General features: G+C 36.4%; 2 protein-coding genes across 6 annotated transcripts; both read left to right on the top strand.

The window, feature by feature from the left end:
• The first annotated feature begins 16,947 nt into the window (after positions 1–16,947).
• RpL8 (ribosomal protein L8) lies at positions 16,948–68,730 on the top strand. Of its 3 annotated transcripts, none has more exons than XM_081769363.1 (6): positions 16,948–17,082; positions 33,812–33,955; positions 39,749–39,890; positions 47,390–47,608; positions 54,154–54,356; positions 68,607–68,730. In XM_081769363.1, the coding sequence occupies exons 2-6, from the start codon at positions 33,818–33,820 to the stop codon at positions 68,679–68,681; spliced, it is 777 nt and encodes a 258-aa protein (XP_081625489.1). In that variant the 5' UTR covers positions 16,948–17,082; positions 33,812–33,817; the 3' UTR covers positions 68,682–68,730. The 3 variants fall into 3 exon arrangements, with proteins under 3 accessions (XP_081625489.1, XP_081625491.1, XP_081625490.1); XM_081769365.1 differs by having other exon boundaries at positions 17,055–17,088; XM_081769364.1 differs by lacking the exon at positions 16,948–17,082 and adding an exon at positions 17,224–17,368.
• A 75,164-nt stretch (positions 68,731–143,894) lies between these two features.
• On the top strand, positions 143,895–280,546 carry bel (ATP-dependent RNA helicase bel). 3 transcript variants are annotated; one of them, XM_081769361.1, is made up of 15 exons: positions 143,895–144,053; positions 163,744–163,828; positions 180,687–180,966; positions 182,976–183,324; positions 190,457–190,534; positions 205,355–205,504; positions 208,646–208,770; positions 214,204–214,329; positions 219,410–219,554; positions 227,055–227,214; positions 230,901–231,082; positions 234,189–234,306; positions 239,856–240,015; positions 246,285–246,388; positions 275,491–280,546. In XM_081769361.1, the coding sequence occupies exons 1-15, from the start codon at positions 144,009–144,011 to the stop codon at positions 275,580–275,582; spliced, it is 2,199 nt and encodes a 732-aa protein (XP_081625487.1). In that variant the 5' UTR covers positions 143,895–144,008; the 3' UTR covers positions 275,583–280,546. The 3 variants fall into 3 exon arrangements, with proteins under 3 accessions (XP_081625487.1, XP_081625485.1, XP_081625488.1); XM_081769359.1 differs by having other exon boundaries at positions 275,443–280,546; XM_081769362.1 differs by lacking the exon at positions 275,491–280,546 and adding an exon at positions 262,296–262,614.
• The last annotated feature ends 7,812 nt before the right edge of the window (positions 280,547–288,358 follow it).

Genomic DNA, 288,358 nt, shown 5'->3' with positions numbered 1-288,358 from the left:
ACTCACCTTTCAATTACACTGCCTGTCTACTGTGCATGCGCCAGTGAATTTCCATGGAAGACCATGAATAATTCTGATAATTTATATAATATTTACGGACGAATACGTAAGAGAACCTATATGAATAACATATATCATTCCTCAAAGTAACGAATACGGTAAACATTATTACAGCAGGATGAAATAGGTGTAAATTTCAGATACTACAAAATGCATTTCACTAGCTTTCCCCGCTGGTCTAGTGGCTAGCACGTGTGCTTTAGGTGTATGGGGTCCCGGGTTCGATTCCCGGTGGGGGAGTTTGGAATTTTAATTCTCTTAGATGTTTTTGTATTCGTGTTCCTGTCGTTCAAGATTATCAGAAATGATTATAAAACGTATATATCCGACCAGAAAATCGAGACAAGTTACTCAGATACATTCGGTGAATCAGTTAACTTAAAGAAAAGAAACAAAGTGATGAAGGCTTTTGTCTGTAAATTGAAAGGAACTCTTAAAGGTTAGTTCCAGTCCCACCAAGGTAACATTTTTCTTTTATCTGTTCTCGAAGTTTCTCTCTGTATTTCTAGCGGTTTCGATTAAATAGAACTTCGAATAGAGACCACGTTGAATTCATTTATTGACTAAGCCTGAAATTCTGATAAAGGCATGGTTATGATTTTACTATTATTATTATTATTATTATTATTATTATTATTATTATTATTATTATTATTATTATTATTATTATTATTATTATTATTATTATTATTATTTAAAATACGAAGTTGCAAATGAGGCGATGAAGTATTTACGTAAACAAAATGATAATTTATTTGATAATATTCACTAGTCCACTATACATTTGCGAGGTTTTGCTTTGGGAAATGTAGTGTATACAACATTGAATAGTAAAAGTATTACAATAAAAATACATTATTAAAAATATTGATTAAGTAATTGGAGTTAAACATACTTTCCAGTAAGAATTATATAGAGAGAGGATTTACTTTAAAGTGCGATGCAAACGAATATTCGAGTTTTAATCTGATTAGAAATCGATAACTTACACAAGAATATTTACTTCATTAGTTCTATAAATCTTTATGTTTATCGTATTATAATTCACTTTAAAATTATGATTTTTCCATTTCAAAACGTAGAACGAGAAATAAATGTAATATTCTACTTGTTAAGGAAACCTTTCAAACAGTGATGATTTCAGGGCATGACCTGTGGGAGAATTTGAGACTCTGTCGACATAAATTTCCCCCTTCGTGGCCATAAGTTATCTTCGTTCATGCTCAAAGTGGACTTATAATGTTTTATCAGTTTTCTCTCATTCATATATTGACCATTACCGGGGGAGAATCTTCTGAAATCGTCAATGCTTATAGTTAGTTTTTCATTACAAATCAAAGGATAATAATGAAATATTGAACATAATATTTTGTTCTCAGCTGTGGATTTGAGATTTGCAATTCATATAATGTTCCCTTCTAATGGAATTTGAGAGAAAAGTAGTTGCCAAAGATTTATTTAAAGAAATGTTCTCAGTTCTCTCATGAAAATAGGAACACACTTTAAAAAAAAGAAAAAAAAACGAATACACACTTCACGGTTTGAACACATAAACTTGTAATTGAAAGAAGAATGACCCAAACCGCTCGACCCGCTCCTACGTCTTCAGTGCGTTTCTTTTGACTTTTGGGTAAAGTAGTTTCCTGCTTCACACTTCTTTTTGTTCATGTCGATACGACTATAAGTTTGTGGTGAATATTTGGCAGTTACAGGTCTTGCAATGCATGAAAGTCTTTTTCGTATAAATTATGTTCAATTTTACGTCCTAATAACTTATATACAACAGGTTGAATCTGTGAAATGATTGGGGTTAGAGTGATCGTAAATGTTTTCATAGTTAGGAGCCTGGATATGCAAACCCGCTTAACGTGGGGATTTAATTTTGAGAAATTTGGTACTCAAAAGCTATGGATTTAACATTAATATAGTTCATTTTCGATTATTTTTACATGTTCCTGTGTCTCCCATAATAGAATTAGAGGTGATACGGGTTTCGATTCTCGTCAGGAGTCGTTTGGTTCGGGTTTCACGTTAAGTCGTAGATGCACGTCTTGTATAGAGTAGTAGCTGAAAGACACGCTGAACTCTATATCACCTCACCTGGTGAGATATTCTACGTTTGCATAATTTCTAAACCACTTTTCTTTCTTTGAATCTCCTCCTTCCTCTTAGGACACGCATAGGTTCAAACCGAAACATTCTTTACGGTTTGAGGACTCAAGGCTACGGTACCATGCGCGTACAACCCTTATGGGACTACGGTAGTGAGTTGCGCAGTTTGAGTAGCATGCACGAATAAACCACGCTTACATTGATTATATATAATTAATAAAATCTCATATTAGGACTTACTCTGCACGTCAAACTTTTAACATATGCGACTTTTTAAATTCTGTTCTTCTGCTTTATATTATTATTATTATTATTATTATTATTATTATTATTATTATTATTATTATTATTATTATTATTATTATTATTATTATTATTATTATTATTATTATTGCAATAGCTATGTGAAGCAATTATCTCGGCCAACTTGGTTAATACATACCATTCAGCAACCGGTAGTTGTAGAAATCAGGCTTTTTCTGCAGAAGTTGTTAGCTCAATCGGTATAGCGCTGAGCTATGGATTCAAGGGTTGCGAGTTCGAAACTAGTCTAAGTCAAAAGATTTTTTTTTTCCTGATATAATTCTTGAAATGGAAATGTTTCTCTCCTCACCTTTATCTCGTAATTCTGAATAGAGATGTTTGGATGTGAAAGAAAAAGTATACTAGAAAAGAAAGGTAAATTACATGATACCTTTCGCAATTTTTAACTATATTTTCACCTATCTAGGACGTTTTTAAAAAGTTCAGACTTCTAGACCTGCTTTTCGCTCTCTTATATGTCCTTTAACTAATTTCTACAGTTACTTAGTGAATCACATATACATATATTACAGATGTCGTATCTCTTTCTCTTCTCTCTACATCATGTCTGGAGATGAATGTTTTGACAATAGGTTACAAACACGATTTTAAAAATAATACGATCTGCGATATCAGTGATACATATTGTGGTGTTTAACTTAACATATAAAACAATAAATAGAAAAACTGAGAATACGAATCTTTTCGTGCACTGATGCCTCAATAACAGTGCACTGATGCTTCAAATCTGTGTCTTTTCTCCCTTCACCTATGTTAATTCCCTAGTCAAAATAAAAACTCTTCAAAATTAATCACAATTTCTTATGCAACCATCCCTTCCTTGCAGTACTGCGCGATCACATACCCGTCACAGCGATGTAAAGGCACTTCTGGCGACGAGGATACAAATGCCGTATGCATTGCTTTTCTCGGGGCTTTCCTGTTAGAAATTCCTGTTTCTCTCTGGCCGATTCACATCTTTCTTCATTCACGTCTGATTTTTATTATCCTCCAATCAGTCACGTCAGTGACGTATGGCGGTCTCAGCGGTTCAAGCATTTCACTTCATTGGGGAACTTGCATTAAGCAGGATAAAGTGTAATAGATTTTCCTTTTTATTTTCATAATTCGTTTAAATATTGCATACTCATACGAGTGTTAATATTATGTTTTCTTAAATATGTAACATACGAAATATTACATATTTTTATATAATATTACATATTTCTTACATTTTAAGCGATTTTTGTTACATATTTATGTACATATTTAGGGGGTTGATATTAAATAAAAATCCGGACTCTATTTATGAGTGATTTCATTAACGCTTTTCCAGATTTATCGTTTCTATTTAATCCCCAAAGTTTAGCATTAGCGTTGTAATCCCCTATAATATAATATAAATTGTGATTAGAATTTAGTAATAAATTCCAAAAGTATAAGTCTGGTTGAATTTTTGAAGGGATGTATATATTTAGCATCTTAGTATTGTGTATTTTGATTCCTATTGTTTTGATACGAGGATGAATGAATCTGAAATCCAAAGAGAATATTTTATATATAATATTTCTTTTAATACATACTGCTATTCCACCACAGGAATCAAATCTGAGTTGATTAATACAATTGCATCTTTTAAGATTTAAAGGTAATTTAGGATTACACCAGGTTTCCTGAAGAAAAATACATCTGGCGAGAAAATATTTATGAGTAATTGGAGGTAGTATCCCTTTCCGTATACACTTTGTACATTCCATTGAAGTATTGTGAATCGTTTATATCCTTTCCTATCCATATTTGCTATTGGGTTGTTTTCTTTAAGCTAAACAGGATTGTATGTTGGTGAGGATTGAAGTATTGTGAATCGTTTATATCCTTTCCTATCCATATTTGATATTGGGTTGTTTTCTTTAAGCTAAACAGGATTGTATGTTGGTGAGGATTGAAGTATTGTGAATCGTTTATATCCTTTCCTATCCATATTTGATATTGGGTTTTTTTTTTTTAAATTTAAACAGAATTATATGTTGGTGAGGATAGTTTCCAGTTGTGAATTATTTCTATTTTCCAGGTTGGAGTCGAAAAAGAGTGAAAGACATTTTTAATACCTTCCATTACTTTTTGTTTATGTAATCTGAGTCTATCACATGATCTTAGATCATACTCATTGTTTAGTGATGTCATAGCGCTATCATATTGATTCTAACGTAATTAAAGGATTGTTGTCTTTTCCTTTGAGTCAAACGTTGTGAATTCCTTTGTTACTGGTTTTTGTTTTTCTGTATTTTGATTTACTAGAAGTTTTCTATTTTAATGACAGTCTTCTTTTATTGGGTGAAAATATTGGCGAGTCCCTTCTGTTTTTTTTGTTTTTTTTTTGTGTGTGTGTGTGTGAGAGAGAGAGATTGGTTTTTTTTTTTTTTTTTTTGAAAAAATTGCAGTGGATGGGTTTGATCGTGGTGAAATTTTCCTAATTGAAGATTCTGAGGAATTGTTGATTGAATACGTATCTATGATTGGTTTTGTTATTTTGAAATCAGTTTGGTTTCGTCTTTTTTTTCAGGAGAAATATAAAAATTCTCTTGTTGTGGTATTACTAGCGGTGGCATATCTTCAAAAGATACCACTGACGAATATAATTTGTTAGGTGAAGTGAAGTTAAAGTAAGTTTGAAAAGGGGGTGGGCGAGGTGAACTCCTGGTAGAGGTTGTGTAGTGTTTGTTACTTGTTGATTTTTCTTTCCAAATATGTTATTCGCTTCATTGAAAGAAAGTTTTTCCTTCGCAATTACTTCCATGATTTTCTTCTGGCGAATTATCTCTGGACAGTAAGGGAAATTCGCTTCATGTTCGTTTCCACAATTTACACAGTATAAGGGATTGGTACACGTCTCCTGAGTGTGGTTTCCTCCACATTTTATACAAAGAGGCTTTTTAAGGCTACAGCTTCCCCTCCTATGCCCAAATTTGTTGCAACCATCTACGCATTGACGTATTGTAAAGATATATGTGTATACAGTTCGTTTCATGTAATAAAGTTTTACATCTGTCAGGAGTGATTGTGAATCGAAGGTTAAAATTACTGTTGATGTGAGTTGTAACTCAGATTTGTCGGTATTCCTGTAAATTCTTCGTGCTGACGTTGCAGTTACATCACATTTAATGTCATTTAATTGATCACTAATTTCTACTTCTGGATCTATGCCTTTCATGACACCAGTTTAATATATCACGTGATATGGATGAATGCCACCCAATTTGGTTGATTTAAAATATTATGATCTAGAAAATTATTTGCTTCTTCCCCTGAGCGAAATTGAATTTTTAACAAATTTCTGCCTATACTGTCTATTTTTTTCTATTCCTGGAATTTCTGCAAAGAATAATTTCCTACTTATACTTATTATGTGTTCTCGACCAATGTCTTCTTTTTTTGATTTTAAAAATACATAATATGGTGCAAGATTATGAGTCTTGTATTTCACTTTTTGCATCTGGTTCATATTATTATTTATATAATAAGTACCCTTGTTATTACATTTTTGAGTATGAAGGTCTACATTTGTATTTTAAGAGGATTCTCCTACCTTAATGATACCTTGATTTTGTTCCGAATCTGGAACCCTATTATCAGTATCCATAGTTTCTATACTTTGATTTTCAGCCATTTTTGTTAATAACTGATCTTTCATATTTTTCAATACCAGGTGAAATTCATGTGAAATTCTTAGCATGCATCTTCTATTTACGAAAAACGATATTTAAAATGAACACTTTACTAATCACTACACAATTATAATGTAAATGAACACTATTATTAAATAAGAAATAATATAAGAACGCTTTCACAATTTCGATGGAAAGTTCCAAAACTGACAGGGTATGTACTTAAATTATGATAAAAGTTTATACTATCTAATAGTATAACTTGATGTAATTTAACACACAAGTCAGTAACAGTTTTAATTTATGTTTGTACTGCACTTTCGTTGACACTGCGCACTGTGTAGCAATACGTAGCATAATCTTCACACATGTATTAAACACTATCCTTCCGATATTCGCCGTTTTCCCAAAATTCTTTGGTAGCTTTATGCATTGCACCGTCAAATGGAAGGTTGCGGTATCCCACAGGTATGGTTCGTGTAGGGGACCCCTACGCGGTCAACTATGCATATGGCCAATACTTACCGACAGGTTAGAGGCTTATAACTTCATGGGGGACTGGCTCCGGCAGGTGCCAAAAGGAATGTTCGAAAACGGCAAAAATGACGATTCTTCTGTGAACTTTCTTATCGGAGGGAGAATGGGTCCGGTTTCTGCGATATGTAGTCATAGGCATTTCAAGATGGCGGCAAAACTGAAATTTTGGTCAAAGAAAGGCGCGCTAAAAAATAGAACGGCGGTCTCAAGTCCCGATTTCTAATCGTTACATATTACTGCAGTACGTGACCATAGGCATTTAAAAATGGCAGCAGAGAAGAAAATAGAGGGCAATAAGATGGTGGTAAAAAAAAAAAAAACGAATACTGACGGAGGGTGGATCTAGCTTGTTTTTCATTCACATACGGCAAGTATTTGATGGAAATATCTTTAGTAATGTAATGAAATTTAGTTTTCTATTACCACTGCAGTATTCCACTTTTTAAATTGTAGTTAAAATTTAATTGGGTTGTATAACTTTAAACTATTCTAAAACATATCAATAATTTGGTGTAAAATCTACCTACTTCACATAACCTAGATAATACCATGAGTCTACTATGAAGAAAGAGATAAGACTGAAATATACTACTGAAACGTATTAAACGTCAGATTCAAAAATGACAGTAAAAGATTATTGTGGTAATCAGGATGCGAAATCCCGGGGGGACGGGAGGGATTTCCCCCCACCAAAAATGTTACACTTGCTTTTCCCCCTCACCAAAATCTGTAAGGGGGGACACCTTAATAGGAAAATATAAGTAGGTCTATAAAGAAAATTTTCAGACAAACAATAATTTTAAATGCATGCTGTTTTGAAAAACGTAGTTTATTTGTAAAAGGATCAGGTGTTTAACTTTTTCGGTTGTTCGGTTGTTGACGAGATGAAGACCTTTATTCTCTAGCGTACCAGTTGCATGCAAAATTGATAACATTTCTCAAGCAAACAGTTTGTTTTTCAATTTCAGTGGACGAATCTAGAAACACCTGCGGATAAGCACTTGCTGTTATATGAACATATGTGGACGAAGAAAATAAACCTTGTTGTCGTTTTTATAAATTAGTGCCTGTAGAAAATGTCGATGCAAAATCCCTTAAAGAGAAAATTATTCAAGGATTTTCCGAAGATGGCATAGATATTTTTAATCTTAAAGAAAAACTGGTTGGATTTAGTAAGGATGGGGATGCAGTGTTTACTGGGAGAAACGAAGATGTTGCTGCTCAAATTAGAAGAAATGTCAATCTGTGCCTAATTAGCGTACACTGCATGGCACATCGAATTGATCTTGTTTCTGAAAGTGTTTTTGGTGTTGTGAATGCTGTTCATAACTTTGCATGTTTGTTAGGCGAACTTTACCAGGTGTTCAGTAAGTCATCTACAGCTGCAACACTTAAAAGTATCGCGACAGTCACAGATGCCGCAGGACAAAAATTTGAACGATTACAGTGGTTCGGATTTCATCTTAAACTGTAAGTCCACATTTCATAGCCTCGCTGCTGAAAAGGATCATTAAACTTAAATCAGCAAATCAATCGTATTATAGTGTTTGTGCTTTTATTTTCTAATGTTTAACGTCCTATGAATATTCACCACGGCTAAGGAAGACGGTCATGATGAGATGAATTATAATGGTTGATTAGGATAGTGGAAGGAAGCGAGAGGACCCCGAGAAAACCCCCACACAATTGTTTGTATACCACAAGCAGAATTTGGCGCGAGCTAGGATCCAGCCGATGATTCCACGCACCTGAGGTGAGCGCTCTACCACTGAGGCAACACGGCTTTTTGTTGTCTATCAAGTATTTGTATTGAAATCATTATTTATAATAATATATTCTTGCTAATAATACAATATAGATACCGGTACATAGTATTATTTAGACTTACAAAGGTGACCGTATATCTGAACGGCCAAACTGAAACACTACGTACGTAGCGAAGAAACGAGAATTTCATAAATACTGTAATAATAAAAACTATACTCTGACTCTACAGCTCATGAGGATCTATGGCTTGCCAGGTGGAGCGCTTCAAGTTAGTAGTTCTAATGCTTGGTTAGGACATCGGTTCTCAGGGACTATTATTTCTGATTTATAGATCCCTACCGCTATTTTCGTAAATGCAATCTTCAATATAATGGTAAACACAAGGGTACTGTGCTCCCACTAGAGTCTAACCCTGGACCATACGCAACGAAGTGTATATTAAATGCAGTAGATAAGTTACCAATTTTGGTTAAATGAATAAATAACATTAAAGTATTCTATTCTATTCATCTCCCTCGCGGGAGATTTTATAATTAAAAAGTCACAGCACTAAGGCCAAGTTGACTGCTTCACTAGAATTGTTTTAAATCTTTTTGTTGTTATTATAATTGTAGAAGATGGCCCGTTCCAAAATGGACGAGTTGGCCTGTTTCAAATAGTTCTGTTTCCACACTAGTTTGTGAATTAAAGAGGAAGGCAGAAGCGTAGAACATACAAAAAATTATGTAAAACACTATCAAAATTGTAATACACTAAATTATGTCCAAAATTGAAATTGTTGTTAAAAATGAAATTGAAATAATTGAAGAGCATGACGCTCCATTGTGTAGAACATTCTACGCCATCTTGCCAACCCATTAAAGTATTTTAAATAACAATTACGATTAGTTTGAACATTTCTTCTTCTTCTTCTTCTTCTTCTTCTTCTTATTATTATTATTATTATTATTATTATTATTATTATTATTATTATTATTAATAATAATAATAATAATAATAATAATAATAATAATAATAATAATAATAATAATAATAATAATAATAATAATAATCCATTAATATTTCAATTTTTTGGAGGCTCTACGAAGCATTAGTGTGGATCGCTGAACTTCTTCCCCCCCACCATTTTCAAATGATTTCGCACCCTGGTGGTAATAGTAATTCAAGTAGCAGTAATGTAAATATTGAGAAAACCGTAATACTAATAATATTCATAACTTCACGAATACGCTAAAAGTAAGAACAAATACTCGAATTTAAGGGAGTTCTCCGTGTAGTAAGGCAACCAAAAACAACAGGTGTATGATGAAAGCAAAGAGGAACATTTTAATATAAGTTCCATCAAAATCGTACAATCTGTTCGAAAGTTATCGTTGGACAAAACATACAAATAGACAGCACGATTTATAGGGAGCTTCGCACCCAAAATTCCCAACGTTTGTTTCAATGATATTCGAAGTTCAGATATTAAGCGAAATTTATACAATATCAAATACTCGAAGGGTTTCAAGTGTCGGGTAATAAATTCTCAAACCCGAAGTTCGATAACTCTTCAGCCTTATCGAACTTCCTTACCTCTATCTATATCAAAGCTCTCTCCATCCAAAACTTTAATCAAATCGTCGAAACCAGATACAAAATTTTCCTTTTTCTGCCTACCCTGTTGTTGACGCAATCGGTAAAGTGCTAGGTTGTGGACTAATGGGGCCTCTTGCAGAGTCGTTTCGACGTATGATTAGCATCAATACTAAATAATTTCTACTGCAGGAAACATATGTTAGTCGAACTCTTTAGTATGACACTAATCACGGGTCAGAACGACTCTGCATAAAGCTGCATGACTTGGATTTCAATCCTGATCGGGTGATGCATGTTTTATCTTCCTTGCTCTGTCTCTCTCTCTCTCTCTCTCTGACAGACTACTTTATCCTTGTACATACATAAACATTGCTTAAAGACATGTGGGTAGAAACTCTTCTTTCACTTCATTTTAAGGGAGACAACTTTTAAAATGAACACCCTGTGTATATGTAGTGCATATGTAGGCCTACACCTATGATAACATCGATTGCATTATTTCTTCCAGATCTTTCAGTATTTGCTGCTTTCAAACAATCTGAGTCTCTCAAACTCATCTAATGTTTCTAACATTTCGAGTGTCTCAAACACCTCGAGTGTCTCAACGTTTCGAGACTCTCAAACAAATTGAGAGTCTCAAACATTTCGAGTGTCTCAAATGTTTCGAGAATCTCAAAACACTTCGAGAGTCTCAAAAGCTTCGAGAGTCTCAAACAATTCGAGAATCTCGAGAGTTCGATAATTCGATAAAATTAAAATTCTTTATCTACGAAACGGTTTTGAAATTTTATCGAATTGTTATCGATTACTCTATTATCGGAACAGCCCTAAGCGGTTCATCATCCAGGAAATGAGTCTGTGATGAATAAAGAATGAAACATTGAAGAATTCGAAGGAAGCTAACTCATGGCATTTTGCAAGACATTTTTAAAAAGAAGGACATTCCTCGATTTTCTAGACCTCTTCGCAACACGCAGGACAGCTCTTTGAAAAACAGTACTGTACTATGAACGCGTTCACCTTCGGTGCTTGGGGTCCCTGGTTCGATCCCAGCTCGCGCCGTGTGGACTTTGTGGTGGACAAACATTGTGCTCGTGGGTTTTTTCGGGGTTCTCCCGTTTCCTTCCACTTTCTTCATTCTACCATTTCACTCATCTCTCGTCATCGCCGTCTCCTTTAGCCTAACCGGCATATCCGTGGGACGTAAAACTTAAAAAAGATTTTAAAAAGATTTTGTACTGTGAACATCAGTACGTCTGGTCAGGGCCGTGAAGTGGAAAATCAGCGCCCGGGGCGAGAGTATACGACGGCGCCCCCATACATATATTCGAAGCATTTTTTTCTATCTTTTTTCCTTTTTTCTCCCGAATTTTTCGCCCCCACCCTCCTACACGGGGGGCGGCTCTGCGTCTGGTCACCCTACTCTTAGGCCGCACCTCCATTGCTTCCGAATGCGATTGCGAATGCGAATGCGAATTTCCCAGCACGTGTAAATAAATAGGAGTGCCTCGACTAGTTCCGACCTGCGAGTTGCGAAAACCGACGAAAAGATGCGAATGCGAACGATCCCAACATGCTGGGATTGTTCGTCCGAACTCGTGCGAACAGAGGGTCGTCTGGAGGGAAATTGAGCGTTACGTGAGAAAAGAAAGTTTGTTTTGCGTGAAAGCAGACGACGTTGCGAGGTGCGGAGCTAAAAATAAAAATAAAAATGGAAATAGATATTGATGCTTTAATAAATTGTGTATTTGATAAAGTTCCATTGTGAACCAAGCTCATCCAGATTACCACAAACGACAAATCGTGAACAAATTATGGACAGATGTAAGTAAAGAACTTGGTTTGGAAGGTATATGTATATATGATTTTCCTTGTTTTCTCTTTAAAATATGAAGATTTAATTAATACACGAACCGCAACTTTTTATTCAATTTATATTTCCTCTTCGTTCCTCAAATAATGATTTTACGAATATATGTAATTATTCACTAATATGTGTGAAACAGCAAAAATGGGTTTTTTACTCGTGGAGAAAATTTTCTTACAAAGTTTGTTGATTTTGCAATCTCAAATTTTATTTAATTAATTTATTTTAACAAATAAAACACAGTTCTGACCAGAGCAGAATGAAATATATTAAAAACTGTACTTACAATGTGTTACAGTTTCAAGGACCTAACGTCCTCTTCATCAGACACCAACACTAATTTATTTTAAAGTGAAAATAGCGGTTACCACAGGAGCATAATAATAACAGGAGCGACATTCACTCTATTTTGCACACAAAGGAAATTTATATTATTATTATTATTATTATTATTATTATTATTATTATTATTATTATTATTATTATTATTATTATTATTATTATTATTATTATTATTATTATTGCTCTGAAAACTTTAAGATATGAATTTTAAAGTAAAAATATATCACATTGAAGCTTTGAAAGAAACATTACAACTTGATTCGCATTCACAAAACTTCTGATGTAGTAGAGACACATGAATTCGCAGTTCGCATTCGCATTCGCGTTCGCAGTCGCATTCGGATGCAATGGAGGCGCGGCCTAAGATCCTCACAATTTTGTAATCAATAATTAAGGCCTTTTTCCGTAACGATTTGCGTCAACGCAAATCAATTTTGCGTTTCAGTTTTTCTTGTCTTGTCTTCTTCACCATTTAAAGATGTTTCATTCCTTTTGCACCCTCCTATTGTTGTGCAACAAATGTTGATAATAGAAGATTTTTTTTTAATATTTCATTATTGATGTTTAATTTTTACTTGGAAGTAATATATTAGACTTATTTTCCTTGTGCCTTCTGTTGGTTATTACGAGTTCACTGTTAGGTTGTTGTTGATTTTTTCTTTTTTTTTCTTCTTCAAGGTTTGCATATTACTTCCTTGTATTTGTTAGTTTGAAATGAAAATATAATAAAAGGAAGGTAGAAAGATTTTTTTAAATATCAAGTCCTGACTTCACTATATATTGTATAATTGCTTTTATTCCTTTCTAGTAATTGGATGCCAAAAACAATTTTTATGAGAAGGGTCCATGTCCCAGAGTATAGTTCAGTTGTTGAAGTAGACTAGTTCGGTGTGATTTAAATAGTTCGCATTCAAATAATAAGTGATTCAGGGTGCCGATACCTTTATCGCACCAACAATGATAAGTATCCTTTCTTTTTATTTGAAATAACTTAGACGGAGTTAATGCGGTGTTAAATAACATGTGATAATATATTATCACTTCTCGTCTAGTCCAGGAAGATAGATTTTTGGAGAAGATTGCAGAATTATTTCCATGAATTTACCAATAAAGTTTTCCAGGTAGTGAAGAATTATTTGATCTCCATTGCTTAATTTCTGATTTTTCATACTCTGATATTATATATTTGAAATTTTGTGGTGCTAGTTTAATATTTATATTTTGGCCTTCTCGACATGCACTTTTTGCGGCTAGGTCAATAATAGTTGAATTTGGATCCAAGTTAACATGTGCTTTGCTGAACACAAATAATATTTGATATTTATTTTTTAACACATTTGCGTATAGATATTTGATATTTAATATGATCCAGGTGGACTTTTTGTTCCTACTGTGTGTTGAGTTGAGAGACATTAGTACACTTAAAGAGTCGGAACATATTACTGTCTTTAGTATTTTATTTCTTTTTATGTACAGTAGAGCCTGGCGTATCGCGAAAGCTTCTCCTTCAAATACAATTTCAGTTTCTGATAATTTACATAACAGTTATAATTCATTTTTGCATTTTGCGTTTCGTTACACTCCGCAATTTTTTCGAATATTATTACGGAACAGGGCTCTATTTCTTTAGCCTAGTTGTGTTAGGTTTGGTTTGGGTAGAGTCGCGTTCTTCACAGCATATTTCATAATGTGCCTGGTACTACTTGCAATTGCATGCGTGTAAGAAGTAGAGATGGGAAGTTTGATTCCTTTTATAGAATCGACTCCTTTGATTCCGTTCACTAGAAGAACTCATAAAAAGGAACGAATCCATGGAACGAGTCGTTCCTTTCTAACATGAATACTTTGATTCCATCGGAGATGCAAGCAACACATGTTCGTTCATTTCTTCCGTTGTATATCGTGAAAACTCGGAAAACTTGTGTTGTGGTGGAACCAATACACTTGAAGCTAGCAGGAAGATGTGTAAAAAAAAAAAAAAAAAAAAAAAAAAACTATTGCCATCTCATTTGTTTCTGCTGGTCTGACTGTAGGGGGCGGGGAGTTCTGGTTTGGAACAAAGCTCTTGTTCTCTGGGAAAGGGAGGTATGTTGCTTGGGTTGTCATATGTTTGTCCTCATTCAGGAAACAAAAGAGGCAAACCTATGCGTCTAGGTCAAGAGTAAAAACTTCAATCCATATTGGTATTGTTTGAAGAAATATAAAATTTCCGTCTATCTACCCGGTACCCATCTTCGCTTCCTCTGTCTCTCTTGGCGGGAACGGACCCAAATAAAGAAAACAACAACAAAATGAACATTGGAAACAAGGAACGAGTACAATAAAGTTCTTCAAGATGAATGAAGATGGGTTGTCATTCTTTTTTCTCTTACTTATAATACCAAGGAAACACTGGCAGAACTTCAGAATCAGCCCCCACGCAAAAATTCTTCTCGGTCCCACGCGTGAAAATTCATCTCACCCTACTCTCTCGCAAAATTCTTGTCAGAGCAATTCAATCTTTTCATCTATTTTCCCAACACAGATATTCGAAATGAGGCAATGATTGTACTATGTAACACAAGTATCTAATTATCAGAAAACTATTTTTGCATGAGAACTGTTACGTTGTTTAAAACTGTATTTACTACATGTGAATGGACTGTTTATGATTATTGGGGGCGCAGTGGCTCAGTGGTAGAGCACTTACCTCTGGTGTGAAGGGTCGCGGGTTCGATCCCCGCCCAAGTAAGTTCGTGGTGGACGATATCGTTGCTCGTGGGTTTTCTCGGGTTCTCCTGTTTCCTCCCACTTTCTCATTCCACCATTTCTTTCATCATCATTCACTTGCAATTTCATCCGTCTCCTTTAGCACTCCGTTTTCATAATCGTGGGACGTTAAACTAAAGCTTTCCTTTCTTTTGTTTATGATTATTACACTGTTGTGCTGCAACGAACATATGTGTATTTATATACGACTGATTCAGTGTTGAATTCAGATTTTTGTACAAGGAGGGGCAATAGATATTCTAGATATACACTATATTCTAGATATGCACTATATATAGATATTCAAGGGGGGCTGAGCCCCCTTGAACATGTCTGAATTCAACACTGGACTGATTCACAGTGAGAGTTCAGAGCAGGGGCGGATCCAGGGGGGGGCGATCGGGGCCATCGCCCCCCAGAAGAGAAACTTTCTTATTTTATATATATAAATAAAACCCATCCCAAAGTTTGGAGCCCTTAAAAGTAGCAGTATGACAACTCACCGCCCCCCCCCCAGAAGTCGGTCCTGGATCCGCCCCTGGTTCAGAGGAAGAAAAGTTTTATTTACTTTCCCAGTGACCTTTCGATTACATCATTAAAAGTTACATCATAACGCATGAAAACTAATTGTATTCAAATAAATTTTGTAATATATTAAATTTGTCATTGTCTCAATTCCTTTGTTTCTTTCGCGGAGCTCAGCTCGCATTATACGACACTCATGTTTGTTTAAATATTTCTTTTCAATGGTCTTTTCTTTGTGTCCAGCTGGAGACGGGAGTGGAGGGGAACTTCGTGGTAAATTGGAAGTATATATTCGCCACTCAAAAACAAGGCCAATATGATTCCCTTTCGTGAGTTCTTTCGTTCACTACCAGTTTTGACTGCATTTTTTGATTCCTTCGTTCCACATCCACTTCTGACTCTATTTGTGAAGCCCCTCGTTCCTCGTTTTCTGTAGTAGTTTGTACGACAATGTTGAGAAAATGAAGGAAAGTTTGATTCCATGATTCCTTCGTTCACGCCACTCTTTGTTTTGTTTAGGAGTTGGCGGGGCGAGAGGAAGGAATGGTCGTGGGAACTTCGTTAATTTCGCAGCAAAACGGAAGTGTTCAACCGAAGATGTTCAGCCAGTGTCTCTTCCATTTGCCAAAGGCGATACACATGCTGCTTTGCAGTGCATACTCGTTCCTTTCAAGTTTGATTCCTTTCAAGGATTCGTTCCATTCGTTCTCAGAAAGGATTCGTTCCAAAGGAACGACTCGTTCGCGAACGACACATCTCTAGTAAGAAGAAAAGGAAGCAGTGTTGCCAATTTAGCGACTTTGTCGCTAGAACTAACGACTTTTGGAAGTGTCTAACGACAAAAATTTTTATTTAGCGCCTAGCGACAAATCTAGCGACATTTAGGAATTCAAATATTTTGTTCTATATTTATATTAAAGTTTTCAAAATTTTGCAGTTTCTGATACTAATAATTACTTTTACACACTCGGTTACACTACTGCTATGAGCGACTTACCTCGTTGGATTCATCGCTGCTATAAGGATTATGCCCTTCTTCACTGCGGTTCGGAAATCCGGGAATTTCCCGTATCTAACTAGTTGCGTAATAGCTGGTAACCTCTTCCATTGCACAGTGCGTACAGTGACAGTGACGTTGGAGAACGTTGTGCTTTTCTGGTTCAGTGTAGTGCGTGTGATTTATATATTAATTTAACTGCGGTTGTTCTTAATATAAATTATACAGAAATTTCGTGAGGTGAGTTCGGTGAATTGTTCCAATACGAAAGCAAAATGAATTTCCCAACCCCTCCAAAAAATATAATCTTACTCTATAAGAAGAAATGGAAAAAAGTGATCCAAAATTTCAAGTTCTGTATTTGCAAACTTTTAATGCTATAGACTTCCATTGTACATGAAAAATATTTAAATTATTTTAATTCCTTTGTAAAATTATATAGCGACTTTTTTAGTGACTTGGCAGGAGGCGTTTAGCGACTTCTAGCGACTTTAGAGTACTAAACTAGCGACATTTCACACTGGCGAGTTGGCAACAGTGAAAGGAAGATCTTCTTGACGTGAAAGGATTTAGTGAAACAGGTAAAGGTATTTGAGTAAATTTGAATATCGTTGTTCATCGCTTGATTTATTTGAATGAAACTTATTTTTAGGCTCTCCAAAATCAAATTTGTGACAGTAAAAAGTATGTATTAGAAAAAAAGTCAGATTTGTGAGCTCTATTACGTAGAAAATGTGCTAAGTACAGCGGCGTGGTAAAGTGTACAAATATTCAGTCGAGACGGTAATTTAAGAAATAACTTGTTCCTACGATTAAATAATATGGTCTTAGGTATCAAACAGTGACAGATTAAGTGAGCTACCGTAGGTACGTATGTATAAACATGAAAAGTAACGGGGGAAGAGTATTAGAATAATGTAAATTCGTACCCTTATTTTGCGTTTAAGTGTGGGAATGCTCTGCAGAACTACACGGAGCGTTACATTATATTTGTATTTTGGCATGTGAAGGTTCGCTTTCGTATGAGGATAATATGCTTTTAACGTTAGTGGTGAAATATTTTTAAATCCAGTGGGCCGAAATTGTATTTTGTAGTGAAGACGTTCAGAGCATTAGTCACGGCGAAACTTTCTCTGTGATATGAACCCTCTTTGGAATATTTACTCAGGCCTAACCAGCTTTTCAACGTGATAATGATGCCTTAGTTTAGATTTCGTTCAGTTAGTACATAAACCTGGCGTGGCGGTTTTTTTTTTTTTTTTTTTTTACTGAATTTATGGTATTCTGAACATTATGAGGGGGCCGCGGTGGCTCAGTGGTAGAGCGTTCACCTCTGGTGCTAGGGGTCTCGGGTTCAAACCCTGCTCCCGCCAAGTGAACTTTGTGGTGGACGAACACCGTGTGCGTGGGTTTTCTCGGGGTTCTCCCGTTTCCTCCCACTTTCTTCATTCCACCATTTCATTCATTACTCATTATCACCGTCTCCTTTAGCCTAACCGGCATAACCGTGGGACGTAAAACTCAAAATTTCATTTCATTTTTTTTCTGAACATTATGAGGGGCGAGAAAGTTGACTGTGTGGTAGTTTTTCACGATCGGATTCAGTGTAAAACCTATACTGGTAACGTTGATGGTTGTGTTTTGAACCCCTTGCTCATATTAGAAAAACTGCGGTGAGCCGTCGTGGTTATATGGTTAGCATACTGACCTCTTGGTGCGGGAGAGCCAGGCTCGATTCTTGCGTGTGTTCTGGATCTGCATATGGGTCTTGTTACCTTTCTCCTAATACGGACGCTGAACTCGAACCAGCGAGAGAAGCGTGATGCTTATTAATGAGCTGTCTAGTGAAATTTGGTTACTTTACTCTTCAAGTGACAGGGAATAACCCTTTGCAGCAACAGACTGCACGTTACAGGTTTACTTTGTGCTGCTCACCGGTCTCCAAGTGTTCGTGCAGATTTCCTATACGGGTCCATACACAAATGCATGATAGACGTCTTTCTTTCTCTGCATTTTCTTCAGGGATCACTTTTGAAGTGTGCTGTTTTGTGGTAGCAATCAGTGTTGGACGTAAAACTACAAGCTACTTTAATATAATGTTAGTTGTAATTTATCATACGGTATATATTTCAAAATTACACATTTATTTGGGGTTAAGTTCCAAAGTTGGGCGTCCGTTTCCATGAAAATTTTTAAAATTTACAGGAAAGATATGGATAATTTAATTGTTTGTGTGCTTGATAATATATAAGGGTCTTGAGAAAAATCTGTTTGTGTTATATATAAGCGGTTATAAACATGGGACTATACGGCGAGCGGAGGGAACTACTTGGCGCAAGGTAACCGAACAGTTGCATTGTGGGAAAGTAACGAGCATTTATGTTATCAACATGGCGGATGTACAAGGGCAATGAAGTAACAGTTTTAACATTTGTGAAGCAATACGTTGATAACGAGCAAAATCTTTTAAAAGGTTGTGAAGAGTACGGATTAATGAACCTAATAACAAATCGCAGAAAATGTGGAAAGGAGATAACAGCGAAAAAACGTGGCGCAAACGGACGCCCAACTTCGGAATAAATGCCTTTATTTGTAATTGCCTTATGTGAGAATAGATGATATCGCCTTCGACTTTAATTTCTGTTTCCATTATTAACACACTATTATATTAAAACATTAAAAATTTTGGGTAAACTTTACGAGAGACACTCCAGTGTCGTCCTCCGCATCAATAAGTAGTTCTTGTTTCACTTTTGGTTATAGTGTTAGCTATTAACAGATGGCGTTATTAGTTTAGCTGCAGCTGGCTAGGTATCGTCTGAGTTTGTCATTACGTAGAGCGCAAGCACATGTTCTGGTGTGTTATGTATAGTAGAGCGCGGTTGTTCATTTTGTTTTCTATTGGTGCTATGTTACGGAAAGTCGCCAAAGTAATTGAACATGATTTTGACCTTACATATTTTTTTTTTCTTGCTTGAATTTTTATGTATGATGCGGATTTTTCGATTGCCGATTTCATTCTTCATTTTAATATTGTGGTAAGTAGTCTTGTTTACGGTACTTTTGTGTATTACAATTTTGGGTTGAATGGGAGTATATTACGTGAATGTGATTAGTTTTCTCTTAAATTATGTGGGAAGTTGGGTGGCTTGTTCCCCCCCCCCCATTTGTTAATTGGGATACAGCTGAGCGTGCTTTGTAAACTTTAGCCCCGGGGATAAACTTTATAATACGCGCTCCATTGGAAAGGATGTTATGTAGAACATTGAGTTAGAGCTGGAGCGGGTTTGGTAAACTTAAACCCCGGGGGATAAACTTTATAATACACGCTCCAGTTTCTCTGTAGGTATCAGAAAGCATGTGTAGTTTACATTTTTTTGGGTTAACTTTACAACGTCCGCTCCAGCAGGTATACTCACTCAGAAACTAGAAATTACACACTAATAATTTTATGAAAATGAATCAAAACTTACTTAACCGTAAGGTAACCCATTCCTAACCCCTACCCTACTCTACTCTACTATACTTTTTAATAGGGCCCTAGTTATCGATGCGCGGCTGGAGTGTGTCTTGTGAAGTTTACCTTTTTTATGTCTTGGTGAGCATGTTTTTGTTTTATATATGGCGGTGTGTGTCTTCGATCAAAAATAGTCCCAATGCGCGAGGGTACTATTTACGCCATTGTGTTATAACTGGAGCGGGCTTTGTATAGTTCATCCAAAATTTCATCTGTAAATTTTACAAATCTATGGATCCGTATAGTAAATCTGCACCTCCACTCTAAAAACACAGCGTTATAGAGTGTGAGCAGTTTAAATTTATTAAATCATTCAAGTGTGTGTACATTGTGACGAAAGGAAACAAGTGGTTTTCTGCCTGGCGTGCATGGTTTTAAATTCTTGAATAAATAGAAAAATGTTATCAAATCTGTAGTCATGTGGTATGGGCAATCGCTCCTAAATTGTTGTAAACACTAAGCAAAATAAGGTGCAGTTTAGTATTCGGAGGAGCCCTTGTTAATCTATTGCCCTTCAAAGCACTACGTCATAACTGCCCTCGTTAGGGGTTTACTTTTATTGAATGAGAAAGGTACCCTTCAGTTACATATCTATCTTACGTACCCTAGGAGATTGCATTGTGTATTAACGTGTCGGGAACTTTTAGAAACTTTTCTGCATTAGTCAGGGCATTTTCATTCGAAAGTAACCAAATAGGATGTTTAGTTACTGATTAAGTAACTCATAATAATGTATAAGCGTACTATTTTAACTGCGTCTAATTCACTATTAACTGTGCTGTTTCGGTGTTCCCTGTCACGTTCTTCAGTAATCACCTCACTTCTTAGGATCCCCTCTTGTAGAACTTGCATTAGGGTGGAGGCACTGGTTATGGGCACTTTTAGGACTTTTCTTTTTCATTATTTTTCTTTTGTAAAGGATATTGCCACTGAACTCTTGTGAATGCGTTTTTCATGTTAAATCGTTATCTACGAGGTGCATTTAAGTTACGTCATCTCCAGTTTTTTCTCAGGTGTGGTAACATAGAAACTTGCAGTTTATTTAAAATACGCAAGCTCTCGTTGTCAGTGCGTGATAGGGGGGCAACACCGTACAGCGCACGAAGCTCTAGCAGCAGCAATGAGTGTAAGGACTGTTTACGATACTTACAGTGCTCGTGAAATGGCATTTTCATTACAAGAACAGCGTATAATCATTTGTTTTCTTCATTTGCGTGGTGTATTGGGTAAGGATTGCTCCGAAAACATATGCAGCATCATTTTTCCTGCACTGCTGCTTTTCTTTTCTTTTTTTTTTTTTTTTTTCTTTCTTTCTTTGAATTTGTGCTTCCATTAAGTAGACCGGCGCTTCGATTCACGACTGGAAAAACTGCATCCATTGTCACAATCAACAAAACAGTCCCTCTCATTCATGCTGTCAACATACCACGCGTGCAACCTTGTGGTTGCCCGTCGGCATTCCTAGCATCCACCTGGAGGACACTTTTCGCATTTTCAGGTCTTTATGCAGGATTGTGTGCACACATCCCACGGAGAGGACAACTTTGGAGGCGATATGTCCCACACACATTCGGCAATCGAATGATTACACACTGTTCTTGTACTGCAAACGTCTCCGGTTTGCGAGTATCGTATCAGAAGGTGGAAAAGTGAAAAGATACATCATCCTGTTGCCCGAAGGGGAAGTTGAATTTCACCAGCAGAAGTTGTCCAGCCAAACTCTGTAAAAGGAATTACTTGCAGGAACTTCGAAGGGCAAGGAACGTAAAATTTAATTTGTCTGACCAAGATCTCGGGAACAGTGCGAGAATATTCAGATTCACAACGTACTGTTATGCGCAATAAAAATTGCACGTATACTTTAACTCACGAATTTTCGCATTTATCCCATTGTCCATACGTTTATGTGTAAAATCCAGTTATCAGTAAGTGGGGATAATAGAAAGCAATCCACCTAAGGAGGTATTTCCAAAAAGTATAATAAAAAAAATATATGCATAAAACGAAATTATGCTCGGTTTTGTGTATACTGGCAATCATGCTTTCGAGGGATTTTTTGCAGTAGCAGAGTACGATTGCGGAGGGAATTCAGTAGGGGTGTCGGGGAGTTGGATCAAGGAACTGGATAGTGGAGTAAATTGATGTAAACCTAGTGTGTAGATTGTCTGCCAAATATAAATTAGCTTCTGTAACCAAGATGTCGTACGGAAATATATAAACAAACAGGAAATCTCTTGCCTTGAGGCTGGAAGTGGAATGCGCTATGGATATCAGCATTTATTTGTTAAGAAAATGAGAACAAGCGAAAAGTAGTTTCCGTGGTTAGGTGGGTAGCGTGGTGGATTAGTACTTCTTACTTTTTTGACACTAGATCGAATTTGTGTGTGTGTGTGTACAAAACATTATAATTTTCATTTTAATAAGAACCAGGGTGTAAAAAATTTTTTGGCGATTTATATATATATAGGGTGAGCACAGAAACAGTCCCAGGTTTCAAATTAATGTAAATTTAATATGCGAAGGAATATTTTGCTGAAATTTTGAACAGTGATACATAAACTCAAAAAGTTTTTGTAGCAATAATTGAATTCACAAACACTCGATATGCGCGCCACCTGTAACGCAGGAAATATCGGGGCGGTAATCTAGCTCCAACTACACGTTGGGAAGCATATCCGGTGTGATGGAGTTGACAGCATCGCTGATGCGGTCTTGGAGATCGTTCAGAGTTGCGGGTAGTAGAGGTGCATACACTGTGTCCTTCAGAAATCCCCACAAAACGACGTCCCAAACAGTGAGGTCAGGTGACCTTGAAGGCCACTTGCAAAGAACTTGATCATTGACTTCAGAGCGCCCTATCCATCGGTTTGGGAGGTTCTCGTTTGGAAACCTGTGTACATCACGATGCCAGTGTGGCGGCGCTGAAGTCGTCTATCTCTGCATTACTAAGTGGCGGAATCAACCAGTTACGTAGCAATCCTAAGTAACTTTCACCTGTAATTGTTTGTTCCTGAAAGAAGAACGGACCGTGCACCCGACGCTCTCCTACTGCACAAAAACCATTGATTTTCGGCGAGTCACGTTCCACATTTACAGTTGCATGAGGATTCTGGGTTCCCCATATCCTTACATTGTGTCTATTCACCTTTCCACTTAAGTGAAATGTCGCCTCATCGCTGAAAATGGTCTTCTTCGTTCTCCATGAAATTTTGCAGTCTCACAGAAGTCATGGCGCTTTAATTTGTCTTGTGGGTGTAACTTCTGAACCAACTCCAGTCGGTACGGGTAACACCGCAAACGCTTGCGTAAGATCTTGCTTACTGTTGTTTGTGACATCTGCAACTCTCTGCTAGCTTTACGTGGAGACTTATGTGGGCTGTGTACGAAGGCTGCTCTTACGCGCTCCACAGTTTCCTCAGAGACTGGACGTCGCCCTGAATATCCTTTTCTTTGATCACAAATGCACCCCGTCTCAATGAACGTTCTATGCCACTTCACAATGGATTTGTGTGTGGGTGGATCAGCATTAAATTGTCGTTTGAAATCACGCTGCACTCTCACAAAACTGCTTGTTTTTGCAAATTGTAAAACGCACCAGCTTCGTTGCTGTGGGGTGAACGCCGTTTTCGATGTTACTGCCCTCTAGCTGCCCTGGTCAGAACTATGATTCTGAAAAGATGGATTGGAAAATACTTTGAGTTTACTGAGCTCTGTACAAAATTTCATGTAAATATTCAATTAAATTTTAATTATATGGCACTTTAAAACCAGGTACTGTTTCTGTGCTCACGCTGTACATATATATATAAGGGTGGTCCTTATTTATATGGGCAAAAATAAATTTAGGAATTTCCTTGGACTCACCCCCTAAAATGGTTCCATATGGGACAAAATTAAGCCAGGAGAAAAATTAGATCCATGGAATAATTTTAAATGGTGCCCCAAACGACCTAAAATTTTGAATGCGTTTACAATACATAGTATATGGGGGAAAGCTGGAATAAACTCTTGTAATTTACAAACGGCTTAAGGGAATGGAAAGATATCTTGGATAATGGAACTAGAGAAAATGACCAACCTAATTTTGTATAGCATTATTATGGCGGCCATCTTGAATTCAGGTCAAAATTTTCAAATAGGAAGAGGGTCATGTTACATATTTTGAGGTGGCGTTTTTCCAGAAGCACAAACCTCGTATTATTTTCAAGCTACCAGTAATCTTGTAAGAGTTATTACGTGTGAAAAACGAAATGCTTCGATGTAATGTTATTTTATTGTAGTTATGGACCACAGATTTGTAAGAATTTTGGAAGTATTTTACACAAACTGCTAGAGAAAGTTAAATCTTTGTTTCCCCATGAACTACCAATAAGTTTTTCCATCAAGATGATTCATAGACCATTATGAGGAAAAAGAAAAAAAAACATGGAAGAAATTGAAATATCGCTTATTTATGTAGTACTGTAGCTTTAGGGTAAGTTTTCAATCTTATATACTACACAGTTCACTTTTGTCACATCTAGGAAAAAATTATCTGAGAATTCACTATATGCAAAATAAATTTTTCTGATACTCATTTTTCGTAAAAACGATGTTGTAATCTTCTGTTAGTTTCACTCCCCTTTCTGCTGCATCGTTTATTACGGAGATGAATTTAACTATTGTCTTTCCTTGAAGATAGTCATTGTTATCTGACCATGAAATCGGATCACACTCAAGAAACCCTTTGGGTATTTTAAATCTCACGAGAAAAAATTGTTTGTATCAGAATCACTTATTTCTCTTTTCGCAAGGATTTTTATGTTATCCTTGCGTCAAGCCTCTTTGCTGCTTCACGGTCTCTCCTTACAGTTTTAATTCTTTCAACCAATTTTTGTTTTTCCACTATGTTAACTTTATCATCAAAAAACTCCAATGCTACGTATTTCTCCTTCAAGTACCAGAGATGCTGAGAAAATTTAGAAAGAGCCATTTCAGATAATTCATTATCTATTTGCCTATAACTGTACAAAGCTCTCAAAAATTGCAGGTCTTGTAATGGTGAATGGGATACTTGATCACATTTAAATCAAGCTTGGACATATAGTCGTATCAGAAAAATTCATGCATTCCGAAGACCCGTTTCTATTTGCTTCGTTAAACGAAAATGTTGGCGAAAGAGAAATATTTTTAAACAGTATATTGCTTTTCCCATCTACCTTGCATGGTGAATTGCTCCAGGCAAACGAAAGAAAACTTCGAGGAGGTAGGCCATCCAAGAATGTCAGTTCTAAAAGTTTACTGTAATCTTCTCTGCGGTGTCCTGCTTCTACAAGTTTGATAGCAAAATTCAATACTTCATTTCTTACATCTGAAATGTTGTTCCTTACGTCATTATCATCATCAATTCTGGAATAAAGTTAGTACAATCTATTTTAGACCAATCGTTCTGAAAATGCTTAAATAGGGGAACGTCCGGTCCAGATGCAAACGAAACACAACACTTTTCAAATACACATTTTAAAACCAATTCATAAATGTAGTGTCTACAAGGAAGGTATAAAAGATCATTTTGGAGCATTTGCTCTAGCAGAATGAAAGTACCGTTCACATGACACATATTGCAGGGAATAGTGTGACAACAAACTGCCTGCACGAACTTAACCAAGTTCCATTCTTCAAGCTAATGAACTGTAGTAGAAATATGTTCGTTCTCCTCTTCATAATGATAAACTGAGAACACCAATTAGCCTCTCATGAGCATCTCCTGTAATAAATTTTGATAATCCGTCGATAGTCTCTCTACCAGTCAAATCCGGCAATAGTTTTCCGTCTCATTGCACAACTAACGCACTTGATGCACTCCGAAATGGTCTTTGTGGTCTTATGCAACTTCGCTACGGATTTTCTCTCAGCATAGATGCATATTTATTACTAGTTCCTTTACATTATGGCCTAATGTTTCTGCCGTCGCTGTCAGAATATGTATTCTTGTTCTATCAGTGGACTTGTATCGATCAAGAGCAGCAACCTGTCTTGGAGTTTTAAAATTAGTTATTTCCCTTTTACATCTCTTGCAGGGGCCGGGCGCACACAGGCACATATTTACATTTTATCTTACATACTCAACTGGGTTTTCCTCTTCGTTTCTTGAAATGCTTACCTCCGTGTATTTTGGTGTAAAATTCATACAAACCATTTTCAGAAGTGCATTTTTCTTTTGCTTTCCTCTTTCTAATGAAGCCGCGCATATCCGTCTTGTTCTTTTCGAGCCAAACTCATGTCTTTACATTTAGTTGTGTAAGAATTATTATTTGAGAAAAATATAAATATTTTCACAGGTAATAATTCTTAAACGACTAAAGCTATCTTTAAAATAGTGCCAGATTTGTGTTTCGAAACGCCACCTCAAAACGATATATCACATGACCCTCTTCCTATTTGAAAATTTTGATCTGAATCAAAAATGCGGATTTCAAGATGGCCGCTGTGACAATACAGGGTTTTCATAAAGTATGGACGGATTTAATTCGCTTATAATTTACATAAAAATGCTCATATTGAAATCAAATAAAGTGCAAACGGTAGCGGAAGGATTAAATTTTTACCTGTAATATGCACCAGCTCAGTTCATTCACCGCCACACCTCCAACTGGGTGCCATTTACGTCCACACATTCGCGTAGGCGGCGCTGGAATCCACTCACAGCGTTCCGCCGTGTTTGATCCGAAATGCCAGCCACAGACGCCCTGATTTTGTCCTTTAAGTTCTCCAATCCACTTGGCTTCTTTGCATAAACTTCTGTTTTCACATGACCCCAAAGCCAGAAGTCGCAGGGGGTAAGGTCGGGTGATCTTGGCGGCCAAGCGGTCGGGCCACTGCGGCCAATCCATCGGTTAGGGAATTTCTCGTCAAGGAACTGTCTCACCTTGATTGCATAGTGAGGGGGTGCCCCGTCCTGTTGGAACACGATGTCGTTCTGGATTCCACGTGCCTCCAGTTCCGGAATGAGGTATTTCTGCAACATATCCAGGTACGAATCTCCATTCACGGTCTCCTCTTCAAAAATGAACGGTCCAATCAGATGATCATAGGACACAGCGCACCAAACGTTCACTTTAGGGCTATCTCTTATGTGTCTCAAATTCCTTTGGGTTTTCCGTGCCCCAAACGCGACAGTTGTGTCGGTTAACCTTTCCAGAGACATGGAAGGTTGCCTCATCTGAGAGCATGATGGCTGAAAGGAGAACGTCGCCATGTTCCAACTGCTTGAGCATTGCGTCAGAGAAGTTGAATCGGATGTCCAAATCTTCATCATGCAGATCCTGGACTATCTTGATTTTGTAACCTTTGGCCTTGATCGTCTTCTTGGCTATCTTAAACACGGTTGTCTGTGGAATTCCGAGTTCCATGGACCGTCTAGGAATCGACTTCTGTGGGCTGTTGATGATGCTTTCCCTTACCCTGCTCACTGTTGCAGGCGATGTTGGCGGCCTCCCACTTCGAGGACGCTTCCTGTCTCCAAGAACTTAGCATGCCACTTTCGGATTGCACTCTCAGTCGGTGCCGGCTTTTTGAACCCTTTGGTGAACTTTCGACACACCAGAATTGGTGATTTTAGTTCTGCGTACCACAGAACACATTGCGCTTTCTCTTTCACCGACGCCATCTTTGATACGGTAAAAAAAAAAATAGTCTTCTCGGAGGAGTTTTTCATTTATTTATTTATTTAAAAGACACACACACCAATACAGCTTACAACTTACTTTTAACAGTCAACATTGAAACAACAATGGATGGAATTTGGTAAGAAACTGACCCTTGCCCTCCCTCTCTCAACGTGTTCAGAGTTGCCGCTTATCTAACAGTGTTGCCAACTAAAAATTTAATCCTTCCGCTACCGTTTGCACTTTATTTGATTTCATTATGAGCATTTTTGTGAAAATTATAAGCAAATTAAATCCGTCCAGACTTTATGAAAACCCTGTACTATACAACATTAGGTGTGTTTCTTCCTCTAGTTCCATTATCCAGGGTATTTTTGCGTTCCCTTAAGCCGTTTCTAAATTACAAGATTTTATTCCAGATTTTTCCCATATATTATGTACTGTAATCGGATTCAAAATTTTAGGTCGCTTGGGGCACCATTTAATATTATTCAATGAAGTTAATTTTTCTCCTTCCTTAATTTAGTCCCATATGGAACCATTTTAGGGGGTGAGTCCAAAGAAATTAGGAAATCGCAAATTAAGGACCACCCAAATATATATATATATATATTCAAATCTTTCTTCTCGTATAATACAAGTCGCGAACTGAAGAAAAAGCATTAGGAATTAGTATTAAATGCTAATTATGCCATTTATTTGAAAGTATTGGAGTTGAATTATCCCCAATCGTTAACCTATATTGATCCCAAACAATGTTTCTTAACCCTTTCAAATTATGTATCTTTTTAAAGATAAATTATAGACTTTGTCAAGCAGCTACAGCATCATCCCTATTTATCCTAAGATCATGATACATACATCACTCTTTTTAGAATAGAACAGCTTTTGAAACTGTAACATTCACATTTCCCTATCATGTCCCTGAAGCTGGAAATTTTGAGAGTAATCTGCATTTTTTTCAACTTATATAATTTTGATCCTCTCTGGATTCCCGTGTGAACGCACAGATCTCAAAATAAACTTGGAAATAGTAAGGGATGTACTAAATTTCAAGCTTCTACCTTGAGTAGTAAGGGTGAGGAAACTATTTAACAATGACCTAAGAACATTCTCAAAAATATATTTTTTTAATTTTTACCTCTGTGGACACCTCCCCGTTTTAAGGCAGAGATCTGAAAAATACTGAGGGATGCACTGAGTAAATGTGCAAAATTTCAATCTTGTAGGTGCAAAAGTGAGCCCACGAAAAATATTCCCCAAATACCCCAGATTCCCGTATAAAACAGGATCTCAGGTAACTTGCCTGAGACATCCCTATTTATCCTACGAGCATAGTGCGTACATCATTTTCTTAAGAATAGAAAAACAGCCTTTCAAACGGTACCATTCATATGTCTCCATCTGAGGCGGGACAATCACGAAAAAAGTTATTTTTGTTAAAAATATCCTTTTTTTTTTAAATATATATATATATTTGCCCCTCTGGATCCCGCGATTTCCACGCAGAGATCTGAAAACATCTGAAAATTATTAAGGGGTGCACTGAATGTGTGTGCAAAATTTCAGTCTTCTGAATGCAAAATGTAACCCTCCAAAAAATAATAATGATACCCATAACAAAAAGTCTCTCTAAATTTATGACGTCATCACACACTATGCCTCAACGCAGAAAGGCGTGAAAGCATATGTAACGTGTTCTAAAATGCCTCCAGTCTTGAAGAAAACTAAGTAAATAGCCTTATTGGTACTTTTTAATCGAATAATGAAGATTCTACCCTATCTCCTAAAAATAGGTGATATAATTTAAAATGTTACGCATTAAGGAAAAAATACAGCAACGTTTATCAAAACGACACTTTTTTGGAGAAAAAAAAAAGTTACTGGTATTCGGCAGGAGCCTATTTTTAAAAACTCAGAACTAGCTTGCGGCATGAAATTCATAAATTTCGCCTCAAGTTATACAATTAACATTTTTGGGGGGAGGGGAGAAAGGATAGGACCCCTCTAAATACGCCCTATTATCTGGGAACAGACACGCACAAAAAAGTTTCCGTATTAAATCTCGATGGTGATTTCCCCGTTGGAATAATTAACGATTTTAAAACCCAAACCCAATGTTACGAAAAGAAGAAAGCAGGATTGCTCCGTTACCTATTTCAAACGGGATTTTCCCTCATCCTCTGCATGACACTTGTTTTCATACTGAGTCACTTCCATAATCGAAATAACAGAACAGAAACAGACATCTTAGTACCAAACGTGATTTATCGTGATGAAATGGACTAGTTTGCCATTATTTAAAAAAAAAAAAAAAAAAAAAAAAAAAAAGCAAATTATTGAAGTTGGTTTCTCTTTAGGTTTTAGCTAAAAAAATTTTTTTTTTTTCTTTCTTTATAAGGCAAGGTGTGTGATCATACCCACAAATTTAGCTAGGGAGTGAAAGATAATTGTTTATACAAACATTTTACAATTTTAGGTGCGTGAAACCAATACACCATGGTCTCGCTTATCCCATCTTCCTTTGTTCCACATACCGCGATATCCGACATATCATTGCAGATAACATCAATCGGCAAGAGGAACTGCAAGTTGTAGTCTTAATCTATTTTTCATGCTCTGGAGTCTATCGCCTAGTGCGCCCGTCTACACCAAGACTCGTATGTCTATCATTCAGTGCAGACACGTATCCAGGTTTTCTATTCGGAGTGAGGCCAACACTAATCCTCGTAAGCACGTAATTCTAATGTTTTAAAAATATCAATACTACTACTAGTAATAATAATATAACAGTTCTGTATTTCTCTTAAACTTTTTCCTACTTTTCATTTATAAACCCGTTTACTTTGAACAAACTGTATTATAGCACAAACAAAATCAAACCTATTTTCGAGAGAAATGTAACTAAGGAAAACTGTCTGCTACGTCGGGAAAAAGTTCACTCTAAGAGTAAACCACCCCTTCAGAATGTTCACATGACGAACGAGTTATGTCATATTGTTAGATTATTAATGATTCGTTTATTTATGAAAAATTGTTCAAACAACGCATCATACAGTAAATTACACCTTATGTATTTTTTTCAGAGGAATGATTCATACTACGGTGGAGGGTTGTTAATAAAAATATATTTATAAAAACTAAACAAAATCCTTACAGCTGTTTTTGAGAAAATTTAATTACTTGTATTTTAAATTTTCATCCTTCAGTAAAGTACCTTTATTTTTAGGTGTCGGAGGATATAGAATTCGAAACGATAAAATGTTACAAAAACCTCATGTCTAGAATTCGGTCCAGATACGTTGAACAGTATGGCCTCTATTTGAGTGCATGTAAAAGCGTGACGAACTGACAGATGGACAGACATCGAAAGAATTTTTTTTCCAATGTGTAGGGCAATTAAACTTGTATTCATCGAAATCACCAATTTATCACCACAATTTCTTCTTTAGTCGCTCGAATGTGAAAACGAATAGGTCTACACCGGCACGTAGAGTGATAATTTGTAATCCCAAAAAGTTAGAGTTACGTTTAATGTGTTGTCAAGCTAGAAAAAAAAAAAAAATATGCCTGCTTTTTGTATCATTTTAATATCAGTCTTTCACGTTGTTGTGTAATTTAGAAGAATTCGTTATGGATTATCGTTCATATCCATGCTGTTTTGAAAGCGTTCGTGTTCCGCACAAATAGATCTGTATAATTTAGTTTTGTTCAAAAACAGCATTCTTTGTTCTTTACACACACTTATGATTGCATTTCTTGCGCTTGTGGATATATAAAGAAAAGAAATCAATACTCTAAAATGAAAACACACACACAGGAGAACGATAATTTGACATCAGTAATTTTCTTCCTTTTTTCATCACAGCAAGCTGTTCTACTTCATTCACTGTAACTTTGGAAAGACGGAAGGTCGCGTTATGTTCTTTTTCCTGTGAAGTGAGTTGACATTAGTCAGCTGTGCAAAAACTGACAGGGGAGAAGCATAAAAGACCATAAACTGAAAACAATTGCTGTTATATACCAATAGTATTCTAATCCTGAATTAATACATCGATTGTTATATTATTAACATGACAATTATACACTTCTTATCTTTTGTAATAAATAGACAGCAGGTGATGGGATTCGATCTATCAAAACAGTATAAGAACTACTAGTCCGCCACTCCAACCACAGAGACTACGTTTGGACTGCTTTCTTTCTTAAATAAATGCTCATAGCCATGATGCGAGTCATTTCAAACCTTAAGACAAAAGTTTACTGATTGTTTCTATATTTTCGTACATCTTGGTTACAGAAGCTAATTTATATTTGGCAGACAATCTACACACTGGGTTAAACCAATAAATGCAATATTTTACTCCACTTTTCAGTTCCTTGATCCAACTGGAAGTTGTGAAAATCCCACTGCAATTGTGCTATGCTACTGCAAAAATCCCTAGAAAGCATGATTGCTAGTATACACTTAACCTAGCATAATTTTGTTTTTTGCTTATATTTTTATTTTATTATATTTTTTGGAAATATCTCCTTAGATTGATTGCTTTCTATTATTTCCACTTACTGATAACTGAATTTTACCCATAAACGTAAGGAAAATAGAATAAATGCGAAAATTCGTGAGTTACAGTATACGCGCATGTGGGTACAAAGTGTTTTTTTGTGGTCTGTGTATGACGATGAATGGTGGCTTGCAGAGGTTAGACAGTTGCGAGATAAATGAAATCGTCATAAACTTTGTGCTAGTAAATGGGCTGCTTAAGGACATAGATTTCCACTTGCGAGGTAGCAATACTACCACGAGTGCTTGCTTCCAATACCACGGCAATATATTTTGGTCATGTTTTACATTGATATCTTGTACACCTGACGCACCAATTATTTTTCTAAATGTTCCCCGTGGCCTTGATGCAGGCCCGAATTCTGTCCAGCCATTGGTCAATGGCATTACGCACCACGTCCATCGGAAAATTGTTCCCTGCTCGTGGCAAGGATTGTTTCAGACTATCGACAGATGGATGCCGTTTATGGTACACCTTGCCTGAAGGACTGCCTAAAGTTTGTAGTCCAACGGGTTATGGTCCGGACTGCTAGAAGGCCAATCAGCGGTAGAAATGAAGTCGGGGAGTCCGTGTCAGCCACTCCTGGGTTGTTTTCGCTTTGTGGCCTGGAGCAGTCTTGCTGGAAGGTCTACCTTTCTCCAGGGAACATGGTAGCAGACATGGTTTCACTATAGGTGTTAGCACTGTGTCCTGGTACACCTGGCAGATGTTTTAACACCTTTTTCGCAAAAATGCAGTTGGGTTGTGCCTGAGTAGCTCACTTCCCTCCAAACCATCGCTGAGGCAGGATGATGTGCCGTCTGAACCCTTGGAGCTGCCTCAGCAGCTGCAGTAGATGACGTGACATATACACGGCCATTTTGAGCGTTGTAGGCCTGCTCAATTGAGAACACCTTTTCGTCAGTGAACAGAATCTTTCTGTGCTGGTTGTTGGCGTAACGCCGCAAGTCTCTTTGATTTATGAACGCTTTGTGACATTGTTTGGGTCAGAAAGTGGCCGGTCCGTCTCTTATACGCCCGTAGATGCGGGTCACTCCTGAGCACACGAGACATGGAATTTCTGCTGATGTTCATCTCAGCAGCCATCACACTTTGTGTTCGAACAGGAATTCTTCAAATTCTTGCTGCGACTGCTTTCTGGACTTGCGGTGTTCGTACCGTTCGTGGTGTGCCACTCCTTGCGCAGTCAGCTTCCGTTCCAGTCTCGGTGTATCGCTATATGGCGTGATACACAAATCTCTTGCTGATTTGTAGGGTTTTCAGGAGGTTGAAAATCTAATCTTTTGTCTTCCCGACCTTGTGTAGTGCAATTACTGCTACAAGATTTTCGTAGTCTCCCCACTGAATCAGAGCTCAGTACAATATCAACGTATGTCATGAACAGTCACACACTACATGCATCTTCTGCTTTATACACTGATGGCAACACTGTGCCACTCCGGATGCCTACAGTGCCACTCCAAACTTTGACAGTATTTATGATATAACTAGGTATATATATGTATTTCAAAAAAGGACTGTATTAACTGTGTCGTTTGAGTTCAGTCAATTTTAAACATTTTGTAATTTTATGTATTTTTAGGTTAAAATGGGACGAGTAATTCGTGCCCAGAGAAAGGGCGCAGGAAGTGTCTTCCGTTCCCATACGAAACACCGAAAGGGAGCCCCAAGACTGCGAGCACTTGATTTTGCTGAGAGGCATGGTTACATGAAAGGTGTAGTAAAGGTAAGTGAATGTGGGATGAAAGTTTTGAATCATAACAAGAAAGAATATGGTAAAACGTATTCTAATGGATGAAATATTTCTGCACGTAGTACCTAAAATTTAATCGAAAAGAAGTTTACATCCGATTGTAATATTAAATCTACTTATTACAGCAAAGTGTAAACTGAATATTTTCTAATTAGTTCATAAAGAGCAATGATGTCTTGCAGACATTTGAACAGATCTTCTAGATATGAAGAAAATATACTTAACTGAGCTCTTGAGAGAACAGTAAAATAATATAATAAAAGGACTGCTTACATGGTAACTTTTATTTTAGAGTACTTGAAACAAGCAGTACTTTGAAAGGAATGCTTGAAACAAGTGTAACAGGTTTGACTAATGAAATCGATTAAATTTTTTTTGCACTTGATAAATTGATACACACACACCGTTCCTTGTTCAGTTCTTTGTTTTTGTTGAAGACTTTTAAAGGGTCCACATCCTTCATTATTTTTTTCTTAGTATCCAGAAAGATTACGATGGATTTCGAGGTGATGGCACTGCACGCCCTTCTTGCATCTTTTGAGGCATGAACAAGGAAGGTGACCCCCATAGCAGAACATGCCGCGATCTGCGATGTGATCGCAGAAAATTTGCCGAAATTTGCTTGTGCAGAAAGGTTGCCAAAGGGATAGAAAATTATAGCCAACAGAAAAGTGTAAAAACATGCCTGTTATGTGTAGATATCTTAAATGCACGGACGACTCGCATATAGTTTGAACTGTTTTTTTACGTCGCGTAAAGCGTATTTTTAACAATCACAAGTGTTTCTTCTGCAGAAAAGTTGAAAAGTTCCTGCAGAAAATTTTTGACTTACAAAAGCTCGTCGCAGAAAGACAACGAAAGTTCTGCCATCGGGAGGGTGACATGTTACCTGTTGTTGCTATAGTTAAATGGACGTCATTGAAAGGTCGAACACGTGACCTCCAGACAGCATTATATTTGCCATGTGGATTGTTTAAACTGGGCACAAACACTGCTAAGCGGGACGAAAAATAATCCAGGTATTCAGTAGGGATATAATAAATGAGCAGGCAGTACAACGATGCCTTAAACACTTAACGAAGGCGAAGAATCCGTCTGAAGTCGAATCACGTTTTGGACGTCCACAAACTATAGACAGTGGCTACTTAAGGCGGCTGTTGAGATCCATAATGGAAAAATCTTAGATATTGGAAGAATTACTAAATTGCAAGTCAGAAACTGTAATTGCGTCAATTAGTTCGAGGAACAGTATGAAGTAGACGGTGGGTCCTTGACTGTGGCTCACGAAACATTAGTAAATGCCTGATCTTCTCTACCTTGAGGGAAAGGATTCGTTTCTGGACAGTTCGTATGTGCAGTGAGAAGTAGGTTCTACACAAATTCCACGGCACCATAGTTCACCTCTGGTGCATGGAGTCCCGGGTTCAAACCCTGCTCCCGCCAAGTGAACTTTGTGGTGGACAAACACCGTGTGCGTGGGTTTCCTCCCACTTTCTTCATTCCACCATTTCATTCATTTCTCATAATCACAGTCTCCTTTAGCCTAGCCGGCATAATCGTGGGACGTAAAACTCAAAATTTCATTTTTTCATTTCATTCCACGGCACCACATGAACTCACTTTTAAGCAACCAATGCATTAACAGAAGGTTATTTCTAATGCTGTTTGGTGGCCTACTGTGCATCGTGTGCTCATAATAAATGGACCGTGTGCATGAAATGTTGAAAACCCTGGCGCCAATATTTATGAATCTCAAATGCGAATACCAATATTTCTTCTGTTTCAAGGCAACGTGAAGTCACATGTGGCTAATGTCACCATTGCCCAACTTAGTTGGGAAACTAATAAATCCTCTTACCATCGGATTCTATTTGTTCCATTTGTTAGACAATCATCTCTGGAAGCGATTGTCCCGAAAACTCGATAGTGATCTACTCACTGAATGACTTTATTTCGCTGCTGGTGATGGGAACTATTTCTGATTTTTTCAGGTAGGTTTTGCTTCATGATTTCGCTTTTCTCTTTGGGCCAAAATCTTATAGAACGATTTTTTTAACACACTAATAGTTGTGCATTTGAATGAACCTCGCATTTTCGATATTTATTCAAAGCTGAGGTGTGTCCTACTCAGGCACGTATTTAAGTAAGTGCTATTCCGTGTTCGAGCACAGGACGGCAAAATTTTAGATTTTTTTTTAAAAGATTCACAATAAAGTAATATTTTAAACTAGCAACCGGCAGAGTCCCGCAGAAGCGCGAGAAAATATATTAATGTATGATGTATAATAAACCTGAATAAATTACATGCCAGTATTGAGAGAATGTCCTCCCAAAAGGTGAGTGGTTAAGCTCGTTGCTTTGTAATCAAGGGGTCCCGTGTTCAATTCCCGGTGGAGAGACAAGTAGTTCGGATCCCAAGTTAAGTTGTGTTCCTGTTCTTAGTACATCATCATCATCCCAATGCAAAGGCAAACTGCATTCATCTTGCCCAGGGACCGTCGGGTCAAACACTTACCTTCGGGCAGAATACCACATCAGAATCATCATTGAGAGAATTAGGCCATTTAAAATTACATTGTAACTTTTGTAACTTGTAATACCTAAATTGCTACTCAACAAGAGCTGATATGTTTGCAAAATTACAACTTGTTTCCTTGTTTGAGACATCAGTTTGTCGGGGGGGGGGGGGGGTCACAGTTAATGCGCATATATTATATTAAGAAATTAACATTATACCGAGTATCCAAAAAACTTCATGTCGCTGTTTCGAAAAGTGAAGTTCAAATTGCAGTCAGTGCAAAATTGAGGTGTATCGGTCGTGTCGAACCTGAAGTGAACTTGTCAGTGTCAAAAAATGTTTTACTGTTGTGTTTACTGAGTTCAAGTCTGGTAGTAATGCTGCAGAAACTTCTCGAAAACCATTCTCCGTTTTGGGGAGGTATCAGTGAGTGTGCGCACAGTGCGAAATTGGTTTAGTCTGTATCGGGAGATGAGAGCCTCCATGACAAGCCCCAAGTTGGATGTCCATCCAGTATCGACAAAGCCCTGTTGAAGAACAACATTGAGCGTGATCCACATCAAACATGCAAGGAACTTGCACAAGGGTTGGAGTGTCGGAGGAAACCATTCGATTGCATCTGCATAACTGGGAAAAATTGGAAGCTCACCAAGTGGGTTCCTCACGCTTTTGGTCACCTCCATCGGCTCACCATTCGCTCTTCATTGCTGTCACACCACAAGAAACCCCCATTCTTAGACCGGATATTAACGTGACAAGAAATCGGCGTTATTCAGTAATGAAGGGGGTCTGTGGTATTTGCCCCCAAAGTAAGCATTCATCGTCAGAAGGTGCTGCTCTGTGTTTGATGGACCACCGCTAGTATTGTGCACTTTAAATTGCTAGGAAATAGCGGAGCCATCATACTCGAGACGTACTCGTCCCAGTTGTAAAGGGTTGCAGCTGAACTGCGTAAGAAAAGCAAACACTAGTCAACGGGAAAGGAATGATCCGTCTTCAAAACATCATCAGGCCTCGTACGGCGAAAGCGACCAAGGTGGTGATCAACACACTTGGCTGGAAAGTTTTTACCTCATCCTCCTTACTCCCGGACATCACCAATTAGTTTCGAAGTCGAGATAATGAGACAGGCTTTTATTATTATTATTATTATTATTTTTAGCATCAAGAACTTCTACAGATGCGGAATTTATAAACTTGTATCTCGTTGGGAACATGTAATTGAAGCTGAAAATTATTTTCCTGAAGAAAAAAGAAAGAAAAAAAAAGCATTTGCACGAAATTACCGGGTCACTGTTTCTCACTGCACGGACTTGACTTTTTGGGTTATACCGTTGCCGGCGAACGATTTCTGACAGCTCAGCTCGCGAAGACGACTGAGGTGTGCGGTGTTGCCATGTGCTTCTCGCGCAAGGGAAGAATTTTCTGATTTTTCGTTGAGGGCGACGGGATTTTTAACATTCGTACTAATTGTTAATGAAACCACTAATGAAGAACACAATATATTGTATAATAATTGTCTTCGTCGCCCATATACGATAACAGCAATACGATAGTGAAATCTACAGTGTATGTAAGGAAGGAAACATCAACAAATTTTAGTGAGAAATTCTACAGCGAACATTAAATATAATACACACCAATGTAGCATTTTTTGTTATATACATAATGAAAAACTATTCCTACGTACCTTTTACTATCACTGCTGCTCTAGAGGGAAAACACCATAATCTGCGAATAATGCATTCTCGCCTGTGGTTTTCTCTTCAGATGTGTCAGCCTCAGAATCACTATCGCTGGCACTATCTCCAACATTTATTAAAAGTCTACCTACTCTTTCTTGCAAAAATACCTTCCGATTCCCACGCTATTTTTATATCACCCAATGTATGGTCAATTACTTTTCGCCACTGTTCGGGTGAAACTTTAGATGTTAACGTGAACAACTTGTTGTTTCTGCTTCAATCTTTCACTTGGTTCCAAATCATTTCAATAGCATTAAAATGACAATAATACGGAGGAATCCTAATTACTTTGCGCCCATTATCCTTAGCTATTTTGTCTATTGTGTATTGTACATATGTGTTTATGAAGCTTTACTATTTGAATAAGTTCGATTTTTGTCATTGATGTGTTGAAACCTGGAATATTATTCTTCTGTAACCAATCTAAAATTTCTGCTTTGTTGTTGCTGAATGCAGGGACTTAGCATAGTTGTACTGAATGATAGGACTCGTTGTCCGTCAAAATGACGGAGTGAATTGGCAAAACAATCATAAAAATTCCCCCCCACCCCCAATCTCCTCTTCATGATAGTCATTAGTTTTTAGTGAAACAGCAATAAGGCATTCGGTATTGAAACCCATATAAACCTGCATGTTAACAAAATAAGACGGCTGCCCTTTCCAAGAGGTGTTTTTGTTGTGCCTGCAATGGTATCATCCGTCCACCCCTGAGACAGTATGATTTGCATTAACCCATGTGTCATCTATTGCATTTGTTAACTTCTGCAATTAAATAATTAACAATGCATCTTCCAACATTGCATTTGTTAATTTTGATGTCAGCTTTTGAGGTGGATTTGGACTGTATTGCATGCAAATTCCGTTAAATATATACCGAACAGAAGATTGGCTCTTCTTTCCCGAATAAATTGGATTTAGAGCTCATCAGATCTGAGTAATACAAGTTAACGCAAACCCCCCTACAATTGCAAGAATTAGCACGTATTGTCAAACAAAAATGGGTGCCATCGGAGTTCGGTAGACGATAAAAACATTTATTTTTGAACTCTGTAATTGTGTACGAATCTCTAAACAATATCATTTGACTATAAAATGGTCAAGTAACTAATTATTTTCTTTCTTCTTGCACTTGACATGCGCGAACCCATTAGGATAAAGACTAGCCCCGTAATGTACTTAGGAGTAAAAGTAACGGTCGAAAGCTATTATATCCAACCAATTCGTAAGCTATATTAAAAAAAGATGCATACTTACTACTAATACTATTAAAAACTAGGGGACATAGTTCAAGTGGTTTCGAGGAACTACACAAGTTCCATCTATATGGCCAGGTTTGTAAGCAGTACCGTTAGTAGTTCATACATAAGCCGTTTCTTCCGAGTCGTTGATGCAGTCTTAATAGTCAATAAATAACTGTTTCGTTCTACTTGTAATAAAGTTCTCTGTTATGTTTTAATAGTAGTTTGTTTATTTTCTCTGAACCTTTTTCTTTCATTACTGTAGGAAATTATTCACGATCCAGGACGTGGAGCTCCACTCGCCATTGTTCATTTTAGAGATCCATATAGGTTTAAGACTAGAAAGGAACTATTCATTGCTCCAGAAGGAATGTACACAGGGCAGTTCTTGTACTGTGGTAAGAAAGGTAAGTAATGCAACATTCATTCATGCAAGAAAATTTATTAGCATGAAAATAGTGATACTATTTACAATCTTCTGTACAGTATTTATTATACGTTTAAGCCTTGATACGCTTGCTAAAGCTTGATAGAACGAATCAAAGTATTGTGACAGATGGTTCGTTCAGAGTGAAAGTACTGAAATCAGCAAAAATAGTGTTTTTGATCACTTACATATCAATGTGCTATAGCTTTTAACCCTTTTAAATTTTATGGGAACTATAGTTTTCATGGAGCAGCGTCTTCTTTTTGAGTTTAAAATGAACCAATTTTTACCTCGGGTTTTCTGTTTTTTCTCAAGCATAGAAGCATTGTAGACCATTCGTGGGGGGGGGGGTTGCATCTCGGGGTCATGACGTCATAAGGGGAAAAATATATTTTTGTTACACCTAAGCAGGGTTGGCTGGTTTAAACCAGCTTTTAAAAAAAATGGTTTAAACCAGAAAACGAAAAACGTTCGTAAAAGTGTAAGTGTTCGTAAAATTTTGATGAACACTCATTTGTGGATTATCACGTTTCACTCCCGTAAATTATTCGTATTATATCGTACCTAAATACCCCATTCATTACTCAGAGATTATACTACAAAGAACTTTTTTTATATAAGTTTATGAATGTTTCTTTTGTTATGTTTTTTTATAGTTTATTATTGTTATGCAATTGCAATCAAAAATTCTAAATATTGTTTCATTTTAATATTTACTATTGATAAAATCGAAATGCCATACTTTTTTGAAAGGGGGGAGTCACAAACTCCACGAGAGGCATATACTGAAATCACAAGCATCTTTGATACCTATTTATGTATAAATGGGTCAGAGCCAAAGTGGACTCAATTCGTATCTTTAGTCACTTTTCTTACTGATATGCAAATTAAGTCCTTGCATTTCTTTAACTTGGACTAATAAAAGTCGTAGTGAATTAACTAGGACTAAATTAGTTCTTCTGTACTGTGCAGTATTTTGAAATTATCCATATGTAATTCTGTATAATGATTTCACTTGTGCAGCTGTTTATCTTTTGTCCTTCTGAAATGACTCTTGACGATTATATTAACAAGTATGAAAAGATCAGTAGGCGTACAACGTATTTTTTATCAGAAGTCCTTCGTGAGTCTGCAGACGTATCGCATTTGTGGCCAGTTAGTCCCTGTTTCGAGTTCATGTGGAGCACAATTTCTTTCGGATGTAAGCCGAGAAGCGGTTTGGGTTCCGCTTGAAGCTTATGTGACCCCTTCAAGCAAAACCCTTGTTATTGCATAACAGCAAGGCGAAACAAACTTATTTATGTTCATATGTGATATAAATACATAGAGCAAATTATTTAAACCAAAAAAAAAAAAACTGGTTTAAACAAAAACTTTTTTTTTTTTCAATAAAATTCGTGGTTTTTGCCAACCCTGCACCTAAGTTCATTATTTTTTGACGGGCTTACTTTTGTAGCTAGAAGATTGAAATTTTGTACAAACATTCATTGTACACCTTAGTATTTAATGTATTTTTTTCAGCTCTTTACCTTAACATGGGCGAAGTCCAGAGGGACGACAAAGGGGGAATGTGATCTTTTCAGGGAAATTTCCCTCTTCCCTCAAATTCCCGCCCCTGGTACATGGAGAAATTTAAAAAATACTATGTGAAAATGTGTTACATTCTGAAGACAAGCTATGAACCATGGTCCTAGGTTAATTAGGGACGTCTCAGGAAATTACCTGAGACCCTGTATAAGCAGATATGTGCAATATGCGTAGGACATCGGTAAATATTTTTTTCGTCCTTTTTTTCTCAAGATAGGAGCCTGGAATTTTGTACAGTCAGCATACCAGTTGCTATTTCCTGAATTTTTCTGCTCTCTGCGTTAACACAGGGGCGGCTCCAGAGGGAGAACACGGGTGAGAGGGATTTTTCTTCTAAAAATTCCCTTTCCGATTTACTCGCTTGATGTACGCGGTGAAGAGATGCAAGTGGTACCGTCTGAAAGGTTGTTCTATTGTGAAAAGAACGAGCTATGAACCATGATCCTAGGTTAATTAGGGACATCTCAAAAAAAATTATATTTCATCCGGGTCATTTAAGGTAAAATGGTCCATTGTGAGGACATTTTTTAAAATTTTTCCCTCCCTTACTTTTCAAGGTAGGAGCCTGGAATTTTGTATACGCAGTGAGCTTGCCCGTTGCTATTTCCTGATTCTTTTCTGATGTCTGCGTTAACACATGGGCGGCTCCAGAGGGTCCCAAAATTTATAAAGAGGGATTTCTTAAAGAAAAACTGAGTGGTTTCTGCAATTTGTTCCCTTGGGTGCATTATAGGGACATTTGAATAGTACTTTTGAAAATGCAGTTCTGTTCTGAAGAGAGAGCTATAAACCATGATCCTAGGGTAAATAGGAACGTGTCAAGAAATTTTAAAGTTAAATTTTGTGTTTTTATGCCTATTTTGGGTGCACTTTTAATGCTTTCCCACAGAGGTTTTAAAAAAAAAAAAACTTAATATTTAACCTATGAGAACAAATTGTGGTACAGTTGTTCAGTACACTATGTAGTAATATTTTTCAAAAAAATTTGAGTCTTGTGCGTAGACCAGTGTAGGGGCCCAAAGATCCTTTTAAATCCCAATTTTCCCTCAAATATTTCCCCTTCAGTACATCATAGGGACATCTAAGTGGTACTGTTTGAAAGGCTGGTTCCATTCTGAAAAAGAAAGAAAGAAAAAAAAAAAAGCTGTGAACCATGATCGTAGGGTAAATAGGGATGATACTGTCGCTGCTTATCTGAGACTCAAGAAAAATGCCAAAAAAGGCCAGAATTTAAAAGGGTTAATGGCATCTCCACGAAAGAAAATAACGAATGTACACTTCTCCAAAATATGACTGTGCGTACTCGAAGGGGAAAGACTCGGAGTAGTGAAGCATTCTCAACATACCTTGATATTTGATGTGTGCAATATACAAGTCTTGTTTTACTATTAAATTCAGTGTTATTTTCAGATGAAAATAGTACCTTAGTAAGCACAGAAAACTTCGTTGCGGTTAAAGAAAATCCCACACACTTTCCGACGAAAAGCAAAAATATAGTAAGAGGAACAAGGAAGGTTCTTAAGGAGTTTTTAGCTCTCAGTACAAGTAAATGGTAATTCTACGTTTGTTTTGATAACCGTGCGTGCTAATTCCTTAGTGTTTCGATTCAGTTTCTGAAGCTCGTTTGAATTCCACGGGCGCTTTTATTCTGTTTTTAAAACTTTTCTCCTGCTCTTGGTTTATACAGCTCATTATTTTATGGATCATTTCCTTCTTTAGAAGTCAGTTTATAAAGTCGCTAACAATTTACCTGTTGTTAAAAACAGAGAACAATTTTTACTTTGTAGACAAAAGTACTACAATTAGGAACAAGGAAATTGGTTTAGAAAATTCTTTTATATATTTCCCATGTGTGTATGTGTGGGTGTTAGTCATTTCCCCCACGAGACGAAGAAATCTCAAGGATTACTTGATGGATAACTATTATTATACCACATTGACTTGATCCCTAGTCTTCCGTTGCAAGCGCTGCTATCATCTGAAGGAATTGCACTCACTTTATCTCGCTTAACAACAGCTGAACCCTTATTGGCTAAACGCGAGGGTGTGAGCTTTAGTTCGCATTTTTGCCACGGCTCGACATTTTGGCAGCACAATACCAAATTTGGTCACGGTGCAGAGATTCGAAAGTTATGAATCGAATTCGCTTACGGAGGCAATATTCAAACGGAAGATAATAGAAATAAAAATTACCAGCTTTTACGTTGAGCACTATATAGCGAAAACTTTAATAGACATCTAGAAGTGGTTTTCTGTAATCCAGGACTCTCACCGACCTGGAAAGCCCAAAAAAGTTGGGGGATTCAACTTACTCGTAGGAAGTCGTGGAAAACTCGGGAAATTCGACGAAAAGCTGGGGGGGGGGGGGACGCAAAAATCAGGGAATTTTAAGTACAGATAGGTTCTCAAAACCCATGTCTTACCGGGCTATTTAGTAGGGGATATTTATAAAATAGTTTGTTTTGCATAATCTCTACCTACACATATACTGTGTTCATATACGTGCATAGTATGTAAGAAATTCCCTGGGCGGGAAAAATAGTTGCTTTTCCACATTATATGTAAATCTAGAAATTAGTACATCGTGACCTGGAAGCATCAGGGAATTCGTACTCGCCCATATCTTACAGCGTTTGCACACGTCCCCGGCAATGCCGGAACCGGAACTGCTTTTGCACACACATCCCGGTAATGCCGGTGTCGAGTAGTAGTTTGAGTTTGAACGTGAAGGAGAGAACAGAGTCCAGCAATAAACAAACGATATCTCCTTGCATTGCTGTACTTACGTACAACAGAAAGAGGAAACAGAGCAGCACTAGAAAGATTTGGATCATCCATTGTTAACAGTGCGTCATGTGGAAGGTTCGATTTATACATTGTATGAAAAGCTGCGGAAATATGATTCGAATTTTTTTTTAATTACTTACTGCTATACAGGATACTCTTATGCTTTCCTTTCCCTCTTTCAATAAACACACCCCCTTCCAAATTACGTACTATGATCTTGCAAGAGCCAAGAAAGACAATCCACACAAAAGGAAAATGCTTAGGAGAAACCTGATCGCTATCAATGATTGATAGAAACAGTCTTGCAAACTATCACTTTTCTGTTTTCCCCTCGGGAGAGGCTAAGCAGAAGAGCGAAAAAAACAAGATTTTTGCTCTTTGTATGTGAGATTGTGCGCGAACGAGGTATATGGCCTTTTTTTTCTTTTTCTTTTTTTTTTTTTTTCACTTGTCATAATTTTAACATCTCTTTAAATTTTTCAAAATTGAAACAAGCTGGGATCACGACATTTAAAATAATAGGTTCTGAAAGGGCAGCATTGCGGTTGCCTATTCACTCAGTCCACAATCGTTCTATGGAACAAATGCCAGACTAGACACAGAGTACAGGAATACTTTTCTTATGATCTATAGGGTAAAGCAGCATGCAACCACAAGACTGGAAATTTTCTTGTTCTGTTTGTGCTTTTTCATTTCTTTCTGTAGTTGTTTTAGTTTTTATTTAATTTACAACCTTTATTATGGTTGGGAATGCCTACTTCTTCGATTATGATGGAGATTTAAACCCTTGTTTTCTTATTATGAAGGTTATTCATACCCTACATACTGGCTTGCATAATTAACAGGATAAACACTGGGCAACTATCCTAGAATCATAATTTCTTCATATATCCATTTTGTTCATTTCCGCCATGTTGATTTTTTTAATTATGTCTTCATATCGTTGCATGAGAACCAGAGGAACGTAACTCCAAAAGTACGGTTTTCGTTTTCTTCACATTTGAACATAATTTTGAAAGCCCCACTTAGTGTAAATGGAACGTAATGACATCTGTTCTCCTTGTCCATAATTTGTTGTAATGTAGCTCAATTACCATCTTATTAAAAACACATTTTTCTAAGAAAATAATATTTTTTCCTCTTGCCTGTAAACCTACGAAAATGGAGTTACGTTCCTCTGGTTCTCATGCAACGATATATGGTAAGACATATTTTCTATCAAAACGAATCCAACGACCCCTTTGCTTAAATCGTTTAAGTAAGTTTCAGCTGTAGAAGATAAATTAATATACATACATACATACATCTGTGCAACTCACTTTCCGCGTTGCCGTAGTTGGATAATTCAAACAAGATCCGAATTTCCCTTGCTGAGAATTTATGTAAATGGCAAGCCGCTATATTTGTGGTATCTCAGCCATTCTGATTATTTCATTCTTCATTATATATTGAAGTGATGTTAAAAAAAAAAGAAACAAGAATACATAACGCCTTGCCACTCACTCACTGTAGCTAGATTGAAGAAACCTATCAGCAAGCCGGCTGCGTCTGCAGAGGGAGTTTGGAGGTAAATGTTTTAGATTACCGCAATGTCCTGTATTGTCTGCAAAATTATAAGTCATATGCAAGAAACTATTTCTTAAACTGTAAGAATACAACTATATTTGAATAAATTTTTAAATACTTTCACCACATAATATCTATTGCGTAGTGATGGAAATCAGTTTTCGTTTTACACGGAAACAGTATACACATAAATCTATCTATTTTCTGTCGCAGTCTCTTTCAAATTGAACACTCAATGAGAAACACACTTCTTACAAAACACTTACTTCCTGATTTTATCGACACAGTTCTTACTATCTTGCACACATCTGTAATTTTATTGCCATTACACAGCAGAATTTGGTATTGTTTTCTTATCTTGCACTGTGGTTGATCTTCATCATCGGAGAAACTATTACTCTTGTCCTGTATGCTCAGCTTTAGTTGAACATTCTGCGAGCTGTCTCGGGAATTGTCTTCTTATATATCTTTCCGTTACTTCCTTATAAACATTCCAGGAATTGAGACATGCTATATCCATCACATTATAAACACATGAACCGGCTACCTCCTACTAAGTGATTTTACAGAGCATTTCCGAAGCATTTTGTCAACTACATCGACACGAAATTTTTTGTTGTAATAAAGTACATTCTCAGATTTCTTATCTTGTGACACACAAACTGCCTTATGAGTAGAAATGAAAATAGCTACACTCTTGTTCCTCTTGCATTTATATACCGTCAGTATATTATTTCTACTGTCTTTGTAAATGTCAGTGGTATATAATTCCTTATATTTAGTATGGATAACATGTCAGAAATGTTAGTAACAGGTGTATGTAGTGATCAACTTTTCATTGTCTGGAAACTTAGATCGTAGTAACTACAAAGTGTATATATATATATATATATATATATATATATATATATATATATATATATATATATATATATAATATTTGTGGGTGGGTGTACGCCCGCGCGCGCGCAGAAATCTTATTCCAGTAACAATGACTTCACTACTCCACCATCGCAACGGAATTACGGACCATTAATTGCAAATAAAATAGGTTTTCAGTGTCAGTATATGCAAGCGGTCAAAATGACCGCTTCGTCCTTCTGGGGGTATTGCGAAATAGCCCCCCCCCCCCCCTAATGACATGAGTCTCCAAAACTTTTACATATAGTCTACTCTATAAATGATAAAAAGTCAGGGACTTTCAGATTTCTAAGTACAATGGTTAGAGAAGAGCAATAGGAAAAAAAAACTGTCAAATTGACCGCCCTGTCCTAGTGTTAAAGAGCTGGTACTAGATATTGCATTAGTTGCATCTATAGATGTTTTATAGGTCCTGATATTTGAATGGGTAATTTTATATGCAAGAATGTTTGAGAGAAGAAAATAGACTTTGCTTTTCAAAACTCTTCTTAGTCTTCAATCCCAGAATTTTCCTGTAATTTGCTGGTCTGTTAATATAGAAGCGTTTCAAAATTTCAGAAGTTGTTACTGTGTATTTTGTTTCATTATGACGATCTTAATAATTTATTTATTTTGCAGCTAATTTGCAAATTGGTAATGTAATGCCAGTAGGAACTATGCCTGAAGGTACGATAGTATGTAATCTAGAAGAAAAAACCGGAGATAGAGGTAGACTGGCAAGAGCTTCTGGAAACTATGCGACAGTGATTGCACATAATCCAGATGCAAAGAAGACCCGTGTAAAGCTTCCATCTGGAGCAAAGAAAGTTATTCCCTCTGCTAATAGAGCGATGGTTGGTAAGTATAATTTTGTTACATGAAAATAAATATGTATATATATATATAATGCGTGTGTGTACGCACAACACGGATTGTTTCAGAATTTTCCAAATAGACACTCCATACAAAACCCTGTTCATCGTTCTGCAAAATAGATAACGTTCTTTATTCATGTAAGGATATGAATGATACTGTTGAGACATATTTATAAAGGAAAATGCTTTGCAATAAACATATAACTAATGAAAAGACAACTAACGCCACGCTTTGTCTGATGCATCGTTTCAACTACATCTGGTGGTGGTTGTACAACCCTTATCAGTAGTTGTGTATTCATCATCACGAACAGTATGTGCTATTCAGTTATGTCGTATGTGGGTAAAATTGGATGTGAACCTGTGACATGCGATCGTGCTGTTCTCATTTGCGTGAACCAGTTCAGTAGTGTGAAGAACGTGCAAGTGTTTTAAAATATGGAACAAAAACTGAACTAAGTGTCAAAGACGTGCTTAAATGGGTATTTTGAAAATTAAAAAAGAAAAAAAAAAGAGGGGAAAATGGCTCAGTTAAAGATATCGGTCGCAGCACTGCGTCGGACTTTCGACAGTTAAAACTGGTGTAAATATTACACTGAAAACTGATTGGCCAGAAGCAATAACTCCTCGCAAGTTCATTAGGACTACAAATAAACTGAATAGGCGTTTAACCGCTCCGAAAGTGAGACTAGAACTACGGAAGTACAGTTTCCAATCGGTGTCTGATAGAACGGTGACCTGGCGCCTACAAATCTATGGCCTTGATTGCAGTTTAAAAAAAAACTAACAGGAAAAACATTGCAAAAAGGATGTTTGCAAATCACAAATCATGAGGATTGAAACTAGAATAATGGAAGAAGGTATTCTGAACCGACGAATCAAAATTTCAGATTTCCGGTTTCAGCGCCAGGTGTTTTTGCGTTTCCTCCTGAAGTGTACCTTCATCTCGACTGTGTAATGCATATAGTAAAGCACAGAGTAGACAGTATTACTGTATGGGGATGTTTCAGTCAATCGAAGTTGGTGATTTAGTTCAAATCAACGGAAAAAAGACTTGTACCATAACATTTAAGTGACATTACATCAGGGTGGTTTGATTTAAATCACGATTTTAATCAAGATTTAAATCATTTGATTTTTTAAATAAAAATCGTTGATTTAAATCAAATTCCGAAATGAATTAATTTAAAGTGAAAGTAAGTAAAGTCCCGTTTTCTTCTGTTATTTCGATTATGGAAAATAATAATCATAATACAATGAGACTGAAATGTATGTAAGCACAGTATGAAAACTAGTATCATGTAGGCAACGATAAGGGAAAATCCCGTTTGAACGGGTTCGGGTTACGGGTGAACCCTGCTTTCTTCTCTTTGTAACACAGGGTTTTAAAATTTATATTCCAACGGGGAAATCACCATGGACATTTAAGATGAAAACTCTTTTGTGTCCACGTCTATTTGTTTGTTTCCAGATAATAGGGGCGTATTTAGAGGGGTCCGATCCCCTCTCAAACAAAAAAATTAGATTTTAAAATTTTGGGTGAAATTTATGTACTAAATACAAAGAAGTTTCTCGGGATCGTAATACGACAAATTTTGGATGCGTTAAAATATAGAATAATACTTTTGATAAAGTGGATACTTGACTCCATTGCAGAACATGCCACGATCTGCGATGTGATCGCAGAAAATTTGCCGCGCCTGTGCAGGAAAAATTGTCAGAGGAAATAAAATATGAAACAGGAAAGTATAAAAACGTGCCTGCTATGTATAGATGTCTTAAATGCACGGACAACTCGCATTTGAACTGTTTTTCACGTCACATAAAGCATGTTTTTAACAATCATTAGTGTTTCTTCTTCTGGAACTGATAATCTTGATTTTTTTTATTTTGGAATTCCTACAGGGAATTCGTGGTATTATTCAGTTCAAAATCTCTTATCGTCGCGAATTGTGTCGAGGAATTTGAAGCTTTAAAATATATAAAACGATAATTATGCCTGTTGTGCTGTATGGTTGTGAAACATGGTCGCTTACGCTGAGGGAAGAACACAGACTGAAAGTAATTGAGAATAAAATCCTGAAACGAATATTCGGAACCAAAAGGAACGGAAATGAGGAATGGCGAAAACTTCATGATGAGGAACTGCATAATTTATACCATTCGCCAAACATTAAGGTCATCAAATCTTGGGAGTCTCAGGTGGGCAGGACATGTAGCGAGAATGGAAGAAAGTAGGAACACTTTCAAAGTTTTAACTGGAAGTCCAATCCGAAAACGACCATTAGGAAGGCCTAGGCGCAGATGTGAGGACAATATTAAGTTGCATCTCGCAGAAATAAGAATACAAAATAAAAACTGGATCCAGTTGACTAAGGATAGAAGTTAATGGAGAGCTTTTGTGAACATGGCATTGAACCTCCGTGTTCCATAGGTCATAGAGTGAGTTAGTTAATTTTAGGCGAAATTTATGTATTGTGAACAGGTCTTCTCGGGCTAGCAGCCAGGTAAATACTGTTATATCTTGCGACGTTTTGAGGGCTGACATCGTCCTCATCTTCAGGCGAATATGATGGTGCAATGGAGTGTATGGAATATATATACTCATGTATATATGATTGGACTCTTCTGATTGGTGATTGAAATGGCGGCTTCTGATTGGTGCTTGAAATGGCGGGATATGATTGATGTCTGTTCTACTCAGTTGGAATCCTGTGTCTGTTAAGGTTCGTATTTTCTTGTGTGATTGCAACGGCTTCTTTTATCCTCCTGTCCCAAACTCTTGAGCATTTTGCTATTTCGGCATTATGAACAAAATCTTACGTTGTTGTTCGATGCTATGTTTAGCCAGTCCGGATTTTTCTGGTTGGTTTAGTCTAATGTAACTGTTGTGTTCTTTGCATCTGGCTTCAATGGTTCGTCCTGTTTGTCCAATATATGATTTACCACATTCACATGGAATGCGGTAAACTCCAGGATGCAAAATGCTCAAGAGTTTGGGACAGGAGGATAAAAGTAGCCGTTGCAATCACACAAGAAAAAACGAACCTTAACAGAGACACAGGATTCCAACTGAGTAAAACATGGACACCAATCATATCCCGCCGTTTCAAGCACCAATCAGAAGCCGCCATTTCAGCCACCAATCAGAAGAGTCCAATCATACATACATGAGTATATATATTCCATACACTCCATTGCACCATCATATTCGCCTGAAGATGAGGATGTCAGCCCTCGAAACGTCGCAAGATATAACAGTATTTACCTGGCTGCTAGCCCGAGAAGACCTGTTCACAATACGTCGCCAGGAGAGCTTCAATAGATACTTTTGAAATTTATGTACTTTATATGTATTTCGTGCCGCTAGCTAGTTCCAATTGTTTAAAAATGTGCCCCTACCAAATATCAATAACTTTCGTGAAAAGAAAAGTGTCATGTTGATATACATTGCTGTACTTTTTCCTTAATGCTTAAGAAACATTGTTTGGGATTGAAATAGGTTAACGATTGGGAATTAATCCAAAATTAAAACTCAATACTTTCACGTAAATGACATAATTAACATTTAATGCTAATTCGTAATGTTTTTTCTTCAGTTCGCGACTTGTATTATACGAAGAAAAAGATTTGATTTGAAAAAATCAGGATTTTTTTTCCACCCTGCATTATATCATGATCATGGATTTTGGGTCTTAAATTTGTACTGTAACAGAATACTGATAGCAGACATTCTTCCAAGTTAGGCAGTAATTATCCGTAAACCAAAGAATAGGCTCACATCATCATAAAAATGGAATAGCCACCAGTGTGCAGATATCTGGCCTGTCGAGCTATTGTGGGATGAGCTTCACAGGATAGTCCGTAAACCGATGCTAGCGAACACTGAAGATCGTTGCTGAAACGGTCTTCAAAACTAGCATAGCTAGCGAAGCTAGAATCGCATAGCCTCGCAAAAGGTGCATAAGTTGATAAAACAAATTTCTGTAATTCGTAAAGCTCTTATCAAGGATAAACATATACGCAATAAACGCAAACTTCCTCAATAAATTTCTCTCAATGGAAACAATACTATTTTAGTTTCCTCGTGTGAAGAATGTTTAATTTGCAAAACAAGTCCAACAACAGGGGTTTGTATAGATACAGTGTCTTTTATTTGAAAAAAAAAATCTAAAAATGAAAGTGTGCTCAATTTTATGATTAGATACATATTCCAAAATATTGACTAAATTTGATTTTTGCAAGAAGTGTTGATTGTATGATAGTTGGTACTGAATAAAAAGAATGTGCACTTTTTTACGTGGTGTCAAAAAATACTGAACCTTACTTTTTCTTGTGTAAACAAATGAACAGATGCCATCCGTCAGTGATGTGTAAGGAACATTCATGTGCGTGTATTTTTGCTCGCTCGCAGAAAGCACCAGTCATGAGCAGTCAGCCTTTGAGTAGAGCAGTACTACAGATTCATAGATGGCCGTACATCAGTAAACAATGACCCACTTTCAGGTAGGCCCTCAACAAGCCAAAATGAGACTGTTAGAGAAAATAAATGGCCCGTCTATAACAGTCTGAAAATTCAGGTTTAAAGAATGTCCGCGAAATTCGACCCAAAGCTGCTAATAACGGAGCAGAAGCAACTCCGATGGAAAATTGCACAGAACAGGCTGTTCATTTCAGTGACCTTAACCACCTTAATGCCGTGATCATTGATCAGACGTGAGTTTATGAAACTCTCGCAGTCCTCATAAAAGCCCCATCCTCCTAGGTCAAAAGAATCACAGTAGATTTGCAGCAATGTGAAAGTGCTGCTGACAGTTTTCTTCGACTCCCGTGGGGTGGTGTATCACAAGGTACACCCATTACCAGAGAGTACTAGTATGAGTTTTTTTTTTTTTTTTTTTTTTGCCATACCTGCGGGCTGCGTAAGCTTGCTTGGTCCATCACAATAATACTCCACCTCATGCTTCTCATCTGATTCAAACTACCTTAGCCAAATACAGCATTCCTGTGGTTCGTTGTGCCTCCTACTTCCACGACATATGTGACCTGGCTCTCCCTAAAATTGGCAATGTCGCTGAAGGGGGCGATAAGATAATGATAATGTGAACACGATTATCATTATCCAGATAAGATAAGATTCCAGATAAGATAATGTGAACACGACGGCCCAGCTCAACACCATTTTAAAGTATGGGTTGCAGGACCGCTGCGATGTATATGTGCATTCCCCAAGCGAACTTTGAAGTAGATTAGTCATTGTTATCTGAATAAATGTATTTTTGACGAACAAATGTTTGATACTTTTTTGAACATACTTTGCACCTTGCGTTGTCAAGTACAGTTTATAAAAGGTGAAAGCAGTTTTGTCAGGATGATTAATAGTAGTTTTCCAAAGACTTTATCTCTAATATCTCCTTTAGGAAAAATGAGACAATATTTCCCATGTGTTTTTAGAAGTATTGGTATATGTTAGTATTTGAATGAGAAAGGTCTATAAAATTGATTTACCCTAGTAAAGTACTTAGCTAATATCGCACCTGCGTTTGACGCAGAGAGAGAAGCAAACAAACTGGAATATTGAAAGAGTTAAACAACGAAATTTCTGATTGTTACAGGAATGTTGAAGTAGAAAGTGTCAAAGTAGGACACGCAATACGCATGGATGTGTATCGTCCTAGTCGGAAACCCTAAAACACTAAACGTGATAACAGTTTGAGATTTAACTAATTCATTTATTTAATATTCCACTTCTAAACACATTTAAATTAGATTAATAATTTAGATATTATACTTGTTTTTACGTAACATTCAATTTCAGCAATTAAACTCTATACAGAATATATTTTTTCATCTTCTAATTACATAAATTACCTGGCACTACTTATCGTTATAAATCTACTATTCGGTATAGTAGTCGTGGTTCAATGATTGGTTCGTATGTGTAGTCGAGACCGTCGTACACAAATCTCACAACATAGTATTTTGCATATTACAGTGCGAGGAAAAAAAAAAAAAAAAAAACTTTTGGAATCCCACAGACCTGTGCACATGTAGTTTGAAGTCAATGAAAAAATTGTATGGAGAACTTAGTGCTTGGAAGCAGCTTAACTGGAGCAGTAGGCAGCAGTTAAGTTCGCATGATGATAAATGTCTTCACTACGCCATTTAATCTTTGATGTCGGAGAAGGACATAATGAATATGACGACTTCATGAACCTTCCATGTATTTAAATTGATTTTTACAATATGGTCCCATTGATCAGGGTGTATATTCAATGTAAGATTACAATGATAAATAGTATTAATGGTAATAATGAGGAATACAATTTACTGATGCGTTCTTTGCAATGGTGAAATTACCTTGTTACTGTAACACAATGATGAGTTCGTATTCGACTTCCTGAAGTTAATATGAAGCACAACATAGAGGCTCTTACTGAGTGATACAAGTTTTAAGCTGTAATGTATAATGTATACTGTTAAGCTATATATATATATATTTCATAATGTAATACATTCTTTTGATAGGAATCGTTGCTGGAGGTGGTAGAATTGATAAGCCTGTTTTGAAAGCAGGCAGAGCATACTTCAAATACAAAGCAAAACGTAATTGCTGGCCCAAAGTTCGTGGTGTTGCTATGAATCCAGTAGAACATCCACACGGTGGTGGTAACCACCAACACATTGGAAAGGCTTCTACTGTGAAACGTGGTACCAGTGCAGGCAGAAAGGTAACTTGTTTCTTCAATTCTAGAATTCTTAATTTTGCATGTACAAGGTCTGTCCTGAAAATAAGGTGACAAGTCAAAGCGTTGTTCGCACGTACAGTTTATCGGGAAACCGGCGGTTGGAGGAAAGGGGAGCGAACTTTCAGCTTCACTGCGCGACTGAGCTCAGTTGGCTTCGTAGTAGATATAGTGATTGAGTGGGGCACGCAATGCTCATGCGATCCTTATGGTACTAGTCGGAAATCCTGGAGACCCGACTTGAGTCTGTACCAAACTCGGAATATGATGTGGAACCCGACAAGGCACTGTCCGCGATAGTTTCCAGTGGTTCCCTTTTGACTCTAGTGCTGAACATTCCATTAGTCGTCGTTTGCGCGCCAGGACACACTTTCTTTGGAACTCCACAAACTGACCTTTACAAATGAACTTTACACAAATGAACATTAGTGAACACAAATGAACTTTAGTGTTTATTCATTGTTTACACGTGAACCCTTACATCTATCTAACCCTGTAGTCAGCATAGTACCCGTGTTCCGTCGCTACGTTACAGTAACATTAGAGTAGCGTTACGCGGGGAGTTTTGCGTTAAACTCAGGAAGTCTACTACCGAGACGTTCGACATGAGCGTACGATAATGATGAATTGTGCAGATCGCGAATGTTTACATGACACAAAACCTTTGCTGATGGCCGAGAAGACGTTCACGACGAGGAATGGTTTGGGCACACGTTGATGACGATTATTACGGATGAGTCAGTCCATTCTAAGTGATCAACCATGTGCCGCTCGACCATCTCCAAAAAATATAATTTTTCATGAATGTTTATCCTATATAAGAGTACTTCAAACCGCAGTTAATTATTTTGTGTAACATCGAATGGCGACGCAGCGGCTGCCGCCATTTTGCGATTTCTTGATTTTAAGCGTTTACGTCGTTTTGAATATCTCAGCATGTGTTTGTCCTACCAAATTTAAAATTGCTGGACGTCTCCAACTTGTGCAGAGCTAAAACTTTCTCTTTAACATTTTTGCCTAAAAACCACTTGAAAGGGGTGTATTCAGGGTCTACAGTAGCAACATTTTTGGACATTGAAGACGTTTGGGAAGAGGAAGCAACTGACGTAGAGGTCTGAATTTGTGTGTGTATATAGTCCGGGGTAGTATACTCAAAAATTTGCAGACGTGTAGCTGCTCCCAAAGGCCTGAGAAAAAAATCGTAGAGTTGGGGAATTATACCGATTTGGCATATTTCACTGTACAATATCTCCGATGAGCTTGGATAGAAAAATCTGAAATTTTGGGAATAGTTACTTCTTTAATATACCATAACACACAACAAAGCCCGTTTTGTGTTTTTGATCAGAAGGAGATCAAAGTATTAAGGAATGATGTCATGCTCTAGATGTTTTGTACACAAATTCAACTGGAAATTCGTTGTTGTGACCTAAAATAAAGTAGGATGAATGGTTAGTCCCGTCAAGGTTCTCAAGCTCGTTTCTTTCCTGTAGTTGTGACTCACTGTCGTACCACACCCACAGCAACACTAGTGAAGAATGCCATTATCAGCAGAAGGCGAGAAAAGTCAAAATTCACATTTGACAAAGTCCGTAAGCAGCAAGAGCAATGAGTAACTTTTCCCCTTTAGATTCTTGACATCAAATCCATTACGAACTACACCTCATACTAAATAGAGTACCTAAATGGGCTTTCGAGTTGCAAGAAACATCTTCTCTTTTCTCTCTCTCTCTCTCTCTCTCTCTCTCTTTCTCTCTCCGCTCATTTTTCGGTAACTAGACCATTAGGAAAAAGCACACTTTTTTCCAACTGTCTGTCTTTCCATAGTTGTTGCAAATTCTGTTTAGATCATAAATACACATGTAATAGTTTCAGTAGTTTCATAGCATTGGAGCAGAAACATTTTTTTGCAGCTCCCTCATGTTTCTCATTCAACTGCCGAAAGAAAAGTAGTATTCGATGTTGAACGTAAAGTACAAAAATAACTGAATCTGAGTGGCATTTGATTACAATATGAGTTAGGTAGTATATATACAATATTGGCCAGCATGGATGCTCACCACATGTCATGCTTCTGAATACACAATACTTTCATTTAAATACGGATGTGCATTGATGGGTGATTCTGAAATTAAGGGGAATTTTGGCATTGGAAAAATCTTAAAATTAAAAATCGGAGAAATAATGTATAATTTATTTTTTACACACCTAAGGGCTAAACACATACAATCATTACAGTGGATGAGGTCAAGAAAATATATTTTTTTTAAAAAATGGTAATTTATTATTTTGACAAACATGGTGGTTACATTAATATCCACGGAGGTTACAAAACATACTCAGTGACGATATATTTAAGTTTTATTCACTTGTAAGACAATGTAAAATGTAAGACAATGTAATATTTTGAATTGAATGCTTAATATAGATTTGTGCACACAGCTAAAATTACAGTAAACGTAAACCGGAATGTTCTGTTTTCCAAGAAAAGCTGTTCCAATCCCACAACAATGTCTTTAGTATCCACAGTGGCTCTATTTGCTTTTGAGGGAAACACAATTATGAGTTCTGCCTCTATTCTGTATTTAAAAAAAAAAAAAAAAAAAAAAAAAAAAAACACTTTATTCGGAGATGTTAGTAGACATTTTAAGGCCACGTAATGTCTGATGGAGTTTCTGGAGTGCATAATTTCAACATAACAAAAGAGTTTGCTGTGTAAATTCTGTCAATATCCCAAAAAAAATTTGGCATAGTTTTCGTTGTCACTGGCGGATTATACATCTTGATAACACAAGTTTGTTGAGATTTATTTGGTAATGGGTGCAGTAGTTAAGTAAAATACGGAACTTTTAGCACGTAACTATAATGAAACTTCTGAACATTGTTAGGTTAGAGTAAGAGTACGAAGATCTAAAAACAAGTTGTAGCAGTTCGTAAATGCTGCTACATAAAAGAATACACTTTATGGTTGAAACACTGAGAAAAAAATTGTAGGTGGCGTCCTTAAAAAGATTACATGCGTAATTCCTGTAGTTTTTGGACTTAACGTACAGCAGACGTATAACTGAAAACGCATGTTTTATAATACTTTTGTATAAGTGTTCCATCTATACGTACTTTATCGTATGAAACAATGTAGGCGGTCAGGATCTCACATACAAATGGACGTATATAACATATAGCTGACGAAGGTAACATACTTATATGTATATAAGGAAGACAGATGTCAGACATCCTGCAACGGCATGATGTAACATCTAAGGGCAGTGCCTATGTAGCTTGCGGATAACGTATGCTCCGTACTGATTTCTATAGTAAGCAAGCGGATACTGTATATTTGTTACCGCTGTCCGGAGAACGGATTTTTCTCTGTGCAGCAGGCACAGAGTTGTATTGTCCCTCATGAAAATGACTGCATTTAGTGTCAGGATTACATTGAAAGCAGCTTAGTCTGCGCATATTTAATACCAATGTGTTTCTTCCCCATGTCACTTGACGGCACTTCCATCCCCTTTGGTAGCTATAACCAAAGGAGATTGCCCCATCATTCCAGTTATAATTCGCACACTGTCAACAGATGTAAACACGAAGCGTGAAGGACATTTTTTACACAATGACTGCGGCAACCATAATATAACTCTTGATACCAATATATTTACGGAATAGATTACATTTTGTTGATAGTTAACATGGAACATTGAAGAATTTTACAACTGATTTCAACATATCTATTGTTTTATTCATTATAAACATAATGGAGAATTAATAGTTTACTTGTAGCTACAAATGGCTACTTTATTGGTTGAAGCAAAAAAAAAAAAAAAAAAAGTAAAGTTGACTCGGGCAGAAACCGAACCCGGCACCCTTTGCACGTGAGTCGTAGATATTCCTCAATCTGACACGCCGTCACTTGATACCTTCATCGTCGTACGATATATGCGGCCAGTCGGAAACTTCAAGACGCTTTTTCTCCTTTATTTTTGGCTGTTGCGCTCTCCCAGTGTGTAATATTAACACTTTAAATATGCACTAGCACTTCGCGAAAACTGACCCCGAAGCTCATTTACCAAAGTCTGCTTTCTCCTTGTTAGTTTTATTCCGTTTTGCAATTTTCTTACCACTTTTCTTTCGGCTGGTTTCTACCCGTTCAAAATTAGGCCCAACAATATCATTCCTTACGACATTTCGATTGTTACCACCATTATCACTGTCAGGAGGAGTTGCCTCTTCCAGCATTTTATTTACTGATTCCTTTTCTTCGTTTCTTCTTTTCTTTATGCCTTCTAACTTTTTCACGTATTTTTTTCTCTGGGCTCTTTTCTCTCGTTTACTCGTGTCTGCTATTTTTTTTAAATCATTCTGCTTGTAGTTTTGGCTTTGTATCTATCTCTCTTTTATTTTGAATTCTTCGTATAATACAGGATCTGTTTTTTTTCTTTCTCTTCTTCGTCTTTCTGATTCTCTTTTCATTTTTCTATTTCTGATACCTTACTTGGCTTTTTCTCTCCACAATTAACGCTTTTATTTGATTCCATTGTTACCTTTTCACTACCATTCCTTTTTACTTGGTGCCATTCTCTCTATAAAATAAAAAGTAAATCAATAATTTTAATAATCCAGGTTTAATCAGCAACAAACCTGTTTTTATTAGCTTGGACTCAACAAAGTGCACATCCTAACACCTAACTTCAAACATTTAGTGCTTTTGTTCAAAGAGATAAGCAACAACAAATGGTACAGATGTTCTATTTCGAAATTTTACTCATGTATAACATTTAATTAAATTTTAATTCAATATTCATCAACCATATGTTATTGAAAACAACATGTGATTTATATTATAGTAGCATGTTTAGCAAACATATGATGGAATTTCTGGATTTTTTCCTCCAGGTAGCTCTAATAGGTAGCATTTCAATAAGAAGCTCATAGTAACTCAAATATATAACTATTTTTTTATAATAATATCATGAAATGCTCATTATGGTAACCTCCATGGATCATGTGTAACCTCCATGCTAGATAGAAGCCATGGAGGTTACAAAAGTGCACTTCAGACAGCCTGATACTCAAAGCTAGAAGACTATATATGCAATGACTTCATTTTTAGTAGAAAAACTGCTATTTTAACAATAATCAATTGAAAAAAACATTTTCAACATTTTTAATAATAAAACTAATAAATACATGGAGGTTACAAGATCAAAGAGTACGCACCTATTTTCCGCAAGATGTGAAGATTTTTCACGAACACAATACTGCACACACACACACTTATCAACATATCACTCACAAAATGGCTGCTCTGAGCTTCACTTTCAGATCTAGAGACTGGACAGTGTTGCTTCCTAGTAGAGTTTCTGGTAATTTTAAAAGTACTCCATGGAGGTTACCTCACAACCCAGGGACAATATTTTCGCATTAAATAGGCCATGAAAATGACCTTAAAATTTAATTTCTTGCTAAGTAGCTTCATTATTTATGTCTTACAGTAGTACCTTATGCGGATTTTTCACGAATTTTCTAGTGAAAACATATTTTTCTCTTCTGTTAATGTTGAAAAATGCTGGTGGAGACACTCCACGGAGGTTACATTTCAGATATTTTTCGCTTTTTTAAAAGCAGAAAAATAAAATAAATGTTAAAATAAAATCTGGGAACATAAAGTACTAATTTTTTTTATTTAATAATAACTTTGTGACTAACATTGCATATCTAGAGGCTGAAAAATCAGAGGGACTGAAAATTCCCCTTAATTTCAGAATCACCCTGATATAAATGATACATTTCAGTTTTAAAACTTCAGTGATGGAAACAGTGAAGTATACTTGCTTGTGAGCGAGTTCAATATTTGATGTGCAAACTTTTTTTTTTTTTTTTTTTTTTTTTTTTTTTTTTTTTTAAAGAACAGCTTGAATACGAGAAGACATGGACAGACACAAGTTTTCACAATATTCTGGTGTAATTTCTGTAACCCAGACGTGTTTCATAACTTCTCATAATTGAGAAACTGAACTGGAGTTACGTCCAGCCACTTTTCGCTTTAAAATTACCCAACAGTTCTCGATGGGATTCAGGTCAGGAGACTTTCCGGGTTCAAGAATTTGAAACTCGCTGGTTTTGAAGCCATTTCTGAATAGCTTTTGTCTGGTGGCATGAGCTCCACTATGTCGGAAGTGGGTGCACTGGTTGATCTCCATAAACACTCATAACTTCACTTTAAGCTCATCGAGATATAGTTCTATTCATTGATGTCCCTCAGACATAAACCACAATCCACATCTTCCTTTAGCAGGAATGGAGATGATTTTGACCATGAGTTTTGCAGCATTCTTTACAGTGGAAATGATGTAACATCGGGAGGCCGTAGTATGTCTACAAATGCATAAAATTGCAATACTTAGGTCTCGTCCGTAAACATAACTCTTTTCCTGACTTCAGCAGTCCATTCCAGATCTTTTTACAAAATGTCAATCGGTTGGCAATTCTTGGTCGACAATTTCTGCTTTTTGGCAGGCTTATGGGATTTGAAATTGGCACATAACCTCCAGTGGATTGTGCTTTAGCTAGGTAGATTCCAGTCTTTTCGTAAACCAGCCTGGATTGCTTTCGCTACTTTTCTGGGTGACTTCTTTTGTTGCTAAAATATGGCGTCATCCATACGCTTAGTAGTGTACTTTTGATGTTCTTTTAGCGTTCTATAGCCATAATTTCCAGTGGTTTTGAAGTTATTTATTGATCTGGCAACTGTTATTTGTACCAGTCGCAATTTGGCAAGTACTGGAACCTTCTTCACTCAGAATCTTTGTGCGTTCCTTTCCAGTGAAATTCTTTTCCTAAGCATAATAACTATTATTACCCTTCAACGAGAGTAGAAATAGAACTAGCACGCGTTCGGTACGAACAATACAACCTCTATATACGTACTAGTAACTCAATATGAACTCTGGTGCATGGGGTTCTTGGTTCGATCCCTGCACGGGCTGAGTGAGCTTTGTGGTGCGCAAACCGTGTGCGTGAGTTTTCTCTGGGTTCTCCCGTTTCGTCCAACTATCTTCATTTCTCATCACTGTCTTCTTCAGCCTAGCTAGCATAATCGTGGGACGTAAAACTTATTTCATTTCATTTTCCTCACTATGAATAATTAGCACAGGATACTATCACGTGCGAAGAAAATGCCCACTGCGTGATGGAAAAACGGGGTGAGTCAACCATTCTGACCAATACTGTATTTTTTTTTTATTATTCGTAAAAATGAATCACTTCGTGGACTAATTCCAATACCCACTTCTAGACGCATTTTATCTTATGACAGTCTGTAGAGCGACGAGAAGTTTATAGTCTTTTTCTTTTAATTTTTTTTTTCTCTACTTGACTTTTCATTGTCATATTTGTTTGTGATGTACAAAACTTATTTTATTTCGTGCCCAGAAAAGTACCCATAGTGAAAGTACATATAGTGGTTTTCAAAGCTAAACCAAGTTTTCTTATCAGCAGTAAAACTGTCATATGGTTGTTAGTGGCCACGTGCCAGGGTTTGCCCAAGTGGGCCCAGCCCGAAAAAACCCGGTGGGTTTTTTCGGGTTGGACCCACCTGAAAAAAAACCACTTTAAAACCCACCTGGGTTTTTGACCTATTTCTTAGTATATTATTGGTACAACTAAGGTGATAACATTGTAAGTGATTTTTATCAGATTTTAGACTTTCCTTGGGCGAATTAGAGGCTTTCACGTTAAGGTATACTACAACATTCAACATAAGACCTTTATAAAGTTCTGAATGCACTAAATGAATTAAAAAAAAAATTACCTTAGCTTGAGATAGTTATAGAACAAATTAATGTATGGATTATGCTTATAGCCTGTTTGAAGTAAAATAAGCAATTTTGTACTTTAGAAAATATTTTCCGTAAATACTATGCTCGTCGACTTGGCGACACCGAGGGACATTATCACTCATACGTTTGACGGGTTTAAGGTCATAGGTGCCGGTACTAATAGTACATATGTAAATACATTAGTAAAACTATTAGTATTATTTCTTACCGTTGATGTAAAACAGAAGTTTCTTCAACTAAAATTTGGTTTTCCAACAATAACAGTTTAGTTCAGTCATTTGTTGCTACTCTTCAAATAAGCATTCTGTAGAAGCAACACCAGCAATAGCGTAAAAATTCTTGTCAAATTTAAGAAGCTTAATTGCTCGGGGTTCCCAAGACTATGTAACGCTTACTATTTCAGAGTTCAAATTTCCGTACTGGTGGAAGTTTTGATGTACACGCCATTAAAGAAGTGCTTGGGAAATTCCCGAATTAAACGCAGAAGAATCGGAAATGAATACTTCAACAATAAAACTATTTATTTTACGCTTAAGCCTGCCATACGTCCCGTAAAAAAACGAGACAGTCCCGTTTTGGAGCCCGAGTGTCCCGCATCCCCGTAAATTTAGTCGGGACAGGGAAATGTCCCGTATTTTAACTCCGTTCCATTTCTGCTATCAATATCACCTTATTCGAAAAGTGAAACAAAAAATTCTGACATTGGCTGGGAATCATGTAACTAGTGAATGAACAGTACGCTGTTGCATGTAACAGTTTCGAGGAAGTTACTACACCACCCTGTTCGACTTGATAGCAAGCGAAATTTGCAATGCTACTTTTTCCATTGCACTTGAAATTCGGATACTCTCCGGAACATTAAAAAAGCTTTGAGTGTTTCTACATTTACACACACAGTGAAGATGACTGACCTTTTCTCCAGCAACACATTAGATAAGTTAACAAGGATTATAATCTTTTTCAGAGGCTAGGGGCACAGAATTGTGCTTTGGTCAAGGTCTTAGAAAAATGTAAATCTGGTCCTGACAATTACACACGACACAAGGAGAAAAATCAGCTTTTCATCAGATTAAACTGACGAACGTAATTTTGGCAAATACAGTCATGTAAATAAATATTGCTAAACGCGCGAAAAACATTGAAGGTAGATTGTACTACTGATTTAAATAATTTGCATATTGTTTTCCTGTAAAGCATTTTTATAGCACATCTTAAGTTTTTAAGCATCTTCAGTCTGTACAATTAATTGCAGGGTGCGAACAGAGAAAAGCAGCAGCTGCTTAGTGAACTTTCGCCTATTATATTCTTGAAAAAAAAATTAACTATAATGAAATCTTTTAGTTTTAGTCTCACGGTTATGCCTGCTATGCTCAAGGTGACAGTGATGATGAGAAATGAATGAAATGACGGAATGAAGAAAGTGGGAGGAAACGTGAGAATCCCGAGAAAACCCACGCACAAGGTGTTTGTCCACCACAAAGCTCACTTGGCGCGAGCTGGGATCGAACTAAGAACCCCATGCACTAGAGGTGAACGCTCTATCACTGAGCCACCGCGGCCTATTATACTTTTGTTCATAATCAGACTACAGTCCATTGTATTGTGTTGGAAAGTTGAGGGGGGGGGATCTGAGGTGTCCTGTATTCTCATGGAGAAAATATGGCAGGTTTATTTACGCTGGAAGATCTTAATTTCGTATAAGACATTTTAAAACATTTATTTATTTCATACAACATGAATTGTATCCTTTGTTTTAAATTAATAGACCCCTTTTGGTATTCATATTTGGCGATCGTCAGTCAGGTTTCTGGATGGCTTGATCTACATTTGTTCGTTTGTCTGCCGAGCTTCTTCATGGCTATGCGGTTAGTGTACGCGTCTTCGGCGTGAGACCCGGGTTTGCTTCCCGGAGGGAGCTCATGTGGTTCGGATTCCACGTTAATCAGTAGGTCCCGTCTCATATAGCCTCGCTGCTAAAAGGGACGTTAAACACAAAATCAACTCAACTCGTCTGTGTGCCTCTACCCACACACTACAGGGTACAACTTTCTGCCTTTTAAGTTAAAATTTTCAGAGCACATGCATGAGACACTGTAAATTTCTTGTATATATTTTGGCGGCATACCAACGTAAAATATCAAAATGGCGGCCAGTTTTTCAAACCAGCGAATATCCACGCTGCGAAGCGCAATTTTCAGTCTTTTAAGTTGAAATTTTGACGGTGGAAGCACGAAATATGCTAAATTTGCTGTATAGATTTTCTCAGCTATCGAATGTAAAATTTCAACATGGTGGCCAATTTTTTCAAAACAGCAGTGAGTAGAAAATTGTTGCAAGTTGTAACAATGACAATCTTGAAATATAAATCACATTTTAACACTTTTACCCCAAAGACATTGAAATATTTCGAAAAAACCCGATTAAACCCGAAAAAAAACAATTAAACCCGAAAAACCCATATGGGCCCAGGTGGGTTGGGCTTTTTCAAAAAAGCCCGGGTTTTTTCAAACCCTGCCACGTGCGGTTTGTCAACCAGTTGGATGTTACCGGTATTACAAAAGCTTAGCCGCTCTCCCTGTCGCCAGGGTAAACAACTATTCTTTCTGAGTGTTGCAAACCAATAAACAGATACATAAAACCAGAATAACCATTTAAAATAGGGATAAAATACGTACACACCATTCAACAAGTAATTTTTTCTCCTATTAATATAATAATAATAATAATGATAGATTTTACGTCCGAGCCGTTTTGGGCTACTGTGCATTTTCGGTAATGCTTGGAAAATAGAATAGATCGTGAACCGCACGTTGGACCGATATTGTATTTTTACCCGTATGGATCGGGTTTGCCCGATTGAACCGTATGAATAGGGATGATCTGATAATCCCGTGTGTCATTATTGTAAATGATGTGTTGTTTAACTTTATCATAACACAAATTGTTCTAATTATCATGTACGAACTCATAACGAGTCTATCGGGTCAAACGGTCCAAACAGGTCAAACACGGGTCAAACGAGTTTATCAGGTCTAAGGATCGAGTAAACCAAACTCAATGGGTATCGGGCGGGTACAGTTTATCCGAAAAGTTCAAGCACTAATTATAGGTTAAAGTCAATACTTAAGAGCTCTAATTATTTGCATTCACTTTTTTTTTTTTTTTTTTTTTTTTAAGTTAGCCGACCAACGAACTTGCGGATACATAAATATAAATGCTCAAATCTAAATTATTGCATTATATTATTGCAATGAGCATCAACGTGATTTACTATTAGGAGTTAGCGTGATGCACTAATGTTAGTCTTTTATAAATATTATTATTATTTGTTTATGCCCTTCATGCAACTTAGAATCAATCTCACATAAAGCACTACATCAGGCCTGATTGAACATTATTTTGAAAATTCTCACATAAATAGATAAAATAAACAATTGGAACTTAACACTTCAAGAGTTTAAAATATGTCTTCGTTTTCGTTTTCCTCAGTTTCTGAGGACGATTGATCTATCTCGATGACATGATCTTTGTCTCCATCAAAAATATTTTGCAAGACACGATAACTTTGTTCAATGTCCTGGGAAAACATTTATTATTATTATTATTATTATTATTATTATTATTATTATTATTATTATTATTAGACAGGCCATTTGTCTATAATGAGAATTTAAAACTTTTTTTTCCTTAAAAAAAGAAATGATTAAAAAGCATTCTATTAAGTACCTGAATCCTCATATGTATTAATGTATGCAGGTTAATATCTGAGTAATAAAGCTATCATTGTTAATTTCCTGTGTATAGTATCCTAATTTATAGTTTGTCCAGTTTTTATACACGTGAAGAATCACATTAGAAAGAAACTGATCAATTATACATTGACTTGTATAACTATATCTTAAAGTTAGACATAATATACTTACAAGCAGAGCAGATAAACACAGAATCTTTATTAAGCCTATTACTAATATTACATATTATTAGCAATAATAATAACAACTAAATTCCTGGCGCAACAGCCTTTAGAAGGCCTGGACTTATGGCACTCATTTCTGTGGGGTAATGTGTTTAGAGGCCTGTACGGACTCGGGCTACTATGATAACCGTAATGGGGTTAGCCATACTGAGAGCTTTATACAGTTCTACCTGAGTTGGTGCGGCAACGCCGAAATCTAGTTAAAATGAAGGATTTATGGTAGGGACAAGTAAACCCTTAGATCTTGACCTTCGAGGAAAAAATTGGTTATGTTTTGTCGCGATGTATACATACTAATATCCATACTATGTACACATAGGTTGGACCATTTACTTTGATACACTTCTGTAACTTTAATGGACGAAACGCTCTGAAATTTTGTATACGCGGAAAATAGTTTTCTTGAGTTGACAAATTTTCTTTTGCCAATAGCTCGGGAATAAATGAATTAATTTGGATATTTTTATTATCCTTAGTTACAATTTAATGACTTGCCAAAATCGATACTCTAATTATTTTATTGTTGAGTTATCGGGGAAAGAAATTTTGTCAACTCAAGAATTTCTTTCGCGGCTGTACTATGCAAATATCGACATGGGACATTGCTTAGCATACTCCGCAATACCGCAAATATAGCAGTGTTGCCAACCAACATAGTTATATACTTTTAAATGGCTCTATGTCGGATTATTATAACTTCAGATCTACATGTGTAAAGAAAACATATCACTCTTGTTATGCAAGGCTACAAACAAAGGACGCTACAATATCAAAACATTGAAAAACCAAATTTTGGAGGATGCTACAACAGTAATAACGCAAGTCAAACGGGGTAGTGCACATCCAAAGTATTTGAATGTCGAATACTACGGTCATTATATGGCATATTTCGAGCAAGTAGAAACAGTCACAAGGGATTGAAAATTTGATTTTTTTAAAAAAGGGACTTTATGACATTACAGCAGTAATTTGTGGTAGGTGTAATTACATTAAATTCTTGAAATTGTATAATTTTAGGCAGCGTTGCAAACTTTCACACCATATCTCCAGAATGGTTGGAAATATCAGACTGCTGTAAACGACATTGTGAGCACATCTATTAAAAATCATCTGTGCAATTGAATGAGATACTTATCTAAGAATTTCTTAATAATGGCTTTTGAAAAAAAAAAAATCACTCGTAATTTTGTTGTATTCATTCGAAATTGATCATATTATTTACTTAAGTTGTGCGTTGCTCTCTCATTTGTGTTGTTACTACTGTAGAGGATACCAAACTTTGGATGTTTGTTGTATTGTAGCTACCTTAGTTTGCAGCACTGAATATTAAATGTAACATTTCGTTGAACATGTAGACTTGAAATATGTAATAACCTGACGTAGAGGTTTTTTGCAAAAATAAAACTTCGGTTGACAACACTGTTAACCTTGTAGTATCACAGAGTATGACAAATGTTTCTCTGCCGATATTTGCATGGTAGAAACTTTCAACGTTTTTATCCATTAATTTATATAATTTACTAAGGCGTATCAAGATGAATGTTCTACCCTGTATATACCGGGTGTACGAATAGTCCGGGGCGATACTCTGTTATGAATAGATACAACAACAAAAATTGGTTAGAAATAAGTGGTTTTCGATTTGAAATGGATTTTTTTTAAATTTTATTTTATTTTATTTTATTTTTTCTCAATCGCACTGACTGTTCGGGCTTCACACCGGTAAGGCGTCCTATCTTAGTTTAGTTGAATAAAACATGGTTCCCTAAGCGATTTAATGAGGCAAAGATGTGTAAGTTTTGATAGACAGTTGTAAGTAAAAAGATATTCTGAAGGTAATAACTACGAAAAATTGGAGATAAATTTAGGTAAGTCAGGTTTGTGTTTGTGGTGAAAAGCTACCCGTAAACGATATCACATGGCTCTTTCCTATTAAAAAGTTTGGACCTGAATCCAAAAAGGACTCACTTCAAGATCGCCGGCAAGTACTAGACAGTAAGATGCGATTCTATCTCCATTACTCCTATGCAAGATACGGTGAAACTCATTCGAGCCGTTCCAATCTTAAACTATCTTTGCCTCATACTGTATATTGCAAATGTGTTCAAGCTTGGGTCATCCATTTAACAGAGTTCAGTTGAGCAAAATTTTCTCATTGGGTTTGGTCTAATATAAGAAGGGTTAAACAGAAGGAAAAAAACTCGAAAGTCGAAAAATAAGGATTACTCTAATGAATATGTAGTCAGTAATAAAAACTAGTATATCAAATTTAGTTGAACCTTGTTTGACGTAGAGGAATTCATTTGCACACTACCGAAAATGGTATTTCAGTTAGTTGGTGATTACCGGGAAATAAAGTATATTTTATAAATAGAAAATGTAAGAACAAGCAATTAATACAATGCTTTCTTTGTATTACAGGTTGGTCTCATTGCTGCAAGAAGAACTGGTAGGATACGTGGTGGAAAGACAGAACAAAAGAAGGGAGATGATTAAACTAAACGTTATGTATGATACGTGTTAATAAAGATTTGGTTGAAATCCACCGAAGAAGTTGTGATTAGAATTTTTCATGAAACCGACACATAAATATCAAATATTTTTAACACTTCCGAAAAATGTAGTGTTTCACAAAATTCTCTGAACACTTCATTTTGAAAATGCATGCGACTCTTGTCGTGGGCATACTTGCAGATAAGACTTTCAATAGATATGGAATGAATTCAGATTTCCTTTAAAAACAACTTAATTGACGGTTAGCATGAACCAATAAGTGAGCTTTTGACAAAACTTGGGCGAGAAGGTCGCCTTTTTTAGCAGGCAAATGTTGCTCGTTAACAAGATATTTATCCACTAACAATGTAAAGTATAACACCACCTTCATGACACGAGAGCCTTTCTATTGTAAGTATGCCCTCGGAAAAATGTGAAACATACACCCACCCTCACCGCCCTCTTACAGAGGGAAAGAAATAAATGATCTCGACTGTGTTGCCTATTTGTCGTTTAGTCGTTTGATCTTGGTGATTGAAGATCGTAGGCTACTTAGAATGGCTAACAAAGTGTAGCCCGTGAAATAATTCAATGTGGCAATCCTCTCCACATCCAACTATTGAAGGATCTCTGTCACAACAACTTGTCCCTCCTCTTTCGAGGGAGGTAGAGGAAAACCTCGACAGCACACTTGAAATAGAAAGGCTCTGCTAACATAATCACAGTATGTGTTACAAGTAGTGCAATTGGCTTATGAATATGGTATGAACACATTCATTTCATTCAGATATTCACATGAGAAAGTACGTGAGGAAGGAGTGACAAGTCTACAGTTGATAGACTGTATTAAACCAGAAAAATCTTACGTAAAGGCGAACAGGTTAGCTGAAACGAGTGATGCTTGTTAATTTCTAGTTTGCGGAAATAAACCTGTCAATTGTAACACAATTATGATAAGATAAACCTAGAAAAATCTAGACCAATTTTTGAGAGTGAGTGAAATGCTGATTTCCATTTTCCTTGTTTTGTCGTCAATAGGAGAAATGAATTCTAATAATAGGAAACAAATGAATTCGATATTTCAACGTATAAATAAGCTTCACGATCCTTACAACCCAAAAGGTACACGGACCACCATACTAAATTTTCTCGTTCCCATTTCTTAAGTTGAATCATGTCATGAAGCACTTACTAGGAAATATTTATTTACGAAATGTGAACAAATAATAAGAATTTTCGGAAAACTTTGAAGAAAACTTACAATCAAGAACACTTTCTTGATTTTTTTGATTGGAAGTTGTTTGTACTATATTGTAGGGTTGTGTTGGGATTTATTTTTATGTAGAGATGAAATGAAGAAAGAAAAAAAAAAAAACGAGAATTTTGGAAATTTTGCCTTTTTCCATGATTTTTCTATATAAATAGCTTTCTTATAGTATGTTCTGTAGTTAGATAAGAATTCCATGACCTAAATGCCATATTTCGCTCTGAAATTCAACAAGAAAGAAAGAAAAAAAAAAGAACTGGAGCACATGGTTTACGAATTAACCGGTTAACTTACCAATTATTTCCAAAGGAGCGTTTCAATTTTTACTATTTTTTTATTGCTAAATTCTAACATCTAACATTCTCTAACATTTTAGGAACAAAACGAATGGCAACAGTATGATTATTTTTACTGAAGGCAACAATGATTTACGTAAGCCTAAAGTGTGCTTTCAATAAAATCTCGAATATACTCGAGCTTGTAAACTTTGTACCGTTCAACAGTGATCAATTGTAATAATGCCGTATGATGCCCGAATATACTCGAGGTTTTAAATTATTTGTAAAATTAAAATCTCGAATATACTCGAGCTTTTCAGTTAACCGGTTAAAGCTAAGATGAATAATGTAGTATTTGAGGACAATTTTAAAGGCTATTTAACTTTTGAGTTATCGAAATTTTTTTCTTCTCTAGATCGTTTGTTTGTCATCCGTGTTTCATTTCTAAGAGCTTAATATTCTAGCTTCTAACGCAAAAGTTAAACTTATGTTTTTCTATATATTCGTCAAAGCGTACGTTTTTCAATATATCCGTCAAACCGTACTTCCACATTTCTGTTATACTGTAGCTGTGCAATGATTTAGCAATAATTTTCCGGATACAATCTTTTGAATACCATAGCGGATTTAGAAAAGTACTTTGAGAGGCGTTTCTCTGATTGTTTCGTTTTCTAAAATGTCCTAATTTTATTTGGGAGGTGCTTGAAGTTTGAGTACAGGCATAACTAATATTTCGTTTCGTTTATATGTTTAGCAATAATCTTCCAGATACAACCTTGAAGATCATTTTATACTGAGAATCAGTGGCGGATTTAGAAAAATATTTTGGAAGGGGAGTTTTCTTACTAATGTTTAGTTTTTCTAAACATTCGTAATTTTTATTTGACTGGAGCTTAAAGTTTGAGTAAAGGCATAACTAATAGATATTTCGTTTGTTTTAGACATTCAGTAACTTTGGGAAACAGGCTTCTGTCCGAAAGATCAACCCCCCTAACCTTAAAACCGTCACTGCTGGTAATTAGTAATAATAACGATTTAAAAACAATAAGAAAGGAAATCGGCCAACTCACAGTACACGCACTATTTCTACATTTACAGATGGAGTGAAGAAAAGCTTTGTCAGAATGGTCGAATGCTGGGTTGAATCCCGGACTTCCCGATAGAAGCACAAAAGCTAACCACTCAGTCATGTTTGTTGTGCAGTTGTATTTAGCTTAACTCAAATATATTCCGTAGTCCTTTTTTGGAGGGGGGGGGGGATTCCGTAATATGTTGAATCCCTCTTGTTAAAAATTCAGAAAACTTGAGGATTGGGTAAACCGTGATGGTGGTAATATAAAACTTAACTGTAGAATTTCCAGAATATACAGAACCAAAAGCTCTAGATGTGCAGCCTTTAAGTGTAACATATAAATCTAAGTATTTCTCTTATGTTTTATTTTAATTTTATTTTGTTTCAAAAAGAGGGCATGGAATATTTTGAAGTAAAAATACTGCATACAATTTTGTTTATTTGTGTATTTTTTTAGAAGAAGTGTTTACTTTTAGGGTTGGCGTAAACCAAGTAGCGGTTCGGATGTCACTGGGTCTCACTACAGCAAAATTAAACTACCGCTAATTTTAGAGTTTTTCTGTAATATCTTCAAAACAAATAAAAATATTCAAAAAGCAAAAATGTAGTGAAATAGACAATACGATTTTGCACGTGATATCTTTACCACAATTCACCTATCTGCTTTTGGTATGCCGCTATGTACAGAACCAGCAAAAAATGCTAAATCTATCTAGTTGCAAATCGAAAGCAGATAGATAAGTTGTTATAACGGTATCACATACAAAATCGTTATGTTTAGTTCACTACGTTTCTGCTTTTCAAATATTTTTATTTGTTTTGAAGATATTACAGAACAACTCTAAAATTAGCGGTAGTTTAATTTCGCTGTAGTGAAGACTTAAGCGAAAGTCTTCTTCTTGATAACCTCGGTATTACGTAAGGATGTTAAGCCTAAACATACGAAACTAAATCAAATTGTATATTTTGCATGCCTGAATGCCTGTTTTATAAAGAAGCCAACATTGCTTAAATATATTGATAGCAATTGGCAAAATTTATCGGCTGCCTACGTAGCTTCCAGCCTTAGATTGGATTGGACTTTCAATGATATCTACATATTAAATTTGTAATTTAATACCTCAGTTTGAGCATACTGATTATGATATGTTGACCTTTAAATTTTACATGCAAAGCAATAACAGGATTTTCCCGTTATTGTTTTACGTTTAAAGTAATGACGGGATTCTCCCGATGGCTAGGGCGAGAGTTTCTAAATTTAAGAAATTTACTGACCAGACTTAAGCTTATGGGACCTCTTCCAACATAACCCCGTTTTTGCATAATAACACCAAGGCGAAACAAACTTATTTCTGTGAATATGTAATATAAATACATAAAGCAAAATATCTAAATATAAACAAACTGATTTAAACCAAAAAAACCAAATATCATTTCGAAATTCATGGTTTTTTTCGAGGTTTTATATTATCAGCATCAATCACTAATTAAATGACTTTGTGTTATAGAGAAGCGAAACAAAGTCTGCGTTATCAATTTAAAGCAGAAAAGCCCAAAATTTCCCAAGCAAAAAAGCGAAGCAGAATTATTTTTTTTTCTTTCTTTCTTTCAAAAAGCCGGTTTTTTTCCCAGCCCTTGCATCTCTTATGATGTGAGCGAAATGTTATTAGCATTCAAATATACCTAAGTCTACCAGAAGATGTAGATAACACTTTCTCTTCACTATCAACCTTTATTTGCTTATACAACTACAACCACACACACTTGGTTTTACCATCACTTGCTACTCTTCACTCATCTATCTAAGTATTTATATCTTCAGCCACTTATGGCTCATATTCCACATACAAATAACTTAAGCCACTTATGGTTTCATTCCTACAACTCAATTACACATAAACAGTCGCATAGTTACCCTCTTCATTTTCTAAACCATAGTTTTAAACTTAATTACATTCTTTTGTTTACACAATCTATATGCTAACTTTTAACACTTCACTCCCAACAGATTGTTAGATACTACTTTTATTATCATTTATGAAATATGAATGAGAAGAACCACTTTTGAGAAAACTGCCCGGAAATAATATTCGGAGAGTATATTGCTCCTTAGTATTTCTTTTTAATGAACTTTCTTGAATATTATTTCTGAAACCACACTGTAAGGAAGTAAACAGCATTTAAACATACTTGCAACAGATTTTGAGAAGAAAATAAATCACAAAGTGTGTAAAATAATTGAGTTCCCACAGACCTAGAAAGTCAGGGAATTTGATTTTAGGGAAATTATTGAAAAGTTCTTCAGTGTCAGGGAAATGCTTGAAAAACTCTTTAATGTCAGAAAAACCATTTAGTTGAATTTGAATATGAAGGCAACTTTGAAGTAATAAGATTATTTGGGATTTGAAAATTATGCAATACAACAATACAAATGAATTAAGATATCGTGTGTTGTGCAATGATTTGAGTATAGGTTCTTAATTCTGAAATCAGTTGAGCTAGCATCTTGAATCCCTTAATGTAGACAGTGTGTAACGTCTGTGACCTGAACAGACTTCGAAAAAAAGGATGAGGATCTCAATTTAACCCGTTTATACATGTGTTGTGCGTATGTTCAAGCATAAATCTTCGACAAGGTGCACAGATTTTATTTTTTATTTTCAAGTATTCCTTTTCAGTTTTCCCCAGAAATTCCATGAGGATCTAATTATAGTCTTCGGAGCTAGACCATGAAACTTCTCAGTGGCTGACAGTATTCATACCATAATTGTCTGTATGATCACGCATAATTTCGACATGAGTGCACCAATTTTGTTGATTTACTTTTTGTTTGAAAAAGTATGTTCTCGCTTTGGATTCATATAAATTTCATTAAGATTTGATAATAATCATCGGAGCTAGACCATGAAACTCCTCAGCGGTTGATAGTGTTAATATCATAATAAACAGACTTCATTATGTGCATGTTCACGCATAACTTCACTGGTATAATGATTTTGATTATCATTTTTTACTTTCAAAGTATACTTTCTCACAGTCTTTATAAATTTTATCAGGATCTAATGATAGTGGAGTTGGACCGTGAGAAACCTGAACAGCTGATACTCTTAATACCGTGTGTATGTTAACGTATAATTCCCTATCGCGTAGATCGATTATATATATATATATATATATATATATATATAGGCACGGATGTTTTCTAGACTGATCCATTTAATAGAAAGTCAGTGCCCTACTTCTAGTTTATGTATTTAAGTAAACGAATGAGGTTTCGAAAAAGTGAGAAAATTAAACTTTTTCCACTTCACAGAACATGTTAGTTTACATGAATCTGTGGAACCAGGATTCTCGAACCAATATTCCAGTAATTGTTATAACATTTACTCGTGTCAAACACCTTAAAAAGTTATTTTTTGCAAAAATTCTGAGAAAGCTGGTAAACACACTATGGTAACTACATTTTGATCTCTAGCTGTATAACGATATGATCATTAGACTTCGGATTTTTGCATATTTGCATGTTTATTTCCTGATGAGATATTGATATACTCTTTAAACAGAAATCCGTCTCAGTTGTTTTGGGGTAAAATAGTAGAGTTTTATAGTGCATATATTTGCATATTTCGGAGGTTAGTGCATGTTTATGTCGTTATTGCATATAAATGCATATTTAAAGAAATGACCATATTGATCATTTTTAATGTGCAATAACTTTCCCCATAAATGAAATTCCAAGTTTCTAATATAAATAGACTGAAGATCTTTAAATAGTTCATTGTTGTTGGCTTAGAATATCTACCAAGGTCATGTGAAGGGAGAATAAGAAAGGAATGAGTGATTCATCCTCCAGGCAATGATGCATGATTGTCACTTTTTTTAAAAAATAGAAGATATAAATAACGGTGTTAAATCAACTAGAACAAAATTTCCACGTTAAAGTTGCTACTGTTGTGTGTGTGTGTGTGTGTGTGTGGTCCTGTAGCAGTATAAAAATACCGAAAAAAAAAAATCTTCTAGAAGTGATCTGAAACAGGGCCCATTTAGTTGTAGTGCGACATCCTTAAATTGAATTTTAATTAGCTCAAAAATTGTTCAATTTTTGTCAACTTAGAACAAATTTTGTACCATTCAAATTAACAAAGAGGGAACATTTCAAAATTTGGGCACTTGGATCACCTTTGATCACTTTGATCTTCAAATCTGAAATTTTACTACCTCAGAATTTTATCCACTCAAGATTTTTTTTGTAAAATTCAAGTAAATGAGGGAGGGTAATTTAAAAATTTGTCCACTTTGATGACCTGTAGTGCGAGATCTTCAAATTCGAAATTTAACTACCTCATAATTTTGTTCATTTTTGTCCACCCAAGAAAAAAATTGAAAATTTAAATAAACGAGGGAGGACCGTTTTAAAATTTGGCCACGTTGATGACCTGTAGTGCGACATCTTCAAATTTGAAATTTAACTACCTCAGAATGTTGTCCAATTTTTCACCATTTTTGTGCACCCAAGACAAAATTTTGTAAAATTCAAGTAAAAGAGGGAGGGCCATTTCAAAATTTGGATACTTGGATCACCTGTAGTGAGAGATCTTCCAATTCGAAATTTAACTAGCTTATAATTTTGTCCAATTTTCGTCCATTTTTGTTCGCCCAAGAAAAAATTTGGTAGCATTCAAATAAATGAGAGAGGATCACTTTAGGATTTGACCACTTCAATCATCTGAAGTGCAACATGTTCAAAATCTGAATTTTAAATATCTCATAATTTTGTTCGATCTTTGTACGTTTTGTGCTAAGAAAAATTATGTACCATTGAAATAAACGAGGGAGGGCCATTGAAATTTTGGCCACATCGATCGGTGTGACATGCTCAAATTCGCATTTTAACAAGGTTAGAATTTTGTCCAATCTTTGTATCACAAATAAAACATTATCTGCTATCCAAATAAACGAGGAAGGTCATTTCAAAATTTGGCTACTTCGATCACCTGTAGTGTGACATTTTCAAATTCGAACTTTAATTAGCTCAGGATTTTGTCAATTTTTGTACATTTTTGTAGCACCAAGAAAAAAATAAACGCTCAAATTAACAAAGGAGGCTCATTTCAAAATTGTGGCCACTTCGTTCAACAGTAGTGTAACATCTTTAAATTTGAATTCTAACTAGCTTAGAATTTTTAATGTTTTTTGTAAAGTTTTGTACCACCAAGCTACTTAAAATTCAAATTTGAAATGTCTCACTACAAGTGAACGAAGCGGCCACATTTTTAAATGTCCATCCCTGGTTTATTTGAATGGTACGAATTTTTTTCCTGGTGGTAAAAAATGTACAAATATTCAACAATTCTGAGCTAATTAAAATTCCAGTTTGAAGATGTCTCACTACAAGTGATCGAAGTGGCCAAATTTTAAAATGAATCTCCCTCGTTCATTTGGATGGTATATATCTTTCTGTTGGTGGTTCAAGAATGTAAAAAATTGGACGAAATTCTAAGCTTGTTAAAATTCGAATTTGAAGATGTCGCACTACAGGTGATCGATGTGGCCAAAATTCAAATGGCCCTCTCTCGTTTATTTCAATTGTATTTTTTTCTTCGTGGTTCACCAATATACAAAAACCGGACAAAATTATGAGGTAATGAAAATTCGAATTTGAAGATGTCGCACTAAAGGTGATCGAAATGGCCAAAATTTTGAAACGGACCTCCTTTGTTAATTTGAATGGTACAATTTTTTTCTTGGATTGAAAAAAAAGGACAATAATTGGACTAAATTCTGTGCTAATTAAAATTCGAATTTGGAGATGTCTCACGACAGGTGATCGAAGTGGCCCAAATTTTGAAATGGCCTTCCGTCGTTTATTTAAATTGTACAAAATTTTTCTTGGGTGGACAAAAATGGACAACATTCTGAGCTAGTTAAAATTGAAATTTGAAGGTGTAGCACTACAATTAATGGACCCTCTGGAACAATGGTTTGAAGTTGAGAGACCTTAACAATTCAAGGAGAAAGTATATTTTGCAAAGTGTATGCTAAACAAGTAATACTTTCAAAGTAAGTATGCTTGTTTTCAGAAGAGGACATTTCCATTTTGTTCGACAGCAAAAGCTGAAACTTCATCAGCGCCCTATTTTTTGGCCGCCTTATATAGCAGTTTGAAGTCCGGTAAGGAGTTCTATAAGTATGAAACAACCCAGTGCGGCTTTTTTTTAATACTCGACAGAGATCATCCTAAGGAAACCCTTTAAAAAGTATTTCGGGAAGAAATGAACAACCCTTTTGAAAATAAGCTCTACAATTAATTAAAATACAGTGAAACCTCTCTAAAGCGGACAGCCGTGGGGAATCAAAAATTGTCCGCTATAGAGAGGTGTCCGCCTTAGAGAGGTTTCAATATTTTCTTACGTAAATTAATAAACAAGGTAATATGCAATTAGAAAAAAATATTTTTGCATGAATCATGTATTTATGAATATTACCAAAATGTTAGTATACCTGCATTATTTTGCTCCATGCAATTCGAGGCACAACATGGGAATAAGATGTTATAGTTCTCTGCACTTTACACTTATCGCTACTTACTACGTTTTCGGTATGTTGCTTTAATTTCTAAATTAATTGTAGTCCATGAATGACTTTTTTAAAAGACAATATGCGCACCCGTGGTCAAAAATACCAAACTTGTCTTCTGTTTGGTTAGAGATTCCAGCGGGACAGTAGAATGATGTGTCATTCCAAAGAGTGGGCAACTGTCAATCACTTTTGTTTCTGAAGCAGGTTGGGTGGCAGTGGAATGCAAGCAAAGGATATAAGGGTGTTCTGAAACAGAGACCCTTCTTCTGGGTTGCTGAATAGACAGTTGAGGAGGCAAAATGTTGTCACACCCACATGTTCTTCCTTGGTGACATAGTATGAATTACTAAAGGTGTATTTTTACTGCACTTTCCAACTTGTTTCTAGAGAAAGTGTCCGTAATACGGAGGTAAATAATACCTATAAAAGACAAGAAAGACTGTCCGTGTCCGTACTAGAGAGTGTCCGCTTTAGAGAGGTTTGCCAATATGTTTTTTCCTATTATAGTGTTTGGGGATTACAAAATATGTCCGTTATGGGAGGTGTCCGTTAGTAGAGGTTTCACTGTATTTGGTTTACAAAATCTAAAACTTGCCACAGCAGTTACTTTCTGAGATAATAAGTTTTCCTTTAAGGAGTTTATGATATGATTTAAATATAAGCTTGTGTTGCTTTGATATGCCACTAACTCTCTGGAAACGTAACTTTCCTACTAAGTCTTCTGTTATGTTTTCGATAACTTTATCTTCTTCCCATTCATGCCCCATGTCTCGCTCAAATCACTTTATTCCATTTAAAGTATCAATATTATATATTGTAAATTATTGCTGTTTGAAAAGAACAATGTTACGCTAGAAGAAAATATTCTAGAATTAACACATAATTGAATACAAAAAGTAATTTCAAGAGGATTTATTTTCTTTTAAACAAGAACATAAGGTTTTGAATATAGGCTTAATACAGTAAAAATTGCCTTAAACAGGCCCCTTATTAAACGGAAATATTTCACGGTCCCATGAATTTAACAGTAAAAAAAGGTGTTAAATTCTCTTGATTAGTCGGAACCTGTGTTGCGAACACCGCCTCCTCGATTCACTTACCTGCCTGTTCATTCTTTTCGAAAACCATTGCCTTCCGCGTGAACGCTTGTTTTCTAATTTCGACGTTAGAGTGCAGCACGTACTGCCCATTTTTTGCGAGTAAATCTTTATGGTTTGCATAGGAATGACCACGCTTTTCCAATAGTTTAGAAAAGAAAATGGTCTTATATTGTTGGGTATCATTCTGCAAAGCAAGAAAAGGCAAGTTGGAATACAATGGAGTGTTATTTCATGAAATACCATCCGATAATGAACTACGTAAGAACATTAATAGGGGTATACATGAGAGATACTAGATTTTCCGTTTTTTCCTAAAGCCTTTGGCAGTTCCATATACGAAACTCTCTAAGTCAATAAACTACCTGTATACTCCACATTTGATGAGTTGAACAATGACGTATATTGACGAGGAGTTATAAAATGAAAAAGATCTCCAGTATTAGACTTCCAAACTATACTATGTATAAGTGTTGGCAGTCTTATAGAACGGCTATGTCCTTCGGTTGACAGGTATCGGAACAAAAACGGCAAGAGCTATCGACATGCAGTTTTCGGGAATCGATTCAGTGTCCCTGGAATATTTTCCATCTCTTTTGGACTACCTTCTACGTAAGCCGGAAGTGGTTGAAATCGACCACTTCCGGTTTCAACAGTAAAGCTTATAACTCAAAACGATGATATATAACCACAAACTGTTTTCGGAAATTGATTCATGGTCTCAGGGAAATAGCCTCTGCACCCCTATATTTTAGTAAAACTGGAAGTTGAAGAAATTCAGTACTACGTCAAGTTTCAATGTTGATTTTCATATAGCAAAAATGATAAGAGATTTTGCGAAACGTTTCTCAGTAATCGATTCAGTCCCAAGACCATGTCTTCAATATAGTATTCAATTTGCATAGCTTGGAAGTCTACTGTAGTTTCACAGTCAGAAACGATAAGGACTTGTATATATTGGATATTGTTGCTCTCGAGACAAGATTTAAGCTACTTCATCTCAAGAAGCTGTTGCTATATTGTGAGACAGCTTTGTCATCTCGTTTCTCATAGTTGCTGTTTCGTATCGTGGACAACACTAATTTTAATATTAAAACAATGTACAATTTGGCTTAGAGTAAAAACAATCTATATAACATGTTGTGGTGTGGTTTGCGATAGCCCAAAGTTTATTAGAAAAGGTACAATTCTTTGTGTTTCACATTTGTATTAGTAATGACTAGTGTTGGGGTTTAAACTTCCTTATGATATATATATATATATATATATATATATATATATATATATATATATATATATATATATATATATATATATATAGAGAGAGAGAGAGAGAGAGAGAGAGAAAGAAAGAAAGAAAGAGAGAGGGTGGCTCAAAAGTAGGTATACAGTAACTTACTGATCAACCCATTGCTTTTTATATCATTTCTTATTGCTATCCATAAGGTAGACTTAGTTTCTTTATTATTTATTCTTAATGTCTTTGTACTTATATCTTAAGCTCGGAACAGCCGAAACAAATGAACCTATAAGCTAGAATGTTAGAGGGTATACCTGATCAATGCAGGGGTGTAGGCGTATACCTATTTTTGAACCACCCTGTATAATTTCTCTTATAGTTAATGGCACAGATTTCTCAGTAAATTTGGGAGGGGGCATTCAGATGCAGAAGACATATATGAGGATTTTAAGACAAATTGCATTCAAATTATACCGAATATCGCATATTCACAAGTACAATGCGGGGAGCCGAGGCCCCCGCCCCCCAGGATCGGCACTCTTGCTTATAGCATCAGAGTTCCTTCACACGAAAGCATAAAATTATATATATTCTATTTAGGCCAATATATGATTGAGCGTATTTTCATTTTTGTGCCTCAGCCGTAACATTAACAAATGTGTTTCTATTTGAACAAATATTTTTTTTCTACTTCTTCAATGACTATCGCATATTATATCTTTTACGCAAACCATTTAGATTTCTTTACATTCTTTCTATTAGCATGTATTGTGTACGTACAGATGTCAAACTGCAACGCAACAGGATTGACTGTCAAACGGTAGGATGCCATGGTAGGACCTGCCACCTAGTGGCGAATTCGTGATGAAAGGTACACGCATTTTTTGGCTGATTGAGCAGGCAGCTTAGAGGGAGCGGACGGATGTAGAAGGCAGTGGTTGCGAACAACGGATGTTAAAATATACTTTTTAACGGAAATTTTCAAGTTACGGAATGCATCGTTTACAAAAATTTTAGACATTCTGTGAGAGGTTAGGTATATGAACTACGTTGTCTGTAAAGGTCTTTGTTTACTTTTTACCTTACACATTTAACCTTTAGTTCACCGCCATATAAGGTCCTAGATACACTGCAACTTTTTGAACAAAGTGCAATTTACATAGTAATTTCCAAATACTAATAACTCGTTCTTTAGCTGGTCTAGACATACACAATAGATCAAAGAGAGCCAAAAGTAGAGGAAGGAGCGCTGAAAAATTGTAGCATAATTTGTATTAATTTGTAGCATAAATAAATATTGCAATTTAATAGGTATGTATAACATTTTATTTTATCCTTATTATGTCCATTATTTATTTTTTGCATAGATCTATCTCCGTTAACTTTAAAACCTTTAAGGGGAATATCTACGAGTCTTGTTCAATTTTGCAAGTCAGGTTTTACTATATGCTTATGCCAGAAATGTTTATTTCCTTCTCTGAGTACATTTATTCTGTATTCACAGATACTTGGCGCATTCTAATGTTTTTTATTTGTATATATATATATATATATATATATATATATATATATATATATATATGGGGGCAGATGTATTTTAATTTACATACTGAACTGTTTGAACCCGAAGAAACCAAACGTATTCAAGAAGCCGTGGATACTTACGGAGCTGAAAACATTAAAAGCGAACTTGCGTTTATCAATACTCATTTCAGTTCAATTTCAGAGATCATAACGAGATTAGAAGAGCGATGATTAGGACCTTGTAGTGCATTTGAGCTGTTTCACTCAATAACAAAAGAGGCTCCGCCGAGACCAATCGCATAATTTTGGTTTTCGAAAAACACAGTCAATAGACGCAAAAAATCCTGGTATAAAATTCTTGTGTAGTGCGAATATAGTGTTCCTGGGAAATGACGCAAGAATTACAGATTTATCGGCAAGTAGCATTGCTTCTTTGAAATACTGAAACATTTTCGATGTACAGTAATGTTTTGACTGATAAATTCAGGTTTTTGTCAGAAAATACCGAAAACTACATATTTGTCTATTGTAGCATGAATGCATCATAGTTGTACAGCAAGTATATGTAGTTCAAGTAATACAACTTTTTTCTCGAAAGATAAAAAAAGTTTCTCATTTAACTTTAGCTTTTGATTGGTGCTTATTTATCCTTTTTAGTGCATATTTCCATATTTTCAGTGCATATTTTCGTGATTTTTAGCGCATATTTGCATGCATATTTTGTGTCGTTTTTTAGTGCATATCGATCCGAAGTCTAATGATCATATATGATGAGTTTGCAGATGGTAATATACTGATGCAAAAACGTCCAAACTCTCAACAAGGCTCAGGGGCTCATCCGTTCTGGAGCTCAATTGTATGTGAATGTCAGTGCTATAATTCGATAGTGAGTCAAGGAAGTCCGAGGAAACGTTAGCCCCAAGAAGAATGTGACCGAGCGAATACTTTCCCCGTTGATAGCGAGCCTGAGCTCTTCGCTAACACGAGTCCTGTGAGGTAAATGGGTGCTATATCTAGCTATCGTGAGCATTATTAAAAGACAGTGAATATGAGCTAGCTTGAGCCTCATCAAGACTAGTGAGCACGAAGCCATAAGGATAGTGAGTCTGAGCTCATGCTCAAGGTTATTCAAGAGTAGGGTTGCCATTCGTCCCGGAAAATCCGGGTCAGTCACGGAATCGAGATCTGCGTTCTGGCGTCTCGAAAGTTTCTCGGGACGCTTAAATGTCCCGGATTTCAACGAAGAAAGGAAGAGAATATTATAGTTTGCTTTTATTTTTCACAGGATTAGGTATATAATTATTCTCTTCAACTTAGTAATGATAATTCAAAAGTTTTTTTTTTTTTAACATACGACATTTAATTAAGTTCACGATTTAACTGTTCACGAAAGGAAACATCAGAGCTTGAATGAGCTAAAACAGTCTCTGAAAGCAACGAAACAACAGATTCTGAGAAATAAAAAAAAAATTAAAAAGTTTACCAAGGGGGAAGGGTTAAATCATCTGCTTACGTTTGCTTAACTAGGGAGAAGGTCTACTAAAATGACTAAAAATGTGATTACGTAATACTTGAAAAACTCTTATCTAATGGAAGAAAGTAAATTAGTATATAACACTTCTTTCCATTGTAAGCATTTCAGAGATTCTCGTAATTTAGTAGTATCGCGGATTTTCATTTTTGGCAACCCTACCCAAGAGACGAGATGAGACAGCACTTCCAAAAGAAACATGCAATTTCCAAGACAAAAAATAAATCACGTTCATCACATTTTTTTCGAGAAGGCATAGCCACAATTCGTGTCCCGTAAGTGTCAAGGTAGTAAAATACCCTGTCAAAATGTTTTCATAATTGCGCGATTCACTTCTTAGAGACTTTTCTGTTTGTGTGTTGCTTTAAAAGAACCAGTTCTGCATGAAGATTTGGAGCAAAGAGGGTCGTGTAGTAAGAATATTATTATATATATAGTTAGTTAGTTTAACGTGGCTAATGGGAACTTGAGATGATATGGGTAATAATGATGGAATAACGAAAGTAGAAGGAAACAACTCCGAGAAAACCCATGCACATGGTGATTGTCCTCCACAAAGCTCACTTCGCGGCAGCTGGGGTCAAACCTGGGACCACGCACCAGAAGTGAGCACCCTACAGTTGAAACCCCCATAATAACTGTAGGTTTTGTTACACAAGTTAATATGTTGTTGAATTCTTTTAAACTTTGATTAGAGTTGAGTAAGATAAATTACAGCAAGATTGAGCTCTGGCCAGTTCTTTCATCATTTGCTTAATTCGTAACATAATATTTTAATTAATTGCACCCAGTAAAACAACGGTTGGTGCAGTTCAAATGTAAATTCGCGCTTCCACATCGTCAGAAGATGGCTTTGCTCTTTTCACTAGCACATCTTGATATTGGTAAAGTACAGGCTCTAGTACCTCCAATGTTTCCAACAAATGTGCATATCAGTGGTCTTGTCCTAAAGTAGAAAAGAACCATTTTTTTGTCTGTGATATTACCAAAAGCATATGAACATTTAAACCATTTGTGTACAGTAGATATGTCCTATAAGAAATCGAACGTGTATAGTTGATGCTTGCAGATTTTCCCGATTACAAATAAAATTGCAGAAAGCTTCCATCTCCACAATATTAAACAAAAAAAAAGCACAGTTAGTGTTAACACTAAGCAAGCAAGAGGCATATTGCAATTGGAGAACTTACTTGGAGCATGCATTCCGGAACCAAAATTTTTGAGGCTCGTAACAGAGCGGCCCGAAGACGCATACTATGTGCAGAAAAGCTACATTTTTCCTGGAAGTGGATATCACCTTTGTGGTAGAGAAGAAAGCTCATTTTTTAAGTGTCGCTTCTAAGACTAGTACCGAATGAGGCGAAAAACCAATAGGGGTAAATGTCACAATCACAGAAACCAATTTTATTCCCTCTACTTCATCACAATCTACTTGCAATAGTTGCAAACTGTCACTACCCAGTTGAACGTGTAAGAGATGTAGAAAAGTTTATTCCCAAAGTGTACCGGGGGCCGCGGTGGCTCAGTGGTAGAGCGTTCACCTCTGGTGCTTGGGGTCCCGGGTTCGATCCCAGCCCCCGCCAAGTGAACTTTGTGGTGGACAAACACCGTGTACGTGGGTTTTCTCGGGGTTCTCCCGTTTCCTCCCAGTTTCTTCATTCCACCATTTCATTCATTACTCATTATCACCGTCTCCTTTAGCCTAACCGTCATAACCGTGGGACGTAAAACTTAAAGATTTCATTTCATTTTTTCCCAAAGTGTACCTGGAGAGTGTGTATGTTTCAGTTGTTCGGCAGAAAACAACTGCATTTTGCTTAAGCTTGTAACATCAACCACAGTAATAAGAGCATCAAATTTCTAGAAGTAACGGAGTTCAACCCGATATGGAAGATGCAAATGGAATTCAAGAAATCCAGAAGTTTAACGTAAAAGACTGGTTGTCATTTTAAGTTGATATCTGTATAGGGAAAAGGGAAACTTTTTTTTTCAATAGGCATTTATGGCATTTTTGCCTATATCCGTGTCAAGGTCGGGGGATGAAGTGCCCCAACGCACGCCTCCGAGCAAAGCGATTGAGAAGGGAGCACTCAGAGCCTTATTCAAGGTACCATCCCAGCATTCGTCTGGTGTGACTGAGGGAAACTTTGGAACACCTCAGTCAGAATGACCAGCGACAGGGTTTGAACCCACTCGCCTCCCCAATTGCTTGCTCCGAGAACAGACTTAGACGCTAGGTGAACGCCGAAAAGTTGCACCTCCACCGGAAATCGGAAGCAGCTACTACACGAAACCATGGTTCTATAGTTTTTCTTTCTTTTGTTATTTTTTTAAAATGCAGTAGGAATATCCTCACGGCATTGTATTGGTTCTATGGTCTATCTTTTGTTTTATGATTCAGTTTCTAACTTTCGGAAACAACACACACACACACATACTACCGCCAAGCTACTCAGAAAATCCCGCGAGAGAACGTGTTGATGATAACCTGCGAAAGAGACCGGCCTCAGCGCTTATCGACTCGTTTCTACATAAAACGTTTCTCTGGAAACCTTCGATTTCGATTCGGTATATCAAACAAATAAAGAGCAAGAGAACGTGGGCTCCATTCCGTTCCAACTTTGCTTAATTTTGCAGACTCTAACGCTACGCAAACGCTGGAACAAGTATTTGTTACGCTTATTGTCACAAACTAATGCCCCTTTATTCCGTTACGTTGGCACAAACATGTACGAAATCAGACTCGTTGAGTTCATTAGAAAGGTTTATATATATATATATATATATATATATATATATATATATATATATATATATATATATATATATATATATATATATATATATATATATATATATAGATATATAGATATATAGATATAGATATAGATATATAGATAGATAGATAGATAGATAGATATTGTGAGTGACATTTTTTTCTTACATTTGCAAAAGAGAATGAGAGAAAATGTCAGTAAGTGGAAAATATGAACATAATATAATTCCTATTAAGGAATTCTCTATGTCGGTGGTCTTTTGAAAATTAAGGATGTGTTATTAAGGAACGAAGACCAACCAACGCCTGTGTTGGAAATAGAACAAGTAGCGGACAAGAGAGTTCTGCACAGAGAAAAATCCGTTCTCCGGACAGCGGTATATTGTACAAATATACGGTATCCTCTTGCTTACTATAGAAATCAGTACTGAGCATGTTATCCGTATGCTACATAGGTACTGCCCTTAGATGTTACATCATGCCGCTGCAGGATGCTTGACATCTAACAGTTTCCCGTATATCACATGCATATACTTATGTTACCTTCGTCAGCTATATGTTATATACGTCCATTTGTATGTGAGATCCTGACCGCCTACATTGTTTCAAACGGAAATTACGTATTGATGGAACATTTATACAGAAAGTATTATAAAACATGCGTTTGCAGTTATACGTCTGCTGTACGTTATCCAAAAACTACAGGAATTACGCATGTAACCTATCTTTTTAAGTACGCCACCTACAATTTTTTTCTCAGTGTGCATGCATTGGTACAAAAAAATATTTGGAGTTGTTGACATATAAAGAACACTATATGAAAAAAAATATTTGTCTCATTCTGTTTTTAAGGGGGAATCAAGTGCATACGAAATGAGTTGATTGAATGCTTGTCATGTGTTTTGAACAATATAATTAAAGACGAAATTTTACAGAGTTTGTTTCAGCACAAGTAGACTAAACAACATGGGCCTTATGCAGAATCGTTCTGACGCGTGATTAGTGCCATACTAAAGAGATCGACTAACATGTTTCCTAGAGTAGGCAGGCCGCTACTCCATACGACGCTAATCGTATGTTAAAACGACTCTGCATAAGGCGGCATATGTTTCTTGTAAAGCGCAGATAATGTGATAATAAATCTTACCCGATCACGCCCAATTAAAACAATTAAACTGCATTACGGCGAATTAAGATCAGCTATGAGTCACATACATGAATTTCATTATGAAAATTGAGATCCGGATCAAATAATTGCTGTCGATGGACTACAATTACGTTAAATTTATGTGAATTTGTCTTCTTGTGTTTCTGTAGTAAAATATTTATGTCAAATCTTTGACATTTTATTATTATTATTATTAGTAGTAGTAGTAGTAATACTAGTAGTAGAACATTGGGGCTACCCTCTTGAAACAATCATCTTTCGCCACTGTATATATATAAAACTTTATTGTAATCAAAGTCGGGTCTAGTGGCGGGGAAGGGGCCCTCAAAGGCGCCGATTTCTCTGTAACTTTGAGGGGGGCCCATTCATTTAAAAAATACATATAACAAGCAAAAATACATATTCATAAAAATACAGGGGGCCCACGTGAGCTTTGCCCCCCCCCTTTCCCAGGATCGGCGCCCTTGTTCGCCCTGCCCAGCAGAACTCTTCCTAGTATTTGTATACACGTATTCGGGTAGGGAACGGCAAAGAGAATCCTCCTTATCAAGCAACCTTCATCAAGGCCCTTAAGCATCATTCTCCGGCTGGGCCCTTGTACTCCCAGTCTGCCTCTGGTGTGCAGTACCTATAATTTGGCGATACTCCGTAACTCTTGCTACTACAATTTTCTCCGTGACTAATACCAGGTAGCGACCTGTTCAGGTATTCAAACTTCCCACAAGATCCAAATGGTATACTTAATAACTGTAAGGTCATGGTGGAAAGACTACAAGCTGGTTGCATGCGCACGTGGCCTTGAGTGCTGTCGTGGCTATGACATCACCTTGGTTGCAAGCGAGGCTTTCGAGAAATTTCTATACTAGTTATTTCTAGTTGTCCTTGGGTTGCAAGAGATAAGGGGAAAAGGCTCGGCTGGAACCTGGAAGTGACAAGTGGAAATTCTTTTGTGTTCGGTTAAGTGATATTGAGAATGTGTTCGGTTAAATGATATTGAGAATTAACTAACTAAAGAATGGAAGGTTCGTAATAATGATTAACCCTTTGGGGATCCCATGGTACAATTTGTACCATACCGGGGTGTTTCATGGTACATTGCGTTATAACTCTCCTATTTGAGCTTTTTCGCCCGTTTTTTTTTTTTGTGCGTGTGTGTGTGTGTGTGTGTGTGTGTGTGTGTGTGTGTGTTTTGTTTTGTTTTTCAAGTCCAGAGGCCTTGTAGAAGACATTACGTATGGTTTCACACCTTCCTGCGTCGAGACATAGGAGGTGATGACGTCATAAGTCTAAAATTTATATTTTCGTGTAATACTTTTTTTTGGGGGGGGGGGGTTATATAGAGTATTTTTGGCGGACTTATTTTTGCACGTAGAAGATTGAAATTTTGCACAAACATGCAGTCCACCGAGTAGTATTTACCAGATTTTTTCAGATTTCTGTGTTAAAACAGGGGGGGATCCAGAGGGTCAAAAAGTTGAAAAAAGGGATATTTTAACCCAAAAATCCCGTTTTTCCTCATTTTCCCTCCTTAGATACATGATGGAGACAAATGAATGGTACCGCCTGAAAGGCAGTTCTATTCTGAAGAGAATGATGTGCGACACATGGCCCTAGGGTAATTAGGGAAGTGTCAGGGATTTTTTACTAAAATATACTTCTGTATAGGGGAATTTTGGACATTTTCGGTATTATTTTTTTGCGGGCTTATTTTTGCACGTAGAAGATTGAAATTGTTCACAAACATTCAGTCCACCGAGTAGTATCTACCAATTTTTTTCAGATTTCTGCATTAAAACAGGGGGGTACAGAGGGGTTAAACGATGAAAAAGGGAATTTTTTACCAAAAAAATCCCTTTCACGGGATTTTCCCGCCTTAGATACATCATGGGGACAAGCGGATGGTACTGCCTGAAAGGCAGTTCTATTCTGAAGAGAATGATGGGCGAAACATGACCCTAGGGTAATTACGGATGTCTCAGGGAATGTTTAAAAATTTCCCTCTGTATACGGGAATATGGGACATTGTCGGTATATTTTTTTTTTTTTGGCGGGCTTACTTTTGCACCTGGAAAATTGGAATTGTGCATAAACATTCAGCCCACCGAGTAGTATTTACCAGATTTTTTTTCAGATCTCTGCGTTAAAACAGGGGGGTCCAGGGGTGCTAAAAGTTGAAAAAAGGATATTTAGACCCAAAAAATCCCGTTTTTCTTCATTTTCCCGCCTTAGATACATGATGGAGACACGTGAGTCATACCGCCTGAAAGGCAGTTCTAAGCTGAAGGGAATGATGGGCGAAACTTGACCCTAGGGTAATTAGGGATGTCTCAGGAAATTTTTTACCTGAGATCATGGTGTTTTACGGTAATTTGGGGCATGGTGGGAATTCCTGATAAAATTTCTCCCACCCTTGGTTTTCAAGATAGAAACTTGAAATTTGGCACACACATTAAGTATACAAAGTACTATTTATCAGATTTTTTATATTTCTACGTTCACACAGGGCCGCTCCAGAGGGGCCCAAAGTGCGAGAAAAAAAATTCCCTCCGAAATTTTCCCTTTGACATCATTTTTCCCGCTCCTGGTATATTGTATGAGCATGCAGGTGGTATCATTTGAAAGCCAGCTCCATTCTGAAGAGAATGAGGTATGAACTATGATCCTAGGATAAATAGTGACGATGCAGTAGCTGCTTGACTGAAAGTCTAAAAAATAGCCCAAAAACCAGGTGTCAGAAAGGGTTAACGGTCACAAAGATATGTAACAATGTATTGGACCAAGATAATAAAGCATCTATCTCCCATGTGATGGGCGTCATTGTCGGTGCATTTGTACAGCGGTGGACACTTCTAAATGGTACACCTTAGCCGTAAATCTCCATATGGCTGTACCATTTAGAAGTGTCCACCGCTGTACACTCAGATTTTGTAATTTTTGTTCATTTTAATCATAACTTTGGATAATTATTTATACATATTTAGGTGCCCCTTCAGAATTACAAAATTAAGAATGACTGCAGTAAATACCGTAAACCGGGGTGATTTGATACAGCTGTAACGTTTAAAAGATTCCGTGCATTTTCACACGGTGCAATCTCGCACGGTGCTCATTATCGAGCAATTTCACACGGTCCTGGTTATCGCATTAATCAGTCAGCAGGTGTGGTGCATTTTCACACGGTCCATCTGCAATCACGTGATTCACCCTGAAACTTCTTTCACTACAAGGGGAGGGAGGACAGAACAAGTATGAACTAAGTAAGAACAGAGAAAGAGCAAATACAAGTTAAATATGAACAATTGCAATTAATACTAGAGAAGCTAGAAAAAAGAAAAAATTAACAAACACACGTTATAATAAAGAAGAGGAAAATAATTACAAAAATAAAATAAAACTAATAACGAAAATAATAGCAAATTAAAGTACATGAAAGGCTAATTGCGGGAAGAGTAAACCCTTGAAAACGATTATTATTATTATTATTATTATTATTATTATTATTATTATTATTATTATTTGTACAATGGAAACGTGTAGACTCGTATTATTTCGTCCCGGCGGGAGCTCATGTGGTTCGGATTCCACGTTAATAAGTAGGCCCACGTCTCATATAGACTCGATGCTGAACGGAACGTTAAACTCAAAATCAACTCAACTCGTATTATTTCGTGTTAATTGAATCCACTGTAAAATACAAATGTCAAGAAAACCAGAGATCGTGTTCTCATATAACTTAATTCCATTATTTGTGTGTGTTTTAAAACGTTAAGAGTATGTAACCTATAACTATTATAAAAGTAAATTCTAAAAAGAAGTCCCTGAAGTTGTATGCATATTTCATAAATTTTAAGTGCATAAAAATCCGATGTCTAGACATGACATGTTCTCGTAATACATGTTAGTTTCTTTTAATGAAGTAGGTTGGCTTATATTGTGGATTTAATACATTCTTAGTTTTCTTGGTGGTTGTTTTCATAAACTGGGCACCGATCGTCTAAGGCACTCGAAAATATGCAATAATGTATGATATCTTACTTAATGATATCTTACATGTATGATGGTATTTTGAAAATTTCGTAACTTTTAATCTTTATCTGAATTACAAGAACAGTATCTGTATTACTTTTAATCTTTATCTGAGAGGACAGTATACTTGCTTCTCTAAAGCATAAATATTTTTTCACGTTGTTTTAGTACTTCTAATATAATAAAGCCTCAATTATCCGCGGAATTTGGTAGCAAGGGCACCAGAGATGGCGAAAATCTCCGATAACCCAAAAATATTTCAGCATAAACACTGTTTTATTGTACGAACAAGACATAATAAAACTTTTAAAATATGTACAATACAGCAGAAAATTGGAAATATTGATTTTTACTATGCAATTTATTTTTATGTATTAGAACATACAGTACATATCTGCGTACGGATTGTCATCCCGCAGCGACTCGAGTACTTATGAAAAATAATAGTAGGCGGCTGCAGCAGGGCTTAAAAAAAAAAAGTACTCGCGGATAATCGGAGCTTTACTGTGTTTAAAAATTAACTTTCTTTCATGTGATATTTTGCCTAAACAAATATCTACACATATATAATTGCGTAAAAGGAAGTAATAACACAAATTCGCATGTTTTTATGTTTCATTTTTTAAACAAAAGATACTTATGAATAATAATTTATTTTGTACATTTGTAACCGAGCAAACGCTTTTTTATGTGTGTGTACGTATATGCGAAAACACATTTCAATTGTTTATTTCAGAAGCTGATGTTTTTTTTATTATTATTATTTTAGCTATGCATCAACAGACAGAAGGTAAATTGCCATGGCAGGCTCAATCTGCCCAAGACAGAAGATAAAATAGCAGTTGTGGAAAGAGATCATCAGTGTGTACCTGATGTTGCAGTTTGCGAGATACGAAAGCGACTTTCAAATTGCAAGAAGTGAGCAAGAGACGAGATCCTTACACCAGTGTCTGTTATCTTCAAAGAAGAAATGGCTGTTCCAATTAATCAAGGTCTGGACCTAGTAACCTCCATACCATCGTATGATCAGAAGAAAGGGGGTTTAAATGGTGTTAGAAGGAAATCACTCGGCATACATCAAGGTGCACCGACTCCTAGAAATATCTGCTTTCCCGATTATATGATTCGGTTTGAAGATGGTACCTCGTTTTTACAGTACGACGCACTGGAAGGAGACGGGACGAATTCTGTGTTTTGGTTACGAGGGTTTGAAACCAGCACTGAAGGAAAGCGAACAATGTTTTTTTGACGGAACGTTCAAGAGTTCCTGTAAGTATTTTTCCCAGTTATACACCATACATGCAGACATAGGAAGCACACATGATAAGACACTGGTTGTACCGGTCTTGTATGCATTGTTGCCAGATAAAACAGAGCGAACATACGAACAACTGTTTACATTTCTTAAAACGTGGTCTGGCCAGAACGAACCTCGAGTGTTAAAAATAGATTTTGAACTTACTGCAATCAATGCGTTGCGTGCAGTGTTTCCCAATTCACAGGTTTCCGGCTGCCATTACCATTTCAATCAGAGTATCTGGCGGAAGATTCAGAGTATAGGTCTCGTCGAAGAATACCTCCACAATGAAGATGTACGCCATCATGTTCGCATGTGTAGTGCATTGGCATTAATACCAATAAGCAGGATCGATGAAGGTTGGCTCACCGTCATGGAGGACTGTCCATCTGGCCAGAAAATCGAAATGTTCAACGATTATTTCATTGAACAATGGATGGGTAATCCAAATGTTCCAAGAGAAATATGGAACTGCAACGGTCAAAGGCACAGAACAAACAACCCAGTGGAGGGTTGTCACAATAAGTTAAATCGCACCATATCTAAGAGTACACCACATATCTTTGAGCTTGTGAGTGTATTAAAAGCAGATGCGACAACTAGTTTTCATGCTTTCGCGAGACAGGGCTTAGACTGCAATTCGGAGAAGCGTAGAAAATTCACTTACATCCGTCTTGACGAACGATTGCAATTAGTCCTGGAGAAGCTAGAAAATGGCGCAGACCTTAAAAATTGCTTGAGAAGCTTGAGCTATCTCCAAAAGCAGTGATGTGCCGTAAACTATAATTTTACGTCGACGCGATTTTCTACTGTAATTTATACGTAATCTACATTACATCTTTTCCCGTGTAGACTATGTAGACAACCACTATCAAATGTAAGAAAGAATTTTGTTGCTCTTTTGTTCATATTTCCTCATTCAGTTGTTTTGCATCGGTGCAGCGAAAGATTAGGGAAACGACTAACATATAAAAAGTAGAGGGAATTATCTAATCTGTATGTTTACTCTGCTCTGCAAATACCACTTCCTTAGAATTTCCACTTCGAGCACTGCTTTTATAATGAAACTTACAGAACTAATTCTCACCTGTGAGCTTTCAGTCTTGAATATGCTGCATTTGCCAATTTTTTCTTCCATATTTACAAAATGCATAATATTTTTCATTTTCCTTCATCAAGACGAAACTAAGTATTCGAAAGTTACTATTCGCTGGTCTAGGCATTTTATTTTGTACACAATTTCGCAAGGTAACGACAAAAGAAAACTCCTTTATTGTCCACGACGCCATATTAAATTACGTGTTGTTGACATATTCTACATAGTCTACATTGTTTACATTGTCTACGCATAGTTGACACGTAAACGTAAACTATCGTTTTTTACGCGTAGACGCACATCTCTGTCCAAAAGCTAAGATAATGGGCTATGAACTGTAAAAATGGGTTGACGACGTACAAAAGTAGAAGGTTCCATCTTAACGACGTGCTGTTCGCTCGGAAAATAACAAGATGACAAGGTTCTTCTTAGAACCGCCTTGGAGTATGGAGCTAATATTGTGTGTTTTACAAATCACAACGTTTTTCTATGCTCTAGGGCGGGCACATTTTTCTTCGATTGTTGAACTACCTGTCTGAATTCTCTGATGTGCTGCTTATTTTATTCTTTATTTATTTTAATATGTGATTATTCTATCTTCTGTCCCTAATTATTTTAATTTTTGATTATTCTTTATTTGTTCTTATTTTCATTTGCTGTTCTTTATGTATTAATATCAATTTCCGATAGTTTCTGTTATTTCAATTTCTTATTGTATATGCTATTTTTCTCTTCTTCTTTACTATTGTTTTTATTTGCTGATTTCTTTGTTCTATCTTGTTCTTTGTTATTTTAATTTCTGCTTACTTTCTTCATTATTCTTTTTGTGAAAGTGAAACATTTTCTAAGCTCTCCTTCTCTAATATTAATTGCAATTGTTCGTATTTAACTTGTATTTGCTCTTTCTCTGTTCTTACTTAGTTCATAGTTGTTCTGTCCCCCCTCCCCTTGTAGTGAAAGAAGTTTCAGGGTGAATCACGTGATTGCAGATGGACCGTGTGAAAATGCACCACACCTGTTGACTGATTAATGCGATAATCAGGACCGTGTGAAATTGCTCGATAATGAGCACCGTGCGAGATTGCACCGTGAGAAAATGCACGTCACCGTTTAAAACGGTATATCAATGCCTTATCAAATTATATTCCGGAACTTTTTGTACACCTTCGATCGATCATATTGTAAGCTGTCACAACCACTAGTCTGATGTTCGTTGGCACTTATATTTTGCAGGTGAGAATAAAAAAAGATGGTGTATCGCTTCACCCCACCAAATGGGAGGGGATGTGAGACGTAGTGTTATTTATAGGTATATATCATATCAAAGCAGGAAAGAGGTCTACTGAGGCATACTAGAAGGCTACAAAAATATTGAAATATTCCAAACTGTATTTTCGTTATACGTGAGGTATAATTTATATTAATTTAAAAGTACAAAATTAGTCTTATACGATAACATATTATTATTTCATAAAACATTACAAAAATGTTCTAGCAATTACATAATCTTACCGGTACCAACCTTTTTTGGAAATTAGCCCAAAACAAAGAAAAAGTATGGTAGGGGTCTTGAAGAAAAAATCAATAAAAACAGTAAAAAATGTTAGTAAAACAAATGACACCATATTAAAGGACATTATATAGGAATTCCAAACGTCCGTAACGTAAGTGTGTGGGCACTGGAAGCTTGGAAATAACGTTATTGGACACACGACGCTTCTCTGTTCAATGTCGGGCCATAGAAATGCCTTTGTGTTCCTTTTCTTTCAAAAATTTTACTTCTACAATTATGGTGGTTCCAGTAGAATCTTCGGTAACCACCACAACTTGTGAGACATAATGTTTCTCCTTGTCTGTTATCGAATCCTTCAGTTTAACAATGATATAGTCGCTCTCACTAAGATTAAGATCAGGAACCCTCGGGAATGTTTCTGTATCTCCTGCCTCTGTCTCCGATACGCTGACACTAGCATTGCTCGATGGATCATAGGAATCCGATTCATCCGCTGTAGAGGTACCGGCATCGGTTCCTGGAACGCTATTTCGAGGCTCAACATGCAATTTCTGTCTTTGGTAGGCCTTCTTCCTATTGTTTTAGTTCCATATCTCCACTCGCGCAGAAGATGAATCAAACTTTTAACCGTTGAATCTTCTACTGGATTCGCATCTTCACCATGTTAGTTAGCTGCTTCAGGATTTCACTGCGGCCCAATGGAATGATTCCTGATTTTTCGAAAGCCACTTTGAATGTTATCCTTAGTTGCTGCGGCGATTTAAACATCTGGTACCCTGTAACAATGAAGAAAATGGATTTGCTGCATGAAACAGTATAGAGGGAGCATGTGAGACAGTGTATCAGACCACCCCAAAAACTGTGAGTATATTAAATTTTAGGGGTTCCCGGCACCACACACACACACACACACACACAAAAAAAAAAAACAGCAACAATGTGTAAATTTCAGCAGCTTCTCTGTTTAGCAAGTGGTGGGAAGAAACAAATGACAAACACAATTCGCGGTGCGGAGCGCATTTTTGCCGATCCCAAACGTTTCAGCATTCTTGCCAATTTGATGTCGAGAACATAATCCAAACAACCCCTGCGGGGCTTCTAACCCGTTCCTACTACTACATTAGCTGTGGATCTATATAGTACAAGGGCAAACGTACTACTACTACTACTACATTTGCTGTGGATCTATATAGTACAAGGGCAAACTTATTTTAATGAAAGAAGTTTAATGAAAATTTTAAAACAATGATCGTTAAATCACTTTTTGAATATTATTTTTAATCTTATTTTAACGAAAGAAGCGTTATAAACATTTTTAAAAGTAGTAAAAAAAACTGTCTGTAGGCAGGATTCGAACCCTCGCCAAAAACATTTTCGTTACTAGCATGTTACGCTAGACCACTCGGCTACCAGAACCGACAATTCTCGTTTACTTTGTGCTATATGTAGATCATGTCTTGTGATATCGCATCTGTATCGACCAATCAGATCAGAGGATATGCTGAAACGTTTGGGATCCGCAAATATGCGTGCGGAGCCCTCCAACCGAAAATAAGATGCAGCGTTGCTAGAATAGTGTTAGCAAAATATACATGATGTACGGACTATGTAAACTATTATTTTTATCTCACTTCACCCCACTGTATCAAATCACCCCCGTTTACGGTATAAAAATATGGTAGATCCTCGAACAATCACGGTGGTTCAGTGGCAGAACGCTCACCTCTGGTGCAAGGGGTACTGATTTGCTACCCGGTCAAGTGAGTTTATGGTCGACAACATCGTGTTTGTGAGTTTCTCGGGGCACTCCCGCATGCTCATTCCATAAAATTCTTACATATTCATTCACTTAAAATTTGTCGTTTGGCTCCGTTAATCCACGGGATATAATCATAGAACACTAAACTAATAACTTCAGTTTTTCATGCAACCAAAAAACGACACAATAAATACAGTATCTACTATCCTAGTACCTTGAACAGAACTAATTGCGCTTATCACTGTTTCCCGAATTTATTGTAAATATTCTGTCAAGTGCTGTGTATTCACTCTACCTGCACGCTATTAACTCCTTTACCCGGTCCTACGAAGATAAATTAACTAAAAAATGAGATAAGCGCTGATGTTCTTGCAATTTCTTTGTTTGAGGTGCTTTGTATATACACATTTTATTTCTATATATTTTTAGACCACGATAAAAAGCTGTATATGTAACGTTCTATTTCGTACTAATATTTAACAATACAATTTGTCGTGGCGCATGTTTAAAATATTATATCCGCGGATCCAGAATATAATCAAAGAAGGGGCTAAACCATAGTTTGCCGCTTTATCCAGTGTAAAGAAAGTAGGATTGAAGTCCATTTTATCCAGTGTATACCTGAACGTCAAGAGAGGGCTATAGCCTCTATAGCCAACCCTTGGATCCCTCCCTATATATATACTTCCCTTAGCCCTTCCTATATATATACTTCATTCTCAAACGTGCGTCCCTGCTGAATAAAATATTTAACCTCCCCTTAGACTCTGATGAAACTTATATGGGAGCAACCTCTTAAAAAAATGTCCAAGCATAATGAAAATATACGTATGTGCACCTCAGTTTACGAAAGCCATGAATTCGCCCCTGAGATATTCTCAAAATTTATCTGTAAAATATTATCTTTCAAGCAAAATAATAATAAATCAAAACCGATCAATGTGTTACGAGAATATACTTGAGCATACATAAATATATAATCATGAAGTGCATTAACGACACACTGCATTTTAGACTATTCGGGCGTATGCATACTCGAGTGTATTACTTTATATGTTAAAAAAAAAGAATAGAAAGAAAGAAAAAAAGAGAAAAATGTAGTTTGTTCAAACTTCAAAATTGTTTGATATGAACTGATATTGTTGTTTCTTTTGCTATTGTAAATATCTTCCTTTGAAATCACTAAGCTTAATCATTCATAACATTACGTTCATGTAAATACTGTTTGTTCTAAAATTTTCTCTCCGTTGAAGATCATTACAAATATAAGCGAAGTTCGCGTATGAGACACCAGTGAACAAGCGCTAGTTAAAAGGCCATCTGCGACCTAGATGACGTCATGCGCCAGAGCGACAAGAGTTGAGTTTAACGTCCCGTTCAGCAGCGAGGCTATATGAGACGTGGACCTACTGATTAACGTGGAATCCGAACCACATGAGCTCCCGCCGGGAATCGAACCCGGGTCTCCCACGCCATAGGCGCGTACGCTAACCGCTTAGCCACGGAGGAGCTCCCAGAGCGACAAGAATTTAGCACCGCATTGCATCCACCTTGTAGTCTTTCCACCATGTGTAAGGTATTTTATACTTATCTTCTCTGATGCAAGGTCAACAGTATCTTATCTTAGTTAAGTTAAACTTCTGGATTTCTTGAATTCCATTTGCATCTTCCATATCGGGTAGAACTCCGTTACTTATAGAAATTTGATGCTCTTATTACTGTGGTTGATGTTACAAGCTTAAGCAAAATGCAGTTTTTAACGTAAAAGACTGGTTCTTTGAGTAAAAGATTATAACATAAATATACACAGAATATACACAATAACAATAAAATAAAGATAAGCAGCTAGAACCCTTGTCATAAAGTTAAAACAGTTTAATTTTGTAAGAAATGCTCTGATATTTATCCTAACAATTGTTCATTTTAAATTGTAAGACATTGTCATCCTTCTTAGTATTTCACGTTTTAAGTTTAATGCAACCAATGTCGATTGATTCCTAACACTATAAGTCGGCACTCTTATTCCTATATTTTCTAAGCAATATTCGCTACTATATTTATTTTCCAACACCATTTGAATAAATAATTTATCAGTAAGTTTTCTCCTTTCCGATAGTTCTTGAAGCCCCCAAAATGTTAACCAATATCCATATTCATGTGCATAGTAATCAATTTTATAACACAGTAGCCTTACGAAACATTTCTGTACAGCTTCGATTTTGTTAACAAGTGTGTTGGATAGACTATTCCAGACAACTGAACCAAATTCCAATTTAGATCTAACAAGTGTCTTATACAAGTATACATACGAACTACCATTTATAAAATCAGGCCATTGATAAAATATAAAACCTATTTTTTTTCTTGCTGATTGCACAACGTCATCTATGTGATTAGCATATTTTAATTGTCTGTCATACAAAATACCGAGATCTTTAATTTGCTGAACTTTGTCTATTGTTACTCCATTGATTTTATACTTGCTAACAAAATATCGAGTTTTATTAGTGAATGTCATATGTTTAGTTTTCTTAGGGCCATATGCATAGTCGACCACGTAGGGGTCCCCTAGACGAACCGTACCTGTGGGCTTCCTCAACCTTCCCCTTGACTGTGCAATGCATAAAGCTTCCAAAGTGATCCCTCAGGTACGGTTAACACTGAGAGCTGATTGGTCTAGTACACCTCGAGCGAGGCTAAAATTTTGTCCAAAAAAAGTTGAAGGTAGAACTCCGAAAGTCAATTCTACTATGATAAAGAATTAACATCGAAGCAGCAACTGCATGGATACAACGTATGCTATATCAAAAAAATGAAATAAATGTTCTGAACTTTGTTCTTGCCAAGGCGGAAAAATAATGGTGTAGATTAGGAACACAGTTTTTTTTTTTTTTTTTTTAATTTTCAGATAAAGTCTGTTAACTTGAAAATAGTTATAAAGTGATATAGAAAAGCGGAAAAATATCGGTGTAGATTAGCAATACATTTCTTTTTTCATTTTCAGGTAAAGTCTGTTAACTCGCAAAAAGAAATATGGATATGTAGCTAGAAAACGTCTGAGGCTGTAGCTTTACAATAGAGATCCCACTAGAAATAAATTACATATACACTATTTTTTTTTTGGACAAAATCAGCCCATACTATTTTTGTGAATGTATTTTCTAAACAATTTGCCAGTAAAAGTTAACCTTAGGAGGGCATAAAAGTTACGTCTATAAATACAGTATTTTTGGGAGGATATTCCATGCAAATAGCGTAAAACTTCTTATCTATTTATTCCTAGAGTGTTATCATCTAATTGCGTACAATTGTATAAGACATACATACATATAGTAAAAGCCAGACGTCTCAAAACCACGCACCAAACTTTGCAAGCTGCTTATTACAAGCAATTTTTGCATCTACTACAGTTTAATGCCAAGGTGAAGCTGGAGGGCTACAGTCGAGGTCCGTCCGTAGGGAACGGGCGAGTTTGCGATGTTGTGTAAATGAATTAGGGGTTCACTCGAGCGGACACTTTTACGAAATAGAAAATTTATAGGTAAAATACGATGTGAAGCCCTACATTTTTCGTGAAGGAATGAAAGAGTAAATATAAGTAATTACCATCAATGGCAGCATATTGAAATGATTTAAGTGATAATGAAAGTATTGTATGTGTAAGTGTGCTCTTCCACTATCCTCGTATATACGTAATTCCCATCGCTGACGCGCCTGCTCCGTATGGACGCACCCGCTCACTATCACTCGGAGCCGCCTGATGCGCTCCTACCATAACTCAGTTAGGTAGCATTCGTGCTTTTAGCCACATAGCACAAAATGATTCGTATCTTATGTACTGTAGTTTTTATGTTATACGCCCACACTGTATTTATACTGAGCCCTCCTGAAGTTAATCTGCAAGTAGTAATGGAGCTCTTCATATAGACATACTTTGCTAAAAGAAATACAAAGCTCTAACCTAACCTGAAAATGTAAGAAATGTGTCAAAATTTGATAGAACTGTTTACTCGAATAATGATCAAATTAGTATAAAAAATATGCATCTATCTGTAGTAGGTGGTCACTAGAACCTAGTTTTCCATTATAATTGCATAATTATGAGCCATACTTCTTAACACTGTTTCCATAATCACGTGAACCGATGCATACTTTGAGCAATTACAGCGCGTCGATAAACAGGAGTTCGATGATGTCCACTTGTCTTTCCCTATACGCATATCACCAACGGAAATGTGCCTGCTTCCGCGGACAAAATCATGCGTGATCCCTCAAATTGTGCCCAGCTTGGAATCGGAATAAATGCAAACTTATCCTGTGTTGGGCATGTTTTTTCGCGCTTATTTATTTATAATATATAAGTTTGCAAGCATATTATAAATGTGTACGCAGCTGGTGGTCAGGTAAGAAACCAAGAATGCAGAAAACGTTAGATCATTAGTGAAAAAAAAGGGATGTTAGCGCTCCTCAACTTTACCTATGCTAACCGAGAAATGTAAGAAAACACCAACAGGGAGAAGGATGTAAAACACATTAGAATAACATTTTCAAGATGAAATATGTGTAACTATTGAGTCAATTTTTCCCATGAGTGATGATTCCAGTTTTTTTTTTTTTTTGTTTTTTTTTCGATTTCAATATACTGCGGATGAAATGTATTAGTAACGAAAATACTGAGAATTCACATTGAGCACGATAGGCTATGTGGTCCTGAGGGAACGTCATGGTTCTCGGGGAAATTCCCCCCCCCCCCTCCGGCCGATCCTTGAAATCACCACTGGACCCCTAGAATCAATTCTGAAGCTATTCTACAATCTAATCTAAAATCTACTTCAGTACCAATACTGTAACAACAAGTATCTCTCGCTTATTTTATTTCAGGTAGAAGTTGTTAGTCCACTCTTTGACCTTGTATTCAATATTTGCACGAGCGGAAGCAAAATATCCTGCAATCTTCTTTCAGGAATTGGTATATATTTTTAAGTTGGATGCCATCAATATGCCATTTATTATCGCTTAATCAGCTCAACGAATTCGGTAAACTCATTAACATACTCAAATATTTTGTCAGCACGGAGCATATGCATTTTATACAACAACAGAAACTGCTACGGGCTAGCAAAGGGTGCGTTGAAGCACCCCTAGCCATTCCCTTGACTTACGGGAAGGTTGCGGGCTTGTTTGACTCTGCGGGAGAACTCTGCAACGCAAATTATCACGTGTCCCGTACGTAGCCCCTAAGTAACCCGCAGAATAACTATGCATACGGCCCTTAGAGTTGATCATTAATAAATTATTTTCACACCAATGATTTACTGTATCTAAATCTTTCTGCAGCAGGTAATTATCATACTCCTTATTAACTATTCTAAAAAGCTTTATGTCATCTGCGTATAAAAGTATTTTTGAGTATTCGACTTTTGCTGGTAAATCATTGATAAATAGAGAAAAAAGAAGTGGCCCCAGGGGAGATCCCTGAGGTATCCCCTTCCCTATTTGACCTTGACTAGATTTTACATTCCCTATCTTTACTTTAAAAGATCTATTTGATAAGTAACTTTCAAACCAATTAATATATGACAATGATAGGCCAATGTTTGATAACTTACTTAGAAGTAATTTGTGATCAATGGAATCAAAAGCCTTTGCTATATCGATATATATAACATCTACCTGTAGATAAGTTTTTAGTGCAAAGTATGTATAATCAGTAAAATGGATAAGATTTGTTGCAATTGATCTACCTTTATAGAAACCATGTTGCATATCACTTAATATATTCTTTACATTAAGGGCCATATGCATAGTCGACCACGTAGGGGTCCCCTAGACGAACCGTACCTGTGGGCTTCCTCAACCTTCCCCTTGACTGTGCAATGCATAAAGCTTCCAAAGTGATCCCTCAGGTACGGTTAACACTGAGAGCTGATTGGTCTAGTACACCTCGAGCGAGGCTAAAATTTTGTCAAAAAAAAATTGAAGGTAGAACTCCGAAACTCAATTCTACTATGATAAAGAATTAACATCGAAGCAGCAACTGCATGGATACAACGTATGCTATATCAAAAAAATGAAATAAATGTTCTGAACTTTGTTCTTGCCAAGGCGGAAAAATAATGGTGTAGATTAGGAATACAGTTTTTTTTTTTTTTTTAATTTTCAGATAAAGTCTGTTAACTTGAAAATAGTTATAAAGTGATATAGAAAAGCGGAAAAATATCGGTGTAGATTAGCAATACATTTGTTTTTTTCATTTTCAGGTAAAGTCTGTTAACTCGCAAAAAGATATATGGATATGTAGCTAGAAAACGTCTGAGGCTGTAGCTTTACAATAGAAATCCCACTGGAAATAAATTACATATACACTAATTTTTTGGGGACAAAATCAGCCCATAGTATTTTTGTGAATGTATTTTCTAAACAATTTGCCAGTAAAAGTTAACCTTAGGAGGGCATAAAAGTTACGTCTATAAATACAGTATTTTTGGGAGGATATTCCATGCAAATAGCGTAAAACTTCTTATCTATTTATTCCTAGAGTGTTATCATCTAATTGCGTACAATTGTATAAGACATACATACATATAGTAAAAGCCAGACGTCTCAAAACCACGCACCAAACTTTGCAAGCTGCTTATTACAAGCAATTTTTGCATCTACTACGGTTTAATGCCAAGGTGAAGCTGGAGGGCTACAGTCGAGGTCCGTCCGTAGGGAACGGGCGAGTTTGCGATGTTGTGTAAATGAATTAGGGGTTCACTCGAGCAGACACTTTTACGAAATAGAAAATTTATAGGTAAAATACGATGTGAAGCCCTACATTTTTCGTGAAGGAATGAAAGAGTAAATATAAGTAATTACCATCAATGGCAGCATATTGAAATGATTTAAGTGATAATGAAAGTATTGTATGTGTAAGTGTGCTCTTCCACTATCCTCGTATATACGTATATCCCCATCGCTGACGCGCCTGCTCCCTATGGACGCACCCGCTCACTATCACTCGGAGCCGCCTGATGCGCTCCTACCATAACTCAGTTAGGTAGCATTCGTGCTTTTAGCCACATAGCACAAATTGATTCGTATCTTATGTACTGTAGTTATACGCCCACACTGTATTTATACTGAGCCCTCCTGAAGTTAATCTGCAAGTAGTAATGGAGCTCTTCATATAGACATACTTTGCTAAAAGAAATACAAAGCTCTAACCTAACCTGAAAATGTAAGAAATGTGTCAAAATTTGATAGAACTGGTTACTCGAATAATGATCAAATTAGTATAAAAAAAATATGCATCTATCTGTAGTAGGTGGTCACTAGAACCTAGTTTTCCATTATAATTGCACAATTATGAGCCATACTTCTTAACACTGTTTCCATAATCACGTGAACCGATGCATACTTTGAGCAATTACAGCGCGTCGATAAACAGGAGTTCGATGATGTCCACTTGTCTTTCCTTATACGCATATCACCAACGCTAATATGCCTGCTTCCGCGGACAAAATCATGCGTGATCCCTCAAATTGTGCCCAGCTTGGAATCGGAATAAATGCAAACTTATCCTGTGTTGGGCATGGTTTATCGCACTTATTTATTTATAATATATAAGTTTGCAAGCATATTATAAATGTGTACGCAGCTGGTGGTCAGGTAAGAAACCAAGAATGCAGAAAACGTTAGATCATTAGTGAAAAAAAAGGGATGTTAGCGCTCCTCAACTTTACCTATGCTAACCGAGAAATGTAAGAAAACACCAACAGGGAGAAGGATGTAAAACACATTAGAATAACATTTTCACGATGAAATATGTGTAACTATTGAGTCAATTTTTCCCATGAGTGATGATTCCAGTTTTTTTTTTTTTTTTTTTTCGATTTCAATATACTGCGGATGAAATGTATTAGTAACGAAAATACTGAGAATTTACATTGAGCACGATAGGCTATGTGGTCCTGAGGGAACGTCATGGTTCTCGGGGAAGTTCTCCCCTCCCTCCGGCCGATCCTTGAAATCACCACTGGACCCCTAGAATCAATTCTGAAGCTATTCTACAATCTAATCTAAAATCTACTTCAGTACCAATACTGTAACAACAAGTATCTCTCGCTTATTTTATTTCAGGTAGAAGTTGTTAGTCCACTCTTTGACCTTGTATTCAATATTTGCACGAGCGGAAGCAAAATATCCTGCAATCTTCTTTCAGGAATTGGTATATATTTTTAAATTGGATGCCATCAATATGTCATTTATTATCGCTTAATCAGCTCAACGAATTCGGTAAACTCATTAACATACTCAAATATTTTGTCAGCACGGAGCATATGCATTTTATACAACAACAGAAACTGCTACGGGCTAGCAAAGGGTGCGTTGAAGCACCCCTAGCCATTCCCTTGACTTACGGGAAGGTTGCGGGCTTGTTTGACCCTGCGGGAGAACTCTGCAACGCAAATTATCACGTGTCCCGTACGTAGCCCCTAAGTAACCCGCAGAATAACTATGCATGCGGCCCTTAAATATAAATGTTTGTGCACAATTATTTCAAAAATCTTAGCGAAAACGCTTACTAAACTTATAGGCCTATAATTTTTAACGTCATTTTGATCACCATGTTTGTATATTGGCACTACGTATGACTGCTTCCATTTTGAAGGAAATATTCCAGTCTTTAACGACGCGTTATATATGTTTACTAAATTTGACGCTACTTCATTACTACAGGCTTTAATTACATAGTATGGAACGTTATCAGGTCCAGGTGTAGTACTCCCTTTAATTTTACTAATTGTTTCAATTACATCTTTATGCGTAATGGATGGAATACAAATAGGCATATAATTATCATTATTTTCTGTCAGTTTCGTAACCTTACATTTTTTACTTTGGTTGGAGTCAAAATTAAAAGAATTATAAAATACGACTTTAAAACATTCTGCTATGTCAGTAATTTATAACAATGATGTATCATTATACTTCATCTGTTTTGGTATTTGTTTATTGAAAGATCTCCAGAAGTATACACTGTCTTTACAAATACTGTTCTCCAATGATAAGAAGTAAACTTTTCTAGCCTCTAGATATTCCTTTCTGACCACCTTTCTTAAATCGGAGTACCTCTGATACCAAATTTTAATATTTGATTGTCTAGCCTTTACAAAATATTTTGTTTTCTTATTTATCAATGATTTAAGATTTCTAGTCATCCACGGGTCTCTATATGTTGTATTATTATTATACAGCTTCTTTGGTACGTAAGAATCAAAAACTTCATATATATTGTCATACAAGGTTTCAGAAATTTTATCGACATTGTTGGTAGGATCATTAATTTCTTTTATATTCTTTATTCCGTACTAAACCTGTAAGAAATCCGCTTTCTTAAAGTCATAATTGCTGCTCTGTTTTGTATTCTTTTGAAAGTTATTATTTCTTATAATATTCCATGAGTACACAAATGGTGGGTGAAAACGATCAATTTTTGTAATTGGTTCAACATTAAAATTTATTGCACTATTTTCTATATTCGTAAGCAACAGGTCCAATACTTTATCCTTATTCATGATATCGTATGACTTATTTAGCTGATTCAATTGAAGAAGATTGCTTAATTCTACCACCTTTTCTGCTTTTTTCTTAACATAAAAATTGCTAGCGGTTACAGTCCCAATTTCCCAGTCGATTCCTCCAGCGTTAAAATCACGTAATATTATAAAATATCACCTAATATTATATAATAATAATAATAATAATAATAATAATAATAATAATAATAATAATAATAATAATAATAATATTGTATTGTATTGTATTTATTTTCATCCTTTTTCATACAAATTGTTTACAACGTGAACGTATGAGTTGGACACGTCATAAGAACACTGAATGTGTACATATGTATAGATTTAAATCTACATGCAATATTAAAATAGTGTGAATTTATGTAAAAAGAAAAAAAGTACAATTTTTCATTATTCTAATTTACATACAGCGATATAAAACAACATAACAGTTAATAAAACCTTACATTATAGATATACAAAATATATATATACTTTAAACATTATTTACTACAGGCGAGATATTCTTCTACAGAATAGAAACAGTGCTCGAGTAGGTACGACTTGACTGCTTTATTGAAACCAGATGTTTTGTTTTTTAAAATGGAAGGAAGCTTGTTATAAATATTCACTGCCATAGGAAATGTACTATTCTTATGTACTTTTAAACGTGAGGATTCTACATAAAGGTCAGACGCTTGTCTTGTATTATGCATATGAATATCTGAGTTCAACCGGAAGCTGCTTGTATCTATCTGTATATCTTTTCTTACAAATTTTAGAAGTTCATATATATATAAACATGGAAGAGGTAAGATTTCAAGAAATTTAAATAGAGGTTTACAAGAAGTTCGAGGTTTACTTCCAGTCATAAACCTTAAAGCTCTGTTTTGTAAAACGAATATGGAATTTAGCAGTGCAGTAGATCCCCAGAATATAATACCATATTTCAATTTAGAATGAAAAAGTCCAAAATGAGTTGTGAGCAGAACATGTTGACTGACACTATTTCGTAAAAGCTTTAACATGTAACAGGTTTGAGCCAATTTACTAGATATTTTTTTAATGTGAACTTTCCAATCTAATGTATTTGATACCCAAAGACCAAGAAATTTGATATCCGAGACGTAATTCAACGTTTTGCCGTTAATTGTTACACAAGGGCGTTTTCTTATCTCGTTTTTTGCTACATGAAAGCACATGCACGAAGACTTTGTTGTGTTTAGTATTAGTTTATTTCTATCCATCCAATCACTGACGGCAGACATGGTGGAATCTACTGCATTACATAACTCAACGTAAGTTTCTCCAGTTACTAATATATTTGTATCGTCAGCATACAGAACAACTTTAGCAGAGTCTAAATATTGTGGCAAATCATTTATATATATTAAAAATAGAATAGGGCCTAAGATGGAACCTTGAGGAACTCCAAATTTTAACTCTTTGGTATCTGAATAACATTTGCTTACTCCCTGAGTGTCTCGAGTTTGACAGTTAATTTCAACAGTTTGCCTTCTGTTGGATATATACGATTTAAACCACTCATAAGCATTTCCCCTAATACCATAATCTTGCAATTTTTTAAGTAAAATTTGATGATCAATTGTATCGAAAGCTTTGCTAAGATCAAGAAATATGCCGGTTGTATATTTCTTAGCGTTTATTGAATTTAAAGCAGAATAGAGAAAGGAGTAAAGAGCAGTTTCAGTAGACTTATTTGATCTAAAGCCATTTTGAGCAGGATATATTAAGTTAAAATTATTTAGAAAACTAACTGGTCTTATATACATAAGTTTTTCAAAAAGTTTAGAGAAGGTAGACAGACATGATATTGGTCTATAGTTCGAGGTAAGATCTTTCTTGCCACTTTTATATAAGGGCTTAACAACTGCTAGCTTCAATGCCTCAGGAAAAACGTCACTACTAATTGAGTTATTTACTATGAAGCACAAGATATCAGCAATTTCATAAGAGCACTGCTTTAGTATTTTATCAGGAACTTCATCATATCCTGAAGAACTCTTATTTGTCATTTTCAGTGTAGTATTTAAGATTTCCTGACTAGTTACTGGGTGTAAGAACAATGATTTTTCGAAAATAACGTTATGTCTACTAACGTATTGTTTGCTAGATAGTTTATTGTTCACGTTATTAGTGATAAGCTTTTCCACTTCATTTGTGAAGTAATCGTTAAAAGCATTTGCAATTTCAGTCGGATTTTTAATAATTTTATTTTGACAAGAAACGCTAGTTATCTTAGAGGAGGGTTTTCGTTCCCCAGATTCTTTCCGAATAATTTGCCATGTAGCTTTCATTTTATTGGAACCTTTCCCAATGTAAGTATCATTCTCTAACATTTTTGCCTGTTTTATGACCGTATGTAAAACTCGTCTGTACATTTTGTGGTATCGTTTAAACACGGGAGTACGGCACCGTCGGGATAGTTGATGTAAATAGCGCATTTTTTCTAGAGAAACCTTTATTCCAGAAGTCTTCCACTTCGAACTGACATTTACCGATTTATTTATCTTAAATTTTTGTTTAGGAAAAGCAATATTAAAATAATGAGTAAATATACATAAAAAGGAATTAAATTGGTCGTTAACATTACATTCAATATAAACATCTTCCCACGACTTAGTTTTCAACAAGTATCTGAAATATGCCACGTTAGTGGGTGTAAATGAACGCCGTTCGGACCATTCCACGCCCACGTTTGTATTCTTATTAACCATTTCTGTGTAAAAATAAAGAAGTTGAGCATTATGATCAGAATAGCCTAGGTTTAGTACATCAACATGGGATACGAAATCATCACGTGGAATTATAATTTGGTCAAGAGCAGAGATTCTTGTTTTGCCTATTCTGGTAGTAGTATTTACGATAGGTTTCAGATTAAATGATGTGCAGAGCGAAATGAAATCTTCTTTTTCTTTGCTATTATTTAGTAAAAAATCAATATTAATATCACCACAAATTACTAACGACTTTTTAGGGGACGAGAATTCTGATATAAGCCTTTCTAATTTATTCAAAAAGTCATTGACATTACTGTCTGGCGTGCGATAGAGACAGATAAGTATTAAATTATGATCGCAAAATTCAAGTGCTACAGATTCGAAAGTTTTCTCAACGTTCAATGTAAGGGTATTCCATAGAATTTTGATACGGAAGTCCTCTTTGACAAATATGGCAATACCGCCATGGGATATATTTTCCCTACAATAGTACGCAGATAGTTTAAAACCTGTGAATGAAATTGTTTCCATTTCTTCTTTATTCAGCCAGTGCTCCGATATACACAAGACATCAGTTTTACTTAATTCATTTTCCAAAATTATTTTTAATTCGATTATTTTATTTCCTAATCCTTGGACGTTGTGATGTAGGATTTGGAGACTGATATTTACGTCTTCTACTTTTTGATTAGGAACATTACCGGTAGTTATATCTACTGCTTTTAGTAGGGGAGTATTACTTGGGCAACTTACATTATCTATAACATTTAGATCTGAGATACAAGACGGCATACCACAACACACATAACCTATATTACTTTTTTTGTCATAACAATTACTGGAAACTTCTCTATGTTTATTTTGCGGAAGTGAAGTACACGTCATAAATTTCGTTTTTCTGCAAAACTCGTAACCTATAAAAAAAGCATTTGCTGCCTCAATAATCCAATCACAGACCCTTCTCTTTCCTTTTGCATTTAGATGTAAGCCGTGACTAGTGTAATCCTGTCTACGCAATGCACTTAAACTAACAAATCTAACATGGCTGTACTTTTTAGAGATTATTTCATTCACCTGCATATTAAATTCAAATATTGATCTGTTTACACTACCGTTCGGCCTATGCGGAAAATCATACCTATAGGGTGTTGACAATACTACTGTTCTAATATTTCTTTTACCTGTGCTTTCAAGTGCTCTTTCTAAAGATACTAACACATTCTGGGTTTCTAGTGGATGGCTTAGGTTATTATTAGTTCCACCAGCCAACACAACACAATCGTTTTCATTGAGATTACTAGTTAGTTTGTGAACGTTCTCAACGATAGATTCGTAGGGTGCACTTGGTTTCACAATGCTGCTCACACTAAGGCCAGTATTTGCACAATCTTGGATAATAGATGCACAGTTTCTTGAATGACTATCCCCCAATAGTAGCATTTTTCGCCTGTTCTTTTCTTCTGAACGAGAAGTGATTCCAGTTGACTTCTTGAAACTTCTAGTACCGGTACATTGTTCTTGACTGTCACTCTGTGAAAGAATATTCTGTTGTTTTTTATTGGATGCACTAATATTGCTAACGGAATTCGCATGTGCTCCCTTAATGTTCTCCTGCACTCTTGTAACTGAGTTAAACTTCCTTTCACTGCTTTTCTTTACTTTACACTGCATGTTCTTTGGTGATGAACTTAGTGGAGCTACTGCTGTTTTACAATTCGTATGTAAGTTAGACTGCTGATAACACTTGCACTTCTTTGAATGTTCACACTTGCCATAATTCACTGTTTCAATTACGTCATTGTTACTGTTTGTGCATTGTTCTTAATCGAGAGCAGCAAACCTATTTCTAGTTTCTACATTTGATACACATGCAGAAAGTCGATTATTTCTTACTACTTCTGACCACTGGCCATTTCTAATAATAATAATAATAATAATAATAATAATAATAATAATAATAATAATAATAATAATAATAATAATAATAATAATAATAATAATAATGCAACAGTTCTGTATTTCTCTTAAACTTTTCTTACTTTTCATTTATGAACCGGTTTACTTTAAACAAACTGAATTGTAACACAGACGAAATCAAAAAATATTTTCTAGAGACATGTAAGAAAAACTCTGCTACGTATATCACATAAAAATAGCAAATGGCAATGAGTGTATCGTTCTAATACATTAACGTTATAACCCTTTGGGGATCCTATGGTACAAATTGTACCATACGGCTGTTTCATGGTACATTGCGTTATAACTCTCCTATTTGAGCTTTTTCGTCCGGTTTTTTTTCAAGTCCAGGGGCATTGCAGAAGACCTTATGTATGGTCTCACAACTTCCTGCGTCGAGACATAGGAGGTGATGACGTCATAATTCTAAAATATATATTTTCTTTTATTAAGCCTATGTTCATTATTTTTTGGCGGGGTTATTTTTGCACGTAGAAGATTGAAATTTTGCAGAAACATTCAGTCCTCCGAGTTGTATTTACCAGATTTTTTTTTCAGATTTCTGCGTTATAACGGGGGATCCAGAGGGCAAAGGATTGAAAAAGGGATATTTTTACCAAAAAATCCCTTTCTTCGGGATTTTACCGCCTTAGATACATGATGGAGACACGTGAGTCATACCGTCTGAAAGGCAGCTCTATTCTGAAGAGAATGATGGGCGAAACATGACCCTAGGGTAATTAGGGATGTCTCAAGGAATTTTTACAAAATATCATTCTGTATACGGGAATATGGAACATTGTCGGTATATATATATATATATATATATATATATATATATATATATATATATATATATATATATATATTGGCAGGCTTATTTTTGCACCTAGAAGATTGAAATTGTGCACAAACATTCAGTCCACCAAGTAGTATTTAACAGATCTTTTCAGATTTCTGCGTTAAAACAGGGGGTCCAGAGGGGCTAAAAGTTGAAAAAAGGGATATTTAGACCAAAAAATCCCTTTCTTCGGAATTTTCCCGCCTTAGATACATGATGGAGACATGTGAATGGTACCGCCTGAAAGGCAGTTCTATTCTGAAGCGAATGATTGGCGGATTATAGTTTTAGGGTAAATAGAGATGTTTCAGGAAATTTTTTACCTGAGATCATGGTGTTTTGCGGTAATTTGGGGCATTGTGGGAATTCTTGATAAAATTTCTCCCGCCCTTACTATTCAAGATAGAAACTTGAAATTTGGCACACACATTCAGTATACCAAGTACTATTTATCAGATTTTTTTTTAGGTCTCTACGTTCACACAGGGTCGTTCCAGAGGGGCCCAAATTGTGAAAAAATTTCCTCAAAAGTTTCCCTTTGACATCATTTTTTCCTCTCCTGGTATATGGTACGAGCATGCAAGTGGAACCATTTGAAAGCCAGCTCTATTCTGAAGAGAATGAGGTATGAACTATGATCCTAGGATAAATAGTGACGATGCAGTAGCTGCTTGACTGAAAGTCTAAAAAAAATACCCCCATAACCCCGGCAATGAGTGTATCGTTTTAAATCATTAACGTTATAAACAGAACGGAAACGAAATTGTAATCCCATTTAAAAGTGTTCTTTAATTCCACCTGGTATCAATGGCATTACAGTATATTCTTACAAGTAACGCTTCCCAAGTGTAACACTCCGATTTTGATAAAATTGGGCAGGTAGATACTACACATAAAATAAACGAATACGTGTTTTTTATTTTCTGCGGAAAAACGGTCTGCAAAAGCCCCCACCCAAAAATTTTGAAAGTTGACGCCCGTAAGGCAAAAACAAGTGAACCAAAGTGAACGAAATTGTGCACAGATATTGCAGACGTATAATGAGGGAATAGTGCTTTGTATTTTCCTGGAAAAAACGGAAAATACAAAGGTGGGGCACAGACCTCTCCAAACCTTTGATCATGAAATATCAAAAGTGCTAGTAACAATATGTCAGACGTGTGTAAAGGAAATGAAGAATTGAACGACACTTTGTGTATGAACAATACGCAAAAAATAAACGAATACGGGTTTTTTATCTTCTGCGGGAAAATGGCTTTAGGTTGCAAAAGCCCCCATCCAAAATTTTGAAAGTTGACGCACGAAAGGCAAAAAGAAGTGAACCGAGGTGAATGGAATTGCGCACAGATATTGTAGGCGAAAAATGAGGGAATACGGGTTTCGTATTTTCCTGAATAAAACAAAAAAGTTTGGGTGGGACACAGACCCCTCCAAAAGTTTGATCGTGAAATATCAAAACTGCTAATAACAGTATGTCAGAAGTGCTTAAAGAACATGAAGAATTGGAACGACACAAAACAAACGAATACGGGTTTATTTTCTGCGGAAAAATGGTTTTAGGGGTCAAAATCCCCCACCCAAAATTTCGAAATTTGAGGCCAAAAGAGCAAACAGAAGTGCACCGAATTGAATGAAATCGTTCACAGATATTGTACACGTAAATTGAGGTAATTGGGTTTCGTATTTTCCTGGAAAAAGGTGGTTGAGTGGGGCACGGACCTTCTAAGCTAGTGATTACGAAATATCAAAAGTGCAAATAAATATACGTCAGAAGTTCGTATAGAATATGGAGAATTGCAATGAAACTTCGTATAGAGACAATTTGCAAAACAATAAATGAAACGTGTTTGTTGGGGCTAGGGATGCGCACGAGTCGAGACATGTCGCGAATCTCGACTCGAATTCGAGTCGAGACATACTTTGAAAAATTCGAGACGAGTCGAGACAAACGTATTTCTCGACTCGAATTTTCGATTCGAGACTCTAGTCGAGTCGAGACAACTGGTAAAAATCTCGAATCGACTCGAATGTCTCGAAAATTTTTCTATAATTTTTAATATTATTTTGAAGAAAGTAATCACTCAGAAACAGTAGGCACGAGAACTTTGGAAACTGCAGGACTTGTCAGGTGTTCGAGGAGTGCTGTGGTGATTGTCTTCAACAAGTGGCGAAACCAAAGAGAACAGACGTCCAAATGTCGAGGGGTTGGGCGCCCCCACCTCATTATAGATGTCAGACGTCGTAGGTTGGGCAGACTGGTAAAACAGGACACGCAGAGAACTGCGTCGGAACTAAGATCAGAGTTTAATGCTGGGCAAAGTACAAGTGTGTCTGAACTAGTGTTGTCAAATTTCCAGAAATTTTGAACCTGTTTTTAAAAAAAACGTTTTTTATTTCTTTCCGGGAAAATTGGAAAAATTGAAAAAAAATTAAAATGTTTGTATTAGGTTAATTTTACTAGTAATGATATCTCTTTTTTTCAAACACGTGTAAAATGTAAGTTCAAAAATTTCAATATTGCGAATATTAAAAAAGTAGCACTCGAAAATAAAACTATTTAAATTATTATCTATATGTTAAAATACTAGATTTACGCGTATATGTTTCTCCTCACAGAAAAGTTTATATGTTTGTCTCCAATCCTTTCAACAATGAGATCTCGAACCCACAATTGCGTGCCGCTTTCATTTGTAGATTCCAAATTTTGTGTAAATTGTCCAGTTCTAATTAAAAAATAAAAAACTTGGCAATTAGTTCTTTATTACATTTTTAGGGGTAAACTAGAAGTACTGAAATTTTTGAAAAAGTAAAGCATCATACCCAGTGTGCGAATTGAAAAATTTTCCCAGGGGGGGATGAATTTCAGCCATATGCGCACCGTGCTCCCCCATATATATATATATATATATATATATATATATATATATATATATATATATATATATATATATATATATATATTTACTAACAAGTACAAACAGTTGAGATGTGAGATGTTTCATAAATTTTCACTCACGCAAAGTAAGAATTGTTCCCTTTTTCTATCTTCATGTCCATTTAAAAATACTCGAGAGGGGGAAAAAGTTATCCCTGCCAGGGATAAAATTTTTCTTCTCCAGGGGAGGAAAGATTTTTGTCAGGGGGGGAAATCCCTGGCATCCCCCCCGCCAATTTGCACCCTGATCATACCCTACGAGTTATATTTTCCAACATCACATAGTTGTATATAGGGGTTGTATATCTGTCAGGTGTTTGTTACATGGCCAAATAATAATGAAAACGAAGGATAACCATTTCTCCAGTCTAAAATTAATCTTCATTGTTTGGAGAGGGTTTTTTAAACCAATAAACACCTTACATCACTGACATAATTAATTGTGTATGTAATTTATTTACTTATTAAATAACGCATGCAAGTGCATGCATACACGGTATGGGCATTCAGTAAATGGATACTTGAAAATTTGAGTCAACGCCTCGGTCCACTCAACAGTTTTTTTTTCTTTTCAGGAAAATACGTCCTCATCTTAGCTCTACAATATTTATGAACAATTTCATTCAGTTCGGTCCATTTCTTCTTGCCTTTCGGGCGTCAAATTCCAAAATTCTGGGTGGGACCTTTTGCCCAGTAAAACTGTTTTTTCACAGGAAATAAAAAGCCGTATTTGTTTATTTTTTGCTTATTGTCCTTACACAAGGTTGTTCCAATTCTTCATGTAAATTTAGGCACTTCTGACATACTGTTATTAGCACTTTTGATATTTCATGATCAAAGGTCTGGAGGAGTCCGTGCCTCACCTAACCGTTTTTTCCTGAAAAATACGAAACCCGTATTTCCTCATTTTTCGTCTACAATATCTATGCACATTTTCATTCACTTCGGTTCTCTTCTTCTTGCCTTTCCGGCGTCAACTTTCAAAATTTTGCGTTGGGGCCTTTGCCCCCAAAAAAGCACTTTCCCGCAGAAAATAAAAAAACACGTATTCGTTTATTTTTTTCGTATTGTCCATACACAAAGTTTCGTTGCAATTCTTCATGTCCTTTACACACATCTGACGTACTGTTACTAGCACTTTTGATATTTCGTGATCAAAGGTGTTGGAGTGGCCCGTACCCCCACCTAACCGTTTTTTTTCTTTCTTGTTTTTTTTTAAGGAAAATACGAAACCCATATTCCCTCATTTTACGTCTGCAATATCTGTGCACAATTTCGTTCACTTTGCTTCACTTGCTTTTGCCTTTCGGGCGTCAACTTTCAAAATTTTGGGTGGGGGCTTTTGCCTCTAAAACCGTTTTCCGCAAAAAAATAAAAACACTTATTTGTTTATTTTATGTGTAGTATTTACCTGCCAAATTTTATTAAAATCGGAGTGTTACACTTGGGAAGTGTTACTTGTTAGAATTATAACCAACGCATTGTCCACAGTTTGAACACTGACTCAAAGTAATCTGATATAAAAGAACCTCAAAAGGAAAAAGGTTTATTAAAAAGTGCTTGAGTTTTGGAAAGAGACAGCTCACAGGACCTCACGCTGGATACGTCCCTGATTCAATGCATTCTATTTTTTGCTTACAAAACATGATTTTTAGATGCGTAATAAGTAAAATTATATCATAGTTTGACTTTTAATAGGTCTTTTCTTAACACCCATATTATCCGGAGTTCTGTCTGCCTGTTTTATGTCGGATAAGCGAAACTGTACTCTATTTCCAAAGATAGCATATACACAGGGGCTAGAGGTCTGCACGGGCCGGAATTTTTAGAACGGACCCGGCCCGGCCCCTTTAATTTATAATCTATAAGCATTAGCGGATTAAAGGCGGAGCCAATGGAGCCCAGGCTCCGGGACCCCAAGCTCAGGGGGCCCTTTAAATTCCCTCTGTTTAATACTAAAATATAGCAATCAACTTATTATATTATAGGCTTCAGACCGATGCTAAGATTTTTCCGCTCGTTACGCTCGCGGTATCGCTAGATTTAAGTCTTTCCATTAGCAGCATTCAACTGTTAATAATGAATGTAATTATTTAACTATTAATAATGAATGTAACTAAACTAATTATTGTAAACTTGGAGCACATTCAAATATTACAGCATAGTTCTCGGTGTTTCCATAAGCCTATGAGGCTGTGGAAGGCAGCAAAGAAAATTTATGCGCTGGAAGTATTCTTAACCAGTGGCGGCTAATGTCAGTGTTGCAGCGTTGCGTAACGACCAAAGTATTTCAAGAAAAATATTACTATCAATAGTAATAAAGAATAGAAAAATACTTTTTAATACACGCATATATATATATATATATATATATATATATATATATATATATATATATATATATATATATATATATATACTTTAAATAACATTTTTTTTTACTTCTGTAACTGTCTGTTCCGTTAATCCTTTTTAAAAAGCGAAAAATAATACGTCACAGAGTCTCTAATTTATATTGTGTTGCAGCGAGCATACAACGATCAGATTCCTTCAGGGCGGCAATTGGAGCAAATTTTAAGTCTCCTTTCCCCTATCTCAGAAGTTAAAGGGACTGGTCGGTGCAGTGCTTCTGCAACACAGCACGGTTTCCAGTGAACGAGAAGGTTTTTCGCGCTAAATAAGATTTCTGAATTTTCTTTCACTAGGAATGAACGAAAGAAATTTATTTTTATGCATTCATATTTTTAAATTACGGGACCATACTGAAGCAAATCAATATAATGACCATTAAAAAAAGTGATTGCAGGATTACAAAATAAGAAAGAAAATATCTAGTAGAGGAGAAAACAAATGTAAGTAGACCCCCATTTACAAGTTAATTCTTAGCTTATATTGATAATGAAGGCTTCTTCTACAGTAATTTGTGAATCAAATATTAATAAGTCAGTATGTAGAATCGCTCCCCACCCTCTGTGGATAGTATTTTAGTATAAACATATTTCTTTTATAAAATAAGTATATTTTATCCTCTTGATAATTTCCACATAAAACTGTATGGTGGGGAACGCCACATTGAATTTGGGACTAGTTAGCAATGCTCAGGGGCGTATCCACGAGGGGGGTCCACCGTGCCCGGACCTCCCAAAATTTCGAAACCTGACTAACATTTGTAGACTTTCCTAACAAACTATACTTGTTTAACAGAGAAACGATTGATGTAGGCTAAATATTTTATTTTACGCCTCATCATGTACTCTTTCTTTTCTTATAAAAATAATCGTTCTATCATTTTTTTCTAAAAATATACGTGACAGTAAGTAAGAACTACTTATCGTCTTTTCGGGTGCAGCATAAGATAGGTTCCATATTATGTAGACGTATTGGACCTCCCTCAAATACTGGACCCGTCCCAGTTAACATTTCTGGGTGTAGAACTGGCAGTGCTGTTTGTTTTGATGTTCTTTGATTTTTGGCTTCTGTTACATGCTGATCCTTCATTTGGCGAGTTTCGAGGTTTCCTTTCCAGAACATATCACATTGGTAAGCATTGTTTCGCCTCATGTGGAAGTATATTGTGTTCATCGTGCATTGCGTAACAACCAAGACGGATGATTTGGAATGCAGTTTTTTTCTTTTACATGTGTGTGTGTTGATGTATGAATATGTGACATTCGGAATTCATATACCAGTACCTCTTTTGTATCAGCTGGTTTGGTTTTTAATTATTAAGTTTAATTTTATTGTATGTGCTTTAATTCTGTAAATAACCTACAAATTCTGAATGAATTGTATACCATGACTTCTGTAAATAACTTACAAAAAACATTGACCAGCTTTCAATTGAGGAAAAATTTGCAATCAAGGCTTAGACAAAACAAGTAAAGGGCAATTCAGGAGAGTTTCGAAAAAAAATCCAGTTTAAATTTACAGGATATCTTATGGCAGTAGAGTTTGCACCAGATACGTTTCCTCAATTTATTTCAAATTTTCCTGGATAAACTGTTAATAAAGTGTGTTCAATGGACATTTTTTATAACACTAATCTCTGCTACGAACTCTCTTCAGTCAACGCTGAAGAGCAATTCGGATCACTGTCAGGGACTGAGTTTGCTAGAACGAATCGTTCGCAATAATCTAGAAAAATATTTAGTGAATCTAGAAAGCTTCTGAAATTAATATTAACTGGTACCTATGGCGTCAGCAAAAGACAAAAAGTTTTTTCCACATGAAAAAGAATTGACACTTTCAAGGAATTAAGTGTCGAAGAAGGGTTATCACCATTGGTTCTGCTTTCCATCGAAAAAGACCTGACAATAAGAATACTTGAGTTCAACCAGCATGTATTAGGCAGATTTCTTCCAATCAAAGAGAGGAGAATTAACTTACTAATTAATTAAGGTGATTAATCGGATTAAATGTTCTTCATTTTTTATTTTTAAAAAACAGAATTTTATTTAATTTAACATGTCACATAGCATTTGCATCTAAAATTATGCTGATTAGTCAATGAGTCAACGTTATATCTTCTGTCTCTTATCGTTCGTAATGCAACACCCGAAACCACAATCCACCGGCCGCCACTGTTCTTAACATAGGGCCCCCTTAAAATAGTCGGCTCTATGTCCCCAAAAGCCTTAACCCACCCCTGTCTATCAGCAACATTTCACAAAAAGTTGATATTTTTTTAACAAATGTGTTCGTCATCAAGTTTGCAGAAAGTAGTCCCTTTCTCCTTTAAATAATTTCAGAGGCCGCGATGTTTCAGTGATAGAGCGTTCACGTCTGGTGCACGGAGTCCTTGGTTCGATCTATGCTCGTGCCAAGTGAACCTTGTGCTGGACAAACGCCGTGTGCGTGGATTTTCTCGAGGTTCTCCCGATTTCTCCCACTTTCTTCATTCGACCATTTCATTCATTTCTCATCATCACTGTCTCCTTTAGCCTATCCGGCATAATCGTGGGACGTGAAAGTTAAAGATTTCATTTCTAATCATTTCAATCAAAAAACAGTTGCAGGAAGTATGTAATTTCGAATAAAACAAACTACTATATAAAATTCTGAATATATTATTTTTTTTTTATGAAATTCTCCCGAACCTTATTTCTAAATCGAAGGGTAAAAGAATAAATTCACTCTCTTATTATTATAGATCCATTTCAATTGAAGCAGTTGGAATAGTTGGAAAAAATTAAAAAGCCATTCCCTATATTCCAGTGTGCTACAATAGGTATAACGCGGCACACTGGTGTGTCCAGCAAAGCGAACAGTGTGACGCAAACTTTTTCCTATTATTTACAAGAATATTTGTCGAGTTTCTGTTATTTATTATTATTATTATCAACGATTCTTCCATGGATCAGCTGTCTGTATACGGTTAAGCAACCACAAGTATCACATTGAGGGAATGAGTATAATTATTTACTTTAATAGTAATACAAAAGTCTATTTGCTTGTATATTCTACCGGGAATAACTGCATCCGTCCAGAAAGCTAGGACTAACAACAAAGGGATCCGATGTTCTGACCACACACCGCCCCAAAGTCGTGAGTGCCACAAGTTCTCTTCTACGCCTTGGCGCAATAAGGGCTATTGCGTTCAGGGAGAGAGAGAAACAACTTAATTCCATTGCAGTTATATGCTTATTAAATGTTAACTTATGTTTAAATTATGTAAGTGATCGTATCGTTTTCTGTTTATTATTATTATTATTATTATTATTATTATTATTATTATTATTATTATTATTACTTATTATTATTATATATTTCTTAACACCTTGATTGCCATGTGTATGGAATTCCATACACACGACTCTCCTGCGCAGCACAGCGTAATGATTTTCCATATGCAAACAATGTAGATATTAAAAGTTTGTTGTGTTCGTTCTATAGGTGTGTATGTAATTAGATACATACGGCGTAGAAATCAAAATTTAATGTCCATGCCACGTATATGCAAAACCATACACAAAGAAATTTATGAACAAAGACATTGAGTTTAACGTCTCGTTCAGCAACGAAGCTATATCAGACGTCGGCCTACTGATTAACGTGGACTCCGAACCACGTGAGCTCTCGCCAGGAATAGAAGCCGGGTCTTCCACGCCAAAGGCGCGTACGCTAACCGCTTAGCCACGAAGGAGCTCATGAACAGAGACATTTATGGGGTAAAACAAAGGCGAAAACAATGATGTGTGATGTGGTTTTGAGTTTATCGTCCCTTTCAGCAGCGAGGCTATATGAGACGTGGACCTACTGATTAACGTGGAATCCGAACCACATGAGCTCCCGCCAGGCGAGAACAAAGAATTACTGCGGATTGCTGTCCGTGATGTACAGGTGATAACGGTCAACAGTTTTAAATTTAAACAAATATAGTTTTAATTAAGCACGAATTTAACTTACAGTGTACAGTGGGGAAGACTCAGGAGTTCGCTAGGATCGTTACAATATCAAAACCCGTCAAATACACCACTGCAAACCTTTCAGCAAGCCCCTATCAATATTAAACAGATATTGTGTTCTAATGTTCATTTCAATACAAACCTATATAGGCCTACGGATTTCAATATTCGCCCTCAAACGAAGGTGCAGACTATCCATGATTTGCAGTATTAAACTCTCTCTCTCACTCTCTGTATTCTCCTAACATGTCTCCCAGCTATTACAACATTTTTTTGTATCTCGATCACTTCTTAGTAGGATAGCTTTATCTAGAGGCCACTGATTAACTTGGCGTATTTTTCACTTTTTTACCTTTGAAATTGACAATCATCGTTTGGACATTTCAGTCGCACCTACCTAATATTAACAACGTTTCTTCGATAATTTCGTAACATTGTATTATTTCTTTGTATTATTGATTAGCTTGGTTAGGCTTATTTAAACACTTCGGAAGAACGGTATGATTATAGTTAATATCCATGGCATCTTTTGGAAGCATTCCTGTTCCTCACAAATAGAGCTGTAAAATTTACTTTTGTTTAAAGAAGGCATTCTTTATTTCTTACACAGACTTATGATTGCATTTCTTGCACTTGTGGATATGAAAAAAATGAGAGAGAGAGAGAGAGAGAGTCAATACTCTAAAAAGAAACACACAAACACTAGAACAGTAATTTAACATTAGCTTTTTCTTTTTCTTCATGGCAAAGAGCTATTCTACTTTCGTCACGCTGTGCGTAAGGCTGCAGGTCGCGCATGTTTTTTTTTCTGTTCCTGACTCACAGACACACTTGAAGTGAGTTGAAGTTACTTCTGCTGTGTAAAAACGGAGTCGCTATTACTAATAGCAAACTAATTCTGAATAAATACGTCATCAGAAAAAACAAAAAGTTATTTCTTTATTATATTGGTTCGGTTCTTAATAACATAAAAATTATACACTTTCTACAATGTTTTGTAAAAAAAATGTATGAGATCGTATGGGATTCTATGTGGTGTCAAAACAGTATAAGAATCACCAGTCCGCCACTCTATCCACTTGACCACACTGACTATCTTTTGTTGCCTTCTTTTCCTTAATAAATAAATGCTCATGGCTATAAAGCATGTCACTTCCAAACTTAAGATAACACTTTCTGTCTTTGTTTCTATATTTCCGTACATCATCTTGATTACAGAAGCTAATTTATATTTGGCAGACAATTTACACCCTAGATTTAAGCCAATAAATGCAATATCTTACTCCACTTTCCAGTTCCTTGATTCAACTCTCTCCCTACCAATCCTGTTATTCACTCTGCAATCGTGCTCTGCTACTGCAAAAAATCCCCCGGAAACATTATTGACAGTATACACAAAATCGAACATAATTTTGTTTTTTGCTTATATTTTTATTATTTTATATTTTTTGAAATATCTTCTTAAATAGATTGCTTTCTATTATCTCCACTTACTAATAACTGAATTTTACCCATTAAAGTAAGGAAAATTGAATAATTGCGAAAAATCGTGAGTTACAGTATACGGGCATCTTTTTTTGCGCATGAGGGTACATACTTTTTTTTCCACTTAGTTCAATGTTGTTGCTTTCCCACTAGAACGCGAACACTAAAGTTTCATCTAATTTTACTTTTCCTTAGCTATATTTTTTTTCTGGACGTGGGGGGGGGGCGATTTTTCGACTAGCTTGGAGGTCTCCACGCAGATTAATCCGGCACTGGCCGTAGATAATGTATTCCCCATGTTATTTCTATTGAGGTAAATCCCTTTGTTGCTGACATCCCACAAATTAAAATAAATGAATGAAAGATAAAAAGAAGATAAACCTTACCTTTACCGCTTGAGAAATTGGTAGAAAAAGCAGTTTTCGCTTCATTGGATCACTTCCAGGTGCGAAAAGTGTATTATTCTTTGTTTCTTTACGTTTCTGATATCCAGATTTTTCTTTTTTTCATTTTGTGTTAATGGTGTACCTTTTCTCGATTCCATCAGTTTCAGATTTTGAAGAAAACCAAATTTGCCAAATGAAACAATTCTATTCGCATATAGAACATAATCCTTACCACAGTTTAGGCGTCACAAATATGCAGCTATATGCGTACTACACATTCTGTTAGCAATGGTTCGCAAACCTAGAAACTGAACTAGAATACTCCGAATAGTGTTTACTTAGCTATAATGGTGTTTATTTTTTAAACTTTTCAATTCTACCTTTAAAAAGAACAAGTTCTGGTTAGAAAAATGAGTATGTTTTTTGAATCTTCTCGAGGTTTCAGATGGTTGCGAAAACAATCGGTGTTGCAAGTTTTTTTTTAAGTGTGATTTTATGATTGTAAAGTTTTTTTTGGGATTGGAAACGGTGAGATTATGTTTTTTTGCTAATCGCTGTGAAATGAAGTGTGAAAATACCAATAAGCTCATCGTTAATCGGGTTCCAAGTTACGACAATGATTAATTGCAATATCTTTCCGTGTTCTCTTTGCTTCGGTGGTCCCTCATTAAAGACCCATATGACCTGTGTAGTCCATACATTTTACTAGGATGAATTATTCCACATAATACACTTATAAATATAATTCAAATTATATATTTTTAATGTTACTATTAATAGCGTAACTAAGACCGCGTGCCCCCAACTTTCTGCAATATTCGTAAATGGGCCTCCATCAATATTCGTCCACTATTGTTAGGTATACCGAATTAGAAACCCCATCTTGCTATCCCTCTTCCTCTTTATCGACTCGAACTAAAATTAAAAAAAAAAAAAAAAAAATTGATCAGCGATGGAGACCTCCTTTTAACCGTTTTAAAAACAAATAGAAAAATAAAATAAAAATCATAAGTTAACCCTTTTCTTGGCATTGTATCCTTTGGAATACAAAATGTTTTGAATATTTTTGGTTACTTTGTGACTACCTATTCTCGGCAATGTATCATATGGGATACATTACGTCACAGCCTTGTCTAAATAAAATATGTAACTAACATGTGCATTTATATCTTATTTTACAATTACTTGACACGGAAATCGCATGCAGTATTTTTCCTGAGCATCTTAAGTCTTCTTGCCAAGAAAAGGGTTAAAAAATGAAACTTTTGAAGAAGAGTGATGAATTTCCATTGGAGTTTATTATTTCTCGTGTGCTTTATGTATACGATGAAAAGAAATTGTTCCAATCTAGTGCTCTGTTAATTCCCACAGCTTTGTAATGTCTTTGTTGCTCTTGGATAAGAACATGGAGAATATTCCACGAAAATCCTCCTACAGTAAGGAAATCGTTTTAGACATGGAGTTGGAAACGCGAGTTGGATGTGGACAGGATTGCCACATTGAATTATTTCACGGGCTACACTTTGTTAGCCATTCTAAGTAGCCTACGATCTTCAATCACCAAGATCAAACGACTAAACGACAAATAGGCAACACAGTCGAGGTAATTTGTTTCTTTCCCTCCGTAAGAGGGCGGTGAGGGTGGAGCCGAAGTATGTTTCACATCTTTTCCGAGGGCATACTTACAATAGAAAGGCTCTCGTGTCATGAAGGTGGTGTTATACTTTACATTGTTAGTGGATAAATATCTTGTTAACGAGCAACATTTGCCTGCTAAAAAAGGCGACTTTCTCGCCCAAGTTTTGTCAAAAGCTCACTTATTGGTTCATGCTAAACGCCAATTAAGTTGTTTTTAACGGAAATCTGAATTCATTCCATATCTATTGAAAGTCTTATCCGCAAGTATGCCCACGACAAGAGTCGCAAGCATTTTCAAAGTGAAGTGTTCAGAGAATTTTGTGAAACTACATTTTTCGGAAGTGTTAAAAATATTTGATATTTATGTGTCGGTTCCATGAAAAATTCTAATCACAACTTCTTCGGTGGATTTCAACCAAATCTTTATTAACACGTATCATACATAACGTTTAGTTTAATCATCTCCCTTCTTTTGTTCTGTCTTTCCACCACGTATCCTACCAGTTCTTCTTGCAGCAATGAGACCAACCTGTAATACAAAGAAAGCATTGTATTAATTGCTTGTTCTTACATTTTCTACTTATAAATATATTTTATTTCCCGGTAATCAACTGAAATACTATTTTCGGTAGTGTGCAAATTAATTCCTCTACGTCAAACAAGGTTTAACTAAGCTTGATATACTAGTTTCTATTACTGACTACATATTCATTAGAGTAATCCTTATTTTTCGACTTTCGAGTTTTTTTCCTTCTGTTTAACCCTTCTTATATTAGACCAAAGTAACCCCATGAGAAAATTTTGCTCAACTGAATTCTGTTAAACGGATGACCCAAGCTTGAAACATTTGCAATATACAGTATGAGGCAAAGATACTTTAAGTTTGGAACGGCTCGAATGAAAATGAAAATGAAATCTTTAAGTTTAACGTCCCACGGTTATGCCGGTTAGGCTAAAGGAGACGGTGATAATGAGAAATGAGTGAAATGGTGGAATGAAGAAAGTGGGAGGAAACTGGAAAACCCCGAGAACACCCACGCACGCGGTGCTTGTCCACCACAAAGTTCACTTGGCGGGGGCTGGGATCGAACCGGGACCCCAAGCACCAGAGGTGAACGCTCTACCACTGAGCCACCGCGCCCCCCCCCCCAAGAATTCGAGTCCCACATGCACATGCAATATCAAATATATTGCGCTGTATCTTACTGACATGCAACATCACAGTATTGTAATGTTCGGTTAAATAACATTCAGACAAGATAATAAAGAAACTTACTTTTGTGAGCAAAAATTATGGAGAATATGATATGAACATTCTTTGGGGCCCTATTTTTTGGGCTTCGGGTCCCGGGCCAGATTTACATCACCGGTGTGCTAAGGAAAAACCGACCCTTTTCAATACAACCACCCACGTCCAAAAATACCAGGCTTCATTGGTGAAAAGAAGGTACCCGACCATATACTTTCGACACCCAATATCTGGACCCCGGCTCGATTTGTGACATAACTGCTGTATTTAGGGAACCACGACTTCTCTATTGTCACTTCCCACGTCCAAGAACTACATATTTCTTTTGTGAATATAAGGGACCCAAGCCTGAAACTTCGGGGCCTGATTTCTGGGGCTTTGGGCCTGTTTTCTGATATCACCGCTGTGCTCAGGGGACCATTATTTATCGCCACCACTCGCGTTCAACAACTCCATGTCTAACACGGTTTCCTTATCGTAGGAGAATCAGCTCCGTGCTCTTTATATATAGTTATCGATTGCACATCACATTATTGAATACATAAATCATAGACGAGATTACATTTTCGAGTTAATAACTTACATGAATTTTTGAGACTTTTTAAAACTGTCTTATTGATTTTCAACACACAAGGCTACGGGTTGGGCAGGGGACCGGTTAATTACACCACTGGTTACTATGAACGAGAACGGAGTTTCTAATTAGTTATAACTAGACTTCGGATCGATATGCACTAAAAAACGGCAAAATATGTATGCAAATATGCGCTAAAAATCACGAAAATATGCACTGAAAAGGATAAATTTTATTATCTTTAGAGAAAAAAGTTGTATTACTTGAACTACGTATAGTTGGTGTACAACTATGATGTATTCATACTACAATAGACAACTATGTAGTTTTCGATATTTTTTGGCAAAAGCCTACATTTGTCAGTCACAACATTACTGTACATCGAAAATATTCCTTCCGTGTCACGGGTTGTTAAGGGACAGTATTTCAAGGAAGCAATGTTACTTGCCGATAAATCTGCAATTCGTGCATCGTTGTTCCCAGGAACACTTTATTTGCATTAGACCTAGAATTTTACGGCAGGTTTTTTCGCGTCTATTGACTGTGCTTTTCGACAAAAATGTTTGTCCAATTGGTCTTGGCGGAGCCTGTTTCGTTATTGAATCAAATAGCTCAAATGCACTACAAAGTCCTAATCATCGCTCTTCTCATCTCGTTATGATCTTTGAAATTGAACTGAAATGAGTTTTGATAAACGCAAGTTCGCTTTTAATGTTTTCAGCTCCACAAGTATCCACGGATTCTCGAATACATTTGGTTTCTTCGGGTTCAAACAGCTCAGTATGTGAAATTCAAATAAATACATTTACCCCCATATTATATATATATATATATATATATATATATATATATATATATATATATATATATATATATATATATATATATATATATATACAGGGGGTCGACAAAAATCTAAAAACACTTCATACAGGACACGTAAGTTTCGTCCTCCACTGTGCAACGCGTATTGCGGTTGCCGATCGTTTTTTGTTTTCAATGTGTCATGTGGACCTTCCTCTTCCGTTAGCAGTAACCCGTTCACCTGTGAGTGTCGTGGTGTGAAAGTGGTGCGGTAAAATGAGCGACCTGACAGACTTCCAAAGAGGGATGATCGTTGGTGCCCGTCTGGTTGGAGCTTCAGTGGCAACAGTGGCGAACATTGTGGGAGTATCGAAAGGCACTGTGTCCAATGTCACGAGGGCATACACAATTCATGGGCAAACGACGTCTGCAAAGCACAACAGTGATCGAAAGACAATTATGTCAGATAGGGACCGGAAGGCATTAAAACGGATTATAGCAGCTAAAAAGAAGACCACTGCAATGAAAATTACGTCTGAACTCAATTTCAGCCTACAGAACCCGGTTTTATCGAAAACAGTGCGACGGGAACTTCATAAAATAAAAATTTATGGCAGAGCCGCTAACGCCAAACCCCTGGTCACAGCAGTAAATGCGAAGAGGCGTATCCAGTGGTGCAAGGACCACAAGGCGTGGACACATGAGCAGTGGAAACACGTAATGTTGTCCGATGAATTGACCTTCGCCTTGTTTCCAACAACCGGTCGTGTTTACGTATGGAGAACACCGTCGTTGGCCTATGATACAGACTGTCTGCTCCCAACTGTAAAGCATGGGAGTGGTTCTGTTACAGTATGGCAGTGATATCGTGGTTTTCCGCAGGTCCCATCATAGCTCTGCGTGGAATAATGAATGCTAAGGCGTGTGAAGCCATTTTGGGGGACCAGGTTCTACCCATGGCCCAAATATTGTTCCCTGATTGTGATGGCATCTACCAAGATGATTTGGCACCCTGTCACGCTGAAGAAACGATGAAATCATGGTTTGAGGAGCATGACTAGGGGCTATTACGCCTCCCCTGGGTGCCACGATCACCAAATCTGAACATCATTGAGCCATTGTGGCCTGAATTAGAAAGGCGTGTTCGGTCTCATTACCCTCCACCAGCATCCTTTAAGGAACTGGAGCATGTTTTGGAGGAACAATGTTACAAAATTCCACACATCACTATACAGGAGATGTATATGTCCATTCCACGTCGGATCCAAGCTGTTTTGGACGCAAAAGGAGGCCCCACCCGCTGCTGCCGTTTTGCGTCCCTTGGGGTTTTGGTAGTGTACGAATTGATTCCCGTATTCGAAAAGTTTAACGATACGAGCCGAGTTGATTCCCAACACTACGAACCCTCACTGTCCGTGTTGATTCCCGGGCTGCTTTCACACAGTTCCTGCAGGTGTCGCTACTCACTTGCGAGAAATCAGTTCATTGTGTGCCAGCGATGGAGTTTGAAGTGATGCCAAGTGAAAAGGGCAAGCAACTGTTGGTGATAGATGGTTACAAATTTTGTTTCCATAAGTGTCTCGTCGGTGGGGTTGAAAGATGTAAATGTACGAGAAGAAAATGTGTTTTGTAGTAAATTTGTGTGAGCGCTCGTCGAAACTCATACGTATCGAGTTAGCTAATAGTGATATCGACACACTCAGAACATGCAATTTAATTCGAGTTAGGAAAAATATTAATGCTGCTCCCTCACGCAAGTTTCCGAAGGTACCTAATAACTTAAAAGAAGTGCACGAAGCCCTAGAGATAAGTGTTTCCAACACAAACAGGGGCGAAAACTTTTTGTTTGTGAACGACTCAGAAAAAAACATTATTGGTTTCTCGTGTGAAAGTAATTTGGATTTCCTTAAGAATTAGAAAACTTTATATGTAAATGGGACTTTCAAGTGTTGCCCTAAGCTGTTCCACCAAATATTTATAATTCACGGGATAAATCAGAAAAACTATTTCCCGTTGGTATTTTTTTGCTCCCAAAACAAAACCTCTGAGACATACTAGGAAGCTTTGTGCTTAACTAAAAATATCACCAATCGAGACATTCTATACGTTGATTTTGAGACCGCAATCCACCAAGCAATTGCTTACGTTTGGCCCCAAACGACTATAAAGGGCTGCAGATTCCATTTCGGTCAGTTATGGTGGAGAAAAATTCAACCCTTGGGACTGTCAAATCATTTTAAATCAAAAGACTGAACTAGGACCACTTTTCAAAACCTTGTTTGGACTGCCTCTTCTCCCACAAGATCAAATTGAAGACTGCTTCGTAGAAGATCTAATATCCCGCAAACCTACACATGAAAAACTGGATGATTTTTTTTTTTTATGATTTACTTGAGACCTATATTCTCGCAAACAGCGACTTCCCACCCAAAATGAGGGCCGACTTTAATAGTAGCTCTGAACGTACTACTAACTGTTGCGAAGCATTCCACTCTAAACTGAACACTCAATTTTACTCTTCCCATCCAAACATTTTCCACCTGATAGAAACATTGAAGGGTGTTCAGACTGAAACTTATGTTAGAATGAGAAGCGAGAAGAAGACCACTCCCAAAAAAATGCAGCACAAACAGAACTATATAGAAGAACAAATGATTAGATTAACAAAATCTACCATTACCCGTTATGAATATCTTCGGAAAATCTGCTACAACTTTCTCCTATGTACATAATTCCATTACTTATACTTGACAGTTGCAACTTAGCACGTAAAAATTATGAAAGTAATAATAAATGCAATGCATGTGAATTAGTGTTTCTTAATAGGTGGTCCGTGGCATCTTTGCTAGTAATTGTGTTTCCTGACTGTGTTTAGTGAAAGACTGAGTTTAGTGATTGAAAATATTTTTGTGGTGTGAAAATATTTTAGTGATGCAAATGAAGTTGACATATTTACTCCAGCATCTCCCAATAGCGGAAATGGTGAGTCAAAAGTAATTTTCTTCTTTTTCTGTAGTTTGTTCACTGTATACAATTTCTCAAATTTATACTGCAACTTGCATCTGTCAAGTGAGTTATTCAGAAGTTGAAAGTTGGAATTATTTAGGATAGTTTGCTTAACTACAACTTCACAAGCAACCAAGATGTGGTTGGCACACGTGAATCGGTACGGTATGCGAAATCAGAATCGCACGCTATGGGAATCAACTCGTACGCTAAGGATAAATACGCACTCACCAGATGGGAATCAACTCGCACGCTAGGGGTAAATCCACTGTCACCTAATGGGAATCAACTCGTCCGTTTCGGAATCAATTCGGTATCAGCCGCCCCACCCCATGCTAGGTATAATTTTCACACTTTTGGGAACGTTTTAGATCTTTTGTCCAGCCCTTTTATATATATATATATATATATATATATATATATATATATATATATATATATATATATATATATATATATATATATATATATATATATATATATATATATATATATATATATATAAAATAGAATGCGTCAATAATTTGTGAATAAAGAATAAATATACTCAGAGAAGTAAATAAACATTTCTGGCATAAGCATATAGTGAAACCTGACTAGGAAAGTTGAACAGCACTCGCAAAATTTCCCTTAAAGGTTTTAAAGTTAACGGAGGTAGATCTATGCAAGAAAATAAATAATGGACACAGGGAGATAAAATGGGTAAACGGCTCCTGAACGGGACGTGTTATCATCTCCATGATTTTCAAATACACTATCAATAATTAGTCAGGTTTCTAGCTCAGCAAGCCACTATCGCACTTCACATCTCTCAACAACTGGCGTTTCATGGTTGAATGAACTTTCTCTTTTTTCCTGAAATCAGCATTGCAACCTTCTGTCTTAAGATAAAAATGTTTTAAATCTAAATATTTAACAGAATAAGGAGATATCACTAATAAGTTTAATTTCGAGAGTTCACTAAGTAAAATGAGTACATCGCACATAATCTTATTATTAACTTCCTAGCAATGATAAGAGACTGGACTTGAAAATCAAGGCTTTTATAAGATTCAGGAGTAGTAGTTAACTCTTGTGAGTGACATCTTTCTGGACTATCTTCTCAAACGTGAATCAGTTTTATCAAAAACGACTCAGGTGATTCTGCTTATATTTCATAAATAAATATTTAAATCTAATAACCCAAGAAGAATGTGTAATACAAATTCTTATATAAAAAAATATGCAGGAAAGGTAATTTCCTGTTGGGGCTGAGTTTTTTATTTTTATTTTCTCTAATACGGCATGTGATTTTATTGTTACTTACTTCAATTTGCAGAAATAACTGCTTGGGGTTGCAATACATCAAGTTTACTTGAGGTAAAAGGGGTAAAGAAATAAAGAAGATATAATTAATAGAAGAAATCTCCGAAACTCATCGCCAAATTCTAAGTTCCATTTTCCTAAGCGTGGCAAACGCGCGGCGAAATTTACAGAGAGAGAGTGAATTTTATGCTTTACAACTTATATCTTTCATAATGTTAGTTGCTATACATATTGCACAACTCTAATAATGATAGATATTAAACATTTTATACGTAAACAAACAAACAAAAGGAAATAAGCCACAAAATATGCAAAATGATCAGGCAGTTTGTGGCAGTGATTTTCTAATATGCATTTACTAAGAGAATGAACCTTAACATACGTTCGTAGAGTAGATGGTTAACGCACGCTCCCTGACTACTTTGTTTTTATCCACGATCATCAATTCGAATTCCATATCGTACGCTTCTTCTCTTTTTTTTAAAGAAAAGCTTGATTCTATCAATTTCTTAAACAGCAATATTTTGTTCTAATAATGTTGCTTAGTATTATCGTCTTCATTCTAATTTATTTGAATATCTCCAAATAATACAAAATTACGTCCTTTAAATCAAGTACAGTGAAACCTGTCTTCAGCGGAATAGAGCGGGACTCGCAAAAATTTCCGCTAAAAACAGGTCTCCGCTTAATGGAGATAGACCTTTCCGTTTAAAAAATGTATATGCTTATAACGGACATAATGAAAAAATATATTGATGTACGCAACTTATTCAATTACAGTACTTTTTCCTTCTACGGATTAATACCCAAAAATCTTAAAATAAACACAAAATATGCTGTGCACACTTTCCTTTATTTTTCCCAATAGTCAAGCAGGATTTTTTTGCATACATTGCTACTACTTGGCTGCGGTATACTTCAGGACACAGAAAAGCTTTCCCTGGAATTTTGAAAGTCCTCTGAACTCTTTCCTCCTTGTTTTCACGACACGTGATGGAGATATATAACTTCTGCTTTATCTCAATTCCTTTTTTCCAGAACTTTGTTTTGTCAGTTTTCTTCTCATTTTTGTTGACTGTCGCTAGCTGCTACACAAGCGGAACAGAAGTACGCCTACAAAGAAGACTGACAGCTGACATGCTACGTAGGACTAGCGAAAAATTGTGGGAGCTGAATATGAGTAGTGATTGACGAAGGTCAACACTGCCCATAAAGATTTAACAAAAGAACGAAGTATTTATCGCAGACAGTATATGTTTACCCTCTCACAGGATGTTTAAAAATTTTCTAAACGATGTAGTCTGAAACTCAGAATTTTCCGTTAAAGGTTTATTTTGCTTTCCGTTGTCCGCATAACACAGTTTCCGCTTAATGAAGGGACTTTTACATGTCTTTTACTCCAAAATCCATGGGACCATGAAATATTTCCCTTTAAGACAGTTTTCCGTTTAATAAAGGGTCCTTTGAAGGCAGGTTTTACTGTATTACAATTATCAAGAAATTTATAAAAAGAGGAAACTTCATTTTTAATCATTATCCTAATCGGGAGGGGAAACATAAATATTTGAAACGGTAATTAACATATGACTAAACTTTAATGAAACATTACTAAAGTAAAGCATTTAATCCGAATAGTCTCTGCTAGTAGCGGCTCGATACCATAATCTGAGGTAGTTCTGCAGTGTTTTTTTTTTTTTGTATATTAAATTTCCCGTTTGTAGTAATTAATTATAAAATCTACACGAACCGCATATCTTTTAGCACTCTAATCGTTATACGTAAATGATAATTATAATTGAAATTAACAAATATATATATAATTGAAATTAACAAATATATATTACTGTATCGCAACCAAAACACTATTGTTTTGCTTATTGGGTGTGAGTGGCGTATTTAGGATTTTGTTCCGGGAGGAGCTATGCACAGCATATGAATAAGCACTTAATTTTTCCTTTGGGATGCCTACAAGTTTAAATGAATTTCGGGGGACCTTGAGCCTTATAGCTCCTCTCTAAATACGCCACCGTTGCGTGTAACAAACTTTAAAAATACCATACCCATATCGTAAGAAACACTGTTTTCAGATACCATAACAATTTCGGATTCACGTAATGTCTACAGGTAGAAATTGTATTAATACTGCTGAATTATAAATATTTTATCGTTTGTAAATAGTCTATTCGACTTGTTTTCTGCTGTGTAAAATGTCCTATTACTCTATCATTAAAGTTCGGCATGATGGATATGAAATCACGCTCGATTGATAAGGCAGCCAAAGCATTGATTCTTTCCTGACATATTGTGCTTCCCGAAAATGTTTTAACTATTTTAAAATTAGAGAAGTAACGTTCTGCTTCAGCTATTGTCGTTGGGGTAATTGAAGAATTTCCAAAAGGTTTACGGTTTCCTTAAAATTGTGTTTGTTCAGAAAATTTGCACAAACTTGAACATGGAATGTTATTACTTTCAAAGCGCACAACAATTATACTGAACACCGTTATCAAAAACAAGAGAAGGGAGCCTCATGTACATCACGTCGTGTGTCTTCGGCTTCTTCGGAAGTATTCGTGAGTTCTGAGCTGCTGGGAGTGCAGCTCTAGTAAATCCTATCTAAGAGACAAGGAAAACGTAATACAGTGCGGCTGGTGAAGATTTTGGTTTCAACACTAAAGCATAGGGCAATCCGTGCACAGCTCTTGCAATATTATTAAGCTTCAGAAGGTGTTTTCAGTAATACTACGATATGTAGCATATCCAGCAGTACAATTTCAGGACACCGTTAGACCAAATATCATCATTACATGTTATTACCTTGATTAAATTAAACGCAATTCAACTCAATTGAAAATACATTTATGCCACTAAAATAGGTGGTAGTTCTGCAGCTCTGCAGCACTTATAGGTAAGCCGCCCCTGGTCTCTGCAAGTAATTTGTGGAAAATGGACAGAAATAATGAACATAAACTATTAGTTGTCAATTAAAACTGTAGTAGCGATAGTTCTAAACCCAAGTAGAATATTCACTTTTTGCTTCATGAAAATAATAAACATTTTACAAAAGTAACGAACTTTTCGCTGTATCGTAAATATTTTAATAAATAAATAAATAAAATACATATGTATAATTTAATAACCGTGACTCGATAGCTGATTACGAGGGTGAAGATAATGAATATTACTACAAACTATTACAAAGCTAGGGGCCGCAGAGGCCCAGTGGAAGCAGGTAGGTGTAGCTGAGCACCCTGAGGTGTTAGTCTGTAGTGTTGTCAACCGCTCGAGCGGCTCGGCTCACGGCTCAGTCACCACCCAGCCGAACCGAGAAGTGAGTCGAGCCCACACCTAACCCTACCGAGACGGCTTGAGTCCTAGGCAAAGTTGGACCAAACCGACCCGAGCCAATGGCTCACCCCAACGGAACAGCCTCAAGCCGATGGCTCATCTGAGCCGAACCAATGGCTTATTCCAACCGTGCCGGCTCGAGTCAATGGCTTACCAGAGTCAAGCCGAACCGAGCTGTAGGCTGATGGCAACAGAACCGGCTCGAGCCGATGGCTCACCTGAGCCCAGCCGAGCTGGTGGTTCATCGCAACCGAGCCGGCTCGAGCCGATGACTTACTTAAGATGAGCCGAACCGAGCCGAATCGAGCTGTTTGCTCAGTTGAATCGAGCCGAGCCAGTCGACATCATTATTTAACTGACGATCGTGAGGTTTTCGATTCCCTCTATAGTAGGAAGGGAAGAATTGTAATTGTCCTCGATGTTTCTGAATTCATGTCCCTGTCGATTCTAGGAGTCCTGAAATGTGATTGAAATAGAGAATAATTCAGGAAGTTTAAAAAAATGTAGAGCGGTCACTTCTGGTGCACAGTCCCTGGTTCGATCGCACCTCGTGCCAAGTGAACTTTGTGGTAGACACAGAGTGTGTGGAGGGTATTCTCGGGGTTCTCTTGTTTTTCCCACTTTCCTTATTCCACCATTTCATTGATTTCTCATAACCAGCGCCTCCTTTACCCTAGTCGGTATAACTATTGGACGTAAAACTTAGCTTGCTTATTCTTTTTGTTGTTAGAGGTAAAGGACTGTAAGTAAAGTACTATAAATAATTTAAATATAATTTTTCATCCTCAGATAAAATATTAGCTTTCAACCCTTCCCGTTGGTCTAGCGAGTTGCACGTGCGCCTTTGGTGTATCCAGTTCCGGGTTCTATTCTCACCACAACAAAAAATAATTACCTTTTTATTTACTCTTATTAATTCTCTATCATTTTTAACCTGAAGAGCATAAACGTGAAAGATTAAACTAAATAATTCCGTTTCAATATTGTCCAGTGATTTCATTGTCTCAGTCATCAAATTGTTGCGATCGTACTTTATACTACCATATGTATACAATTGGGTTGTCGCAGCTGATCCGAATTTGAAACAAGATTCAATGCTTGTTTGTGTTATCACTACTGCTGTGCCAAGCTGTCTTTCCTTCAGGCAATTACCTGTGTGCAGTTGTAGCTCGTGCCTGCGTGTTCTGTGTTGTGCTTAGAATACTAGTCTTAGTACGAATAAACCAATCTTTTCCTTTCTACATGAAGTCTATCACACAAATCAAATATAGGTGAATGTATTTAGAAACGACAAAGTTTTCACACGTCATTCACTACAGACAAACTTCTATTATCCAGTTTTGGTTGCTGGCAGAAGCTAGTGTTTTATACTGAAAATTGGCATTCAATGCACAAAGGAATCAGGTTCACTTTCGGTATGAGACATCCAAACAGTACTATGCATAAGTATCTAAAGACTTATAGAACAGCTATGTCCGTTCGTCCGTCCGTCTGTCGACAAGTATCATAGGGAAAAAAACGGTAAAAGATAAAGAGATAACGGATCTTGCAATCGATTCACCGTCCCAAGGATAGGTTTCATGTCCTCTATTTACTCTCTGTTCAAATCGGAAGTTGTTCAAGTTACTCATTTCCGGTTTCAACGTTTATCTCCATAGAACAAAATGGTTATTAGATAACAACAAGCAGTTTTCTGCAAACGATTCAGCGTTTCAAACCAACGTATCATGACAATGGCGAACACTGTACCAAAACCGGAAATGGTTTAAATTTACATGACATAAATTTGTGACTTACACGAGAAGTCTTACATCATGTCTTCGTTTAATTACACTTACAAAATCTAACAGACAAATCAAGAAGTTAACATTAGTTTTATTCGAGCAAAATTTGTCAAATTCTAATTTGTCTGTGATCGATACTTGGTTCACTTAATTCCTGCTTGACGTCTGTTAATGCAACATAGGCCTAATCTTTCTGTTGCGGCCAATAAAATTCTTTACCTTGATGGTAATGGCGAAGAAATGTTACATACAGTTCTGCTGATTTTTTTCCACATCTAACAAATATTTAATAGTTCTTCTTCCGGCGAAGGGTACCAATACTCTGTCTCCAGTAGAGTATTTTCATCACTTCGTTGCTGAGTTTATTCCCTTCACATGCGCCAATGAACTGTTCTGGAATGAAATCAAACTTTCTTTGTGGTGAAGAAATATCTTAGATGAGAGAATATTCAATAGTATACGCTGAAACACTATGAAAGTAGTGCTAGTTTCATATTTTCGGAATATTACAAATTTCTTTCTTATGGTTTCCATTGGCGCATCAGCTCAAAAATTTTTTGAAGTAATACTCTTTACTACAGTATATTACATTATGTTCGGACATAACTTGCGTCCGCGCTCAATAAATTCTGAAGCAGATTGAGGATCAATTTGTCTTTGAGAGCCTTTGCCATAGTTCGTAGCCGAAAAATGCCAAGACATTTCAACTTTATGTAATGTTATTGAATAAAGTGAATAATGTGCAGCATCATCCGATTGATAATTCACATTGTTGATCGGGAAACTCGGATGATACCTTTCAAAAACTTCCATAAGTGTAGAATTGAACAAGCAACTGCAAACATATCTTGATGCATACAATCAGATATAATTACGCACGAATCATGTTCTGCAGTTTCATTTTCTTCAGGAAAATATATTATTGCAGTTTACATAGTACAACTGTGTGATATTCAATGAACGCGGTTTGTATCTCTTCTTGGTACATAGAGCAGTAATTTCCACTAAAATCCATTTGATACAATATCATTCTTTTCAACTTCTCTATTTCCATTTCCACTCAGTTTCTGAACTAGGCATATCTGAAAATGCAATAGAAAAGACGAGTGTTACATATCTGGCATGTCCTAATTTCATAATCTTAAAGTAAACTTCGTTGTGACTTACATATTTTCGTTTGAATAAGCGTGTCTTCTACCTAGGAAGTGTGACAGAGTAGTAGCTTGCTAGATTTGGCTCGGTAGGTTGCGGGTTTAAAACATATAGCTGGCAATCCTGACTGAGGTGTTTCTCATTCACACCGAGATGATATCCTTTCAATAGATCTGAACTAATCCTTTCTCACATGTCCACCTCCGTCCTATACCTGCCTGAGCTTTAGATGCCTATAGACAATAAATACCAATTTACAAGCATGTTTCCAAAACAACGAAAAGAGTACGAGAAAACCAATAATAGTATTAAGAGTAGCTGAAGCTAGAAACTTCGGTACCACATATGCCAGCATTGTTCCAAAGACAGTAATACTTCCTGTCACGTTTTTTAAAAACTTCTTTCTAGATCACATTGATTCACATTGTTTAACTTTTAATTCATTTGTTACATTTATATTCCAGTCAAGTACACTTTACCCATACTTCATAATATTGCTTTTATCCTCCTTATCTTTTATTCTCTTAACACTAAACATGGCACCTAATACATTCATTAATTATCAATCCATTGTTTATACGTTTTACTGCAGTTAGCTACTATTGGCAATGAGGTAACATTGCAACAAAATATGACACACGTATAATGTGAATTACACGACAGGGAAAGAAATGTGACTTAGACGACATATTATATTTTGTATTTACAAGAGTTATACATATTATTTCGGGACTTTCTGCACGGCCTTTGATTACTGTCTGTCCAAATGAAGAAAATTTAAAATTACAGCTTTTTTTGTTTAATTATGTATATAAATACATAAACTTATTTGTTTTCTTGTGACTTACACGAAAGCCTACTTGAATAAATCAATTACTATAATTTTCTTGCTATTATTAAATTATGTGCAAAACAATGACACTGATGTAAACACAAACATTATCTTAATAAATACCATACATAATTTTCACTTACCTACAGAAATTAGCAGGAAAACACTTTGTATTAAAATCCAAATGTAGGTACGATATCCTGCGACATGAAAGGGGCCATATTTTACTTCCTACAGAGCCATCTACAAGCCAACGTTGGTATCATCTAGTTCATGTATGAAAAATTCAGCATTCTTAAAAAACAATTTTAATACTTACCTGGGCCAAGCTGAAACTTCAAATTTTCCCTTCGTAAGGTCAATTACCGCTGAATTGACCTCAAATAAACTAGAATGAAGACGATAATGCTAAACAACATTATTAGAACAAAATATTACTGTTTAAGAAATTGACAGAATCAAGCCTTTCTTAAAAAAAGAAGAAGAAGAAGCGTACGGTATGGAATTCGAATTGATGATCGTGGATAAAAACAAAATAGTCAGGGAGCGTGCGTTAACCGTCTACTCTACGAAGGTATGTTAAGGTTCATTCTCTTAGTAAATGCATATTAGAAAATCACTGCCACAAACTGCTTGATCGTTCTGCATATTTTGTGGTTTATTTCCTTTTGTTTGTTTGTTTACCTATAAAATGTTTAATATCTATCATTATTAGAGTTGTGCAATATGTATAGCAACTAACATTATGAAAGATTTAAGTTGTATTTCTAATAAAGCATAAAATTCCCCCTCTCTCTCTCTCTCTCTCTGTAAATTTCGCCGCGCGTTTGCCACGCTTAGGAAAATGGAACTTAGAATTTGGCGATGAGTTTCGGAGATTTCTTCTATTAATTATATCTTCTTTATTTCTGAATTTTTTTTACAGTTTTCTTTTAAACATGTGGTTTCCTTTTTCTTCATATTTCTAAGAAGACATTTAATATTTTCTATCCTAAGAAAGAGAGTTATTTCTATTTATGTAATTTTGAAAGACATGCGACAGAAATTTTGGGCAGAAGTGTAGTTACTTCTTTTATTTATACTCCATTTCTAGACACAGACAAAACAACTTTCCTCCATTTTGTTGTTTCTTTAAACAAATCACATAATGACCCATACCTTTGGTTCGGTCTTACTTGTTAGCTGTAAACTTCATGCGTCTCGATTCGTTTCTTTTTTCCTTTTATAATTGTGCTGAAGAAATAAAAATGTTCCTGTGTGCACGGGAATCCATCCGTGGACTACAAGATCTTTAGACCGCCTTGCTATCGAATACTCTACGGGGGAGGATGGCTGGAGCAGAGAAACTATTTCTTTGTTGAAGAGACATACACACATTACTCTGGCTTCTTTACCTCGATCTGTGTGCGAATTTACACAACTAACTCGGTCTTCAAATTTTACACGTGATTTCGCTAACAAGTTATTATTAGCTTCAAACGCTACATGCAATGTTGATAAAGCATTAAGAAATAACACAAATTACAAATAGTGATCGAACTTGCAACTCTAGTCACAAGAAGGATTCTATGCAAGGTGTCACCTCACCTCTCTATGTAGCAAAAGACCCAGATTCGATTCCCGGCAGGAGCTCATGTGTTTCGGATTCCACGTTAATCAGTAGGTCCCATCTCATACAGTCTTGCTGCTGAAAGGGATGTTAAACTCAAAATCAACTCAACCTATCTAGAAGAAGGGCGAAACAAAAATTCATTAATGCTACCAGCTAGCACATATTTATACTCTATTTTTTGTTCTCATAAAATAATAATTCTATCTATCAATCCATAAATGTAATAATATTATTACGTTCATGTGCAAACCTAAAAAGAATCTGACATAAAGAAAGTATATCTCTTCTGTTCCTATCAATAGTTTCGACTATGTGTCTTTTTCTTTCCTTCTTTTGTCATTCTAGTAATAATAATAATAATAATAATAATAATAATAATAATAATAATAATAATAATAATAATAATAATAATAATAATAATAATAATAATAATAACTAGGAATGCAATGTATATACCCGATTGCAATGAAATGAGCTGAGCGAGCTTAAACTACGTAATCAGGAAGCGTTTTTCGGTAATTATTCCTCGATGGTACATCGGATTTTTGATTTCGACTTATGTTGTCACTCAGCACGACATACTCTATCAGCGTGCTAAGTTTGGTTGAGATCGGCCAAACGGTCTAGGAGGAAGCGTTTTTCGGTGATTATTCCTCGATGGTACATCGGATTTTTGATTTCGACCTATGTTGTCACTCAGCACGACATACTCTATCAGCGTGCTAAGTTTGGTTGAGATCGGCCAAACGGTCTAGGAGGAAGCGTTTTTCGGTGATTATTCCTCGATGGTACATCGGATTTTTGATTTCGACCTATGTTGTCACTCAGCACGACATACTCTATCAGCGTGCTAAGTTTGGTTGAGATCGGCCAAACGGTCTAGGAGGAAGCGTTTTTCGGTGATTATTCCTCGATGGTACATCGGATTTTTGATTTCGACCTATGTTGTCACTCAGCACGACATACTCTATCAGCGTGCTAAGTTTGGTTGAGATCGGCCAAACGGTCTAGGAGGAGTTCGCGGACAACCAAACGACTAACCCGAGTATAAGAGCTTCGCTTCGCTCAGCTCAATAATAATAATAATAATAATAATAATAATAATAATAATAATAATAAAATTTTGTAGTAGTAGCAGTAGTAAATGGACACTGTTTTCCTAAGAAACTTGCGACTTTAAGATCTACAGTGTAGAGCTCTGCCGACGACAACACACTGGACATTGATTATAAAATGACCGAAAAACATCATTCACTAACTTATTGTCTACGGTTTGAACTGCAAGAAATGATCATATTTCTTCGCGATAATGTGAATACAAAAGTGAAATGTTGTGTTTCTACACGATTTCCATTTCTCGAATGACTGGGTAGTTTAAAAAAACTTCTATTGTTGTAAAGAAAATTAAAAGTATGTCTTCAGGGGGAATCGATCTGAGGATCCCGTGAACTTGAGCGCACGGTGTTACCGATTACACTATCAACACCTGCTTTCAAGGAAAGCGCTATATTGAGTAATTTGTCGAAACAGTCCAAGCACTTTACATCACATTGTATTTTTTCCTTGTTTCTTTTTTTATTACGTTCACTCAGCTTTTTGTACAATACACGAAAAAGTAAATACATTTCTCGCCACGATGCCCAGGAATACTATTTTAACTGATGAGCAAATAGGAAGCTACTGGCAAAATGATATGGGGCAATATGTAGTATTTTATTTTCATAGCAGCAAGGGGCAAGATACTATCCCGCGGAAAACATGCATTAATTATCTTGGCAGAGAATACATTAAATATATTGTTTGAAAGTGTCATAGGGATAGATAGGAACAAAGGAATGAGCAAGGTGGCGGAAACAACATTGGTCCAAGTCATTTTTTTCTTCTTATAGTTATCAGTCATACAGGTACAATCACTTCTACAGCGTGTCCTACTTAACGCAGAGAACTAAATAAGGCTCTTAATTTCTCTGGTCGATAGGTTAAGTGGTTCGGTAACTGTTCTCCAAAATATAGCTCTCCATTCAGACTTCTTTTGTTACTTCGTATACATATCCTGTTTCTTATGCAACCGACACGCGCTGAGAGCCAGTGTGAGTTGCGTATAAGTAAGGATATTTCATAACTTTCTTATGAACTTTGAACTATAAATCTTAATAGTGCAAAGACAAATAGTATTGAAACACCCTATATAAATAATGTGTTTGTTTGTGTGTGTGACCAGGGATGGAGCGTATACCCACCTAAAAAATTAGCATTACATCACTATCAAGAAGGGATATGATGTCCACTCACGTCTGTATTAAAATCTAACTGTTTTCAATATTGATTCTCACACAGCAAGACCAGTAAGAGATAGCGACAAGCGGTGTCCATAGCGTCCCAAGGATGACCTTTTCCTCGAATTTTATTTTCCTATTGAAAAGGGAAATGGTGGTAATCGTACATTTCCGTTTCAAGAATGATCGCAATAGTGGAAAACGAAAATGATTATCGACAAACATCTTTGTTTTACATGAGGTCTTCTTCTGTACTATCCTTCGCTAAAATTACGGAGAAGAACAATGAGAAATATATTTAGGTATTTTTAATGCTATAATGTTTGGTGGGTATACACAAGACTACTTGGCGTATACGCACCCCAATACATGCTCATTCTTTCGTAAAATTAAGGTGAGTATACGCTGGGCTTTAAAAATTTTAGGTGAGTATACGCCGTATACTTCCATATACGCCCCATTACATCCCTTAAACATCATATATAATTCTTCTGTATATTTTCGCAAGAAAAATTAAGATTTTGCGTTGCGTTGACGCGTATCATTACGCGATGAGGCCCATGTCTTCAATAACGTAAGAAATTATTTAATTTCTGATTCCTCTATTGTAACCGGAAGTGATAGACATTGATTCCACTTCCGGTTTGAATATTAATCTCCAAAGCAAGATAATAAGAGATTGGGAGTAATAGCATTTTCACATGGATTTACCGTACGAGGAATAGATCTTATCCTATTATTAGAACCATAAGTTATAGATATACTTCATCCTGTTTCACTATTGAATTCGCATAGCATGATAGTTTATCGTACTTTCACATTGTAAAACGAAATATTGCCTTCTTTTACTTTGCATATGCAATAGTGATTACCCTATGTACTTGGTCTTAAATCCTAATATTTTCTCTCAATAATAGGCAGTTTAGTATTATTTTTAAAAAAAATAAAAAGTCGAGAAGTACAAAAGGAAAGGTTCTTCTTATTTTTTAGGGCAATAATTAAATGGCGAATATTACTTTCCGATGTATTTTCCTGCAGGTATTGCAGACATTGTAAAAGTGTGCTTGCGAACATTACGCAATGCATGATTGTTCAAGATTTATCCAGATGTCTCTCAAGAACAAGACGTGACGTCACTACCTGTCCTTTGTGTGAAGAGACTGGGGAAGTAGGATCGTTAGGAGGAGAGCTCTCTAAATAACCTGTTCTGCTTAGTAATAATATGAGTAATGTACCCAACGAAAATGGCACAGGTCTAGAGCAGCAGGTATTTAATATGTTTTTGTAAAAATAATATTTAAAGTGATATATTTTGTTTTGAGAAACAGTGGCATTGGATTTTCAGGATAGTGACCTACTACGACACCATTATGTTGTTTCGATTAACAGGAACTATCTACATTTACATTTAGATTGCATTTCGTTGGTATTAGTTAATAATTATAATATAGAGCGAAAAAACGTAATTTCTTATTGTTTTATATTATTTGCGATTAGATTATGGATGAGTGGATTGGTGGCAACTTGGATCGAATATAAATACGATCATGAAATGGCGGCCATTTGTGACATCAGAGAAGGAAGCATATTCATAGCGATACGCTTTCTAAATTATGGAATCTATTGGTTTTACTTGTATTTCGTGTATATATTTTTACATTTTTGATTGTGGGCCTGTTTTTTTAAATTACTAATTGGTAGACCAAGTCACAAATATTATACATACTGTGGCAACTGATTGAGCTTGAACTTTACCTTGGTAAGGAACTGGAAACTTACACTAGATTTTAAAGTAATGGTGCAAACTTCAAATTTATTGCAGCATTCAGAAATTATACTGTGTAAGCCCAGGGCTTAAAATAATAGAAGTGTAGCTTACAGGTGGTAGGTATACTGGATGTTTCTAAGGCTGTCAGCATGTGGTTGTCGAATATGTCACTTCAGTTGGGTTTACTAACTGCATTAAATTTCGAACATTGTATTTCCATGCAGTGCCAGGCAGATCAGTCCTACAGTTGATTTATACATACAGCAAAGTAATAAAGTACATTCAATGCGCTTTGATTTTTGTTTTGGTATCATGTGGCCTATTTTTGAAAATTAACTTGTAGAACTAAGTGTTTCGAACACTTACGTGTTTTAAACTAAGGGTTGAACCTTAATGCAATGAAGAGTGAGTGCCAAATTTTTACTTTTGTGCAGGTTGTTTTGGCACATCACTCGAAATGTTGAAAAATTCTAGGTACAGTTTTACTAGCGATATTACGATTTGCACATAAATATGATTTCCATATGTATTGCATAAAAACTATAGTGCAAAAGACAAAGCAGGCTGTACTAGGTGGCACTTAAAAGCACTTGCCATGTAACCGAGTGGAGGCAGGGCAAAGTTGTTGGGCCCGCTCGGGGGTGCGTCCGAAGGGAGCAGGGTCGTCAGCGATGATGGGTGTACGCGTTAACGAGGTTAGTGAAAACAAGTTTGTTATTGCAGTGATACGAGTTTCAATGACTTTTCATGGTTTTATGCTAGTAACGCTCCACATGTGAACATCAAATACATCTTCAGCATAGTGTGCTGAAATGAAACTCCGGTGGAAAATAGTAGACCGACCTAATGTGGATTTAATATGAATTTACTTATTTATCCGTCGTAAGGAACGTGTAATAATTTTATACTAGTAGCCTTACAGTTGTAAACGGAAGGGTTCTAGAACACAGGTCGTCTCACATAGGTTGGTTCCTTTCTGTACCCGAGTTTAATTCACATAGTATTGCCGAGCGGGTTAATCTGGCAGAGCACGTTGTTCTCTGACTTTGTTGTTGCTAAATGTGAAGGGAAACCTGTGTTCTAGAACCTTGCCTTTCCAATTCTAAAATACAGCACTTGTTACTTTGTATTTAATTATGTCGCCTGCAGAAATTCGTACCTTATAAATGTCTTGTCATGCAGAGTATTGAATTTTATCTGTGAATTTTCCAAATGTGGTGTGCCAAAACTTCAGCACCTTTAATCATTTCATTCAGTAAATAGATCCCTAAGGAACGGCTCTTTAAATATAGAAACCAGTTCCTTAGGAATCAAATGTCAGAAATCATGGTAGTTCGCGCTGCATTGTTCGTATGATTATTTTAAACAGATGTTTCAAATGCTGATTAATTCAGGACCATGTCAGCTTCCTATCAGAACATTCTTCCGAATTTATTAAAACTTGAAATATGTGATATATAAAATATCAGAAGACTACAGCAAGTACAGTCTCCTGACTGCTAAAAGGGCCATACACACTTCAATAAGAAAGCAGAAGCAAGTTATTAAGGCATGAAAGCCAAAGTAGAGAAGCACAAGCCCCCTAACCCCGATGAACAATTAGAAAAGGAATAAAATGTAAAATTAATATGCATTTTTCGTAGACCTTTGTATCCACAGTCTTGAAAGTCAAGGAAAATGCATATAAAATCAGGGAACCGGCCTTTAATGTTGCATTCTTTGTTTAATGTTTCATAAGAGCCATTTCATGTCTAATCAACACAGGCTCGATCCTGACCATCCAATTTTAACCTTGAATGTCTCAAAACATACACCTTCAAATTTCTGGGGAAAAAATTGGTTATGCTACACAACGTTACAAAACAAAACTGGGCTGGTACTGGAATTGGGCAATACAAAATAATACGTTATCTTTTGTTAAGTATTCTGCCTTTTGGCAGGTTCTGGGACTAGTGACGTTTTTCTGATTTTAGGTTTGGTCCTTAAAATGTTTATCTTCAGCTTTCTCTTTTAACTCCCAATATTTTCTATTTTTCAAATCATTGATCAGTTGTATTCTTGCTTTGCAAAATGTGCCCTATCTAGTTGACCTATAAAGGATGCTGGTTAAAAGCGTTTCGGGTAATTCTTAAGAACAGCTAGTTCTGATCTCCTCTGCACGAGGATACTTCTCACTGTTGCACCACCTACAGAAATGAATCTATATCATGTGCGAGTGGTAAAAGAATGCACAACAAACCCAGTTCGTTGTATTCACACTCCATTATGGAGTGTGGGGGTGCGATGGCTCAGTGGTAGAGCGTTCACCTGCGGTGCTTGGGGTCCCTGATTCGATCCCAGCTCGCGCCGTGTGGACTTTGTGGTGAACAAACACCGTGCTCGTGGGTTTTCTCGGGTTCTCCCGTTTCCTCCCACTTTCTTCATTCCACCATTTCACTCATCTCTCATCATTACCGTTTCCTTTAGCCCAACCGGCATAACTGTGGGACGTAAAACTTAAAGATTTCATTTTTCCAATATGGAGTGAGAATACAGCGTGATCTGCATTTGTTGTGTTCTATTACCACTTGTACATGAAATAGAATCAATTTTGTAGGTAGTGCAACAGTAAGAAGTATCCATGTGCAGGGAACATGCGATAAGCGCTCCATTGCCCCGACATACTCATACATTAAGTACAAGGGCAAATTTCAGAAATGCAACGAGAGGAGCATTCATTTTCACATACCTCAAATGGTTGGAGGATACAATCGAGCGACTTCCAACAGGAAGTTGTGAAAGTGCGTTGTGAGGGGATACTTTTTCTTTAAAAGAAAGGAGGCCAGATGTCCGATGAAATGGTGTCTTTTGATCCCATATCTCGAAATGCTGTCCTTTGCGTCTTGCCACGACCGCTCGATATTTTGCGTATGAGCGCCAGTAACGGGATCTACGAAATTCATTCTATGGTTCACACTGAAGTGCTGAAATCCCACCTCAGCCAACCTACCATATGACTTCCAGCATTCGCTATGAATGATTGAACGCCCAACAGCTCCTCAGCACCTCTGTTTTCACGACACACATGAATACATGGCCAGAACCAACCTCGTAACCTCCGAAATCCCATGTGCCATGGATCACAGGACCGCAGTGATTTTTGCATTTCCCGAACTTGGATTCATCTATCTGAACTGTTACCCCTGGACCCTCAAGTTTAGTAGAGGAATCCATAGCCCAGCAGACTCAAACCTCACGACAAAAGCTAAACCAATCGACACGTGTTGGTGTCGAAATATTCAGATTCATAGTAGCATTACTGATGTTTGGACGACTATTCAAACACCAGTAATCCATAAGGCGCATCACCGTTAAAAAATCAAGTTTAGCCCTAGAAAAAAAAAAAAAAAAAACGTTCGTCTTCCTTCTCGAATTTCCAACGAAACTTGTTTTCTGACAGCGAAACACACTCCTTTCCCTACAAAAACACGCGTCTCTACAACATTTAAAACAGAACTTACCCAACGGAAGCACGCCGTGTTCCTGCAACAACTGTATAGCATCTTCCTTTCTCGAATCAATACTTAACTAGACGATCCCATACTCTGATATTGTGCACTCCGTGTACGTGGGCACCACCATGAGGACACCACCGGCCATCTGTTCTCTATCTTCTCTTCGTTCCCTTTCCGACAACCCACTTGCCACTTATATCCATCTGCGCAGACGCAGTAGCATGCACTCACTGACGTGGCATGAACCATTTGAAAAGCGCTACTCGTCAAAGTAAATAAACAAACTTCAAAACACAACGAAAGCGGAATACACGCACGTCTTCTTTTATTTCGAATCACCCATTAAGTAATTAGAAGTCAGTCTATTACCTACTTTTTAACATGCTAGATAGTCAATGAATAATTCTTAAAAGTATGGGATTTCTCGTCCTTTCGTAAACGGGAAGTACGGCTGCTTAATATTGCCGCGTTCTATTAAAACATCTTCATTTATTACTCTTTGTCCATTGTGTCTTGCTCTAACATCACATTTCGAAACACTCCTAAATATTTAACTTCCGTAATGTCCACGTCTCTAAACAATTCGGTTCTAGTTATAATGGCCGTAGCCGTCTGTATAGCTGATCTGGTTAAAGATCGGCCCTCCAACCTTGAAATCTCCAGTTTTGCATTAATGCTTCTTTCGTTAAACATTGTGTAAAAGTTAAATAATTGAGGTGACATACTGCACCCTTGTCTGAGTCCTTTTCCAGCGTCAGAAGTAAGGTTAATGGTTCTGTGCTCGCTGCCCTTGTTTGCTTGATTTTCCTTGGATAATGCAATCATTGTTACATTAAGAAATTCTTGTGGTCATTCTCCACTTAATTAGATTCTGACAGCACTAAAAGTGAAGTCAGTATTACCATTGTATTCTCTCTTAATCCCTTGAGCAAATCTGCTGGTATGTCATCGTCTCTAGTGGCCTTCCTCCTTCGCGTGTCTTTGAAGGTTTGTACTACTTTACTTTTCTATATACTGAGTCATTTTTCATCTACCTCTTTCTCTGCTTTTGTCGCAATATCTTCGGGGCGACCCAAATTCTAAGAATTCTTTGATAGCCTTTCTATCTCAACTATACCCCTTTTAGCGCTGCTGTCGATGTGTGGTTTCCCGTACTTCCCTGGAAAGAGGAGGGACAAGTTGCTGCGGCCGATATCTTTCAATTGTTGGATATGGAAGCGTTGCCACAATGAATTATTTCACGGACTTCACTGTCCTCTTTGTCTTGTTAGCCAGTCCAAGCGGCCTAAGATCTTCACTCGTCAACACCAAGCGACTGAATGGCGAATTGGCAACACAGCTGAAGTCATTCACTTCTTTTCCTTAAGCAAAAGGAGAGTTTCATCCGCCAGAGGGCGGCGGGGGTGGGTCCGAAGTATAGTTCGCATATTTTCCAAGGGCACAGGTGGATTAAACAGGCTCTAGCCAGGGACTACATGACTTTGTCGATGTTAGATTTCAAACGTGCGTATACTTTTGTTAGCTTTACCTTCTAAATTTTTGTGCTTTCTGATGCGTTAGATCATGTCTGCCGCGTCGATCAAGTTCCATTATTTCTTCACATACCGTTCCATGTACTTTCCTTTCGCTTTTTCCGTCTCCTCAATTCATTATTCAGGTTTCTTTCTTTGTTGTTCATGATTTTCGCCGTTGTACGTTCCTCCATCTTCTTAAGGATACCTTCAATTATCCATTTTTCTCGTGCTCTTGCCATCCTACCAATGTTACTGGAATGTGTGTAGTAGAATCTGTAACTTTTCTCCAACTACATTATATTTTTGCATTGCCTACCATATCACCTATTGCACAGAATCTTTCTTCAGTGTCTTCTTTCACATCACTGTCCATACTTCTTAATCGCTCGAATTTCCATTTTCCATTCTACTTCGATATTTCGTGATTGGCTTTAACCAGGTTTGCATTTCTGTCACTGGCAGATTGTAATCCGAATCAGTGTCCGTTCCCGGTAGCGTCTTCACATCTCGCTCACTATTCCTGAAACGCTGCGTGACAAGAATGTAATTGATTTGGTAGCGTTTCATATCTCCTGGACTTTTCCACGTGTACGGCTTGGATTTTCTTTTCTTCGTATTCACCACCACATGTTACCTACAGAAGTTAAGCCTCATGTGTAGCATACAGGGTGGTCTGTGCATGCGTAAGCACCCAAATAACTTGCAAGAATGAAGGACAAAAACACTGGAAAGGAAAGAAGCTTTATATTAAGGACTATTTGTTGCCAGCCATATAATACAATCACAGTTATGGTTATGAATGGAAAAATCGATTAATACATTTTGTGCATAAACCAATCTGATCGTGGTGTAAATCAGCCATGAAGTAACTTATGAACTTAGTAAGGAATTACAAAGGAAGACTAATAAGTGCGCGTTTGCGACCACACAACACACATGCTTATAACTATTTAATATTCAAGGTAATATCATATGATCTGTGATCTTCAATGATGCAAAACATAACACAATTCAATCCAAAAGCACAAGTGGAAGTACACAAAAAACGATTTAAAATTATCCATAACTCTTACTTTGCCTCAATACGGGTTTGCAGGATGTAAAACTATTTGTGTATCTTGGGGTTAAATGACGTAAGTTCGTCCTGTTAGTGTTCTCACATCAACCTTTGTATGGCCATGTTCACAGTAAAGATGTCAGATTTCTCGGGGTATACAAATGGAGGTGAAGGGGCCATGATGTAGGAAGCTAAGTTTTAACCCTATTTATATATTCATTCACACCACACACAACCTACCGGTGATTTTTGTATAGGCTACTTCTACAAAACATAATTGCATCCCTGAATTTTTCTGAACCCCTAAAAATTGTCGGTTTGGCAGCAACATATTCGAAGTGATAGGAGAGGAAGTCATGGGGAAAAAATAACGAGACTTACGATCTCATCTCATAGTTCGGTGCTTGAATCACTGAACTTCTCTTTTGTTATTTAATATAGTGATACGATTAGAACAAAATAATATCTTTGCGAATGCAGAAAACTGGGTTGTTGGTAAAACACGCGCTTTTTAACCACAAAAATCGTTAAAAAAAACAGGTTTGTTAAGATGTTCGTTCAATTTTCGTACAAGAGGGAAGATTTGTACTTGTTTCGATAGCGATGCGTGTTGTTTATTTTTTTTGTAGTAATTCTTTTGAACCTGGTTCGAATCCCACTCGATGCTTTTATTTTTATTTTGTAACTTTTTCAGTTATTCTTGGTGTATAGTTTTATAGTATCGTATATGTATTAGAGTAAGGTGATTCGTAAACTTGAAAGTAAAGCCGAAGTTCTAGTGTTCAGGAAATTACTGGTAGACCTAGTACCGGTAACTCCTTTATCACCACTAGAACGTAGTTTTTATTAAGTATGAAAGAAAGATGTCAGAGTACTAAAATTGGTGAGACATTATTTTATGTCGTCTTAGTTTGTTGTTACAGCTCTGAACTTTGCTGCATTGGTGTATCAGAACGGTTTTAGACAACTGTTCACGGCAGTTTCAATTTTTTTCTATTTAAACTCCTTAATAGTTCTCAATAGTATATTCCAGTCACGTATCACAGTTTGCTACTGAGTCTAGTAGAAGAATGCCATAAAGCACCAGTCATCAATTTACCCTTGATAAATTCGCCTGATTATTTTGGGAATGGAGATAAGCTTTTCCTGCTTTTAAACCTGTTTTGTCTCATGCTTGTAAGTCATATCCTGAATTACGAATTTTACTAAAACCTGCTTTATTCTCGTGATAAAGGTGAATGGTGTCCTCACAAGCGAACACTCACGTTTTCCTATTGAAAAGTTTGGGGAAAAATCAAAGTGAGTTGGGTCCAGACTTGGGCACTATTTGATATATCTTAGTTCGGCTGGGGCGATGTTTCAACTCCAAGCGAAGAGGAAAAGAAGTATACCTGGAAAGAACACTGAACTTACTGCTAACTGTGTTTAGCATTCAGATTTGGAAACATCTCGCCAATATTTTCCTTAAGCTTGCCCTAAAACCAAATTGAGATTTACTTATTAAGTTATTAAAAAAAAAAAAAACTTAGCTGAGAATACATAGCTGCCTCTATTATTTTTGAGAAAATAGGGACTAGAGAAATTGGTCGGTAACTACTTGGATCACTATCACCATTCTTATAAATTGGAACTACTTTACTTACTTTGAGCACACTTGGAAAATATCCCTCAATTAAGCATTTATTAATACAAAAAGTGAGTGGAAATAATATGTGATCTGTTACTTTTTTAATTGTATTACTTGATAAATCATATATGTCAGTACTTTCAGAATACTTCATTTTGTTAACTATATCCTGTATTTCATTAGGAGTAACACTTATAAAATTAAATATAAAATTAGTATGCTACCACAGTTAGGTATTGTGGTGTTTGACCCTGGTGTAGTTGAACATGCTATATTGCTACGTGTTCTGTCAACAGATTCAATAAAAAAAATTATTTAATTCATTGGGTGTTATAGGAATTATTTCTTTCTTATTCTCTTTTGCGACAGAATTTATTACCTTCCATGCGGCTTTACATTTATTACTTGATGCTTCAATGTTGTTCATAATGTTTGTTTTCTTGGCTGTAATTGTGGCAAGTTTATATTCCTTCTTAGCACTTACATATGCATCTTTTGTTGTTTTAGACATTGCATTATTATATCGATTATACAGTATTATTAGTTTATATTTCATATTAGCCAATTTTGGAGTATACCATTCCATTTTGCTGTTTGTTTCCCTTTTTGTTGTTCTTAGTAATAACTTTACATTTCCTTTTTGGTATTTGTGATTTGAAAATATGAAAGAACACATCAAGGAAGCGCTTAAATACCTCATTGGCAGATAGTGTGTTTCCATAAATATTACTGGAGCCGCCCAGGTAATCAACCTAATGTACATAAGATGAAGCAGTTTTAAAATTTGACAGTTTATCTTCAGTTAATGGCCTAGTAATAACATATCTTACATCCGTAATATTGAGAGTTTCGAAATTATTCTTATCTACCTTGAGTAAAACCAATTTATGATCGGAAAAGGTAAAGTCTATAACTGTACTAGTAGCATGAGCTCTATTAATATTTGTTATGTTACCTAAGCATGCAGTACTCCTCGTGGGCTTACTATTTACATAGTGAAAGTTAAATTGTCTTAAAAGACTTTTGAATTCAGTGACTGTTTATTAGTTGTTACATCAAAACTCTGCATTAAGGTCTCCCACAATAATAATCCTATAGTTATTAAAATTAGGCTTACTAAGATAATTCAATAGATTTTCCAAGTTTGTCTAAAAATTTAAGGGGGTCCCCATTAGGGGATCTATATAGAGATACTATAATTAATTTTATATCACCAATGACGATTCCTGAAATTTCAAAGTTTAGTTCGTCACAGAGGTGCTCAAACTTTAACGAATTACAATTTCTTCTAATCTCAGTATTTAAATACAGGGTTGGCTGGTTTAAACCAAGGTGGTTTAAACCAAGGTTTAAACCAGCTGGTTTTTTCAAAAAAACCAACTGGTTTAAACCAAAAAACAAAAAATGTTCGTAAAAGTGTAAGTGTTTGTAAAATCTTGATGAACACACATTTGTGGGTTATCACGTTTCGCTCCCGTATATTATTCGTATTATATTCAGACCTAAATTCCCCATTCATTACTCAAAAAGATTATACTACAAAAGCAACTTTTTTTTAAATAAGTTTATAAACGTTTATTTTGTGATTTTTTTGTAATTATTGTTATGTAATTGCAATCGAAGAAAAATTCTAAATATTGTTTCGTTTCAATGTTTACTATTGATAAAATACATCGAAAATGCCGTACTTTGTGTGTGTGTGTGGGGGGGGGGGGGTCATACAGACCTCACGAGAGACATTTAGTGAACTTTGGTATCTATTTATGTATAAATGAGTCTGAGCCAAAGTGGACTCAAATAATTCGTATCTTTATTCACTTTTCTTATTGATATGCAGATTAAGTCGGTGTATTTCTTTAATTTGGACCAATAAAAGTCGTTATTAACTAACTTGAACTAAATTAGTTCTTCTGTACTCCGTAGTACTTTGAAATTGTTCATGTGTAATTCTGTGTAATGGTTTCAGTTGTGCAACTGTTTATCTTTTTGCCCTTCTGAAATGACTCTTGACAGAGATCAGTACAACGTTTTTTTTATCAGGATTCCTTCGTGAGTGAGTCGACAGACGTATCGCATTTGTGGCCAATTAGTCCTGGTTCCGAGTTCAAATGGAGGACAATTTCTCTCGGATGTAACTCGAGAAGCGGTTTTTATTCCGCTTTAAGCTTATGTGACCCCTTCCAGCATAACTCGGTTGTCGCATAATAACATCAAGGCGAAACAAACTTATTTCTGTCCATATATGATATGAATATATAGAGCAAATTATTTAAACCATAAAAACCTGGTTTAAACCAAAAAAACCGGTTTATTTGGTTTTTTTAATAAAAACCATGGTTTTTGCCAACCCTGTTTAAATATATAGCTACCCCTCGTATGTAACGCTTTCTACAGTAACTATGTACTATGTGATAATTATCCAGTTTGTTAAATTTAATATCTTCGTGACACCAATGTTCAAACAGATAACATCGATATTATTCTCATTGGCCACTTCATTTAGGACCAAAGTTTTCATATCAAGACCTTGTATATTAATATATCCTATACTATAATTGTAGTTATCTCTTAAACCTAGTATACTCTTGGGCACATTCGAGTTACTATTCACAGTAGAGTGTATCATTCTTACCCGATCGACCTCATTACAACTACCCGTTTTTTGGAGGTACCCTACCTAATGTACTTTTACAAAAATCTTGATTTAGGATTATTTCTACTATTTTATCGAATATAGAATTTACCCAGACTATTTAAATGCAGACCATGGGTTGTATAAAAATGACTATCAATTTTACTTATATCTTAAACTTCACATTAGTATAGTGTTTGCAAAGGTGGAGAGTTCTTGATTCGCACTGAGCCTCATTATTAGCACACGACCAACTTTATTATTAACACATAACATTACAATATAATACATGGTATTTGCCAAACAGCATTCGCTACTTTATACACGAGATCAATTCGAATTAAATAAAAATAGATATATGGACTCAGCATCGTAGGAATAGGTTCTAATTCCGCCTTTATAGATAAACTGGAAGCTTCAGAGGTCTGTGTACATTCAAGTTTAAATTCTGATCCTCGTGGATGAAAAAATGTAATAGAAAAAAAATCATAAATTCAGCGTGTGAAAACCCGGTCCAATCATCGACTTTACTCTTCTATTGCAACCTGAAGCTATAGATCTATCACTTTAGGTTTAATATTAAAACCCATAGTTTCAAAATCTACAGTTGTTTCACAATTCATAACACGGTCCACTTGTTCATTGAAAGGAACTTTGTGTATGTTCTTAGGTATTTGTTATTAGCTTTGATAAGTACGTTCTCCAGATGTAGCTGTAATAGAAATGTTGAGAGGGAATGCGATAGGCTACTGTTGTATATTAGAATAAGTCTGTAAGATCAGTAACCAGCGCTGTAGCATTCGGTGCAACAATTATTGGACCCTCGCTCCAGTCGTAACATAAGTTATTGGCGTATTCACTTGTCAAAACCATCTTATACGCAAAACCCACGCACACGGTGTTTGTCCACCACGAAGTTCACTTTGCAGGTTCTGGGATCGAACCCGGAACTCCAGGCACCAGAGGTAAACGCTCTACCATTGAGCCACCGCGGCCCCAACCAGATTTAAAGTTCATTGTTGTACAAATTCTTATCTAGTACACATGAATTTCGTAACGATCTTTTGCGATGTTAAAGTTTAAATTAGATATGTATCACAATTACCTTTAACGTAGTTTATATTAACTCTGAGTATCTTTCGCGACATTAAGGGTAACACTTGTAAAAGTGGCGTAGAAAACTACAGTTCACCTCGAAATATTTTTATTTCGAATGAATCAGAAAGAATAAATTGAAGACTCGCTCTAGAAAACAATGTAAGTGCCAAAAACAATAGGTACTGTAATAGTAGCAACGAAAGATAATACCTAGTTATATCATAAATACTGTCACAAAGTTTGGAGTGGTGCTGTAGGCATTCGAAGTGCCACAGTGCTGCCATCTGTGTATAAAGCAGAAGATGCATGTAGTGTGTATTTGACTGTTCATGACACGTTGATATGGTACTGAGTTCTGATGGAGTGAGGCGATTACGAAAATCATGTAGCAGTAATTGCACTACACAAGGTCGGGAAGACAGCAGGTGAGATTTTCGACCTCCTGAAAACCCTACAATTCAGCAAGATTTGTGTATTGCGCCATACAGCGATGCACCGGGACTGGAACAGCAGCTGACCACGCAAGGAGTGGCACACCACAAACTGTACGAACCTCGCAGGTCCAGAAAGCAGTCGCAGCAAGAATTCGAAGAAATCCTGTTCGAACACAAACTGTGATGGCTGCTGAGATAAACATCAGCAGAAATTCCATGTCTCGTGTGCTCGGGAGTGACCTACATCTACGGGCGTATAAAAGGCGGACTGGTCATTTTCTGACCCAAACATTAAGTGTCGCAGAGGGTCATTAAGTCAAAGAGACAGTTGCAGCGTTATGCCAACAATCTGCACGGAAAGATTCTGTTCACAATTGAGCAGGCCAACAACGCTCAAAATGACCGTGTGTATGCTGCGTCATCTATTGCAGCTGCTGAGGCAGCTCCAGGGGTTCAGACGGCACATCATCCTGCCTCAGTGATGGTTTGGTGGGAAGTGAGCTACTCAGGCACAACCCAACTGCATTTTTGCGAAAAAAAATGTTAAAACATCTGCCAAGGTGTACCAGGACACAGTGCTAACACCTATAGTGAAACCACTGTCTGCCACCATGTTTACTGGAAAAAGGTGCACCTTCCAGTAGGATTCCGCTTCAGGCCACAAAGCGAAAACAACCCAGGAGTGGCTAGCACGGAACGTTCTCGACTTCATTTCTACCGATGATTGGCCTTCTAGCAACCCGGACCTTAACCTGTTGGACTACAAACTTTAGGCACTCCTTCAGGCAAAGGTCTGCCACAAACGGCTTCCATCTGTCAACAGTCTGAAACAATCCTTGACCCGAGCAGTGAACAACTTTCCCATGGACGTGGTGCGTAATGCCATTGACCAGTGGCCGGAGAGACTTGCCTGCATCAAGGCCAAGGGGGACATTTTCGAAAAAATGATTCTGCGACAGGTGTACAACATATCAATGTAAAACATGACCACAATAAATTGCCTTGGTGTTAATAGTCTCTTTGTTATTCACATTCAAACTTGCGACAGTATTTATGATATAACTAGGTAAGTTGTGTACAAGCGTCACAAAATGGAAAATACTATTGCTTAGAAATACACCCACCAATCATATAACCAAGTATGAAAATCTAACCTAAGGCATAAACGTTTAAAAAAAATAAACAATTTCAAGGTGGCACTTACATTGTTTTCTACAGCGAGTCTTCAATTGTTGCTTTTCTTAAATAACCTACCTCTTATGCGTCGGACCCATATAACGCGGGTTGTAGAAATGCTCCCCTTGGTCTACCGACAGGACGGCTCTTCCTAGTCAAATTACAATCTTTCGGAACCTACAAAACATTATCGACAGGTGCAACTAATTCAGTATTTGACACCAGAGATCCAAAAGATATCCGTCCACGGCCACGATCGATTTCATTTGGTGGTGACCTAGAAATCAAGTAGGCTTTTTTAGTGTATTAGATGTTTCTGCAGAGTCGTTGGTCAATATATCAAGAGGCTTCCTTGGCAAATGCGCTAAGATTCTGCCACTGCGCAAAAGTCAGAACATAGGTCTACTTAGTCTATAGTATAGGTTTAAATTTTAAAAATAAGGGAACAGTAGTTATATTTTTGTATCAAAAATATTAAGTTTTAATTACATAATTAAATTGCGGAGTCTATTGACACGTATCAAGAAGCACCAGGGAATAGCGACATCAAGTTCACGATATACTGATCTAAACTGAACCAAGGCAGCAGCAGTGACCGGGACTGAAACGTAAAAAAGAACGGAGAAAGATTAAGAACTCACTGGAAGTTCGACTGTTCGGCATAACGTCCTAGTACTTAAAAATGAAGGAGAATCAGTGAATGAATTTAATATTTTTCCCAGAAAGGACGAGTGCACCCATATACGCAGTCATATATATATCATAACAAAACATTCCTTCGCGTAGTGTACATGTGTAACTACTAGTTAATAACGTATGATATTACTGAGTTTGACGAAGATCTGTGTGTAATAAAACGTGTACACCGCGTACATGTTTCGTATGGTGTGGCATTTTCTCTATTGAAACCGGGAGTGGTAGTTATTTCTACGGTTGAAGTGGGGAGAGATTAGAGTGAAGACGGAAAATATTCTTGAGACGCTTCATTGATTGCAGGAAAGAACTTTTTAATACCTGTGAGCGCTTTGTCTATAGCGATCACTGTTAAAACCGAAAGTCAACAATTTTCTGTGATAGGAAACCGCTCTCCGCTGTCTTACGGGTTTTATTCTATTGCGAACAAAGTTAAACCCGAAAGTGGTTTATGTCTGAGCATTCCGGTTTCAATAAGGAGTTAAGACAAAATATATTTCCTATACTTAGAACGCTAAATCGGTTTTTAAATGAAACTCGTCTCGCTATTTCATAATTTTTGTCTGTGTAGATAATCTAAAACCGAAAGTTGCAATGGATTTCTACTGCTTTTAGTTTTAGTACAGAGTAAAGTGTATAGATGAAACGTGCTCCTTGGAATGCTTAGTCGATAGCTAAAAAACGCTTCTCATAATGCATGTTAGTTTTTGCTCTATATGATCAAAGTAAAAACAGCCACTTAAATATTTTTATTACTGCCTTTTTCATTATTGTCTCTATAATAAAACTCGATTCCTAACTTCCCCGCCAAGTGAACTTTGTGGTGGACAAACACCGTGTGCGCGGGTTTCCTCGGAGTTTTCCCGTTTCCTCCCACTTTCTTCATTCCAACATTTCATTCGTTACTCATCATCACAGTTTTCTTTAGCCTAACTGGCATAGCGTGGGACGTAAAACTAAGGGTTTCATTTTTTTTCAATTCCTAACTTTTGACTCGCTACATATTTAACAAATTTGGTGGTGGTATATCTAGTAATCTTTAAAATTTTTCTTTTTGTGGACATACGGACACACGGACAGGGTAAACATATAACGGAGTTAACAAAATTTGTAGTACTTTCACCTAAATAATAAGAGTGGTTCTCTGTTTCTATCCTCATGAAGGGGGCGGGGTAACCATACCAGGGAAGAAATATTTCTTCAAGGGGACACACATTGTTGTAAGTGAAATTTCCAACGTCAATACGCACACTGAAGAATAAACGCTTTAACCAGGGTGGAAAATATCTTTTAAAAAAAGAAAAAAACGTTGATTTTTTTTTTATTTAAATCAGTTCTTTCTTCTCGTATAATAAAAGTCGCGAACTGAAGAAAAAACATTAGGAATTAGTCTATCGGTCACGAAAGTGATGAAGTCGTCACGAAATCAGAAAACTGTCATGAACGTCAAGAAAAAGTCACGAAATTTAGCTTTTGGGTCACGAATTTTTATCTGCATAAATATAAGTAGAGACTGGAAAATTTTGTTCTATAAAAAGTAAAAAGTTACCACCAAAAATGTCTATGGTCGGCTTTAGTCGTTAGCAAATCGCATGCAAAGCATACTACTATCAAAGGCATGAAAATTCGGCCTAATTCGAACCCAAATTTGCACTTGAGAATGTTAAGAAATTTTATGGTTAATTAAAGAAAACGTCACGAAATTTCATTTTGGAATTTTAGTAGAAACCCTGAATGTTTATCAGCATGATTTTTTTTTTTTTTTTAAACAAAAGTTACTGATATTTGACAGGGCATATTTTAAAGTCGGAACTACGTTGTGGCATGGAATTCATATAAAATAGATAAATTTCGCTGTTATAAAATTTAAAAAAAAAAAAGTTTCGGAGAGGGGATCCCTCTAAATACACCCCCTATTCTCTGGGAACAGACGCGCGCACAAAAGAATTTTCGTCGTAAATGTCCATGGTGATTTTCCCGTTGAAATATTTAACTATTTAAAAACCCTATGTTAAGAAAAGAAATGAGGATTCCCCCGTTATCCATTCAAAACGGGATTTTCCCTATCATCCTCTGCATGACACTCGTTTTCATACTTGCTGTACATTACTTGAGTCTCATTGAAATATGATTATCATCATCTATATCGAAATAGCAGAACAGAAACGGGATTTTACTTTTTTTCACTTTAATTGATTTCAGAATTTTATCTGAATCAACAATTTTTATTTAAAAGCAAGTGATTTAAACCTTAATTTAAATCAGTTTAAATCAATTCACCCTGGCTTTAATCAATTTTAGTAACTATTTAATAGCATCTACGTACCCTTTAAAAAAAGAAAACAAGGAAAAATGTTCAGATTAATTTCTTTGGTGTTTGAGGAATCGTTGAATACAAACAGCAATTAGTTAGCTACCTTCTAAAGTATGAATTCGGAGGAAAGAACGAAACGAATCATAGAAACTGTAAACTAAGAACAGCAGAAATGTTTATTTTTTAAAAAAAAGAAAAATAAAAGTAGCCAGTGGGATTCGAACCAGGCTCAAAATTTTTGGCTCTCAGCAGAAAAAGGGATTAAACACGTATGGCTATTGAAAGAAACTGTGGAATAGTCTTCCAGTTGTACTGATAGCAAAGAAACTCCTTAAAATCTTCCTTCTCTTGTACGATTTTCGTTGGGTTAGAAAGAAATGTTAGAAAGACTTCGTGTATGTTTTCTGTAACTAAACGAAGTTTCCTGCATTTTCCAAGGTGCTATTTCGCTCTGAAACTAGAATGGAAGAGGACCTGAATATTTCAGACAGCAAACAAGGTGTGTTGGGAAGGCTTCACTACGTTTTCTTATGACTTCCCCTCCTGTTATCTCGAGCACGTTATTGCCACTCACAATTTTAAGGGACTTAGAAAAATTCAGGCCCTTTTATATTTTGGAGAAGTACATGCATGCAACAAAAGTTGTAATATTACTGAGGTATGATTCTTGTTTGTTAGATTCATTTCTTATCTGTGGTGAATTTGAGAACAATTTCGTTTGGATGATGGTATGGCTACCTGGAATAACAATGTAACTTTGTGTACTTGCAGTTGTATGAATCTCTTCAAACCGCTGTTGGAGGGATTCTTCTCCATCACACTCAACGTTAGTTGTATAATGAAAGTGGCATAGTGTAATGTTTTGGGAAGACTATTCAAACAACTGTGGATGTCATCTGAGAGTTGTATGAACACTGCAGACTGACACGGGCAGCAATAGTACCAGTCTCTTGATAGTACCAATCCATCACGGTAGACCAAGGGGATGATACCCCTCCCCCCACTTGGAAACTTTTACCACTATATTAGAAATGTTCCTCAGACCAAGAAACTATTTCTTAAAACCAAGAAATAGTTGGTCGACATGTAAGTGCAACACCTGGAACCTGGGGTCATTAACCCTTTAGCACTCGTGTATATTTACAGACATCGATGGGATCTCTCTAAATGACCGTAGATCAAACCGTTAGTGCAACACTGGAACAAGTTATACCTCGTTCGATTTGTAAGAGTGTAGGCTTTCACTTGACGTAATGAACGAGACATTTCTGCGTAGAAAGTAAAACTAATTAAGGGATATTTTAAGAACATTTCCCTTAAAAACGCCCTTTCTCGACATTCTTTAGTTATTACGTGGCAACACTGCAAACTATATGAATAATAAAATGTATTTGTGTCCCATTTTATGTTCAACTTGAACTGAAAATTTCGTCTTGATTTATGAAATAGCAGCAGAGGAAATACGTATTTAGTCTTCAGATGGTTCATAATAATTGAATTTTATGGAAGTACGAGTATGACTTTGTGTTAATGTTCCGTTCTATTTTCCTATAGAAAACAAGTGATACAAATTATTCTAGTTGATTTTCTCATTCTTTATATTATGACAGATTCCCAGTACTGAGAAATTCCCCAGGAAGGTTTTATGGTTTGTTGGTCCATGGTATAATAGAAAATATTTCCAAGCAATAATTTCACTGTTGTGCGGTTACATTATGTTCTTTCGAAAATACGTGTTGTTTTGCTATTTTGCAATGAGTAGAACTTCCAAACATGTCTGCTAGTATGTGAAGTTATCAAACAACTCTCGAATATATTGCGTAGGGCATGTATTATTACATGTGCACACAAACTTGTGCAGTTTTAAGTGCCGTAATATTAAATAATTCGTTATATTCTTTATGCTCTTGACTGTAAGTTGATAATAGTAGCACATTCGGCATAAAATCCACGGGTTCTCAGTTATTATGGAGAAGAATGACAAAAAGAAGCCAGTCCGACAAACCAATTGCAACAGAAAAGGGGATTGCTGTTGTGAAAAACTGAAAATTCTGTGTAATACACTACGCATAAAACGAAACTGACAAGAGGACGAGAAATTTCATCGAAAAAAGCTTCCATAAAAACTCTCAGGTCAAAGAACTGTGGCAAGAGAGTGACAATGCAAAACTGCATCACTTAACATCAATTTGCATCCAAATTCCTACAGAATGCGACACAAACAACCACGGTCTATCGCTAGGACTACCAAAGTTTCACAAAATTACCACAGTTACTAAGTCAGTCTGCTGAATCATATGTGGCGGAAAATAAACTCGCAGTGGATAATTCATCATATTTGGAGGGTACTGCTATACGACAGTATTGGTAGACATCCTGTTTAACGAGGAGCAGTGCGTTTTTTGCCAGAAATATAACTAAAATGGGGATCATGAAAAAAGGGAAAGGATGTTTCATGGGAAACTCTAGAGAGATGTGTTGCTAGAATAGCTGAACGTGCCATTAAAGGAACGCCTATTCGATAGGAAGACGAATCATTACTGTTACAGATTCAAGACGCGGATCTCATAGCAGCAGAAATGAGATAACCGTTGAATGGTTAACGAAGGAACTCCTTAGCAGTCTTTCCTTTTACCATTATTTTGTTTTTGGTCGTAAAGTTTTTTTTTCTTTAATTATAACGAAGTTTTCTGCATTTGCTGAGGTACTATTTTTTTCTGAAAGTTACATTACGTTAAGTGAAAAGTAGAAGGTAATTGTTTCAAATAGCAAGGTGTGTTGCGATGTTTTGCTACCAGATTCTCCCTCCTTCGAATGCACAATTACCAAACTTCCTATTTTAAGGGACCTGCAAAAATCCAGGCGCGCAAATATATTTTGGAGAATGTACAAAATTTCAGTTTTTTTTTTTCTTAAGAATAAAAATTACAAGAGCGTTTCGAGATAAATTGTACCCCATGTCTTCAGGAAATGCTGATAGGGAGAAATGTTTACTGTTAGTCACATTCTTCAATGTTATTAGACCTACCTTTGAACCACAGAGAATACGTGTATCCGTTGTGAATTATTTAGATCAACTCTGTGATTTTGGTCACCACCACTTCCACTTGTATAACTTGATAATTAATCATTAATTTCTTTCTTTTACAGTTCGCTGGTCTGGACTTGCAGGGCGCCCACCAATCCAGAAGTGGGCGTTACATCCCGCCACATCTTCGTAATAAAGTACCGGCAGGTGAGTAGTATCGAATTTACTGTACAGCACAATTCATTTTTACGTAATATTCGTTAGGTTGATTACTATGCAATCCAAAAATGGTGTCACCAACGAGGCAACAGTAACCAATTTTGGGTTCTATCAGAAAAAAATTACTGAAATGAATTGTCTCACTTATGTGTTACATTTACTTAGGACTGATTAATTGTTTAGGAATGGATTTTGCTATGCTTCAAAGTTTAATATTAGCAAGTTCAAGTATTTTATTTTTTCTGCACAGGGTGGCACGGTGAGTGTCAGCACAACAGTAAATGACTTATTGATATATAGCATTGAATTTCTTGTTGCAGATTTTATTTTAATAAGCTATATCCTTGAATTTTCTTTGTGTTGAAATTTGGCAACTATATTTTGGGTATTACCTGCTGTTCATAAATTGATTCAATTATTTCGGTATAAACTTGCAATTATAACCGCTACCAGGTTATAGAAGGATTTTTTGTGGACGCCCTGTATATTTCGTAAAGACAGTGATTATTATTTTCGATTTATACTTTATTCTGCAACGCACATAAGTTCTTTCTTTGGTGGGAATTGCTTCTTTCCCACACAATTGGACAAAGAAGTCTTTCATCGTTTTTTTTTCATATATATATTTAAAACGTTGTTTTCGCTGAGAACATTTCAGTTAGTGACTAACCATTTCAGTGTTTCTCCCTGACTCATTATATGCATAGTATATATTCTATAGTTAATGGGAACTGAATTAAGTGTTTTTTTTAATCGCTTATGGAAACATTATAATAGATTGGAGAAATACGGACTGACCAGATGTTTCAGTAACCAAAGTGGCACCAACTGTGTTGTTTCGTAGCCCGTTATCTGTACTTTCTCACACCAGTGTTATCGCCGTGTCTAGTGCATTATGGGCAGTTGACTAAAATTAACAGAAATTGTTTTCTATATTCTGTTTGTATGTGCATACAGGTGAGTTAACTGAGTAATTTTTGAAATGAACTGCCAACACTTTTCTGTTGACCATTGCAATCCGTAGCTTGAGCTTGGACGCTCAGGGAGTTTGACTACAGGTCTGGAAGATGCAACCACGCATCTCGCGTTGAACTTCAAACATAAGTTGTGTTAAGGGGCACAAGCTATTTAGCCGATGAAGGACGATTACTTACGGCTAGCCCCAATCAGTGAAATCCTAGGTCCTCAGACCTTGTGCGTTTAAAACGTTATATACGCGCCCTCCAATCTCAGAATTCAACTGTGAAGACCCTCTTTTCGTTTATTTACTCAAGATTTACTTTTACGCTGCAGGACTGTTCAGCGTAACAACTGGGTTCATCGTGGGACGATCCAGACAACTTTTCCCCAGTGCGAATCCCCCAAGTGTGTTCATGGTGTGAGCAAAGTATTTATAGTGATACCTAAATTATAATCATATGTATATAGAAAGGGCTATATTTCCTGAATAGGGCAAAACGTAATTTCAGCGGCAAAATTTATTAGTGTCCAGTGTTGTATTCATTTCTCTTCGTTATTTTTTTTTCAAAATAGTGTTCTAATAAATAAGTATAGTGTCAATTAATCCAGTGTGTTTTCGTTGTTTGTATGAGTAATATTTGTGTGCGTTATGGTCTGGATGACCGTCTGGTCGTCCGTGAGGTTTTCGAGACGAGACACCCGAACCTCTCGGCGCCTAATGCTCATCTCATTATTGAGACCGACGAGCTTTTTGGGAAACAGTTTGTAATCTTCTTTGGAGAGGTCTTCGTCGTCCTGTCCAGGTAAGTTAAAGTATCAGGAATATACTTATTGGTAATACCACGAGCCAAGGACAACGACCAGAACTACTGACGGTTACATATAAATAGCTGCCCGAACATGGACCCAGACCTCTAGTCGGTTACAGATAAATGGCGCCCGAACAGGGACCCGAATCGAGACCGTTGGTGCTCGAATATACATATAAGATTAATATTTTAATATATCATTTCTCTTTCAGCTTAGTACCAGGAATTTAAAAAAAAAAAAAAAATCTCTTTCAGGTGATTTTAATCATATATTCTTGTGATAGTTCATTTTATTCTAATTGTATGTTTTAAGCTTTATTCTTGTTCAAGATGGCACACCAGAGACTTAATGCGATGGCTAGGGTGATTTCACTTCTTGAAGAATTATTGAAACAAAGTAAAGAAAGTCGTGCTGAGTTTAAAGAGAATGTCGATAGATATATAAAGCAAAGTAAAGAGAGCCGTGCTGAGAATAAAGAAAACCTAGCTAGATTAGAACAAAGAAATAAAGAGAATATTGATAGATTAGGAAAAGAGCTAAAGACTGATTTAGGTCAAAAGATAGACGCTTTACGGGACGTGTTCCGTGAAAATGATCAAGAAACAGAGAGCGCTGAAAGCAAAACACCGGAATGTGAACCCCAGTTACAGTCAGATGTTCCTACTGGATACGAAACACCGGAATTTGAACCTCAATTAGTGACTGATATTCCTAGTGAAAACAAAACATCGGAATTGGAACCTGAGCTAGAAACTAACACTCCTAATGAAAAGGAAACGCAGGAATCTGAACTCCAACCAGAGACAGACAGTCTAAACCAACCTCGTAACAAATCTGGCAACGATTTTATCTATTCAGAATCTAATAACATCCCTGCTAGTAGTACTAGTGACGCCGCTTGTAATAGAAGTAGTGAAATCCACGAACATATAATTGTAGACGACAGAGGTCGTAAGGGCATAAAAACAGCTGTCACAAACCACAGAGAGAAAAAGCGTAAACGAAGTTACAGTTATTGTAATAAGCAAAGATACCAAGTTCAGATCGTAAACAATACGAAATTTAAAGGGAATCAGAACCAAGATCGTACACGAAAAGGCAGTAACAGAAACAGAAGGAGTCGTAAATCACGGCCACGTAACCTGAGTTATCACATACTAGACAGGAACCGCAATTTGTGTGACATTAAGCATAGATTTGTACGGAGAGGTAACCATCGTAGAAATAGACAAACAAACCGTAATTATCAAAGTAGAAACAGTAATCATAGAAAAAGAAAAAAAAAAAGTAACCGAGACTTTGTGTGTTGATACAAATTTTTCTCCTCGGCGAGCGACGCATTTCTAAGCGATAAACATGTATTCATTTTCTTTCTTTTTGCTTTTAGTTTTTGATAGAACACCTGGATACGAAAAGAAGAATTACGCATTTCTTTCAATACTCCTTTTTGCTTCCAGCTTTTAACTGTTCAGCAAAGAGCAGATAACACGTTTTTCTTTCTTTATTTTGATAAGATAATCGCTGCATTTTCGATCACCTGTTAATGTCGACGAATAACGGACGGTATACAGCTGATTCATTCTTTTCTTTTTCTGTCTTTGCTCCGTGTAGCACTTCAGCTTTGCATTTGTGTTGGAAACCTTATCACTGACTTACTATTAGTTTAATGTCATTAATTTTTTCTTGTTTTCATTTCAGATGTTTGAATTTAGATTTCTTAATAAATAATTAACGTATCATATACGTAGGGAGATTGCATTTATCCAAAAGCAATTTTGAACTAGTGGCGCAGTTCCGTATTCCTAGCTAGTGGGAAGATATTTTGGCCTTATAACATATTTTTATTAAATGTTTTAAATTTTAAATCCCTTTTTAGGATCCTTTCCCACTTTCGAAATTCTTAAATATGTTATTACATGTTATTTAGAATTAATGTTTGATTTTCTTTTAAAAAAAAAAATGTATCGAGATGCCCAGGATAAGAAAATTTTTAGTTGTTAGTTACGTATATATTTCTGTATTTGTAAATGAAACTTAGTATGTAATCTCATGCGTAGAATATGAAACTTTACATTTATAATCAATGTTAAATTTCTTTTCAGTGTTAATCTTAGATTTTCGTTTTCATTTTGAAGTGTTCACTGTAATTTTATTGAACCTCATTTACGTCATTTACCCGATTTTGACTTATTTGAATTTCCAGGATGTGACATGATATAATTCGTTCGAAGAGAAAAGTTTAGAACGGAAAGTAGGCTAAGCCTTAAACAAGTGATAACAGACATTTCCTTGTTGGTAATAGAATGTGTAGGAATGTCGTGTGAATAGTATAATTCTCCGAACGAAAGCAGTAATCTTTTTATTGTAGAAGGAACTATATGAACAGATATTCTGATGGTGAACGGTCGTTTTTCCCCTCATATTAATATATATGCGGAAATATGTTTAACTTCTATATTTTCTTGTAATTTCTAATTAACATTTTTTTTTCGTCTTCTCTAGACCACTGAACGACCGTAGGGGAACTTCTTCGGGTAGGATATTTTATGGGGATAAATATAAATATTTTTTTTTTTAGGGAGGCAATTTTTCCTGGAATTGCAGATCTCTTGCAAAAATGGATGTGGCTAATCCATTGGATATTCCATAGCTAACTGTATTTTCGCCATCAATCGCAAAATATAGTTTTCATTTCTCTTCTTCTTTTATAGTAACCTGTAACTAACCATGTGTATTCTTAGGTTAGATTTTTTTTTTAGTGTATGTTATTGTCTAGTAACATTTCAGCGAATATTTTAACGTTTATGAATCGTAACTATATTGTGTACTTGTATGCTAATGAGTTGTAATGTTTATTTTTCATGTTAATTTTGAGAAAATTGTATTTTAGTTCCAGTATGTCCTAGAAACTATTCGAATTCGATATAGATCCCGAATAATAAACTTATTTTCTTTCCAACAGCATGAAGCCATAATGATTTATGAAAATTATTTTCTGTCAATTATTTCGTATGCTCGATGACTGAATTTTAATGTGTTAATAAGACCATTTTGAATATTTTGTAGCGAAGATGCCTAAGAAAGTTTAATTGTCGTGGAGTGACATAACTGTTTTGTAGGGAATTTAATTGGATGTTTCAGACCAACCAGAAAGTTGTAATGTCGTTGACTACATTTTGTGTTTGTATCCCATGTTTTTCTTTTAGTAGGTCTCATGTATTTTGTCTTTTGGAGACATATTTTACGATGCTAGGAGAGCATTTGTATTTCGTGTGTTTACACATCTTTTTCCAGGTGGATGATGTACGTAATGTTCCAGGGAACATACGCGTAGTTTACTAAATATTAATGTTTATATTTCAGTTTTGTACAGAAACATTTTGTGAGTGCCTATGGTTGCAGGCCTTTTCTTGTTTCTAGTTTTTTTGCCTCGCAGGTGTCGATGGCATATTGTGTGTGTAAGTACGTGTAGTATTACACATTTTTCCCACCTATGGTTTTGGTCAATTCATGGCATAATGACCATTTATTTTCAGGAATGTTTGGACTAGCGAGTCAACTTCCTTGATTCAGACCTTTGAAAAACTTGGATCAACACTGTATAGTTTTCAACGCTTTATTAATAAATTTTTTGCAGATAGTAGCCACATATTCTGGTAACCCTACAATGTTTATGTTTTTGGAAGTGAACAACAACCATTATTTTAGGCTTAAGCTAATAATAACCTTGTTTCAGAATAAAATCATTTGTTGTATTGAGCATTATCGAACTAAAGTCTCGACGAGCAGATGGCATTTGATCTTATGGCGTGCCAAATTTTCTTCATACATGTCAACGAAATCACGATCTTTTCTTTGATATGCAGAATCATGCTTATTTCTTGGAATTACTATGAACGTCAATTTTGACACTTAAGTTTATTTTTTTTTTTTTTTTTGAAAAACGATTTTTCGTTTTCTTCTGCCAAACAACACGAGGCACAGTTAAAAAAAAAAAGGGACATACAGGTGAAAATCTTATTTTGTTTACATATTGTCAGTTTATCATGTGTTTACATTTTCATTCATTTTACTTTTTCAATGATTTTCATATTTTTCAAATATATTATAGTGATATCGAAACTTTAGCAATAATTTTAATATTTTAGTACCTTTAACATGTTTTGCTATTTGCTTATTCATTCACAGTTTGATATTTTAAATACAGATATCAGTATATTTACTAATTTTTATTGAGATATTTGATAATTCTTCAAGTCGATGTTTTCATGAATAGTTGTTGAGTGTGTATATTTATCTCATATTATACAAATGAAGTGATCGAAACGGAACACTTAAACATTTTACGAAAAGAATTTATTAGTGTTAAAAAAAAAAAAGAAGCATTTAAATAGCCCTATAACGTATTTACTTCATATTATATCAAATAAAGTGATCGAAACGGAACACTTAGACATTTTACAAAAAGTATTTATGTGTTTTTTTTTTTTAAAAAAAAAAAAAAGGTAAGAATTTTAATAGCCCTATAAACGCTTTCTGCGAACTTAAAAAAAAAAAATATCATACAGGTGTTATAACCATACCTCGTTTCTCACACCAGTGTTTAAAAAAAAAAATCCCCTTCACCCCTTATCAACTCCTCGTTGGAGAACCATGGAGGAATGGAGGATACTCACACAGGAAGACAGCATGGTTTCAACATGTGAAGAAACGGAAGATAAGGAAACCCAACTGCACCAATTGTTCAAGAGGATCTTATTACTTTATGGAACATTTGGATTGGACATTGCTCATGCAGGAACCTCATCATGTTGTAGTGAGTGGACAAGTTATTTAACTATTTTAATAGCCCTTTTTCAGGTGAAAAACCATTCATCGTTTATACACGTAAGTCTCACACCATATGACAGTGTTGCCAACTAACTTATTTTAAATTTTCAGGTGAAAAACCTAATTTTATTCATATTTCGTCATACGGCCAAGGGTTCTCAACCTGTCTACGTGTGCACTTGACAGGTCGTTCCACGTTCAGACACCATATATAACCGCTACCAGGTTATAGAAGGATTTTTTGTGGACGCCCTGTATATTTCGTAAAGACAGTGATTATTATTTTCGATTTATACTTTATTCTGCAACGCACATAAGTTCTTTCTTTGGTGGGAATTGCTTCTTTCCCACACAATTGGACAAAGAAGTCTTTCATCGTTTTTTTTTCATATATATATTTAAAACGTTGTTTTCGCTGAGAACATTTCAGTTAGTGACTAACCATTTCAGTGTTTCTCCCTGACTCATTATATGCATAGTATATATTCTATAGTTAATGGGAACTGAATTAAGTGTTTTTTTTAATCGCTTATGGAAACATTATAATAGATTGGAGAAATACGGACTGACCAGATGTTTCAGTAACCAAAGTGGCACCAACTGTGTTGTTTCGTAGCCCGTTATCTGTACTTTCTCACACCAGTGTTATCGCCGTGTCTAGTGCATTATGGGCAGTTGACTAAAATTAACAGAAATTGTTTTCTATATTCTGTTTGTATGTGCATACAGGTGAGTTAACTGAGTAATTTTTGAAATGAACTGCCAACACTTTTCTGTTGACCATTGCAATCCGTAGCTTGAGCTTGGACGCTCAGGGAGTTTGACTACAGGTCTGGAAGATGCAACCACGCATCTCGCGTTGAACTTCAAACATAAGTTGTGTTAAGGGGCACAAGCTATTTAGCCGATGAAGGACGATTACTTACGGCTAGCCCCAATCAGTGAAATCCTAGGTCCTCAGACCTTGTGCGTTTAAAACGTTATATACGCGCCCTCCAATCTCAGAATTCAACTGTGAAGACCCTCTTTTCGTTTATTTACTCAAGATTTACTTTTACGCTGCAGGACTGTTCAGCGTAACAACTGGGTTCATCGTGGGACGATCCAGACAACTTTTCCCCAGTGCGAATCCCCCAAGTGTGTTCATGGTGTGAGCAAAGTATTTATAGTGATACCTAAATTATAATCATATGTATATAGAAAGGGCTATATTTCCTGAATAGGGCAAAACGTAATTTCAGCGGCAAAATTTATTAGTGTCCAGTGTTGTATTCATTTCTCTTCGTTATTTTTTTTTCAAAATAGTGTTCTAATAAATAAGTATAGTGTCAATTAATCCAGTGTGTTTTCGTTGTTTGTATGAGTAATATTTGTGTGCGTTATGGTCTGGATGACCGTCTGGTCGTCCGTGAGGTTTTCGAGACGAGACACCCGAACCTCTCGGCGCCTAATGCTCATCTCATTATTGAGACCGACGAGCTTTTTGGGAAACAGTTTGTAATCTTCTTTGGAGAGGTCTTCGTCGTCCTGTCCAGGTAAGTTAAAGTATCAGGAATATACTTATTGGTAATACCACGAGCCAAGGACAACGACCAGAACTACTGACGGTTACATATAAATAGCTGCCCGAACATGGACCCAGACCTCTAGTCGGTTACACAATCAAGAGACTCCCTCCCCAAAATGTTTTTATTTATTTTTCAAATGATACTATCAAGACCTACATACAAGATTTATGATACATACTGAAAGTTCAAGGGAATATTTCTGAACTTTCGGTCTGCTTGAGGCTACTTATCAGGTTACATTTTTCCGTTACCTACGGTATTGCGTTAAGTAGATAAATAGCAACATTTGATTTTGCAATTTTAGAAGGCATCTGTTAACAAATCTTGGTAACGGTTCTGATCCCACATGAGTCCTTTGCAGGTGGCGAGTTTTATGGCTGTGGGCAGTAAAGTTACTCACAATTGAAAACTAGCAATGGGGGTTGATCAAGAATGACTTATTTCCTGAGGCTCTTCCGGCATTATTTGTTTCCGCTGGATTCCAGATTTTTGCTTTGACAAACAAAGGTGTGATTTTCGTTACGTGTGTGGGGCAATCCAAATGAAATCGACCAATTTTTAGGTCAAATGTTGCTAACAAAATTTATTTATTTTTTAATTATTTATCTAAGGTTGTACCACATTCAGGGAATTCAAAACGGGTATTTATTTTTTAGCCGCGCAGGTTCGTGGCGGCCATTTTGTATAGGCGCCTGAGCATATTTTGCACTTTTCCGAGGATTCCGTTAAACGCTGTAACTTTTTAGGTTTTAAAGATAATGAGTTCAAACCAAAACCATATGAAAGATAATAGAATGGACAACATTCTGTGTCCTGTACACATTGAGACGTACTTTAGAACATGGAAAAAAGATCTGAACATTGAGGTTGTAAACCTAGAAATGGCCATTTTGGAATGTACATTTTGAAACGATATAAATGAGAGACACCTTCAATTCTTTGTCTACCTAGAGACTAGATAGTAAACAACGTCCTAAACAAGTTTCAGATCTGAAAACTATACTTAATTTTTTGGATTTTTTTTTTTAACTTCGCGAATTTTCAAAAATCATGTATTTTCACAATCAAATATCTCAAAGAGGACACAAGTGAAAAATCTCAAATTTGCACAAAATAGACGATAGTTATGTAGTAACAAGTGAGTAAAATTGCATCACTGAGACTTGGAGTTATAAGTTGTTGCAGTGATGTGAAATTCGTGATTTTAAGAGCTGAACAGATGTACAGGTTTTGTGTTGATATAGTATCTCAGGCATACAATTTATGTTTCATCAAAAAAAGTACAAACAGCAAGAAGTTCGAGATTTGCTACTTGTAAAAGAATTATTAATACCAGATCATATCATAAATTTGTACCTCTGACGAAAACCCAAATCAGACGTTATGAATACTCACAATCAGATGAATTTATTGATTGCAGTACTTCAGTACATAGCATGTTGTCATTTGCACGTAATGATACCGTACGCTGTATTTATGACAGAAATGGTGGATTGGAGGAATTGAAGACATGAGTCAGGAAAATAACGATCTTTTTGATCACTTTTTCCATCCCCATGGCCCAAGAACGTCTTTTAAACTATGTATGAATAACAGTGTGGGTGTCAATCTCTAGGGGTCGCCGGAAACTCTCATTTACAGAGTTTACAACTCCTATAGGTCGTGCTTTCAATTATCAGTGCCAAGCTCTGTACACAAATTAGTCAACTATTTACCTCACTCATGTCTTAGCAGCGCTGTAGGCAGAAAAGAAATAACAGACGACTTTCGTTTTTTGTACAAGATATGATTCATAAATAGGGTTGCCAACTGGCCGGAAATGTTGGTGTTATTTTGATTAAAGCCGGTGACCGGTACAAACTTCTTACCAGCTCCCTTATGACCGTTTTTCAAATTTGTATCTAGTTCCAAGCAATTTCATATAGTTCGAAGTATAGGTTTAAAAAGTAACTTTCATTCTGTAAATCCAAAACTATCACCTTTCGCTACTTATCAGCGATTTATATGTTTTGCTAATGTTCAGATAATTTTAAAGACATGACAGGGACTGTATTAGGAAAATTTTGAAATAAATTTATTGAAAGTGAAAACGGGGTTCTTGAAGCAATTTCCTGAAGTTGTATAAGTTTAAAGAATAAATTTCATTTTCAAAATCCAAAATTGTCACATAAAGACTAATATACATTGTTCATCTGTTTCGATAATTTTAAGGAAGTGTAGTTAATGGTAAATACAATAAGATGATCAATGCCAATTTCAGTTTCTCATTTATAGCACAAAGTATCTATTAAGCTTATTAGTGAATTTATGAAGGATGTTCAGAATGTAGGTGGTAATGCACTTTTGTTCACGACAGTACATTTCCTTCCCACGGATGGGTCAGAACAGCAATACTTTACACTTAGACCTATATCGTAGGTAATTTTGAGGGGGTGCCGGTTTTTTATTTTCCAGAGTTGGCAACCCTATTCATAAATTATGCATACTTTACCCATTTAACATGACTCGCGTTATTTTGACTTTTGCTACAAAATTTAAAATTCACTCGAATGGCGCTTCATGATATTAAGTACCAGTGAAAAACCATATAACTCAGAAACTACTCGAGTCTCAGTGATGCAATTTTACCCAATTGTTACTGTGCAACTATCAACTATTTTGTGCAAATTTGGGATTTTTAACTTCTGTCCTTCTTGAGATATTTGATGGTGAAAATACACGATTTTCGAAAATTCGCAATATTTAAAAATTTCCACAAAAATCAAGTATATAGTTCTGAGATCTGAAACTTGTTTAGGACTTGTCTATTATCTAGTCTCTATGTAGACAAAGAATTAAAGAGAAGTCTCATTTATTTTGTTTCAAAATGCACATTCTAAATTTGCAATTTCTAGGTTTCCAACCTCAATGTTCAGAGCTTCTTTTCTCGACGTTCTGAGGGACGTCTCAATTTGCACAGAACATACAATATTGTCCATTCCATTATCTTGCATATGATTTTGGTTTGAACTCATTATCTTTAAAACCTAGAAAGTTACAGCGTTTAACGAAGTGCACTAAAAAGTTCAAAATGCGCTCAGACGCCTATACAAAATGACCGCTACGACAAAACCTGCGCGACCAAAACATAAATGAATACCCGTTTTCAACTCCCTAAATGTGGTACAAACTTAGGTTAATAATAATAATAATAAACTAAATTTTGTCAGCAACTATCATTGGTTGATTTCATTTGGATTGACTCATGTCTATATCCATATCTCTACTTAAGGTATTTAACATTTGTGTTCTATCGTACGCATGAAACTATAAAATTCCCTTGTGCAACCGTGGTGGCTCACCTCTGATGCAGGTTCCTGGTTCGAATACAGCTCCCGTCGTAGGCTTTGTAGTGGACAAAGGGTGTGCTTTTCCTCCCAGTTTTATCATGCCGCCATCATTACCGTCTCCCTTAGCCTCAGCGCATAATCGTGAGCTATTGAACTAAAGAATAAAAAGAAGTCACACAAGGGAATCCGTGAATCCGCGTTTCGTGGAAGAAACTTTGCACCATTGACACTTTATATTTCGGTTTCTAGAAAGAAGGAAGTAGACAATTCTCTCGAGTAACAGAGGTGGGTAATTCCATAAAATATAGAGTAGGAATCAAATTACCTATTCCAATCAGGATTCAAATTCCTGAGCCAGCTGTCCTGACCAAAGATTCCTTCAGTTTCTTGCGAAGGCAAATACGGGATAGTACTTCAAATTCAAACAGCTTTATTAAACGGGTGTTTGACAACATACGATAATAGTATTATACGTCACATATTCACCAGTTACTTAAAGGAATATATTCAGTAATTTCCTTTGTGATGCGTTATCGATTTGTAATTAACTGACACACGGAAAAGAAAACTATTTGTTTTCACTAAGACGTAAGTATGTACTACTAAAAAAGATGAAACATGATCGCATTAGTTTTTATTCCAAACTAGCTGAAATGTCCGCTTTCCGCGCGGGGAGAATTAGGTTAATGAAAAATATTTGAGCCTCCTCTCTCCCTTAGGATACACATATCAACGAAAGTGTAATAATAAAAACTCCTTAAGATATTTTATTTTTGACATTTCGAAACCCCTTCTTCCTTAGGATAACCCTTTTAGGCAAAGTACACGATGGAATCCCAGCTTTAAGATAGGTACTGTTGAAATAAAAGGTTATTTATTTCAAACTGTTAAGCTTTTCCCCGTGACACGATCACATTGCAGTATGAAGAAATAAATTCCCTTCTCCCTTTTAAACGGAATTTTTGACAAACTGGGAGATATTCCGTTATTTTTAGTGAAGAGTACACATACTGTGTTTCATCTTCGTAACTTGATGGAGGTATTGTATTTTTTTTTTGGGGGGGGGGGGCTGAAATTTTAAACCCCTTCCTCTCATGGTTTGAAAAAAAAAACCGACCTGGGCCCATATTGTTTTTTTTTTTTTTTTTCCGAAATATTTCAATGTCTTTGGGGTAAAAGTATTAAAATGTGATTTATATTTCAAGATTGTCATTGTCGCGACTTGTAACAATTTTCTGTTCTGAAAAAAATTACTGTTTTGAAAAAATGGCCACCATTTTGAAATTTGACATTGGGTCGCCGAAAAAATCTACACAGCAAATTTAGAATGTCTCTTGCTTCTACCCACAAAATTTCAACTTAAAAGTCTGAAAATTGCACCCTGTAGCGTTGATACCTGCTAGTTGAAAAATGGCCGGCATTTTGAAATTTTACGTTGGATCGCCGCCAATATATATACAGCTAATTTAGTGTGTCTCCTGCTTCTACACTGAAAATTTCTAAGACCGAAGATTGTGCCATGTAGCGTGGATACCCGCTATTTAAAAAACCCGCCATTTGAAATTTTACGTTGGTATGCTGGCTAAGTCTATACAGGAAATTTAGTGCGTCTCGTGCTTGTGCCTTGAAAATTTGAACTTGAAAGACCGAAAGTTGTACCCTATAATGTGTGTGGTACAGGCAGACAAACGAACAAATATAGATCGAGTCATCCCAGGAGTCTTAGTAACGTTCGCCAAATATGAATACCAAATATATTGATTTGAAATAGATATAATGCATGTATTATAAAATAAATGTTTCAAAATGTCTTTTCTATGGCAAATATTTTCCAGCGTAAATAAATGGTTTTATTTTTGAAGTTCACTTCCTATACTTAGCACGTTCAATTACGGGAATTTCCCTAGCACTAGCAAAACTGTTCTTTCCCGAAAATGAATTTAAAACAATTAACAAAGAGGTAATTCATATTTTATAAAGTAAATGTTTCAGAATGTCTTCAATGAAATTAAATATATTCTAGCTTAAAATAGTTTTATTGTTGAAGTATTCACTTCCGATGCTTTGTGCGTTCAATTGCGGGATTTTTCCATGCACTTCTTTCACGACGGGTTTTTTTCCCGAAAATGCACTTTCTTTACTGTACATAGACACTTCCACTAGTACGGACGTTTAAATTCAGCACTTGAAATAGTAGCGTTACATAGTCTTCGGAACTCCGAGCGTTAAGCTTCTTAAATTTGACAAGAATTTTTACGCTATTGCTGGTGTCGATTCTACAGAATGTTTACTTGAAGGGTAGCAACTAATGACTGAACTAAACTATTGTTGTTGGAAAACCAAATTTTGCTGAAGAATACTTGTGTTCCCATCAAATGTATGGAATAATACTAATAGTTTTATTAATATATTTACACATTTATTGGTGATACAGGCGTCTATGGCCTTAAACTAGTCAAATGTATGAGGGATAACGTCCCCTGGCGTCGGCGAGCACACTGTTCACGGAAAGTATTTTCTAAAGTAAAATTACATATTTTACTTCAAATAGGCTATAAACACAAACCATACATTAATTTGTTGTATAACTATCTCAAGCTAAGGTACGCGTTTTTATCCATTCAATGCTTTCAGAACTTTTGTATACTTTAACATGGAAGCATCTAATTCGCCAAAGGAAAGTCCAAAATCTGATAAAAATCACTTTGTGTGATCACCTTAGTTGTACCAATGATATACTAACAAAAAGCTCAAAAACCCAGGTGGGCCCAACCCTGCTTCCTTTTCAATTAGATCGCGCCTTTTAATGAAAGTTAAAAAAAAAAAAAAAAAAAAAACCCTCAGGTAACCGCTCTCAATGTGGAGAAAGGAATTGCAATAGTCTTGTCCGACCGAAACTTTATTGTGGTGTGTTGTATATGGTTCTGCTCGACCTTCCATATTACGTCACCTGATATGGACGTGATATTACTGTTCATTATCTTCGACTTTGGAGCCTTCTGGACCAGCTCTGTTCATAGTCTTTGTTGAAATTCATGGACCTTCTCTATCACATCGTCGGGACTCCCTGCTCCTGCGCTATTAATAGTAATGTTCATTCACTACCTGAGCATTTTTCGCCGTTGAAGCTGGTGCTCCATGTGACCGTTATTAAGCACGACCTACTGCTACAAGGGTTTTTGACACTCGTCTATGGAATTTGTGGCTTCTCTTGAAGTAGAAATCCTTGCACTTTGTCCATTGGGTTTCCTGCCCATTCCTCGATAGACTGTTCCATTAGTCATCAATTTTCATCTTGCGCAGTTAAGTCTGTTATTAGTAGTCAAGAATTTCGCCAGTTGTTTTCTTTTCTGGATCAGTATCAAAACTACATACAGTCTTCTACGCTAATGGTTCGAAGTATGCGGACTCTTGTTGGTTGCCTTCATTGCGACTGATCATAGCGATTGTTTCAAACTCCATCCTTTCTCTACGGTGTTCACTGCTGAATTAGTATCAATTTTGCAGACTCCGCAGTATATTCGTCGACGCAATCTGTTTTCCTTCCCTGGTTCCAGCAGTGCTTTATGTAGCCTTACTGATGTGTCGACTGTGCACCCACTTGTTCAGAAAATTCTACTTTCCTGCCACTCCTTATGTGTGGGAGGCTGTGATGTACATTGTTGCTGGGTGCCTGGCCATGTTATCTTGGGCAAAGACTGCTGATCATGCTGCTCTTACAGAGCCTGATTGGACGAGCACCTGCAGTAACAAATTGCAAGTTGTCAAGCCTCAGCTTGGTATTTGGGTCGCGAGTTTTCGTAATTTACAGTTCGAAGATAGATCAGCACACTTGCGTATCAGACATGGCCACCTCACTCATGGCTATATGTTGTGTGGGCAGCATCAGCCTTCATCAACTCTGTGGTGTATTACTTACTATTCAGTCTTCTCACACAGTGCCTTAATGTTACTCCTGAGAGAGTCCACCTTGGACTGCGTGCAGATCTGACTACTTTGCTTGGAGACAGTGCCAGACAATCCTTTTTTTCTTTTTTACAACATACGCAAGCCTTGACTGCCTTGTGAGAGCTTACCCATTTTACTTTTTCATATTTTTTTGTGTTTGCATATTTCTTACTGCTGTGCCATTTACTCTGCTACATGGAGGGATTCTATTTATTCAGAACTAGGCTGCACTCTGCATTTATCTTTTTCTGGGATGTTTTATTATTTTTCTTTCTGGTTTTCCTGTCACAGACGAGTTCAAAAGACCTTGCCGCTGACGCGCCCAACACCCCCCTTTCAGTCAGGACGAACCCCGCATACACCTCTCACCGAGCTGTCCCGGCAGAGAAGGATTAACTTGTCATTGTTGTAATCACATTCGCTTGTTCTGTGTATATGTGCTCCGACTGAGTAGTCCTTGTACCTTCTTCTATATGTTGAGATATTTATCTATCGTTTTCTTCTTGTTTCATGTGTTAGTGTTCGTTTTGTTTTCCTCAGATCTTTTGCTTTATTCTAATTATGGCCTTGCAATTAGACCTTGTTGATGCACTATATAATTTCTTACTATTACTATTACTCATGCAATATTTATCAGGTCACTGGTCACGATAGAATTTAGCTTCACTGTGAAAACAAGTTTTTGTACGTTATTTGGAGTTGATGTAAACTTTTGGATCGAAAATCACGTAGAAGCTAGTAAACCAACCCTGTTGTTTAACCTATTTCAAAATAGTGAATGTAAATACTGTCAAAGATCGATCTCTGAGAATTTGATCCTTGGTCAGGGTGTCTACGGTCACGAAAAAGTCGCGAAATCAGAAAACGGTCATGAAAGTCAAGAAAAAGTCACGACATTTAGCTTTTGGGTCACGATTTTTTTTTTTTATTTGTGCAAATATAAATACAAACAAACTTCAGTGCTATAAAACATCAAAATTCACACCAAAAATATCTTTGGTTGCCTTTAGACGCCACCAAATCGCTAGCAAAACATGCTTCTATCGCATGCATGAAATTTCGGCCTAATTCGCATCCAAATTCCCTCTTGAGTGTTACGAAATTTTATGGTTTAGTAAAGAAATGGTCACGAAAAAGTCACGAAATTTCATTCTGGAATTTCAGTAGACACCCTATTGGTAAGAATTCGTGTTTCATGAGTCAAATATCCATTTCATGTGGGGAAAATTTCATTACATTAGTATATTGCGCTAGCATTAAGTTTTACTAAATCTTGAACAATAACAGTACTTGATACGTTATCGTTATCTTTAAGCATACAGTACAACAAGTAACATATATTTATAGATGTGTAAATTTTGTAGCTTGTTTTGACTCACATAATGTGGCTTATGTTGGCAGGTAACCAGAACAGAGGAGGAGAATATGGAAATTATCAAAGAAAGAGAAATGGAAATGGAGATAATCATTCAAGTGGTGGCATGTATGATGGTCGTCGTGAGCATGAGCAAGAGAGAGAAGGGGAAGGTAGAGATAGTAGGGGTAATCGAGATAGCAGAGATCGTGTGTCTAGTAATAATGAGTGGTTTCCCGAGAAGGGACGATACAATGAACGCCCTGCCATTAATGGCACAGAACAGTGGAAGGAGCGAGAACGTGATTTTCGTGCTGGTGTTAACAGGTGAGCAATTGTAGAATGATCATTGCAGAATTTTATTATATATATATATATATATATATATAATGTGCGTGTGTGTAGGTCAAAATATGAAAGCCATGTAAAAATCACTATTCGTACGTAGTGTAGTTGTAGTTTTTAGCCAGCATTACAACAGAGCTGTCAATCTAAGTACATGCTTTAAGTTAGAAGTTCTCTATAATTTTAGTTGATCAAGGAAATTAACAATATTTCTTCTTAAAACTGTGAAAACAATTTTCAGGCCACACTTTAACCTTTAAACTACGGAGGCAATTTACCTTTAACCTATAAACTACATTTAAAGCGTTTTCGTAAGGGTTTATAAAGAAGTCAATTTCTTCAGTTCTATTTATCGAAGACACATGAAACAAAACGTGTTACAAAAGTTATTGTAGTACCATTTCGAAATCGAAATATCCGTAGTTAAGACAAGAAACAGGGTATTTTGAAAACAAAATATCCCGTAGTTCATAGGTTAATGATGTAGTCGGTTTATCGCCAACAGCTTGCTTTTGCCTATAACTTTTCGTTAACGGAAACCCTGTACTAATTCAAACTTTTTCTTCCTTACTTACAAAACTAAAACTAAATCATAACTGAGTCTGAGTGTCTTTTTTTGCTGCAAAGGATGCTGAATTGTCGCTTTTGTGCAAATTGATTAAAAACAGTGTTTTTTTCCTTCCAAATTCATGAATTTTTGTAACTACCTGACATACATGATTCTAGTAATGAAATGCGAATTTTCTTGATAATGGCGTTCTTATTCTTAAAGTTAATTATATCGTGATCCAGGATACCATTGTGTTTTCAAGTACTCTTGCGTTTACTCTGCTGGCCTCGGTAGTCTTTTGATAAATTACTCTTTGGTTTTAGCTCCAGGGAAGGTAAGCTGAAAGGGACATGTGGTGACACTAAAATTGGCAGTGAAACAATGAACGAAATACGTAAAAGATGGTTAATCGTTGTAGTCCATTCGTAGTTATAATATTGCTTTTAGTTCCATTCATTGTCATTTTAGATTTAAATATATAAATCATGTATCAAATTCGTTATTAAAGTTGCTATATTTTCGTTGTAGGGGAGATATGGTCTCATCGTTCCCCACACAGGCAACGAAATTACGGTATGCCTACAGGAATATTGTTTAATTTCCAGTTGATTAAAAAAAAAAAAAAAAAAAAAAAAAAAAATTGAGGGAATTCGTAAGAATCTAGGGTCAATTTTTGGACTTGTCTCTATAAGGCAGTCTACGATTTTGTGAACATATTCTTTTTATTTAAAAAATAAATAAATAAAAGCAAAATTTGAGGATGACGCTGTGAGTTTAGATCTATGAATATATTGTTTTAGAATACCATCAGTTGAACCAGTCATCTCAGATGTGGCGATTTGATACTTGTTATAAATGACTTGCTTGAGTATAGTTTGTGTACGAGATTTCCTCCATTCCAGTAGTTTTATGTATGGTCCTTGCCATCAGTTTAGGTCGCCAATATTTGATCTTAACCCAGATCCAAGTGGGATGTTAGACGTCATGTGTATTCTACCCCAGTTCAGCAATTGTTATATCATTTGAGTAGATATTTAGTTTAGACAGCCGTTCTCATACCAGCCTATGTTATTACTACTAGTCATGCATCAGATGACTGGAGCAGCTGTGTTAAGTTTAAAGATTTGATTCCATTTCGAAGTAGAAGACAAGATTTTAGTGGACCTAAGTACTTACAAACACGTATTTAACAAATACATGTTATAGGCTGTTGTTTTGGATAATGTACCAATATTAGTCTAATTAGGAGTAGAATTGGTATTTGAAAAGAACGTTAATGCTTGCTCACTTCTAGAGTTTTAACTAGTTTACATGTTATGGATTTTGACTTCAAGAAGTTACATGAAATGTTAGTTTTGGATTAAGGTAGGTACTCTGTACTTTGAGTTCTTTTGGTATGTTAAATTTGTTTTATACATAAAGTTCTATTTCTGACTTGCAGCAGGGACCATTGGACTGATTCACGAGGTGGTGGTAATGTGCGAAACAATCGTTGGCAGGAACCGCCTAGAAACGATAGACGTGTTAATGATCGTTGGAATGAACCACCACCGCAAAGAAATGATAGATGGCAGGAACCTCAGCCTCGTACGGATAGATGGGGAGATCCACCACCCCGTAGCGGTAGATGGAAAGAACCTAGTCACGATGATTGGACAACACCATTGCAGAGAGATGAGCGCCTGGAGCTCGAGTTATTTGGTCAGGGAAATACTGGGATTAATTTCAATAAATACGAAGACATACCAGTTGAGGCTACAGGAGAGAATGTTCCTCCACACATTGCTACAGTAAGTATATGCATGTATTATTTCTTTTAAAAAGTTACATACGTACTTTAATATTGTGTGTGAAACTTCATGTTGTCCATTGTTAGCCCTGGCGAGCAGCTATTGTCTTCTGTCAAATATATTTGTAATTGAGAACAACCAAATATTTTAATTACTTTGAATTATAGCATTATTATTATTATTATTATTATTATTATTATTCGTTGAGTTTTTCAAAACAGTTTTAAAATTACTGAATTCTTGAAAATGGAGATGATTTTACGTAGATTCTCTTTGTAAAATTAACTTCATAAATGTTACAGGAGAGAAGTGATGTGCTGAAACTAATTAATTTTTCCTTATATCTTTACTCCAGAAGAAATTTTGTCCTCGAGAAAAATTGGGAGAAACGCGTCCAACATATTTGGAGGCAAAATTCTTTTGAAGCAGAGATGTGAATAGTCCTGCATGGTCTGAGTGATACACTATACCATTCTCAACGACTTTCATTCCTCCATTCTTCATCCTGAATTTTTTCCGTCTTATTTCCCCTACTTCCTTTTCATCCTTTCCATCGTACCGCATATTTGTCTTTCTGTATCATTCCTTAATTCGTCAATTTTTAATTAGTTTCTTCAGTGTAGGCTATTATGGGTAGGAAATAGTAGTTACATAGTAGAATTTCTTGCTTAAATGTGTTGCAATTCCATTTTCGATGTTTTACACTGGTAAGATCTTCCTGTTCTAGCCTTTGAGTAATTACTTTCCTCATTCGGCCATCAGTAGTCTTTTGTGAATGTTGGGACAAAAATGTTTCTACATCTTCAGTGATTTCGTTATATATATATATATATATATATATAATGAGGTCTGGCTATAAATTAACGGGACTGGTGTCAAAAGGAATTGTCATAAACTTAGAAATTACGCTCTTTATACACGTTTCAATACGAAGTTTTCGTTGTTGGAAGCAGTTGTGAAATTATATCACTAGGCACATCCTGCAATTATTTTACACACTCACTGTGTGATTTCTTTTATTTTACAAGGAATTTCAAGTTAGAGCCGCGCAATTTTTACATTTGCCATTTTTCCGGAACCACGATTGCGCACCTCTCTTCAATCCCTGCTCACATACTAAACCCGACTGAGAGCGACAACTGGTGTATATCGATCTCTTCTCGAAGGTTCAAGATTGCTCTGAGCTCCTCACTGCTCCAGGGTTGCCAGTCTTTTTTGCTTTGTAAGCCAAGTCAGAATCTCTCTCTCTCTCTCTTTTTATTTATATATATATATATATATATATATATATATATATATATATATATATATATAATTAATTTCACTTACTCTTGATTTATACGGAGGCCTTATTTATACGTATTTATTTCAAGTAGTCTACTACAATCATACCTAGATCTATGAATGCTTCATCTGTCTTCCTTTCCAATTTGCTTTGTCTTGGTAATGGTACGATTATGAGATTTCAGACCTACCCGCAAATCTAGTTGCAGTAACGCGTGCCTTTTTTGCAGGTAGTGTAGGATTCGATTCACTGTGGGAGAGCTTTGATCACATTGTAGATCTTGTGTGTCGTATAACATCGGTGCTGGAAAGGGACGCTAAACTTCAACAAATAATGAGAGCTATTGATCTTCGCATATATGTGATTTCGTTTTGAATTCGCTGTTGTAAGTTTTTTTTTTTTTTTTTTTTTTTCTGCAATTTTTTCGTATTGACTCGACATGTCAGTAGTTGCTCTATTTTCCTTATCTTCCTACTTTGAAAAAAGGCCAGTATATATTTATTGGATGTGCCTCTGGTTTTCATTTCTGTCGCTGTTTCGCCGGTCCGTGAGCGTTTTTTTTTCTTTTTCAGTTCTTTCTGTACTATCAGGCTAATAGCCGTTATTGTTTGTACTGACTGGTGATTGCTTCATGTTTTGTTACGTAAGCTCTAAAAATCAAACCCTACCTCGCGGTGAAAAGTGGATAACTCACGTTAATATTAACAGGTGAGGATTTCGTAATATCTGACTATAAAGTTGGTTCGTAATTAATAGAACTGCTTTTCAACTGCACAAAATTTCATAAATAGGAGTTGCTTCTCGGTATCTTAAATTTAAAAATCTTTTTCATCAGAAAAAGAGAATTTGGCGTTCAGGCTTGTTCGTGCGTGGATAGTTTGTGAAGTTGTAGAAAGGTGTCTTGCTCGCACTGTTGCTTTTCCTGTAGTGCTTGGATTCTATTCTACGAAAGAAGGGCTTGCTCACTCAGAGGTTATGTACGAGGGCTATCTTTTAAGTCCCGATTGTTAATAGAAACAAAACAAGTAAATATAGTGCCATAAGTTTTTGGTTATTTCGTCTGTGCCCATTAGGCTTTTTTTTTTCACAGTTACCGTGTTTGTTTAAACATTTATAAAATCCTTCATTTTTTTTTTCTATCCCCACGTCGTAGAAATCACCCGCCTGTGACCGAAACATCTTCAAACAGTTTCCACTTCCTCATTGAGGTCAAACCTGCTCGTCGAAGAACTGCTTGAGATAGGGAAACAGATTATAATCCTCGGTCTAGCCTGTACGGTGGGTGATCCAGTACCTCCCATGATATGATTAACTCATGAGTTTGAGGAGCAAAATAAGGGCGTGCATTGTCATGCAGCAACAGAACACCAGATGATAGTAGGCTACGGCGCTTATCTTGTATAACGCGTCGAGGCTTTTTCTAGGTTGCATAGTACTCAGCTGAGTTGATGGTTGTTCCTCGTAGCATAAAGACTACTAACAGGACACCATGGCGATCTCAGAATACTGTAGACAATCTTGCTTGTACACATTGTCTGTTTGCTTTTACTGACGGGGAATGTCGTGTTCCGCCATTCTATTGATTGCCACTTCGACGGTGGAGTCATGTGGGGAAAGCCGTTCTCCTGTAATAAGTGGTCCAACTGTTAATTGCCTTCCTCATATCGGGTTAGAAAGGTCAAAGTACAAGCCAGTCTAGTCTTTTTATGTTTCTCAGTAGTCTAGGAACTCATAGCGCGCACAGTTTTCGCAACTTAGTTTCAGAAAATATTTTGTCTCCAACCGTGAAACATGAAGTTCCAAATGGAACGTGCAAATCGTGAAACGCCAGTTTTCATAATTTTGTGCAACTGCACGCACCAATTCGTTTAAGGGGGCTAATTGGTAGAGCGCTTACCTCTGGTACGTGGGGTTCTTGGTTCGATCCCCGGTCACATAAATTTGTGGTGGACACCATCGAGTCCGTGGGTTTTCTCGGGAGTACTCCCGTTTCCTCCGATGTTCTCATTTCTCCATTCTTCCATCATTCACTTGCTTTAATCAGTAGTTTCCCTTAACCTAAAGGGCATACTCGTGAGATGTTAAACTGAAAGATTTTGAGCTGCTTCGTGGATAAGCGGTTAGCGTAGGCGTCTTTAGCGTGGGAGACCCGGGTTCGATTCCCGGCGAAAGTTCATATGGTTCGGATCAGTAGGCCCCTCTCATATAGCCTTGCTGCTGAAAGGGATGTTAAGATCAAAATCAACTCAACTCAAAACTGAAAGATTTTATTTCATTTACCAACTCGTCTATGATTACAAAATGTCGACCCGATCGCAGTTCATCATGTACATTGTCATGTCTATCCATGAACGATCGTACCCATTTACTCACCTGCTGACACGTTCCTTGCTGTCAAAAATCTAATCCTAGACCTTACTTTGCGGTATGTTCATTGTGACGAAAAATTTCAACTGCCCATACTGAACCATACAACTGGCGTTATTATTGCAACTAGTATCTCATGCCCAGGGCGTGCTGAGACATCGCTCGTGCGCATTTTGCTAAAAACAACAAACATAGCCAATAGCCGCAATTAAAACAACGGTTAACGATTGACTTCGGTCACAGGCGGGTGATTTCTGCGATGTGGGCATAAAAAAACTGATAAATGTTCAAATAGCTACGGGGAAAAAAGCTTAATGTGTACAGAGAAAATAACCAAATATGTGTGGCACTATCTTTGCTTTTTTATTATTATTATTGACAGTAAATAGCCCTCGTATCTCGCAAACTAAAAAACTGATTATCTAGCTGGGAGGGAAAAAATCAATTCATTTCTGTGCGGATATCCAGGAATTTTTGAATAGTGGATTCCAGAAAGTGTGAAGAAAGTACGAGAATATATGACTGCTTTCCAATAACAGTGGCCAACAATCAGAAGTGTTGCGAGTGGAATTGTGGCATGTGGAATTCCTTGGTTTTATCTTACGGTAATACATCTGTGGAAGGTGAGTTTTCATTCAATATACACATAGTAGTAGAATATTAAATTGAAGATTATCTGGTAGCCCAGAAACAGACGTATGGTACAATCCGCGGCAAAAAACCTGCAACATGAGCATATAAGTTTATTGTGAAATGACGAAGTCTTTTGCTACAAAATAAGTGTGCACGGGAGGAGGCCGAGGTTTATCCTGGCGTGATTCGTTCCACTTAGACGTTATGTTCATTCCCTGTGCTGTTAGGCGTAGTTTCACAATAAACTTACATCCTCATGTTGCAGGTTTTTTTTTGCCACGGATTGTACAATGTGAATCTCATATAGCTTGACAACAATGACTTGATGTCTAAGACACAGAAATTACTGAAAGTTAAAAACTAATACAACACGCTATTAACATATATATTTACAACAGTTAAGCGCGAGTGAATTATTTCTGGATATTGAGTAGGGTGAGTTCGGCAATAGTGACCGCTGGAAAAAAAAAATATTACTTCTAAACACTTATAAAAGGTGATGATTTCATATTTGACAAAAAACAATTATTTGCTTTATTTGGGTTCTTTTGTACCATACCATGTGTTAACTGCTCACTTTTAAAATTTTGCAGTGATATAAAAATAAGTTTTACGGAAACTAATCAAAATTCCCACTTGTCGACCATCGTCGCTCAGTAGTCGACCGCGCTCAATTTCTATTGTTTCTATCGTGTAGAAGTAATGTCAAGTGCAAGTAATGTCATTTTACTTTGTTTCTTGATCTTCAACTCTTAAACACGAAAGACCTTGTTTCTTCTCAATCTTATATGCAAAGATGGAGAGAGGATGAGTATCATAGTTTCCATGAAAGAGCAAAATATTTTAATTATTGCTTACACCGTGCTAATTTCGATATGCTTTTAATAAGTACCCCTTAGTTTTGACTCTAAAGAGGGTCACCGGACATGGACATGTACAGACGCAGGAATTGACAGTGAAACAATTAACCGAACACGTACAACAGGTGGTTAGTCAGTTTATTTGTAGTTATGATATTGCCCCTACTTCCATTTCACTCTCTCCTTTTATTTTTCAGTCGTTCTAGTTTTGAAATACAGGGGAGGTATCAAATTTGCGAGTATTTTCCTGTATAGTAGCTGTTTTGATTACACCGTATGGTCTATCAAATTACGATGCGCATACAGTAATATTATCCTTCAATTTGCAGCCTTGTCTATGCCAAAAATGCGAAGAAAATTAGTATGGATATAGGGTCATTTTTGGTCTTAGTCTCTGAAAGAAGGCAGTCTAGCTTTTTGTTACCAGAAGTGTACCATACAAGCAGTCTTGTTTCAGAAAATGCTGGGGCCTCTCACTTCAGAAAATTCCTGTAGTCTACTGTAAGTGGAAATAAACAAGTTTGAATGCCCTTTAGCTGTTGAAGAATTTCCTTTCAAGCCAAAATGCTGAATTGGCGTGCATAGTTGAGGAAAAGCGTATGGGGCCAGGATTTTTTTTGTACATGTTGCATTGTGTTTATGTAAATTACATAATGTGTGTGGTGTGTAAACGACAGTCCAAGTTCCACCGCTTTCAAGGGAGCGTTTTTCTTAAAAATAAACGCTTCCTTGAAAGTTCACATGGTATAACGAAGAGGATTTAACGATTAATATTTTTAATTAATTTTCGTACACGTACGGAATTGTTTGTATGATCTGCATGTATTTAAGTTTGTATATTAACTTATAATATAGTTGCAAGTTGGGTTTCCTGTAGGAAATGTTGAACAAAAACTCTCAATATTCACTTAAAGCTGTACACAAGATCCATCTTATGTTAAAGATTGATTTTCATGATTACTTTGTGTAGGAGTATTTCGAAATTTGTATTTTGACAGCTAGTTGGCAATCATGTGGTTTGAACGTGTGTTCATAATTTGTGTCTATACTTGCTCAGTATTTCTAGGTCGCGTGTCTAATATTGGCTACATTCGCAGTATTGCGAAAGGCCAGTGTACATCATCGCCTGTCGCTAATTGACACAAAGTCCGATTAGAAACCGAAAGCTCGCTGAAGAAAAGAAACTCATCTGAAAATGTGTACATTAATTATACAGGGCAAGTCAAAATGATGAGCCCGATTTCAGAAATTTATGCTGTGAAATTTAATAAACACATGCGCTTTGATAGGTTAACTTTCAAAGTTTAGTTTCCATTTTCTACAGCTAAGAGTCAGCTGCGAGCAGTTAAGGAAAATTACTTTTACTAGAGAACAGAGATCTTTGTGTGCTTGATTAGTATGTAAAAAAAAAAAGTCCGTGATCAGTGTGCAGTAGCATTTCCGTACCAGATACCGGAGAGATCCACCTACGGGGAAAGGCTATTCGTAAATTGTATGAATATTTCAGGTATTCGGGCCATGCATCACATCAATTATTGCCGATATTGACCGCAGCATGTTACAAAAGATTTGGCAGGAGATTAGATCATCGACTTGATGTGTGCTGTGTTACAGGAGGCACTCACAAAACACTTGTGATATGTTTTAAGAAAATTTCCACATTTTACCTTAGCGCATGTTTATTAGATTTCACAGAATAAAGTTTTGAAATCAAGTCCATCATTTTGACTTGCTCCGTATAGACACTTTCATATTTTTCATGTAATTGACGTGTTCTGCTTCTTTTAAACGGTTCGATTTAATTATCCACGTCAACATTTATTTGTTGACGTACATACTATGGAGTTAAGCATTTAAACACATTCCGTTTACCTACTTGTTGACTTCATTTTGGGCTCAATGTTTATTTTTTTTAAAGATGGTGTAGCGAAATAATTACTCTATTTATTTATTTATTTATTTATTTATTTATTTATTTAATTTGCAGTTTGATGACGTTAAGATGACAGAGATAATTCAGAATAACATTGCTTTAGCCAGATACGACAAACCTACTCCAGTGCAGGTAAGTGTGTACTTTACCGTATTGCAGCATAGTGTGTTTAAGACACGGGTAATAAGAACATGCATTGTCAGGCAGTAATTAAGTGTAGTAAAAGTTACGTAACACCCACATCAGTAGAGGAGGAAAATAATTTAAAAAAAAAGTGTGAGATGAATACAGAAATGAATAAGTTTTAAATGGAAGAAAAAGATAGTGACTGGAAATACGACCACGTAAATACGATAAATAAGTGTATCAACTACAGATAAAAAGTTGAGTGAAATCAACGTATTGTGTCTTTGTGTTCAATCACTGTGAAATATAAAAAAAAGGCTCATTAGATGAGTTTTACTATTGATTCAATAATCATGTGCCACACATTGTTCTTATTAAATTAGGGGTAAATAATAATAATAGACATGAATTAGTAGAAATAATTAAAAAATGCATTACCCTGATTGGATATAGGTAATGGACATTGAAACTGAAACACCTGGTAGAAAGCCATACTTTGTATTTAATAAGGTATTGGGGCTCCTTTGGCGATCAATACAGCTCGAAAACGCCTTGGGAAGGATTGATAGAAGTCCTGCACCGTTTGCAGAGGGATTTTCAGCCATTCCTCTTGTAGTGCAACACGTGTACATGGTGGAGGGAAACATTTTCTCACTCTAGCAAAACCCATACAACCCCGGTACGTGACGTTTGGGCGCAAGTTAAATTAAAAAGTCGTTATATTAGGCGCTGAATACTAAGTTCGAATCAAGATATCACAAGGTGTCTACTGTAGTGGAAGTCCTTGAATTATACTGGGTTTTGTTTTACATACTAGAAATACTGGAATTTCAAAATTCTAAAAACTTAATTAACAATTAAATTTTGTAAATTTAAGTTTCAACCAGTTAAGTGTGCTTTAAGTGTGCTTTTTATTTAATAACTTTTCAAGCCAAAGGTAAGTAGACCAGACTAGATATGATTGACTACATTACATACATAGTGGGCCTATTCCATTAAAGAACTTAAAGCAGGCCTACTACTGTAGGTATGCAATCAGTGCGAATGTCAAACACATTTTCAGTGGCTAAATGATCAATATATGTACACTTAACTATTATTTTTCGCTTAGAAATCATTTTTTTCCCTTTTCCTTTCGCCACTTTCTTTAATGCAAATTAAATGCTTACCATGGGACGAAAAAAATGTGTTAAGAGAAATCTGGCAAACGTAATACGAAAGAAAACAAATTTTAATATTCATAAGTATGTAATTATTAACTTTTTAAAAAATACAAAAAATAAATCAATATGGTTTAATTAACATTAACAAAATTATTAACAGTTCGTCTGATTCCTTAATTTCCTAGACAAAAATTAGATCAACATGTTGAAGTACAAGAATCGTGAACAAGCGAAAAATCAATCCATGATGACGTGGGCTAACCCTCTTAAATCTCAATGAATTCAACATTACCAAAATTATTTACAATTTTTCTGATTCTGTCATCGGCCTTTTTTGCTCTTCACCCCGCACCATTATTTCAAACACCAAATCTCTTCTCGTTTGCATTCTCCTCGGAGCTTCGATGAGTCTCCAGATCGAAGGATTATCCATCTGCAACACGCGGTGAGAAAAAAGAGAAAAGTGTAGGAATAACATTAAGTATCGAAGTTAGTTATCGATTTAAGTATCGAAAATTAAACAAAACAATTGAAGTATTTTGATTGGCTGTTTATCATGAACAACGTGTTCTGATTGGTCCTAGAGAGCAAATCAAAGCTTTCTTTGCTTTCCCGTCTTTCACAAATTTTAGTTAGACGGGATGGTGCAGCAAATGCAAAGTTTAGAAGATAAAACTACATGATTTTTATTTAAATATTTCTTTATTTAATTTAGATGAATAAATAAGATATAGAAAATAGATAAATGAGGTGAGAAAAAAGGGAAGTGTAGGAAATGTGTATATATATATATATATATATATATATATATATATATATATATATATATATATATATATATATATATATATATGAGCCATGGCAGATGTTCAACTTGTCATGCTCATCGAACCACTCTGACATGTTTAGCAGTGTGAATGGGGTAGTTATCATGAAACACTACACTAACATCTGAGAATAGTGTTCGAATCATAAGGTGTGAATGGTCGTATAGTCCTTGACAGTGACACGACCCTTTAGAACAATTAGGGGTTCATCGTCTGCCACGATATTGCACCCCATACAATCACGGATCCGCCTCCATGTTTGTGGGTATCAGAGGTGCTTCTCCAGACGAACAGTCCGTTTGGAAAACAGTGTGGCTGGACTCAGCGGAGAATGACAGGTTACAGGTCATCCAACGTCCAGGTGTGCTTCTGGCACTACTGAAACAGTTTTGTGTATTTGTACTACTGATGAAAGACTTCGGTATCGCAATCCTTCCATGGACGCAAGTATCAACGGACTGGTTTGGTGCACACATGTTATGTGAGGTGTGTATTTACATCTGTGGTTATTTCCGATGAGGTGGTTTTCCGTTTTCCTCTGCAATTGCTCCTCCTAGATGTGATTCGTTCTCCCTGTCATATCCATACAGCCCCTGGATACCCTAGATCGTGAGACGTGACAAAGTATTGCAGTTTGACACCGATGTCACCTGCTAAACGCGCCCCTACGACCTACCCTCTTTTGAAGTCCTCTTCACACGATTTGACGCTCACTGATGAACCTCTTCTACAGGAGTTACTATCAAGGACCCGCACGCCTGACTAATTGCCCAAAAGTACGATATAAACTACCAGACGGCTTTGGTGAGCCCCACGACATCCTATGCCATTTGCGAAGGTGTTTCAATATCAGCTATATCGGGTGTTCTGCGCCTATGAATACCACAGTGCTATTCTTCAGGTCAAAATAAGGCGAAAAGTTTATATAATGGTATACCCTATGGGGCCTCTTTTAACCGCTATGGGGAACCAAGAAATACACTATGTGGCAACGTCGTAGATTGATTTGAAACCATTAGCATTGCTTTACGAATCCATCAAGCAGTTACATCGATTGTTACGTTAATAAGTGATGTCAGTGTCAACGTCTGTCGAGTTCAATCCTATCTGGAAAGAATTGATGTCACTGTTTGATGGATTGGCAAATCTACTCTATGGTTCTCCGACGTTGCCACATGGTGCAATTGCCATTTTCAGACGAGGATCCGAAATGTATATAATTATATATATTTTTCGCTTCATTTTGACTTGTAGTGTGTATATATATTTTATTTCGGAAATATTTGAGGTCGCAAAGGTAGGTGAGATACCCTGAGACACCCACAAATATTTCCGAAATAACAAAAAAAATGTAACAAATCTATTTAGGTAAGAGTGTACACATGTCAGGGGCCTATAAAATTCTGTAAACAAAAGTGCCCTTATGAGTCCCATCGTGGGGCCCCAGGGGACAACTTGAAAGTTTTAAATGGGAACTCCGTTTTTCTTGCAGACTCGAATTTGGGATCGAAAATACTCAAATTTTACTTGAAGTACTTTTCGTTACCCGCCTAGATGGCGCTGTAATCACAAAAAAGAAATACCATCCCACGCTACCTGGGATTGATAATAAACCAAGTAACTCGAGAAATACACTTGCAATTAAAAAGCACGAAATATGTGACCAATATTTTAAAAAGGCTTAGCATAAAACAAAATTGCTTTCATTTACATTTCATTGCGACCATGGTAGACAATTAGGATATGGAAAAGAAAGATTTTGTGTTTTGCAACAAGAAACATCTTCCCTAGAATTGTAAAGGTCAAGTAGACCAATATGTTTATTAAATATCACGTGACATGGACAGATTAAATAAAATCATTATTTCACACTAGTACGTAAAATCACAAATGAGAAAGATTTCACAGAAGAACAAATTTACAAAACCTGGATAAGCGTAAAGAAACTTAATTGATACACAGGGCTATTTAAATGATCTTCACGATTTCAAAGGTTAGTAAATCAACTTTGTTTAGTCACAATGACATGCAGCTTATGTTAAATTAGAGAAAACTTAAAATAATTTTTGTTTATAAACACATGCGTGTTATATTCCTTGTCAAAGCTGCTCAAGATGAGTGCAGTTTGTAATTCAACATACATCAGTTTGATAGTATAATTATTGGCACACACTTTTTTACATTCCAGGGGCAGGAAATCAATCTGCTTCTTAAACACGTTCTCAAACTTCAGTTAAATTGTTAGGGAGGGGTGACTGATACACTTGGATTTAACATAACCCTAACTTCGTTGAAAATTCAGTTTCACATGAAAGTACAGAATTAAAAAAAAAAAAAAAAAAAAACACGTTGTCCTGTCTTCGTTTCCTGCTATCTATAATTACTGTTACCCTAGTTACGGAATGCGTAACTACACATCAGCTTTACCAGCCACGTAGTCTCTTCCAGTTTTTTTTTTTTTTTTTTTTTTTTCTCTTTCTTCGAAGAACTTGATTATCATGAGTCCCCTTGCCTCTCTCGACTTGGTTGTCTAAAATTGGCAGATGAACAAAGTTTAACTGATGTTTCACAACATACGCTCAAACTGCACAGCTTTCTTGGTCTGGCAGTGAGCAATTCGATGGTAAAACACAAATACTGCATTCCTGGTGACGTTCAGTTCAATAAGTGCAACTTCATCAACAACCCTTTTACGAAGATTATCCAAAGTGGTTGGTATTGTTTGATATAGAAAAAATACTTGGAGTTTTAGATAAACCCAAAAAAAGTAGTATAGTGGCGACAAGTCAGGGGAACAGAGAATGATCGGGCCACCCAATCTCACTTCTTTTGCGAATCCGTTACTTAGGAAATTCCGTGTTAGAAATTGCCGCATATTTACACAGTTGTGCGGTCTTGTACATCTTGCTGAAACTATCTGTGGGCAAAATTTTCTTCTGCAGTATCTCATTGCTGGAACTATTTGATTTCGAAGCATCTCACACAGTTCAGAAGTCAAATTGTTATTAATAAAAAAGGGCCCAATTATTGTATATTTAGCACTGACGTCCAGATATTCAACTTTTCAGAGGATGTAGTGTGTGTTTGAAAGGACCAATGAGATTGTTGTCAAATCAAAACCTGCTATTACGTCTGTTAATGTAACCGGTTAGGTGGAACGTGCCTTCATGAGAGAATACAATGGAGGTAAGAAACGTAGGATCATCATTAGTTTGTTTCATCATATCTTGACAAATTCCACACGGCGAACAGACATCTTCATTCAGTTGGTGTATCACATGAATTTTGTATGGGTAGAACTTCATTTTCTTCAATGTTCTTCTCGCAGACATGGACTAATGTCATATTGTTCCGCAGCTTTATGAATGCTAAGTTGAGTATTTTCAACAAATGACTGCAACATCAAGTTGTTTGTCGCCGTTTTCGGTCGACCAGAAATGTTACAATCCTTTATAGTTACCGTTTTCTCGACGCGTCTTACGATACACTCGACAGTAGGTCTCGAAATGGGATTGTGTGGAACGCTAATTTTTTCGTTAAATATTACCCTTACTTCAGCAATGACCTTCGGTTATTGCCCATCCTCGTATCATCAAGAGCGTTAGAACTTTACTTTTAGAGCAGTTGGAATACAGTAGAAGTACAGCTTGAGTGTTGAGAGGTTCTCTGTAATAATGCCTACTGCTACCAATATCTAATCATGGCTTCTACGTTGCTGGACCGTAATTTACAATCAACCATAAGTATTTACAGAACATGACATAGGGGTGACACACATGTCTTCTGGTCAAATGTTATTTGTTCCATTAAATTTTAAGAGCCCATTTGCTCTCTCAAATCTACCGATCAACTTTACATGTTCATATTTACTTCCACTTCTCAAATGGAATTATATGCAGTTCCAAATCAAATCGTAATTATGCACATCTACATAACCATAACAACAAAATAATGATGTCCTTTTAAACTTTAATAGATCCACCCATCAACCTTACGTGTTCACTTTCAATTTTATTCAGTTTGTGGTGGTCAAACACCGTGCTCGTGGGTTTTCTCGGGGTTCTCCCGTTTCCTCCCACTTTCTTCATTCCACCATTTCACTCATCTCTCATCATCACCGTCTCCTTTAGCCTAACCGGCATAACCGTGGGACGTAAAACTCAAAGATTTCATTTCATTTTCAATTTTATTCAGGTAAAATCACATGGTCTATATTCAAATCAAATCGCATTATACATATCTACATAAACATGGCAAAAATTAATAACTTAATTCTCTTTTGACGCTGTGCCCGATTATTAATTGAAACTTCATGACCCAACGGAGAGCTAAAGTAAATCAACTTTCATAGTGTCCACAAGCTCACAGAAAAAATATCAGTTCTTGAATATTATTATCACAAACTTATGTTCTAACTTTGTTTGCAAGTCTTAGCAACATCATCACACAGCATGAAGAGTTCTTGAACCAGCTTTTCATTTATCAACCTCAGGTACCACGATGATATTATTTTTGCGATTTATGTTATCTAGGAGGACAACGAAAAGTAGCATATTCTCGGTCGCAGTATCCGAATCTGCATTAATGGAGAGGATTTCTATTTGGAATTTTGGGAAGGTGAAGATAACTTCGTTTTATGTTAGTTGAATAGATCTTTTAAAATGATTGGACACGTACTTAAATTGCAAGTGTATTTCTCGAGGTATTTAGATTATCACTAGCCGTGGGTGACGTACAGGCGTACGATGATATTCAATTATTTTTTGCTACAGCTCTAGCAAGTAGAATAACGCAAATATGCTTCAACTAAACGTTCTTTATTTTCGATCGCAAAATCAGAATCTGCAATAAAAATAGGTTTTCATTTAAAATTTTCGAGTTGGCCCCTGGGGCCCTATAATGGGACCCCTGGGGGCACTTGTAGTTTACACAATTTTATAGATTCCTGACGTGTACATTCTTACGTAACTAGATTTGTTACATTTTTTATTTAGGAAATATTTGAGGTCGCAAAGTTAAGGGACGGACGTATATTCATTTTTTTGCGATTACAGCGCCATCTATTAGAATAACGAAAAAGTGCTTTAAGTAAAAGTTGCTTAGTTTTGATCGTAGAATCAGAATCTGCAATAAAAATAGGGGGGCTCCATTTGAAATTTTCGAGTTGGCCCCTGGGGCTCTATGATGGGACTCCTAGGGGCACTTGTTTACAGAATTTTATAGGCCCCTAGCATGGGTACATTCTTGCTGAACCACATTTGTCAATTTTTTTTATTTCGGAAATATTTGAGATCGCAAAAACATGAAAGAATGAATTTTAAAGGTTCATAGCTCCAAAACTATGGTACTTACCGTAGTCGGGTCAAGACTTCACTTAGGAACTAGTATGTGACCTATCCAAAAATGTGTTTCAGAATCCTGAGGTGCTTCCACAGTTTTTATAGAGGGAGTTTGACTACGAGCCTACGATATAAAGTACTCTCCAACTACCTCCATAACAATTGTTACGTTAGTACCTTAGGATTCTAAAACATGCATTTTTGGGTAGGGCACATACTAGTTCCTAAGTTAAATCTTGACCCAACTACAGTAAATCCCATAGTTTTGGATCTGTAAACCTTTAGAATTAATTTCTTATGTTTTTGGCAGCCTATAACACGTAAATGATAGGGTTTTCGCCCTATGTTTATTGGAACTTTCGTTTACTCTCAGGAATCACTCCTCTGCTTTTGTACAACGAATTTAGCGTCATACTGTATATATACGAGGCCTGTCTAAAAAGTATCCGACTTTAATTTTTTCCACGCAAAGTAGTGATTCTCAGGCGGCGCCACCGTGCACGGTGGAAGGAGGAACCTTAATGCGCATGCTTGAATTTTTTCACCGCGTTCGCGTGTGCCAGTCGTGAGCTGGTGGTCGCGAAGTGAGGTGCTGTTGGTAGTGTTCGTCGGATTTAGTGTTTCTCGCAAGATGACTGAACGAATTGAGCAAAGATACTGCATCAAATTCTGTCAAAGGCTGGGTGATTCTCAAAGCCAAACAATTCGTAAGATTCAGCAGATGTTTGGAGAAGATGCGATGGGTGTATCACAAATTAAACAATGGTTCAACCGATTCAAAGATGGCCGCACATCAGTCGAGAGTGAGCAGCGTAGCGGCAGGCCCCAAACTGCTCGGAATGCAGCTGTTGTTGAGCGGGTGCGAAATTTGGTGATGGCAGATCGCCGTTTGACAGTGCGGGAGATTGCAGATGATGTTGGAGTGAGTAAAGATTCTGCACATGCAATTTTGCGTGACGATTTGAACATGAAACGAGTGGCTGCTAAATTTGTACCCAAGTTGTTGTCTCAGGAACAAAAAGACACCCGTTTTGACGTTGAACAGGACCTTCTGGACACCACCAACACTGATCCTGGGTATCTGAATTCCGTGATAACTGGAGATGAGTCATGGGTGTACGGGTACGACCCAGAAACAAAACAACAATCGTCTCAATGGAAGCATCCCGATTCTCCAAGGCCGAAGAAAGCGCGGCAGGTGCGAAGCAAAATCAAGGTGTTGCTGACTGTTTTCTTCGATGCCCGTGGAATTGTGCATCACGAGTACGCACCGGAAGGACAAACAGTGACAAAGGAGTACTATCAAGATGTTCTCAGGCGACTCCGTGACCCAGTCCGGCGCAAAAGACCAGACATGTGGACAGCGAAGAACTGGCACGTCCATCATGACAACGCCCCAGCACATTCATCCCAATTGATCCACACGTTCTTAGCCAAACATGGAATTACAACCGTTCGCCAACCTCCCTACTCTCCAGACCTGGCTCCTTGTGACTTCTGGTTGTTTCCAAAATTGAAGACGCCTCTGAAGGGATCCCGTTTTGAGAATAGAGAAGACATAATGCGGAACACGACGACGGAGCTAAACAACATTCCAAAAGAAGACTTCCAGCGGTGTTTCCAGCAGTGGAAGGATCGGTGGGCTAAGTGTGTGGAAGCACAAGGGGCCTACTTTGAAGGGGATTAGGGTCCCAAATCTGTCAGGTATTCGCAACTATTTTTCTGGCCAAAGGTCGGATACTTTTTAGACAGTCTTCGTATATATATATATATATATATATATATATATATATATATATATATATATATATATACGCACTAGAAACAAGAAATAGTATTTAATGTGCTTGATTCATCCCCACAGGAAAAAGTCACAGGGTGGCAAATCCGGTGACCGTGGAGGCCAACTGAGACATGTTAAGTCGCCAGCTCCTTAACCAATCAACGGTTCGGTAGAGTTTCATTAAGATATTCACGCACTTTTGGCGACTCCAGTGAGGGGGTGCCCGGTCTTGTTGAAAAATGAAGTTGTCTTCGTGCAGCCTCGGAAACAACCAGTTTTGTAACATAGCGAGATACTGCTGACTGTTAATCATGTTTCCATTACAGAAGAATGGGTCGTAAACAGATGATCGGGATATCGCACAAAACATATTGACTTTGGGCGAATCTCATACATGTTCAGTGAGTGCATGTGGGTTCTGTAGGCCCCAAATTCGAACATGTTGTTTGTTTACCTGACCACTAACACGGAAAGTCGCTTCATCACTGAACACGATGGGTTGTGCAAAAGTGTTATTGTCAATAGCACCCAGAATCTCGTTACAAAATAACACACGTTTGCGTTAGTCATCAGGACGCAGAGCTTGTAACAGCTGTAACATGTACGGCTTCATAACCAACCGACGTCTCAAAACTAGGGATGGCCACAAAGTTCTGGTTCCGCGAGGAACCGGTTCTCGGAGATCCGGTTCTGGACCTGGATCCGAAAACCCAGTTCCAGAACCGGATCTTAGAAACCGGTTCCAGACTTGTATCCGAAAGCCCGGTTCCAGAACCGGGTCTTAGGAACCGGTTCCAGACCTGGATCCGAAAGCCCCCAAAGACCCGTAAAGGAGGCACAAATTTCACCTTCAAAACACTGCAAAGAGGACCATGCGCTTGTGCCCTCCACGCCCACTCTCTCTTGTGCCCCCAGAAAAAAAATTTGGGGTCACCAGTGTTTCTTTGTGTGTTTTTATTTTGGTCCACCAGTGGGTGTTTAGCCAAATGATTTGGCCAGTTTGCCTGTTTAACCATTGAGTTTGCCAGTTACCCAGTTTATTTAGCCAAATGAGACAAGCGGCCGCCGCCTGGGTGCCTGCCTGTCGCTTCCACCATTTCATCTAGCACACTGTTCACAGCCTTCCAGCAGATCGGGTTTAGCGTAGGGATCGTCACAAAGTTTCAGTTTCGGTTTCTGGATCCGAAGAACCGGTTCCAGACCTGGATCCGAAGAACCGGTTCCAGACCTGGATCCGAAGAACCGGTTCCAGACCTGGATCCGAAGAACCGGTTCTAGACCTGGATCCGAAGAACCGGTTCCGGAACCGGATCTTCTAGAACCGGATCCGTTCAGACCCGAAAACCGGTTCTGGCCATCCCTACTCAAAACACGCCAATTTGTTGTTGTCAGCACTTGTAACTCCCGACTGGGACGACGAGTTGATTTTGAAGGACAGACGTTGGAAAGCAGTTTGCAACATTTTCAAGAACACGAGGGCGGCCAGGACTTTCCTTTACATACACATCCTGTATCTACAAACGGTCGATACCATCTGAGAATGTTCCACCCATTCGGAGGATCAATTTGGTACCCCCACCTGGAACGTCTTTGCACTGAAATCACGGAATTGCACTTCGCAAACTCGAAAACACAAAATGATTTCTGTTGCGGAGTAGCCATTTTAAACATATGACTGTTACCAAGTAAACAGAAGATAACTGACATCTAGCGGCTATTAATATAAACTAGACTATGTATTAGTTTCTCCTGTATTTTTGAAACAGGATGTATTTACAGAGGAAATATATTTATGTGGTTTACATAACTTTCTTACGCATAAAGAATACTCATATGTATCAATGGTTATGAGCAGTGCATAGCAAACAATTTGAAGTGGAAAAATTGAATATAGGATTTTAAAAATGAGTTCAGACCATTTTCTTATAGGTTTGTATTCCTGACAAGTTCGTAGTTATCATTTTTCCGACTGTATATCTTCTATTCAGTCGTGATTTAATAGCCTTATATCCTAATTTCAAAATAGTTTTTAACCTGTTCCTTCTAGTTTTACTTCAGTGAACAGTCTTCGTATTTCTCTTGAAATAATTTTCCGAAATTGATTTAAGTATTCAAATTTCGCTTTCTGCGTCCTGTATGAAGTGTAATGACAGACTGGTACTTTCTTTTTAACATTATAAGACGACCAGATACACTTCGTATTTTCAAAGGAGAGAGATACGAAAGTTATGTAAAACATCAATATTTCACATTTCGTTGTACGAGGATGACACTACTCGCAAAGAGTATGGTTTAGGTTTAGATAAGGGATACATATTAAAGCAAATAAATTGACAAGACTTCAATTGACCAAAGTACAAGAAATCTCGTGTTGGAGCCTATGGGTAAGTTTTTGAGTAGACAAAGAAGGTGGGAGGATAATAAAAAGCGTGATCTTAGGCAAAAGGGTAGCAAAGCACATGATAGGATCCGTGAGATTGCTTAAGACACATTGTTAGTAAAGAAATGGAAAGGAGTAATGAGAAGTGCTTACAGAATAGACGTGAATGAAATCAAGATTTGGGAGCAAAGTATCAGGTCGTTGCACATAAAATCTTATTGTCGGTATGACGTAAATTAGATATATCCAAATGTTGCCAGATGGTGCTAGTATATATCTTGCGCGTGAGCGCAAGGAATCAGTTAAGTGCTACCGTGTCGCATGATTTTATAGACAGTGTGGACGTAGGTCGAATATGCTTACTTTTTCTATACGAGTTTAAAACTCGATCATGGCGGAGCAGAGGTAGCCAGAACAATAACCGAGCATTTGGACATGACGGGACGAAGAAAAAAAAAAACTTATGAACCTGAAAAGTGAACTCGTAGGCACGCATCAACAGCCATCGAAGTGATCTTGAGCATTAATGGAGTCTGGCCTTTGCCAAGCTATAAAGAATATCTCAATATTATTGGATGTAAATTATTCCAGGATTTCCCGGCACTTGTGAGATATGATCAAAAAATACGGTGAATAATTTTAGTAAAAACAAAATAATAAGCTTACGTGGAATTGTCAAAATGTTTTCCTTTATGCACAGTTTTAATTTTTTTGGAAAAGCCAGAAGTCGCGTGGTGCTATACCTGGAGAGCACAGCGAATGTGGACAGACAGGAATATTTTTTCGGCCAAAAACTCGCGGATCAAAAGCAAGGTGTAACACGGCGTGTTTTCGTGGCAAAGTGGGAAGCCATTTGCCCATTTAATCGGCGGTTAAAATGCTTTTCACGAACTGAGAGGCTTAGTTCTTCGAAAAGCTGTCGAATAGTCATTTGCAGTTTAAACAAATCATTTGTGCCCTTTTGCACGTTTCTGTTTTTGACGTCGAAGGACGTCTCGATCTTTGTGCTAGTTTTGAACAGACCTCTTGCCGTTTTTGAATCTCTCATACCACTTGTAAACAGTCTTCAGTGCCACCACTCCATCAGCATATACTGATTCTGACATTTCTTGAGCTCCTTTGGCACTTTTTTCTGCAGCTTAAAACAAAATTTTGGCGCGCGATATACACTTCACACTTTCTCCTTCTGCTCGTTTAAACTCGACACTGTACCAAAGGTTTAGGCTACCGGGATTACTAGTTGAAATGGATACAACACCGATAGATGCCAATGTGCAAGTAAATTCACAGTACTTTTTGATGACACCTTGTACAAGAACTTCCGAAAAGTCAATAAACTGAGCAAATGGGTATTCCAAGAACTCGCAGAATAATATATAATGCGTCGTCTCGAAGTAGTTCTCTGCTCTCTCGAAGCTCAAACGTTCTGTTTATGCGCAGGGTGTGATAAGTGACGAAAATTAATATACAATAATCATGGCTGCTCTGCACAATGGCTAGATGCTTAGTGCACCTCTAAACAGATGTCAAATCTCACTCTTCATTCGAAAAAGATAATAGTAATTATGTGGTAGCATATGTCTGTTTCATTACTCGATTTTTAAAAACCTGTAAAACACTGATTACTGAACCTAGGTAAATGAAGTGCAAGGTGCAAGGTCTTGGATTAATCTCTTGATTGGTCAATAGAAAAATGAAATTGAGTCTTGTAGGCTATGTACCATGTTGTCATTAAGACAAAAAAATCAGTTAAATCAACGAAACCACATTATAACTTTTCAAATACTGTAGTACTTTTTTTAATACTGTACTACTTATACTGCTAAAGATATCAACCAGTGATCATGTAAAAGCTTCGGATCTCAGATTGAAAAGACGGCTTATAGTATTAAGGTCCTAACCCAAGATATCAACAGTATGCTGTTCTCATTCACTTTCATTAGCCAATAGGTTTCTTTAGCCTATAGGGCATAACGTGGGACTTTAAACTTTAAAAAAAGATCGAGAATTTTTGAGGCGAAGAAGAGTGTTGAAGATAGACCTGTCCAGGTGTGGTGATCTTGCATGGCCATATACCAGATGTTAAATCTCGAACTGGATTTAGTCTATACTACTCATAAATAGATGTTGCATAAAACTATAAAGCAAAGTCAATAAAGTAGCGTTAAGACGGTTGAAGTGCCATTGGGTGCAGATTCCAGTTCATAAGAGGAAGTGATTCTACAATAGAACTTTACTTCTGGAACGCGGGTTTATAGTTTCGAATTTTGATCGTACGTGTTGAAACTGCGTGATTTTGCTCTGGACTGTCATGCTGATACATGTTAAAATTTACCGAACTATTCCATTACCATTAATTTGTATTTATATTTTTAAAGGACACAGCCGTGGAAATTTTATTTTTTCCTTATCTGTCTGTTTTGTATTTGTCTTGTTGAAATATATTAAGTTAACGCGTATGAAAAGTCCGTGTGACGTTTGATAGAAAACTCACCTCAGTAACACAGGGATGGACCAAGATCATGCGTCAATATCACAAACTCAGTATACGTCCAGCAAATCGACTGAGGTATCCAGTTAGTCATGAGGCACTGCGTTGTTGAACAGGGTGGTATGAAAGTGTGCCATCGAGAACCGACAATTGCGATGGATTTTTCTTGTCAAAGTCAACCTTCGGCATTCTGTACTGCAAGGCACCATGGCATGAATGAACACAATATTTACCGTTGATTTGTCAAATTTGGTTCATGTAACATAACATTGGAAAATAAGCCCCGTTGGCACAAATCAGCATCATGTTTGGATGCGCTTCTTAGAAACAGTGGAAACAGACCCTCGGAAGTGTATTCATGTTATTCAGGCATGCACCTTAAGTATTTAGCAATGATCAATAGGTATAGTATCTTTATGTTGTACGACACTGTTCCCCTCATGTCACGCAAAGGATTGCGCAGGCTCTCCTTAAGTAGAATATAAAACACTTCGTCATCCTTCTCCTAACGTCTGTCCTACCGACTAGTCTCGTATGTCATCTCAAGCCCTTCCTGGGAAGGACTCTTCCTGATGATCTAGCAGTGCAATGTGTGATTGAAATCTTCGTCGTAACGCAGATTCCAACTTACTTTGCCGGAGAATCCAATCGTTGAGTGAGCGAGGCTAAAGTATGTGGTTGCTTACGTGAATGTTTTGATTACTCAGGTATTGTAGTTTTAGTTTCGATGTCTTTGGAAATGACACATCTAGGGCGAACATTTCATCTGTACGAACTTAATACTTTGTAGATTTTGTGGGCCAATATATTGTTTAATCATTTTCTTTTTCTTCTTTTTTACAGAAATACGCCATTCCTATAATTTTAAGTAGACGTGATGTGATGGCTTGTGCACAAACAGGAAGTGGTAAAACTGCCGCTTTTCTAGTCCCAATTTTAAATCAGATGTATGAAAGGGGACCTTCTCTGATGAACGTAAATGGCAATGTTCGTGTAAGTATTACAGTTAAACATTACATACTGATATTTGTCATCGTCTGTGTAACTATCAGAAAGTCGTAGTTATAAAATCATTTTTCATTCCTGTTATCGAGGAAACTACTTTTAGATACTCGACAAACCGCAAGGGGGCAAAATCATTTTCTAGTTTGCTCTTACCACTCTTTAGTATTTTGGCTTAACGTTTACTCAAATGAAAGGACTATCCGGTTGCAATGATGTGAATAGACTTTGGGGGAGATGACTGAAATTCAGCTCAAATGTAGAAGAGACTACGTAGATTTTATATTCCAAAAGCAAATTGTCCTGGATGGAACATAATCATAAAGCACGAAACATTATTAATGTCAGTGGAACATCAATGAAAAACAAATTCTCCACTTATCTTAAAAACTAAAAGAGGAAGATGGCTGAAATTCAGCTTAAATATAGAAGAGACTACGTAGATTATGTATTCCAAAAGCAATTTGTCCTAAAACGGATGGAACATAGTCAAAAAGCACGAAACATTAATATTAATATCAGTGGAAAATCAGTGAATAACAAATAATTCCTCCACTTACCTCACACCCAAGAGAGTGAGATGGCTGAAATTTCAGCAAATGTAGAAGAGACTATATTTCAAAAGCAAATTGTGCTAAAATGGATGGAATGTAGTAAAAAAAAATTAAAAAAAAAAAAATCACGAAACAGGAACATGAAAGTCAATGGAAAATCAATGAAAAGAAAGTGATCCACATTTCTCAAAAGCTGTAATGAGATGGATTGAAAGCTTATTGCCAAGACATAATAGAGAGCTTAAATACGATGTTAAGCACGTAAAGTTGAGCAAAATCAATAATCAAGTACTTGATGCATCTTCTGCGAATTACCCAAGACACCCCACGCGGGAGGTTACGTGCTTTTAATATCTCGCATCTGGAATTGGAATCTCCAGATTATTTGGTACGCAACGTGACTTTTGACCTGGTCACGTGACAGTCTGGTCCTTATAGTAAACTGGATAGGCCCTTTAGTAATCTGTTCGGCCAGAAGTGCGAGAAAATTGCCTTCGCAATAAAAAAAAAAAAAAAAAAAAAAAAAAAAAACAGTTTCAGTTAATAAAAAAAGTAGTGGTAGTGAAGATGCTACCGAACACGTGCTAATAAGAGTAATAAAGTGATAGCTAAGATCACTCTTCAACTTACCGCGATAGTGGTAGTCTTATCGAAGCAAAAACGGAAAATCATTTTATTCCAGTCTGTAAGAAATAAATTGAAGGAAAATTCAGTAAAAACAAGACGGGACCGAGAATGGGATCCAGTTCTCCGGCTTAGCGTGATAGTGTGGCTACACTTGCAGCTTGGTCAAAGAACCTACTGAGTAGTAAAGTAGCTTAGCGCTTTGTAAGTTACATTCGTGGTCCAGTCGCATTGTATTACTCTAAATGTTCATTGAATTCGCTCCTATGTTGCATTGAAGTTGATCTTCGCTCTGATGCTAATTAATATAATCGTATATTATGCAAGAATTAGTTCGAACTGAAAATGAGATGTTCAACCATTTGAAAGAAAGGGAACACTAAGAAGTTTCGGTAAATGCTCAGAATTGGTTCGTAAAATAGTACATGAAATGTCATATAAGACAAGAAAGAAGTATCGTAGCAATATAACAGTTAATTAATAATACAGTAAATGTTTCCACTAAGTGTAAGCATTTGTACAGCTCTCAGTCTTAATTAAATGGGTGAACTTATTGCCCTCTAAAGAATGCAGTTTGACGATAACGCGGATTTAATAAACCTCATAGTGTGTAGTTTAAAAGAACATTCTATGGAGTGCTTTGTATGCGCTAGTTCTCGACGAGTCACAGGGAACATTTTACCTCCTAAGGTCTGGTAATTAAAGGATTTCACTTTTAACGTTCAGGATATGCAAATGAGAGAGAAATTTTAAAACAAGAAGTTCTAGTAGCTCAATGATTTCATTCATTGAGGAGGAACAATACACAAAATTTTGTTTTGGGGGAGAAGTGTAAACTTCATTCTTTTACTTGCGTTGTTCACGATTTTTAATATGAAGGAAAAATGTCAAGTATGAGACATTAACTTCAAAGGACGGGTTCGGACGACGACTTCAGTCTCAAAATTTCAAGAGTTTATCTTTAATCAGATATGAATCTCCGTCTATGAATTTGAAAGTCGCTATTCATCATATCGCGCAGAAACTATGGGCCGACAAGTCTTTTGCAGTCATTCCACACTACACGGTCACTTTAGGATGAGTTTTCATCCTCTCAATAATCATACCCTTACATATAATACAGCCAAATTTTCCTCTGACAGTGAAATAGATGTGCAGTCACTTCTTTTACAGAGCCTGTGAACATTAACTTAGAATGACATTCCTAAATTGTCTCTGGATGAAATGTAGTATTCATCCCATGCATTATATGCCATCATATTTGCACTAAGAAGATTGATTTCTCACTTCATAACGCACATAGAGCTCGCGTATAAACAGGTAAGTGGTCCGTTATTTTTGTTCAACTGCGCATGCTGCTTCCAGCGGTCAACGATTGAAATAAGTGAAGCAAGCAATGTGAAATCTGATAAATGCTTTATATTGTTGCATTATTTTCAATACTAAAATTTTTGAAGTATTAAAATTACAAAGTATTTTTCACCCATGTGGTAGAACGGGTGAGAGAAATAGACAACGAATTTACCAGTTCGAGATTCAAATGCAATTAACGAACAACTCGTCAACCGCTACCATAACATTTTGGAAATACCATATAAGTGTGTATGTACGTATCAGAAACTTGATCAAAGGGTGAAATAAGAAACTGAAATAGGAAAATGATGATGCCGTGGTCTCGTAATAGGGAGAAGGGGCTTTGAGACAAGCAGTATGCACCTTTCGTTGTTCTCGACATTTTCTGAGGTCCCTTTTTTTATTATTATTATTATATCTGCGGCCGTTCGTGAGTTATAAATAGTTTTATTTAAAACATTCTATATACCTATGTAATATATTCTTAAAAAACATTGTGTGCTTTGGTTTCGTAATACTAATTTCTTCACATTAATAAACCATTAGTTCGATAGTTTCATTGAAATGTGTAAAAAAAAAAAAAAAAACATTTTTTTTGCAGGCCGTTGGTCGTCGTAAGCAGTATCCATTGGCATTAGTATTAGCTCCAACTCGTGAACTCGCTACACAGATCTATGACGAAGCCAGAAAATTCTCGTACCGTTCTCGACTAAGACCATGTGTTGTGTAAGTATATGTTTACAGAAGTAAATCATGCCGAAAACTTCTGGTATTGTTTTAGTTACGTGAATTATTGAAGGTGAGTCATTCAAAACTAGTTACAGTCGAGACTATTCAGGAACTTAGTTGATATTAGATCCTGTAACATACCAAAGTAAACCAGTTACTGTCATCTACTTCACGAAGATAGTTTTATATCCTTCCATGTTTTTGGATTACTCAGTTCCTTAACAAGAACTAGATGTACATTCGCAGGTACTACCACACGAATATCGCCTCCGGCCGAGATTGATAATTTTTCTTCGGTTTGACATATTTTCTTTTCAATGTTAACCAGTATATTGTTTTACTGTACTGGCTTGTTCTGTGATGTTCCATTTTAACCTTTTCGAGACAGGGTCATTTTTGATGTTTTCGTAGACTTTGTGTTAATGGATCATAACTCAAAGACTACTCGATTGATATGGTTAAGACCTTGGTTTTTAGAAGAAGGATGTGGCAATTTTGTCGCTTAAGTTTGATTGCAGGGTTGACGACGGGAGGGAAATGTAGGGATGAAAATTCACAAAAAGTTCCCTAACCGAATTTGAAGACTTATTGGAACTGGCACCACTGTTGCCACATGGGTCCAAGACACATCAAAAAATTCTTTGGTGTGTCAACAACGTAGGGAAAACGTGAAGTCATTGGCTTCAATACAAAGACGGACAAAAAATTCTCTTATATAGTACACACTGAAATTTTGACACATTTTTCACCTCTGAAGCAAAAATCAACAGTTACGCAGGCGCTGCAGCTTCCCTAATTATCCTGTTGAAACTTTCTGTTATGCGTTGTGTTGGCCGAAGACGAGGCTTTCAGATACGTGTACGTTTATTCCAATGTAGCTAACAAGAGGGAAATTATAGAGGGGAAAAGTGGGATATATATTCCGAATTTATCTGAAATTGGGAATTAAAATTTTCGGTAGCTGGAAAAACTGCTACCAGACACACAAACTATCTGAAAATAAACTGGTACCCCACTGGTATATCTTAGAAGTATCATGACGATATCTAATAAACTAAGCATGTCATTATAAAAAAATCTCATTCTACCTTAAAAAAATTACAATTATCTCTCCACTTGGAAAATAAGGTCTACTGTAAACCGTAACTGTACTCCCCTAATTATCCATGTTAAACTTTTTATTGTGCGTTGTGGAGACCAAAGACGAGGCTTTCAGGGACTGATAAAGGTACTGATAAAGGATCTTAAAATAAACTTTAAACCCCACTAATATATCCCAGAAGTATCATGCCGATATCTAACAAACTAAGCATGTAATTAAAAAAATACCTCATAGTACAGGGCCTTTATGCAATGAATTGGAAAAAAATAGGGGAGAGATGAAACTTTTTGCAATAGTCTGTTTCATGCCCTAGTTAACATACTAAAAGTCCCCTAAAGTCCCGAGCTGTGGAATCGGAGTAATGACGTCAACAATATGGCCGCCGTAAGAATTTATAGGGTAATTTTTAAAAGCCTATAAATTCTCACAGAATTAACGTAGAAAGGTCATTTTTGCACCAAATTACAGAGAAATTGTTGAAATGTCAGGGTGTCTATCGGTCACGAAATCAGAAAACGGCCATGAAAGTCACGAAATTTAGCTTTCGGGTCTTTTTTTTTTTTTTTCTACAAATGTAAGTACAGATTGAAAAATTTTGTTCTATAAAATGTCAAATTTCACTACCAAAAATGTCTATCGTCGGTTTTAGACGCTACCAAATCGCAAGCAAAGTATGTTTCTATCGCATGGAGGAAATTTTGGCCTAATTCGCACCCAAATTCGCTCTTGAAAATACTAGGAAATTTTGATTTGGTAAAGAAAAGGTCACGAAATTTCATTTTGGAATTTTAGTAGACACCCTGAATATGTTTGTATAGTAATATCTTACATTTCTTCTGAGTTATATTAACCAAAAGTGTGTGTGTCATTTCTTCAATCTTTTTTGAAAGTTACTCTCTATAATTAACTAGTTATTATGCAACAAAATACAATATTTGTCATTAGTTATGTAATACATTCTTAGAGCTGTAAAACGATACTAATAAGTTTTCTCTATCATTAATAGTAAGGGAAGTATGTTAATTTATTTACTAAAAGGTGTGATTATTTACTAGCAAGAAAACGTTCTGCAATACAATTTTTTAAAATTTCTGAAGCAGATATTTTTAGATCTTAAGAGTTCCTAGTACATATAAATATTCCCCTGGGATAGTAAACATATGTTAATTCAATCACCTGTAAAATAAAAACGTTCATGGTAGAATCGTGAAATTTGGTACTTAAACATATAAAAGATCAACATTTCACATGACATCAATTACATCAGGGTAGTACATTCGGACAAATTAAAAATAGTTCGGAAAATGTATCGGTAAATATCGGTGCCCATTTGCCGATACCGATACTCCCAAAAGTGGCCGATATTACCGATATATCGGTACATCCCTAGCGAAAACCGATAAGGACCTTCAGAAATGTTTATACCATGAACTAACAACTCGACCTTTTATCTCTGTTTGGTGACTTTTACAAGATAAACATACCGAAATCCGTATTATGATATAATAGATAATTGTATCAAAAGTTAAAAGTATCTATGTCCTCAAGATTGCGCCTATGTTGTAGATGGTGGATATTTATTGCGAAGAGTCGTTTAGCTACAATGCCTGACTTACTCAACCTATGGACTGTATAGTCCAAGAATTATATGGAGTGTACTCCACCTATGTGAAGAAGCATTTTGATGGTTATTCCATCCCCAGCTCAAAAAGTGAAGAGCACAGGCGTCATCAATCTCAGTAACTTGAAATCTGTCACTTGACATCCACTTCACAGAAAATATGATGTGCACGGTAGCCAAAGAGAAGTTTCTGAGCAATTCTGGAAATAAGGAACGATTTGTTGCTGGTTTAACAAATCACCTTGAGTTTGGAAAGAATTCGACGCGACATGCATAGACTGATGTTCATACAGTGATAGACAGAACATCACTGGAGATGGCAGAAGATAAAACAATTGTGGTGGTTGGCACAAATGCCGATTTACTAGTCCTAATTACACTCGTACCCGATAATGTACCAATTTACTTTCAAAAATCACGTGTGGGAAAATGCCCTTCACAGACTTACCATATTAACTCTCGTTGGAGATTTATGTAATGGATGCTATTTCTGCATCCTATTTCCGGATGTGACACCTTCATCTTTGTTTTGTCAAGAGAAGAAAAAGTTTTTCGAGTTTTCCAAACACAGCCTAATCTACGACAAATTACTTCAGTATTCAATAATCCCAATGCAAATGCTCAAGAAGTAACAGAAGTAGGCGAGCAATTTCTATTGGCCTTGTGTGGTGCTTCTAAAAGAACAACGTCTTTGAAAACTCTTCGATATCAACATTTCCTAAAAGCAGTAGCGAGCACGTCCTTTCACCTCTCAGTTGGAACTTGCTCGAATTTCCCCAACATCTGCGGCAGCGAGAGCATATTCAAAACGTGTTTTATTTCAAGTGCAACAGTGGAGGAGCAACGATTTGCTACCCACTTCTTATCTGTTCGTGAGAAAAGATGATTCAGATATGTAAGATGTGATGCATGTTTTCAATAGCAAATTTGTGAAACATTAAGTTATTCATAGTGTAAAAAGTCGAATCGTTTGTGACATTCCATATTGGCGTTCAGTGCTCTTTAATTTATTTGCATGATGCATTAATTATTTGCAATGCACTATTAGTTGGTTCAATAAGAAAATAACATTGTCAATAGTGGTTATTTTTTGTTCAAATTATGTACGTCGCACTTTTAACCAGGCAGAAAGGTTAAGACAAAAAATACACACAATATTTGGACATAATTTGACTGTAGGCAGCACTGATTCTTACTATACAGTATCATGTTGATATCTTAAACGAAACTTGTAATTTAAAGAATAGATTACAGTAAACAGAAAAGTTTAAAAAAAAAAAAAAAAAAAAAATCAGGTTTAGAACCTAAATTCGAATTTTTCTTACACCCTTAATTACCCAATTGTAACTATCTGTACTTACTTTTGTTCAGTAACAACTTATGCTCGACTGGCGTAAATTGGCTTGCGTTCGTACGTATAGGTACGGATTAATAAACATAAATTTCGAAAATTTCCATTTTTTAACGAAAAATAGGAAAATTTTAGTGTCCCTAGTTGGTAACACTGTGAGTTCAAATTGGTCTAAAAAAAATTAGGTATCCATATGAGGTGTGTAACTGCCGAGTCCTAAGTTAAGTAGATCTCTCTAAAACAAAGTTACACTGAAAAAACTAAAAAAGAAAATTCGAAAATTCTCTACTTTGTGCACAAATTTGAAAGGGAAATTTGACACTCAGGAAAAAAAATTACCATCAGGATAAACTATGGTCCAACCATATTTGGCATATAAAAATCATCCCGATATCTTTAATGTTTACACAGCAGAGAATTAAGAAAGTTGAACACCCGTGTGCGTCACTTTCCCGACCCTGCCTCGAAAGAGTTAATAGGTCACAGACAAAAGTTCATGCAAATGTCCGTATGAGCGCGTCCTAGCTGGTGTAAATGGCGTTATGACATTATCCTAGATGATTTTTAAGTATTTGGCGAGGGCAGAGCAGTTTCGTGCTATTTACTAAAGTTCTGTCGATGGAAAGGGACACACACAAGGAATTGGTACGTGCGAGAAAAGTTCCTCCAAAAGGTTATGTGAGTGACGGTTTTTTTTTGTACCAAAGGAAAGCTTTGTACACATTTGCTTCTAATGTGAAAGTAAATACTACTTAATATATGAGGTCTAAGATCCCGTATACCACCAACATGCCTCTGGTTTGTATGGCAGTTAGATCGCCGTAGTCCTCATCCACCGGTAGTCTACATTGCTTTCATGGAACACGAGACAGGTGTCAAGACTGTTCCATTTAAACACATTCCTGTTGGATCGCCAGATACATTACCCATGGACTTCTGTACTTTTTATTCTATGAAAATGAAATATCATAAAACGTGGAATCACCATTCTTGAAGGACTCTAAAGAGTATGCGAAGACGAATGGTCTAAACTGAATCAGGCTGTGCTGAATGGAAGCTTCGTTCAACTGAAGCTCGATGGGAAATTGTCCAATGCCAGGGCCATTATATTGAGCATGAACAATGGTGGAAAATGAGTTTTACAACCTAGGGCAAGTGAGAAGTATTCACTACTGTAACAATTGAACTAACTTTATTTTTGAATATTACTTTTAGAATTAAAATTCAAAATGTTCTAGTAGTATTCAGAATTCTCTTGTGTATTTACAGGCTTTACTGCAGAATACAATCACTTTAAAATGCTAGTACTGGTTATTTAATGTTTGAATTACAGAATTTCTTTTTGTATATGTCCAGGTACGGAGGATCACATGTATTTGATCAGATGAGGGAGTTGGATAAAGGATGTCACCTACTTGTAGCTACACCTGGAAGACTCGTTGACATGCTTGAAAGAGGCAAAATAGGATTAGATAATTGTAGGTAAGTAAATTTAATGTATAAGACCGCAATATAAGATATAGGGCAGAGATGTCCAGAAATTTGAGGGCTACTTTTTTATTTCAGAAATCACTGGCAGTCAACTTACGTGTTCTTTTCCGTTAGTGGAAACCATAAAGCAAATATATGATCGGTAAAGACAGTATGACAGACCGCCATGGGCTACCTGTCATGACTTGCCAATCAATGCGTTGGCCACCGTGCAGTAATCGATACGACACACAATACAAGGGCCAATCCATATATTTTGCAATACACAGATACTATGAGAAAATTGTGCTTTTTTTTTCTCTCGTTACAGGCGAGACCTCGGGAAAATTGAACACAAGGGGAACTTTAGCACACGATCAATGATATATATGAGGGGAAAGCGTGTATTGGTATACAAGATTTTCTCTCATATCTATTCCGTCTATCAATACAAAACTTGGTACACACATTCCTTATCCCCTATAGTATTTTTTCGAGATACATTTGGATTGTTTGCTTTACACGGGGCCACTCCAGAGAGGTCCAAAGTTGATGGAAGGGATTTAAGGAGGGAATTTTCCCTACATTCTCCCAATTTTTCGTGTTCAGGTACGTTACGGGCCCCAATACATAGCACCTATGGAAAGCTTGTTTCATGCTGAAGAGAATGAACTATAAAACGTGACTTTCCAATGTACAGTGTTGATGCAATAGCTAGTTTACTGCGAGTCTACTATTTTCTTTATACAAACAGGGTTAATGTTCCCCAGGGACTTACTCTGTTGTCCATGGCACCTAATTTTTTGTAATATCTTTGTAATGTTTATTGAATGTACTAGGTTTGATTCGTATGTCCGGACGACAGGTTCATGCCCGTTACTTGTCAGTACTTAACTTTCTTAGAATTCGATGCTGCAGAAAGTTTGTAGTAAGGAAAATGGACTAATACCTTTGATTTTCTTCTACAGTATAGTTAAATCGTCAAATGCTGCTCATTAATATAGAGTTTTTCCTAATGAACGTTACGATAGATATTAACAAATTAAATCTTTAATTTAGAAAAAAATATTTGTTGAAAAATAATTTAGACTGAGTTGTCCAGGGTTTTTGTAGTCTGTAAGCATAAACTGCGAGTGGAAGTCCCTTCAAGTTTTGTCGGGAAGGAGATGGAACTGAGAGGGCGGCTTCATTTATCGTACATAATATGTCATCTTTTTATCTGCATGTTCTCACATGGCACCCTCAGCCATGAAAATAGCTACCGGATTTCGGATTGTTCGTGGGTGGCTTCATAGAGGATGAGTTGTGGACGTCTTTCTCTAACGGAGATGGACGTGCACATGCACCATTTCATTCTTTTGTAAAAATCTAGGATTTTATTTTATATTTTGTATTAAAAACAAACTTAATTTTAAAAAATCTCTACAATTTCAATTGTTACTGGTTTTGTGTTGTGGCTAGTTAATTCAGGATTTTATCATATTTGTGTCTGTTATTAATATTCTATGTTTTCTACGGGGATGGTAGTTTGGTGCACATCCCATTTTTCTTGACCACATTGGCTCCATAGAGATCGTTTGGTAAAGACATGGGATGGGTGGGGGGCGTGTCTTCATTGGTGAAAACTAAATGAGAAGCAAACTGCGAAGCTACTTAATTGGATAGAATTGGACCGGTTTCTGTAACAGTAGAATCTCATCGTCTACTGAATGTTAGTCGGGGAGTGATTTCATGCGAGAATCTCAACACTACTAAAGATAATTCCAAATCCGACTTAGACGAACATGCAGAAGTAGCTGGAATTAAAAATTAAGTGAACTGCTTTTAACTCAGTCATTGATTCTTACTTTGATTACAATTCCGGAATTTGTAAAGACTGGATTTTAGAATGAAAGTTCGACCCTACATTCACAGTTCTCTTCGTTGACTTAAATGTCAGCATTTCGGACACACCATCCCGTTGTGCAATGTGGCGGCTGTTACTTGTGCGAGCTGTGGCCAAGGAAGTACATTGTCCATTGGTGCTGATCTTTTTACAGTGACTAAACCCTCTTGTCAGCTGTAAGGTTATTATTCTGCTTGGTGTAGGGTCAACTCTTTCAATGAAAAATGCGCATCCCAAAGTAAATTTTCGTTCGGATCTTCTGTTATTGCATGGAAATCAGTGGCTACACAAACATCTGACGCTTAAACACAAACTGAACTTCTCAGCTAAATCTTTAACTGAAAATCCGAGTCTTCACTTTCTCCCAAACCTTGTTCGTAACGATGGTCTCATTCTAACGCCATCTCATTGTCACTTGCTATAATATTGCTCGCATCAAGTTAAGCCAAACTACGTGTAAAGACCCTGTTCTTCCAGAGAAAAATCCAGAATTCATTTTCGACCTTCAGTCATCAGTTCTAAATTGATACACGATATATAGATGTGATAAACACACTGACGGCCATGTCATCGCTGTATTCAGTGACTTTCATTCCTGGTATAATATACACTCACAATTGCAAGCAGTTGTGGTGCAGAATTATTACCCCTCCCAATACCATCTGTGCATTATATATTCCTCGTGCTGAAGCGTTGTCAGCAGCTGATCTGATTCAGCTTTACAATGAACTCGAGCTACTTTATTGATTGTTGGAGATAAGAATTCGTACCGTCGCTATTCGATTGTGGCCGTCGGGTGACAGAATTCCTTGATGACAGTGGATGATAGTCTTTAAAACTGTAGTCCTACTCCTTCTGTTAGATCAGTTATCTATTCATGTATTAACTGCTTCCCGTGTAATGTTTCCCTTGCGACTTCCTTTACGCGAAGAGTCCATTCCGATTTGTGGCAGTGATAATTTTCCAGGGTCCTCTCTTATATCATCTTCGACGCTTCAACTTGAAGCGTGTTGATTGGCCAACTTTTCGGGAGCTTGCCGAGTTTCATGCTCCTGAAGACTTACTCGTATGCGGAGGCAATGATTCACAACGGCGAGATCATGGTGATCTGCAGAAATTCGTGAGACTATCCTGGCTTGTCGGTGTGCCAGTTTTTATAGGCTTCCAACTGATGAGAATCTTTCAACAATTTCGCGTTCTGCGTGCTCGTGCTAAGCATTCGGTTAAATCTTAAAAGCGCTGAAGTTGGAAAGATTATGTAACGTTTCTCAGTAGATGAATCCCTATGACTATTGTTCAGCTTCGAATTCATTCCACAGATGGCCACAGTTTTTCTAGTGTTCTCGCATTATCAGTAAATAGGGTTGTGGAAACTAACCTCACAGAGATAGGGGAAAAGTGTCGGCCCAATATGATGGTATCTCTGACTGCATATTATTCGGTTGAATTCGACCGCTTTCGTACTCGAATCGAGAGAAACTATCTACATTTCCGTAGCACTAATTCGTAGGATTACAACGTGCCTTTCACGGCTCTCGAGTTCCTCTGCCTTACGTCTAATCAAATGCTTCTTTAGGAATTAAATGTATATCTTAAGTTGCGCATTATCTCTCGCTATACTCAATTCGCATTATTGCAGCTGTTCTTATCTGGAAAGAGGAGGCTTTTCCTCTTCAATGACATGAAGCTTTGGACAACTTATCTTAAAACCAGAGAGTCGCAGTGAAGGCCACCAGTTCCACAGACTTCACGAGTTGTCTGAAAGTTGTTTGAACGCATGGTAAACAAGTGACTGATATTTGGAGTCACTTTCTTGAGCAAATTTCGGTGGGGCTTTCGCTCTTTTCGTTCCAGTACTGACATTCTTAATCTTGAAACTTACAGCAAGTTCTCGGACAGACGCCCATGGTATATTCGTGTTTATGAGCGTCAGCACAGACTAATTTGTTTTGCTGTCTCCCTGTTTGCAGCATGTTTGTGGTCGTCCACCATGGTTTTTGACTCCGCCAAGGCTTTGCCTTGATTGTCACATCCATAGAGCACACGAAGTATCCAGAAGTTTCAGCTAGAGTTCGGAGCGTTACTCGAACAGTACCCCGATTTTTATATAATGTAAATGGATGGTTCAAAAGGGGATAATTCTGCTGGTTGTGCCTTCGTCTTAGACGAGGACAGCTCAGAATGTAGTCTATATCGCCTGTGTTCAGTATTTACTGCAGAACTAACAGCAGTTAATCTTCCCTCGACCATGCGCTTGATCTTTCACTACGTTCTGTCCTTACCTGTCTAATTCGCAAAGCTTCAGAATGTCTTTAGTCAGCATGCTGTCGCGCAAGACATTCTTCTGAGATGCTATCAATTACATCAGCACGGATCTGTTGCCGTTTCTGCTGGGTGCCACGACATGTCAGCATTCTGGAAAACGAGCGTACAGACAGCAGCCAAGAATGCTGCATTGATGGTGTTGACTGAGCACACACTCCCTGCACAGATTTCCGCATTATTACGTCGAACGGATACACTCACTGGTAAGCAGCTTATAATCTGGCAAATGACAGCTGTATCGTCTCTCTCAGTATTCGGCATATTCTACTGCTTAGAATACTTATACCTCAAAGCACATTCAGAAATGCTAGGAAGTCTTAGGTTTTGGGGTCTAATATGGTTTTATTGGTTACACTCAATTTTACCTGGAAAATCGGAATAGCTAACACACTTTTGAGATTTTCGTATTAGATTTTTCGTGTTATATTATTATTCGTATTTTTTGAAATTATTTTCTTGTTATATTTTGTCATTTTAAATCTCTGTTTTAATTTTTATAGTTTTTCTGTTTTAATGTTACTTTGTAGTACCTTGATTTGGAATTCGCTTTTAAAGTAGTTTGTTATGAATATTTTTAACCTACGGTATATGTCGGCCGTGGCCTTATCGTGACTGGGATAAATAGCCAGGCTTCGATTAAACCATGTGGCTTTCCAGGAAGCAAACTTGGGTAGCGTAGTGATTAGCGCTCCGTGACAGTAAGCCGGAGACTGGGTTCTATGCCGGCTCAGTCGCGCACTTTTCAGTCTTAAATTTTCAGTTCTTGAACTTCGTGCCAAAATTGTTTTCTGTCAATTGTATTGTTTAAATAATAAAAGGTAGTACTGTCCGCCTTCTGTATAGACCTGATCATATTTCTGATTTTCTCGTTTTTCATTGCAGGTATTTGGTATTAGATGAAGCAGATAGAATGTTGGATATGGGTTTCGAGCCTCAAATTCGTCGTATTGTAGAAAAAGATACCATGCCTAAGACAGGCGAACGTCAGACACTCATGTTCTCAGCAACATTCCCCAAAGAAATACAGGTATAGTACATAATTAAATATTAACCCTTATTTGTAATAGTCAAAATATTGGTCAAGTGTATTCTAGTATCTGTAATAAGTAACAACCGAAGCACAAGATGTCATATTTTAAATTTGTTTCGTGAACAAATTACCCTCACACTTAAGTTTCATTGTACGTTAAACTCTAGTAATTAGATTTGAAGGGTAAGGAGGAAAAAAGAAGGAATGTCACAAAACTGTATTTCGAGAAAATGACGTTTCAATATTGAAAACCGCGTACAAAATGAATAGGGTTAGTCAAATCTTTTGCCACTTTCCTTAGTCATTTCTACATCTACGCATGCATAGCATATACAGTCGTACCAAGAGTCATCAACAGATAAGGCAAAACACTCGTTAAAGCACACATGGACATTCCTAGTTTTTTCAACTTATTCTTCATTTGTGCTTTGCCTGTTGCTTATTACGAGGGCGGGGTGAAACATTCTTGGCCTGACCCAGAGATTGCACTCCAATCAGCAAAATGTTATTGTTCTTGCCTGGGGGCGCTTTTCAGTTGTTCGTATAACAAGTGTCAACTTGTTCTCTCAAATAGTTTATGTGCAGGCATTGTTGCAGTTAGACATCTTGAGTGTTAGTCGTGAAAATGGATAAACTTGAATGTCGTGCGGTAATCAAATTTTTCGTTTTGTTTGAATTAACCCCTATGGAAATTCATCCGAAAATGACAAAAGTTTACGGGGATTCTGTTCCTTCCATGTCAACCGTTAAAAAGTGAGCAGCTGAATTTAAATGTTGCACATCCCTCGAAGATAACCCACGTGAGGGAAGGCTGAAAACCGCAACCATACCGGAAACAATCGAAAAAGTGCATGATATCGTGTTGGACGACAGGCGAGTGAAGGTGAATGAGATAGCTGAGAGTGTGGGGATATCGGAATAACAGGTGCGACACATCTTGCACAAAGAACTAGGGATGTGAAAGCTCTGCGCAAGATGGGTGCCACATTTGCTGAATGCCGACCAAAAGCAAATGCGAAAACTATTTTCGCAGCAATCTTTGGACCGATTCAAAAGGGATCCGACCGATTTTGTGCGGCGGTTTGTGACAATGGATGAGACACGGGTTCACCACTACACGCAAGAAATGAAACAGGACTCCAAGCAGTGGGTGGAAGCCGGTGGTGCAGCGCCGAAGAAAGCAAAGATGATCGTATCGGTCAGAAAGATCATGGTCAGTGTGTTTTGGGATGCGAAAGGGATCCTGTTAATTGATTACCTTGCAAAAGAAAAAAACAATTACAGGCGAATATTACTCCAACCTTCTAAACCAGCTGGATGCCAAAATTCGCGAGAAGAGGCCTGGCTTGAAGAAAATCATCCTTCACCAGGACAACGCACCTGTGCACAAGTGTGCGTTGGCGATGGGAAAACCGGGATTTGGGGTACGATTTGTTCGGCCATCCCCCATATTTTGATTTAGCACCATCGGACTTCTATCTATTCCCAAACTCGAAGAAATTTCTTTCTGGGAAGCGCTTCACATCGAATGAAGAAGTTGAGAGGGTCGTGGATCACTATTTTCACAACCTTCCAGACTCTCACTTCCGGGAAGGAATACTGATGGAGAAACGCTGGACCAAGTGTATTGAAGTTAAGGGAGATTGTCGAAAAATAAAATCATTTTTGAATTGAAATTCGCAGTCTTTCATTGTCAGGCCGAGAACTTTTCACCCCGCCCTCGTATCTATCATATTGCATATCACGTTTGACAGCTAAACCTTAAAATAATGACCCACATAAATGCAATACATTTAAAAACTGCTATATTAATTATTGTACGGTATTAATAGACATAACGAAGAAAGTATAATTGTATACCAGCTATTCACCATACGTCTTTTATTTGTATTACCACAAACTTCATCCTTTGTGAGAAGTAAAGTTTTCCGACTCAGACATTCTTTCGAGTTTCCTGTAAATGATTAACGTCCTCTTCCGTCCGTCAGAACTTAATACATGTTTCTTATTCTTCCGGAGTCAGAAACGGATTCTATTCTTTGTAAGTTCCAATGGTTCGGATCCCATTAAAGCTCTTGGGCCAGTAACCTCAGTGACCTCGTTGCTGAGGAAGGATCCTTACCTCGAAATCAATTAACTAATCTTACTATTGCAAAGTTCACAGATGCTAATCTAAGCCCCGTAGATTAGCATCTCTTTACCAAGCATACCGCCAGATGTATGCCAGTTGATATGAGTTCTCCAATAGATTCAGATGTACAGAACTATTCTACCATAGAAATATTCTACCATCTGTAGCACAGTAATATGTAATACATTTTTAAAGGAAATAGTGTAACACTTAGGTGTTGAAAAGGACCACAGGATAAGTGGCTGAAGCAGTTTAGAAAAATTCTTTTGAGAGCAATTAAACCAAGTTAGCCGTACATTTACTACTTTTAAAATATATTTTAAAATGAATTGTTTTTTTGAAAATAACTAACTTTAGTATGCTACAACATTTAATAAGAAGACAGTCTCTCGAGGGCTGCTCTTTATTTACTTTCTTTCTCTCTCCAAGAACACGTTTTTCTTGTTCTGTTTGCACTGCATTGTAGCATGAGTTAAAAACAAGTTGGCCAATTGAACGTGTTCTTAATAGTGACACATACAATATGTAAAAGCCGAAACAGTATATTAACACAACACAACACTACACAGGATATAACAGAACCACAATTTAGTAACAAATTAGTCCTGTGTAGCAGCAGGTGGGATCGATGTCAGTGAAATCGACAATTTTGTTCTGGGAAGAGAAAGATTGAGACAATTTTTCTATTGACAGTGCACTTTTGTGGATGATTTTGACTTACTCAATACTATATGTTTGGACTATCTGAATATTTGTGTAATTAGATAACTGCAGGATGTTGATCCTTGGATATCCTTATACGCTCCTTTATTCTGCTTTCAATATTCCTCTTGATCATACCAATGTAGAAATCATCTATACATTGATATATAACCTCATAGACTTCCACATGAACAAACTTTTAAAATTTTCCAAACTTTGGATTCATCCCTCATAAAATTTTCTTCTAAATTGGTCACCAAGTTTTCCTGATCTAACCACTTCACTTTTTTCTTTGCTTTGAGTCAAAGATTAGCCAAGACAATTCATAACATAATAGATCTTGATATGGAGCTGTAAAGGCTTAGAAAGGAACATGTTAAACTTGTCAAAACAATTCAAAACGTCGCACTAATTGACGATGAAGCTAGTAGACAGGTGGATGTTACCCGTAAGTTGGCACGCTGGACAAATTTGTACTTACTGGTTGGAACAGGTCGCGTGCAATTTCCTGGAGTTCTATATAGTACTGTGATTGTATGATACGTGTTGGAGGGAAAAAATGCTGTTTGTTACAATGGTAAGTCTGATACATCGTGATCCCAAAAATGACAAATTTCAGGTGATGGCCTGTTGAAAGTGTGAAGAGGAGTGGTTAGGATTAGGAATGGTTACAGTGCATGCTGTAGTGAAAATTCGGATGCCAAGCGTTAGCCTGAAAGAGGAATATCAGAAAATAGAACATTGTCGGTGGTGGTGTCAATAGTTCCAGTCTTAAACTACCTGTGTACATTCACTTTTGATGGTCTTTTTCTCTTCGACGTTACTGTTCTCTTAAATACTAAGTGTAGCTTCAGTTTATTAGTACTAATGTGCTAGGTAGTGTGTGTACACTGATGTGATCTTCAATACTGTTACCCGTTTTGGCCAAATGCGAGGGCTGTCAAGAGAGTAACAGACGTTTTGAAATAAAGTAACAGAGTGAACAAACCAAATTGTATTATATACATTTGAAAGGTACACTCTTAAGCTATTTTTCCACATAATTACCATTCAAATTAAGGCACTTATCATACCGTGACACAAGTTTTTCAATACCGTCACGGTGGAAATCTGCACCTGCAATTTCAACCACTGGCTTACAACGGCATGCAGTTCGGCGTCAGTATCAAAGTGTTGTGTAGCGAGCCATGTCTTCATCGCTGGGAAGAGGTGATAATCGCTCGGCGCCAAATCCGGGCTGTAGGGTGGGTGATCGAACACCTCCCATCCAAGAACTCTCGGGCACGCTTGGTCGTACGTGGACGTGCGTTGTAGTGAAAAAACACAACACCTTCGCGCTAAGTTTTCTCCGGTGCTTGTTTTGAATTGCGCGCCGTAACTCTGTGTTTCACAATACCTCTCAGAGGTAATTGTGCCACGTTCAAGAAAATCAGCGAGAAGCAGTTCCAGAGCACAATAGCCTTGATCTTTCTTGCTGAAAGCGTTTGTAAACACTTCTTTGGTTACTTGGGAAAATGTGTGTTCCATTCCAACGATTTTTTTTAATTGATATGCATCACCCAAGTCTAGTCTCCAGTGACGATACGATCGATGCGAGGAAAGTCAGTGATGCATTATTTATTTATTCGTTATGATTTTCGAAACCCACCTAGCACAAAATTTGTGTTAACCAAGCTTCTCCACCAGAATTTCATTCACCAAACTCCGCGAACTTTGGGGAAAATATTCATTAAGTTCCGTAATCGTGAAACTACGATTTGCAGGAATTCTGTCGTCGATTTGCCTCACCAGTTCATTAGACACAAGGCTAGGCCTACCACTGCAGTCCTCATCATGAACATTGGAACGGACATTTTTTAAATCAATTGCCTCACTTGATCTTCACTCATTATTCTATGTCCGTACACTTCACACAGTTGGCGATGAATTTCAATCTGCTTATATTTTTTTGTCAACAAAAACCTAATCACAGAACGCACTTCACAAAAGACGAGATTTTCTCTTCAGTGCACATTGTAACACGTCACATAAAGCACAGTAAGAGTGTCATATTTCTCACGCTACCACTGCTCACGTACCGAGTGTGACAACGTTCTGACATTAAGATGGAGAGACTAACCATACCCACTGCCGCGATAGGCCAAAACGTCCGGGACCTTCTGGACAGCCCTCGTAATTGCTGTTTTCTCTGATTTCGCCACCTACCATAGATGATCAACATTGAGAAGTGTTTAAAGCTCAGCAATGAGATTTCACATTTTAACTCCGATTTCCTTGTTCGATGTTGCTTCATCAAAACTAATTGTTTCTTGCTGGTGGGAAGATATTCACTTGCACGACGCCGTTCTCTTCGTAAATTTAATTATGTTTCTACTGTTGAGTTTAGCAGTTTCGTAGTCTGTGTACTAGAGATCGCGACTTAAACAGGAAACGTCATACGTCCGCAACTATTTCTCCAGTTTAAATCATGTAGTTCAATGATAGCTGTTTGGTTCAAACTTCATAGTTTTCGGAGCTGTTCAACTTACGTCGACGTATCTGTGCATTTATGCAAGGCGAACTGATCACTGACAAGCAGTGGATTACCAGTGAATTGGACGAGCATTTTGCTGCTGTTTCTCCGTTTGGATCATTGTTTACCTGACTTCCTACAAGCTAAATAAAGTAAGAGCAGAATGTAGATCCTTAAATTTTACATCACAAATAATGCCATTGATCGTACGTGGAATAAAAGATCCTTTTCTGCTACCTGGCGTGAAGCATACATTTTCTCTGTCTTGAAACCTGGAATATCAACGACGTGCAGTTCCAGTTATAGGCAATTAACTTCCCGTTCTTTGTGGAAGATATTTGACATAATTAATTGAAAGCTTAGTTGGTATGTGCAAACTAACCTTATGCTTTCTAATTTCCAAAGGAGGTTTCGGTTTTCCGCTACTGATTATCAATCTTCAGAGTGCAGTCCAGGATGCTTTTCGCCACTGCTAACATCTGATAGACTTTCTTTTTGATCTTCTGAAGGCTTATGACACCATTTGGCGTTATTGAATTTTACGTCAACTGCCATGGGGAGTATAAGGTCGTATGGGTTTCTTTTTGAAACAGTTTGTGCACGCTCTCCGTCCGCTTCGTCTAAGACAATAACATTACACAAGGCAGTGTTTTTTAAGTGTGACTGTTTGCTGTAGCGACGAATGGTGATTCTGATTGTATATGGACGCCGCTCCTGATCTTTTTGCCAATAGACAATTACAACTCTGAACAAGCTTCCTCGCAGGTCAATCATCACTGGATTTATTTCCTCCGTCGTAAGACTATGTTCACTTTCGTCTCTTACTTACGTGCGCTTATCATCGAGATCTTTATCCAGGCCATACATGTTCGTCTTTTAGTTGACAAGCGCTCGCTGCTGGTCTAGTTGCTAGTGCTAGTGCATATACTTTTAGTGCAAATCTTCCCGGGATAGATTCCAGTACGAGAGTACATAAAAATTCACTTTCATTAAACAAACAAAAAGGAATCATTTTAGTTGACAATAATTCGATTTTCTGTTCTTAATCTTTAGTTTGATCACCGACTGTCTTGCACAGTCCATCAACAATTGCTGTTTACGAATACTTAGTATACTGAAAGTGTTGTCCCATATTTCTTGTGGTGCTGATCGCGTTGTCCTACGACAGTATCGATTCCTAATGTGCTCGAAGTTCAGAGGTAGATGAATTGTCTGTTGGTCCAGGTGCGAGCGGTCCCGGGTTCGAATCTCAGTGGGGACATCTCTTAAGTAGTTTTTAGGCTAAGCATCCCAAGTAAAGTTTTTCCTAGCTTTTCTTTATTCACACCAGGCAATTTCTAGGGTGGTACAGTCCGCAGCAAAAAACCTGCAACATGAACATGTAAGTTTATTTCGAAACTACGAAGTGTTTTGCTCCAAAATAAGTGTGCAGGGGAGGACTCAGAGGTTTCTCCTGGCGTGATTCGTGCCACTTAGACGTTATGTTGATTCAATGCCCTGTTAGACGTAGTTTCACAAACTTACATCCTCATGTTGCAGGTTTTTTTTGCTGCGGACTGTACCTAACATACTTACAGGTCCCTTCCCAGGTAGTGTGATCACTGAGGAATGTCATCCCTCATTCATGACTGACTGAAATGGCAATAGATATTAAGAGCCTAGAAATGTAATTCATAATTTCTAGTCTGTGGATCCGCCAGACTTACTACGTTACGCGAACTGAACACGGTCCAATCTACAAGGGGTGGTTTATTCTTAAGATCTAATTATTTTGGACGATTGCCTCAAAAATAACTTAGGCCATTTTGTTCATAGTTCATAAATATTTTGTTAACTTGATATGGCATAACTCATTTGTGCTGAAAAATGCAGAGGAATATCGCTATCCACATAACTCAAGACATGCAGCAGATGATTTGGTACCGATTAGACATCTGTAGTGCAACACGCTTTGCTACGCTCTTTCTATGACACTTCGTCAGACAAGAGGGAAAAATAGTAGTTAAAGGTCTAGTAGCTCAGGAAATTGCGATCTCAAAATGGCTCCTGCTTTAAATGAGAAAGGATGCCAAGGCTGCAGTTGAAGAAAATGGTATTTTAATGAGAACATTTTTATTTATAATCCCTAATAGATGCTATTTTTATTTTTCAGATGTTAGCCCGGGATTTCCTGGACAACTATATATTTCTAGCGATTGGTCGAGTTGGGTCTACGTCTGAAAATATTACCCAGAAGATAGTTTGGGTTGAAGAACATGATAAAAGGTCCTTCTTATTAGATCTTCTAAATGCAGCTGGACTGAATAAACCAAGTAAGTACTGAAGTAGAATAACATGAGTTGTCTCGTAAGCATTGATAATGGTTCCTGACTCCATGAAACTTAAAACTCGCCTGTGAAATATGAGATTCCATGTGAAATATGAGATTCAATAGAAGATTGAAAACATATGTCAATAGATGTTTGATGTATTCGAGTATTGAAAGTCTCTATAATTCCGTTCCCAGTAGTTCGATTGATTGAGATTTAATGGGGGACGGCAGTATCGATACACCCAGTAATTCGAGAAAACTATTACAAAACACTACTCGCCAAACACATGTTTTGGATTACAGGAGAGTTTACAGTTTTCTGAATAATTTTTATTGAAAAAGATAAGTTTGCATTCGGTAGTCATTTTTTCGAGTTACTGAGTGAAGCTGGTCCCTAGTCCGCAAGTAAAAGAAGAAAAAAAGAATCAAAATATGTTAATGAGAATTAAGTAAATGCAGTAATATAAAGGTAACCAAGAAAGTTCTGTCGCTTTTTGTGGAAGTCTGTGTTCCATGGTCCTCACACCGAGAGTTAAATGCGAATGGAGATAAGGCGAAGGTCAGTTGTTGGTGTGGGTATATCCAACATGCTACCTTGTTGTAGCAGTTCAGTTACACCGTGAACTTCGATAAAGGTAGTGAACATGGAACTTGTACAGAACGTCATAACGGCATGTTTCCTGTACGAGTTCAAACTGGGGTCAAACACCTCTGCAGCGCGGCGAAAGATATGCCAGACCTTTGGTGAGGGTGTCGTGACTACGCGCACAGTGCAATGGTGGTTTAACAAGTTTAAGGACGATGACGAAACACTAGAAGACGCACCATGTATCGGAAGACCAACACATGTACAACATGATCTTCAAGCAGCAAATGAGGCGAGCAGTAGCCAGACATATGAGGAACTGGGACTGCAATTCAGTGAGTGGAGAAACCATTCGGCAGCACCTCCATCAACTTGGGAAGCACTAGAAATTGGATAGATGGGTCCCACATGATTTGATTCCAGGCCAGAAGGCAACGCGAGCAAGAACCCGTGTTTCTTTGCTGTCTCGTCTGAGGAAGGAGCCATTTTTGGACAGCGTGTTGACATGTGATAAGTGGGTCATGTACGAAGCTCCAGGCGCCGTCATCATTGGTTAGCACCGATTCCGAAACAGCCTCCACCAGATGTCCCTCCTGCGTGTTTGGTGGACCTCTCACAGCATCGTGCATCGGGACCTGCTATCAGGTGGTCAGAGCATCAGTGCAACTACGTACTGTCAGCAGTTGAGCCGTGTTCAAGAAAAACTGAAAACTCGGAAGCCAGCACTTCTGAATCGCAAAGGGGTCCTCCTGTTATAGGACAACGCTAAGCGCCGCGTGTCTAGGATGACCCGGGATACCATTTTACGCTTTGGATGGAAAACAGTTGCATCCGCCATTGCATCTTCCGATTATCACCTGTTCCATTCCTTGGACAATCACCTTAGGGGACGCCAGTTCAAATTCTAGTAGAGATGCAAAATGCACTTGATACATTTTTTGCTTCACGGCCCACGAAGTTCTACCGCGATAAAATCCATGGCCTTCCAGAACGTTGGCAGGTCGTCGATGCTGATGGGACTATTTTTGATCTTCCAGGTACGTCTTAGGTGACATGACGATGTTCCAAAGTGGTGGGTGAAAAAGCAAGATAACTTCCTTGGATATCTTTATACATTGCATTTTTTTATTTTATTTTATTTTATTTTTTTAAATATCAAATTAGTGTTGTCTTTCCAAATTGGGAGGCCGAATTTCAGTTATTACGTTCTACTGCTTCTGAGACGTACTAGAATGGAGTGGGAGTGTAGGTGTCTTGTGGTAATTAAACTTTGAGCAAAGTAATAAAATAATTATACACTTAAAGTTCACGTATTACCCGGTTATTTCGTGAGTATTGCCCTTAAAGAGTTCTGTTATAACTAGCTGATCTTAAGACAGGACACCTGAGAGCAATATTCACGAAATAAACGAGTAACAAGAACTTCTTATTTTTGGTTGTATATGTTTATCGTTATATGTATGACACACAACGTGTCATGCAAGCAGACAAACTAAAAAATGTAGATAGTCATCCCAGGAACCTTAGTGACGTTCGCCAAATATGAACATCAAATATATTAATTTAAAACATATATAATTCATCTTTTATAAAACAAATGTTTCAAAATGTCACATATGAAATAAATATCTTCCAGCGTAAAATAAATAATTTTATTGTTGAAGTATTCACTTCCGGTACTTTGGGGTTCAATTGGAGGAATTTCTCTAGCACGTCTTTCATGAGGGTTTTCCCCGAAAATGCAGCTATCTTCACTGTACATCGAAATTTCCACTAGTACGGAAGTTTGAATTCAGCACTTGAAATATTAAGAGTTACGTAGCGTTGGGAACTCGAACATTAAGCTTCTGAAATTTGACAGAACCTTTACGCTGTTGCTGGTGTTGATTCTACAGAATGCTTATTTGAAGAATAGCAACAAATGACTGAACTAAACTGTAGTTATTGGAAAACCAAATTTTACTGAAGAATACTTGTATTACCATGAAAGGCAAGAAATAATACTAATAGTTTTACTAATATATTTACCGGCACCTACGGCCTTAAACCCGTCAAACGTATGATGGATAACGTCTCTCGCTGTTGCCGAGTCAGCGAACATACTATCCACGAAAAGTATTTTCTAAAATATAAAATTGCATATTTTGCTTCAAATAGGCTATAAGCATAGTCTATACATTAATTTGTCTAAAATTATCTCAAGCTAGGTTTTTTTCTTTTAATTTATTTATTCATTCAGTGCATCTAGAACTTAATAAAGGTCTAATGTTGAATGTTGTTTTATACCTTAACGTGAAAGCATCTAATTCGCCCAAGGAAAGCCTAAAATCTGATAAAAATCACTTTTAATGTGATCACATTAGTTGTACCAATAATATACTAACAAAAAGCTCAAAAACCTAGGTGGACGTTTTCAGACTGGGTCCACTTGGGCAAGCCCTGTTAAGATGTGACAAATAGTTTCCTGGCTTTCACCAAACTCATCTGACAACAGTGTTACACAACGATCTTTTGTAACGAATTCTCCGATTTACGTGATGAAATCTTCCTTACGCACTGAGATTGGACGGCCAGGTCTTGCTTCACCTTCATTTGATATGAACATTTTAAATCGCTCGTACCATCGAAATATCTGGGCACGAGACAAGCAAGTATTCTTATATACTTGTCACCAATTTGTCTCGTCGCACTTTTGCTCAAACAATTTAATTTTCTCACACTGGTCCATGGCGTTAACGTGGCAACGCTCTCCCATTACTGACTCACGATCTCATAATTCCCGTCATGCTTAGGTGTAACGATGTAAAATTTGCCAGTTCATAACGCAATATGTAATCTTAGTTTGGCATACAATCATTTGTTGCTAAAATTTTTAGTTTCTTTACAATAAATTAGTTTCATTAATTAATTGTCAGATTGTGTGTGCCTTGTATTCTAGGAAAATATGCAATATTTTTAATAATAAAATTATCCGACCATAACTCTAAACTTAAGAACCCTTTTTAAACGGTTGGCATTGAATTACGTAAGCTAAATAAATTGTATTTAATGAGTTGGAGATCTCATATTACTTAGTTTTTTTCTTCTTTTCTTTTCTTAAGCTCCTGAATCTCTCACATTGGTTTTCGTTGAAACCAAGAAAGGAGCTGATGCGCTTGAAGAATTCTTAGATCATGAAGGATATCCAGTTACTTCTATTCATGGAGATCGTAGCCAGCGAGAAAGGGAAGAAGCTTTGAGGAGATTCCGTACAGGGCGCACACCTATTCTTGTTGCTACCGCTGTAAGTATTTAAGCTTTCGGCGTAAATAAATATTGCCAATAAATGAATGTATTTGTAATTAGTTTTATGTATTTGTTTATTTTTTAACGTAATCTATCTATTAAAATGCTACAATATGAATTAAAAGCGCTTGAGCTCCAACCTATAACTTTGGCTTTCAAATCTTTCATTTACGGTTAATTTCACGTTTAACAGAAACATTTTGAGTATTTGCACTTTAAATAGTATAAATTAGTTAACTACATATTTTTCATAAAGTTTGATATAAAATTATTGTTCAAAGCCTTTGTATTTTAATAAACCTTCTCTAAAATCAATGCATGGGAATTGTGCTTCCATCTTCGAGTTCTTTTAAACTATGTTTATATGTTTGTGGTCAATTCTTTCGACAATGAGATCTTGGAAAGTACAGGCTCTAGAAAGATGACGTTTTCACTGATCGATTGGAAATTTTGCGTAGATTGTCCATTTCTAATTGAATATTTAAAAAAAAAAAAAAAAAATGGCCATTATTTCTTTATTACATTTTTTTAGGGTACACTTGAAGCGTTGATTTTTTTTTAAACCATCATATCCTATGCGTTATACATTCCAACACCACAATGTTGTATATTGGGGTTGTATGTCTCAGGCGTTTGTTCCATGCCCAAATAATAGTGAAAAAGGAAGGATAACCATTTCTCGAGTCTAAGATAAATCTTTATTTTTTGAGTGTTTTGCCCAATGAACACCATATATAACTGACATTATAATTAATTGTATATGTATTTGCTTATTACATACTGCATGCAAGAAGAAAACAACACTGGTCATGCATAAATTAGAAACTCCAACCGGAAGTAGGCTCAAATCTTGTAAACGGTGCGAGATATTGAGAAAAAATAATCGAAAAAATCTCCCCTTTATGATACCCCTATATCCGCCGATTTTATTTTTTTTAAATCAAGACGTTTTTCACTTGTGTCTGTAAAGGGACATGTATATATGTTGTGAGGAATGAGAAGAGATTTATGCTCATATCCGAATGATGCGCTTTGTAGAGAGCGCAGGTTCAGTTAGTTATATATTAAAATGTTAGGTTTATGTGTTTGTCCCCAATCCTTTCGACAATAAGATCTCGAAAACCACAAGTGCTAGAAACGTGCCGTTTTCAGTGGTCAATTCCAAATTTTGTGTAGATTGTCCAGTTCTCATTCAAACTGTCAAAAATTGTGTCGTCGTTGTTCTATTCAACATTTTAAGGGCAGTTTTGAGCCCATAAGATTAACACTGTTTCAGGCCGAAACTACGATGTTTGGCAACCAGTAGAGAAGTTACGTATGGCGGGTTGACAGACATTGCAGCGCTTTGCTTAAATCTGAATGGCAAAACCTGTTGGATGCTGGCAACTTCTTAGGCCTCAAGAGACGCAATAAGGCGCACTCGGATGGATATGGATTTATTAGAAAAAAATATTTTCACTTGATATCGTGTTACTTCTACAAATTCGTTACAAACTCACTCCATCTATACATAGCAATTCACTTCTTTTGTAAGTCTCCTATCCTTTACTTGTGTGAGTGAAGAGAGATGCACAATCTGAAGCAGATTCATTTTCATAACAGAACGATGCGCTGAGTAGACAGCGCAGGTTCAGCTTATATATAAAATATGAATTAAATTTTATTTTACTTTACTTTTTGTGAATAGTAACAGTGAATAAGAGAAATTTTAATCAGGATAGTCTTTTTTCATACTTCAGACTAAGAATACTTTAAGAAGAAATAATTAAAATCCTCTAATTTCTTTTAAACATTAAGGATATTAATGAAATAACAGAAGGCAATTCAAGGTATGTAATCTTCAAGATAGCAGCTACTTTTCTTCTAAACCAGCACTCGTACAAAATATCAGAAAATTTGGAAGTCGAAATTAATCGGTGTAAAATAATACTTAGTATTGTACCTTAAGATACCAGCTACACAAATTAAAATCACCATTAAATATGATTATACTATTCAAATGAGTTACCTGGAAATGTGGTCACTACTTGCATCTAAATTCAAAAGAAGAAAATGCCGAAAAAGAATATTCGCGTTTGGATTGATAGATTAGAGTTTAAAATATCCTTGCAGCGCTGTTTATAATAAGGGAACTGTTTAAAATAAGATCCAAACCGTTACCCAGGTTTGTACGCAAGTCGGACCAAGGACCGAACTCGAAACCACACGGAAAAATACGCCTGTTAGCTCTCTGCCAAAGTCAGATGTAGATAAGGCATTATAGAATCGACGAATTTAAAATTAAAAAAAAAAAAAAAGTAATGGAATGTTGTTCAGTTGAGAAGCGACGTATATTATTACTATATAAGGCAATGTTATCACGAGATATGTAGAATTCTATTTCGCGCGTCCTGAGTTTGATGAAACTGTATGCTGCTCGCATATTCGGTCTTGTTTTAGAGAATCGAACGACCCATCTATCTTTAAGACGCCATGTACTTAGTAGTGGGAAAAAGTGCATTAGTTAAGTTACGTTGGTTGTCTACAAAGTAATGAGGTGAAATTTTGAGGGCAGAGATAACAATAGTTAAAATATGTATTCTATTTGCAACTACAAATTTCGAGGAAGAGTATAAATTTAGAAATGAAACATTCTAATCCAGGCCTTATCCAGAAGTAAGATATTCAGTAGTATTGAGAAAGGTAAATAAATAAATAAATAAATAAAAATCAAAAGAAAAGAATTTTTACTTGTCTGATAGTTCAGTGTTCTTAGTACATCGAACTTAGTGCTCAGAGCACATACGTAAAAGCTCGTAGCTTCTCACCTTCCTAGAAACAATCAAAAAGTACAATACTTGTTTAAAAAACGACAGTAAGTTTAGTCCAGTAAATAACGTTTAATTCTTAGAAAATGAAAGATTGCTACTTTTGATTTTAATATCCTCACTTCACTATTTCTTTACTTTTCCTTCGTTTGTGAAAGAACCAATGATGGATTAAGACATTTGAAACCCGAATATTAAGATGGGGACAATAACTAACTGAGGTTGCTGAGAGCTGTATTTTCAGTTTTGAATTTCACAACTACAAGTCCTAATATTACTTTTATATGTTTTTCTGAGGTGGCTGCTCGTGGTTTGGATATTCCCCATGTGAAACATGTAATAAATTTCGATCTGCCATCTGATATTGAAGAGTATGTGCATCGCATTGGTAGAACTGGCCGAATGGGTAATCTTGGTAAGTACTCAAATTACGTATTTTGTATGTAGAAGGCTGCTGTAAACGTTATTAATTAATACAACTACTATAAGAAATTTATAAAATTAAATGAAATACAAGAAATTTTAAATTTAAATGAATTAATAATTAATTCTATTGAAATGAATGTTTCCATGATTCGCGTTTAGTAAGTTCAGTGTGTGGTAAATACTCCCTGTTCCTCCGACACCTGTTGTCCGTCGAACGTGCATATACATAAAAAGTACTACAGCAGATTTCACGAGGATCGCAAACTTCGTTTTCACAAAGAAAATTTGAATATTACATTCTTAACATAAAAATGCACGTATTCCATTTACAGTATTTTATTTTTTATCTGTTACGAAAGTTCTACGTCCATTTGTCAACACTGAAGCTATTGGCGACTGGGCGTAGTGCTTAAAGTGGGATCCAAACTACTAAGTTTTTATTCCAGGCAAGTACTAGATCCTAAATATGTATATATACTGCTGTTCTGTATACTAACTGAATAAAATTTGTACAAAGCAAACCTTTATTATTACTAATCCACAACGTTGATTTCGCCAATACACAGTTGCTTTAACCAGACATTCCGAAAGTGCAATCTAAGGCTATAGCTTTAATATTTCAGAAAACGAAACTAAATCACGTTTAAACAGTTAATAAGATTCTTCCTTTCATTTTTCCAGTTTTAATTTTTAATTAAGCAGAGACTTAACTTCTAATTAGGCGCACACGTTCGCTCTTTTGCCCTCATACCTTATACTAACACGGGAGGGTCCCACAAGTTGTCGCTAAAATCTGATTGCCATATAGCACATCTGATAAAGCATCATAAGAAATGAACTTGAGCAAAATTTAAGGTGCTATGGCCCAGAAGGATAGGAGCTAGGGGTTTCAAAATTTGAATAACCAAAGAATGGAATTATGTACGTTTAAAGTATATATCTTGAAAACCGTTAAAGCAATCAAAACAAAAGTTGCACAATATAATGAGAAAAAAATGCTCTATCGAAAACCGTAAACAGTGTTGCCATATGTGAAGCAGTGTTGCCAACTCAGCATAAAATATTTTATTATAAATTGCACCATATACAAGTGTGCAGAGATTTAAAATGCACTATTATTATTATTAAATATAACAGTGAAGTGTAATGGTACAGTGTTACACACTATTGGAGCTACATGTGCTGAAAGTGTACAATGAAGAGAAAAATTATATCAAAGTTCGAATCTATGAAGTATCACTTATACCAATGGTAAAAATACCTGTACTTGGATACATTTCTAATTTGTTCTTTTTATATATCTGAGGATCTTGAATCCAGTGAAACTATTTTTAAACATATCCGTCTATGTGAGGTCATGAGAAAGGTGATCTCAAATTTAGGGTATAAATATCCCAGACGTAAGGTGTTCGTGACCCCATGAACGGATATGTGTAAGAAGTTTTATTGGATTCAGCTTCCTCAAAGCAGTGTAAATTCTTAACTGGAAATGTATCCAAGCATGGGTATACTTTATTATGGCATGATCATTAGTTCTTTATAAACTAAAACTTTGTTGTAACTATATACTTACAACATAATTGAAGGTGCTAGAGTTCGAGAGTGAGAACGTTTAAAACGCTATTTACAAGTTTGTTCCAAAAATCTTGACAGACAGTGAAGAAGGGAAGAATTCTGTAAATAATGTTGAACTAGCATTGTACCGAAAGTAGTTTATCGCTGTTTGTAAACTGAACTCTCTCAAACTCAAGATAAAATGCTTCCCGAACGGAGAACAAGATATAAGCAATACATTTAATACCAAAACAAAAGTAGTTTTGTATCTTTCTTGGTTTATAGTACGTTCTCGTGGCTTGCCAGATTTAATTTAGGCAACCCGTAGGATATACATAAAGATGTATAACTTCCACGCACTTGACAAAATGTTGAGGCAAACAAAGCAACATTTAAAATATATGAGTTGCATAACTTAATCGCAAAGAAAGAAGATCCAAATCATCCAAAAAAAAAAAAAAAAAAAAAAAAAATTCTAACACTAAGCTACGCCTTGTGGATTTATTCACAAGAAATGCCTTAACCCGTATTGTAGAGTTATTAACGAAACATTTGTGAAATATGAATAAAATTGCTTAAGTCATGTTGAGAAAATCATCCGAGAAAAACTCATCTCAAAGAATGAACTACCTTTGTGGATTTTTTCAGGACAGAAGCTACGCAGTATTGTCAGGTTACTAACGAAACGTTTATTTATGAAATGCGAAGAAAAACATGAGTCATTTCAGAGAAAGCACACCATCAAGAGTAAACTACTACTAGTTTTTTCAAGCCGAATGAGTTATGGTATATCATCAGATTATTAATGAAATAATCATTTATGTACTATGAAGATCGTCTGAGGAAAACTCACCTCCAGCTACCCCTTGTGGATTTTTCCTAGAATGCGACTTACACCATGTTAAAAGGTTATTAATGAAACATATTGAAATATAAAATATGAACAAAATCGTTACAACAGTTTTCGAGAAAATGGAAATATTAATTTTTACCCTTCATTAAACTATTTTTGGGGTGGGAAGAAAATTCTAAGAACTCCTTTATAAAAACGTTAAGTTTAAAATTTAGTCTCGGTACGTTGAACAACATTGCTTATAGGCGAGTGGACATCTTTACATCTGGACGACTGAACGGACGGACGGACAGATGGACTTTTTCGGCACGTAAGGCCATTAGTTGTGTAAATTCGTTGAAATTACGTTTCACGTTCATCACACTACTTCTTCTATTGTCACTCGAAAGTCAGAGGAAATTACTAAAGATCTACCTTTATCATTAGAAAGTGTGTTGAGAAAACGTAATCTACCTTTGTTTTCTCAACACTACGCAAATGGAAAAGAACTACATGAAAAGATGTTCGGGGAACTCAAATTTTTCTTGCGTATTTGGATGTGTAGTACGATTACCTAGCTTACAAAGGTAATTTAATCGTGAAATACATTGTATGAAAGCAAATTGAGAACTTCAGATATCTTGTAGTGGTTTCCGATATTTCAAGTTTTTCCAAAAGAAATGACTTTTTAAATTTTTTTAAAATCGTTTTTCTTTCTTTCTTTCTTTTTTTTTTTTTTTCATCTCCTGACCCTGAGGTGGTATCCCAGGGCTGGCATGTTTGAGGAGAAACGGAAAAAATTTTCAGTCCCAGGTATTTGAATCCTGTGTGTAATAGGGATGCTATAGAATTGGCCACCTTTGTGTTATTCTAAGAAATTATTTACTTCGTTGTTTCTAGAAAATCTCTCTCTATGTATAAAAGCCAGTGTTAGTGTTGCAATGTGTGTCCCACGAAACGCGGAGGAAGCTTCACGGATTCCCTTTTTACAATAAAGGAACTTCATGGTTTCATGTGTACAGTAGGACATGAATACTTAATTGGTATTTTATGTAGGAATGCAGCCTTAAATGCAAGTACAAAATTTAATAGAAGGCAGTTTTACCCAATAAAACCCACTAGTCTGTTAAAAAAAAAGTTTCCACAGCCCTTGTCGCGAATGTTTTCCTCCATGACAACGCGCCTTATCACAAGGGGATTCTTGGCCAAGAAAGAAGTTGTTTGCATCAACCACCCCATTATTCTCGCGACCTAGCCCCAGCAGACTTCTTTCTGTTCTCCAAGATTAAATTAAAACTGAAGCAACAAAGACTTGGCTCAATTTCTTATACATTGCAGTTATCAGTGAGCAGTTAAGTGCAATACAGTTAGACTTCAGCAGGGGATCTTGCAACGCTACGCTAGGGATCTTAAGAGGAGGGACGTAATATGTTTCCAGTTATTGTCTTCTTTTATAAATGATACCAGTCTCAAAACTTAGATAATTGTATATACTGCGTATTTATATATATGACGTGGCTCCGGTAGCGCTGCAAGAGTAAAAAATTGGACATAGTTACTTTGCCAGGACGACGACGATATAACGTTTCAGATTTGAACCTGTAAATCTAAATTTAGATTTGCTGTACGGTGTATTGAAAACTATCCTGATCAGTTATGGTTGAGGACTACCTACAAATACGTTAGTTGCAGGTAAGATTATAATTAATTTGAGTAAGTACTCAAGAACATTGAACTTACTAACTTTGATGACATGTAAGTAGGAATGATTATTTTTTATCCGTAAGAGAAAATAAGGCTGATATTGATGTCATTTCCTACTCAATTGAGTAGTAACACAAGAGAACTTCATTAGTGTGTGTTCTCATTTTGAGATATTCTAAAATGGTGTAGATCTCGTGCACTTTGCCAGATTCTTACTAGAAATGTCGCAAATGCTATTTATTTAGAATTTTTAATTTGGCTGGAAATAATGTGCTTTTATTTTTCTAACATTGAATAGATAATATTTATAAATAATGAAATTATCTTTTGTCACTTCTTTTTGTTGGTATCTAGTAATTTGTTTCCATGATTTTGAATAATAGTAATCAGGCTGTCATTTGGAAAACTTCACTGTTAAAGGAATTATTTCATAACTTCTAACTTTCCGAATAGTTTAAAATGCATAGAGTTGATATAGAGATATTTTATTTTTATTTATTATATATATTTTTTTAATTGGCCTGGATATACATGAAAAAAAGTAACGCGAAATAGGAGAGATTCAGAACGCCTACAACTTACGCACATTCAGGAAACCGTTGCCTCAGAAGGCGGCGGAAGCGGAAGGAAAATGGACAGGTACTCCAAACTATGGTTCTTATTGTCTTATCCCGTAGTGCATTATAAATTGGCCATATAAGTTAATTTCCATTCTGTATTTGGCCAGTCGGAGTTCATATGTATTGGCTTTTCAAAGTAAATGATTTATTTCTGCCTCAGGATTGTTTTATTTAAAACTTACATGTTAGCTGGAAGTTATTCGGTTCTGCTGAAAAATGTCAAAATTTTTACGACGAATATATGTCTTGGACTGATAGAGTATTTAACACATATTACAAGAGGGGCTGAAGACATCATCAGGACTAATGCGAAGAAGATAATAATTCTTCAATATGCCTAAAAAATGATTTAAAATATACATAATTTTGTACTCCACACACATCATAAGTTTAAGAGGGTATTGTATGGGTTCAATTCTCCACATAAGTTAGTTTTGACGTCATTTCGATCTACTGATACTGAAGTTAAAAGCATGTGAAGAACTTCTTGCATAACATGTATTAACCCTTCATAATTCTCGATAGAGAGTACTCGCTGACGCATCCGAAATACCGAAAAGTTTTTAGTCTTCCAGGAATAACTAGGCGACTGCAGTTTTCGTCTTACATATTATTGTTCAGTCCACTTGTTGCTTCAAATATCTTCGTGAAAACAAATTAAGAATAAGGTAGCCGATTTCAGATTTTTATTTCCAAATGAAACAACAGTGTATAATTGTAGTTTGTAACAACATGTGTACTGTTTTTGGAAGTTCGTATGGGGTTAATAAAAAGAGCGTGCTAATTTTTCTTAATGGTTTTATATTGTATTTCTCTCAATTTTTCTAGGCCTTGCAACGTCATTCTTCAATGAGAAGAATCGCAATTTGGTTCGCGATCTTGTAGAATTGATTTCTGAAACTAAGCAAGAATTACCATCATGGCTAGAAGCACTTGCATCAGAAATGCGGCACCCACAAAACAACCGTCGTGGCGGTGGACAGAAACGGTAAGTTAATAAGTGTTGTAACAGCTGTTCTTGAAATTAACATTTCTCTTCTGACCAGTTTTAATTTAATGATATCATCATGTAGAACTGGTGTTCAATATTATACATACCAAAATCTCAGAAAAACATTTCTTAGTTGAGAAGATACAATGCTTCAAACAATACAAAAATAATGTTCTTACGTCATGGCAACAGAAACAGCTGTTTTGGCGTGACATCATACATCAGTTCCCTTCTCTTGAGCCATATTGAATGATTCAGGGAATGCTTTCGTATTGCAGTTTCTTACTGTAAACTACAAATAAATTAGTCATACAAGTTAAGCAAGTGGGTACTCCATACATTGTCAACAGCCAACAAGGAACTAGTGTAGGCACACCAGCTGAAAATTAGGGTCAACCTAGAAGTAATTGATATAAAGCTGACTTTGGTGTTATTTGACGCAGAATTCATTCAAGATTGACACATTGAAAGTCCATGATACTAATATCTGACCCTTCATAAATAAGTAGGTTGTGTGAATTGCAACTAAAATTGGGCACAACGTTTATTTCAAATAAACTTATCACACACAACGTAACGTATACATTTAACATTCTGTCAAAATCTTTATTGTTACTCTCAGACAAATCAAGAATATCAGCACTGCAACATAATCCAGCATGACGGTGAGCCACATAATGATACACACTTTAGTTCATGATTTCAACATGAGCAGATATTTATGTTGCACAGGTTCCTGGATGAAGATTTGCATTTACAGCGTCTCACTTTCAGGAGAGCCTGTATTACTGATGCCGGATCTGTTTGAATTGGGAAGCATCCAGCCCCACTTAGTTGGAACAACGGCGTTGTTGAGCTGACGAACTTGATTTTCGAGATGTTTAAGAATGGAGTATACACAAGTCTCATGACTTGAAGTGAGATAGTGATAGATGTATTTCAGATTTTTCAACTAATAAATCGCTGTACAGACTGCGTGTAACCAGACCAGCTGGGTCTTGAGTTGTGACAGTCGTGAAAATTCCAACTTTATATCATGCCATATCAGGTGGCAACACAATTACTAACTTCAGCTGAAGAATTGGTTTCAGCCGTACAGAAGATAAATCACGGATATTACCTGATTCACACATAGTAAGAATAATATTCGAATTCTGAGACGAATGTTCGGACCCAAGAGGAATGGGAATGGGGAATGGTGGGAATTTTATAACGAGGAACTACGAGGCGTACATAATTTATACGGTTATCAAATATTGTTAGGGTCATCAAATCTAGGAGGCAGGTCATATAGCGTGGATGGAAGAAGGTAGGAACGCTTTCAGTTTTAACTGGAAGGCCAATCGGAAAACGACCATTAGGAAGACCTAGTCGCAGATGGGAGGACAATATTAAGATGGATTTCGCAGATACGAATACAAAGTAGAAACTGGGTCCAGTTGGCTAAGGATAGAAGTCAGTGGAGAGCTTTTGTGAACGCGGCATTGAACCTTCGGGTTCCATAGAACACAGTTAACATGATAAGAAGTACTTGCAAGTTTTGAATGCTGTCACTGTTAGCCTGTTGTCTGGTAGTTGGTTTTATTGGAGTTGTCATTGCTATTATACCCATACCGTAGAACGTATTTCGTGCGTAAACAGTGTTGTTCTTATGATAACGTTGCCTTCGGCCCACTGAGTGAAATCTTCAGGATAGAACTCTTTCAAAATGATGATGTCTCTTCAGAAGCTACTACCGATTGCTTGCAACGCATGACTTTGCTGTAGGGTACTGAAAATTCGAGTTGGTAGAGTTCTTCTCGCAGCCAGCGAGTTCTAAGTGCATAATTTCATTTGCAGTCCAACTTCAGGCATTCGTGGGGGAATCGTAGATATCGGTCTGTAGGCAGAGATGTTCGCATGGCCAAGTGACGTCTTGTTTCGTCGCAAAAGGAATAAGGTTCTGAAGAAATGTTTACAATGTTGTAGGAAGCCATGACTCGATTAAATTGGAATCTCACATCTCTTCCATTTCTGGGTAAGTATTAATTTTGTACACTAGCTCACAAATACCCGCCTTTATAAACTTTGCTGCTAATGTCATTATCTGATTTTGTCAGTCATAATTTGTGTGTGCATTTTCGTACCAGTTCCTTGGATCAAATATCATCCAAACATACAACTTCTGGCTTATCAGGAACAGTACTAAAATAGACCCCCTACAGATGATCACCCTAGCGTTCTATAATTTTTTTATCTTAACCATTTCACAGAATATATTTCTTCTTTCGCAGCTAGATTTTTCATTTCTTCATGTAGCTCTATTACTGTCATAAACTCCCAGTCAGATTAATTTTCCGGTCACTCACACAACAAAATAAATGCTTCGTCTTTCTCGTTATTCAATTTCTGACCAGGTATCTCTGCATTGGATTGCTCGTTTTTCTCCTTTGTGTAGACGTCTGCACAGGACATTGTTTGTTCAGACGAAATCGATCATGACAATTCTTGTGATAAAAAAAACTTCAGCTACAACAAAATCAGCACAAGTGTAAAGCCTTTCAGCAACTTCCAACCCGCCGCTTGTCATTTCGGCTGCTGCAGTGGGAATTTATAGTATTTCAGCTATGTGAAACTTTTGACGCTCTAGGTGATAAAAGTCAATTCTTTCACAACATAAAAAGTCTTCCAATTGAACTCTGACACAGATTGGAGGCAATTTCTTTTAGGGGATGGTGCCTGTACCTCTTTCTCACATTCTTCAATTCTTCTACTGTTTGTGTAGTCACGGCGACAGTCTTGGTGTACTTTCGCAATACCATTAAGTTTCTGGGTAGCAATGATTCTATCCCGAGTAACATGATCATTTCGACATTCACTTAATGTAAAAAGTATCAGAAGTCCTTTAGATCCCACTTTCTGAAACCCACTAATTCTGTTGGTATCCGGATTGCGACATATGAGACTTATATTTACCTGTGTGCTAAAGTCTGAATCTTTTCGCCTAGTGTGGACTTTGTGGTGGACAAACACCGTGCTCGTGGGTTTTCTCGGTGTTCTCCCGTTTCCTCCCACTTTCTTCATTCCACCATTTAACTCCTCTCATCATCACCGTCTCCTTTAGCCTAACCGGCATAATCGTGGGACGTAAAACTTAACGATTTCATTTCATTTCTTTTCGCCTAGTAGTCATTTCATGCGACAAATGTTAATTCACAGTATAGCCTAAAAAAATTCATTCATAACTTCTGTCGAGGTTGCGATTCAAAATTTCAACAAAATATTATATACCTTTCGCAATATAATATATATATTTTTTTGCAAAACTCTCTGAAAATACGCCATTAGCTTCGCTTAATTAGACATGATAGTGTAGACAAAGCAACGTTCGAGGTACTAGTGACTGTTAACAGATAATATAACCTTTGATATAGTAAAAGGTTTCCACGTTGTCCATTTCAATAGAATTTTTACTCCTCTTTGGTTCTTTTCATTCAATTAACAATGTCATTTTTGGTGTCACCCTGTATATGTCCATGGACACAACTTCAAAGAAACGAAAAGAGCATATACTTGTGTGAAACTGTGCAGTCTTCAGCTTTGAAGGGATTAGTTCTCATATGAGTCATACTTTTTACTACACCAAGTTATTCTATACCATATAATTTTATACACTTTACATGGTAATTTCAGCAAATTTGGACCATCCTGTATACATTATCCCAACTTTGATAGCGGTGGGCTTTTAGTGTGTCAATCTTGGATGGATTCTGCATCAAATGAGACCAAAGTCAGCTTTATACCAATTACTTCTACCTCGGATGCTAGTGCGCCTACACTAAACGAGTGGACAGTTGCTTGTTCTTGCTCTCTCAACATCTGAACACAGCCATTTTTGATCGCTTGCTCACTGGTGATGAAAAGTGGGTTCTCTTTGTCACCACGTGATCCTGTTCTTCACACCTCAAGACCACATATCATCCACGAAAGGTGATGTTCTCTGTATTGTGGAGTTATTGGCAAGTGGTACATTGCGAGCTCCTTCCACCTGTTCAGATCATGACTGCTGACCTCTGCTCTCAGTAGTAGCAAAGGGTGCACCGTGTATTGCGGCAGAAGGAGCCGGTGTTGCTGAATCAAAAGGATGTGCTAATAATTTTAAGGGGGTATTGAATAGGCATGACAATGCCAAGCCACAAAGAGGACTCGGGAGAGACTTCAGCAACTTGGCTGGGAAACACTACTGTGCACCATATTCACCGTACCTTGCGCCAACAGATTACCACCTGTTTCATTCCCTCGACAACCACTTCCGTTGAAGATCCTTCGCAAATAAGAGAGGCCTGTGGAACGCACTTGCTGACTTCTTTGCATCCACGACCGCCGACTTAGGATATTGTGCAGCTGCAGGAACATTGGCAAAAATTTTGGGTGCTGATGGAGATTACTTAGAAACTCCACCGTATTGCTCTTTATCACTGCTCTAGAACGGCAAGAATTTTTTTTCATTACCTTATAGAAATACGTTGTTATATAATCTTTCAAATTAATACACTAAAACTTCGCCTTTAGATATTGGAGTATATTCAAATAATTGATTATAAACAGAAAAATAATTCACCTTTCAAAGAAACCTTAAATTCTTAACTTTTAATTGTTCGTTTTATTAGCAACGTCATAGACAGTCTCTAACCGACACAGATAGTTTCCAGTGAACCGATGTATGACGCACAAACATGGCAGTCGCGCACGAGTAGCAAACCGACATTTACTCTCAAATTTCGACTAGTTAGAATCAACACATGAGCGAAAGGAAGTGTTTCCTGCAATCACCTAGCTGTAAAGTATTTTATAGTGCAATAAGAAGAGGAAGTGAAATGTTCATTAAGTGGGATAGTATTTGTGGTTAAACAATACGGTTGGACCGTAATTGTGGTAGGCATCTTACGATTATGAAGTTGCAGCTCTCAATACAGATTGACATTTAAAAATTCGGCAAACTCTAGACAGAGGAATGCAAGATTTTTAATTATGCATGCTGTACTATACGGTATTTAACCGAAAATGACTTACCTATATAATCGTGTAAAAGAAAATTAAACACTAAGTGAAAAACAAATTAAATTTTAATCTGAACCAATTAAATTAAATAGCTCGTTAAAATTTTAATTCAACTAAAATTAATTTCTCAGTTTTTAAAAGAAATACTCAGAATTTTAATTTAGACAAAGCAGTAGCGCGCCAGTACGTTAAATTTGAAAATGTACTCTGAAATCCGAGCCGGATTTAAATGATCCGGATTTTTATTATGGATCTGTATTTGCAAGTGTGTGTAAAACTGAAAAGTAAACATTTAGTAGCTATTTAAATGATAGCGTTTTTATATTACCATTTTCCATGTATAAACTTTGTGTAGTTCGATAGCAATGATCAAGTCAGAAACTCTGAAATTGCAGGAAATCATAAATTAACACAACATTGTATTAGCATCTGCTTGCAACAGTTGATTGACAGTGAAGCATTTATAGCTCTTGTCTTCCGTATTTGAGAATGTTATGGTTTGTTATGGAATATTTAGGTATAATTCCAACTTAGCGATCAAGTCATTCTTGTCGGAGTAACTATCTAATTTGCGTTGCAGTCCTCGAATAAATTAAAGGGATTTCATATTTTGTAACTTGCTTACTTAGTCAATTGTAATTATAAACAATGAATACCCGAGAACTTAGTATTTCGAACATATATCTAGAACTTTCAGAACAATTGAACAATTTTGGAGATACTTATGATTAGCTTAGCAGTGAAAGTTAAATGTAAACGAAAATTATTCCATATTTGGTAAGTTCTGATCTACCAAACAGTAAAATATAAGATCCATGTGTCTCACATACTGTGGAATGTTTGAATCCATAAACGATGACTCACCTAAATTGTACACGGTTTTGGATAAAACACCAGTAGTAAATCATTAACCTTTGTCAACTCAGAAGAGGTAAGGGCTGATAGACTAGGTTAGAGATTTTGTGAGCTATAAAGGAATATAACACAGTCTTTAGATACATGAAAACTTGGTGAAAGGTGAGTAAAAAATTGTTTTCAAATGCTTGCTTTCATATTAGGCAGACAAATAACGATGTCAAATGTCATGTGATTATTTATTAGTAAGTTTCATGCATTTTCTAAGACTTAATACGGTATTGGGGCTAAGTAACAATGTCATAGTCATGTGCTTATTGATAAATATTTTCATGCGTTATTCCAAGACTTATACAATGTTCGGTTTGCAGATTTAGTGGAGGATTTGGAGCTCGTGATTATCGTCAACAAGGACGGGGCAGCCAACCTGCTACTGCTCGTAATAACAACTACGGATCATATGGAGGTCATCAGGGTGAGTTTAAATTTTCTAATATTGTTCCTATAACAGGTTAATAAACTGTCCTAAGGTTGTTTATTATATAGTCTGCTGACTCATAAGTTACATTGTATGTCAGTTGCACTCAAACTGCATTTTGTGTTGAGTTATAATCAAAATACCATCCTGTAGATTAATAAATTATAATTTATTTATTTTTTTAATTTATAATGTTAGATACTGAGTTTTGTTGAAAGCTTTTTAATTATCTTGATAGAGAGTATGTTTTTGTGGCTGTCTGCGGTAGGATATGTATATGTGCAAGGACTCTCAATTTAATTCGTACCGAAAACACGTATGAATATAAAGCTCGCAAGTAAGTCATAATGCTCTGTTTGGTTTGGGAATGAGCGAGAGAGAGTGACGGGACAACGAAACATCGCCATTCCAGAAGTGCAGGGTCAATAGCAAGACGTGTGGTCACAGACGATTAAGATAATTATAAAATAGTAATAGAGAAAGGCTCCTAAATAAGGAAAAGATTTGAGGCGCATGATTCGGCCGATGAGCACGGTGGCGTGAAATTTTATTGCCGCCCTGAAACGCGATTTTTACATTATGGCTGTACCTCTTTTAAGTAGATCCGAAAACGAAATAAATAAAAATAACAAAATCAGATTTTCGATCGGAGCAGCTTATTGGTAATAAATTCGTATCATACATATTGGTCATTGCTTGTAACTGCTAATGTGTTACATAGTGACCGTTTTATGAATTTTCGTCAATTTGGCTTATAAAATAATCCACGATAAGATTTTCACATTCATTGTAAACTGTCAAATAATTTCTTACCAAAGAGTAAATTTGTTGGGAGTTCCTCGTTATACTTTAAATCTCGACTTCGTGTTGTCATCGAAGCAGAAGATTGCTGTCAAATTAACATATTTCCAGAACGTTCAAAACATCAAAAGGTCTCGTGACAGAACCACTAGGGTTACAACAAACCTGGAAAACCTGAAAACGTTAGGGAATCCTGCTAAGTCAGGGAATTCATTTGCAAAGAAAGATTTTAAAAACATTTGAAATGAAAATTTTAAGACTATTTCAGACGTGGTTGAGTGCGTATTTTTTAATTGGCAACTTCAAACGTGGACACTTACCTATTGATACCACTAATGATGTGTAACAAACTTAACGTTCTGTAGCTGTGTGCATTATCTTTCACTTGTGCAGTAAAATATCATGTTGGTGAATCATCTACAACATCCAGTTGGATCAACTACCGCATGGGAAATTCATTTTCGACGCGCACACAATTTCATTTTTTCTTTCTTTCTAGTTCAGATTTCATCCCGAGTTGTTTTTCTGTATTTTGTTTTCCTTCAGAATCATTGAGTTTTGAAACTGAAAGCAAATAAGTTTCTTGCGTATTACATTAATTGAAGGGCAGAACGAAGTGATTGATCGTATTTCAGATTAAAGGGTTGGACATATTGTGCATGTTCATAATAACCCTAATACAAATTCGGTGTAGTAGTCGGTAGTGTGTTTACTTCTTAGGTCAAGTTCCTACGTTCGAACCATGGTTTTTCTGGTAAATAAACAGTTTTTCTCGGGGTTCTTCCGTTTCGCCCTATTCAAATTCGTTTCGTTCGTACATCACTGACTCAATACTATCTCGTCTGTGAGACATTAAACTAATGCTGTAATGTGAAGTATAATGTTAAGCAATTAGTTTTCGTCTTTCAGTAACTGTAAGGTGCGTTCGGGAATTGTGAAACTACAAATTTGCAATGATTGACTTTCACTTGTGTGTATAGTGCTCCGAGACACGATTTTAATTTTCTCAGGAACAAGTTGTTCTTTGCTCGCTTTCTGGCAAGAGATTGTTTACTTTCGCGGTAGTATTTGTTGCTGGAAAATAGAATTTTGTAATACTTAAATGTGCTAAACTAATAGTTAATATAAAGTAATAAAGACATTATTACAATTAATTCCAAATGAATAAGTATCAACCTGAGAATGAGTGTGTATGCCTTATCGTTTATTGAAGTGCGTTCCGCATTTTCATTTCTTACCTTAGAAACTTAGCCAGTTTTTGTATTTAGTCTACGCGTTTCAGCATTGTTGTGTCCCAAAAAGGAAAAATGTGTTGCAAAGAATGCAAATTTGATGCAAAGAATCGAGGCGGCGTGTGCGTGATGAAAGAAAAATATTTAATGGTATCGTCAGTAACATGCTTTTACGACAGCATATTGTATATAACGCCGATCGGAGGGAATGCTTAGCAACATCTTTCAGGTTGTAGAGGCAGGGTAGAAAGTGAAAAGGTGTAGCTATAGTGTTTGGTGTTCGTTGTATTCAGTGTTCTTATGCAGACACAAACCATGTTAGTTTCCAAGTGTTTCAAGACCACGTTCAGTACTTTCTGATTATTCTTTATGATGGTTTTGGAAAATACCAAATGACAAATTTTCTGCTTGAGGGCGGCAAGCGGTAGCAAGTCACATGGATGATAAAAAGCATGTGCACATGGTCACGTCCTTTTCATTTTGAAGAACAATTATACCTTTGTGAATCAAGAAAACGAAACAGTATTTTCCGACTTCTATTTCCATCCTATTTGTTCCTCATCTATACAGAATTGGGGTTTCTGGTGATATCACGTGATCAATTGTGGATTCTACGATGCAAGTGGATAAGAGTTCAGGGACGAAACAAAGTAGTTTGCGGGAATTCTTAGTTAAAAAAAACTTTGAAAGTGAGCCAACTAGCATTTACAGAAGCCTATTGAATAAACTGATAACGGTTTCCAAACTTTCCTTATATACTAGAAATTTGGATGCGGAGTTCATGACGTTTGTTGGGCATCCACATTTATACATTATATGAATGATCTTGAAAGCAATTCTTAGTTTAGCTTTCTGTAGAAACTATGTGGCTAACTTTGTACATTTTGTGTATTCTTCTGTTATTCACTAAAATTTTAAAATAGGGACATTAATCAAAGTACATGCAAAAAAGACACTTTCGTACATGATAACTTTGCACTTTAAGATTCTCTAGTTAAAGAACTATGTACACTCATGTTCAAAATAATTGGCGCATATCTATAACTGTCTTCTTGTAAGAGTATAATTTGATGATTTTGCGGGGTACTTTTAATACTGATACTATGTGCATAATCGGGAAATGTATATTTGTGGTAAATTTCATGGGAAAAGAATGATAAATGCGAAAATTAGAATGAGTAAAACAAAATGTTGATAAATAAAGATTTATTTTCGTTTTATTATTTACTGTTGTTTTGACTTGAAATTTACCACTTACATGTCTTTGCCGATTATATACACATACTAACATTATAAGAAATACCGGACGAATTCGTTATCAAATTATATTCCTACAACACATATTTATAGATATGCGACAATAATTTGGGACATGAGTGTACATCTATTTTTGTTCGATAAAATTTTGAATAAGGTGAGTCAAATGGAGCAAATGGATATTCTCGTTTGGTACTGGAATACTTCAGTTTAGAAAATATCAACTTATTTCTTTACATCAGTATTTTTGAGCCTTCAAGTGTATCCGATCTGTTGAAACCATTGTATATTGCAAATTGCAACTGATGGTCCAAATGATCAGGTTCTTAAGCGATTTCATATAATTAATTGGTGTCATTAGAATTAAATGAAGACTACGAAATTCTAACATCCAACCAAGCGCTCGTTGGTTTGTACACAGTAGCTACAAAACAGCACTCAACTTATCTGCGTGGAGAATTAACGAGTTTACAAAGATTTCCTATGTAAACGGTTGCAGTAAAGCTTTGTATGTTTCCTCTGAAAATTTGTTCAGTTAAATAGGTTATGGATATAAATGTAATCGAAAGAGCGCTACATATCATACTCTATTTGAAAAATATATTGATTCTAAGCAATAACTTCTCAATTTTGATCTATTTTATGAAAAATCTTGAATGGCTAAATTATTTCTTCTGTTGGTGGCTGTGGAGTTTTCTTCTTCCTTCCAGGCGGACAAATATTTGATGCCATTCTTGTACATTAAATTGTATTCAATACTTAGAAATAATGGCAAGCAATTTCTGAACAGCGAAGTTGTAAAAGCTGTTAAAAATCCTGCACAGATACTTTCAATAGATTAGAGACTTTAGGAATGCAGCTAACTTTCTACCAGTGAAAGATATTTCGTAGGATTTGGAGGAAGATCAGCATTTATAGGTATGAAAAACAAATTTCGTTGAGACGAGTACAGGGACTGCTTTGATTGCTATATCTGATAAGCTGATTAGTAAAAGAAGTCCTGTACTTAATAAAATTACGTGTTGAGCACTAACAGTCATACTTAATCCAGTATTAAGCAATTGTCGAGTGACTAACTTTAGAGGAACTCATTTCTACGAACTGAATTTCTTCCTCAGAAGCAGATCAAGTAAAAATCTATTATCTTAAAATTTATCCAAGTAAGTATTCCATCAAAAAAGAGATCTTGATTGGGGGGGGGGGGACAAAGATTGGTTTCAATTCATTCAAAGTTTAGTACCGTGCTGAAATTTACCATGAAGATTCTGTACATGTTTCATGGAAATGCACCCATTGAAAGAGGATTCACTGTGAAAAAATGTTTCGTTGAAAGTCTTCGTGAAGAATTTCAAAGCTAAGCAATATGTTCATTTGGGGTCTCTTAACGGCTGTATGGCCATCATCCTCGCAACGAAAGGAAGCTTTGGGAACGAGAAAGAGGAGCAGCGAGACAGAATTTATAACATAGGAAGAAAATTAGTACCTGGAAAAAGTGTACTGAACTACTTGGCAAAGAAAATTGCTTCAGCTCAAAAGCAGCTGCATCCATGTTAGATTTTTATTATTTTATTAATTACGTGTTATATGTGGTGATATGAGTGTGAACGAGAAAGTTACTTAAGGTAACATCTTAAGATCAGATCGTAGGAAAGGTGTTGTGAAATATATAAATTGAATATACAGGGTGTCTATCGGTGACATGTTATGAAAGTCACGAAATCAGAAAACTCTTATAAAAGTCAAGAAATTTAGCTTTTGGGTCTCAGATTTTTATTTATTTATTTATTTTATTATTATTATTATCTGTGAAAATATAAGTATAGGCAGGAAAATTTCGGCTTTAGACGCTACCAAATCGCAAGCAAAGCACGCTTGTACCGCATGCATGAAAATTCGGCCCAATTCGCACCCAAATTTGCTCTTGAGAATGTTACTAAATTTTATGGTTTGGGAAAGAAAGGGTCACAAAATTTCAGTTTAGAATTTCAGTAGACACTCTGATATAGTGTAATACAGAATTTTTCGATATTTATACAGGACACGAAATTCGATAATCAGTACGGAAAAGTTCCAAACTTTGGCAGACTCCCTGAGCTTAGTTTCATTCAAATCAAATTGTAAAACAATTGAGTCGGTATTCTATGACTGATCAGTATTTGGATGACTTTTGGTAAGGACTTTCGATACTTCAGAGTAAAGTGGTTTTTATGTTCTCATTAAACTCAAATCTAGAAAGAGCATCTTTAATCAGTAAACAATGCGTAGCAGATAATTTAAAAGAAACTTAAGTAGCACTAAGAGTTGCGTAACATTCAGTACCTTCTTCTGGTGACCTTGAACTATTCATAAGATAATGCACCAAATACTCGTACTAGTTTTGCAGAAGCAACAAATTAGCGATGAGAGGTAGAGTAAAGAATTAAATACAGAAAGATATTCTGAACAATCTTGAAGGTTCGAAGATTAAAGTAATCTAACATGCGCAATATTGATGAGGAAGTAATGCGTTTCGAGAAGTGAAATGAGTAACATAATGCTCTTGATTTTTTTTGTCAAAAGATATGTCGTTAATTTAGAACACCCAGTTTTATATACATACACTCACCCTTTTCCGGTGAGTATCTTGCTATGATTTTTTCCTGTGTGACCAAGCTCTCATGTAACGAAAGTTATAGATTAAAGTTTAAGGAAAGATGTTTAAGTTCTTCCGTTGTGCAGGAATTTTTATTAGATAAGTATTTTCTAAATTTATAATAAAATACTTTGTATTTATTTTTATATTATTCATTTTTCTAGTTAATCTCTGAAAAATATATTATGTATCATCGTTGTTGTGCTTTTTGATCTTGGTTTTCCATCAGCATGAACATCAATAGTCTGTATGGGTAATTACACATCAGGGGAAATTTAAAATATATATATTCCGGAAAATCGGGCAAAGTCAGAATTCTTTTCCGTAACTTTTGCTGCTACCTTGAGAATTTACAGAACTTGTTCCGATATATTCAAACAGTGGTTTTAAGTTTATTAGAACGGTGTCTTTTTTGTGCGGATGGTGGAAACGAACTACCAGTCTTGGTCTTTTAATTCAGACGTCCAGTTTCATCATAGGTGAATATTGGGTATATCATTAAAATATTCTACCTACAGTGTTATAGTCTCGAATGGTAAACATTTTACATTTTTCAGGTCAGAATTTTAAATTTCTGTCGAACTTGGCGGAACTTAGTTGAGAGTCCTTGGACATACTTAATAATTTACTAATTTTAGTCTCTGAAGTACCAGCGAAAGTGGATTCCTGATTTTTATAAGACACTTCAGCACGAGTTATGCGGTGAGTAGTGTGTTATAACAACAAACAACGCGATTACAATTCTTTACGTACCATACGGTAATAAATCCTTTGGCGGGTATCCACTTCCGCTGACGTACTGCATAATCTTCGATAAGCTACATTATACTTTGTAATGAGTGTACGAAATAATACGGTTATTGTTTATTGGTTCAGTCATTCGACAGTTCACATTGGCTTGAGCATAGTACTATTTGAAACAAAAATCTTTTAATCTTCATTACACGCTAATACAGGTTGATCATTTTATCTCACACTTCAGTGATTTTTTTTTAAATTAAGTACGTTTGCGAAACACACACACACTTATGAAATTGAATGTAATCTTCGAATCAGACACAATACTTTTTATAATATGTATGGGAAATCTACACTTTCAGCTTCAACGGTGAAAGTTGTAATATGGTATGGCATAATATCAATGGTATCATTTTTCGGATTATACCATTGATAGAGGAATCTGTCTTGTTAATATTCTGCTTAAATTATTGCCAAGTTTGTAGCTTATGTGGACTCTCAGCACTTCTTGAGGATCCCTGAAAACACTGCATGTTACATGTATAGGGACAGTAGGTGTTACAAAACTTGAAATCAGTCCCAAAAAAACTGAGAAACATGTGTAGTGATGTGTTACATGGCTCCACTTTTGAGAGAGTTTCGATGAAAATTAGTGGTATTATTCGTGTTGATATCGTATACTACTTTCTGTGAGCTCCCTCGTGACTAAGCGGTTAGTGCATACGCCTTAGACGTGGGAGACTTAGATTCGATTCCGGGCGGAAGCTCATGTGGTTCGGATCCCACGTCTCATGTAGCCTCACTGGTGGAAGAGAGAGAACTCAGAATTCAGTCGTCAACTTGTACTTAACCGAGTGCCGGCATGTTTAAAACAGTATACTCATATTGTTTGCAGATCCAATATTTTGTTTTGATCATATCTAAATATGCCTTAGCATTGAAGAACAGCGCATTCTTACACGTCGCTCCAATGACGTAAACCATTGATAGTATGCATTGTCACAGTTTTCACAACACACTATCTTGAAATCTTCTCAGTAAGCGCGTTAACTCGTTCAGTTGTGAGGTAAACTAATCGATTAATAAGTGATGTGATGATAAAATGATCACCTATTACTTCAAATTTGATAAAATTTCGACCAAAAATAAAAAAAATAAAAAGTGGTCATAGTTTGTTTCATAATACTGAAGCAAGGTAATAGGTGACCTTCTGTCCAGCTTCAACCAGTAAAATCATATGTCCTCCAGATTAGATAAATGTGAAGTATTGTAAATTATTGCATGTTCGTTATAAGGGTGAGTTGCAGAGACGATGTCTAAATAAACACGTTAACCAATAACCAGACTGATAGACACTTGTTTCACATTGTAGAGACGCTTGTCTCTGCAGCTGGCCCTTTATCAGTGTTTTTTTTATCAAAAAATAGTGAAAACAACCACACACGCTAAGAACACAATAATATTTTATAGTGCATGTGATTGTTTTCACTGCTTTGTGGTTGTATTTTTTAATTTCTTTGTTATGGTATATTAATGTAATAATTTATCTCGATGTGGGGCAAAGGAGAATATTCTTTCGCATTCAGCCAAACTCCCTTTTAAAGAAAGAAAAAAAATCTGAAATCCGCAGTGGCTTGCAACTTCATGAACAGAAATGTTTTCCTTAGTTTCTGACAAAGCGTATGTACATTTCCTTGTATGATGAAGTATAACCCAAAATTCACTTGATAACATACAAAAATCCGTAGATAATATCTGGAATATTAAAGTTACGAGAGTAGGAAACTCAGCTTTGGATTTTCTGTTTTTCGAACTCGAGATAATGACATACAGTTTCAAAGGTACTGATTGTTTTATATGTAACTATCTATTTGTGATACATTTAATAGCGTGTTTTAACTTATGTATTATTCCCTGGCTTCGTAAGTTGATCTTCTATCGGTAGCTCTTTGATCTCGAAATATATATGTAATTTAATTAATAATTTTTGTACTAAATTAAACGCTGTTAAGATTGTTGTTTCTCTCCGCAATGTACCAAAGGGACTTCCCGACTTAACCCGGTACTCTGTTTTATACGATTGATATATTCTATAATATCTTGATTTTATCCGTTTGATTTTTTTTTAAGTATTTTGCATTTATCTATTCATCCGTTTGTCTTGTCTCGTGTGGTATTATTATTATCCCTGCTTCTGTTCGTCAGCGATTAGCTTTCACATTTTTAGGTTGGAATGAGTCGAAGTAATATGATCATTGTAAAAAAAAAAATTAAACATTTACGTTAGCAATGCCGAAGCAATTAAACTTCTGAATATTTTCTTTAAATTTGGCCACATTAGGTAGGACGATAAAAGATTCGTATGGACTAGTAACATACATCCTTTCACTATTTATCATTTTTGTTGACTTTTCTCATATTTACAACTACGTTTAAGTATTTATTCATTTTATCTACGTTGCCATTATTGTTCACGAAATTTAGATTAATATGATGTGTGCTTGTCACAATATGTTTAGCGTGGCTGTGCGTAGCGTAGTCTCTGATCGCTGTCGCCTTTGGTGCGAGCAGTTCGATTACCGGTGGGAGCAGTCGATCGAAAAAGTGTAAAAGTTTTTTCAGGCTAGTCATCCTGCATGTGGTTTTCTTGGGTTTTCATCATTCACACCAGACAAATGTCGTGATAGTATTACGAAATACATTATGAAAAATAGAAATAGCAACAGATCAGCATTGAAGGATCAAGCTAACTACTTTTATGCAGTAGTGATGAAGGCAAAAGATAAGTTTGTAAGAGCCTTCGCAATGGCTTGAAAAAAAAAAAAAAAAAAAAAAAAAAAAAAAGTTCCGTAATATTGTAGGTAAGACATAAGTGTGTGGTTAAGGATTAGGAATTAGATTTCCGGGCTATCGGCATCTATGACATGTTAGCCCGTCTCATATAAGGAATAACATTCCTCGGCGATGACACTATTTAAGGAAAAGGAAGAAAGAAAGAAAGGAATGGGGAAGGGTGAGGTACCATCCCGGCATTTGCCTAATGTAAATTAGGAATACCTCACCCAAGATGGCTGGCTTGAAAAAGCTTTTACACTTTCGAAATTGCCTCTTGTTTTAACCGAATCATAGACACTCGTAAAATCGACGAAAAATTGGTAAGGTGAATTGTCTGTTACAGGAGGGTAACTTCAAGAAGTACAGCCTCACATTTTTTCCCAGTCTCTGGTTTTCCTTACCCAGCTATTTGGCAAGGGATATGTTATAAAATAGTTCGTTTAGCAAAGTTCCTTATATATATATATATTTGGTCTAGGAATTAATTCGTGCGGTTTTACAAAAGATGACATAACTAGCTTATTGTCCCATAGTTTCGTTGATCCAAACATGCGTTGAAAACTACTGTCATTGAGCATCTTGTTTAGTATATGTCAGTTGCTTGAAGCGGAAACAACATTTTTTCTTCAACTGAAAATGGCGCATTTTGTGCCTGATAAAGTGTTTTTGCGGGGAGTTATTCTTCATTGCTTTAACATGAAGAAAAGTGCTACCGCAAGTCGTCATATTTTAGTGGAAGTGTTTGGTGACCATGCTCTAGCTGAGCGAACGTGTCAGAAGTGGTTTGCACGGTTTAAAGGTGGTGATTTCAGCTTGGAAGACCAAAAGCAATTTGGACAGCCAAAAGAATTTTAAGATGAAGAATTGAGAGCATTGCTTGATCAGGATTCGTGTCAAACGCAGGACGAACTTGCAGAAGCATTTGGAGTTGAGCAAACAACAGTTTCCAAACGTCTCAAAGCCATAGGAATGATTCAAAAGATGTCTTATTGGGTTTCACATGAATTGAAAAGAAAGACGTTGAAAGAAGAAAAACCGTTTGCGAATTGCTGCTTCAAAGACAGAAAAGGAAGGGATTTTTGCATCGAATTGTAACTGGTGATGAGAAGTGGATTCATTACGAGAATCCTAAACGAAAAAAGGCCTGGGTGAAGCAAGGTGAACCAGGTCCTTCACAACCGAAACGAGATATTCATTGTGCAAAGGTTATGCTGTATATATGGTGGGATTTGAAACGTGTGGTGTACTATGAACTTCTGAAACTTGGTGAAACTATTAATGGACACCGCTATCGACAACAATTAATGCGTTTGAAGCAAGCTCTGGCCTGAAAACGACCAGAATGGAATAACAGGCATAATAAACTTATTTATCAAGATGATAACGCTCGCCCACATGTCGCAAAACCGGTCAAAACCTATTTGGAAAATGTCGGATGGAAAGTGTTACTCCACCCGCGATATTCACCAGACACTGCTCCGTCTGACTACTACTTGATCGATTGCATGAATAACGATTTGATTGGACAGCGGTTCACTTCTTCAGAAAATATCGAAAAATGGATCTTTGATTAGATTGCGTCAAAAGATGAGGAATTCTTTCGACACGGAATCCGTAAATTGCCTGAAAGATGGGAGAAAGTAGTGGCTAGCGATGGACAATATTTTTGTTAACGTATTCATTTACTTTGTTTTTGAAATAAAGCTTCAATTTTTATTAAAAACCGCACGAATTAATTCCTAGACCAAATATATATATATATATATATATATATATATAGGGTTCATTATGAAAGTAATGAGCATGATGCTACCCTGACTTAACAATCCACCGCAGCGCGCACTGCCGGCGCGGAAAAAGTAGTGGGTGGTCTGTCCTTCTAAATGCGCCCGGAGTCAGTCTGCTGCGAGCAGTGACAGCGTGTGGATGTCGATCCGCGTGAAGCACGTTTTTACAAGTTGTAACACGGCGCGATGGCGGGTTCGCTCGAACAACGCTACGCTATAAAATTTTGCGTCAAGTTGGGTAAGAATGCTACGGAAACACCAGATGCTGAAAGAGGCCTACAAGCAGGAGTGTTTGTCAAGATCCCAGGTCGGAAAATGGCACAAGTCGTTCAAGGAGGGTCGGGAGGAGGTCGCCGACGAGCCCCGTTCTGGACGCCCAATAACGGCCAGGACCGACGACAACGTTAACTGTGTGCGTGAAGTGTTGCGCTCAGACCGGCGTGTGAGCAGTCAACAAATCGCGGACACCCTGAACATGTCAACATTTGAGGTACATGGGATAGTGACCGAGGACCTGCAAATGCGAAAGGTCTGTGCGAAGCTTGTGCCGAATGTGTTGACGAACGAACAAAAAGAACTTCGAGTTTTGCGCTGCAAGGAGTTGTTGGCATTGTGTGAGTGAGATCCGGACTTTTTAGACTCAGTCGTAACTGGAGACGAATCCTGGATGTTCGAATACGATCCAGAATCCAAAAGCAGAGTGCGGAGTGGCACACCTCATCATCCCCCCGCCCCAAAAAGGCGCGCATGAGCAAATCCCGAATCAAAACCATGCTCATTGTCTTTTTCGACGTTCGAGGAATCATCCATTTCGAGTTTGTGCCACCAGGACAACCTGTCAACGCAGGATTTTATCTAGAAGTGCTCAAGAGACTGAAACGCAGGGTCGCCTGCGTTCGAAGTGACAGCAAAAACTCAATGAAACTCCACCACGACAATGCACCAAGTCACACCGCCTTCACCGTCGTCGACTTCCTGGCCCGGAGCAGAACCCCAGTGGTCCCCCCCCTATAGTCCTGACCTGGCTCCTAGTAACTTTTTTGTTTCCCCGTTTGAAGAGACACCAAGGAAAACATTGGGACTCCGTGCAGAACATTCAAGCCCATGTTATAAGGTTTTTAAAAGCCATTCCAGCCGAGGACTTTAAAGATGCTTTCCAGGCGTGGAAAACACGTCTCCAGAAGTGTATCAATGCAGAAGGAGCGTATTTTGAGGAATTTTAAAGATTTGTAACAATCGGAGCAGTAAAACAGTTTTTCTAAAGCAATGCTCATTACTTTCATAATGAACCCTATATATGTGAAAGTATCCACCCAACCGTGTATTTTTGCAAGCCATAAAGAGATGTGGAATAACAGTATATTTCATCAAACCTATTGGGGGTGCAGTGTCTCAGTGGTAGAGCGTTCACCTCCGGTGCTTGGGGTCCCTGGTTCGATCCCAGCTCGCATCGTGTGGACTTTGTGGTGGACAAACACCGTGCTCGTGGGTTTTCTCGAGGTTCTCCCGGTTCCTCCCACTCTTCATTCCACCATTTCATTCGTTTCTCATAATCACAGTCTCCTTTAGCCTAACCGGCATAACCGTGGGACGTAAAACTTAATTTCATTTTCATTATCAAACCTAGAAAATTAAGAAATTCTAAATTTTAGTGTTTTCCCATTTCTTAACTTCTAAGATTGACATCGTATGGTTCAGCGAGGGCAAATTTAGTTATTCCGTCGCGCTGCGTCTTGGGTTCCGCCTGCACTTCAGTCTTACATTAAGCATTTTTTGTTACTGTGCGGTCAGTAAAGGTTATTTTGTAAAGTTTCCGACCGTGAAAACTGTAAAAGCCGTGGGTTCGATTTATAGTTTGAGTGGGAACCCTGAGAGGCCGTATTATACGTGCTGTGAAAATCCATAACGCTAGATGTGGCAGTGCTTGGTATCTCTCTCTCTAGTTCAAAACGATGGCTCGGTAACTTAGTTTCCAATGCAGAAGGCTCCGTTGAAGAAATGAGATGATGATCTTGGTCTTTTCCTTGTCCCAAAATTTGTTCACAGTTGTTACAGACCTATTTTAAGCAGTCCAAATCCCAAAAGTCCATTGGACTAGTCTGAAGACTTCCGTTGAAATATGACCTATATTCCAGCACTCTCCTTCATACCGTCGTAGAATTCGAGGGACGATCTTAAGACATATCGTGAATATTTGCCCTGATGGATGCAGATCATGTTGATCTCGTTCCTGTACATTTCTGGCAGCTCCTGCTCGTAGAAAATTTCCAATTCCTCGCTCTGCCAACCTGACTTTGCCTCGGTAACAGCAGCCAACAATAGGAACCCTTTCGAGAAAGCTTCTTTACACGCCCAGATCCACTTTGTGATGCGTTTCGTGCCTATATAGCTCTGCATGATGGTTGTTGGTTTGGTTCAGTCGGAAGGTAGATCCACTCCTCATCCAGTGAAGCCACGTACCGCCACCTTTGATTTGCCATATGCTGCTTGTGCAGTTTTCAAAGACACATTTAGACGATTTGCGATCTGTCTATGGGTCGGGGGCTTTTCTTGCATGCCCATTCTGCGAAGTTCGGCCTACAGGCTGATGGTGGATTATGTGCACGGCTGTTCCCGACCCGTTGTTGAACCTAATGCTGGGATCACGGAATCCATATACTTCGCGGTTATATTCTCGATTAGACAATCTCTCTTTTCTCTTGCACCAGTTTTTGATCATTGAAACACTAAGATTTGTATTGTAAAATAGAAAATAACATTCTCCAGAACGACTCGGTTTTGATAGCATTTTCGCTTTACCAAGGTCGGGCGAATTCATTCTGCACGCGAAAGAAAGGAATCTAATTTGGTCAAACATTCTCGGAATAACATTCTGTAGAACCAAAAATAAAGCACGATGGTCTCTTTTGTTCAAGCTTTCACGAGATCGAGCTAAGTAGCTGCTTAAAATTGTGAGAAAAATAACTAAGATTGATACATTTCATATATAAGGTTCATTTAGACATACGTAAATAAATTTAATGTAATATTCGTGGTAAAAACTAGTTACGAGAATTGATGCTTGTGCTAGCGACGAAAAATCATTCTAACACGTGCATACCAGGTAGAGTGTGTTCTATTTTTATTGAAGCAGTAAGAAGCAAAATAAGTATATTAATTCAAACAATAGATTATTCCACATCTGTGAATATACAGAACAAATAATCTTGTAAGAAAGTAAAATATAATTTTGAGAAACATTGATCTCGTTGTCCATGTTTCCTGAGAGTTAAGACAAGCTCTCTTTTCCAGGTAGAGAAGAAATATGAGAATTTACTTTGAAACTGGAAAATAGCTTGTAATTATTGTTACTACATACAGTATGGTCTAACATCGATTGTATTAGCGTGCTATAGTTGACATACTGTTTATAAAACGTGACAGTGATAGATGTGAAACATTCTTTATCCTTGCGTAACTATTTTCGTGCGTACAAATCACGTAATCAATCAGAAATTATCCGTTATACAAAAACAAGTTCTCTATATAACTTTCGATTGCCTACATAGAATTCAGTGATTTTGCATACCATATAAATAATTTCCAAGTCTGTTTAGTCAATCGAAAATTTCGTTGGAAATTACTTCTGTTCAGCGAATAACTTTTATTTATAACGTCTTTGTACATCCGTCAGCAAGAAATGGCAATCAGAACTGAACTATTTTGAATAGTTTTCCGTAACTGTATAACGCAGGATAATGAAGGGATGCAGATTGTTTGGATTATTTTCTATATGTATCACTAAACCAAGAAACAATGGCGTTGGGATTGAATGCATTGACATCACTCAGTTGAATCTTCCTGTCCGACGAACTTCAGCCGGAACTCGTGATACATCACTAGTAATTCTAAATATCTACTTACGAGAATGCTGTCATGTATGGTAATGACATTCAAGTACGAAAGCGTGAGAATTTTTTGGAGAGAAAGTGGTTGGTAAAGGTATGGTTACAAAGTACACAAATTGGAAAGAAATAACGGAAAAGCGGTAGTATATAGTTTAAAAAGTAAAAAAAAAAAAAAAAAGTGGGTAAATGCTAGCTAATAAAGCAGGAATAAAAGTAAAGTATACAAATGTTGTACACGGTTTAAAAATGTTTATAAAATTTAAGAAGTATAACCTGGATCAGCAACACTTCACCAGCTTCGAATGTTTCTAGTCGGGTCTCTTATTGGAAATAGGAACGGGAAATGTATAACAGTAAATATCTTATAGAATGAGTGTAGCAATATGTTTGTTAGAACTGTTATTGGAGTAGTGATAAGATCGCGGTCACGCAGATATATATATATATATATATATTCGAATAGAAATACCTGGCTCATCAGGTTAGTTAAAATATTGTGTGTATGCATGCGTGCAAAACGCACTATTTTCGCAAACATATCTGATATTGCAAATTATTAACTTAAAAGTTCTATCCCCTTGAAATATAGATTACTTCACATCATAAGTAACATTAAGTACTGTAGGCAGTAGTCTCTTAAAAAAGCGTTAAACCACATTAACATTGGTTAAGTGCATACGTAAGGAACTCTTTCCATATTAAATTCTTATGTCTGTCCTTTCTATTTTTTGTTAGTTCTTGAAGAATTTTCTCTCGGAAACATGCTGCCATCTCCAAACCTTACGTGTGTTCCGAGTTCCTAAGTATAAAATTCTCTCCATTGCTGCAAAAGTTCATTTGAAGTGCAGTCGAAATAGACTTTAGAAGGTACAGCATTTTCTTCGAGAGTGAAACTTTAAGACAGACGACTAATAAAGAATTCTGTATAAAATTTGTTAATTACCGTACTAAATTAAAAATTAAACTTTCGAGAGTTCAAAATTTGAGTCATAAGTTTCCAATACTTTCCGTATGATGTAAATAAGGAAATAAAATTCGATGAAGTGAAGATTAATTAACTGATCTTATTTCAAGTGTGTGTGATCTAAATTGGTCGTGTTTATTAGTGTTGCATAAATGATTGTAGAATATTAGTTTCTAGAGCGACGAAATTAATGATTATAGGTAAGTTTGAAGTAGATTTGCTGTTAATGTCGTAGATTTATACTATTAGTGATCTGATTTAAAAGTGAATTATGGGAAATAGTTCATGAATTTGTGTATATATAATTTCAAATTAGTTCTTGCTTCTCATTCTAAAAGTTACTTGTATGAAATAGAAATCGGGAACTTTTAGAAAATTACTACTTCTGCTGTATTTCCGTCTATGAAAATTTTACCCAAGACAATACTGTTCGCTTGAAACAGGAAGTTCATTCAACATTTTAGTTAAAATGTTTATAATTTGAGTATTTAGGTGCTAGTATTAATAAAATAAAATAACTAGTCTTTCCTCTTCTGTTTTTTAATCATTGTAAGATGTTCTGAAGTTTTTCAAAGCCTTTATTGAAGGCTTGAAGAAATATATTCAGTTCTATCTGTTGGATTGATGTGATTGAAATGTCCCGTTTTACATCTGAGGAAGACAGTCTTTAAACCTGCGCCCCCATTGTATACGAACTGCTAATTATATAATATATATTTTAAAGATACGATAAAATTACGCTTACAATTTTACGCTTGAAAATTTGTATCTTGGAAAAGTTCTAACAAAATACTACCGCTTATTCCTTATCTAGAAAGAAATAACTTCCATTTTCTGCCATACTGCGAGAAACAATAATAGTAGGGGCTCTTAAAATGGAGGTATGGGGTGGTTTGAAGAAGAACGACAAATGGGGCATCTGGAGCAAAGTTTTATTTTGTTAAATGGAACGATATATATTAGTATGCATAATATAAAAGAGCACACGCAGAGAAATACAACGCCGTTGGTCCCATTATTATATATATATATATATATATATATATATATATATATAATATGTCACATTCTTATTCGTACACACATTAATTTGAAAGAAAACCATTATGTATTAAACATACCGGTGGTAAAATTGACAGCAGATTGCTGGAGGAGTGAGGTAGGACAATGATAGCCAAACCCAGTGCAGAAAGGGGCCAAACCAAGGACACCATAGAAAGGCAGAAAAGAAAACATATGAGAACTCCCGAATTTACGCCACATTGTTATTCGTACACTTGTACACAGGTTTACATTTCATATACTAAAAAGGAAAGGAAACAGCATTAGAACACGAGCATAGCTAGTGTGGTGTACAGGAAAAGGACATATTAACTGCTGGTGTTAATCGCGGTGTACACAGGTAAATAAACCTTCAAGAATGGGAAAGAGTAAAGAGCTAGGAGAGAAAGTCAGAGAGACAATCGTAACGCTGTAGCATTACGGGGGTGGTCGTTAAGAAAATAGGACTATTAATAGTAAATAGGCACACAACAGTTCAATGTGTAGTAAATAAGTTTAAGTATAGTGGTTCAATGAGAAATAAACCAAGAAATTCGATGAATAAGAAGTTAAGTGAGAAGGACGAGAGAGTGATTGTGAGACAGATGAAAACAAATCCCTAAGTGCTCCAAAAGTCCAAAAGATAATAGAATGTGCTACAGGGAACAAAGTAAGTACTGACACGATTCGTCGAGTGCTACACAAATAGTTACCGTGGTCGAATATCTCGGAAGAGGCCATTCATAAGTCATAAGAATCCTAAGTTACGACTTCAGTTTGCAAAAGAGCATGTTAACAAGTCAGAAATTTTGGAACAATGTCTTTTGGTCAGATGAGACTAAAATTAATCTCTTTGGGTCTGATGGGGTCCACAGGGTGATGCGAAAACCCGATTTCGACAACAATATTGTCAATACCATACCCACGTAAAACATGGAGATGGTTCTATTATGTTTTGGGAGTGCATATCGGTAAAACGGGATGCTAAAATTTAGTTTATTGATGGTACAATGGACAAGGTTATGTAGCTTGACATTTTGAGGAAGAATGTTAAGCAAAGTGCAGAAAAATTGGGCATGCTACCAACTTTTATGTTCCAACATGATCACGATCCCAAATATACGGCAGGTATAAATAGGAACTGGTTAATTTGGAATGTAAGCAAACAATTGCACACCCCTCACCAATCCGCTTACCTTAACCCTATTGAACACTTATGGGTTTATCTGAAACCTAGGGTTCACAATAAAAACGTTAAGTCAAAAGAAGACTTAAAACGGGTGGTGACGGAAGAATGGGGCGAATATCAGCCCTGCCACGTGTAATACTTTTCTCTATTCTATACAGCAGCGATGTATGGCAGTTATTAAAGCCAAAGGCTACGCTACAAAGTATTAGTTATTTTGTTCTTTCATAAAATTGTTTCTTACGTTAATGTTTATATCTAACTGTACGAATAACATTGTGGCGAAATATTGCATATCTTAATTTAGTTACGCACGCATTTTATATTATATCGATTTGTAGATTGTTTCTTTGTATCTGTAACAAAAAATAAGTGTTTCAGAAGTATTTATGTTCAAGCAGAAATAAATGTCCTTCATTTGTTTACCCGCATATCTCTATTTTCTTTATGATCACCATGTGTACGAATATAATTGTGACATACTGTGTATATATATATATATATATATATATATATATATATATATATATATATATATATATATATATATATATATATATATATATATATATATATATATATATATATAATATAATATGCGAAACTAGGGAACTACCTGAAGTGGCTCTTTCTTTAGTTACTAACATAAAATTGTTTGTTTTCCCCCAAAGTTGACACCTCGTGAGATAGTTTTTTTATATCTGGAAATTGTAGACCCATTCAGCTTTATGAATGCCATTAGACAAAAGCATGAATCCATGCTACGTATCTCTCCCAGAACTTCCCAGTCTTACCATAATTATATTTTCCAAACTTGAGACCTAGCTAAACATCCAAGAACAGTAATATCTCTCATTTTAAGACAGTTATAAAAAAAAAGTCATTAAGAGTTAACAACCTCGCTCCATCCTTGTTTTAACTTTAGTCGTGCTAGTAGCGCATAACTAATCTGCGATTTGATTTGAGGCAAAGCATTAGTTCAGTTCTCATCAAAATAATAAATGAAGCTTAATTATTGTGGATCAAAATGTGCTCCTTATCCATATTTATCACCAAAATTTATAGAAAATAAAATTCTAAGGACAATTTGTTCGCTACTGGCAGGCTGGGGAACAAACAGTGGGAGATTATTACATATGAATGAAAAAAATTCAAATGAACATGTAAAAGTTCGTCCAATCAGAAGTACAACCTACCGAATGTGGAAAGTAGAAAGCTCTAGCATGAAATGGGGGTCCAAGCTCAAGCAATCCGAGTAAATATACCAGAATTACCATATGCAAAAAGGAGTCGTAAGTCTTGCAATATTCTGCCACACAACATACATCATTTTTACGCTACAATAAAAGCAGGTTAACATTCAAAGTATAGCCCCTCATGGTGTACTGTCTGCAGCCACTTTCCTGACAGTTCTTCAAACCACCCATGTCTTGTCCTTAGAGGCAAAGCAGTCAGTCACTACTGTTTACACTGCCTGCTTGTTGCTGAAACATTGTGATTTCAGGAAGTGTCATATGCCGAGACAGGTAGTAATCCGAAGGAGCAAGGTCAGGAATATATGCCAGGTGTAGCATTAGTCTGATGCCATAAAGTTCCTTAAATGTTCGTTGCATTTTTCGAGTCGAGAATGGTTTTGCGTTATCCTGTTGCAGTAAGGCTCGCTTTCGGTTCACAAATTCAGGATATTTCTTCATAATGCAGCACGCATCCGCTCCAACTGTTCGAAATGACCGTTGGGAACGTACTCAAAGTGAATTACCCTATCATAGTTCCATCATACGCAGAGCATTACTTTATGCTTGAAAACTGCCCTGTTTGACAACCGGTTTCGGTTTCGGATTTGACATCTGATTTCGGAAAGGCAAACTCTTGTTGTCGCATGTAACATTCTGTTTCAGAAAACGAACATCATGGATTTGCATCAGTTGTCGGCACTATCCACGCACGCTTTCCTGGATCTGACCTGGGGTAGCACAATGCGGCAGCTCCTGATATTTTCCCGAATGTGTGAAGGTAGACTACGGTATGTCGAGTTGGTTTGACAATCGTCGTGTGCTGGTGGATAGATTTTCTTCAGTGGCGAGTCGTATAAAACTGATAACCCTTGGACGGCTGGGCCATGGCTGGTCTTCAGTTCGAAATATCTGAAAGCAACGAATTGCTGTGCTGTGGTTCACTGCAACTTCCCCTTTATCATAACAAATGCTCTGGGTTGCTGCCGCAGCTTTATACTAAAGTTTGAACTAACGTAGTAGCAGTTCACGCATCAGACGTTGTTCAGCGCTCATCGACACTGTCACTGAAAACTGACTGAAAATACGGAGAACGACGCCCCTGCAGATTGTGGAAATAAGACTTGAAACTTGCCTTCCATTGTGTCAGAACTAGAATACTAGGAAGTCTGTTATTGTCCCTGAAGTAGGACTCATTTCTCCACACACTGCCATCCCAAAAATCACTGTTCTAGAACGATACGTTATTATGAAAGGAAAATGGTGCACTCACAGTCTGCAGATGTATTCGATAGGCATAAAAGTTCACCACAATTACTATAAATAGATTACACTTTCATACATACATCATTTTACGTACGATTTTTTCTTAGATTACTCTAAACATTTACTATAAAAATATGGGGAAAAATTATTGGCATGATATTCCTCGTGGCGGAAAAATGAGTTAGTTCTCCCTTTCATGTGGAAAACCTGAATTTGATTCCTGATAGTATATGAGATTCGGATTATTAGTCAAACCTGTTGGATTTAAAATGAGAGAAACATAATATATTCAGTTAGTAAGAGTAGTTGGTAAAACGTTGATTCAAAAACTCAGAAATGTTCAAGAAAATTGGAAAGTAAAAATAACTAGGGAAATATAAGCACTAATGAAGATTGGAATAAAAGGGAAAGATTAAGTATTGACATAAGCGGTCGATATAATTGATTTCGACCACTTTATTCTACTGATAGAACAGGGCATCATGCATAGTTATATCAAAGTTCTTTACGATGCCTAGTATATAAAAGCGGACTGATATACCTATTTTCCATTAAAAGGTTGTTAGAAAGGAACTTGGGAGGCTGAATTTTCATAACAGGATTAGGAATGTCTTGACCCACTATTTGGGAACACAAGTGTATTTTATTTAGGCCTGTTGTTAGTTATACGGCTGCTGGCTTCGTTTGTATGAATCTGCAGTGAAAAATCTACATTGTCAGTTCAGTAGGTTTACTCTCGGGGGATCACCATAGGAACAATACAGTATTATTGGAAAACGGACTCCAGGTGTTCTAGGTTCCCTCACCGAATAGTATACATGTTCCCCGTGTTCATTTTGCGTGCTCTTACGTTCCGTTCGAATAGCTTGCTGAAGTAGAAACGTCGCTTTTCCATTTAACAGGAACCTCAGTAGTTGGAGACCAAACGTCCAATACTAGTGGAAAAGTTTCAAAATTGTAGATTGAAAAACCATCTATTTCCAAGAACTTTCAATTTATTTATTTATTTTTTCATATCTTTACTCATAGCGGGATTGTATGGTCACGAACTTTTGATACACCTGGTATATACATATTTGTGTGTGTGTGTGATCTACGGATATAATAGTTCAAGTTAGGGATATTCAAGTTATAGAGGTACGGTCATATTTTTATGAGAGAGGTAATGTGAGCCACGAAAATCAATTATTTATTGCAGCGTTTCCCAACATTTTTCAACTTGCGGCATACTACAGGTGTAACTTGAATTCTCGCGGCACATTTATATATATAGATATTATTATTTGTAAATATGAAATACCGTGATTTTTTTTTTTTTTTTTTTTTTTCTGTGATTAGGCCTACTGATCTTCTCACAGAGAAGAAAGCTCGATGACTCGTTTTCCTTTGTGGTAAATCATTATGCTTATTTTTTATTCTAATTTAAAAATAGTAAACAATTAAACTGAAATATAGGACTCGGATTTTTAAAAATCCACTGTCTCTTTCGAAAACTGTATCCAACCTTTCACTAAAAAGAAAGATCACTAAATAACGACCGAATAAACAAATCTCTTGTACTTTTAAAACACAAATATAGGTAATTTGTATGCATGTATGCTTTGTCAAAAGGATTGAATGATATTTTAAACTTTCAAATCTGCAACAACAATGAAGCAATAATGGTCATGACAATGATAACAAATACTTTTCTCAACATTAAAAATGTACAGAAAAGTAACACAGTATGAAACTTTTGTAGATTCACAGTACAGGTTCATAGTAATGTGAAATACAAATATACATTTTTCCCTATGTCTTGCAATTTGATTCCTATAGAATTAACAATTTTGTTTCGATTTCCTCGCGGCACACCGGTTGGGAAACGCTGATTTATTGCAAGAAGAGCAAATGATACATAAGATAATTCCCAGTTATCAATATAAATATAAGGTATCCACTAACCTGAAAAGTCAGATATCATGAGAATGCTAGAAAGATCAGGGAATTTCAAATAGATATTACTATTTCTCAGAGCACACGTCTTTTTGCCTTACCCGTCGTTTGGTAAGGAATATTTTATCAAGTAGTTGGTTTTGCAAAATCCCCCCTATATATATATATATATATGAGAGAGAGAGAGAGAGAGAGAACCCTTGGCCGGGAAAAAGTTACTTTGTTACACTATATATAGACCTGGACATTTGTAAATCATGACCTCGAAAGCCTGGAAAGGAACTGAGTACGTGCTCGCCAAATAAGTGGGAATCCTGAAATACAACATAGTCTCTCATGGTATAGTGTAAGGATTGCCAGACAATTTCGGGTCCGGTTTACTTGGTTCCTCATCCAGTGAGAGTCGGCTACCCGATTCCAGAGCCGAAAATTGGGTACTCGAAACCTAGCGTTGGATATCGCGAAAAGTGTCAAAAATCCAAAGAAGAAACAGAAATTTGAAAATGTACATTTTTAACTGACTACTATAATTGAATTTTTTTTCCCGCTAAAATTGACAATGCAAAGCAAACCACACAAGGTAAAATCCTGTTCAAATGAATATTGGGAGCTAATCATATGTATTGAACATGATTTTTGATACCACTGCTATTAGTGCGCTGCCAAAATTCTTGTGAAAAGAGGAGTAAGGAGTGAGGTCATTCATGCCATCTATGTATCAAATTTAAAATATATCAGTAAAATATACCATCTATTCGTTCTTAGATCGATATGGCTTACACAATCAACAAATGCTTAATTAGATTCTTTCACTGCTAAACTTGATTCACTTTTTAGTTTTGGCTCTATTTTACTAATCACGGAAGAATACCAAGAGGGACGCAAATGGAGATTGGTTAAAAATTTATAACGAAGAACTTCATAATTTATACCATTTACTTAACATTGAGTCTAGGAGTCTCAGGTAGGCAGATCATGCAGCCAGAATGGAAGTAGGAATGTGTTCAAGATTTTTAACTAAAAACCCAATTGGGAAAAGACTATTAGGAAGGCCCTAGGCGCAGATGGGAAGACAATATGAAGATGAATGTCTCAGAAATACAGAAAGTAGAAACTGAATCCAGTTGGAAGGGCGGAAGTTAATGGAGAGCTTTTATGAATGCGACATTGAACCTCCGGGTTCCGTAGTTAGTTATTACATAAGAGTGCATCTGACCAAGAAACCAAGAATATACGGTTCGATGGGCGTCCTCGTCAGTAGCTAAAAACCATTGAATCCTTGGGCAGCTACCTTTTATAAAGCAGTTTTTCTTTTGTTCAGTTGGTGTATTATAACGTTGAATATTTGTTAGTATCCTTCCTGATATCATTTATCTTGGCAATACACAGAAATTTTTCTACGGGTAAACTAATTTCAAAATTAGGATATCATTCCAAATTTTTCTCTTCGAATCTGGAACACTTGAATAGATTTCAGTCTTCAACAGTATAGCTTTCATCAGCTACACTTCAGACATATTTTTGTGGAAACCTGGAGGAGCTTGGGGAAATCTAAGGAGACATTTTTGCCATTCCTCCTCACAAACTGTTTTCAACGTTTCATATAACCTCTGCTAAAAGGAACGCTAAACCTCAATTTATTCGTCAAACTAGCATAATGAGACCATGCGTAGAAACTCATATGTGAAATTCACCATTCGTATCAATTTGAAGTGCTTCTAAATTAAGTTTTTCTCATAGTAAAATGCACCTGCACTCGCCAACGAAAAGAAACACTTTTTTATTATTATTATTCGTATTATATGAATTAGGTCTACATGTACTTCAGCGTCCAATGATTCCACTTTTAAGTTACTGCCAATAGAATCCAGTGAATTCATTTTTCCTACAATTTGACTTTAGTCTGCTGTTAGGTATATATATAATATATATATATATATATATATATATATCTGTATAAAATGTGAAAACAATTATTTATTTACAATCATTTACATCGAAACAGTTCAGTCGATCTACAAAGAAAATTGTTGAAAGTTCTGGTTTTCGTGTTCTTCCATTTTCGTCTATAGGGAATTCTCAGTCTTCTGGATCCTCAATATTAACCCTTTTAAGATAGATATATCGTAGTTTTTACTACGAAATGATGGTGTCTTCAAAATTCGATTAAAAGATAAAACTAAGAAAGCTATTTAGTTCCAGTTTTATTATTATTTTATTTTACAAGAGAGGAGGCATTGAAGAAAGCCTTGGAAGGATCTATACGCTTCCGAGCGTCGGAACATAGGGGGTTATGACGTCATCACTTTACAAATTCCCTGTTTTTAGTGAGGTTTAACTTCAACATTTTTTGGCGAGCTTCTCTTTAATCCTAGATTTCTGAAGTTTTACACAATCAATTAGTGAACCCTTTCGTTTTTATCTGAATTTTTTTTTCGAATCTCTTCGTCAACACAGAAGGGGGGTTCAGAGGAGCTAAAGGGTTAAAAAAAAATGGGATATTTCTTGACCAAAAATCCCACTTTCGCGATTATTACTCAGCTCGGGTACATGATAGGGACATCTGAGTGGTACTTTCTGAAAGCCTACTCGATTCTGAACAAAACGACGTATGAATCATTATTCTACGATAATTAGGGACGTGTCAGGGATTTTTTTTTATATAACATCCTTTTTGTTACTACTGTAATTTGGAGCGCTTTGCGCGCTTTTCCCACATGGGAAAATATTTTTCCCGCCCTTAGTACTGAAAATAGGAGATTAGTATTTGTCACAAGTAATTAGTACCACAAGTACTATTTTTGAAAGTGATTTCCAGATCTGTATGTTTACCCAGGGCCGCGCCAGAAGGCCTCAAACTGGGGGAAAAAGATTTTTTTTTACAAAAATCCCTATTTTCCTTAACTTTTCCCTCCATAGGGACGTCCGAGGGACATGAGTGGTACTGTCTGAAAGCCTACTCTATTCTGAAGAGAACGGCGTATGAATCGTGATCCTACGATAATTAGGGACGTGTCAGGAAATTTTTAAATTTTGTAGGGTGCATTTTAGTGGAATTTTGGGCGTTTTTTAATGCTCTCCCAACATGGGTGAAAATTTTTCCCGCCCTTATTATTGAAGACAGGAAATTCTAATTTGTCACAAGATTGTCATTTGTATTTTTCAAGATTTTTTTTTTTCAGAATTGTGCGCAGACCCGCGAAGGGGGGGGGGGGGCTCAAAGGACCCAAACTTTAAAGAAGTTTTTGTCAAAAATATTCCGATTTCCCTTCAAAAAAGATCCCCTCAGGTACATGATAGGGACATGTGAGTGGTACTGTCTGAAAACCTACTCTATTCTGAACAAAACGACATATGAACCATAATCCTACGATAATTAGGGATGATACTGTACCTTCTTGACTGAGAGTCAACAGAAACACCTAAAAAAATAAATAAATAAATAAACTTAAAAGGGTTAAATGTAAGGCAAACAACCTTTCTAGTATTTTCAAATCAAAAACTGCAGGTTTTTTTTCTTTTCTTTTTTTTTCCCTCAATGTCAGCCCACTGCAGTGCACATTTTCTTCGTACGACCACATCTTGTTAACTTTTGATATAATTTTTTAAAATGTGAAACGTTTCAGTTGGTATAGGAATGTAAAATATGAGGGGTAACAGCTATTACCGCATTCTGTATTAGTACACGTTTTAGAGATACCGTGGCTAATACGTATATATGCACGGCGGCTCAGTGGTATGCTATTACCTCTGGTCCGTGCGGTCCCTGGTTCCATCCCGGCCAAGTAAGTTTGTGGTGGACAGCATTGTCTGTGGGTTTTCTCAAGGTGCTCCCGTTTTCTCCTGCACTTTCATTCCACCACTTATTCCAATCAGTCACTTGCTTTAACCATCCGTCTCCCTTAGCCTAAAGAGTATGGTCGTTAGACTTTAAACTGGAAGATTTCATTTTATTTTCAATACTAATATATGCTTGTTAAAATGTTAAACTATTGAATATGCGGAAGAGAAACAACATTCTTCATGTTTTAAAGTTTTTTTTAAAAAAAATATACGTTTTGTTATGCATGATACAACTTAATACATCCTATATTCCTACATTCCTTCATATACTGATAATGCCACAGTTGAAAATTGCGCGCTCGCACTGAATCTTGTCAGGGTCGATATTTTGCGGCACTATTTTTTTCTTAAACTTGTAAATCAAGCTACTAAATAGAAAACAGCTAAGTATGGTCAGGAGGTAGAAAAACATTATTCTTAATAATAGTCAGATAATTTATGTGCCCCTTGACCGATTTTCATTTTACAGTTGTTGAAAACTTTTAATTCCACAATCACACATCATATTCCGATGTGGTACAGTATGTATCCGGGGCCGGATTTAGGGGGGGGGAGTGCAAAGGTGCATGTGCACCCCACCCACTGCTTTGTTGTAAATATACACTATCTAAAGTGAGAAGCTAGCAGTGAGTTTTGCAAAATCAATAGTTCGTCAATTTTCTGAAGGTTGAAGGACCGAGAGCAGACACTTAGCATTTCCAGGGCACTTCCTCATTCACACTACAGATGCCTAAAGGCATTTAAAAAACTCAAATTTAATTCAAATGTACTGGCAGTTATTTGTTGCACCCCCCTCAGAAAATCCTGGATCCGGCCCTGTATGTATCTATATCGGAACACGGGTATCCAAATCCAGAACCTGGAATCTTGTACCGGTTCCAGAACCCAGAGTCGGGTAACCTGGATCAGTCATTGAGATCAGTGTATTTTCAGGATCCGGTTCTGGCCATCCCGGGTATATTGCCAAGTCCAAATATGATTTAAGAAATCAGTTAGTGGAATCAAGTTGGAGTTCTTTAATCTTGTCTCAAGGAAGAATGCGGAACGCATTCGGTAGGTCAGAAACCGCCGAAGTAATCTGCATTAGTTGCAGGTATTCATGTTATATTTAACTCAGGTGTACAGTATTAAGATTCAGATGATTACATTCGTTCTTCAGATAGAAACTTCCTCTTCCGACTAATTTATTATATTAGTCGCATTCCGGAAAATGTCTATAAATGGTGACATTTATTAATATTTTGTTATTCTTACGTAAAATGTGCGTAAGCGTTGTAAACAAATAGCAATTAAACGTAGCATGACAAATTCCAGACTAGTGGAAGTTACATAAGTTAATTACAATTTGGCTAGTATGATGCTTTTGTGTATCCGAAGAATGATTAATGCATTTTTCTGTGATACTCATAATCTCTGTTCGTGGTAGGAAATATGTGCTAACCACGAAGCACTAAAGTAGAACGTCTGCCTTCAATTTGATACTCAGGTTAATGCAGATGACAAGCATACATGAACTTTCTTGATGATTTGATTAACTTGCGCAGATAAAACTGGTTTTCACAGGGAATTTCTTCAGTGAAAATGTGCTGGAAAAGAATCCTGGAACGTTAGAAGGTGAATCCTGATGCCAAATGAAAATTTCGAATTAGCATGACCTGAAACAAGTCTTGCTTTTATAGATACAAGCTGCCGAAAGTTTTTTTTAAGGGGGCATCATAACTGAAATTGTGAGTTTTAGGTGAAGCGTTGCACAATTGGAAACTAGTACAAGTTCTTCGTAAACCTCCGCAATTTATTTTAAAGATGGTTATTTTTCACAGTTTACGTTCATAAACTATTTCAATGAAGAAATTCCCTGAGAAAGTTAAAGTACTAAAGCAGATTAAAATACTAGAGAAGATTAAGATGCAGACTAATTTATATTTAAGTAAATTCTCATGAGACTACAGTTTTGGATAGAAATAGATGCAACCTCTTACGTATAGCTCTGTTGTTTCTCATTTCTAAATTAGAGTATTTTGAGGACTGGTACATTCTAAAGTACTTTAGATATGTATCTAGTCTTTTCGCTACATGTATTCCACCACTTTTCACTTGGTTTAGTCAAGATTGCTTCATGTTTAAACCTAAGGGGTTTTGCTACTATCAAGTCTTATTATAGATTCGGTATATCAAGTATAGTTGAACATGAGAAATAATCATCAGAAAATACTGAGCTTGAGTCGGATTTTAAGTTATTTTCTCATGACATTTTTCTATCTGAAAATTCAATAGTTCTACTGAATAGGAATGAAGTACCCTTCTCCAAAGCCTGTTGCGTTCACTACGTGAAATAACGATACGATTTGGCTGAATGTGTTCAAGGAGAGGCGCTGATTTGATTTTTGTAAAAGAAATGTCTCCTTCTTCCCACAGTCCTCAAGATGTTTCCTGTGGTTCAACCCCTGCCTGGATTTTTCACAGGTGGCCATACCGGATACTATGGATCAGGAAATGGATATGGAGGATCGTACAGTAGTTCCCACAACCAAGGTCCAGATTGGTGGGGTAATTGAACTAGAAGAACGATGATACCTGGAAGTAGGCGGCTCTCCTCACCCTCCTGAATCATCTATGTAGTTAGAACATTTTTTTAATGCTGTAGAGGACTGGTGGGGATAAAGAATTGCTGCTGTGTTATTGTCTTTATATAATTTTTTAATTTGTTTTTCAAATACCTAAACATCAGTCAGAAAGTTTCTGCTTGTTCTGATTGGTGATCAAGTTATCTATTAATCTATCAGCTGGTAAATCATTGTTGAGTGCATCAGCTCCTGCCGATTGGATTTTGTAAATTTGAATTTCACCAGGTGAGAATTTCTTAATGATAAAATTTATTAGTGTGGACAGCTGATTTGGTGAAGTTGTTCTCAAATGCAGGGTTAAGGCAGATAACTTTCTTGTATGTTTACAAGCAGTTTCCAACCGAGCTTGTTAGCGAGACGTAAAATATCTACTTTTGTTACAATTGATACATATGTGCAATAACTACTTTCTTTTTCAAATTGCAGAATCTCGTAACGCGAGTGTTTTTCATTGGATCGACGACACATTCAATAAGATCAGTTAGTTTGTACGAGCTGTTTGCGAAGTATTTGTAAAATAACAACGTACGCAATGAAGTTACAGTTCATTTCAAACTAATAGCATCACAAGAGAGATGTTTACATCTTGTGCAAAGGATTAGACATAAATTTCTTTTAGAGGTGTAGAATTCACACCAATCTTTCAATAAAATCATCTTATTGCTGGTTTGTTGGTAGCCTATACTAGGCACCATGTATGAATTGTGTGCAGTAAGTTCTGTCGTGATATTGTGAGATTTCTTGAGTGTGTTCATTTGTTGAGTAAATCCAAGCTGAAAAAGAGCTTGTATTCGAGCATTAGTTTCATAAGTCCAGGTTAAATGAGGGTAATTATTACTAGTTCAGGAATGTATTTCCATTAAATTGTATGTGTGGATATCACTAAACAATGGATGAAAATTTGCCGAGGAATATACCTTGCTATTGAGAGACTGAATGGACAATAGAGGAGCTGTTGCATTGGAGTACTTGTGTTCTTGATGTTCACTATTATTCTTAATTACTACTTACACCTAATGGCATTTGAGTCAAGTATAGCGTGTTGTTTTGTGTTTTGTCCCTGACTGTTGTGTATTGTTTATATATTTCATAAAGTGTGCAGTGTTAATGTTCCACATGAAGTGAATTTCGACAAGCAACTTGCAGTTTCAGCACATTAAAAAACCTCATTCAAGAGGCCGTTTGAAACAAGCTCATAGGTATCTATCAGATTTTGTAAGCTACTTCGAATTTGTCAGTAATCAACGTATCATTCCATTGAGTATGTAGGAACACAGTACAAAGTTATTATTTTTTTAAGGAAAAAGAGGGAATACTGAGGGGAATATTAAATGTACAGTACATCCCTCAGTGTAATAAGTTGTCGACTAATTCCCTGCTGGACAGGTTGTCAGTATTCATATTCACGATATATTTCGCTGCACTTCGGAAGCAGTAAGTAGAGTTCGCGGTTCTGCTGAGTTGAATATTACATTATTGCAGGCCTCTTAGGTAATGGACTGTAATGATTGTGGGGCATGATAGTCCATACGAGAAATTTAAAGTCGGATTTTTTTTTTTTAAATAGATACATATATATGCAGTCAGGGACTCTCTCTACATATGTTATGATATGCAAGATATTTAACCAGGTTTAGAAATGTATTCACCAAAAAGAAAGTGTAGAGTTTTAAATACCAATTGTAAACCCTTGCACTTTTGCCGTCCCTGTTCAACTATGAACAAGCAAGAGAAAGAGAGAGTTAACTTTATATTTATATACAGAGATTTGGTGGAGTTATACATTATCTGTAAGCAAATCCACTGAATGTAAAGCTCCAAGTAGGAGCTATTGATCAGATGTGAATTTTTTCATAACTATGGCCGATATAACTGCCAAAAGTTAGTAGAGAACAGGTAAAACTTGTAAATCAGTGTTGTTTGAGCCATTAAAGCTAGGTGGTAATGTGGAATTAGTCGAGTTTTAGTATACTAAGTGGTAGCGGTACGGATGCAGTAACGGTGTTGGCATTCAAAGTTCTGAAAGGCTCAAAGAATGCTGAGTAGGGAAGGTTTTGTAATGCAGTTAAAGCAAAGCTCTCTTGAAATATCGTGCTTCTGAATCTTTGTTAAACTTTCTGGTACATTTTTTGGAGTGAACCAAACGCGTAAGAAATGCAGAAATAGATCATTTATTTTGATTTTTGAAAGAGAACAGGCTATTCATTTTTAAAGTATTCGATTCATGAGCGTGTAATAGCCATGGCAGTGAAATTTTCACTTCGATAATTTCCTCTATATAGTGAGTCAAATATACATACCCCTGTTGAATTAAATCCAGTAGGTTTGGGAATATGCGTATTTATGCATTAACCTGTGTAAAGAAAAATACTTTCTAATGGTATCCTCAGAATTAATACATTTTTTTTCTCTTCAAATGCATAAACTGTGACTAGAAGTCCAGTTCTTGGTTTATTGCGATAAAAGGAAAAAAGTTGCTTCTGTGGTTTCTTATTATTTATATTTGTGGAATTACCTTTTTTTTTTTTTTTTTTTAATATAACTAGGAATTGATTGTTAATTCCTGGCATGTTTTAATTGGGAAAAAATAAGAGAAGCGTTGTATGAGCAACATCCATTGGCATTGTGAGGGATTAAATGGTAGATAAAATCACTGTTCAGAAATTATCTGGATTTTACTTAATTGCAGATAATAAAAATTGTGTGTTGTGAAATTTTTTAGCTATAATAAAAATTAATACATTTACGAATAAAATAAATCGGTTCTGAGCTGTTCGCGGAACCAATTTTAACATTCCACAGTTAACTGGAAATATGTTTCGTAACGTTTTACTAATTAGACACCCTTATTCATCTACACACACACGCGTATGCATGTGAATATGCATACAATCATTCGCAATAATTACGCCAAAGTACAGATCTTAATCTTATTGTACTGCATGTAGTTTCTGGCTAAACTGTGATTATTTTTCATAACTTTCACGTGCATCTAGTCCCTGTAGGTTATGTGCACAGAAGTATATATTATATATATATATATTTAAAGCTTTAGTTTTTGAAGGCAAAGCCAGACAGGCATTTATTTTTACTTTATGAAATATTTTTCCCCTATATGCATACTCATTGTCACTTATTTATTTTGTCATGAGCTACATACTTTAATTTACATTATCATTTTTCTCCTTTCAGAAAGTGCATTTTCATAAATGAAATGCCTAGCTTATTGTCTGTGATGTTATTTGCAAAATGTTAACTTGTTGATGAACACCAAATTTTTTTTGGTGTTTTGGCTTTGCCTGTGATAAATATGAATTCTCAATTTGTAAGAAAGTTCGAGCATCTTCTGTTATGCATGATTGAATGAGTTCACTGATGACATGTATAGGCCTAATTTTTATTTAGTGATGCGAGAAATCTTTGCTTGGCCTAAATGTCATAGTGATCTTAGGATTTCATAATGGACGTGCTCCATTGAACGGAAGGTGTAAAAAAAAGGAAAGAAAATACTAAAAATAAATTTATATTGTTCCTCAATAGTTAATCACTGTCTCTATTGAGACGGTGCTGCATTTCCCCATGTACAAATCTTTTTTTTTTTTTTAAATTAAAAAAAAAAAGTGTGAATTAAGAAATCAAACCAGAGAGGAGAGTGAGTGCGTGTGTGTGTGTGCGTGTATATGAGTGCGAGAGTGTAAATATATATAAATAAATAAATATATATATATATATATGTAAAGATAGTGAGAGGGTGTTTGTAATAATTTGTGATTAAAGAAGTGTGTAAAAACGCGAATGGAAGGGTTGAGTAAAAGTATGAAATCCTGTTCCGCGAATGCTTGTGTCTTGTTCACTCTTGCAGTTCAAAGTAGCACAATATAAAGATAAGAAGGCTGTGTGTCTGACGCATATTGTGATAGAAAAAGATTAGTTGTGCAGCACACAGAAAAAATATCTTGCCACTTTAATTTTTGCCAATTGATGGCCGTAGAAATATTGTGATTATAGTAGTTAAATTATTATGCAATATTATGAATGTCATTAAGTCTTCCAGTTTTCGAGCGTCAGACTTGCAGCTGAAGTTAAAATATTCATTGTTACACTAGTAAAAAAAGAAAATGAATTTGGAAGACACCTACAGGGCTTATGTGCAAGCACTTAACGTGTATTTACTGAAAAAAAAATAAGTACTTAATTATCAGCTGTTGCAGGTGCTGTAATTTCTGAATTGCAAGATATATATATATATATTTATATTAAAATAATTAGAAATGAAAACAAACTTGAAGTAAGTTGAATTGTATCATAAAAGATGTATTTTCTTGTGCGTGCACCCATGCTTAATCAGGTTATTTCAGTTTCATCATACATACACTGCCAAAATTACTTCGTATGGTGTGTTGCACGTAGTTTATATTAGAATTAATTTGTTCTTCATATTAAAACAGACCATCGTTGAAAAAAAAATAATATAAGAGCATTTTTAATTTGCGAACAGTGAAGGTAATTTCCCTTAGGAAAAAATAGGGAGAAGCATATGTACCTGTGATCCGTCACTCTTCGAATATGCAGGAGAAATCGCTGCATAAATGTGATTTTTTTTCGAATGTTTTAATACTTAATTTATTTTTGTGGTAACCCACATTTTTTTTTATAAAAGAAAGAAAAAATAGTTCACACCAAATAATCAGGAATGTAGCAGAAAAATTCAATTACTGAATTAGCACGGAGAGCTGCAACTGCAAATCAGTGTTAAATATTGACGAAGGGATGGCAAAATACTCCTATTCTCAAGGTGAATAATTGCATTTAATTACCTTGTTTCTTTGTAGTACTGTATAAATTCTGGAAAGAAAGAAAAAAAAGGAATCTGAATAAAACTCTTTGAAGTATTACTTCTGGTTTTAATTTAAGAATGTGTGTAAGGTTTATCAGCTGTATACATCTTTACTGAGAGAGATTTATTTATATATTCGATAGTCCCAGTGGGATTATTTGGGACTGATGTGTTACCAAAGTGTTTCGGGTTTGATTTCAGTACGAAACGTATAAACCAGTGGCAGCTCCAGTTGTACAAGAGAAGTCACATCAACAGTAATTGCAAAACCTGTTTTCAACTCCACCTCTACAAAATCATTCCCCGGCTTCGGGGCTCTAGTGACTGTCCACTTTTGAAGCCATTCTTTAAATTCTGATGTGAGGTACAGCTACTAAGAACAACAACAAATTTGACAGTTCATGATCAACAGCTATATATATGCTACAGAACTATTTAACTTGATTTTAAATACGTTATTCGCCATAAAGAATTCAAGTTACACAAGAAGTGAAAAATAATTAATGTTGCCAACAGTCCTCAAATTATTTCTTTAAAATGAATATCTCAATATATTCTGTAAAAATAGTTTGGTCATATACTCATTTACATACATAATTATTAACAATGCAATTTGAAACTAATACAAAAAAGAAAAAGAAACACGTAATGATGAATTGTCAACTAGCTTTGTCAGGGATATTTATAATATTTATTAATTTGTAAAATAAGGACACGATAATGTTTTCGTGGTTCATTGAAATTCAAGTATTTATTCGATTTCAGTCGTTAGTAAAGCAGGTGGGAATTCACTCAAGCTTAGCGGGGACCGAATTTACTGAACCACCCGTGAGTATTCTCCGCCTTAAACCTACCTTACACGACTTAACGATTACTTCGCATGCTTGGTTTCACAATAAAATTTCAAAGGTAAACTCAATTAAAATGTAGTTCAGTATCACTCGACTAATTCTCCAAAAGCCTAAAGTGCATTAGTATTTTATTTATTTATTTATGTTTCATTAATTGTATATGAGCGTCGTAAAGAAGCTGTCTTCCTTGAAACGATATATCATTCTTTCTCCCGCGACCAGGTGGTCTTTCTTTCCTCCTCCTCCCAACTTCATTGTGTGGACTGTTTAACGCGCAAATCCAGCATAAAGCGTAAGGGCAAAACCTTCCGCTCACCCTCTCTCCTCTACACTCCTCTCCGCCCGCTAGCCGGAAGGAGTTAGAGTTTTAAGCTTATACATAAGGACAGGTGTCTAAAGGGTTGCTCTCAGAGGCATGCTAACGCAAGAAAGTCCAGCTAGAACATAGCGTAGTCACAATGCTTATGTTACCAACCTTGAATCATGATTCCAAACTCCGTACTAAAATTTAAAATCGGTCGCTCCTCTGTAATAAACTATATATAATGAAATATTAGTAACATTCAAATTTTAACAAAATTATTACTTAAACCAATTGCAATTTTTGAATATCTTCTAATGTGAGAATTATCGAATAAGTGGATAAAACTATGTTCGACTAGATAAAACTGGTTAGAGAATCATACCCCATATTATTAATGTAATAATAATGTTCGTCGAACATTTTTACGACATTAATAATATGGGGTACGATTCTCTAAAATACCATTGTTGCGTATGTTCAGCTACTGCTAATTTTATTTCGTTCGACTGATTTCAGAGATTCATGAGGTTCGTATAATACGATAGGATAACTACCCAACTAGGAAACCTTGAAAAATCGAGGGACTATTGTTACGCAACAATTTAGATTAATATTAGTAATTTTCTAATTTTTGTTTAAGCAGTTTATAGGTACATCGTTAACAAATATCAAATCAAATCAAATCACAGGTAAAAGTATGACATACACTAGTGAGACAAGAGTGAGAGAGAGAGAGTGAGTGTGTGTGTGTGCGCAATGTAGGTATTGGTTAGAATGAACAAGTTCAAAAGATACTCAGATAGCATGAATGTTTAAAAAAAAAGCATGCAAAGAAACTATCAGATATTGTTGTATTTTGAAAATTTCAATAATTACATAAGAATTGTAAAATAACAATTATTATTTAAAAAACTGTTATAATGAAAATTTAAAATGAAACAGTAAATATCTATTCTTCGGTACTTTGTTCCCATAATGTTCGGCAGGTAATACTAAATCTTCTGCTTTCAAGGGCTCCAACCTGTCATGTCATGTCATGTTATGTCACTGTCTTGACGTACGGTACAGCATTCATGCCGCAATTTTTCATATAAACTTACTCTCCATACTCCTTGCTCGGTTGTTACATAAATTGATGCACCAATGATGTCTGTTTTTACTCCTAACCTCCCTTCCCCGCAATTACAGAAGAGACTTCTTCTAACTCTTTACTAGTGGGTAACGTTCCCATTATAGCAGACACGATCCCACATTGAATGGCTATGCTTATGCGTAGGATCAGGAAACTTTTTGCTCGATTATCTCCTGATTTAATTGATAGACGGTGGCCGATTTCTTTTATAAATTTGAGGCCGCCTCCTTCCCAAGAACCGCTATACTCAATTGCTATTGCGACAAAGCAATAGTTATCGAGTAGATTGCTATATTTATTCCTTTTTTTCTTTCGCTCTTCGAGCAGCTACGAGTCCAGCTTGTACTGAGGCATATTGTAGGTTGAAGCGGGCATAGGTTTCTGAACATTTGAAGTCCCAAATCAATGCCTTTCCTTTCTTCCAAGGTACTAATGTCATACCGTACCTTCCAAGGTACTAAATTTATCCGTTTAGCTATGCAGTCCATCACATTTCAGATAAATCTCGATTGTTACTTTAAAATACTGTAGTTTGCAGCAATAATGTACTACTATGAGCAAAATAAATGACGCGTCTCTTTATTTTAAAGTTTTTTTGAAAATATCTCCGTTTTCTTTATATGTTCGAAATTTCGGAAGGTTTCCCCAGCAGGACAGGTTAATAACAAACCCGTTTTTAATATATGTGTTAGATATTAGCTTAAAATAAAGAAATTAGAAGCAAAAAACATTAAATCGACAGAAATCTCGAGAATTACCAACTCTGCTAAAGTGGGAAATTTTCAAGAACGCGAGGGAATTCTGCAGTTCAACACGAAGCAGCGACATCTATGTCATTGAGAGAAATGTGGATTAAATCTACAAACTAAACTTTTAACGAATATTTCTAATATGTCTTAGAACGAATATTTCTAATATGTGCATTATCTGCAAACTCCAAATATATGAATATATGCTAAATATTAACATATAGATAGAGCAAATAGTGGAAATTACCTATGGAAAAAGACGAATTGTTAGCCCAATCTAATGAAAAATGGTCTTTACTGTAGAACAGGTTCAGTCTACGTAAGAAAATGAAATAAAATCTTTCAGTTTTACGTCCCATGGTTATGCCGGTTAGGCTAAAGGAGACGGTGATGATGAGAGATGAGTGAAAATGGTGGAATGAAGAAAGTGGGAGGAAACGGGAGAACCCCGAGAAAACCCACGAGCACTGTGTTTGTCCACCACAAAGTTCACTTGGCGGGGGCTGGGATCGAACCCGGGACCCCAAGCACCAGAGGTGAACGCTCTACCACAGCCACCGCGCCCCCTCAGTTTACGTAAGAAAACAAATAGCTCAGTTAGTTAAAGCAACGAGTGTATGCCGAAGGTAGTGGGTTCGATCCCATGGAAGTGCCGTTGTCACTTTTATCACTATGGTTATTTTTTTATGTAGGAAAGAATCAAATTGTAACATATGTGTAAAACCCATGACGATACAAAAAAAAAAAAAAAAGAAAGAAAGAAAAAATGCCGTTGTCGCACTTGCATTAGCGTCCCTAATTTTGTTTGCAAACAGTTTCGTAATTATTTCCCCTGTGCTCATTGCTCACTATATGCTCGCTGGCGCATAACGAATGTTTCCCAGTAAATGTTAATTCTAATTTGGAGAATTTTATAAAGTTTCACAATATTTCTCACTAGATAGTCTTCTATCTACGTGTTTGGATATTTTGATAACAGATGCCCATATTAAATGTTTAATTTTCCCTAGATGTTTAATTACGGAAAAGTTTTACAATGTATTTGTATTAAATTGAAATTGTTTTGAATTTACTACATAAGGTAAGTAGCCCGAAGGAGGAGAACTCAAGCAATTATAATTGATATTCTACGCAAAAGCAGCCTATTGTAGAATCATAATGCTTTTTACCTTCAGCACATAATCTTTACGTTAGAGAGTCAGACAGAGAAAAATCCTGGTTTTTCTCCCCTATGACCACCCATCTTAAACCTCTACATACCATTGTTCGTCTCACAAAATTTCTGTGCTCCAAAGCATTCAAATAATAATAATAATAATAATAATCCTGAATATACCATCCTTACATAATGTAAGGATATCTTAGTTTCTTAGTTTAAATCTTAAATATCTTAGTTTAAAATGCTTTCTTTAGTAATTATTTGAGCAACCATGTAGGAGGGGGTACGACGTTTTATTTTGCCCCTCTCATTTCAGTACCCTTCCAACAAAGTAATTTCTGATAAGCAGGGCAGACAAAATGAATAACAAATATATTTACAGCATCCTCTCCCCTTTCATGATTGGAATATCACGTAACATTTTTTATTCTACCAAAGATGGCCCTGTGCGGTTAGGGGTAGGTAACTAAAGAAATACCTAATATATAGCGCTCCTTGATTGTAATATTACCGTTTCTTTATTTGTACGAGGGAGCCCCTACACAATCAAGGGTGGCAAAAAGAATAGGAAAAGTGTCTATTGATTCCAGTGGCGGATCCAGCACGAACTCCTGAGGGAGGGTAGGGGAAGTGAAACATTCTTTTGATGATGTGAAGCTGTCACAAATTACCACTTAACTAAACTAAACAATAGTGGGGTGAACCGGAACCCAGTCAGTTTAAATTGATGTAAAAGTTTAATTTTTGGCTTCATATTAAAGTTTTGGTTTCAAATGAGAATTTCAATCTAAGTGGTCAATGATCAAATCTCGTGGGGCTCTTCAGTGTAGGCTAATACGGCCCCCTTATGAGAAAAGGCAAAAATATTAACATGTTCATAACTCAAATTTTTCGTCTATTTTGAAGAAATATTTGGCTTCGTATGACAATTTCAGTCCGAGTGGACAATGATCAAATCTCCGGGGGGAGGGGATCTTCACTATAGGGGGCTACGGCTCCCTTATGGGAAAGGACAAAAATATGAAAATGCTTATAACTTCCGAATTTTTCGTCTATTTTAAAGAAATTATTGGCTTCATATTAGTCTTGGCTTCAAATGGCAATTTCAGTACGTGGGCACAATGATCAATTCCCGGAGGGCTCTTCGGTGTAGGGGTTTCGGCTTCTTTATGGGACAAGATTCACGTAGTTGATATTGCAAAATTGTTTTGTATACATGAGTGGAAACCTGCACCATTTGGTTAATTTTATCTTATATTTTGCAGATTCAAATTCCAAGCAATAGTTACTTCGCAGAGCTAAAAGAAGGCACTTACTAGTTTCATTAAAATGAATTGTCTTTTATGAGTTGTCATGGAGCAGATGAACGAACAAGCACCCAAACGTTGGTTGAGTCGTACGGTTGAAACTCGTTAAGCTTGCTTCAATTATTATTAATAATAATAATAATAAAGCATTCACCTTTGGTGCAGGGGGTCCGTGGCTCGATTCCACTTCGCGCCAAGTGAAATTTGAGGTGGACAAATACCGTGTGCATGGGTGTGTTTTCTTCAGATTTTCCATTTTCCTTCCACTTTCTTCATTTCACCATTTCATTCATCATCATTCTCCCTTAGCGTAGGTGCATAATCGTCCAACGTTAAACTAGATATTGCAATTTCAATAATAATAATAAAAATTAATTCAACTGAAAGGACTGTAATTTATGTTGACAGCAATTATCATAAATATGCAACCATTATAAAAACAATGCTTTGAGTAGAAAGATAATCCTTTGCAAGTGTTAAAGAATGCGCACCAGATAACACATGTCTCGAGAAAGAGACGAGGCGCACTCTGAGACATCCAAGATAAGACGAGGCAAATGTTTTGGACACGAGATACCTTGTAAAAAGTCTCGTCTTGTCTGGAATGTCTCGAAAACAAAAGTCTAAGTTTTAAAATTATTTTTCAAGATCTATTCTCTCAGAAGTAGTTCTCTGCCTTAAAATTAATAACGGCATTTGTGATTTTAAAAAGATAAACAATGCCTAAAGTTAACTATTAACTTTTCGAAAAGAAGCTTCATTAAGGGCGAACCTGAAGGATGTCCACAAACTTCGGGAGATGATTCGTGCCATCAAAAGGAGACAAATGGTCCTCTTGCAGTTTTCGAATTCAGTTTCGTTATCGAGATACAGGGTTGCAAACTGGTCGTGTTTGAGAAACTCACTGGGAATAAATTCAACTCCAAGAATAAACTACTACTCATATAATTTTCAGGTCAGTTGACTTATACCATGTTGCAAGGTTAAATATTTATTTATGAAGTGTGTACAAAATTCGCCAGTGTCTTTTCTGAGAAAATCGTCGAGAAAAAGTCACCTCCAAGAATAAACTACCCCTCGTAAATTTTTCTAAGAGAAATATCTGATACTGCAATATAGGTTGTTAATTAAATATTGATTAATGGAAAATAAACAAAATTGTTAAAACCATTTTTGAGAAAATAGCTTTTTTCGATTTTCGGCTGTTGGTAAACCAAACTTATTTTAGGTGGTAGGAAAAAAAAATTGGTAAAGCTCCTGTAGGAATACTATGTGAACCCTAAGTTTAAAATTTGGTGTAGATAAGTTGAACGGTATGACCTCTAGGCGAGTGCATAGAAAAGTGTATCGAACGGACGGACCGGAAGGACGGGTGTCGAAAAGTCGCATTTTCGGTATGTAGACGCCATGAAACATGTAAATCCGTTGAAATCTGAATTTGATATATTATTTTCACAATCACTATATTTTCTTCTCTCTTTTGTCCCTCGAAAAAGAAAAGCCTAAGTTTACCACAAAAAATATTCAGTTACAGGGCCACCGCACTAAACTTTTTCAATTCAATTTCTTAACTGTGTTAGGCCGCAGTTGTTACTGAAGTGTGTATTTGGATAATACGAATAAAATTATCATATTATTCAAATACATCGAATGTCAGATTATCGAATAAAAAACTTCGATTGAAGAAAATCCACACTACAAAACTCACACTTTGAGCACATTTTCATTAGACATATAATAGACCAATTAATGCAATCATTGTTTATGAAATATGAAAAAAAAATCAAATGTCATTTTTGAGAAAGTCGTTCAAAAAGAACACGTCAGGAGTAATCTACCTCTTGTGAATTGTTTCGAACAATGAGTTAAGATATACTTTTGGTTATTAATGAAATATTTATTTGCGAAATTTGAACAAAATCGCTTGTCGTTCGAGAAAATTGTCGGAGAAATAACCTTGACCCCCACAATAAACAATCCGTTGTAATTGTTTTTCATAGAAATGACTTATACTAAAATATAGGGTTATTAATGAAATACTTATTTATGAATTATCAATAAAATTGTCTGAGTAATTTTTGAGAAAATCGTGACGGAAAAATATCTCCCCGAATAAACTAACTCTTGAGGATTCTTTCAGGGTAAGCGAGTTATTCCATATTACTAGGTTTTTAATGAAATATTTATTTCTAAGTACGAACAAAATTGCTTGACTCATTTTTAAGAAAACCGTGGATTAAAAACACCCCCAAGAATAAACTACCTCTCGCATATTTTTTCTGGACAAACTATTTTTGCCATATGGTTCGGTTATTAACGAAATATGTATTTTTGAAATATGAATAAACTCTTTTGAGTCGTTTTTGAG

This window comes from Thermobia domestica, chromosome 8 (assembly GCF_964235325.1).
Source record: "Thermobia domestica chromosome 8, izTheDome1.hap1.1, whole genome shotgun sequence".
In the NCBI taxonomy this organism is placed as follows: Eukaryota; Metazoa; Arthropoda; class Insecta; order Zygentoma; family Lepismatidae; genus Thermobia; species Thermobia domestica.
Note: the sequence above shows the minus strand (reverse complement) of the source record. Positions and strands in the feature narration are given on the sequence as shown.

Coding starts and splice junctions, on each gene's coding strand:
- bel (XM_081769359.1), top strand. CDS start 144,009: ATGAGTAATGTACCCAACGAAAATGGCACAGGTCTAGAGCAGCAG. Junction 208,771..214,203: donor CGACTAAGACCATGTGTTGT/GTAAGTATATGT, acceptor GTATATGTCCAG/GTACGGAGGATCACATGTAT. Junction 246,389..275,442: donor ATCATATGGAGGTCATCAGG/GTGAGTTTAAAT, acceptor TTCTTCCCACAG/TCCTCAAGATGTTTCCTGTG.
- RpL8 (XM_081769363.1), top strand. CDS start 33,818: ATGGGACGAGTAATTCGTGCCCAGAGAAAGGGCGCAGGAAGTGTCTTC. Junction 33,956..39,748: donor ACATGAAAGGTGTAGTAAAG/GTAAGTGAATGT, acceptor TCATTACTGTAG/GAAATTATTCACGATCCAGG. Junction 47,609..54,153: donor TGCTAATAGAGCGATGGTTG/GTAAGTATAATT, acceptor TTCTTTTGATAG/GAATCGTTGCTGGAGGTGGT.